The following is a 288358-nucleotide window of genomic DNA, read 5'->3' on the forward strand; positions in this document are numbered from 1 at the left end:
CTCAAGTAAGACCCACTACAAGCAGGATGCTGGAAATTAAAGATGTCCATAGTACAGCGCCAGAGAAATTAATGGAGGGAAGATCCATCTCATCAAGGTATCCACAGATAGGTCTACGGACCCTGACAAGAATGAAATGGCGCTGACCGGTTCATTAACCAGAAATTTAAATGCCTGCGCCATAGTAAACACAGACATGAGTTTGGTAAACTGAAGGTAAATTGTGTTACTACAGCTCATTTTAGAAAATATCTATAAAAAATATTAAAAGATATTACTTCTCTTGGAAGATTTATGATAACCATAATTTATTGAAAGTTTAAAAAGATAATCTTATAATTTATAAAAAGTATTAAAAAGATATTACTTTTGGAAGATTTATGATAACCATACAAAGTTATTGAAAGTTTAAAAGATAATTTTATAAAAATTGAAAGTAAAAATGATAAATTCTAATAGACGTGTATACATCACTGGCCACTGTAAAACTAATCATTAAAGGAAATTGGGTTGAAACCAGTAACAACAAAAACCTGAAATTAAAGAAGCCAAAACGAACAAGGATAAAGAGATAGTGATTTCTTATTTAATTTTTCATTGCAAATTAAATGTAAAAGTAGTGGTTTATTTTCCTTTTTATAAAAAATAGAAAATTTTATTATTAAAGAAATTTTTACAAATTATGTTAAGGTCTACTCAGAAAGTTTTCAGTAAAAGTTTTTTATGAAAAGTAATAAGCAAATTAAGATTTTTTTTTGTTGAAAAGTAAAATTACAGAAGAAAATTTTTTCCATTTTAATCATTTGAATATTATGAATAAGCAAATTAAAATTTTTATCTTTTGACTAGCAATGTAGAACTTAAAAAATTTTTTTATATCGCTTTTGGAATTATTATTGATATAAATTAAAGGGAAATCACTTATACCTGACTGATGAGTCAACAAGTCGTTCCGGGTACGAGTCCGACAAACAAGAGCAGAGAATTCACCCATCTGCTGAGACAACATGCACATCCTTCTCTCCCTGAAATATGGAGAAATATACATTGGATATTCAATTGGAATTATCAGGAGCTGATGATCCGTAACCACATATGCAGCCAGGAGTGCGTACAACTAGAATACTGAAACAGCAGCTGCCACCAGATGAATCCCATATTAATCTTATTAATATTTCCAAAATGTGTTTAAATTTCTACAATTTTGAGTTCTAAATACAAGCTAGAATTCTTTTTTCCTTTAAATAAAGCAAAACTACAGTATGATTTTGAAATTTTTAATTTTAAGTAAAGCAATTAGAAAAGTAATTTTTTTTTTATATTTACAATTCAAATATTCAAGTTTATTCAGAAAATTTTTTTTATCAAACAGTCTAATTAAAATTTTGTTTTACCTAATTAAAAGAAATTTTTAGCTTTTTGAGGGCAGACTGTAACACTTTTTAATTAAAAGTAATAAAATTTAAGTATTAAAATTGTAGATAATTGTTGTGAATTAAATAAAATTTAATCTCTATGACGTAAATAAAAGAAATTACCCACACTTGTAAAAATGTGATGTATTATTGTAATATTTTGTATTTGGAGAGTTAGATTATAACCATTAAATAGATTACACTGAAATATAATATAGAAGAAAGTTTATTTTGTTACCTATCATTAGCGGACTTATTACATTGAGAAAATCATGAAATGTAGGAAATGATCTAGCACCCCAACCAATTGACGAATCTAATTGAAACTTGGTAAAATATGGAAAGAATGTTAACATTTCAGCCCTCTATTTTTTACAGGAGCCGAGAAAATCATGTTTAACTCTTTCTGTCCCTAAGAGATGGACGGGCGGACATTTCGCATTATAGAGTAGCATCGCTACCAAAAAAAAATTTTGTTTAAGCATTTGAAAATATGATTTTATTTGTACAGTAAACATATACAGGGTGTTTTTTTTTATTGAGTTAAAAGTATTGCTTAGTTTAACCCACTTGCCATTGACAGAAATTAATAATCTATATCTTAATTTCTTCATTGATGTGGGACATTTTGTATGAGAAAAAAATATTTGGCGATTTTCAACAAATTCTGCCTTAAAAACCGGTTTTTCCAAAGTACCTATTTTTGGATCATGACTAATTTAAAGAGTGTGCAAAAATGGGTACATTTTTAAAAATCAAATTGCGCGGCTTGTGTTAATAGTAGAAAAATGTTATGCATACCGTTAGAATTGTCATAAACTCTAGTTTTTGGAAATATATGTATCATATTCATGCTATTTGTAGTATAGAAGCTAAATTGGAAAATGTGAGAAATGTTAAAAATTTGAAGTAAGTTGGAACATTTTACCACGTAGCGATCCTAAACTATACGTAGCACAGGAATAATTCTTAAAAACCTAAAAACTAGAGTTTATGACGATTCTAACAATATGTATAACATTTTTCTACTATTAACACAAGCCGCGCAATTTGATTTTTAAAAATGTACCCATTTTTGCACACTCTTTAAATTAGTCATGATCCAAAAATCTTTCAAAAATAGGTACTTTGGAAAAACCGGTTTTTAAGGCAAAATTTGTTGAAAATTGCCAAATATTTTTTTCTCATACAAAATGTCCCACATCAATGAAGAAATTAAGATATAGATTATTAATTTCTGTCAATGGCAAGTGGGTTAAATTAAGCAATACTTTTAACTCAATAAAAAAAAACACCCTGTAGATACATATCTACTACCCATTTTTAGTAGCGAAGCAAAGTCCGTCCGTCTTTTTGTGATTGTCTCGGCTCCTATAAAAGGTAGAAGACTACCCATTTTTAGTAGCAAAGCTACTCTATAATTCACAAAGTCCGTCCGTCCGTCTATCTTTTCATAATTAATGAATTGAGGGAAACGGATTTTCTCGGCTCCTATAAAATGTAGAAGGCTGAAACTTTTTTGACAACATTCCCATCACCCTTAACGGTTGGGGGGGTGGGCATTGAACGCCCCCCCATCCGTTTTTTTCTGTCTCATTTTCTGTGTGTGAAAGATAAAGAGCCCAACTGCTTGACTTTTTAAGTTTGGGTATGACACATAACTGAGAGTTGGAATTTCATCCTGGCGAGCACAGGATGCCAGCAAACCTGGCAGGGTCATCCAGGTAAAGATCAAAAATATTTTTTTGACTTAAACAAAGCATTTTATCTTACCAAAAATACTAAAATATCCTCTAGTAGTACATCCTCATATTAAATACAGGTGTTCAAGTCAATTTCAGGTTCCAGGTATGATCCTCCAGGTCTCCTGAAATCTTTAAAAGGCTCCTGTGGCCGCAATTTTTGACTTAGAGACTTCAAATTTTAAACTTAAGCTTTTCTTACATGTCTACATACTGTATTAAAATTTCATAAAGATCCGCCGCCGTTTTCCCGCCGACCGCCGACTGCGGCGGCTGGAAGCTGCCAAGTACAGCTGCAGCCGCTGAAATTTATGTTTTGATATTTCAAACATAAAATTTACATAAAAATAAACATTTTCTGCAAAAAAAAATTTCTTCTAGCTTCAAAAATAAAAAGTTACAGCCGTTTGAAACTTTTAAGTAAAAAAGGACCTAAAAACAAAGGTTGTTAAATAAAAGGGTGAAGGAAGCGAAAATTGACTTTGATTTACTTAAGGTTGAAAATTCATCATAACTCAGGGGACTTGCACAAAATTTTTTAGCCCTCTAGCTCTAATAGGAACTGAGATAATAGGGGGGGGGGCGTTCAACACCCCCCCCCCCCCGACTGATTAAGGTGCGGCAAGGGGCCCGACTGTAAGGGGTTAAGAAGCACAATTAACTATAAAACATCAATGGCGGTCGGACTGCCTATCTATTCTTGATTTTAACAAATACACTTTAAATCTACTTGTACGTATTCCCATCCACATTTTTTTGTGCTTCGCTTCTAATGGATATTGTCATCCTTGTTTTATTTTAGATTTATAAAGAAAAGAAAAAAAATGGTGGGGGAGGGGGAGTCGACAACCCCCTATTTCAAATTTTAGTATATAATTTTTTTTTATATGGGGGAGGGGTTCATTTTTCTTGGGGTGATTTCTCATAGAAGGGAGGTTGTACCCTGTCCCAATGTAGTTATAAACCTTCCCATGACCTATGAGAAGCTACTCTGGAAAGGACAATCATATCAGCAAGATCTTTCAATGCAAAGAAACATTCAAACAGACAAACATCCTTTTAGTTTATTAAAGGATTATCAGATATTGATAAAAGAAATATTAGGTAAAACCTACAGGGTGCGGCACATAAATCCGGACTTTTTAAAAACGGCCATAGCGCCAAGACTACTTGACCGATCAGGACGTTTGACCCCACTATGAACAGCTTAGGTAATGAGCTTTTTACCCACAAAAAGCTTTGGATGATGTAGGACGAGTACTCTGAGCTGGCCGCGCATATATTCAACTAAGCAAATTCGAAGTGTGCAGATTGCTAATGAAACTTGCTGAAGGTACTGTTATATAAATAAGTTATTTACTAGAAATTACTAGAGTTCTCTATTCAAGTTGACTTGCCGGTGGTACTCCGGCAAATTGACACGTGAGATTGTGAGATGTCAAAAACGCCAAAAATCTTAAAAATTTCACGATTTTCGTCTACAGGGGCCCATATGGAACCTTAAATCTCGTTTTAGACTATGGGTTGCACTGACAACCCTAGCTAAATCTGCATGCCATTTCTAAAAAGGTATAAAACGTTGTTCTAGCTCAACTGTGGCCCAAATAAGAGCCGCCGTGTCGAAGGGTAGCTTGAAAGATGGTAATTTGGATCCTGCGGTTACACACATCCCTCAGGAAATGTGGCCTCCCAGCAGCCCAGATCTTAATCCATTAGACTATTTGGCCCAGAGCTACTTTGAAGCATGCACCAATAGACGTGTCACTGTCTATACCATCAAGACCTCCCTCATTGCCACTATCAAGGAGAACTTCACCAGTTTGTACAGGGACATGGTGACCAGGGCCTGCAGGCGGTTCAGGGGGCGGGTAGGGGCGGTAATAGAGGCTGTCGGCGATTTTATTGAATAATCTAATAGTCATATACCTATTTTGCCTCTCAGTTTTTAAAATTCGATAAAATCCTTAAAATTGACGATTTTATGTTTATTTGTTTATAAATTAGAAAAAGTCCGGATTTATGTGCCGCACCCTGTATTTTACACACAAAACATTTCATGAAAAGAATTGTCTTCAAAATACATTAGGAAGAAATCTAATTATATATTCCATTTTAACCTGTCCTAAAAATGTAAATGTTAGAGTTAGCAAGTATCGATCACTTCCCCATTATCTGACAAAGTATTATATTTAAATTTGATTGAAAATATTCTCACAATGTTTAGACATAGAATGTTTATATTGTCTGCTTGTGATAAAGTACTTTCTTCCTTTCTTTTCCCTTGACATGCTATGGTCAGCATTACCCCCCCCCCCCTTGTTTTAAAAATAAAGTAAAAAAGAAGTAGCTGTTCATTTGTTTATTTCTTTAGGTCAATGGGATACTGAGTAGCCCCGCAGGGTTAGGGCATTAAGGCACTTTAACTGTAGGGGCTAGGCGTACATAACAAATCTTCCCCTCCCCCTAATATTGGATTTATTTTAAAATTAGGGGGGGTGGGGGGTTCAGTACTCGACAGACACTTCGTAGGAAAGCATCACTTTCTCTTTAGAAAACTTTTCCTAATCTTATAGATGTTACACACACACTTTTTTATAGTAGCATAGCTATTATATAATAACAAACGTCTGTCTTTCCTTCTAAAACATTTTAGAACAAAATGTGATTTAATGGTAATTTTTTAATTTATTTTAGGATATGGGGAGGAGGGCCGTGGATGGGAGGGTAACTTTTCTGGACTAGCCTTTAGATGGAAACCACAGCTGACTTACAATATATGTATGTTTGTCAAAGAGAGCAGAATTGAGAGATTTTCTTTCAAGGTTTCTATTGAGCACAGAAACACTCTCACCCTATTAATTTTTATTGAACAAACAAGCAAAAATCTACCACTTTTTTTAATAAAGATGGGGTGGGGGATTTTTGTGCTTGACTCGTCTTCCAAGGTAAGCTGCCACTGTTACAGAGATGCATATATATGTATATATACATACTATGTGTAAGTATAAAAGAGTAGACAAAGAAAATGGGTGCTTTCCCCTAAATTATTTATCAAGCTTTTAAATACCCCTTTCAATTGTTTTTTAATTGAAATTTATAAATTGAACTATTTACTATGCCTAACCTATGAAGGGGTGGGGGCATAACTCTGCGGGGCTTTGAAGTACCCAATATAACCTGAGATATTCTGACCTAAAGTAATAAACAAAACAAAAATTACTGTCCCCCTAATTTTCTTTTCATTTTAAAACAAGAGAAAGGGGGAATTCAGTGATCAAGTAGGCTTCTAAGGAAAACTCGCAAATAGAGAAAGTCACACAAAAATCAGACTTGTGACGTAATAAAAATGAGAAGAAAAAAACTCCAAAAAAGAGATGGATAATCACTCATTTACGAAATCTCCGCTTTTTTTCTTACAGATATATAAATGTTTTAACTAAGCAAAATATTAACACAGACCAAATTTATCTTCCTATCTCTGGACTCTTAAAAGGGATAACATTGACTTTAATCTATAATGTACAGTTATTAGTCAAGCTCCATCCTACACTCCCATCTCTGGTTCCTGTGTAATCTTGAGAAAGGTAACATCATTCATAGCAAGGACAACAAATTCCTAAATAAGATATCTGAGATTAACTGTAAGTGTAGACACAGAGATATATCCTATTTTGATCAATCACCTGAAAGAAGATGGACCTGAAACTGATTGATTCAAGAAATTTTTTTGAAACATTATTAAAAGCAAAGCTTTTGTATAATTAGGGTTGGTCCGTCCGTCCGTAGCTGTTTTGATTAATTTAGGCATGTTAAAATTGTTCTATCGATTTCAAACTTTGCAGGGTGATTCCTATAGTAGTTAGGTACGCTTATAACATTTATTTTGTTGTCTAAGGAATCAAATTCCAAATTGGTTCATTATATCACATTAACATTTGTTGGTAAAAAAGTTAAAAATCAACATGTTAAAAATGGACCTACAGACATTCTTGTAACGATTATAGAGTTACTACGCTTTCTAAATCATACCTAACTACTACAGGAATTCCCATGCAGAGTTTGAAATCGATATGACAATTATAACATGTCAACGCCAATTATAGAAAAGCTTCGCTTTAAATAATATATTCACAAAAAACAATACTATACACATATTAAAAAAGTAACAGGATGACTCTGAGTCTTTGTATATTTTTGTTCAAAAAGAGCTTGCTAACTGCTGAAACATTATGGTCCAGGGGAGGTTTATAACTATTTTAAGGGAGGGTACAACCATCCACCCAAAATAAATCACCCCTAGAATTTTTTTCTTCTTTTTCTTTTAAATTCAAAAATTGAAAATGGCCATGGGCAAGGTTTGCATTCCTACGCCCCCCCCCCCTCAAGTGCCTCTATAGGCCTCTAGGGGCATTGCTATTATTTGTTTAAAACTAAAGCTTAAGATCTTTGAACTTGCTGGTCGGAATAGGTTGAACTTTTCAGGAAAGCTTTATGAATGTCTTGAGGTGATTTCAGAGCTGGATCTTTAAATCATTTCAATGGTGATCTAAACCACCCCGCGATTTCAGCCAATCACAGCGGCGCATTTTAAAAAGAAGTTACAAATTTTTCATCAATTAATTCCACCAATGACAAAAAGTGTAATTTTGTTATCATTATTATTATTGTCCATTGTCTTATCCCTTAAGATCATTAAAAATATACAAGATAAAAGGGATGAAGGAGGGGGGGGGGGAAGCATCAAACTCCCTTCATTCAAAAGAAGGTTATATAAAAGACAGACAAACATTTAATAACTCTTATGTAAATATTTTATTTTGATAAAGGTTGTGTGATTTTTTATCATAAATTATATCAAATACAATTTTTACAAATTTTTTTATTGAACAGCTTCAATTATAAAAAAAACCTCCCCCAAGTTTTTAAGAATCAATTTACCTTAATGAAGATTTAGATATACCATTCTAAGAAAACATAGGTAGATAGTATCCAATGGTATCCACAAGAAAGATATAACAAAGTATTCTATAAAGAAAACATTTTATAATAGAAGTAATATTATTCTATTTACAACATAATAATTTTAAACTTTTGAAGGATACCAAAATTTTTAGAAGATTTTTTTTGAAAACAAAATTTGATTTTCTAAAGAGAAGCTTTTCGTCTAAGTTCGTCTATTATCATTAATTATATGCATGTTAGAATTGTCAAATAAATTTCAAACTTGACATAACGATTTCTGTAACAGTTAGGTACAATTTAGAGAGCGTAGCAACTCTAAAAGTAATCAAACAATGACCTTGGAATTTTTACTGTGTGAATTACTTTGTAAAAACAGGTTTTTAAGGCATTTGATACAGAGTAGCCTGATGTCTGTCCGTCTGTCTGTCTGAAACTTAAGATCTTGCTGGTTATATAATATTTTCTTGGAGGGTGTGAAATCCAAATCCCCCCAACCCCCCCAAAAAATTTTTAAAAATGCATTTTAATGTGCTTCAAAGAAACAGATCAAACCCAGTTAATTACCTCTTAGGGAAAAAGCCCTTAGAGACTAGGGGCGAAGCTGCTGGTTATGTTATAGAGAAGTTATGACTATAACATGCACGGTTATAATGATATAGATAGAATTATAAAAATTTGTGTTTCCAGAGATGCAGACAATAGATTTATTATGCAGACATACAGGCACACAGACAGACAGACATACGGGCACACAGACAGATAGACAGACAGACAGACAGACATACGGGCACACAGACGATAGACAGACAGACAGACAGACATACAGGCACACAGACAGACAGACAGACATACGGGCACACAGACGATAGACAGACAGACATACAGGCACACAGACAGACAGACAGACAGACATACAGGCACACAGACAGACAGATTACAATTATTCGTTGAAACATTTTAACACTCAACTTAATAAACCAACCTATCAAAATTCAGTCAAGTCCCCAAAGTTATTAAGTCAACGAATAAGAAAATGTTATGACAAACTTTGGGAACTAGTGTTATTAACAGCTCATTGGTCTCTCTCTCTCTCTCCGAAAAACTACTAATTGACTGTGGGTTTAAGTGCTCGAATAAACTCTTTGAAGAAATACACCAATTATTATATTGTACCTGTATAAAAAAGTTTAGAAAACAAAAAAGAAAGTATTTTATGAAGCAACACATTTTATAACAGAACAACCATCTATGTTTAATTTTCTGAGATACCAAAAATATTTCAAAGATTTTTTACAAAAAGTTTGGAAGATTTTTTTTCTCAAAAATATAAATATATAAAAATGTTTGTAGCAATCCAAACTACTCAATAATGTCAACATTTATCAGAAACGTCATTTTCTCATCTGCTATTTAAGATATTAGCGGCTACGACCCCTTGCAGAGTCAAAGGACTCTTTATGTGAGATCTTTCACTACAGACAAAAAGCTAACTTCTTTATATAAAAAGATACGACATATTAGATTTTATTGCTTAATAACCATCTCCTCTAATTTTTACTTTGTCCATCTGCAGGGATCTCAAGGGATAAGACAATGACCAAAAATTTTTGTACATACCCAATGATAATACACAAAATTACCCTTTTTATAGATTACAATAAGTAATTGAAACGTTTAGACACTTAACCACTTGAACCTTTCAATCAAAATTAAATAAAAGTCCCCAAAGTAGTTAAGCCAACGATATGATAAAAGTTTGGATACTTATGCAATAAACAGCCTAATGTCCCCTTCCTCCCTGTTCTATTTGCCTGTATTAGAGTCAGAGTACCTAATGTGAAAGTGAAAGTTCGTGGAATCAATGGTTGGTTGTTACTTAAAATATGGGTGAAGCCACTAATTCTGTTAAAGATACTTTTATATTTATGCGCCCCAAGCTTCTAAAGGCTCTATATTAGAAGGGTTAGTGAATCTCAGACAATAGCTTAAAACTATCCATAGCCTTCAATTTAAAAAGCCTAAAACCATCCTGGCACCTATATGATGCTTACCTAAAATAGAGAACTCAATTGGTTCAGCAGTTATCGAAATCTTGAGCTTCAGACCACAAAAAAATACAGCTCTATGTAATAGGACAAGTTTATCCTTATAATAAAGAAACAGGGTGTCTCTCTGTTTGCTTATTTGTCTGTAACCCCTGAACCAATATGGTTCTCCTTTCAGGAATGCTTTTCATAGGTCCTTAAAATAGATAAAATAATTAGAAATAAATGATTGCAACTTTATATATCTGAAATAATAAATAAAAACAATGATATCATCCCCAAAATAAAAAAACATACAGATATATTTAGTCATAAAGTAGTTCTAATCAATTACTGCGGCCCTTTTCAAAAAATATGGTTGGACATGTGAGAATTGTCAAATCGATTTCAACCTTTGCATGATTATTCCTATAACAGTTAGGTACGATTTAGGAAGCGTAGCAACTCTATATATAATTGTAACCAGAAACTCTAATTTAATTGCCATTTAGAACATGCTTATCTTTTTTACTTTTTTGATAACAAATTTACTGTTACTATTTACAAATTTACCATTACACATTTTTATTCAGATTGTTAAATTCTGACACTCTACGAGTTTTAATGTTTTCATCCTTGTTAGAAATAAAGTCTATGTAACAGTCAAATCATTCCTTTTAGAATCTTTATAGCAGAATGTGCCTTTAGTATTCTCCTGTATTTTAGATATATTTATATCATACCTAGCTTGTTAGATAGACAAAATAAAAATGAAGTTTTCTATCAAAATTTTTGTAAAATCTAATTATAATTAAGAGCTGTCCTTCCATCCTTTATTATGTTACAATTGTCCTCTCCAAGTCAAATTCAACAGTTTGATTTCTGAAAAAGTTAGGTACAACTTAGGAGGCATAGCAACTCTAAAATCAATGCTAAAAAAGTCTGCATGTCCATTTAAAACATGTTGATGAATTTTAACTTTGTTTACCATTTTTTTATTTATTTGATATTATTACACTAATCATATATTTTTTAAAAGCGAAGCTTTTCTATAATTATGGTCGGTCCGTCCGTAACGGATAGCTTTTTTCGTTAATTTAGGCATGTTAGAATTTCAAACTTTGCATGGTGATTCCTGTAGTAGTTAGGTACGATTTAGAAAGCGTAGCAACTCTATAATCACTACAAGAATGTCCGTACGTCCATTTTAAACATGATGATTTTTTTCTTTTTTAACAACAAATTTTTATGTGATCTAATAATCCGATTTTTGGTATACTGATTCCTAGGACAACAAAGTACAATGTTATAAACGAAGCAACTCCATAATCAAGTTCTAAAAATGTAAGTATGTCCATAAACATTATTCTGTATTAAGCAGTTTTCAACAAATTTACCTACAATTTTGATCGGCTCTTATACATTTATATTTTGATAATTCAGTTCTGACATTATACATAAGTGTTAATGTCCGTTTGTCCTACCGTTTCAGTGCTTTGCTTTTATGGATGTTGTCATCCTTGTTAGACTAATGAGTCATAGAACAACAAAGTAGAAAGTTATTAGTAAAGCATATACAATAGGGTGAGCCGGTTCGAACCCCATTAGTGGCGCGAGGTCCTCTAGATTCAGCAGGCCTAAATGGCAGCTAAATGAAAAGGCAGATGGTGAATTGAATGTAGCTTTATTGGAACTAAGAATTAATAAAACAAACGTCGATATTTATAGTCAAATATACAAGTTATTAATAGATGGGGCAGGCCAACATCGAGAACAATAACCCAAGCGCCATGGTGGGTGGCGTGATGGGGGGTTAAGGCAGGGGTGGGGGAAGGGGAGAAAACCTCCCTCCCCTCAGCAGGCTGGTAGGATGACTGTGCATAATTCTGTTATCAGTAATTCTATTTTTAGCTGTCTATTGATAACTACAAACAAGATTAGGGAGCACAGCAATTCTATAATGCGATCCAGCTTTGCACTACCACACATGCTAAAAATGTTCTGTAATTTAACAGTTTTGAATAAATTTTTTAAATTTTAGATTCATCCTGTTATATAACAGAGAAGTATTATGGGGTAATTTTAAATCAAATTTAATTCAGCAATAAATATATATTCAAAACATTTATAAAATCAGGCAAAATAGATAGGTAATTTAAAATGTAATTGTGTTTGAAAAGCTGCTAATAACAGTCTGACTATATATCTATCCATGTATCTATCTATCTGTGTAAGTATTTAACTAACTATCTATAAATTTCAAAACATAAGAAAAAAACAGTTTCTATCTATCTATCAATGTATTTATATATCTATTCATCCATAAATTTCAAGACGTAAGAAAGAACCAGTTTCTATCTATCTATCTATGTATGTATCTAACTATCAATAAATTTTAGGACATAAGAAAGAACCAGTTTCTATCTATCTATAAATTTCAAGACAATTACTGTCTATCTATCTATCTACAAATATCCAGTTTCTATCTATTTAAGCATCTATCTATAAATATCTGTATACTTATTTATACACCATAATTAAGAAAATATTAAAAAGAAGTTATATTCGTCTACATATAAAAAAAATAACATTCATAAAAGCGAAGCTCTGAAACGATAGGACAAACGGACATTAACACTAGTAGAGTGTAAGAACTGAATAATCAAAAAATAAATGAATAAGAGTCAAAGCAAAATTGTGAGTAAATTTGTTGAAAAACTTCTTGATACAGGATAATGTTTATGGACATACTTACATTTTTAGGACTTGATTATATAGTTGTACTTTGTTGTCCCAAGAACCAGTATACCAAAAATCAGAACAATCGGATAATTAGATCACATAAAAATTTGTTGTTGAACGGTAAAAAATTAACATGTTTAAAATGGACGTACGGACGTTCTGGTATTGATTATAGAGTTGCTACTCTTTCTAATCCGTACCTAACTAATACAGGAATCACCATGCAAAGTTTGAAATCTATAGGAAAATTCTAACATGCTCTAATTAACGAAAAAAGCTATCCGTCTCGGACGGACAGACCGACCCTAATTATACAAAAGATTGGCTTTTAAAAATATTAAATTAAAATTACATAAAATATAAAATTTATTGACAAAAAAATTATTGTACATATACATAACAATGCAATGGGTCAGTTGAAATTTAATTTCCGAATGTGTACACAATTTCCTCGGTGTTTCCTCATCCTATCTCAATATTTACTACTAGCTAAAAAGCTTCAAAATCCTCTAAAATGAAAAACAAAATCTACAAAAATTAAACAAGATCATAGAAGGGTTATATTAATAACATAAGATTTTATATAATTATGTAGATTCTTTATGTAATTTTAGAGGTTTTTTTCAAAAAAAATTTTAGTGAGGCAGTGAGACCCTAATTTTTTTTACGAATCCACCTCAAGGCTCGTCAGCCGAGCGAATTAGCCTCAAATTAAAACCCATTCTACTGACTGTAATCTACAGAAGGGATAATTTTGTGTATCATAATTGGGGACGTACTTCATTTTTTCGGCCATTGTCTAATCACTTTAGATCCCTGAGTTTTATCATTCCGTATTATAGACAGCTATCCGCGGATATTAAGCGGATAGTGTTACTCAGAACCGGCTCTAATCCAGCGGATTCTTGGCTGCTAGCCGCGGATATTAACTGTTTGTATTTAGGATGTCCGGGTGCATGCGTTTCTGGTGCTCAACTAGTTTGTCCTGAAATTAAATCCTTGTATATTATTAAATATATAAATATATATATATTATAAGTAAGAGGATGTGTCCTAACTGTGCATGGTAATTAGTTGCGCCTGTTTTGGGTCAAGACATTCCGCCTACTTTAACTATTTATGTCGCTCACCTCTGAAATAGCAGCAGTAGGCAGAATTTTTAACGTCTTTAGCTTAAGTTATGACGCGGTGTTCAGCCGAGATGGGAAACAGCACATTTATTTTGTGAGCTACTTCTTAGTTTTGGAGATGATTGAGTGAAACGTTTTTGAATAAATAAGTTTTTTTTTAATGGTGGCGGAAAACAGCGGTCTCGTCGCCGTTTTTTTATGAAATATAGCTAGAAAAAAAAACCGATTTAATTCAAAAAGATTTTAAAAAATTGTCTCTAAAACTTAGCACACAAAATAAAATTGTTAGGACTTGATAGACACAAAGTATTTTTTTGATTTTTTGCTATTAATTGTTGGTCTTGATCTAGTGGATACGCCTTGGATACCTAAAATCAGTGTTGCAAATGCCCCTCTAGGTTTTTCAAGTCCATTTTTATAAAAAAAAATTAACTTTTAAAACCTTCAAAAGTCAAAAATAGACTTGGAAGAAAAAAAATATGTCGAGTTTTTCTTGATTTTAGGTTGGAGCCAGAACTGGAGCCGGAGCCGTATCATCACAGACGGCTTCGCCGAGCCGGAGCGGCACCAAAATCAAACGGCTCCGCCACGCTGCTTAAAATGATTTCTTTTAAATTAATACTTCAGTACACACAGACAGACACACATCTCGTTACTTTATACCTGTTAGGGTTAGCTTTTACTTTTCTATTAAATTCTTTACGACATAATGAGTATTCCTAATACATTGTTTTATTATTTCAGAATAATCTATAGCTTGATAAATTACCTTTCTGTTAAATTCTTTTGGACAGAATTTACAAGCAAATTTCTGGTTTGAATGTATAAACATATGGTTTCTTAACACAGTACTCTTGTGAAATGCCTAAAAAAATTAGGAAAATATAATTGTTTGTCTGTCTGTTTGTTGGTCTGTCTAATCTGTTTGTCTGTCTATCTGACTGTCTGTCTGTCTATCTATCTGTTTGTATATCTGTCTGTCAATCTATCTATTTATTTATCTATCTATTTGTCTATCTTTCTGTCTATATGTCTGTCTATCTGCTAGTCTATCTGTTACTAAGAAAACATCAGCCATAAAAGCATAAGGATCTAAAATCTAAAACGACCAAGCTAATATTGCTTGATTTACTTCTACAAGAGACAAAATGAATTGAAAATGATTGCTGAAATCGAAATATATCATTATGTCTTAGAATAGTGTATTTTTTAAAAAATAGGTTGGAAAACATAGGTACTAACTTTAAAATACTAAAATCTAAAGGAAGAACAAATCAACATTAACTCTTGTAGAATGTCATAACTAGTGGTTGTTACCTTGTTGCAAACGTTACATTTGAACTGTTTAACTGCAGAGTGGGCAAACTTATGAACTTTCAAACCATCTCTGATAAATATTATTTACATAGAATTATTGTGGGAAAATTATTAGGATCGTGGGAAAATTATTAGATGTGTGGGAAAATAATTTAGAGCGTGGGAAACAATTTGAAGCATATCAAAATAATTAGGAGTGTGGGAAAATAATTTAGAGAGTGGGAAAATAATTAGGAGTGTGGGAAAATAGTTAATAGCATAGGGAAATAATTAGGAGCATGAAGTCCTAACAAATTTCTAGAATGTTAATATAAAATGTCGAAAATTGCTTCATACAACCCTAAAATATGCTTACAAATTATTAAATCCTATTCTTAATTATTTAATTGGACAGTTATTTTAGTATGATAAAATTCTATGTGAATGCCTTGAGGTATAAGTCTTGGAGCAGATATCACATTGGAATGGTCGCTCTCCTAAAAATATATCATTCAATTTAAAAGTCTATCTGTCCTGAAGGATCAGGTTAACTGCTGAACCAATGTGGTTCTCCTATACTAACTACTTTTGGAGAGGGAACCACCAAATAAAATTCTTTTTAAAACTAAAATTAAAGTAAAAGGGTTGATTTCTACTACCCCACCTCAAATGCCCCTGAAGGCCTCTAGAGGCGTGGCTGCTAGTTTATATATAAATTAGTATCATACACACACATACAAACATCTTACTATTTAATCAAGCTGTCATACACAATTACTCAGGATTATTGGTGCAACTGTATGGACACACCCAATCAAGAATTAATAAAAGTCAACTATAAGAGGTTTGTAAATATTTTGGTACCAGTATAATTGACAGTCCATTGCCTTCCACCCCTCCCACCAAAAAATCACTTATACCTGTATGCTGTCTTATGTGTTCTTTCAAGGAGTTCAATTCAAAGAAACCTTTCTGACAAAATTCACATTTATGTTCCATTTCACCTACATAACCAGGAAAAAAATATTTTAACATAAAAAGGAAAGTTTGACTTTTAAAAAATCCTCAATGTACCCCTTTAAAGCAACTGCCATGCCAAATTTTAGCATTCTACTCCTGTTTTAAAGTCTTTAAAAAAATACTTAAAGGCAAGAATTTCCCCTTTTATTTAACTCTTCCTAATTCTTCCTTATTCTCACAAATTCTTCCTAATTCTCACAAATTTGTCCTAATTCTCACAAAATCTTCCAAATTCTTTCGAATTCTCACAAATTCTTGCTAATTCTTACAAATTCTTGAATATTCTCACAAAAGCTTCCTAACTCTTATAAAATCTTCCGTATTCTCACAAATTCTACCTAATTCTCAGAAATTTTTCCTAATTCTCACAAAATCTTCCTAATTCTCCCAAATTCTCTCATATTCTGTAATCACAACTTCTTCCTAATTCTCACAAATTCTTCCTTATTCTCACAAATTTTTTTCCATCCTGCCTGTGTGTGCTTTGATAATGTGGCGCTTGAGTCCATAGTTTCTCATAAATCCCTGGCCACAGTGGTCACATCTGTATCGTCTCTCCCCTGTGTGCCAGCGTAGATGGTCCTCATAGTGACACTTGATTCTAAAGTATTTATCACATTCTTTACAATGAAAATTTTGTTTGTTAGCGAGGTGGTTATCAGTAGCTGCAGCTGCGTCTTGGTGGGTCTTCATGTGGGCCCTAAAGTCAGGGTTGGCTAAAACCGCCTTTTTCTAGAAACGTCCAGTTTTAACTGAATAAATATTGGGAAAAAACCACACATTATAAATATTAAAATTTACAACAAAAAAAAGACTTATTTTTAGAAAGCAACATTTTTATTTTTAAAAAATGGAAAGATAGACAGACAGACAGATAAACAGACAGATAAACATACTGATAGACAAACAGATAGACATATAGATGGACAGACAGATGGATAGAAAGATAGGAAAATAGACAGACAGATTAACAGACAGATAGACAAACAGATAGACTGAAAAATAGACAGACAGATAGATAGATAGATAGACAGACAGAGAGACAGATAGATAGACAGACAGATAGATAGACATACAGCCAGACAGATAGATAGATAGACATATAGATAGACAGACATACTTTGGGTACTGCCAACCCTGCCTAAAGTTGTGCTGATACACATATCCTTTACCACACACATCACAGGTGATTGCTTTCTCCTTGTGCACCACCCCCAGGTGCTGGTTAAGTCCTCCTGAGTTACAGAGGAATCAATATATTATAGACAATGAATGCTACAAAAAAGGAACTTATAAAGGATAGGGAGAAGAATGGGAGAAAGGCAGTGGAGGAGAAGGGAAAGAAAGAGGAGTGGGAAATAGAAGAGGGGAATAGAAAAGGGAAGGGGAAAAAAGGGGAAGAAGGTTTGAAATAGAAGAGGGGAACAAAAAGGGAGAAGGAAGGAGACAAAAGGGCTTTATTAATAGAAGAAAAGGGAACAGAAAAGTGAGAGGGAAGGAAAGGGGAAGAAAAATGAAAGGAGTTTAAAATAGATTAGGGGAACAAAAAGGGAGAGGGAAGGGAGGGGATAGAAAAGAGGTTGGTAATTTAAGAGAGGTGAACAGAAAAGTGAAAGGATCAGAAAGGAAGGGGAAGAGGAGGGGAAGAACAGAAGAAAAAGGTTTATAATAGAAGAGAGGAAAACAGTCTTTCCCTTCCCTCCTCTTTCCTTCCCCTTCACTGCAAGAAAAAATTGTCATAAAAATATTAATCTCTCTGCCTGCCTTTAGTTTTAGAAACATAGTCACAGTATTCACATTTATATTCATTCTTTCTCTCAGCCTTCACTCCCTTCACTCTCTTTTTCTTTTTCCTCACTTTCACACTTGGAGGAAAACTTTCTTCAAAATCTAAACAAGAAACAAGGATGACAATCCTTATAATAAAGTAACAGAATGTCAGTCTGTCTGTCTATTTGTTTGTACCAAAGGATCTCGCTAACCGCTGTGTACCTTTAAGACAAATGTACCTTTATGATTAACGTACCTTTATTACAAATTTACTTTTATGACAAATGTTTTTATGACAAATGTATTTATGAAAAGAATACCTTTTATGACAAGTGTACCTTTATGACAAATGTATTTATGACAAATATATTTTTGACAAGTGTATTCATAACAAAAATTACTGAGCCGCATATTATATAGAGTTAGATAGTGGAGTACCGCAAGGTAGCATATTAGTCGCTATTAGAGTTAGATAGTGGAGTGCCACAAGGTAGTATATTACAGTTAGGTAGGTGAGTGCCACAAGGTAGCATATTAGAATTAGATAGTGGAGTGCCACAAAGTAGCATATTAGAGTTAGATAGTGGAGTGCCGCAAGGTAGCATATTAGAATTAGATAGTGGAGTGCCACAAGGTAGCTTATTAGAGTTAGATAGTGGAGTGCCACAAGGTAGCATATTAGAGTTAGATAGTGGAGTACCACATGATAGCATATTAGAGTTAGATAGTGGAGTGCCACAAGATATCATATTTGAGTTAGATAGTGGAGTGCCACAAGGTAGCATATTAGAGTTAGATAGTGGTGTACCACAAGGTATCATATTAGAGTTAGATAGTTGCGTGCCGCAAGGTAGCATATTAGTCGCGAATTAAATACCTTTGTCAAAAGTCTCCTCAAAAGTATCATCTTCTACAGGAGTCTCTTCTAACTTAACTGTAACCTCAACATTGTCAAATCCTGAATTCTCTTCTTTTATTCTATTCTCCTCTTTGATTTCAAAACATTTCTCCTCTTGATGATCAAGATGTTGTGGAAAAAAATTCTTGGGTTTAATATCCTGTTCCAAGTTTAGATCCTTGGGCAATAGATAGATAATATAGATACTTACCAGGGAGGGAGGGAGACATTGAGCTTTTTAATACACTAGTCCCCAAAGTTTTATAATAAAGTTTTCTTATTAGGAGATTTAAGTAAATTTTGATTGGTCGAGTGTTCAAACGTTTCAACCAATAATTTTAATCTACAGAAGGGGCAATTTTTTGTATTATCATTGGGGATGTACATCAATTTGTCGGCCATTGTCTTATCCCTTTAGATCCCTAGATACACACTCTATATATCTATTCCTCTGGTAAATCAATGATGGATTCATAATCATCTCTGTGGAGATATGAATCATCTAGATTGTTGTTTGATGATGTATTCTTCAACATCAGATGGTTGTAGATGGTTTCCTTATATTATGATATAGATAACTTTAAGAGTGATGGGAGGGAAAGAAAAGTGATGGGGAAGAGATGGGGAGGGAAAGAAAAAGGAAGGGAGAGATGAGGGGAGAGAAAGAAAAGTGATGGGGAAGAGTAGGGAAAGAGAAGGGATGGGGAGGAGAAAGAAAGGTAAGAAGGAGAAGAGAGGGAGAGAAAAGTGGAGGTAAATAAAGGGTGGGTTGTAGAGAAGTGGATCAAAGAGAAGAGGAGAGAAAGAAAGGGGTGGAAAAGATAAAGGTAGGCAGATGAAAAAGAGGATTAAAGAAAAGGGGAGGAAACAGAAAGGTAGAAAGATTAAAGGGAAAGGGAGAAATAAAAGGAGAAAGAAGAAAAAGAAAAGGGGAGGGAAAGAGAAGGGATTGGGAAGAGAAGGGAAGGTAAAGAAAGAGGAAAGTTAAGGGGAGGGAAAAAGAAGGGAAAGGAAAAAAGAGGAGGGAAAGAGAAGAGAGAAAGAGAAGAGAGAAAGAAAAGGGGATTGAAAGAGGAGTAAATAGCATTTTATATTTAAACTAGCGGCTTTACCCATGAAGTCTAAGGGCTTTGTATTCAAAGGTACAGCGAAGGGCTAGAAAATTAGCCTAAAACCAACCCAAAGTATTAATCTGAAAATGAAATAGCAGAAAAACAAAACAGAACTAATTTAGAGGACCCAATCGGTTTGATATTAATTGAGATCTTTTAAGCTTTAGACAAAAAAAACCTTACTACTTTATATTATAGGATATAATAAAAGTTATCTAAGACCTGAATAAGTTTGTTTGTGTTTAAACTGTTGATGAATATCTGCATGGTATTATTGATTGTTGCTCTAATATCTTCCAGTGTCGTAGCACTCAGTGCCTGAGGGGGTATGCAGAATATGACAGAAATGTTCGTTTTAGTTCAGGGGTGTATATTCTGCACAAGAATCATTTTTTTTCATGCTGCAAATTTTTTTATTTTTTCCCCTCCTAGTTTTATCCAGCAAGGAAGGAAATAAAATGGAAAAATATTTTCAAAACTCTTAATTTTATTCATATTATCCCCCCTCCCACATATTCTTTTAGTTTTTTTTTCACCAAAAAGGTGAGAAAAATGGAAAAATGCTTTCAGTTCTCTAAATTTTTACATTTTTTCCCCCCCCCAACCGCATTTTTTTTATTTCCCCCCCCCCCCCTTAGCCGGGTCAAATCTGAAAATATACCTTTTTTAGTTTTTGTTGAACATCAAAATTAAAAATTAAATAAGAATCTTCCAAATAAAGTAGAAAAATCATTTAATTTTGGTAAATTTTTTTTTCACTAGGTAGGTATGAAAAATTCAATAATCTTTTTTTAAATTTTAAATCTTTTAACAGAAAAAGAGGGGTAGGGTTCTGGTAGAATCCGTAAATGTGTGTGTTTTAAGGCTTAAAAATAGTAGTAGAACGATAATATTCACTAGAAATGTGTATTTCTTATTGAAAAGAACTATATGGACAAAATCTTTTTTAAAATGTTAACATAAATTTTTATCGATCTACTACGGTTTTTAACTTATAACACATAACCTTTCGGATTTTACCAGAAACCTACCCCTCTCTTTATTAACATAATCCAAGATGGCGTCAATACATTTAAAATAACAATTCTAAAACAATAAATTTAATCTTGAATATCTTTCTTATATTACCTAACCATGTGGGGTAATCACCCAACATAACTTAACCTCTCAAAAGCTACTGTGAATATACGACAAATCACCCCTTAAGAGGCATTGCCACGAAAGGGACTATACCCAATATTTCTGCCACATAGCCTAGCACTTGCCTTTGATAGAATCTTCACCCCATCCTCGTTCAATTCTTTCAGGCTTTGTAAAGATAGGAGGGCTTCTAGTAGAATATTTGTTTGGGGGCTGCAGATATTCTTAATCTTTTCATACTTCTCTCTGGGATCATTGGCAAAGATAAATGCAAGGATCTAAAGGGATAAGACAATGGCTGATAAATTGATGTACATCCCCCAATGATGAGAGACAAAATTACCCGTTCTGTGGATTAAAATTAGTGGTTTATACGTTTGAACACTCAGGTTAATGCTATTTTTAATCTTTTCATATTTCTCTCTGAGATCATTGGCAAAGATAAATTGATAAAGATCATTGGTACCAAAAGTTTTATAAAATAGTACCCTAAGTTTTATAAATTGGTGCCCAAAGCCTGCTTTTTAATCTTCATATTATACTAGGTACAAAGAGCAGAGATCTAAAGGGATAAGACAATGGCTGATAAATTGATGTACATTGTACATCCCCAATGATTAAAGACAAAATTACCCTTTACGTAGATTTAAATTAGTGGTTTAAACGTAACACTTAAGAAATGCTATTTTTAATCTTAAATATTTCTCTCTATGATAAAAAGCAAAGGTAAATGCAAGGATCTAAAGGAATAAGACAATGGCTGATAAATTAATGTACTCCCCAAAAGATGACAGACAAAATTACCCGGTTCTGTGGATTAAGAGTAGTGGTTTAAACGTTTGAACACTCAAGTTAATGCTATTTTTAATCTTTTCATACTTCTCTCTGAGATCATTGGAAAAGATAAATGCAGGAATATAAAGGGATAAGACAATGGCTGATAAATTAATGTACTCCCCAAATGATTAAAGACAAAATTATCCTTTCTGTGGATTAAAATTAGTGGTTTAAACGTTTGAACACTAAAGTTAATGTTATTTTTAATCTTTACATATTTTTCTATGTGATCATTGGCAAAGATAAATGCAGAAATCTAAAGGCGATAAGACAATGGCTGATACATTGATTTACTCCCCCAATGATGAGAAAAAAATTGTTCTTTCTGTAGATTAAATTCAGTGGTTTAAACGTTTGAACACTAAAGTTAATGTTATTTTTAATCTTTTCATATTTTTCTATGTGATCATTGTCAGAGATAAATGGGCATATTTTTACAAATTTCAGGTATTGTTTATTTTATTGTTTTTATGTGAAGCAACTCTATAATTCAAAATGCCTGTCTGTCCATATGTCTGAAACGTTTTTGGAGAGACGTGATTTTCTCGGCTCCCTTAAAAGATAGAAGGCTGAAACTTCTTGTCAATATTCCAATCATTATGGAGCATAATTTTTTTTTTTACATAATTTCTTATCTTTGATGTTTTTGGTCCAATTTTCAAAGTTTTTGTGGATAATAATATTAAATTTCCTGTATTTAATTTCAGCCCTCTACTCGGGTTTTAAATTCTTAGAACTAATATACCTTTATGAAAAATAAGCAGAAAAAATTACCCCTTTTATTTTTCCACATTGAAGACATCAACCATAAGATGCGAAGCACCCAAAAATGTCATGGATGGACAGACAGACAAAGTGCGTTATAGAGCAAGTGTCGACAAAACAATGGAGTTTATTTTTTTTGGTGGGGGGGGGGTGGCAGTTAATTAATTCTAAGGGTATTTTCTCTTAGAAGAAGTATGCAGGTCTCCTCTTTAAGAAGATTCACTGAAAAAGAGAACCATATCAGTCAGCAGTTACAGGATCTTAAGATACAGACACAAACACACAGACATCCTGATACTGGGTTATTACATTTATCTTTGTGCCTAATTAGATTTCTCTGGGCTTGTAAATCTTCAGGAGGTAAAAGCAGAAATTGATGACTGTCCTCCATATTGATAGCACACTGAGTTATGGTGATGATAATATGAGTTTTGCTATAACAACATCTTTTCTTATTAATTCACAGAACCTCCACCTACTTGCGGTAGAAGGGAGATTGTTAGGTAGTTTGGATTCCTAATAATCAAGTGTATAATACCAACATCCTTAAATGCCAAGCTCCTCTGAGGAGAGTGTCATTCATTACATGGTGACTTAATCTGCCCAACTAAATAGTCCAGAAATTAACAGAAACCTGGTATATTTCACACAAAAAAAGCTTGAATTCACTGATGAAAAGTGTCTAAAATAACTTTTTCTTATAAGTGCATAGTTCTCTTTAAACTTACACCAACTCTATCCATTGTCAATGCACATTCTGAAAAGTATTTTTAAGGGGGTCAAGTGCAGATCATGGTGAAATATTGCTGGTAACGATTGCATCCTGGTTCCTGGAATTATTACAAGGTTCCTGGATCTAGCAGTACAAGAAATATTTCTGGAGCCACCAATGTTTAACCTTCCTTTTCTGCTGGTGACAGGGAAATTTTGCAGGTTGCCAGAACTAGAATTTAGGGGAATATGAGTGCTGCTGGATCCAGGAATCTTGTAATAATCCCAGGTTCCAGGAAGGATTCATTACCAACAATATTTCACCATAAACGGCACTAGATCCTTTTTTTTTTACTAAAACACATATAATCTAAAAATTAAACATCTCATTTTTTCATGCATTTTAAAATAATACAGTAAGGACAATATTGTCCATAAGCAGCACAATAGAAATTACAGGGATCTAAAGGGATAAGACGATGAATGATGTACATCCCCAATGATGATAAATTAAATAAAAGTATCCAAAGTTTTTTATCAGAATATAGCTACCACATCTAAGGTTAAAAAACAAGGATGACAACATCCATAAAAGAATAAAAAGCAGTCCTCAAAGTTTATAACGACCACGTTATTTATAATCTCTAATACTTTGGGTACTTATACAAATTTTGGTAGATTTAATGTCAAATCTTTTTTTATAATTAATCTTAATCTACAAAAGGGGTAATATTGTCAATCTTCAATGGGGTTTTATTTGAATTTATCGTCCATTGTCTTATCCCTTAAGAGTTTACACAGCGATCTACATAATATAACAAAAAAAACAATCTTCAAAAATCAAGATAAAAATTAAAGATTTTTTTTCGAACTTTATATATTAAGTTTCTCAAAAATCAGAAAAATAATTTTATTTATGCCTAAAAAATGAATAGAAATTACATATTCAATGTCATTAGGACGAGAAAATCTGATATACAGAAAAGCTTTGCTTTTACAAACAGAATTGGCTATTAAAAGTGCCTTTTTGTTGGAGGGGGTTTGTGTTCTAAAAAAGTTATACATAATTTTTGTTCTATTAAATTAAAGCCTTAATACCCCCCCCCCCCACTCTGATTATAATACTTATTTCAAGCCCCTCAAGGTGCTATAACCCTACGGGAGCTTTGGGGAAATTTTCAAACTATTCTTAACCTAACCTAATGAATTTCTTCTTTAAAAAGATTTCCAAAACATAAAATTTCAGAGAGACTGATGGGGGGGGGGACAATCAAAATACCATCTTAATCTTTAGATTACAATGTATCTATAATTGATCCCCCCCCCCTAAAAAAATATGATAACATAAATGCAGGGATCTAAAGGGATAAGACAATGGCCGATAAATTTATATACATCCCCAATCATGATACACAAAATTACAGCTTCTGTAGATTTCAATTAGTGGTTGAACGTCCAACTTAATGAATCACCAAGCAAAATCCACTAAAGTCACCAAAGTTGTTAAGCCAACGAATAAGAATACATTATTACCAAACTTTGGATACTAGTGTAATAAACAGCCCATTGTCCCCTCCCTCCCTGAAACAACAAACGAATGTAAATGTTTAAATTTAGTTCTCATAACATTTAATAGAAAATTGATTTTTGTTTTTATGATATCCTCTAAATTTCACAATTTTTTTAGTATTTGATTCTAGAACATTTGTTATAAAAGAAAGTTTAAATAATACTAGTTGCTTTGCCCCTCAAGAAAAATAGCCTAAAACCAAGCAGGGACATTTATACCGCTTCCCTGTAAAGTCCAACCCATTCAGACCAACTATTTCTGAGATATTTAGCTTCAGACAACAACAAATCTTGCTATTGCATATCAAAGGACAAGCAGATACGACTGTTGAGGCCTCTAGGGGCACTAAAAATAATTTTGTTTTGGGGGGGTGTAATTTTCCTACAAGTTTCTTTTAAGGGTGGGGGGGGGGGGCACCCTCCTCCAAAATACTTAAAAACCTTCCCTGGACCTATAAGAAGCTTCACTGTAAAGGAGAACAATATCGATAGGCAAGGTCCCCCGCTACAGACAAAAAGCTTACTACTTTACATCAGAGGATAATACTCATTACTGATACGACGCGGTACAATCATTAAAAACACATACAACAGTTAATTTTAAAAATTCTTAATGTCAGCAGATTATCGTATTATAGACAGTTTTCCGCGGATATTAAAATGAAAAATATACAATTAAAACAGTTTTATTAGACCAAAGGGGCCGAAGGCCCGAGCTAACAAATCTGACACTAATTTTATGATTTTTATTTCAATATTTGTGGAAACTTGTCTGTAATACGATGCTATACATAATTTTTCAATAGGACTGGTTCTAATCCAGCGGATATTAATCGGTTTCGACGCCATACTGGAAAAAAAGGTTTTCTAAATTCATGTTTCAAACTCTTAAAGTGGTGGCAATTTTGTAACTTCAGCTGTCAGCATCTGAAAGAAAGAACAATTATTAGGGAGGGGACAATAGGCTGTTTATTACACTAGTTCCCAAAGTTTTATAATAACCTTTTCTTATTCGTTGTCTTTGGGGACTTATTAAATTCAGCAAGAAATTACATTTCAGATTGCTGGAATTTGGTTATGTTTTTGGTGTGGTTTTTTTTTTTTTTTTAGGGGGGGGGGCTTCTAGAGGCCTTTAGTGGCACTTTAAATGTTAATTTTTAATAAAATGTTTCTCTTGGGAGGGTGGTGGTACCCTCCCTTAAAATAGTTATAAAACTTCCCGGAACCTATGAGAAGCTACCCTGTTTAGGGGAACCCGATTAGTTTAGCAGTTAGCTGGATCCTACAGTATAGACAGACACATATCCTGTTACTTTATTATAAGGATAAATGTTAACCTATTATAATATGAAGATTAAGAAGCAGTAGCGTATCTCTGTTTATCAAACTTACTTTGGGTACCAATTTATAAAACTTTGATTACCAGTTAATATAATTTTTACCTAGTATAATATAAACATTAAGTTTTATAATCTGGTGCCTAAAGTTTTATAAATTGGTACCCAAAATTTTTATAAAATTGTACCCAAGGTTTTTAAACTGGTTTTATAAGTATTCTATATAAATTTTTACCTATTATAATATGAAGATTATGAAGCAGTAGTGTATCTCTGTTTATAAAACTTACTTTGGGTACCAATTCATAAAAGTTTGGGCACCAATTTATAAAACTTTGGGTACCAGTTAATATCAATGTTTACCTATTATAATATGAAGATTAAGAATCAGTAGCGTATCTCTGTTTATAAAATTTACTTTGGGTACCAATTCACAAAAGTTTGGGCACCAATTTATAAAACTTTGGGTACCAATTTATAAAACTTTGGGTACCAATTTTTAAGACTTTAGGTACCAATTAATAAAACTTTGGGTATCAGTTAAATATACGTTTTCAATATCAATTTTTACCTAGTATAATATGAAAATTAAGAAGCAGTTGCGACAATTTCACACAATATAAGTTTTATAAAATGATAACAAAGTTTTATAAACTGGTACCCAACGTTTTATAATCTGGTACCTAAAGTTTTATAAAATGGTACCTAAAGTTTTATAAACTGGTACCCAAAGTTTTATAAATTGGTACCCAAAATTTTATAAAATTGTACCCAAAGTTTTATAATCTGGTACCCAAAGTTTTATAATCTGGTATCCAAAGTTTTATAATCTGGTATCCAAAGTTTTATAATCTGGTATCCAAAGTTTTATAATCTGGTACCCAAAGTTTTATAATCTGGTACCTAAAGTTTTATAATCTTGTGCCTAAAGTTTTATAAACTGGTACCCAAAGTTTTATAAATTGGTGCCCAAAGTATTCTATATAATTTTTACCTAGTATAATATGAAGATTAAGAAGCAGTAGCGTATCTTTGGGTCCATAATCTTGCAATCTTGTCATGCTCTTCTCTAAACAAACAATAATATAAGTGGTTGAACAGTATAAACACTCAACTAAATGAGCCAGATTAACAAAATTCAATAAGAATAGTTTTCATGAAAAAATAAGGTTTTTGTCTTTTAAAGCTTGACAAACAAACTAATGAATAGAGCAAATGCACATAAATAATAGGAATCTTGTATAAAAATTTCAGCTGTCTATCTTCAATAGCAGCCGAGAAACACATTTCCCCCATAGCGTTATCGCAGACAGACCGACGGACATGCTCTTCCCAAAATATACATAAACCTGGATGACAATATCCATAAAAGCAGATAGAAAACAGATAGATAGACAGACAGATAGACGGACAGACAGACAGATTATACCTGTTTGCGAGATATTGAGTGGCAATACTGCCCACCAGAGGATCTGCAGGATAGACAGACAGACAGATAGATAGACAGATAGAGAGACAGACAGATAGATAGAAAGACAGAGAGACAGACAAAGAGACAGACAAAGAGACAGTCAGATAAATAGACAGCCAGATAGATAGACGGACAGACAGATAGATAGACAGACAGCCAGACAGATAGACAGACAGACAGATAGACAGACATATAGACAGACAAATTATACCTGTTTGCAAGATATTGAGTGGCAATACTGCCCACCAGAGGATCTGCAGGATTACAATCTGATAACAAGGAACAGATACTCAACAAAACCTGGAAAAAAACAACATCCATAAGTAGTGAAACACAAAAAATCATAGAATGGACAAACGGACAGATGTTCAGTTGTTATTACAAAGAAAATAAGTGAGATAATTAAGAAAAAAAACCCAAAGAAAACCCTTTTCACCCTGATTTAAAATAAATTGAAAAAGAAAGGATGGGTATCAGTTTATTGTTTGTGTGTGAAATGAATTAGGGCAAGTTGGTTTAGGTTGTATAAGATACCGGGTAGCCCTATAAGGTTAGGGCCCCATAATAGTAAAAATCGCTCTTCAGTCTTAATCCCCTCTATTTTCAAAAAAAAAGAAAATGGGTTTCAATGCTCAACAGATATTTGAGGGGTAACATCCAGGATTTGTTGCACGGTGTACAATGGATTCTGCATAAGTCTTATCTTTTTTTTTTTCCTGCAGAAATTTTAAATTTTTTTCTTCCCTTGATTAAAATTGAATTTCCCACTAAGGAATTTTTAGGTCTGTTAATGGGAGAACAAGTAGCATTTGCTAATTTTACAATTAGTTTGGTCTAATTTTCAAAAAAAAATCATTTACAGCCCTGGTTGGTTGTCTGTCTATCTATCTGTCTGTCATTCTGTCTGTCATTCTGTCTGTCTATCTGTCTGTATCAGTGTATCTGTCTGTCCGTTGTCTATCTGTTGTTTCTTGTCTGTCTGTTGTCTACATGTGTCTGTCTATCTGTTGTCTATGTATGTCTTCCAGTCTATCTGTCTGTAAATCTGTCTACTAGATGGTGAGAGCTGGGCTCCAGTTATCCTTGAGAATGTCAAGGCAACTCTATCTATCTATCTATCTATCTATCTATCTATCTATCTATCTATCTATCTATCTATCTATCTATCTATCTATCTATCTATCTATCTATCTATCTATCTATCTATCTATCTATCTATCTATCTATCTATCTATCTATCTATCTATCTATCTATCTATCTATCTATCTATCTATCTATCTATCTATCTATCTATCTATCTATCTATCTATCTATCTATCTATCTATCTATCTATCTATCTATCTATCTATCTATCTATCTATCTATCTATCTATCTATCTATCTATCTATCTATCTATCTATCTATCTATCTATCTATCTATCTATCTATCTATCTATCTATCTATCTATCTATCTATCTATCTATCTATCTATCTATCTATCTATCTATCTATCTATCTATCTATCTATCTATCTATCTATCTATCTATCTATCTATCTATCTATCTATCTATCTATCTATCTATCTATCTATCTATCTATCTATCTATCTATCTATCTATCTATCTATCTATCTATCTATCTATCTATCTATCTATCTATCTATCTATCTATCTATCTATCTATCTATCTATCTATCTATCTATCTATCTATCTATCTATCTATCTATCTATCTATCTATCTATCTATCTATCTATCTATCTATCTATCTATCTATCTATCTATCTATCTATCTATCTATCTATCTATCTATCTATCTATCTATCTATCTATCTATCTATCTATCTATCTATCTATCTATCTATCTATCTATCTATCTATCTATCTATCTATCTATCTATCTATCTATCTATCTATCTATCTATCTATCTATCTATCTATCTATCTATCTATCTATCTATCTATCTATCTATCTATCTATCTATCTATCTATCTATCTATCTATCTATCTATCTATCTATCTATCTATCTATCTATCTATCTGTCTGTCTGTCTGTCTGTCTGTCTGTCTGTCTGTCTGTCTGTCTATCTATCTATCTATCTATCTATCTATCTATCTATCTATCTATCTATCTATCTATCTATCTATCTATCTATCTATCTATCTATCTATCTATCTATCTATCTATCTATCTATCTATCTATCTATCTATCTATCTATCTATCTATCTATCTATCTATCTATCTATCTATCTATCTATCTATCTATCTATCTATCTATCTATCTATCTATCTATCTATCTATCTATCTATCTATCTATCTATCTATCTATCTATCTATCTATCTATCTATCTATCTATCTATCTATCTATCTATCTATCTATCTATCTATCTATCTATCTATCTATCTATCTATCTATCTATCTATCTATCTATCTATCTATCTATCTATCTATCTATCTATCTATCTATCTATCTATCTACCTTAGAGATGGTGAGGGCCGGGCTCCAGTTATCCTTGAGGATGTCAAGGTATAACTCTCTATCTATCCAACTATCTATCTATCTATCTATCCAACTATCTATCTATCTATCTGTCTATCTATCTATCTATCTATCTATCTATCTATCTATCTGTCTATCTATCTATCTGTCTTTCTGTCTATCTGTCTGTAAGTTTGTCTGTCTGTAAATCTGTCTCCTACCTTAGAGATGGTGAGGGCTGGGCTCCAATTATCCTTGAGGATGTCAAGACAAATCTCTCCCTTGCTGTTGATGTTGCAGTGGTAGATTCTGGTCTGGAAGGTCACCTGGATAATACAAGCATGACATTAGAGTTAGTGGAGTGCCACAAGGTTGCTTATTAGGCCCTCTGATATTTCTAGAATGGAGTGCCACAAGGTAGCATATTAGGTCCTTTGATATTTCTAGAATGGAGTGCCCCAAGGTAGCATATTAGGTCCTTTGATATTTCTAGAATTGAGTGCCATAAGATAGCTTATTAGGTACTCTGATATTTCTAGAATGGAAGTCCACAAGGTAGCATATTAAGTCCTTTTATATTTCTAGAATTAAGTGCCATAAGATAGCTTATTAGGCCCTCTGATATTTCTAGAATGGAGGTCCACAAGGTAGCATATTAGGTACTCTGATAATTCTAGAATGGAGGTCCACAAGGTAGCATATTAGGTACTCTGATATTTCTAAAATGGAAGTCCACAAGGTAGCATATTAGGTCCTTTGATATTTCTAGAATGGGGTGCACCATGGTAGCATTTTAGGTCCTATAGTGTTTCCTTTACTGTACATGGAAACTTATTTATTGGCTCAATAACTTTGGGTACTTTTGTTTAATTGGGATTGGTTAGTTCTCAAATAGTAGTGTCAAAACTATGATTAATACCTCTGGGGAAGGTTAGACCTATAAGTATATATTAGGTTTTTACCTATGCACTTACATTCCTACTATTGCAAAGAAAAGAGAATGTGATTCTGACAACAATTCTAAAGGAAAATTTCCCCACAACTCCCTTCTCATTTTTCTCTCATTCTTACCCACCACCCTTCAGTCACGTTAAAAAACTAGATTTACTCCAATTTTATTCCAACAAAATATCAAATTTTGCGGCATTTTCAATTGTAATTAATTGGCTGAATAGCAGCCCCTGATTGCAGACAACCAACAATTTCCTGGCACGACCTTAGTAAAGTAGGCCTAAAAGTAAGGAGTTGCTAAATATGTGTAAAAAAAAAGATATGTACCTTGGGTGGTTTGAAGGGATATTCTCGTGAGAAAAGGATGTCCAAGTGAAAAACTCCGCTCTGCAAATTTACAAAAACACACTTTTAATTAGTGACAGTTCTTTCAATATTTATGTTCAAGAATTTATCATAAGGATATAATATAGTGCTTTATTTCAAAGTGACCCCCTCCCCACTGGGGCTACCCAGTTCAAAGTACAGAAAATACTGCATTTTAAAAATAACCGCGTGTAGATAAGATGTACTGCGCACTATAAATAGCAGGAACAAAATGGCGCAAGACAAATGGCGGAAAAGTGTGTTTTCACCTCGTATGGGGAGCCGGGAGGCCCAAGAATTGTGGCTATCCACTCAAACAAGTTGTCACTCTGTCACACACACACATTAGTTCAATATGTTTCATTGTTTGGGACACCTGTCATACTCTAAAATTGGCAGTTCTTTTGACGAAATAATCACCCTGCCTCTACCAATTGACATACTTGATTATATCTCTTAACAATATTCTAATTGCATTATGAACCAACAAATCAATGGAAAATGTGTATTATTATTATAGGCTCTAAGGTTGGGCCATATACTTTTTTGCCGGATACCATATATCAGGCAAACGTTCAATATCCAGCAAATTACCGGATATCTGGCTGGATAACTGGATATTAGGCAATAGAAATCAGCCTGATATCCGGTATCCGGATAGTTTTAATATCCGGTATCCAGCTGGAGATTGAAAATCCGGATATCCGGCCCAACCCTAGTAGGCTTCCCCATTGTACATTCTTGAGTCTATCTTAAGTAACAGCCGAGAAAATCATATTTTCCCTTTAGTATGACTGACAAAATGACGCACAGACATACAAAGTGAATTATAGTGTAGCTACAGTAATAATCAATTAACACTTTGGGTGCTAGAACCAATGCAACTTTTCTTATTTTGACTAATTTTCAAGACTTTGGGTTCTAGCACAGAATAGAGCTGAATAAAAAATAAATAATTTATGCACAAAACCTTTCATAAAAAAACAGTCATGAACTTTATTTCTTATGATTTATGACAACATCTAATTCAACACTATTGCAACATAAATACGACCTAAAAGTTTTCATAATTGTACGCTGCATTTGCACATGCACGTGCTGTCAGTTTTAGCTTTGCTACAAATAAGAACTAATATGTTCCTTAGGTCCAGCGCTGCAGTTTGGGGGTGGGTCCAATGTGATCTCAGAGTGCTCCTTTAAAATTCTTTTGGAAGAGGTTCCCAAAGCCTAAAAATAGAAAAGATTAGTTTTCATGAAAAATATATTGCCTTTTAGAAATTAAAAAGTGATTACTTTGCGTGTACAGACATACTGAATTTTGATTGGTTAGTTGCAAACTGTTGTGTCCTAACTTTTCAACCAATAATCTACAGTGGAATTTACACTGTTTATCATGATGTATCTTTATGTATATATATTTAACTCATCTTGTCTTATAACTTAGAATCCTTGCATAAATATTAATATTAAGGTTGGGCCGGATATCCAGTTATCCGGCCAAACCAGATATCCGGCCCAACCCTAATATTAATATTTTCAATATCCGGCCGGTCATCGGAAATCCGGCATTAGAAATCAGCCGGATATCTGGTATTCGGCCCAACCCTAATTAATATTACCTTGGACTTTGGGGTAACTTTCTTTGGGCGGTCACTTCCACTTGTATCCGCCATTTTGTTTTCAAATTATTTTTCTGAAACACAAAAATTTGTTTTTTTAAACTTGGATCAAATGTAAATTTTTAAGTTTTCTTTTCTTTTGTTAATAAAAGGGGATGCTTACAAGAATGAGAACAAATGATAAAAGCATATTAAGTCAATGATAAAAAGCATTTTTTTAGGTCAACTTACTGTAGATTTTTTGCTATGTAATAATCTTATCACAGTTTTTCAATTTTATTTGACTAGTTGCATCTATAATTCATCAAAAACATTACAATGTTTGATATCTATTTAACAACAGAGGTGGTAATTTGTAAATACATGATATTTGTCTATGGAGAGAGGGGACATTAAGCTGTTTATTACACTAGTCCCTAAAGTTTTATAATAATGTTTTGTTATTGGCTCAACAACTTTTATTAAACTTATTAGAAGTATGGGTTTATAAGTTTGGACACCAAAAATTATAAATCTAATAAAAGTACTTTAACAAAGTTTTTGAGCCCATGCACAAAATAAATGTGATAATATAACTTTGGGTTCCAGTGTAATTTACAGTCAATTTACCCCTCCCTACATTTATTCACAAGTATAATATGCTCCCCCCCCATGATAACAAAATAGGTGCAAGGGCAGACATTAGTAAGCAGAATCATATGTCGTCTTTATTACTAAGTGGAATATAATATCGTCTTTATTAGAAAGTGGAATCAAATGTTCTCTTTATTAGAAAGTGGAATCAAATGTCGTATTTAATAGAAAGTGGAATCAAATATTGTCATTATTAGTTAGGAGAATCAAATATCGTCTTTATTACTAAGTGGAATCAAATATTGTCTTTATCAGTAAGCGAAATCAAATGCAGGGCGACCACTCCTAAACAAAAAAAATATAGTTTTTTTATAGTATATTTTTAAAATCCATATAGTATATATAGTATATTTTATTAAACTCATATAGTATGATATAGTATCGGACTTAAAATTATTTAGTAATACATAGTATATACATCATCAATAATAACTCAAAGCATAGCTGTTATCAAAGCAATTTCACATATAAGGGGCTTAATCTGTGATTATTAGGCAAGGTATCAATGTGAGACTATAGGTTATTTAGGATAAAAGTTTACTTTTGGTTAGTATTTCACATATATTTAATCATTTTTTGGATAGCTCTCAGGTTCAGGTGCTGCAGGCTATCTGGACAAGTAAAAAAAATTAAAATTTCTGTTTGACGAGTTAGAGATAAACTTATAAAACAAAATATGCATCTTTTTAGATGTTATTAAGATATCTGAAGAAAAAATTAAAATCGGCCTCCAAGTTCTGGTCCTGTAGGCCTCCATGTCCACTCTGGACAGGTAAAAAAATTCAAACTTCATATTTGAAGAACTAGAGGTCAACTTATAAAAAAGAATATGCATCTTTTTGGATGTTATTAACATAACTGAAGAAAAAAATTAAAATCGAATTCTAAGTTCTGGTCCTGCAGACTCTGGACAGGTAAAAATAAAACTTCCCTTAATTGAACAGTTAATGGTATATTTGTTAAAACAATGAGCTTATATTTGGATGTTCTTTATATATTTGAAGGAAAAAATAAAATTGGCCTTTGGGTTTAGGAGCTCTGGACACGAATAAAATAAAAATTTTAAATTTAAGGAGTTAGAGGTTTATTAAACAACATAAGCATCTTTATAGATGCTATTTATATGTTAAAATAAAAATGACAATCGACCTCCAGGTTTTGATGCTGCAGGCCTCCAGGCGGACTATGGACAGGTAAAAATCAAAATTTTTATTTATGTAGTTAGAGGTTAGTTTATAAAACACCATAAGCATCTTTTTAGATGTTATTTTCATATCTAAAGAAAAAATGGAGCCGGAGCCGCATCAAAATTATACGGCTCCGGCACCCTGATAAAAGCTTAAGTTTAAGAAATCATCCCTAGTGGTCAAATGGTTTCTGAGAAAATTAAGGTTAGGTTCATTTTTAGGGGGTTTTTGAGCCCCGGGGGGCTAAGGGGTGGGGGTAGGGGGTTGACTTTGAAACCATAAGATGTTCATACCCATAAAAGCTTAAGTCCAAAAATTTTCACAGTTCATCAAGTGGTTGCTGAGAAAACCCCCCCCCCCCTGCATCAAAAAAGCTTCAGTTACGTCCCCCTTTGATTGTTTAACTGTTTAGAGTGGACCTAAAGGCCTGCAGGACCTGAACTTGGAGGCCGATTTATATATTTTCTTCAGATATGTTAATAAGATAAAAAAAACACATATTCTGTTTTATAAGTTGACCTCTAACTCTTAAAATAAGAAATTTGATTTTTCTACCTGTCCAGAGTGGACCTGTTGGCCCTGGGGGCTAATTTTCAAATTTTTTTCAGATATGTTAATAACATCCAAAAAGATGCATATTCTGTTTTATAGGTAGATCTATAACTCTTCAAACAAAAATTTTTAAATTTTACCTGACCAGAGTGGACCTGGTGGCCTGCAGGACCAGAACTTGGAGGCCAATTTTAATTTTTTTCTTCAGATATGTTAATAACATCTTGAAAGATGCATATTTTGTTTAATAAGTTGATCTCTAAATTTTACAATTCTTTTACCTATCCAGAAACCACCTTTTAGCCTGCAGCACCTGAACCTCGAAACTTATCCAAAAAATTATTAAATATAAGTGAACTACTACCCAAAAGTAAATTTTTATCCAAATACCCTATAGTCTCACATTAATACCTAGCCTAAAAATCACGGAGTAAGCGAAAGTGGTAAAACTTCCCCCTCACCCTTAAGTTAATTCTATGAAAAATAACTGATATTTAAATCATAATCACAAACAAAAATATATTTTAAAGGATTTTCTTCATCTCTTTTTTACTGAAGAGCTTAATGAATTTTTGTCGTACCACAGTATCTTTTGAGCCCCCCGCAGGGGCTAGAAATAGGAGAAACCCTACTGTGAAAATAAGACAAAACACTCCTTAAGAAGCATTGTCACAAAACTGACAATATTCGTTTTTTGTTATATAAATGTAATATTATATAGTATATATAGTAAATTTTGGTCAAGTAAAGGTAATAATATATAGTATATATAGTAATTTTTGGTCATATAGTATGATATAGTATCCAAATTCATCCTATATAGTATAAATAGTATATATAGTATGCAGTGGTCGCCCTGCAAATGTCGTCTTTATTAGTAAACAGAAACAAAGTCGTCTTCTATCCGAACATGGAGTTATGCAGGGCTTCCAAGTCTGCCTCTCTCTCCTTCTCCCGTTTCTTCTGCCTAAAAGTTAAAATTCTTATATAAAAGTAACAGGATGTCTGTCTGTCTGTGTGTAGCGAAGGATAGTGCTAACCGCTTTACAGAAGTAGTTTTCCGGTGTCAGATAATCCATTTTTGAAATAAATTGAAAATGATGGAGAATAGAGGTAGTTTTTGTTTATTTGTTAGTCAGTTTAGGTTGGGATATATTGTTTACTAAATAGCCCTACAAGGTTAGGCACCCCATAGGGGTTAGGCATAGAAAAAAAGAAATACCCACCCCACCATTCCTTATTTTCAATTTTTTTCACAATGAAGGTTAGAGAGGGGAAGGATTATCATCCAGATAATTGTAAGCTGTTATTAGTTTTTTCTCTACAGTGAAGCATCTCATAGGTCCAGGAAAGGTTTGTAACTATTTTAGGTTAAGGTACATTTACCCTTTTAAGTTAAAATGCCCCTAGAAAAAAATAAATCAGCCAATTTTTGTATTTAACTTGTGGCAGGACAACATAATACCCCCCCCCCCTCCTCCTTACTTAGGTACCTGAGAACATTATGATAAAAAGATAATCTAGAAACATAATTTCTAAATCAGCCAATAGGAAAAACCTGCTCATGGTATTGGTTGAAACACACACACACCCACACACACTGTAACAATCACACACCCACACAGACACAGACACACACACACTCACACCTACACACACCTACCTCTGTAGCTCCTCCCAGTCAGGATCAGCTGATGGCAGACTGGCCCGGAACAACGGACACACAGACAGACACACACACACACACACTAACACACACACACAAACACACCTACCGTCATGATGTAAATATAATAGACATTAATCAAAGTTAATATCAATTCATTTAGGATGACCCAGACAACATGCCAGAGGATGATTAGGAGAATGATGATGATGATGATGATGATGATGATGATGATGAAACCAAGAATGATGGCTGGCGGCAATGGAATACTACCGAACACGTACGTGTCAAGTGTCAGCGGGAACACCCTTCTGGGGTGGCAAAAATTCCAGGAGGCCGGAAAAGCAAGCAGGGGAGGATTCTCGAAGGAGAGGCGGAACCGGGCGCTTTTTTAGGCAACAGAGGGGGGCAGAACTAGCCAAGCTGTCTCTCTCTTTAAAAATACATTGGCATGTGCCCACCCGGGCGCGCACACTGGTGATCTGGAAATCGAGCTTAAATATTGTCAGAGGGGAAATAAAACTGAAATTATTAACAATCCACCCCAACCCAGGCCCGAGGGGCAGAGATAAATCAGACGAGGGGAAGAAGGCGAGAAGAGAAAGGAGATACAAGAAAAGAATAGAGAAAAGAACAGTAAGACCTAAAGGGAGTGAAAATGACATCGAGATTATCACCTGGAATGTTCAAAGAATGTCTCTTGGAACAGCTAACAAGAGAAAGATGAGAATGGTAGCCAACTATGTCAACAAGAATAAATGGGAGATAGTGCTTTTGAGTGAAGTCCGTGCAGAAAGAAATGGCGTCATATGGATAGGGGAAGGAGAAGAAGTAACAGCAGTGATTCATTCAGAAAAGGCGGGTATAATGATTAGAGGAGAAATGCTGAAAAAATGGACAGAGGGAGGACAACAGAAAAGACAAACTGAGAGAGCTGTAGGTGTCAAGATTGAAGGCCTTGTTTTAATCTCAACTTACTTACCTGTTTATAATGGACAGAACATGGATGAAATAGAGAATACAAGAGAGAAAATTATAGAACTTTCTGAATGGGCAAGAGGACAAGATATACTCATAATAGGCGGAGATTTCAACGCACATGTTGGAGGTGGGGAGGAGAGACCAGGAATATGCGGCAAATTTGGATTAAGGACATCAAACAGGATGGGGACGGATCTTCTTGAATGGTGTGAGGAGAACAATTTAGTACATGTCTCGAGTTTTTACAACCACAAAAACCGAGGCACTTGGTTTAGCAACATTCACAGACAATGGTATGAAATTGATGGGTTTATTATGAAAAGAGAGCAGAGACATAAGGCAGTAATAAAAATATCAACAGTTGGGGAAGCCACACTATCTGATCACAAGCCGAAGAAAATCAAAATTAAGTGCAAGATTAAAAAGTGGAGAAATGGAGAAAACAAGAAAAGGATACCTAAAATTAAATGGGAGATGCTTAAAAATCCAGAAATTCAAGAAAGGTATAGGGAAAGAGTCACTGAGTTACTTGCTGATCATGAAGAGAATGATGAAGATACCACCAATTGGAATGCCATAGCAGAAGTTGTGAACACAGCTGCTAAAGAGGTATGTGGGGTCCAGGAGAAATCAATTGAGAATCCTTGGATGCTAGACAAAGATGAGGAAGTTAGAATATTGAGAGCAAGAATAAACGGAGCCATAACAAGGAGAAACAACGCGCTACAAAATGCAGGAAATGATGACATCAATGAGAATGAAGATGTAGCTGAAAGCAGGAATGAACTCAAAGAAGCAAGAAAAGACCTAAAAAGAAAGACAAGAGAATGGGAAGAGGAATGGTGGCAGAACATCTTGAATGAATGTAAGGAGGCAGGAGAGAGAGGAGATTCAGGTAGAATGTACAAAACTCTAAAAAAGCTTGGAACAAGAGACATCAAGAAGGAAACAAACACAACCAACATAGATACCAGCCAATTTAGAGAACACTTCAAGAAAGTCTCTGAAGTGAGGTTTGAAAACACACCTGAGGAAATAGAGGAGACTGTAAATAGAGTTAAAGATCTTAGAGGCACAGACAAGGCAAACCAATGGAAAGATATACTAGAGTCAACACCTGGAAGAGAAGAAATATTAGAACAGATGAAGAAGATGAAAGACTCATCTCCTGGTGATGATGGCGTTAGGCTATGTTACCTGATGAAAGCTGGCCCAGAGATTACCAACAAGATAATTGAGATGGTTCAGTTCATGTTTGAGAACGGAGCTGACAAGTGGGAGGAGAGTCTAAAGATTGGAATAGTCATCCCCCTGTTTAAGAAAGGAGACAGGAATAACCCTAATAATTATAGAGGTGTCTGTCTTTTGGCAATGGGGAGCAGAATCTTAGCCAGGATTCTAGCTGACAGGCTGAGAAGATGGGCGGAGATGATGGAACTACTTGATGATGAACAATCAGGATTCAGGACTGGAAGATCAACAGCAGATTCAACCCAAATAATGGTGAGAATCCAGGAAGATACTGCAGATCTAAGGAAGAGAATGGAGGCCGCTGGAGAGGTATTAGAAAGAGATGATGAATATGTTGCCAGACTACTTGATCTTAGAAAAGCATACCCAAGAGTGAATAAACCTGCTCTCTGGGGTATTTTAGAAAGATATGGAATGGGAGAGAGATGCTTGAGGGTCTTGAAAGATCTTCATGAAGCTACCATCTACAGAGTGAGGGGTAAGGAGGGGGACAGTGAACCTTGGGTCCCGGAAAGGGGGCTAAGAGAGGGCTGCCCTTCATCACCCCCCCTTTTTAACATCTACCACCAAGCATCTATGAGAATGGCAAATGAAGACCGCAAAGTAGCAGCTATGAATGATGACCTAACTGTAGGGATTGAGATGAATTGGGTTCCAGGAGATGCCTTTCCAAGTGAAGGTAGATGGGAAAAGAAGAACTCTGAAGCTGTCACAGTCAAAGTAAGTAATTGTTTATTTGCTGATGATACTTCTGTGGCCGGCAAACGTAAAGAACTAGAAAGAGGAGTTAGAATAACAAAAGAAGCTATGGCTAAATTCGAGGAAAGGAACAATGAGGATAAAGAAGAAGAAGTTGTGTTTGGAACAGAAGAAAGTGGAAACATCAGAATGCTTGGAACATGGCTGGGACCCAAAGAAGATGTAAACCAAAGATTGAAAAGAGCAGGAAATGCATGGAGATTAGTGAAGAACAGATTGAAGAAATCAAAGCTGACAAAGAAAATGCAGAGCAGAATAGTACAAGCATGTGTGGAGAGCACGGCTCTCTTTGATTGTCAAGCAAGATCATGGCAGAAGGGCGAGATAAAAAGGATACAGCAATTCATGGACAAGTCACTGAGATACATCTGGAGCAGAAAAAATCAACCACCCCTAATGGAGATGCAGCAGCGAGGTGTTAATATGCAAGATATTAGAAATGAGCTTGAGGTAAAATCCATTAGAGTAAAGATAGAGAAGAGAGTCCTTGAAAGAATAGGCCATGTTATCCGAATGGATGATGATAGGTTAACAAAAGCTGTATGCCTTGGATGGATGAAAGAGCTGGAGAGCTGGCCAAAAGTTCCAGGTAAGAAACGTAAAACTGTTCTTTACTGGAGAAGACTTATCAAAGAGGCTGGTTTAGACCACACAAGGATTGGAAACTTATGTAAAGACAGGAAAGAATGGAAAGCCACAGTGAGAGAAAGAACCGAACATCTAGAGGAATGGGAAAAGAAAGGTGGAAAGAATTCTACTGAAGAAAGAGGAGAAAGAAACAACATCAGAAGAGAAGAAGAGAGCCTAGAATGTGAAAGCTGTGGCAAGATATGTAAAAGCAAAGCAGGGTTGACAAACCATAGAAAAAGAACACATGAAGAATCCAAGAACAAAAAGAAATTCTCATGTGACACATGTGGAGAAGTTTTTAAATCAGAAGGGGCACGGAAAAACCACATGGGAGCCTGTGAAACAGCTCCAACAAGGCCAGGGTTTAAAAAGTGCATTTCTTGTAACAAAGAAGTAACTAGCAGTAATTTTTCAAGACATAGGAAAACATGCAACAGAGGAGGAGAAGAAATACAGGAAAATACAATCAGAAGATTTAAAGGAGCCAGAACAATTTGTCAGAATTGCAACCTAGAGGTCTCAAAAAGGAATTTAGCCAGACACCAGGACACGTGCACGGGTGGAGAGGCAGTACTCTAAGGAGTAGAACGCCACGACGACGACGACCAAGAATGATGATGATAAATGAAAACTGAAGATATAATAAATATAGAAGACTTCAATGATGATGATTCCAATGATAACAATAATTGAGAAGATCTTCCCAATGACCTGACATATCTTCAAGCTGAATAAGATCATCATCAACAATAAACACAGCCTCAACTGTCACGATATAAATGCCAGCCTTAATTAGCTTGAGTTTATTAATACAAAACTTTATCTTTTTATCATCATTTTAAAAAGCAGTTTCAATCAATATTTTATCATTCATTTTAAAAAGACTTTTACCTAAACATTATTAAAATGAAATCATACATTAATGGCCTCATGTATGAAAGCAGCTTCTAAGTCATCATTTGAATCAATTATTTTGTCGCCTGGAGCGCTCCCATAAAACTGTGATTGTGAAATGTGAAATCCCTTGCCATGTGATTTATCTGTCTGTGACTATTCCCAAACATATTATCAAATGCTTGCTATCACACAATCATTCACAGCTTTGTGGGAACACTCCAAGCTTAAGTACTTTACCGCTTTAGAGTCGGAGCTGGCGGCGTGACATATCTGCCTGACTCTGCTACCAATGGCAAAATGAAGACAGAGGCATAACAGGTGAGCCACTTTACGTGGTGGCAGCGGCGGTCCTACAAGCCTGCGCATCCGTAGCCTTCACATTCAGCCACGAGAAGATAAGTGATAATCAGCAAAATGCCTGGAGGTATAAAAATCAGTAAACCTGAAAGACTACCAAAAGACAACATAAGTGAAGCAGATTTATATGCTTGGTGGAATGAATTGATGAACTATCTCAACCAGCATGATAATTTTAAGCTTTACAAAGAAAAAGGCCTTTATCCAACATGGCAACCTGCTGAATCAGATGAAGATAGAATAGTTGCTCTAAACAAAGATGATAAAGGAGACATTGAAACAAGACAGAGAGATCTCAATAACTTCATCACCATCATCGCCGGCTGCTGCAACAGAGATCATTATATGATGGTGATCAAACAAGCTACAAGCTTGAAATGGATCTGGGAAGAACTAACTGTAATATACCACCACCAACACAAAGGCAAAGAGTTCTTGACAATTGCAGATCTCCAGTATAACCCTTCAGAACAATCACCATTATCATTTTATAACAGTTACAGGGCCAAGATTCTCGAAAATCTTAAACCAGCAGGCACAACAATAAAATGGAAAAGTAATCTGATCATGGCTAAAGCAGAAACAATATCGCCAACTTTTGAAGATCACATACTGCTAACAACATTACTTATCATTGATAAAAGACTACCAAGCAGAATAAAAGATATTTATGGGCCAAGACTTGAACAAGGGGTATTCCTCATGGACCTGAAAGTTGATATCTTGTCTAATGTCACTAAAATTCTTGAAGATATTGAAGAAGAAACACAAAATGCATCAATGAGAGTTAATGGATCAGATTACCAGGTCAACTTCATGGGACACAGAGGACGAGGAAGACCTAGAGGAAGATTCAACTCTAGATACTCTGGCCAAAGATCAAATCAACAACAAAAATAGTTCTGTAGATTATGTCACCTTAACCGCCAGCAGAGAAATGAGTTTGATCATGTTTTACCCATCACATCGGAACTGAAAGAAAAACCTAAATCACTCAGGCAACCATTCAAACATTTAAAAAAATTGGTGAAAAAAAGGGGGGGCATTCCATCAAGTAGGCGTCAAAATTAAAAGAAAAAGGGGAGCGTCATGATGTAAATATAATAGACATTAATCAAAGTTAATATCAATTCATTTAGGATGACCCAGACAACATGCCAGAGGATGATTAGGAGAATGATGATGATGATGATGATGATGATGATGATGAAACCAAGAATGATGATGATAAATGAAAACTGAAGATATAATAAATATAGAAGACTTCAATGATGATGATTCCAATGATAACAATAATTGAGAAGATCTTCCCAATGACCTGACATATCTTCAAGCTGAATAAGATCATCATCAACAATAAACACAGCCTCAACTGTCACGATATAAATGCCAGCCTTAATTAGCTTGAGTTTATTAATACAAAACTTTATCTTTTTATCATCATTTTAAAAAGCAGTTTCAATCAATATTTTATCATTCATTTTAAAAAGACTTTTACCTAAACATTATTAAAATGAAATCATACATTAATGGCCTCATGTATGAAAGCAGCTTCTAAGTCATCATTTGAATCAATTATTTTGTCGCCTGGAGCGCTCCCATAAAACTGTGATTGTGAAATGTGAAATCCCTTGCCATGTGATTTATCTGTCTGTGACTATTCCCAAACATATTATCAAATGCTTGCTATCACACAATCATTCACAGCTTTGCGGGAACACTCCAAGCTTAAGTACTTTACCGCTTTAGAGTCGGAGCTGGCGGCGTGACATATCTGCCTGACTCTGCTACCAATGGCAAAATGAAGACAGAGGCATAACAGGTGAGCCACTTTACGTACCTCTGTAGCTCCTCCAAGTCAGGATCAGCTGAAGGCAGACTGGCCCAGCACAGTGGACACTAATACACACACACACACTCACACCCACACACACAGACACAAACACACACACACCTACCTCTGTAGCTCCTCCCAGTCAGGATCAGCTGATGGCGGACTGGCACTGCACAGTGGACACACACACACTCATACACACACATACACTCACACCTACAAACACCCACACTCACACACACAAACACACACACACCCCTACCTCTGAAGCTCCTCCCAGTCAGGATCAGCTGATGGCAGACTGGCCCGGCACAGCGGACAGGAACAGGTTTTCTCCAACCAGGGCAACAGACACGTGGCATGGAAACTGTGGCCGCATTTCAACTAGATAGATAGATAAAAATTTTGGAAAAGCTACTCTGAAAATGCCCCTTAAGAGGCGTTGCCATGAAAGGAACTATTCTCCTATTCTGAAACCAACCAATCAAACTATAATAAAAGTACCCAAAGTATTGAGATATAAAACTTTGGGTACAACTAATTATCCTTCCCCCAAATAGTACCTGTAGATATTGATCTTGTAATTCATATTTCTTGAGACAAATTGGACACTCAGAGTCTAATAGTTTACAGCCTTCATCTACACACTCGCGTTCTAGTGATTCAATATAGGACCTAAAAACAAAAAAACAAGGATGACAACATCCATAAAAGCGAAGCTCTGAAACGGTAGGACAAACGAACATTAACACTTGTATAGTGTCAGAACTGAATAATCAGAATATAAATGAATAAGAGTCAAAGCAAAATTGTGAGTAAATTTGTTGAAAAACTTTTTGATACAGGATAATGTTTATGGACATACTTACATTTTTATAGAGATGCTTTGCTTATAATATTGTACTTTGTTATCCCAGTAATCAATATACCAAAAATCAGAACAATCGGATAATTAGATCACATAAAAATTTGTCGTTAAAAAAGTAAAAAATCAACATGTTTAAAATGGAAATACGGACATTCTGGTAATGATTATAGAGTTGCTACGCTTTCTTATTCATACCTAACTACTACAGGAATTACCATGCAAAGTTTTAAATCGGTAGGATAATTCTAAATTGCCTAAATTAACCAAAAAAGCTATCTGTCTCAGACGGACGGACCGACCCTAATTATAGAAAAGCTTCGCTTTTAAAACACTAGAGGAAGAAAGGGTTAAATAACTGTATCTCCCCATCGCATCAACCTTGTGTAACCTTTCTATTGGGTTATTGAAAATCAACCAATAGTGTTGTCTATATTAACACAGCCAAGTAGCAGAAAACAATTTAGAAGCAGACAAAAAAGGTAATTGAAAAAGAAAGGGGGGTAGTTGTCTGTATATACATCTATGCTATAGATCTGTTCTAAAAACAAGGAAAGATTGTAACCTTGTTGTAATAGGAATCAATATTAAAAAAAATTAACATGTTTAAAATGGACGTACTGACTTTCTGAAAACGATTAGAGAGTTGATGCACTTTCTATATGGTAATAGTAATCATCATGTAAAGTTTGAAATCAATAGGGTAATTCTAACATGTTTTTGTGTCTGTCTGTACCGAAGGATCCCGCTAAGCGCTGAAGTGTTATAGGAATCATCATTCAAAGATTGAAATCGAAAGAGCAATTCTAACATGTCTAAATTAACGAAAAGAGTTATCCTTAATGGACGGACCTACCCTAATTTTAGAAAAGCTTTGTTTTTAACAAGGAAATATCACAGTACCTAGTACGCTACCTTGGGACACTCCACTATACTATAAGATAAACAATTTAGAAATACTTAGTTTTTAGGATTTTATTATTGTGATGCATTGTACCTTGTTGTCATAGGAATCAGTATACGAATATTATCCTTATAATAAAGTAACAGTAACCCCCCCCCCCCCCCCCAACTCAAGTGTCCATAAAGACCCTGAAAGTAGTCGCTAGTAAAAACATATAAAACGTTAGGTACAGTTTAGTGTTTGTCCGTCCATAAGAGATAATTCTTATTGCTATAAATATAGGCATGTTAGAAATGTTCTTTCTATTTTTAACTCGGCAAAATGATTCCTGAAACAGTTAGGTACAATTAATGGCTTCGAAACCGATTAATATCAGCTAGATTAAGACTGGCTCTCATCCATACTGAAAAAGCATGTAATTTAAACCTGTTTTGTCTGCCTGGGCCTTTGGCCTCTCAGGACTAACAAAACTGACTTTAATCTTAAAATTTTCATTTTCATATCCGCGGTAAGCTGTCTATAATACGATGCGATAAACACTGCGAGTGTGAGAGAAAGGGGACAATGGGCCGTTTATTACACTAGTCACCAAAGCTTTAAAAAAAGTTTTCATAACAACTTTGGGGGCTTTTTATGAATTTTGATTTTGGTTGGTTGGTTTATTAAGTTGGGTGTCCAAATTGCTTCAACCACAAATTGTAATCTAAATAAGGGGTAATTTTGTGTATTAACATTGGGGATGTACATCAATTTATCGGCCATTGTCTTATCCCTTTAGATCCCTGGATAAACAACTATTACTTACTTTGACGTGGGGGGAGGAGGTCTGTCTGCAAACATACTGAAAAACAAAACAAAACTGTAAACAAATTTGTCGCGAAACTGCGTAAATACATTAATAGTTATTTCTCGTATCGTATTATAAACGGCTTTCCGCGGATATAGAATGTACAATTATAAGATTAAAACTAGTTTTTTTAGCCCCGTGGTACCGACTAAAAAAACTAGTTTTAATCTTATGATTGTACATTTCTATATTCGTAGAAAACTGGATATAATACGATGCTAGACATAGTTTTTTCGTATTCATGAGAACCGGTTCCTATCCTCCGGATTCAAATGAATACGAGAAATTTTATTATATGACGTATTATTTAACACCCATAAAACGGTAGGATATACAAACATTAACACTCGTAGAGTGTCAGAACTGAATAATCAGAATACAACTATGTATAAAAGTTAAAACTAAATTGTAAATAAATTTGTTGCGAAATATGGTAAATTCAACATTGGTCATACTCAAAATCCCCCTTCTGTAGATTAAAATTAATAGTTGAAACGTTTGAACATTCAACTTAATTAATCATCCAAAGTTCACTAAAGTCCCCAAAGTTGGAAGGACAAAAAATAAGAAAAACGTTAATATAAAACTTTAGGGGACTAGTGTAATAAACAGCACATTGTCCCCTCTCTTTCTGCCACATAATCAACACATTGTAATGGAGAACCATATCGGTTCAGCGGTTAATGAGATCCTTCTGTACAGACATACGAACACACACAAAAGGATATTATAATCCAGGGAGGGAGGGGACATTGGGCTGTTCATTACACTAGTCCCCAAAGTTCGCTCTTTTTATTGAATTTTGATTGGTTGGTTCTTGAAGTGTTCTACGTCTTAACCACTAATTGTAATCTACATAAGGAGTATTTGTGTATCATCATTTGGGATGTACATAAATTTCTCGGCCATTATCTTATCCCTTTAGATCCATGTATTTTTTAATATTTGTCACTTCGTACTATAGATAGCTTCCCGCGGGTATTATGCGGATAGCATGTCTGAGAACCGGTTCTAATCCAGCGGATATCAATCGGTTTCAAACATTATTTACCTGGCAAATTCATTGTGCTGCCAGTTGCCAGTGAGGATTAAAAATCGAGCAAACTCCAGCAAATCAACTGAAATTATTATATAAAAGTCACAGGATGTCTGTTGATTCCTATTATAACAAGGTATAATGTTATAAGCACAGCATCTCTATAATCCTAAGTCCCAGAAATGTAAATATTCTACATTTAAATTTATTATGGTTGGGCCGGATACCAGATATCCGGTATCCGACCGGATATCTATCAAACTTAGGATGTCCGGCAAATTTCCGGATACCCGGCCATACCGGATATTCGGCCCAACCCTAAAATTTATATACTTCTTTCCTATTCAGGTCTGACACTCTAAAAGTGTTATAATGTTCGTTTGTCCTAACGTTTCAAAGCTTTGCTTTCATAGATGTTGTCATCCTTGTTTAGTTAGGATGGTCCGCAGGGTTAGGGTCCCCACGAATGTCACGTGTTTAGCAAATTAGTGTAAAATACAAGAGAGAGAAAGGGTTATATAACCGTATCTCCCCATCGCATCAACCTTGTGCAACCTTCCTAATGGGTCATTGAAAATCAACCAGTGTATTAACACAGCCAAGTAGCAGAAAATAGTTTAGAAGCAGACGAAAAATGTCATAAAAAATGAAGGGAGGTAGTTTTCTGTATATACATCTATACTAATTGCTCATTGGGCAGTTTGCGCGAAAGCACTAAGAACAGATCTCTAGTATATATATTGATAACTACCTGTCCCCCCTTTTTCCAAGGACAAATTGGCTAATTGGCTTTGTAATATTCCGAATCCTGACACTAGTGGTTGATTTTCGAAGGTCCAATTGAGAGTCGGCACAAGGTCCTTAGAATGGGGACATACAGTTATTTAACCCCTTCATCCTCTAGTGTTTTAACCTAATATTTTTTTTATTTGTTGGCTTATCAACTTTTGGGACTTTTTTTGTGAATTTTAATTGGTTAGATCATTAAGTATAGTGTTCAAGCGTTCCAACCACTTATTATAATCTACTAAAGGGTTAATTCTGTGTAATAACATTGGGGATGTATATCAATTTATCGGCCATTTTCTTATCCCTTTAGATCCCTGGATTTTATATTTATTTATCGTTCTGTATTATAGACAGCTATCCGCGGATATGATGCGGATAGTATGCCTGAGAACCGGTTCTAATCCAGCGGATGTTAATCGGTTTAAAAGTGCCTCACCTGGCCTACTGGTTGCTTCTCCTGTATCTGGCAAAGGATCGCAGTTATGCTCATCAAAATAGCTGGACATTCTGTAACCACTGAACCGATATGGTTAGACTTAATAGTGTAGATTCTATTCTGGACAGTCAGCTGCTGAGATCTGAAAGGATAAGACAATGACCGATAAATTTATGTACATCCCCAATAATAATGATACATAAAATTACCCCTTTTGTAGATTACAACCAATGGTTGAAACGTTTAGACACTTAGCTTAATTGACCAACCAAACAGTCTGTAAGAAAACGTTATTTTTTACCTCTAGAGGCGAAGCCGCTAGTACTAATAAAAAGTAACAAGATGTATGCCTGTGTGTACTGTAGCCAAATCTCTTTTTTTGTCCAAACAATATTAGGGTAAGTAACATCCAACAGACAACCAACGAATTCACGGCCTTGACTGTGCAATTGCATTATTATGAGTTGCGCCTATTTTGGGGCCAAGGCATTCCCCCCTCCCCCTACTCTGTCTATAAATGTCGCGCATCTGACTTGGCAGCAAGTAGGAACCATTTTTAACGTCTTGAGTTATGACGCAGTGTTGAGCCGAGATTCGAACTTATCACCTCCCCGACGACAAGCGGATGTTAAGTATTAAAATTACCTAAATTTACTCAAAAGCACTCGTACAAATCTGCCAAATTTCCTCAATTTTTTAGCATTTAAAAAAAAAATTCTAAAAGTATAATTTTAACATGTTTAGTTTGGTTCAATTGTTGAAAAAATTCACATTTTATGATATAATTCTATTTCCAGTATGGCTTTCAAACCGATTAATATCCGCTGGATTAGAACTAGTTTTTAGCCATATACATATCATGTATAGCATCGTATTACAGACAGTTTTCCACAAAAATATTTGATTAAAAAATCATAAAATTAATGCCAGTTTTGTTAGCCCCTAGTGGCCGAAGTTTTAATTTCTATATTGTTCATTTTAATATCCGCGGAAAACTGTCGATGATACGATACGATAAATAACTATTCTATAGAGCAAAATATCCTTATTCGCTAGTGTAAACAAATACTCAACCCCGACTATTGTAGCAAATTGAGTAAGGGAGGGGGGGGGGGGTTTAGCCCGCTACAAGTTTTACTTTATTAGAGAACATGAAAATCTGAAGTAAGATCCAAGTAATAAAAAACATTATATTATTCCCTATACAAAGGTGGATTCTTATAAAAAAATTTTGTTCGCTACTCGCTGGTGAGGCAAACTTGTTTTTATAAAAAATCCTCCAAAATCACATAAAAAATTATCTACAAAAATGAAATGAAATCTTATGTCAATAATCCTTCTTTGATGTTATTTAATTTTTGTAGATTTTTAATGTGATTTTGGAGGATTTTTTACAAAAAACAATTTTGCCTCACCAGCGAATAGGGACCCAATTTTTTTAAAAAGAATCCACCTCAGTACTAAAATAGCCCCTAGGGGGTCGCCTAAACACTCCTAAAACCAAACTTAACCTATAACCACTAACAAAGAGAAAGGAAGAAGGGTTGGGGGGGGGAATTTGTCAACTGGCAAAAAAAGATATTTTAACAATGAATTTTAGTTTTCCATAAATATATAATAATACTATATCTGCCTTATTATAATTTATTACAGTTCTGTAGGTACCTAAATACCTTTCAGTAGGTACCTAAATACCTTTCAGTAGGTACCTAAATACCTTTCAGTAGGCACCTAAATACCTTTCAGTCGGTACCTAAATACCTTTCATTAGGTACCTAAATACCTTTCAGTAGGTACCTATTTAATTTTTTTTAAAGAAAACAAATCATTTAAAACAGAAGGGATCAGAGGCGTGCAGAGGATTTTGCCAGGCTTTTTACACCCCCTTTTTGCTTTAGACACCCCCCTTAAATCCAAATCGAAGGGGTTGTATTTGAATGTTGAGTTTCAGTGTTTTGGGGGTGGAAACACCCACATATGTGTCCAACCTATCTCACCTTATCTTTAAGGTGGTTTTTTTAACCCCCATAATGGCTGTATAGAGTGGGGTATATCAGGGGGGGGGGGGAGATAGACCATAATTAAACCCTCTACAAGCCTCTGAATGGGATACATAGTTTTACTGTGTACTACAAGTTTTAAAAAATACTTTGTTTGATACAAAAAATACATGAATTATATCTAATGCTTGGAGGGGGGGGGGGGGGGGGGTATTCCTAAAACAATACGCCTTCTAGATTACTAAATAGGTACTTTTCTTTTTTGAATAAGATAAAGTTTAAATACATCTTAACCCCCCCCCACCTCAAATTTCTTTTAACAAATATCTTATATTAAAACAAATGCTATAATTAATTTTACTGCAGGTTACAGAGATATATCAATGAATTCATAAAATATACAACAAAAAATATTTTTGTCAAGGGGGGGGGGGTCTATTCACGAACGAGAACATGCCGAAGGAGGAGCCGAAGGCCCAGGTTAACACAACTTGTACTAATTTTATGATTTTTATTTTAATATCCACGGAAAATTGTCTGTAACATCACTTGCTCTCATTCGTGTTTAGTTCCCTTTGAGATTTTAGTATATAATAATAAGTAGGTAGCTAATAGGGTTGGACCGGATAGCCGGCCATTTTGAATATCCGGCCGGATACCGGATGCTTTCTAATGCCGGATATTCAGTAATTTGCCGGAGATCGGGCCATTTTTATTATCCGGCCGGAAACCGGATGTCCGGCATTATAAATCAGCCGGATTTCCGGTATCCGAGTCAAGAAAAAAAAGTATCCGGCCCAACCCTAGTAGCTAAAATAAAATAAAAATTATATAGCGCAGCAATAACAAAACAAAATTTAAAATTCTAATTGCGCGGCTTGTGTTAATAGTAGAAAAATTCTATGCATATACCGTTAGAACTGCTATGAACTCTATTTTTTTGGAAATATAAGAACGAATCCTCTGCTAAATTTAGTTAGGGAGCTATGTTGTAAAATGTCCCAACTTACCTAAAACTTGACTTGTGAGTGTATCACTAATATTAGAGAATAGGATGTGCATACATTTTTTGCGCGGCTTGTGTATGTAATAGAAAATAGAAAAGTGTTACGCCGCGCAATTAGAATGTTAAAAAGGTCCACATTTTTTTGCACACTTTTGGACAAACGTAAAAATCCTTATTATAAAATAGCTAGACTACCAAAAATATAAAAATTTTGCAAAATTCATTCAAATGATTTTTTAGTGTCGGAGGAACCTAACTATGGAAAAAGGTTCAAGGGGGAGGGGGGGAGTGATATTTTAATTCATAATAATTAGGGTTTGGCCAGATACCTTTCTAATTCTGTATATCCGGCCAACGTTTGATATCCGGCAAATTACCTAATATTTGGCCGGATAACCTGTTATCGGCATGTGAAATCAGTTGAATATCCAGCCGAATATTAAAAATGGCCGGATATCCGGCCGTGCCCTGATAAAAATCCATATTATCCCCACCACCTTACAAGGTAATTTTGACAATAATAATTTTAATAAAACTCCCCAATTTGTTTCTTCAAATGTTTAAGTTAGAAAAGTGATAAAAAATCCAAATAAAACAACTTTGCTTTTAACCTTTTTGTCAGTCAAAAAATTAATATAACTATTACAGCATATTAGCAATTTAATGTTATGGGCAAAATAGTTTATCTTTGGAAGCAATATCACTTCCTGGTTTAATAATAATTGTACTTTACTATGTTGTATTGTATAATTATCAGGGTGGGTCAATTTTAACATTTTTCATCCAGAGGTGTATTAAAAATCATGTGCAAGTTCCCGCTTTGGTCTCGGATAAAAAAGGTTCAAAATGGACCCACCATTATGATGGGCGTGTCTATTTTTAACATTTTTCATCCAGAGGTGTATTAAAAATCATGTGCAAGTTCCCACTTTGGTCTCGGATAAAAAGGTCCAAAATGGACCCACCCTATTGATGGGCGGGTAAATTTTTAACATTTTTCATTCAGAGGTGTATTATACTTTTTTTAAAAAATCATTTGCAAGTTCCCGCTTTGGTCTCTGATAAAAAGGTCCCAAATAGACCCACCCTAATGTATATATGTATAGGGATGAAATACAATATGTGTTTTCTTCTCTTTGTCTACCCAGTCTCCTCTTCTTCGTGTTTCCGCTTCTTTCCCCTAAATACATTATATTAGGGTTGGGCCGGATATCCGGCCATTTTCAATATCCGGCTGAATACGAGGTATTGAAAATATACGGATACAGGATATTTGGCTGATTTCTGATGTAGGATATCTGGTAGGATATCTGGTTGGATATCCAGCGTTGGCAAAATATCTGGCCAGTTACCGGTTATCCGGCATTAGAAATCAGCCGGATATCCGATATCCGGCCAAAAAAGTATCCAGCCCATCACTACATTATATATATATAGGAGAGAACCTAACAAAGAGCATCATAAGTAAGATCAGAGGGAGGGAACAATGGGCTGCTTATTATACTAGTTCCCAAAGTTTTATTAATAACGCTTCCTAATTCATTGGCTTAACAACTTTTGGGACTTTGGTGAATTTTGATTTGTTGATCATTAGGTTGAGTGTTCTAACATTTCAATTACTAATTTTAATCTACAGAAGGAGTATATTGGCGTATCATCATTGGGGATATACATCTATCTATCTGTCATTGTCTTATCCCTTAAGGTCTCTAGAACCTAACAGAGAACATCATAAGAGAGAACCTAACAGAGAACATCATAAGAGAGAACCTAACAGAGAACATAATAAGAGAGAACCTAACAGAGAGCATCATAAGAGAGAACCTAACAGAGAGCATCATAAGAGGGAACCTAACAGAGAGCATCATAACAGAGAACAATAAACATCACTACTAAGATAAGAACTGAATTCAATTGTTTACCTTAGTTCAGACTGGTTTACTTCATCTTCAGAATCATCTAATTCATGATCATCATCTACATAAACAAATTTTTTTAAAGATAGAAAGAAGAATACAAGGATGAAAACATCCATAAAAGCAAAGCTCTGAAATGGTAGGACAAACGAACATTAACACTTGTAGAGTGTCAGAACTGAATAATTAGAATAAAATGTATAAAAGTTGAAACAAAAATGTAAGTAAATTTGTTGAAAAACTTCTTGAGTACAGGATAATGTCTAAGGACATACTGACATTTTTAGGACTTAATTATAAAGATGTTTCTCTACCTAATAAAAATGTACTTTGTTGTCCTAGGAGGCAGTATTTAAAAAATCAGATCAATTGGATTATTATTTCACAAAATTTTTTTATTTTAATAAGTTAAAAATCAAAATGCTACCTTGGAGCATCCCACTATATATCTATCTATAATGATGTCCTTATTGGCATTACAGCCACCAAAATGCTACCTTGGGGCACTCCTCTAACTATCTATCTATAATGATGTCCCTATTTGCATTACAGCTACCAAAAAGCTACCTCGGGTCACTCCACTACCTATCTATCTAAAATGTTGTCATTTTTTGCATTACAGCTACTAAAATGCTAACTTGGGTCACTCCACTATCTATCTATCTATAATGCTGTCCTTATTTGCATTACAGCTACTAAAAAGCTAACTTGGGTCACTCCACTATCTATCTATCTATAATGATGTCCTTATTTGCATTACAGCTACTAAAATGCTAACTTGGGTCACTCCACTATCTATCTATCTATAATGATGTCCTTATATGCACTACTGCTACCAAAATATTTCCTTGGAGCGCTCCACTATCTATCTATCTATAATATTGTCCCTAATTGCATAATGGCTACCAAAATGCTACCTTAGGGCACTCCACTATATATCTATCTATAATGATGTCCCTATTTGCATTACAGCTACCAAAAAGCTACCTTGGGGCACTCCAATAACTTTCTAACTATAATTTAGTCCTAATTTGCCCAACATCTACCAGAATGCTACCTTGGGGAATTCCACTAACTATCTATATCTATAATGTTGTCCTTATTTGCATTAAAGCTACCAAATGCTACCTTGGGTCACTCCACTAACTATCTATCCATTATGATGTCCTTATTTGCACTACATCTACCAAAATGCTACCTTGGGGCACTCCACTAACTATTTATCTATAATGATGTCCTTATTGGCATTACAGCCACCAAAATGCCACCTTGGGGCACTCCTCTAATTATCTATCTATAATGAAGTCCCTATTTGCATTACATCTACCAAAATGCTACCTTGAGGCACTCCACTATATATCTATCTATAATGATGTCCTTATTTGCATTAAAGCTACCAAATGCTACCTTGGGTCACTCTACTAACTATCTATCTATAATGATGTCCTTATTGGCACTACATCTACCAAAATGCTACCTTGGTGCACTCCACTATGTATTTATCTATAATGATGTCCTTATTTGCATTACAGCTACTAAAACGCAACCTTGGGGCACCCCACTTTATATCTATCTATAATGATGTCCTTATTTGCACTATGTTATCCAAAATACAACCTTGAAGCACTCCTTTATTTATCTACACATTACGATGTTCTTTTTTTGCATTAAAGCTACTAAAATGTTACCTTGAAGCACTCCACTAACTACCTATATATCTACTTGCTAACCTGGTTCAACTCCATCCTCATTGAAATCCTCATCTCCTTCACTATCCTCCAGGTTACCATCTCCATACAGGGCTGACAAACCAGGTCCATCATCCTCTAAAGATACAGAACAAATTCAATGTGAAGTTTAGTGCCCAAACGTCTTAATTTTGTCTATCATCATCCATTACCTTATCTCTAAAGATATCTGGAAAAATGCCCAAAAGTAAACAAAACAAGATAACCTTCATTTTTAATGAAAACAATTGCCTTTTTAAAACAGAAAAGGATATCCGTGTTAAGACAACTTTAGACATGCAAAACTTTATTTTTCGTCCATTGTCTCATTCTCATCCCTTAAGATCCCAGTAGTAGAATGCCATTATCTATAATATGCTATTACGGGGTTAGGGATTTTTTTTGAAGTACAAACCTAAAATTTTCATATTTTTCATGAGTAAAAACCTTTTGTTCATAATTGGGGATGAAGTTGTACATCAATTTATTACCCATTGTCTTATCCCTTATCATCCCTGGGTTGATTCCAGGGATCTACAGGGATAGGACAATAGCTGTAAAATGATGTTCATAATTACCCATTCTGTAGATTAAAATTAATGGTTAAAATGTTTGGACACTCAACTTTATGAACTAACCAATCACAATTTATAAAATACCCCAAAGATGATAATCCAAGGAATAAGAAAAAGTTATTTTAAATGAAGACTAGTGTAACAAACAGCCCAATGTCTCTTCCCTCCCTGAGAGTTGTATCTCATCCCTACTCACTTTGGATACCAAATGTAATGAAACTTTGGGTACCAAACTTTGGGTACCAATACAAAAACATTGGGTACCAACGTAATAAAACTTTGGGTACCAATACAAAAAACATTGGGTACCAACATAATAAAACTTTGGGTACCAATACAAAAAAAACTTTGGGTACCTTCTCCACTCTCCTCCTCTTCCTCTCCCTCTGAAATCTCTTCCTCCTCAAGATCCTCCTCACAATCAACAACCTCCTTAATAATAATGGTGAAATATTGCTGGTAACGATTGATTCCTGGTTGCTAGGATTATTCTAATGTTCCTGGATCTAGCATTGCAAGAAATAATGCAGTGGCCTAGGATTAAGGGGAATATTTGTGTTATTGGATCCAGGAAACTTTTGTGACTATCCCAGAAAGTAGAAAGCGTTTGTAACCAGCAATATTTCACCATGAACTGCACTAGGCCAATGCATTTTAATTAGATAACTACCTCCCTCCTTTTTTTAATGACATTTTTCGTCTGCTAGTAAATTGTTTTCTGCTACTTGGCTGTGTTAATATCCCTGACACGATTGGTTGATTTTCAATGACCCCAATTGAGAGTTTGCACAAGAACATTGTGATTGGGAAATACAGTTATTTAACCCCTTCTTCCTCTGGTATTTTATCTAATGCTTGGGGAACCATTGTGCATGGCCTACACGTTCTAAGAAGAAATAACTGGCTATGTTGATGCTAAATCATCCATTCAACCAAATATACCTTAGGGTTTTTCTAGAAAAGTCCGATTACAATTGAAAAGTCCAGTTTTAACCGGTTAAATCATGGAAAAAAAAAGAATTTTCAAACAAAAGTTAAATTCTGACCTTGCTTGAATTCCCGTTGACTGCTTGGCTGTCTCCCTCACCCCCGCCCCCCTCCTCTCCCTCTCCCTCCTCATCAGAGCTGGGCGCCTCATTCCCTTCCTTGTCCTAAAAGGGATATTTGCATGAAGCGATTTAATAAAGGGGTAGTTGCACAAAGTGCATTTAAACTTGAATTTAGTGAACTGCATATTTTTTCCGTTCAATAGTTTAAACTAAATCTATAGGACATATATTTGAAAGAATTTATATTTTCTATAGGTAGTTTTAAGAATATCAAGAAATCATATATACTAATATGGCTGTTCTTTTTTCACAAAAACAGCATGAAGACTAATTTTGTTTGTCATTTAATGTAATACAAAATCATATATGTTTGATGGTATGCTGGTAACTTATGCTTAAAATCATTTTTCTGACATGCACTTTATGCAACTATCCCTTTGATTGCAAGTAAAAGTTACAAGTATACCATCTAACATATATAATTTTGTATTACAATAAATAGCAATCAATTAGACAGAACCAAAATAGTCATCATGCTTTTTTTTGTGAAAACAGGACGGACTTTTATGTTGCAGATGTCCATAAAATATGATTTTCAAGTCTTGTCTTCTAATTCTATAAAAGATCCAATTCTCTGGATGAGCTTTAAGAGATACTAAGAATTGTAATATTATCCTCTTAGAGGATTTTTTTTCAATATTGAAAATCTAGTTCCAGGACAAACGCAGGAGTCCCAAACATCGGAGTAGACAAACACAGGAGTGTGTAAATATTAATTTAATTGAGTATTTCTATACAGATTAGGTTAGGTTACGATATGAAAGATCAAATAAGCCCCCTGCATGGGTTAGGCATTTAATAACCTATAAAAAGGTCTAAAATAGGTTAGGTTAGGTTAAGTGTTCACTCCTGCGTTTGTCCACTCCAACGTTTGGGACTCCGCACACTTTTCCTCAACAGTTTAGCGGATTTAAAACCAACACGCAACAAGCGGTCAATGGATCATATAAATAGACATATTTGCTGAATCAAAACTGGTTTTACCTAAATTGTATCTGCTCCTTCTTCAGGATTATAGAATTTCAAAGATTTTAACCAAAATTGTGCGATGATTTGACTTTAAAATAGCATTTAATGTTAATGTTCATGGCTTGTTAATATAAGTTTGTCATATTTGTTGAGGTTTTAAAACAATATTTCTATAGACAATTCAACACTGCATATTTAGGATTTATAACAATGGTTATTTTATGCATTATTAGTGATATAAAAAGTCATATCAAAAGTACTTTTTATATATTAATTCTAATTGTATAGGTACTTTGCCGTTTATTACACAAAAGTAAATATTTCTGTTCTAAACCATTTTGAATTTTATATGGATAAAATAATTGATATAATGAACAAGGATAACAACATCAATAAAAGCGAAGCAATGAAACGGTAGGACAAACGGACATTAACACTTGTATAGTGTCAGAACTCAATAATCAGAATATAAAAGTACAAGAGTCGAAGCAAAATTGTAAGTAAATTTGTTAAAAAAAACTGCTTGATACAGGATAATGTTTATGGACATACTTACATTTTTAGGAATTGATTATAGATTTGTTTATAATATTGTACTTTGTTGTCCCAGGAATCTATATACCAAAAATCAGATCAAAAGGATAATTAGATCACATAAAAATTTGTTGTTAAAAAAGTTGTTAAGTTATCAACATGTTTTAAATGAACGTACGGACATTCTGGTAATGATTATAGAGTTGCTACGCTTTCTAAATCGTACCAAACTACTACAGGAATGACCATGCAAAGTTTGAAATCGATAGGACAATTCTAACATGCCTAAATTAACGAAAAAAACTATCTATCTAGAAAAGCTTCGCATTTAATAGTTATAGAAAAGCTTTGCTTTTAAAAAGTAAGTAAGTTAATATATGACGCAAAAGCTGTTTTATTAAAAACATTATTTTAAAAAAATATACTTAAATAATTTTAAACTTTTAAAATTTTATATAAATTGAATTAAATTTGGCAAAAATGTTATAATGATCATCTGATATGTACTGATATGTCTGTAGCTTAAGATTTCGATAGCTGATTAAATTCTACACTTCATTAAAACTTCACATAGGTCCCAGGATGGGTTCAAGCTATTGAATTTTAGATTTAAGTCTTTGAATGATTTTATGCCTTAGAAAACAGATCAACTAGATGCAGGGGCACAATCGCTATTTTTTATATTGAGCTAGTATATCTTAATTAATTAAACACCAAATTATTGTCTTGTGTATTTAAGATTATTTAGCAATTGAAAACAATTATTATTTAATTTTGTATCTTGTTTAAGACATGGCAAAACCTTTTTCAAAATGTGATCATAATCTAAATAGGTCAAAGTTTTTGGTCCTTGTTGATCTATAATTATATTTTTTTTATGTTAACAAACTAATAAAGGTTAGTCTTTAGGTTAGATTAGAAAACCTTTACATCTCATTTCTGCTGCTTGATTTTAATTTCTTTTAAAATCAAGCAGCAGAAATGAGATGTAAAGGTTTTCTATATTTATTGTTCGTCTGTCTGTCCATAAAGGATAGATCTTATCGTTAATTTAGGCATTTTATAATTGTCCTATTGATTTTATACTTGGCATGGTTGGTTATTTCTGTAGTAGTAAGGTACGATTTAGAGAGCATAGCAATTCTACAATCGTTGTCTATTTACAAAAAGTTGATTTGAAACATTTTTTATATTCCTACTACAAGAAGGTAGAATGTTATAAACAAAGCATATCAAAAATGTAGGAATGTCCTTAAACAGTATCCTATATTTTGCAACAAATTTACTTACATATTTTAGACTTTAGAATATATTTGCTTAATCAGTTATGACACTCTACAATTGTTAATGTTTTTTTGTCCTACCCTTTCATAGATTCACTTTTATGGAAATTGTCATCCTTGTTATTTAATGTATAATGAACTATTAAGTTGTTAACCAATTTGACTAGGTATACTTATTAATAACAGTCCTTTGATATAATCAATTAAAGGTCTAATGTCTTCAACAATCTATTGTTTATGTGGTTGATAACTTAATACTATCGTGTCTTTTTTACATAAAAAATTCGAGTGCCAATGCTAATTGTTTCTATATAAACAAGGATGACAACATCTATGAAAGCGAAGCTATGAAACCGTAGGACAAACTGACATTATCATTGTGCAGTTTAAGAAGTGAATAATCAGAATATAAAGTTATAAAAGTCGGAACAAATGTGGAAGTAAATTTGTTTAATTGTTTGTAATTAAAAAAACTGTATAATACAGGATAATGTTTAAGGACATAATTACATTTTAGGACTTGATTATAAAGTTGCTTTGCTTTAAACATTGAACTTTGTTGTCCTAGGAATCAGTATTCCAAAAATCAGATCAATTAGATAATTTTTACACATAAAAATTTGTTGTTAAAAAAGTTAAAATCAACATATTAAAAATGGGCGTATGGACATTCTGGTAATGATTATAGAATTGATACGCTTTCTAAACCGTACCTAATTAGTACAGGAATAACCTTGCAAAGTTTGAAATCTATAGGAAAATTCTAAAATGTCCAAGTTAATGAAAAAGGTAATTGTTCCACCTAAAAAGCTAACTGTAACTGACGGACGGACAGACTAAACGACCCCAATTGTAGAAAAGCTTCAATTAAAAAAAAAAGTATATGTTGTAAATCAATTGTGCCAGTATTTTTAGTTAAATGATATGTTGATTTTTTATTACTGTTTTTACTTTCTAAGTTTAAAATTTCCAGGTAATTTGAAGAAAAACAAGCATTAATTAAAGTCAGAAGGTACCCCCGTCGACAATTTTATAAGTTATAATTATTCTACAAAAAAAGGTTTTTAAAACAACTACTGCTTTCATGTATTAAGGGTAATATACAGCATCTATATTTTACATCGAAGGCCATTTTAAAGTCAAATCATCACACATTATTTGTTAAAATCTTTGAAATTCTATAATCGCGAAGAAGGAACAGATACAATTTAGGTAAAACCAGTTTTGATTCAGCAAATGTGTCTATTTATAGGATCCATTGGCCGCTTGTTGCGTGTCGGTTTTAAATCCGCTAAACTGTTGAGGAAAAGCGTGTCCGACATTTGGGACTCCTGCGTTTGTCGTAGATAGAAAGATAGATAGAATAGATAAATAGATAGAAAGATAGATAGAAAGAAAGATAGATAGAAAAATAAAAATATAGACAGAAAGAAAGATAGATAGAAAGAAAGATAGATAGATAGAAAGAAAGATAGAAAGATAGATAGATAGAAAGATAGATAGAAAGATAAAAATATAGATAGAAAGAAAGATAGATAGAAAGAAAGAAAGATAGATAGATAGAAAGAAAGATAGAAAGATAGATAGATAGAAAGAAAGATAGATAGATAGATAGAAAGATAGATAGAAAGATAGATAGAAAGATAGATAGATAGAAAGAAAGATAGATAGATAGATAGATAGAAAGATAGATAAATAGATAGATAGATAGATTTTGGTCCTCTCTACCTGACCATCAACAACTTTGAGCTGGGGCAACAATTCAAAAACTTGACTTCTGTACTTCTCCTGCTCACTGATGGGAGTGTTCAGTAACTAAAATTTTATTTAACTTGATACCTAATCACGAAACCTTTAAAATCACGAAAACTTGAAAATCTAGGAATTGATCTAGCACCACAAGCGATAAGAAAATCTCAATGAAACTTAATGGAAATGTGTAGAATGTAAATATATTCAATCCCTAAAAATTATAGCCGTCAAACTTGAAAAGAAAATCACGGTAACTTAAAAATCTGGGATTCAATCAAGCACCCCAATTATTAGGGCAATTTTGATGAAACTTTGTAGAAATATGTAGAATGTGAACTTGTTTAATCCCTAAAAATTTCAACTGTCTATCTTGAATAGGAGCCGAGAAAATCATATTTCCCCCATTTGGTGTCTAACAGACAGACAGACATTACGAATTATAGAGTACCTTTGCTACTCAAATTGCTCACAATTTGAACTGCCTTAATTATTTAAAATTTTGGTGATAGGCCCCATAATGTTTAGAGTTTTTAATGAAACATGTGAATAACTTTCGGGTATAGTACCTTTCGTGGCAACGCTCATTAAGGGGCGATTCTTTTTTTTTCACAGCAGCTTTTCCTGCGGGGGGCTCTAACCCTGCGGGGCCAATTGCCTAACCCTGTGGGACAATCACCTAACCCAACATAACCTAAAATAACCTATCAAAAGCCATTTCAAAAATACGACAAAAGGGATTGTTTCCTAACTTTCTATAGACACCGTAACCAGGTTTCTAACTCAATCCTAGACAGTTTGGCATAGCACAAGACAAACCCGTCAAAAATTGGGAAGGCGGATCTGTCTTTTTTGGGTTCTCGATGTTTAACAGGTCTGTCTTATGCACCACATTGTCTAGGATTCAGTTAGGTACCTAGCTAAGGTGTCTATAGAAAGGTATTTACATGTTCCATTAAAAGCTCTCAACATTCTAGGGTGTATCACCATATTTTAAATACTTTTAAAAATAGGTACCTAAGGATTTAAATAGGGTTAAGCCGGATATCTGGTTTGGCTGGATATCCGGCTGATTTCTGATGCCAGATATCCGGTAATTTGCCGGATATCCGGCGTTGGCCAGATTTCCGGCCTAACCCTAGATTTAGGGCATCTCTATTCATACGCTGGTACAAGACAACCAACAAAAAGTGCTGTAAGAATGATAGATAGATAAATAGTTAGATAAACAATATAAATAGATGTATAGATAGAGAGGTTATATGTTACCTCAAGATGTGACATCTTTTCCAGTTTAGCGAGCGGTTCCAGCATTGACAAATGCTTCAATTTGTTTATATAACCCCCCCCCCCTTAAAATCCTTTGTAAAGTGTGAGTTTCAACTCCGTTAATTAACCTTGAGATTTCAAAAATTTGTTGAAAAAGTTTATTACTGGCTATCTGTAGCCAGGCTAACTGTATCCTAACCAGTTACCTCAAGATGTGACAACTTCTCCAGTTTAGCAAGGGGTTCCAGCACTGACAAATCCTTCAATTTGTTTCCACTCAGGCACAGGTGCGTTAATCTGGGACAATCTAAAATTATTATTGTTATTTTTTTTGGGCCAAGTGTGGTTCATAGTAAAATCTTGGTGGTAACGAATGCTTCCTAGTTCTTAGGATTATTACAAGGTTCCTGGATCTGGCATAGCAAGAAATAATCCAGTGACCTAGGATTAAGGGGAAAATTCGTGCTGCTGGATCCAGGAATCTTGTATTAATCGCAAGAACCAGGAAGCATTTGTTACCAGCAATAATTCACCATGACCATCCTTTAATTTGTTGCCACTCAGGTGTGTTAGACTGGCACATTTTTCTTATTTTTGGGTGCGTTAAACTGGGACAATCTAAAGTTTTTTTTTATGGTTATTTTTGGGTCAAATGCAGTTCATGGTGTAATATTGCTGGTAACGAATGCTTCCAGAATCCTGAGATTATTATAAGTTTCCTAGATCCAGCAAATATTTCAAGTAATGCTAGATCCAGGAACCTTGTATTAATCCCAAGAACCAGGAAGCATTCGTTACCAGCAATAATTCACTATGAACATCCTTCAATTTGTTTCCACTCAGGCGTTAAACTGGGACAATCTAAAGTTTTTTTTATGGTTATTTATGGGCCAAGTGCAGTTCATGGAGAAATATTGCTGGTAACGAATACTTCCTGATTCCTGGGATTATTACAAGGATCCTGGATCTAGCAAATATTTCAATTAAAGCTAGATCCAGAAACCTTGTATTAATCCCAAGAACCAGGAAGCATTTGTTACCAGCAATAATTCACCATGACCATCCTTTAATTTGTTGCCACTCAGGTGTGTTAGACTGGCACATTATTCCTATTTTTGGGCCAAGTGCAGTTCATGGTGAAATATTGCTGGTAACGAATGCTTCCTAATTCCTGGGATTATTAGTATTACAAGGATCCTGGATCCAGCAGCACTAATATATTCCTAAATACTTCGTTCCTGTTAGTTAGCAACCTGCAAATATTTCAAGTAATGCTAGATCCAGGAACATTGTAATAATCCTTAGAACCAGGAAGCATTCGTTACCAGCAATGATTCACCATGAACTTCCTTCAATTTGTTGCCACTCAGGCATCATATTTCCCCTAAACATAGCTGAGAGGTGGACAAACGAACATTTATAATTATTGAGCAGCTTCGCTTCTTAATGTACATCCCCAATGATGATAAATAAAATTAACCCTTTAATTCTGTTGACTTTGATTTATTGGTTGAAATGTTTGGACAATAACAAAAATTTTTGAACCAAAATAAAATCATATTATAATTTTAAAACTTTGGGTACCATTGCAACTTTGGGTACCTTGTATGTGATGAAGGCCATTTGAGATTCTGTTCTCACTTACATCCAATTTTTCCAAGTTGGTCAGAGATTTACCAGGGAAGCCTACGCAGATTAGGTATACAAAATGTTTTAATAGGTATTATTGGTGGTAAGTTTGTAGTACATAGCTGGAGTGGAACCAAATAGGGGTAGGTTTCTGGTAAAATCCGTAAAGGTTTTGTGCTATAAGTTAAAAACAGTAGTAAAACGATAAAAGTTTGTTAACTTTTAAATTTTTTTTGTATATAGTTCTTTTTAATAAGAAATACACATATTTAGTGAATATTATCGTTCTACTACTATTTTTAATTTTAAAACACACACTTTTACGGATTCTACCAGAAACCTACCCCTCTCTTTAATAGAAAAAAACCTACCCAAAGATTTTGAAATTAGGTAACTGTTTAGAATCAACCAATTTAGATTCAATAATGTACCCAAACGAATTAGATTACTATAACTTTGGGTACCAGTGTAATTTACAGCCCTATGACCCCCCCCCCTATCTTACAAGCCAATAAATAAAACTTTGGGTTCCTGGGATTGCAAGGGAATCCTGGTCAGATTGGGTATACAAAATATTTTAACTTATCAAATTTTAATAAAAGTACCCAAAGTTTATGGGCCAACAAATAACATAACGTGGCACCTACCCCCCCCCCCACACTCAAAAGAAATGCCCCTAGAGGCTTCGCTAATTTTGTATAATCTGTTTCCTTTGAAAGATGTGAGTCCAGCTGATATTACGCTTAATCTTGTCAAATTAACAAACTCTTCGGTCAAACCTAAAATTAAAATTAAATGAAAACTGAGAACTGTATAAACTTAACTAACGGCTACGCCCCTAGAGGCCTCTATTGGCACTGTAAATATTTTTATTTATATCATGTTTATGTTGCGTTCAAGTCTCTACGAAATTTTCGTTTTTTTTGTGATTTCTCTTGGAGGGTGGTGGCACCCTACCCAAAATAGTTACAAACCTTCTTGGGCTATAAGAAGCTACCCTGTTAGCAAGATCAATCGGTACAAACAGAGAAACAAACAAACAGACATACATCCTATTACTTTATTTAAGGATAATAAGGTTTTTGTTTTAAAGACGGACAAAAACTGCATCGAGCAGATTCGTATACATATTAGGAATCTTGACTAAAAATTGCAGCTATCTTCAATGGCAGTTGAGAAAATCATATTTCTCCAACAATAACGTTTTTGTCTTTTAAGCATGACCGACAGAGAGACGGACAAAATAATGTATAGAGTATATGCACATATATAACAGAAATCTTCACTAAAAATATCAGCTTTCTATTTTCGATATCAGCCGAGAAAAACAGACAAAATGCACATATATAATAGGACTAAAATAAAATAAATTTCTTAACAAAGAAAAGTACTGAGAAGAATTTCTTTTTCAAAAAGTCCTAAAAATAGCCAAAAACCTTCTAACTAGCCGTCTGACCGCCATGAATGTTTTGTAATCAATTATGCCCAATAATAGTGGAAATGTTGCCAAAAAGAAGATAAGAAAATTATTCCTCCCATTGCGTTACGGACGGAATGTTTTGCAAACAAAGTGAATTGTATCTTTGCTTCTAAAGGATGACAAAATCTATGGATGACACAGGGATATAAAGGGATAAGACAATGACCGATAAAATGATGTACATCCCCAATTATGATACACAAAAATACCCCTCCTGTAGATTACAAATAATAGTTGAAACTTTGAACACTCAACTTATCAAAATTCACTGAAGTCCTAAAAAATGGTAAGCAAACGAAATAATAAGAAAACACTATTAAAAGAGACTAGTGTCATAAACAGGAAAATGTCTCCTCCTAAGAATGAAAACATCTATAAGTAGCGAAGTCCAAAAAAACAAGCATGGACAAACGGACTTACATGACAGATGTTATTGTTGGCATTAAACAGTAAATAGATAATTGAGAATATGTAAAAAATAAATATAAGGAATCACGAAACCTTTCAAAAATAAGTATTTTTGTCTTTTGAAGCATTAACGACAGACTGACGGAAAAAAATAGTTGATGGGAATCTAGGGGTGTATATTCATAAATATAAATATTTTTCCATGGCAGCAAAATATTTCATCCCCCCTCCCCTTAGTTTTTCCCTAAAAAAGGGGGAAAATGTAAAAATATTTTTAGTACTTACTCTTTATTTTAAAGGAACTAAAGGGATAAGACAATGGCCGAAAAAATGATGTACATCCCCAATGATACACAAAATTTTCCCATCTGTAGATTGAAATTAGTGGTTGAAACGTTTAAAAACTCGGCTTAAAGAATCAACCAATCAAAATTCACTAGTGTCCCCAAAGTTATTAAGCCAACGAATAAGAAGTTATTATCTTACTTTTGGGACAAGTGCAATAAACAGCTCTGTGGGATTCTTCACTGATATTTACAGAGAGAGAGAGAGAGGGGACAATGGGCTGTTTATAACACTAGTCTTCAACGTTTTATAATAACGTTTTCTTATTCGTTGGCTTAACAACTTTGGAGACTTAAATTAAATTCTGATGGGTTGATTCATTAAGTTAAGTGTTCAAACGTTTCAACCACTAATTTTAATCTACAGAAGAAGTAAATTTCAATGTATATAAATTTATCGGCCATTGTCTTATCCCTTTAGATCCCTGTATTTTATAGTTATTTATCGCTCCGTATTATAGACAGCTATCCGCGGATATTGTGCGGATAATACGCCTAAGAACCGGTTATAATCCAGCGGATATTAATCGGATATTTACCTTCAAATTCGCCCACAGTTCTGCAGTTATCCAAGTTAAGTTCGTGAACCTAAACATATAGATAGATAGATTTATACATTCAGATAGATAGATAGATTTATACATTCAGATAGATAGATAGATTTATACATTTAGATAGATAGATAGATTTATACATTCAGAAAGATAGATAGATTTATACATTCAGATAGATAGATAGATTTATACATTCAGATAGATAGATAGATTTATACATTTAGATAGATAGATAGATTTATACATTCAGATAGATAGATAGATTTATACATTCAGATAGATAGATAGATTTATACATTTAGATAGATAGATAGATTTATACATTCAGATAGATAGATAGATTTATACATTCAGATAGATAGATAGACTTATACATTCAGATAGATAGATAGATTTATACATTCTGATAGATAGATAGATTTATACATTCAGATAGATAGATAGATTTATACATTCAGATAGATAGATTTATATATTCAGATAGATAGATAGATTTATACATTTAGATAGATAGATAGACTTATACATTCAGATAGATAGATAGACTTATACATTTAGATAGATAGATAGACTTATAGATTCAGATAGATAGATAGATTTATATATTCAGATAGATAGATAGATTTATACATTCAGATAGATAGATTTATATATTCAGATAGATAGATAGATTTATACATTCAGATAGATAGATAGATTTATACATTTAGATAGATAGATAGACTTATACATTCAGATAGATAGATAGACTTATACATTTAGATAGATAGATAGACTTATAGATTCAGATAGATAGATAGATTTATATATTCAGATAGATAGATAGATTTATACATTCAGATAGATAGATTTATATATTCAGATAGATAGATAGATTTATACATTCAGATAGATAGATAGATTTATACATTCAGATAGATAGATAGATTTATACATTCAGATAGATAGATAGATTTATACATTCAGATAGATAGATAGATTTATACATTTAGATAGATAGATAGATTTATACATTCAGATAGATAGATAGATTTATACATTCAGATAGATAGATAGATTTATACATTTAGATAGATAGATAGATTTATACATTCAGATAGATAGATAGATTTATACATTCAGATAGATAGATAGACTTATACATTCAGATAGATAGATAGATTTATACATTCAGATAGATAGATAGATTTATACATTCAGATAGATAGATAGATTTATACATTCAGATAGATAGATAGATTTATATATTCAGATAGATAGATAGATTTATAAATTCAGATAGATAGACAGACTTATACATTCAGATAGATAGATAGATTTATACATTCAGATAGAAAGATAGATTTATAAATTCAGATAGATAGATAGACTTATACATTCAGATAGATTTATACATTCAGATAGATAGATAGATTTATAAATTCAGATAGATAGATAGATTTATACTTTCAGATAGATAGATAGATTTATACATTCAGATAGATAGATAGATTTATACATTCAGATAGATAGATAGACTTATAAATTCAGATAGATAGATAGATTTATACATTCAGATAAATAGATATATTTATACTTTCAGATAGATAGATAGATTTATACATTCAGATAGATAGATAGATTTATACATTCAGATAGATAGATATATTTATACTTTCAGATAGATAGATAGATTTATACATTCAGATAGATAGATAGATTTATACATTCAGATAGATAGATAGACTTATAAATTCAGATAGATAGATAGATTTATACATTCAGATAGATAGATTTAGATTTTAGATATTTATTAATTCCACTAATTATAACAATTATTATATAAGTTCATTACATTGAATAAACAATATCAATAATAAGATATTAAAAATATAACTAGGAAGATCATGGCACTACATTTGTATAATAGATACTATTGTAGATTTACCCATGACTTAATTATAATTTTCATGTTACTGATTGTGAGAAGCCGGCGGAGGACAAGGCAGGCTGAAGGCTGAGAGTATGTTTATAAGTAATTATTTTATGGACATGTACAAGGGTTACTGTGTAGGTTTTAGTAGCAGATTAAATTTATGATCGCTACAGTTTATGAATAGTTTGTATTTATCTATAAAGTGTTTTAGTATTGCTTTTTTAAATTTTTTTCTGTTTTTTATTTGTTTTAATTCTATATTTAGTTCATTCCAGTCTTTGGGAATGGTAAATTTTGTTATAGATGATTTGTTTGCTCCGTTTATTTTCAAGTTCCAAATATTCCTGCGTAGTCTCTCATGTAGAACTTCTTTTTTTATTAAGTTTAGAATTGCAGTTGGTGCGTATTCATAGAAAACGGAGTGTCCTATTAATAGGTTATTGTATGTGATTAGATCTTTGAATTTAAGAATTTTGTATTTCTTAAAGAGTGGTTCAGTGTGGATTCTTCGTGATGAACCATGTATGTTTAAAATGATACGTTTTTGTATAGTAGTGATTGTATTTAAAGCTTTTGTGTTGTTTGGTGCCCAAATGCTAATTCCATATTCTATGAAAGGCTTACCTAGTGCATTGTAGCATAGTATTTTTTGCTTTGTTGGAATCTCTTTTTTTATGTTTCTTAAGATATGATTGCATGTATTTAATTTACTTATTGTTTTATTGATGTGGCTATCAAAATTTGCTTTTTCATCTAATAGAAATCCTAGGAATTTGAAAGAGGATTCTTGAGTATTAATGTGATTGCTTTTAACAGTTTGTATGATGGTATCGTTTATTTTTATGTTAATTTCTTGTTTTGTGTTGAAATTTATAATTCTGGTTTTAGTGGGGTTTAGGGTTAGTTTATTGTGGTTGAACCATTCAGTGATTTCTGCCATTATAGTGTTTCCTAGGGTTTCTATTTCTGTTTTGTTTTTGCCACTTACTGCAATCATGGTGTCATCTGCAAAGAGGTTTATGAAGCATTTGATCATGTCTGGTAAATCATTTATATAAATGATGAAAAGTAATGGTCCTAGTATTGATCCTTGTGGCACCCCAATTTTTGAAGCTAGAAAGTTGGAGAATTTTTCTCCGATTTTGCATGTATGTGTTCTGCCATTTAGATAATTTTTGAACCAGTTGAGTTCTGTATTTTGTATTCCTATTTTTTTTAGTTTGGTTAGTAGTATGTTTATGTCAACGGTGTCAAATGCTTTGGTAAGATCTATGAATATGGAAGATGTTGACATCTTATTATCTTTGTCCTTTTCGATTTTTTCCATAGTTGCAATCATTGCATGTATGCATGAGTGTAATGATCTGAATCCAAATTGCTTGCATGAAAGTATATTGTTTTTTTCTAAGTACATTCTTAGTTGGTGAGCAACAACTTTTTCAAGCACTTTGGAAATGGCATTTATAAGAGCGATTGGTCTGTAGTTGTTAGGATCGGTTTTGCTGCCTTTTTTGTAGATTGCAACGATGATTGCTGCTTTTAATCTGTTGTGAACAATACCTGAATGTAGTGAGCTGTTTATTATATTAGCTAATACTCTGGGTATTTTTTGTAAGATGGTTTTGATTATGACACTTGGGATTCCATCTGGTCCTGCAGATAGTTTAGGTTTTAGTGTCTTATTTATTTTTGTTATATCATCAGCTGTTATGTTTTTGAATTTGAACCTAGTGTTTTGTTCATGTATGTTATTTATGTATTCTTGTTGTTTTGTATTGTCTGTATGAATTTTATTTGATAGCTCTGTACCAATTCCGTTAAAGAATTTGTTTAGCTCTGTAGCAATGTCGATATCTTCAGTTAGTTCTTTATTGTTAATTATTATTTTGTCAGGTTTAGTATTTTTTTTGTTATTAGTGTGTCTGTTTGTGGCTTTGTTGATTGATCTCCACATAGCTTTGGAGTCGTGTTTAGTTTTTTTGAATTCATTTTCATAGTATTTAATTTTAGCTTTCCTAATTTTGGATTGTAGCTCTTTTTTAAACTCTACGTGTTGTGCGTTATGTAAAGGTAGTTTACTTTTAAGTTTTTTGAGGTATAATTTCCTTTCAATTTTGAATAGTTTCTTAATCTCGTCATCTATCCATGGCGAAGCATTGGTGTCTTTTTTTTTATCTTTTTTTAAGGTGTATTTTTTGTTTGGGAATGATTCATTAAATATATTGTCTATTTTATTGAAAAATTTGTTCCATTTGTCAATTGTGTTGTTTGTATTGAGAATGTGCGACCAGTCTTCATTGATTAGTTTATTTGAGAAGTGGTTTATGTTGTATTTATATATTCAGATAGATAGATATATTTATACATTCAGATAGATGGATAGATTTATACATTCAGATAAATAGATATATTTATACATTCAGATAGATAGATAGATTTATACATTCAGATAGATAGATAGACTTATAAATTCAGATAGATAGATAGATTTATACATTCAGATAGATAGATAGACATATACATTCAATGATTCAGATAGATAGATAGATTTTTACATTTAGATAGATAGATAGATTTATACATTCAGATAGATAGATAGATTTATACATTCAGATAGATAGATAGATTTATACATTCAGATAGATAGATAGATTTATACATTCAGATAGATAGATGGACAGAAAAATAGATACAGACATGCCAAATCAGATAGATACATCTATACTAGAAAGTAGAAAGATGTCTGTCCGTCCGTCCGACCGTCTGAAGCTTAAGATGTTGGTAACCACTGAACCGATTGGATTCTGCTGTTCATTCAGGGAATATATCTACTGGTCCTGTGGTGGTTTTAAGCTATAATCTTGGGGGTGGGACATGTATTACATATAGACAGACAAATAAAAAAAAATATTAAAATTGTTATATATAAGTAGATACCTAGATATTAAAGTATGTCTACCGATGGGGTGCCGACCCTGTTGCGACTTTTATAGATAAATAATGAACGAACGCTAAGGTTCATTATCAAATTATCATGCACAGTCAGTGTGGATTCAAAACCGGTGGATATCCGCTGGATTAGAACTGGTTTTCAACCATACTATCCGCATAATATCCGCGGAAAGCTGTCTATTATACTAATATCCAAATTAAGTCCATTAGTCCAAATATAAACAGTATATCTATCAATCAACTTTCCCAGTATTGCTTCGAAACCGATTAATATCCGCTGGATTAGAGCCGGGTCTCAGCTAGTAATCATGTATAGCATCGTATTTCAGACAATTTTCCACAAAAATCAAAACATAAATGCCAGTTGTATTATCTGCGGAAAGCTATCTATAATACGATGATATAATTGCGAAGATTAAAACCTCATAACACAACGAACACGTATTTTTTAGTAACGAAGCTACTCTATAAATGTCTGTCCGTCAGTCCAACTTTAAGTTTTATTTTATGTTCATCTCATTACCTTCTAACTTGTTAGGACTACCTGACAAATGTCGTGCAATCGTTGGGTTGGTTGGAGTTACTTAAATCCCATATAAGAGTACTAGCGGCTACGCCCCTAGAGGCCTCTCCAGGCACTTTATATGTTTTTTTCTTCTTCAAATACCTATCTAAATTAAGAAAGAATTGTCGATTTTGCGTCTCTACGAAAAGCGAGAATACGTTTAAAATTTTCGATTAATTTGTGATTTCTCTTGGGAGAGTGGTGTTATCCTCCCCCAAAATAGTTAAAAACCTTCCCTAGACCTATGAGAAGCTACCGTGTTAAGGAGAACCTGATCGATTCAGCGGTTAGTGAGATCCTTCGGTACAGACATACAAACAAAAAGACATACATCCTGTTACTTTGTTATAAGGACCCCAATAAGAATATTGCATCTCATTACAAGTCTTGAGTTCTATAGATGATCCATTGAAAAAAATCAAAGGAAACCCCCCAACCTCCCCCCCCCCCAAATGAGGTCATTAACTAGGTAGGTAAGCATAAACTGAAAAGACCACCTCGTGCGGGCGAGACTGCTGTCCATGACATTATTAGGTAACATAGAATACACTCAGCTGTGCGCGAAGCTTACCAATCTATGATTGGTCAAAGGATTCTCACCTCAATCTCCACGTGCATCTGAATCCTAACTTCAGAGAATCAAGGCTACATACATACATACATGACATTATTAGGTCAAGATTAACGACCAAAGAGAGCAATAATAATCTCTTATTCTGTCCAAATTAACCAACCCTTTGATTGCACGACCTTTGCATAATAATGTATTGCGCCCATAAATTAGGCCATTTCATTCACACGACAGGGACAATTTTTAACGTCTTTAGTTAATTATGACGCGCTGTTGAGCCGAGATTCGAACCTCGATGAATAGATAGATAGAAAGAAAGATAGATAGATATATAGATTGTCAGATAGATAGATAGAAAGATAGGTAGATAGATAGCTGGAAATAAGGTGAGATAGATAGATAGATGGATATATAAAATAGATTGTTTGTTGTTTGTGTAGCCATTGTTTCTAAGTAAATAGATAGGTAGACGTATAGGTATAGATGGTTCTCGATAGGTAGACGCATAGATGGTTAGATAGATAGATAGATATAGACAAAAAACAAACAGACATTAAGATTGAAAGACAGATAGGCAGATATTAAAGTAAGTCTACCAACCCTGTGCCGACTTCTATAGATAGAAAGATAGTTGGGAAGATAGATAGATAGAAAGAAAGATAAATAGAGAACGAACCTTCTCCATACTCAAACTATTATGTACAGTATGGATTCAAAACCGAGGGCTATCGCCAAAATTAGAACTGGTTTACAGTCATACTATCCGCATAATATCCGCGGAAAGCTGTCTATAATACTAAAACTAACCTCAGCCGGATCCTTCCCTCTACATTCCAATGATATTCAAAACCGTTGGATATCCGCTGGATTAAAACTGGTTCTCGTCCATACTATCCGCATAATATCTGCGGAAAGCTGTCTATAATACTAAACTAACCTGAGCCGGATCCTTCCCTCTACATTCCAAAGATATTCTCTTCTCCATTCTCAAACTTAACCTTTACAAAATAAAAATTGATAAATATTAGTGGTTGATACGTTTGAACACTTAACTTAATCAACCTACCAATCAAAGTTAAATAAAAGACCCCAAAGTTGTTAAGCCAACGAATCAGAAAACGTTATTATAAAACTTTGGGGGACCAGCACATTTAACAACCCAATGTCCCCTCCCTCCCTGGTTGAGTGTCCATTCTCTTTAAAGTAAAAAACAAGGATGACAAAATCCATAAAAGCAAAGCTCTGCAACGGTAGGACAAACGAACATTAAAACTTGTAGAGTGTCAGAACTGAATATGCAGAATATAAATGCATAGGTTTTAACAAAATTGTAAACAATAGTTTGTAACAAATTTGTTGCAAAACTTCTTAAATATGGGATACTGTTTAGGGACATACTTACATTTTTAGGACTTGATTATAGAGATGAGTTGCTTATAACATTGTACCCTTGTTGTCCAAGTAATCAGTATTTCAAAAAGCAGAAGAAAAGAATAATATTATCATACAAAACTTTGTTGTCAGAAAATTAAAAACGTCAGCATGTTTAAAATGAACGTACGGACATTCTGGAAACGATTTTAGAGTTGCTACGCTTTCTAAAACGTACCTAACTACTATAGAAATCAACATGCAAAGTTTAAAATCGATAGGACAATTCTAACATGCCCAAATTAACAAAAACAGCTAGGTATCCGTTCCAGATGTACGGAACGACCCTAATTATAGAAAAGCTTCGCTTTTAAAGATGTATCCTTTAATACCGGGGAGGGAGGGGGAATTAGATTTAAATTACACTGGTACCCAAAGTTCTATAACCATGTTATCTTATTTGTTGCATCAAATACTTTTACTAAAGATTGGTTCATAAAGTGAAACTTTTAAACCAATAGTTTTAGTCTACAAAAAAGGAAATATTGTTTATCATAAATCTATAATACAAAGTAGCTTGATGTCTGTCTATCCGTCCCTTAATATCTCGGTAACCACTGAACCGATTGGATGATACTCTTCAGGGAATATACCTACTGGTTTTAGGCTTTTTTCTTGGGGGGTTGGACACCCTCAACCCCCGGCTCCAAATATAAAAATCATCCCATTTTTTTAGGCAGTTAATTTAAAATGTGGTGGTCGCAGCACCAGAGGAAGGTACTTATTTTTTATTTTTTTTTATTTATCTCTTGGGGCCAAGCCCCTAGAGGAGAGGGGCGAAGCTGCTAGTAATTTTATAACCCCTATCTAAACCCTTAAGATTCCCACATTTTATCCAGAAAAAAAAACAAGGCAATAACAAGCTTTTAAAGTGTCCGTTGCCCTGAAATCGATATTATTCATGGAATTTTGGTCATAGTTAGTTTCAAGCTATTTTACTGGGGATTGGGGTAGGAAACACCAACCTACCGAAAAAATACGACCCCCCCCCCCAAAAAAAAAAGAAAAAGAAAAAACAGTTTAATTTTTAGCAGCTACATTCATTTGATGTTGTGTTGACCAAACTAAAACGAAAAAGGAAGAAAAAATACAGGGATCTAAAGGGATAAGACAATTGCCGATAAATTGATGTACAATACATCCCCAATGATAATACACAAAATTACCCCTTTTGTAGATTAAAATTTTTGGCTGAAACGTTTGAACACTCAACTTAATGAAACAATCAAAATCCACTAAAGTCACCAAAGTCGTTATGCCCACGAATAAGAAAAAGTTGTCACAAAATTTTGGAGACTAGTGTAATAAACATCCCATTGTCCCCTCCCCTCTCTCTGGGAAAAATACAACCACTGGACCAATACCAAGCTTACAGCGGTTTACGAGATCTTTCATGACACATATATTAAAAGATTATTGAATACCTAAATATTATATATAACTGTCCATCTTACTATCTACGTAATTATCTATCTATCTAATTATATATCTATCTATTTATCTTATTATCTATCTGACTATCTATCTTACTATCTATCTTACTATCTATCTTACTATCTTTTTTACTATCTATCTAATTATCTACCTAACTATTTATCTTATTATCTATCAAACTATCTATCTATATTACTATCTATCTATTTATCTTACTATCTGACTTTCTATCTAACTATCTATCTATCTACCTTAATATATGAAGAAGAAATCGATCGTTGATTGTACCCAGATGATCTTTGTAACTTCTAAAATTTTAACAATTTCTGATCTGAAATATTAGTTATTTATCGCATCGTATTATAGACAGCTTTCTAAAAAAAAACAGTTTTATTAGCCAAGAAGGACCGAAGGCTTCCCTTAACAGGAGAATTAAATTAATTAAGTACCTAGTTAATCAAATCTTAGACTTTGGACAATAAAACTATATTATTTTGCCCCTTGTAATAAAGCAACAGGACGTTTGTCTGTCTGGCTGTACCGAAGAATGTCCTCTCCTTTATAATTGTATTTTTATTATACAAATTCGGTACCAAAGAGAGAGGGGGATATTAGGCTGTTTTTTTACACTTCCTTCTCCAAAGTTTGTTTTATAAAATTTTCTTATTGGTTGGTTTAACAACTTTGAGGACTTAAATTGAATTTTTAATAAGTTTATTCGTTAAGTTCAGTGTCGAAAACTTTAAAATCTTTTATACATCTATACAAGGGGTAATGTTATATATCATCAGTGGGGATTTACATCAATTTATTGACCACTGTCTTATCCCTGCTGATCTGTACACACAAAAAACAGACAAACAAACAAACATCCTTCCACCATAATCCTATTATATAAAGTAGTAAGGGTTTTTGTCAGAAGCTTAAGCGCGAAGTCTTTTGCATGTAACTGCTGAACCGTTTGGGTTCTATATTCTAAGTAAGCTTCATATAGGTACTGTGATGGTTTTAGGCTACTTTATTTTCAAAACTAAGTGTTGGGATGGTTTAAAGCTATTTTTCTGGTATTTATATATATATATAATAGCTAGGTTTATATTTTAGCAATAACTAAAAAAAAATTCAATAAAATCATAGAAGGGTTATTAACATAAAATTATATTTAATATTTGTAATTTTTTATGTAATTTTGGAGGATTTTAAACACAACAATTTTGGAAAGACCTAATTTTTTTTAAATTACTTTTTAAGGCCGGGAAAACAAAAATATTTAACAAACAAATAAAAAAATAAAACATAATTTAGCTGGGTTCATAATTATAAAATATATATAATTAATTAGAATTTTAACAAATACGATGAAAACTTTTCCCTTAATTTTTTTAATTTTTAATTCCAATTACTTATTTCATTTCTTACTACTGAACAAATAATAACTAAAACCATAACAAATAAATAATCCTAAAGTTTGTTCCTTAAATTTAATAAAAATACAAATGAAAACAAAAATTATATTTTAAAAAAATATAAAAATGTTATATCTACTTTTAAAATATTAAAAGAAAGAAAATTTGTTATTTTAGAAATTGATTTTTATGGCTAAAAAACTAACGACCGGTAAATCAATTATTTAAGGATTAAACTCCATATTGGCCACACCAAACCATACAAAAAATCTAAATGTCGCCTTTGATACAAATTTTTTTAAAAAATCGTTGCAGTATCCTAAGCTTATAGGGAAGGGTGGATACATAAAGATAAAAATAGCCTAAAACCACCCCCAGACAATTTTAAAGCTACCCTTAAAAGTACAATCAAATAAGATAAGCAGTTTCTGAGATCTTTATAGCTTATAAAATTTTAAAAAAGCCTTACTACTTTATATTATAGAATTGATACAAAAGTTGAAAGAAAAAAATATAAATAAATTATTTTTTCCCCCGTTCATAGCAGAAATAATTAAAAACAAACAATTGAAACAAAAAAAATCTTCTAAAAATGAAAAAGAAAATCCGCATAAAAATATTTGGGACAAATCCTTCTATAAGATTTCTCCCCTTTAATTCAGGTAATTCTTTTAGGAGTATTAGTCGAATTTTTGTTTTAACACAACGATTCTATCACAAAGAGAGAACAAATTATAGACAAAATTAATTTTGAGAACGAATTTACTTTTAAAGAATTTTACCCTAATAAAAAAATTGTACTTCCAAAAATGAGGGAATTTTCGACAGAGAAACTTTGGTACCCCCAATGTTTGCGCAAGGAGAGAAAAATGCCGCGACAAATTATGTAAATTAGGTGTAAACAAAAGTTGTCAAACAAGGCAGCTTATTAAAATTCCAGTTATAACTACATTTCCATTATATGGCTTTAAAGCCGTTTAATTTCTGCTGGATTAGAACCGGTTATTATCCACATTTAAAAATTATGTTAAGCATCGTATTATAGACAATTTTCCATGAATATTAAAATAAATTAATACTAGTTTAGATATTTCTTCGGCCCATTGGGCCGGAAAATAAACTGGATTTATCTTATAACTATTCATTTTGAAATCCGCGGAAAGCTGATGCGATAAATAACTATAGATTGGTTCTAATTCTATGTATGTGTTGATTTAAAAATTGCCTTAAATTGATTATAATTCGTTCCTAGCTTCGTCAATGTTTCAACAATATAAAGTAACAGGATGTCTGTTTGTCTTTGTGTTTGTATGTAAGTTTGTACTGAAGGATCTCGCTAACCACTGAACCGATATGATTGTCCTTTACAAGGTAGCCTCTCATTGGTCCAAGGAAGGTTTATAAATATAATTAATTATTTTGGGGCACTGCGGCCCTGCAGCGTAGTGTAGTGTATCTTTTGTAAACAACTTTAGTCAATGCGATATTTTGCCCAAATCCCGACAAAATTAATCCTTATAGTAGGTGTTAAAAACATCATATCTTTGGTCTTATTTAAGATAAATTAATAATTTTTTTTGCATAAATAATTTAATTATGGCCTCATTTATTGTTTTTTTACAAAAAAAATTAATATTTAATTTTTTTTAGGGCCATTGGAAGTCCTTAAATATAAGGTATTTTTGAGCGGTTACTATTAGCCCAAAAATAGTGCTTATACGCAGAAAAACGCGGCAACAAGACATGATTAATAATGAGTGTGCAAAATTTCATTAGATTTTATCCGTGGGAAGTTCACCCCATCTCACCCCGTATGAGGCATACTTTTTCTTACCGTTTCGGTTTTTCCCCCCTGGCGGCTTGGGGGTGGGCAAAATTTTTAAAATTCAAACCAAATGTTTTAGACATTTTTAAGACCTTTCCAAAACATATTTTAGATTTCTTGTAACTCAAGTATTACTTGCACTTCAAATTTTCAATTTTTTTAGCAATGTGTCTAAATTTCTCCCTCCCTGCGTAGAGTAAAATAATACGATTTTTTCATCAAAAATTTGCATATCTTGGTAAAACAACAGTAGAATTGATGAAATAAATTATATTTTTAAATTTTCCTATTAAAATACATGCAATCCCATTTCGAAAAAGGAAAAAATTAAGTCATAACTCCTAAAAATAAAAAAGTTATGACAGTTTCAACTGTTAAGGTCAAGATTTTTAAACCAAAGATACGCTAGGGCCACTGTGGGGGGAGGATACTACCAACAGCCCTCCCAAGAGAGGCCTCTAGGGGCGTAGCCACTAGTACAAATATATACTCCAACAGTCCCACTTAGGTCCTTAAAGTATAGTTTTATTTTTTAGAATACTAGCAGTCATGCGCGCTCCTAGCAACTAGAGGGTCTTTAGAAAAAAAATAGATTAAAACCTTCCCGATATTTCAATCTGGAAACATAATAGCTAGCCGGCCATAAATCATCACATGATCTCTATATATATTAGAGAACCTAATTGGATCATTAGGTAGTTATTGCAGAGATCTTGAGCTTTAGACTTAAAGATACCTCACTACTTTATATCCTTGAATTTTAAGTGATATAAGACATTTCCTATATCAAGACGTACTTTTGGTCCCAACTTTAAAATAATATTAAACACTAGTCCCCATTTTCTTCATTGTTGGCTTATCAACTTTGGGACTTTTATTTAATGCTTATTGGTTGTTGAATCAATTGAGTGTCCAAACGTTAATTATAGGTATTTTCTACAGAATGGGTAATTTTCTATATCATCATTAGGGATGTACATCTTATCTCTGCTTTACATTACCATCAAATTTTGGAGCCAAAGTTCTCTGCTAACGAATGATTATAAAGTTTTGCAAATATATGAGTCAAATGTCTTTTATTTGACTTTAAAAAATATATATATCAATAAAAGGGATGAAATGTTGGATGTGAAATTGATGTATACAGGTTAAATTAATATGCTTTAAATGGACATTCTGGTAACAATAATAGAGTTGCTATGCTTTCTAAATCGTACCTAACTACTGCAAGAATCACATGCCAAGTTTGAAATCAATAAGACAATAGTACTATGCCTAAAGATAAAAGCTATCTGTTACGGGTGTACGGATGGACTGGCCATAATTATAGAAAAGTTTCAATGATATTTTGATTATATAAAGTTTAATATTACAAGATGTGAAAATTTAGTACCTAGGTAGAGCAACTTATTACAATACACATCAATACATATTCCAGATAAGGGTAGTGCAATCAAAGTGTTCTGTGAAGGCACAAGTTCAATTCATTGAGAAATGGCAACAATTTGCGGATTTTAAAATTTTCATATATTTTTCATCCTTTATCCTATTATATAAAGAAGTAAGGTGTTATTTTGTCTGAAGCATAATAACCGATTGATTTATAATTTATGGAAAGCTTTACAATAGATCCTGAAATGGGTTTAGGCTCTTTTATAATTTAGAAAATTCTCTTTGTTGTTGTTTTAATCTATTTTTCTGCCTACATCTTTCCAAAGAAAACAGAGCCGCTATGGGCGCAGCTGCTAGTCTACTACTATATAAAGTGGTTTTCTTCTTATCTAAAGATCTCGGAAAATACTTGACTGAATTGGTTATAAACTTATTCTTTTCAAGTAGGTTTTATAAATCTCTATGGCTGGTTTTAGGATATTATTCTGACATTCCCTGCCCTCCCCCAGAGACTAAGGGCAAAGGAAGTAGTACGAAAAATATTGATGACAGTCTTGAAATAGAAATAGATAAATGGGGTCAACCTTCCCCCCCCCCCCCTCCCTTCCTACCCCACCTAATGTGTCCCTATGGGCCGCTAAGGCCGTAGCAGCTTGTGTAAAAAATTGCATCACTGGTTTGTCTTTCAAAGATTATTTGGGATTTGATAAAAAATATTATATTTTTTAGGTGTATATAGGGAGGGGGGGGGGGGTTCTATGAGCAATTTATATAGTTTTAATTACTTTTAAATCTTCCCAGGACCTGAGTAAAGCTACATTGTAATTGAGAACTATATCAGTTCAGTGGTTAAAGAGATATTTAGGTACATACAGAACGAAATTTTGTTGCTTAACCTTTATAGAAATAGGTATTTAATTAACTTAATATTTTAGACACTCCTGCATTTGTCTACAAAAATCAACATGCTTTAAAAGGACGTACGACATTTTGGTAACTATTATCGAGTTGCTACGCTTTCTAAATCGTACCTAACTACTACAGGAATCACCATGCAAAGTTTGAAATCGATAGGACAATTCTAACATGCCTAAATTAACGTAAAAAGCTATCCGTTCCGGACGGACGGACGTTCGGATCCTAATTATAGAAAAGCTTCGCTTTTAAAAAGTACTAATATGTATTATCTTTAAATTTCAGACTGTAAAAAAATGTATTTATTAAAGATAAGGTCTCAGTTGCTATTCAGAGGTGGACAGCATACACTTCTAATGGATAAATTACTAGCGACTACGCCTTTTGTGACACTTTAAATGTATTTTTCAAAATAATACGTAGGTAACATTTCTATGTTGCGTTCAAGTCTCTATGCAAAAAAAAATTTGATTTTTTTGTGATTTCTCATGGGAGGGTGATGGTACCCTTCCCCAAAATAGTTTTAATCCTTCCCAGGACCTATGAGAAGCTACCCTGTAAAGGAGAACCATATCGGTTAAGAGGTTAGCGAGATACTTTGGTACAAATAGACAGACAGACATCCTGTTACTTTATGAGAATGACGAGACGCTACCCTGTATAGGAGAACCATATCGGTTTAGCGGTTGGCGAGATCCTTTGGTACAAACAGACAGACAAACATCCTGTCACTTTATCATAAGAAAGAGAACCATATCGGTTCAGCAGTTAGCGAGATCCTTCAGTACAAACAGACAGACAGCCATCCTGTTACTTTATTATAAGGATATTAGAAGTGTACGCCGATCCGCTCAGGACAATCTCTAGTCAGAGTTCTCAACAATCAAAGGTTAGTCATTTATCACATCGTATTATAGACAGTTTTCCGCGGATATTAGATTAGAAAAAGATTTATACTAGTTTTGATAGCTCCGAGAAGACTAAGGACCATGCTAAAAAAAAACTGGTTTTATTTTGATATTCGTGGATGCTATACATTGTTATTTAGTATGGCTGAGAACCGGTTATAATCCAGAGGATATTAATCGGTTTCGAAGCCATACTGGAAAATAGTTCACCCGGGCGTGTAACGCGCCCAGTCCTTTGGGTTCAAGTCTGCACCACACTGCAACATGCTAGAGACGTTAAAAGTGGACAGAATAATAATAAGAGGAGGGTGAATGCATTGACCCTTTGACCCTTAGACAGGAGGTGCAAAATATATGTTTGTGTGTTTTTTTGCACTGTCTGTCTGAAGCTTAAGATCTCAGTAACCACTGAACTGATTGGGTTCTACTCTTCGTGGAATATAACTACTGGTCCTGTGATGGTTTTAAGCTATTTTCTTGGGGGGTGGGACACCCTAAACCTCACCAAAAAATGAAAAATCTTTTAAAAAATGAAATTAAAATAATGGAGGGGTGTCGACTCACCAATCCCCCCCTTAATTTTTTTTTACTTTTACTCTTTAAATTTAAATAACGAAACTTAAGGTTGATCAAACCTCTAGGGGCAAAGCCCCTAGAGGCTAGGGGCGGAGCAGCTAGTCCTTATAATAAAGTAACATGATTTCTGTTTCTTTTGTTTGTTTGTAACAAAGAATCTCGCCAACCACAGAACCGAAAGGGTTCTTATTAACAGGGTAGCTTCTCATATATTAGGTCTTGGAAAGGTTTATAATATTTTTGGGGGGTGGGTACCAATCAAGAGAAATCGCCCCTAAAAAGTTTTTTTTAAAATTTAAATTGAATAATCGAATTCAGCTTCCACCCCCCCCCCCCCCCTCAAATGCCCCTAGAGGCCTTTAGGGGCGTAGCCACTAGTTCATTTATAACTTATTCTTTTTTATCTAGGCGCGATTTAAGCAGCAATGGCTACAATTCTTGGGAGGAAATCAGGAATTAATAACTATCAAATATTGTCACCCAAAGTTTTATGAACTAGTACCCAAAGTTTAATAAACTGATACCCAATGTTCTAAAATGGTACCCAATATAATACTAGCGGCTACGCCCCTAGAAACCTCTAGGGGCATGTAAAATGTGTTTTGTTTTCAATCTATGTTAGTTATGTTTTTGTTTTTTGCGAATGTGATGGTACCCTCTCTTAAAAATGAAATAGTTATAAAGCTACCCAGGACTTATGAGAAGCTACACTGTAAAGGAGAACCATATTGGTTCAGTGGTTAGCATCTGTCTTGTTTTTGCGAATTTTCTTGGGAAGGTGGTGGTACCCTTTCTTAAAATAGTTATAAACCTACCCAGGTCTTAGGAGAAGCTACCCTGTAAAGGAGAACCATATCGGTTCAGTGGTTAGCGAGATCCTTCAGTACAGACAGTCAGACAAACGTCCTGTTACTTTATTATAAAGATTCTAGTGGTACCTTTTAATACTTTTTGGAGCATTTACTCTCTCCCCAATTAATTTCTCTTGACCTATTTGAAGCTTCATTGTAAGGGAGCACTAAAACGGTTCATTGGTTTTATAAGACATATAAGACAGACATACATCCTGTTACTTTTATATAAGGATTAATTATGAATTAATGTAGAATTCAAGTGCCAAACATACACACACACAAACACACACATACACTTACACACACATAAACACACACACAGACAGACATCCTGTTACTCTTATATAAGGATTAATAATTATGAATTAATGTAGAATTCCAGTATGGCCACAAAGACAACACATACACACAGTACACACACACATGCATACAATCACATACACACTCACACACACAGAGACATACACACACACACACACACACTAGGTGCCCAAAGTACACTAGAGTACCTACCCAAACTACACTAGAGTACCCAAAGTACACTAGAGTACCCAAAGTACACTAGAGTACCCAAAGTATACTATAGTACCCAAAGATTTATAGTTAATAATTGGTGTAGAATTCCAGTACCGTATGGCCACATAGCTGGCAAAGCCTGGGGAGACCCGCAGGGGAAACCAGTTCTAGGCAAGAGATCATGTTCGAAACCGATTAATATCCGCTGGATTAAAACCGGTTATTAGCCATGCTATCCGCATAATATCCGCGGAAAGCGGTCTATAATACGGAGCGAAAAATAACTATGAAAAACAGGGTTCTAAAGGGATTAGGACAATGGCCGATAAATTGATGTATATCACCAATTATGATGATACACAAAATTACTCTTCTGTAGATTTTAACTATTGGTTGAAACATTTGAACACCCAGCTTTTTGAAGCAACCTATTAAAGTCCCCAAAGTTGTTAGGACAGCGAAAAAGAAAACGTTATATAAAACTTTGAAGACTAGTGTAATAAATAGCCCATTGTCCCCCCCCCCCCTCTCTTTCTCTCTGTTTTAGAGTAGTGGATACTTTGTAATTACAAATGTCTGTAAGTCAAAAGCTTAATATCTCGTCTGCTTTTAAAGATAGATGTTTCTTGCTATTTTTTTCGTTTGAAAATTTTCTAAGCTGCCGTTTGCGCCAAAAATCGCTAATTTTTTTTTTTGCTTTTTCTCACCTATTTGAAATCATTTGAGACAAACTTTTCCTTTATATTTTCACTGGACACTTAAAATATTTCAAACAAAAATATCACTAGTTAGTGCAAATGTACTGGGAGAAAAAATTGTATATTTGTTTTAAAGATTCAAAATTTTTGAGAAAAAGCAAAACAAACATTCGCCGGTTATTGTTAATGATTGTTTCAATAGAGAGGGGGGGGGGGTAGCTTTATATGGATAAAATTTTTCAGTATGGCTTCCAAACTGATTAATATCCGCTGGATTAGAACTAGTTCATAGCCATACTGAAATATCATGTTACGCGTATTAAGTCAATTTTCCACAAATATTCAAATAATATCATAATATTATTACCAGTTTTGTTGTCATGAGCCATCGGCCTCTTCGCTAGTTTAACAAAGGGGGGAGGCGGATGTGCCACTTTTTGAAACCAAAACTAAAAGACAACAAAGGAACTCGACTAAAAAAAGAGTTACAGGTCTGAGATTTTGCATGGCAGTTGCTTTATAGGGGTACAATATGGAACTGTGAAGAAACGGAGGCGCAACCGCCGAAAACCGCCGTTTCCCGCCGAATTTTTTTTACAATTTTTCGGCGGTTGCACCGCCGTTTCTTCACTGTTCCATATTGTAACCCTATAAAGCAACTGCCATGCAAAATCTTAGACCTGTAACTCTTTTTTTAGTTGAGTTCCTTTGACTTTTAGTTTTGGTTTCAAAAAGTGGCACTTCCGCCTCCCCCCTTTTTAATTTTAATATCTGCGGAAAGCTGTCTATAATACTAAAATAACTTTTATCCAGGTTTACATGGGTGGCTGGATAATGGAGGTACACATGACAATCTCATCCCGTTGCTGCCTCCAGGATACAGGTAATATCTTTGGGTACTCTAGTGTACTTTGGGTACTCTAGTGTACGTTGGGTACTCTAGTGTACTTTGTGTACTCTAGTGTACTTTGGGTACTCTAGTGTACTTTGTGTACTCTAGTGTACTTTGGGTACTCTAGTGTACTTTGGGTACTCTAGTGTACTTTGGGTACTCTAGTGTACTTTGGGTACTCTAGTGTACTTTGGGTACTCTTGTATACTTTGGGTACTCTAGTGTACTTTGGGTACTCTAGTGTACTTTGGGTACTCTAGTGTACTTTGGGTACTCTAGTGTACTTTAGGTACTCTAGTGTACTTTGGGTACTCTAGTGTATTTTGGGTACTCTAGTGTACTTTGGGTACACTAGTGTACTTTGGGTACTCTAGTGTACTTTGGGTACTCTAGTGTACTTTGGGTACTCTAGTGTACTTTGGGTACTCTAGTGTACGTTGGGTACTCTAGTGTACTTTGGGGAAACTTTAGGGGAATATATTCCCTGAAGAGTAGAATCCAATCGGTTCAGTAGTTACCGAGATCTTAGGCTTTAGACGGACGGACAGACATCAATCTACATTGTATTATAGATAATTGAGATATTATTAGAAACGAGAAATAAATCTTAGTTTTCTGTTGTTAATTATTGCCATTGGACTGTTGATTAAACTAGTTCCTAAAGTTTTAAAATCTAGTTATCTTATTTGCATATTTGTAGGCTTAAAATCTTTGGGTACCTACTTTTATTAAATGTTGATGGGTTGCTTCATTAAATATCAGTTTCTTACTAAAGCTTATAATCTACAGAAGGGGTAATTAGTTTGTGTATAGTCCCTTTCGTGGCAACGCCTCTTAAGGGGCGTTTCGTCGCATTTTTCACAGTAGCTTTCTCCTATTTCTAGCCCCTACGGGGGGCTCTAACCCTTCGGGGCCAATTGCCCAACCCTGCGGGGCAATCACCTAACCTTAAAAGCTATTTTAAAATACGACAAATCGCCCCTTAAGAGGCGTTGCCACGATAGGGACTATACCCGGTTATTTTAGGTTAGGTTAAGTTGGGTTAGGTGATTGCCATGCAGGGTTAGAGCTCCCCGCAGGGGCTTTAAATAAGGGAAAAGCTAATGTGAAAATACGACGAAACGTCCCTTAAGAGGCGTTGCCACGAACTATACCCATTTGTTTATTTTCTTTAATTTATCGTCCATTGCCTTGTTGTTGCAATGAACGATTTGATATGATGATGAATTACCTTTCTTCTGTAGATTATAATTATTGGTTGAAAAGTTTGGACACTATATGGAATTTTTATTTATTCCTTATTCCTCATCATTATTTTCAATTTTACCGTCCATTGTCTTATCCCTTGTTGTTGCAGGTTTGTTTGTTTGGATCATCCAGGTCACGGCCGTTCTTCACATTATCCTCCAGGTAGGTACCTATCCTCCAGGTTCTTCACATTATCCTCCAGGTAGGTACCTATCCTCCAGGTTCTTCACATTATCCTCCAGGTAGGTACCTATCCTCCAGGTTCTTCACATTATCCTCCAGGTAGGTACCTATCCTCCAGGTTCTTCACATTATCCTCCAGGTAGGTACCTATCCTCCAGGTCTCCAATAATTTATTTACTAGCGGCTACGCCCCCTAGGGGAGGGGGAAATTGAATTCCATAACCCATTTTAAAACAAAAAATTGGGGAAATTTTTTTTTTTTGGGGGGGGGGTAATATTTTTCTAGGGGAAATTTCTCTTGGGAGGATAGTGGTACCCTCCCTAAAAATAGTTATGTACCTTCCTATGAGAAGCTACCCTGTAAAGCAGAACACAATTGGTTTAGAGGTTTGAGAGATCCTTTGGTACAGACAGACAATAAACAAACAGACAGACAGACAGACAGACAGACAGACAGACAGACAAACACACAAACATCCTGTTACTTTATTTTAAGGATATCTAGGTTTCTAACTTAATGGTAATTACTTGTCTAAGTTATTCAGACAGAGAGGTGGAAGGGGGGGAATATTCAACCCCCCCCCCCCCTTGTTTATCTATAATACAAAGTAGTTTGATGTCTGTCCCGTCTGATGCTTAAGATCTCGGTAACAACTAAACCAATTGGATTCTCTTCAGGGAATATTTCTACTGGTCCTGTGGTGGTATTTTCTTTGGTGATGGGACACCCGCAACCCCCGAAAAAACAAAAAACTCCCTCCAATTGTTTTTTTTTCGGCAGTTAATTTAAAATGTGGTAGTTGCAGCACCAGAGGTACCTAATTTTTTTAAATTACATTTTTGGGGAAAAGACCCTAGGGGCTAGGGGCGAATCCATTTGTCTTGTTAATATTTCGCAACTTATAAACATAATATTATTTGTTTTTAAGGTATGCAGTACAAGTTATCAGACGCTTTTACATTCATTAGAGAGGTAAATATGTATTTTACTGATGGCTGCGCCCCTAGAGGCACCTTAAGGAACGGGAAATAGGGGAAGGGAGAGGGGGGGGGGGGAGACTAGACCCTCAACTTTCAAATTTAGTTTTAAGATAAAATGTTGAATAATTTTTTTGTGAGAATTTTCTCTTAGGGTTGATCTCTTTTGGGAGGTTGGAGGTATTTCTACCCGTAAATAGCTGTAAACCTTCTCTTGACCATTAATAAGCATAACTATCAAGGAGAACCATATCTGTCAATTTGTTAGCAAGATATTAAGATGTTTTCATAAGGGATGTAAAGGGATAAGACAATGGCCGATAAATTGATGTACAATGTACATCCCCAATAATGATACACAAAATTACTCGTTCTGTAGCGTAAGATTAGTGGTTGAAACGGTTGAACACTTAATTTAATAAACCAAATAAAATTCACTAAAGTCCCCAAAGTTGGTAAGCAAACGAATAAGAAAACGTTATTATAAAACTTTGGGGACTAGCGTAATAAACAGCCAATTGTCCCCTCTCTCTCGCCCTGGTTTTGATCCTTGTTATTTCAGGTTTTAGAACATTTGAAATGGGACCAATGCATAATTATGGGCCACTCCTTAGGTAATATTCTAACTTTATTTCAGCCCAACATCGTTTCATTACAAAAGACTTTAAACAAGGATAACAACATCCATAAAAGCGAAGCACTGAAACGGTAGGACAAACGGACATTAACACTTGTATAGTGTCAGAACTAAATAATCAGAATATAAATATGTAAGAGTCGAAGCAAAATTATAAGTAAATTTGTTGGAAACTGCTAGATACATGAAAATGTTTATGGACATACTTACATTTTTAGGACTTGATTATAGAGATGCTAAGATTATAAATATTGTACTTTGTTGTTCTAGGAATCAGTATTCAAAAAATCAGATCAATCTGATAATTTTATCTGAAATACTAAATTTTGTTGTTAAAAAAGTTGAAAATCAACATGTTTAAAATGGACGAACGGACATTCTAGTAACGATTATAGAGTTGCTACGCTTTCTAAGTCGTACCTAACTACTACAGCAATGACCATGCAAAGTTTGAAATCGATAGAACAATTCTAACATGCCTAAATTAACGAAAAAAACTATTCGTTACAAACGTACGGACGGACGGACCAACCCTAATTATAGAAAAGCTTCGCTTTTACAAATAGTTCCTCGTGTTATGAAGATAAAAGATGCATATTTTGTTTTATAAGTTGATTTCTAACTCTTCAACAACAAAAAATCTTTATTTTTACCTATCAAGAGACAACTTGGAGGCCTGCAGCCCCTAAACTAGGAGGCCAAATTAATTTTTTTTTTCAAAATACGAAAACTACATCCAAAAAGGAAACTCTTTGGCTAAATAACCTTTCCTCTCACCCCAAACACAAAGCCTTATTTGCTACGTATTATAGACCGCTTTCCGCGGATATTATGCGGATAGTATGGCTGATAACCGGTTCTAATCCAGCGGATATTTATCGGTTTCGAATATTCTAGGTGCAGGAATGGGACTCTAGGATTCAGCTTTATTGCTACGTATTATAGACAGGTTTCCGCGGATATTATGCGGATAGCATGACTGATCACTGGATCTAATCCAGCGGATATTAATCGGTTTCGAACATTCTAGGTGCAGAAATGGGACTCTAGTATTCAGCTTTATTTATTGCTCCGAATTATAGACCGCTTTCCGCGGATATTTTGCGGATAGCATTGCTGATAACCGGTTCTAATCCAGCGGATATTAATCGGATTCATTTTAGGTGCCGGTATGGGACTCTGGTATTCAGCTTTGTTTCCAGAACAAGTCACTAAGGTCGTGGCTATAGACCTCATTAGGCAAGTAACAGATATATAAAACTTAAAAAGGGAAAAGTAGGTTGCGGGTAAAATCCATAAAGGTTGTGAGTTTTAAGTTTATAACAGTAGTAGAAGGATAAAAAATTATGTTAATTTTTTTTAAAATTTTGTTCTTAGTTCTTTTCAATAGAAATACACATATTTAGTGAATATTATCGTTGTACGGTACTTGCTTACATGTGGTAGACTGGAGCACCGAAAACCCCCCCCCCCCCCCCGCTTAGTTTTGACAAAAATCAAAAATAAGGGGGGGGGTAGTTTTTTAATGTCTGGAAAACGGCAAGGAGGAAAAAAGCTCAGCAAGGCAAAGACTTAACCCCCCCCCCCCTTAATTTTGAAGAAAATCAAAAATAAGGGGGGGGTAGTTTTTTCACTGTACAACACGCGAGAAAGTTGAGTGAGGTAAATCAAGAAAATCCAGTATACCAGAGGGGAAACCTTATTACAGGGACATTCATGTTTTTGGGCATAATTTCCTTATTTATTGACTGATTTTAGTAATTGATGTATCCCTGAACAGAAAATGAAAATAAGGAGGAGGGGGGCCAGTAAAAGGTTTTAATTTTGCGCAAAATTAACCCGGGTATAGTCCCTTTCGTGGCAACGCATCTTAAGGGGCGTTTCGTTGTATCTTCACAATGGCTTTTGATGGGTTATTTTAGGTTAGGTTAGGTTATATTAGGTTTTGGTGATTGCCCCGCTGGGTTATACAATTGGCCCTGCAGGGTTAGAGCCCCCTAGAAATAGGAGAAAAGCTACTGTGAAAATACGATGAAATGCCCCTTAAGAGGGATTATACCCCCAAAAAAACTTTTATTTATCTGCGTTTAGTTTTGGCCCGATGAAATTGGACAAACATGTGTCAACTTCAAGGTAATAATTACATACTTAAAAATCATGTATAGTATAGGTATTATTATCCACAATTTTCCACGGATAATAAAATAAAATCAATTCCAGTCTGTGGAGAAGTTGTCTAAAAGTTAGCAAAAAAGAAAAGAAAGGGGACAATTTTATTGGGAGGGTTGGGTGGTGGTACCCTCCTAAAATAGTTAAGAACCTTTCCAGGACCAGCTATGAGAAGCTATATTGTACAGGAGAACCATATAGGTTCAGCGGTGTACGTGACCCTTCAGTAAGGAAAGACAGGCATACATTCTACATCTATTCATAATTTTTGAGCTTTGCTACTTATGGATGTTGTCATAATTGTTTTTTTTTGTATAGAAAATCCGTAAAGATAGCAGTGTCAACACATAAGAAACTGGCCTCTGGCGGAAAAATCCCATACTATAATTTCGAGGCATACAACAATATTAGAAATTTTACTAGATAAGCTTTTCTATAATTAGGGTTGGTCTGTCAGTCCGTCTGGCCGGAACGGTTAGCTGTTTTTAATATGGTAGAATTGTCCTATCGATTTCAAACTTTGTCTGATAATTCCTCTACGATTTAGGAACTCTATAATCATATTCAGAAAGTCTGTATTTAAAACAAACTCATATTTTTGCTTGTTGGCAACAAAGGGGGTAGTAGGTTGTGCTAAAATTCTGTAAAGGTTGTGATTTTTAAGTTAAAAACAGTAGTAGAATGATAAAAATTAAAAAAAAAAAAAAAAATTTGTCTACCTAGTTCTTTTCAATAAGAAATACACATACTTAGTGAATATTACCGTTCTACTACTAGCTACTGTTTTTATGCCTTAAAAGTTAAAACTCACACCTTTACGGAATTTTAGCACAACCAACCTCCCCCTTTTTGTAAGATATTCTATTTATTTGATTTTTTTAACACCGATTCCTAGAACCACAAGGTGAGCAAAGCATCTCTATAATCAATCCTAAAAATGTAAGTATGTCCTTATACAGTAGGTATTCTGTAATAATCAGTTTTGCAACAAAGACTTTACTTTTACTTTGATTTCCTCCTTATTAAGTTTGACACTCTAATTACAAGTGTTAATGTTCGTTTGTCCAACCATTTCTTATCTTTGCTTTTATGTATGTTGTCAGTCATCCTTGTCATGTTAATATTGTGTATGTACTAGGACTCCTGTGGTCGCGCTTTCATGGCGGCGAATATTCTCGGTGGACTAGGATCTATAACTAAGGTGTGTGTGTGTGAGTGTGTGTGTGTGTGAGTGTGTATGTGTGTTTATGTGTGTGAGTGTGTGTGTGTGTGGCTAATATTCTTGGGGGACTAGGATCTATAACTTATGTGTGTGTGTATGTATGTGTGTGAGTGTGTGTGTGTGTGTGTGTGTGTGTGATTAATATTCTTGGTGGACTAGGATCTAGTACTAAGGTTTGTGTGTGTTTGGGTGTGTGTGTTCAGGAATTCTATTACCATGGTGTGTGTGTGTGTGTTTGTTTTTGTATGTGTGTACAATCAGACAGACATACGGACAGACATATTATCATACTGACAGATAGACTGGCTGCTGACATACTGATTGATAGACAGACATACATACATACATACATACATACATACATACAGACAGACAGACATACATACAGACAGACAGACAGACAGACAGACAGACAGACAGACAGACATACAGACAGACTGACAGCATACAAACAGTTCAACATTAAAACAGACCATAGATATAGAGAAATAAAGACATACATACATGCAACCAGACAGACATTTCTTAATTTATTTATGCCTAATTGTCTCAGGAATCATGATGCAAATGTTTCGGATCCGGATCCGGATCCGCAAGGATCCGCATATTTTGAGTCCAAGGATCCGGATCCTTAGACTCCAAAAAATGCGGAAAAAATGGAAAAATCTACCTAAATTTATATAAAATCTCAGACATTCTCTTGATGAGAGCCAATCTTTAAGGTTTAGGTTCAGACTTGAAAATTAAAAGTATTTTTGACTTTGAATTGAAGAATAAATTTTTTTGAAAAATTTGGTGATTTTATTTTTATTGTCAAAGATCCGGATCCGCACTGACCAAATTTTGAGGATCCGGATCCGGATCCGGATCCGCATAAAATCAATGCGGATCCGAAACCCTGATTATTTTATCTTAATATTGTAGGAATCTGTAGAGGTATTGATGAAAAGGGGACTCGTAGCACATCCACATGATAAAGATCTCTTCACTTGGTCAGCTGACCTCAGGTACAGAGGACTCGTAGCACATCCTAATGATAAAGATCTCTTCACTTGGTCAGCTGATCTCAGGTACAGACTCGTAGCACATCCACAAGATAAAGATATCTTCACTTGGTCAGCTGACCTCAGGTACAGACTCGTAGCACATCCACATGATAAAGATCTCTTCACTTGGTCAGCTGACCTCAGGTACAGAGGACTCGTAGCACATCCTAATGATAAAGATCTCTTTACTTGGTCAGCTGACCTCAGGTACAGACTCGTAGCACATCCTCATGATAAAGATCTCTTCACTTGGTCAGCTGACCTCAGGTACAGACTCGTAGCACATCCTCATGATAAAGATCTCTTTACTTGGTCAGCTGACCTCAGGTACAGACTTGTAGCACATCCTCAAGTCAAGATAAAGATATCTTCACTTGGTCAGCTGATCTCAGGTACAGACTCGTAGCACATCCACATGATAAAGATCTCTTTACTTGGTCAGCTGACCTCAGGTACAGACTCGTAGCACATCCACATGATAAAGATCTCTTCACTTGGTCAGCTGACCTCAGGTACAGACTCGTAGCACATCCTCATGATAAAGATCTCTTCACTTGGTCAGCTGACCTCAGGTACAGACTTGTAGCACATCCTCATGATAAAGATCTCTTCACTTGGTCAGCTGACCTCAGGTACTGACTCGTAGCACATCCACATGATAAAGATCTCTTCACTTGGTCAGCTGACCTCAGGTACAGACTCGTAGCACATCCTCATGATAAAGATCTCTTTACTTGGTCAGCTGATCTCAGGTACAGACTCGTAGCACATCCACATGATAAAGATCTCTTCACTTGGTCAGCTGATCTCAGGTACAGACTCGTAGCACATCCTCATGATAAAGATATCTTTACTTGGTCAGCTGACCTCAGGTACAGACTTGTAGCACATCCTCAAGTCAAGATAAAGATATCTTCACTTGGTCAGCTGATCTCAGGTACAGACTCGTAGCACATCCACATGATAAAGATCTCTTTACTTGGTCAGCTGACCTCAGGTACAGACTCGTAGCACATCCACATGATAAAGATCTCTTTACTTGGTCAGCTGACCTCAGGTACAGACTCGTAGCACATCCACATGATAAAGATCTCTTCACTTGGTCAGCTGACCTCAGGTACAGAGGACTCGTAGCACATCCTCATGATAAAGATCTCTTCACTTGGTCAGCTGACCTCAGGTACAGACTCGTAGCACATCCTCATGATAAAGATCTCTTCACTTGGTCAGCTGACCTCAGGTACAGACTCGTAGCACATCCTCATGATAAAGATCTCTTCACTTGGTCAGCTGACCTCAGGTACAGACTTGTAGCACATCCTCATGATAAAGATCTCTTCACTTGGTCAGCTGACCTCAGGTACAGACTTGTAGCACATCCTCAAGTCAAGATAAAGATATCTTCACTTGGTCAGCTGATCTCAGGTACAGACTCGTAGCACATCCACATGATAAAGATCTCTTCACTTGGTCAGCTGACCTCAGGTACAGAGGACTCGTAGCACATCCTCATGATAAAGATCTCTTTACTTGGTCAGCTGACCTCAGGTACAGACTTGTAGCACATCCTCAAGTCAAGATAAAGATATCTTCACTTGGTCAGCTGATCTCAGGTACAGACTCGTAGCACATCCACATGATAAAGATCTCTTTACTTGGTCAGCTGACCTCAGGTACAGACTCGTAGCACATCCACATGATAAAGATCTCTTCACTTGGTCAGCTGACCTCAGGTACAGACTCGTAGCACATCCTCATGATAAAGATCTCTTCACTTGGTCAGCTGATCTCAGGTACAGACTCGTAGCACATCCACATGATAAAGATCTCTTTACTTGGTCAGCTGACCTCAGGTACAGACTCGTAGCACATCCTCATGATAAAGATCTCTTTACTTGGTCAGCTGACCTCAGGTACAGAGGACTCGTAGCACATCCACATGATAAAGATCTCTTTACTTGGTCAGCTGATCTCAGGTACAGACTCGTAGCACATCCACATGATAAAGATCTCTTCACTTGGTCAGCTGACCTCAGGTACAGAGGACTCGTAGCACATCCTCATGATAAAGATCTCTTTACTTGGTCAGCTGACCTCAGGTACAGAGGACTCGTAGCACATCCACATGATAAAGATCTCTTTACTTGGTCAGCTGATCTCAGGTACAGACTCGTAGCACATCCACATGATAAAGATCTCTTCACTTGGTCAGCTGATCTCAGGTACAGACTCGTAGCACATCCTCATGATAAAGATCTCTTCACTTGGTCAGCTGACCTCAGGTACTGACTGACGGACATATAGGCAAACTGACAGACAGACAGAAAGACAGACATACAGGCAGACAAAGAGACATACAGGCAGACAGAAAGACTGACAGACAGACAGATAGACAGACAAACAGATAGACAGACCGAAAGACGGACATACAGATAGAAAGACAGACATACTGACAGACAGGCAGATAGACAAACATACAGACAGATAGATAGAAAGACACACAGGCTGACAGACAAACAGACAGAAATTTTACACATTCTAACAGACAGCTAGAAATACAGACTTACAGAAATAAAGATACACAATACAGACAGAAAGACAGACAGAGAGATTATACAGATAGAAAACTGACATGACAGACATACAAACAGACAGATAGAAAGACAGACATACAAACAGACAGATAGAAAGACAGACATACAAACAGACAGATAGAAAGACAGACTTACAGGCAGATAGACATACAGACAGACAGATATGTAGGCAGACAAACATCCTGTTTTTTTTCAGGTTAAGAATTCCTACCACTTTTAACATGGTACAAGAGGTGGCTGAAGAATATGCCAGTAAAATTTCTTCTCCACATCTTTTCATCAAAGCCAAGGAAAACACACCACATATTAACCTCGAATATGCTACCTTGTGGCACCCCATTATTAACCTCTAATATCTTGTTCCTAGCCTTAGAAATGACTAAAAAAAACCACCATTTTTTTGGGTTTTATTGTGAATTGTCCAATTTGTAGAGGTTTTTTGGTATTTTCCTTGGCTAGGAACGAGATATTTTGAAACTGACAAAAGTTCCTGATTCTACTCCTCAAGGCCTTTCCTGGGAGCACCATGAAGACATATTTCTGATGCAATGAATTTTTAACCTCCATAAAAGGGGGCCTCAAAATTTCAATTAGTTTGTGTGGTCGCGATTTTTGCATAACAGAAAAAATATTTTGCATGGGCCATTTTTTTTTGCATAACCACATTTTGGCGTGGGGCAAAAACAGGGATGTAGGTTGTGCTAAAATTCCGTAAAGGTGTGAGTTTTAAGGCTTAAAAACAGTAGTAGAAAATTTATGTTAACTTAAAAAAAATTGTCTATAGTTCTTTTCAATAAGAAATACACATATTTAGTGAATATTATCGTTCTATTACTGTTTTAAGCCTTAAATCTCACATCTATACGGAATTTTGACACAACCTACCTCCCCCTTTTCCAGGGCGGGACACTTTACTGTGGATACCAGTTTAAAAACTTTGGGTATCAGTTTTTAAAACTTTGGGTACCAGTTTATAAAACTTTCGGTACCAGTTTACAAAACTCTGGGTACCAGTTTATAAAATTTTGGGTAACAATTTAAAAACATTGGGTACCAGTTTATAAAACTTTGGGTACCAGTATATAAAACTTTGGATACCAGTTCATAAAACTTTGGGTACCAGTTTATAAAACATTGGGTACAAGTTTAAAAAGTTTGGGTACCTGTGATGTGTTTATAACCTAGGATTCCAGTAAATATATGACAGATGAGAGCTATAACAGATTACTTAAGGAACACTCAATAATAACTTATTTAGTACCTTCTGTAAGCGAAGCCTCTCTATAATTAGGCAAGGTCCGTCCGTCCGTACGTTCGCCACAGACAGTTAGCTTTTTTCGTTAATTTAGGCATGTTAGAATTTCAAACTTTGCATGGTGATTCCTGTAGTAGTAAGGTACGATTTAGAAAGCGTAGATAATCTATATTCATTGCCAGAATGTCCGTACGTTCATTCTTTCAATTTTACTCAGATATTCCTAAAATTTAAAAATAATTGGGGGACAGCATCTACACCTCAAAAAAACATTGGGTATCAGTTTATAAAACTTTGGGTACTTGTTTATAAAACTTATTGAGTTATTCCCCCCCCCCCCCAAGGTTTATCGTAATCACAACCCTAACTTTATCTACAGAGAAGTGGAGGGGGGCCACCACCTACACCTCAACACCCCCCATCTTCTGGCTCCCATTATAGGAAAAGTATTTCAGCGTCATTCAGATTTCTTTCGAAGGGGGAATATGGGGGGGGGGGGGGGTTGTGAAAAAATTCAGAAAGTGGTGGGGGGGAAGGGTTGTGAATTAGTGCAAATTGTTGCTTATATGCAAAAATTTATGAGGGGGGGGGGAGTAGCTTAATTAGTGCAAAACTTTGTTAACTACCCCCCTTCCCCCCCCCCTTTGCATACAAAAATCAGCTTTTGGCCGGATGGGGGGTGAGTTTTTTTACTGATTTCTGTTTAAAGATGGGGGTGGGGAAGGTAAACAGCTTTATACTCTAATTTACTCTCCCCCCCCCTCCTTCTTGCATCTTTGAACAAAAAAAAACAAAGGGTGGGGGGAAGTATTTTTTTACCAATACACCCCCCCCCCTCCCGCTGAATGACATAATACTTTGTAACAGGAGATTTTCTTGAGAAAGAGTTCCAGCAGCCAGATCCTGAAAACAGTCAATTTGACATGATTTAGAACCGGTTTTAATCCAGCGGAAATTCATCGGATTTGACGCCATATTTATCTATTGCATCAGTTTTCCGCGGTTAGAAAAATGTTAAATTAGAAGAGCAATCGGCCCAAATATTTTATTATTTCTGGAAAATTTTAATTGAATCGGATTTTAAACCACACAGGATATTCTTAAAAGTAACATGATGTCTGTCTGTGTGTTCTGAAGGATCTTGCTCCTTTACAGAGTAGCTTCTCATAAGTCCTGGGAGGGTTTATAACAATTTTGGGGAAGGGTACCACCACCCTCCCAAGAAAAATCGTCAAAAAAAACATAACAAACCCCATCTTGTGGCAAAAAATAATTATTTTGGTAAATAGCTGATTTTAAGATAGATTGAAAAGAAAACATTTTACGTGTACTTAGAGACCTCTAGGGGCGTAGCTGCTAGTATCATATTGTGTACCATTTTAAAAATATTTTGTACTAATTTAAAAAACCTTGGGTACCAGTTTATAAAACTTTGGGTACCAGTTTATAAAACTTTGGGTCCAGTTTATAAAACATTGGGTACCAGTTTTTAAAACTTTGGGTACCAGTTTTTAAAACTTTGGGTACCAGTTTATAATACTTTGGGTACCAGTTTTTAAAACTTTGGGTTACCATTTTATGAAACTTTAGGTACCAGTTTATAAAACTTTGGGTACCACTTTATAAAACTTTGGGTACCAGTTTTTAAAACTTTGGGTACCATTTTATAAAACTTTGGGTACCATTTTATAAAACTTTGGGTACCATCTTAGAATATTATCAGTTTCAGAAATAATAATGGCAGAAGTGAAAGTTTTTACACTCAACATTTGGGGAATAGGTAATTTTTTATCAGGGATCTAAAGGGATAAGACAATGGCTGATAAATTGATGTACATTCCCAATTGTGACACACAAAATTACCCCTTCTGTATATTAAAATTAGTGGTTGAATAATCAACTTAATAATTATACCAATAAAAATTCATAAAAGTTCCCAAAGTTGTTTAGCTAATGAATTAAAAAAGGTTATTATAAAACTTTGGGGACAAGTGTAATAAACAGCACATTGTCCCCCTCTCTCTCTCTTTTATCCTGATATTAAAGTAACAGTATGTCTTGTCTGTCTGTTACTTGATATCTCGCTAACCGCTCAACCGATATGGTTCTTCTTTACAAGGAAGGTTCAAAAACAATTTTGGGGGAGGGTATTCCAAGTGAAATTGCCCTTGGAAAAATCAGCACTGAGTTGCACGGGCTAACAAAACTGGTTTTGATATTATGATTGTACATTTTTATATTCCTTGAAAACTGGATATAATACGGTATTCAGTATGGCCTAGAACCAGTTCTAATCCAGCGGATATTAATCGGTGTAGAAGCCATACTGGAAAATATTTTCTTTTTAGGTTTTGGCATTTCTGCTGACAGAGTTATAAGGTTGGTCTTCTTTAGCATAGCTACTCAATAACATGTAAATGTTTGTTTGTCTGTACATACCTTATTATTTTTTTAACCTCAACTCTTTCGTTGTTACCAGAATGTCCGTTCTTTTATTTTAAACATTTTAAACTTTTTAAAAATTTTATAGTGACATAATTATCCTGTTATTTTAATTTTTGGAATTCTGATTCCTATTACAACAAGATACAATGTTATAAGCAGAGCATCTCTATTATCAAGTCCTAAAAACGTATGTTTGTCCTTGCTCAGTATCCTGTTTAGACATTAAAGGGGGGGGGGCGTAATGACATTTATTCGTAATCCGTGAGCAAAATGGTCTAAATATTTAGCTAGACCCTTCAAACTTGGTATATAAGCCTAGTCCTATAGGTATTACATCTAAATGGCAAAAAAATCCAAAATTTTTTATTTTAAGGTTAGGTTAGGTAAGAAAAACCCTGCGGAAATGGGGTTTTTAGGCTTTTTTTGGTCTATTTTGATGTGGAAACTTACCTTAAATTGTTTTTTCTTAGGGTTTTAACTTAAATACACTGTATCTATTCATATGGACATTATTTAAGATGATTCAGCAAGTCGGGGACCGACCCCAGGGGGCTAGGTGGGTGGCCCGCAGGGGTTAAGTGCCTTTTTCCCAATACATATGTTGTGATACATCTAATTATAGGTTTTTTAGGTCAAGGAACTCAAATTTAGAGCTAAAATAAGCATTAGACTAATCTGAAGCTAGCCCCAGCGGGCTAGGTTGGTGGCCCGCAGGGGTTAAGTGCATTTTTTCTCATATATATCTTGTTATATATCAAAATATAGGTTTTTTAGGTCAAGAAACTCAAATTCTGAGCGAAAATTAGCATTAGACTAACCTGAAGCTAACCCCCCCCGGGCTAGATGGGTTTTCTGCAGGACTTAAGAGCATTTACCTAACCTAACCTAGAAACTTACTTATAATTTTACTTGTTTTTTTTTAATAAACTTTGTCTATTAATGATGACTTTATTTAAGATAATCCAACAAGTCGGGAACCGACCCCAGCGGGCTAGGTTGGTGGCCCGCAGGGGTTAAGTGCATTTTTTCCAATATATATCTTGTAATATATCAAAATATAGGTTTTTTTAGGTCAAGAAACTCAAATTCTGAGCGAAATTTAGCATTAGACTAACCTGAAGCTAACCCTCCCGGGCTAGGTTGGTTTTCTGCAGGGCTTAAAGGCATTTACCTAATCTAACCTAGAAACGTACCTAAATTTTTACAGGTTTTTTTCTTGTATAAACTGGGTCTATTAATGAGGACTTTATTTAGAATGATCCAGAAAGTCAAGGACCGACTTATCTGAAGCTAGCCCCAGCGGGCTAGGTGGCTGGCCTGCAGGGGTTTAGTGCATTATTTTCCAAAATACATCTTGTGATATATCAAAATATAGGTTTTTAAGGTCAAGAACTCAAATTCAGAGCTAAAATAAGCATTAGAATAATCTTAAGCTAACCCCAGCGGGCTAGTTGGGTTGCCCACAGGGCTTAAGTGCATTTTACCTAACCTAACCTAGAAACTTACATTTAATATTATTTTTTTAGGTTTTGTTTCTCAAATAAACTGTCCATTCATGAGGATCTTATTTCAGATGATCCAGCAAGTCGAAGACCGACCCCAGCGGGCTAGTTGGGTGGCCCGCAGGGGTTAAATGCATTTTTCAGAAAAAGTATGTGTTATCATACATCAAATTATAGGTTCTTTAGGTCAAGAAACTCAAATTTACAGTTAATAAAAGTATCAGACTAATCTGAAGCTAGCCCCAGCGGGCTAGGTGGGATGCCTGCAAGTCTTAAGTGCATTTTACCTAACCTAACCTGGAATAAACTGTGTCTATTTATTATTTAAGATGATCAAGCAAGTCAGCGACCGATCCCAGCAAGCTAGGTGGGTGGCCCGTCAGGGTTAAGTGCATTTTCAAAAAGTATGTGCTGTCATACATAAAATTATAGGTTTTTTAGGTCCAGAAATTAAAATTTAGAGCTAATAATAGAATCAGACTAATCTGAAGCTAGCCCCTGCGGGCTAAGTGGGTTGCCTGCAAGGCTTAAATGCATTTTACCAAACCTAACCTAGAATCTTACTTTTTGGAGGTTATTTAATTGAATAAACTGTTCATGAGAACATTATTTAAGAGGATCCAGCAAGTTGGGGACTGACCCAGGCGGGCTAGGTTTTACATAGATACACTGTGTTCAGTCCTAAAGCCATCATTTAAAAGATTCTTCATACAGGAGGCTGACTCAAGGAGGTCCCCAACTTGCTGGATCATCTAAAATAATGTCCTCATTCATAGACACAGTTCATTCAAGGAAAAAACCAAAAAATAAGTAAGTTTCTAGGTTAGGTTAGGTAAAATGCACTTAAGCCCTGCAGAAGATCTACCTAGCCCACAGGGGTTAGCTTCAGGTAAGTTTTATGCTAATTTTAGCTCTGAATTTGAGTTTCTTGACCTTAAAAACCTATATTTTGATATATAACAAGATGTGTATTAGAAAATAATGCACTTAACCCCTACGGGCCACCGCCCTAGCCCGCTGGGGCTAGCTTCAGATTAGTCTTATGCTAATTCTAGCTCTGAATTTGAGTCAACTGACCTAATAAACTTATAATTAGATGTATCATAGCATATATATTGGGAAAAATGCACTTAACCACTGCGGGCCACCAACCTAGCCCGCTGGGGTCGGTCCCCGACTTGCTGGATTATCTTAAATAAAGTCCTTATTAATAGACAAAGTTTATTCAAGAAAAAACATGTAAAATATAAGTAAGTTTCTAGGTTAGGTTAGGTAAATGCTCTTAAGCCCTGCAGAAAACCAACCTAGCCCGGGGGGGTTAGCTTCAGGTTAGTCTAATGATAATTTTCGCTCAGAATTTGAGTTTCTTGACCTGAAAAACCTATATTTTGATATATTACAAGATATATATTGGAAAAAATACACTTAACCCCTGCGGGCCACCAACCTAGCCCGCTGGGGTCGGTTCCCGACTTGTTGGATTATCTTAAATAAAGTCATCATTAATAGACAAAGTTTATTAAAAAAAAAACCAAGTAAAAACCAAGGAAAAAAACAAAAAAATAAGTAAGTTTCTAGGTTAGGTTAGGTAAAATGCACTTAAGCCCTGCAGAAGATCTACCTAGCCCACAGGGGTTAGCTTCAGGTAAGTCTTATGCTAATTTTAGCTCTGAATTTGAGTTTCTTGACCTTAAAAACCTATATCTATAATACAAAGTAGAACGATGTCTGTCTGTCCGTCTGTCCGTCTGTCCGTCTGTCTGTCCGTCTGAAGCTTAAGATCTCGGTAACCACTGAACCGAATGGGCTCTACTCTTCAGGGAATATACCTACTGGTCCTGTGGTGGTTTTAAGATATTTTCTTGAGGGGTGGGACACCCCTAACCCCCCCAAAAACAAAAAAATCCTCCCCTTAGGGGAGACTTCAACGTCAAATAAGGTGGTATCGTACATAAAAAATTAAATTTAACAAACAAAAACATTTAAAGTGCCACTAGAGGCCTCTAGGGGCGTAGCCGCTAGTTTTGATATATAACAAGATATATATTGGAAAAAATGAACTTAACCCCTGCGGGCCACCAACCTAGCCCGATAGGGCTAGCTTCAGATTAGTCTAATGCTTATATTTGCTCTGAATTTGAGTTCCTTGACCTAAAAAACCTATAATTTGATGTATCACAACATATGTATTGGAAAAAATGCACTTTACCCCTGTGGGCCACCCACCTAGCCCCCCGGGGTCGGTCCCCGACTTGCTGAATCATCTTAAATAATGTCCATATGAATAGATACAGTGTATTTAAGTTAAAACCCTAAGAAAAAAACAATTTAAGGTAAGTTTCCACATCAAAATAGACCAAAAAAGCCTAAAAACCCCATTTCCGCAGGGTTTTTCTTACCTAACCTAACCTTAAAATAAAAATTTTTGGATTTTTTTGCCATTTAGATGTAATACTTATAGGACTAGGCTTATATACCAAGTTTGAAGGGTCTAGCTAAATATTTAGACCATTTTGCTCACGGATTACGAATAAATGTCATTACGCCCCCCCCCCTTTATATTCTAGTGTTTTTTTTATGAGAACTTTTTTGAAAGCAATTTTACACCACTTAAAGTTATCAGAATTTAATGATTAATGGCTTATTTTTTTCGTTTTTTTAATACCATTAATAGAACATCAAAAAAATGATTAAGTTTTTATTTTAAAAGTACAGAAGAATCAAAAATTCAAAACTTAGGTGCAACATCTAAAAAGGGTTTTAGCAAACTTTCTTATGCTCAAATCTTCTACCCTTTGCAAGAATGGCTGCAAAACGCTTAAAAGTTGAGAGTAAAATATTGTTCCTTATTAAGAGTGAAGGCCATCTCTGATTTTGTTTCCAAGTCTGACAATGATATAAATAACTATTACTGGTTATATGATGCCAGGGTTATCTGTATACTCACATATTATATTACTGGTTATATGTAGCCAGGGTTATCTGTAACCTCACACATTGACCAGTCTATGTTCTCTATTAAGAGTGAAGGCCATCTCTGATTTTGTTTCCAAGTCAGACAATGATATGAATAACTATTACTGGTTATATGAAGCCGGGGCTTCTGTAACCTCACACATTATATTACTGGTTAAATGAAGCCAGGGTTATCTGTATAGTCACACATTGATCAGTCTATGTTCTCTATTAAGAGTGAAGGCCATCACTAATTTTGTTTCCAAGTCAGATGATGATATAAATAACTATTACTGGTTATATGAAGCCGGGGTTTCTGTAACCTAACACATTATATTACTGGTTATATGTAGCCAGGGCATCTGTAACCTCACACATTGACCAGTCTATGTTCTCTATTAAGAGTGAAGGCCATCTCGGATTTTGTTTCCAAGTCAGACAATGATATTGTTCTCCTTCAGGTATGATTATCCTTATGATAAATTAACAGGATGTCTGTCCGTCAGTCCGTCCGTCCGTCTGTCTGTCCCTTAAGATTTCGGTAACCACTGAACCGATTGGCTTCTACTCTTCAGGAAATATATCTACTGATACTGTGGTCGTTTTAGGCTATTTTCTTGGGGGGTGGGACACCCCCAACCCCCCCAAAAAATGAGAAATTCCAACTCAATTTTTTTTCTAGGCAGTTAATTTAAAACATACCTACCTAGTGGTTTATAGATAATTACCCTTTTCTGTAGATTAAAATTAGTGGTTGAACAGTTAAATTCTCAACTTAGTAATCAAACAAATCAAAATCAACAAATGTCCCCAAAGTTGTTAAGCCAACAAATAAGAAAATCTTATCATAAAACTTTGGGGACAAATGTAATAAACAGCCCAATGTCCCCTTTCTCCCTGGAAATCACCACACTATAGAAATATCTACAATTTGGGTGGATAATTCAAATTGTTGCTGCTCTAATTGTGGATATAATTTTAGGAAGTTTGGATGCCTTCAGATTGGGAGATAATTAAATCAAGAACTCAGGAAACCTTATTTATTTTTGGAAAAAAAAAAGAAAGTTAAAACCAGAGTTGTGGATCCGCACTTTTTTGAGTCCAAGGATCCTTGGACTCAAAAAAATGCGGAAAAAATGGAAAAATCTACCTAAATTTATATAAAATAGTCACTTACAAAGACATTCTCATGATGAGAGCCAATCTTTAAGGTTTAGGTTCAGACTTAAAAATTAAAAGTATTTTTGACTTTGAGATTAAGGAACAAATATTGTTTGAAAAATTTGGTGATTTTTTTTTATTGTCAAGGATCCGGATCCGCACTGACCAAATTTGGAGGATCCGGATCTGCATACAATCAATGCGGATCCACAACACTGGTTAAAACTCTGAAATCAAAACATAAAACAAACGAACATAGGTTTCAAGACTTAATAAGCAAAAAATAAATTTAAATGTGTATAAAGAACATGTTTACAATTTTTATAACTTGATTATAGAGATGTTTTGTTTGAAATTTTAGAGTTGCCATGCTTCAAAGTACCTCATTATTACAGAAATCATTATAAAAAGTTAGAATCAATAGGACTATTCTAACATGTCTAGATTATGATAATGTTGCATGGGTGAGTTGCAATGAAATATAAATTTAAATTAGAACAGTTTGACTTATTAAGAGCATTTGACTAAACCGTTACCCACAACTTTACAGAAAATGACCCCCTTTGTAATATTAAAAAATAAATGAATGACCATTAGGATGCTTACCCATACAATCATTTCTTTGACAATGGAATAGCTGGCAGCGGTACCTGTGTCCTCTCCAAGCATGTTATAATGGTAAGTTTTTTCAGGGGTGTATATTCTGCACAAGATTCATTTATGCAGAATATACACCCCTGAAGTTTTTTCAACAACAGCATAGACGTCATGAGATCAGCTGTTTATTTACCTGTCATGTCACCTGATCACCTTTTTATGTATTATTAACTTACTAACTTGTGATATCAACCCTGTGTTCTCTCCATGCATGTTATAATGGTAAGTTTTTACAACAACAGCTGTGACGTCACCCGATCAGCTGTTATTTGTACCTGTGACATCACCCGATCAGCTGTTTTATGTATCTATCACATTGCCTGATCAGATGTTTTATTTACCTATGAAGTCACCTGATCAGCTTTTTTTGTATCTGTGACCTCACCAAGTCAGTTGTTTTATTTACCTGTGACGTCACATGATCAGCTATTTTAATAACCTGAATCCTCTCCAAGCGTTTTATAAAGGTAAGTTTTTACAACAAGAGCTGTGAAATCACCCAATCAGGTGTTTTATTTACTTATGATGTCACCCGATCAGCTGTTTTAAGTAACTGTCACATCATCTAATCAGCTGTTTAAAAACCTCTGATATTACCTCTCTGCGTCCTCTCCAAGCATGTTATAATTGAAATCAGCTGTTTTTTTACCTCTGACCTCAAAAGAACAGCTATGTTTTCACCTGTTGTTTACCTGTAACATAATCTTATCAGTAGTTTTTTTTTACCTCCGACCTCATCAGAACAGCTTTGACGTTACCTGTTCAGCTGTTTTTACCACTGAAGTCATTAGAACAACTGTGACGCCATCCAATCAGCTGTTTTTTTACCTATTACGTCATCAGGACAACTTTGATGCCACCTGTTCAGCTGGGTTTTTTTTACCTTTAAATTTTAACGTTACTAAGCTTATTTTAAAGATATTGAGCTTAAAATTTTGTTGATGATTCCTCTGTGCTATGAATTAACAGTTAAAATTTTGTGTGTCTGCTTGTAATTTTTGGTTTTGACTTATTTTTCTTAATTTTAGGACACAACTTTCCACGAATTTTCACTAAATGGATACCCACACAAAATACATCAAGGAATAGAATAATAAATAATCTAGAATATATCTCTGTCTGGTTGTCTGTATCAAAGGATATGGCTAACCGCTGAACAAATGCTATTTCATACATAGGGGGTAACACAACCCTGCCAAAAAAATCCCCTCCTCCCCCCCCCCCCCTATGAGATATTTTAAAACTTTTTGGAAAGTAAAGTGAAAAGGGGGGTAGGTAGGGGTGAATTTAACCCCTTGCTACCTCAAGTGTCCCTAGAGACCTCTTGGGTGGGTATAGCTGCTAGTTGAAGGTACAGTCTACTTAGAATATAACCCTACACATTTTCTAAATATGATTAGGTACCTAGAGAATGTTACATAGAGTGAATTGATGAATTTATTATTCTATGGTGTTTAGGTGACTTCTATGCTGGTAAAGGACTAGGAGTAGCTCAGATTCTCTTTAAGGTACCATTCTTGCTGTACAATTTAGCCCCACAGGGTTAGGGCACCTCGCAGGGGTAAGGAATAGTGAAAAATTAACTGTATTTGCCTAGAAGAAAAAATTTATTTTTATAAATAATCTTGTCTAATATAGATATTTAAACTTTCTGCTACTACTGTACAATTATTATTGTACCTATTTGTTATAGAAATCATCACATCAATATTGAAAACAATAGGATAATGATTACATGCTCTCTATCCTTTAATTAATACATGTTAGAATTGTTCTATTAATTTCAAACTTAATCTGCTGTTTATTTTTACCTGTTATGTTACAACAGACTAGCTGTGATGTCACCCGATCAGCTGTTTTTGCCTATGACGTCACCCCCTCAGCTGTTTTTTGCGTGTGACGTCACCCAATCAGCTGTTTCTTTGCCTGTGACGTCACCCAATCAGCTGTTTGTTTTGTCTATGACATCACCCAATCAGCTGTTTTTTTGCCTGTGACATCACCCTATCAGCTGTTTTTTTGCCTATGACATCACCCCATTGACTGTTTTTTTTTGCCTATTACGTCACCTGATCAGCTGTTTTTTGACATGTGAGAACATTTTACAGGGCTACGTTCTGCACGTGTTCGTGTCCCACCTCCATGCCGAGTACTGTAGGAGCCAGGACATGTTCTTGGGGCACAGGGTCATGCAGGTAATCCAGGGATCTAAAGGGGTAAGACAATTGCCGATGAGTTGATGTACTTACCCATTGATGAAACACAAAATTACCCCTTCTGTAGATTACAATTAGTGGTTAACTACCTAAATGACCAAACCAATCAAAATTCAATAAAAGTTCCCAAGGTTGTTAAGCTAACAAATAAGAAAAGGTCATTATAAAGATTTTGGGACTAGTGTAATAAACAGCCTTGTGGCCCCTCCCTTCGTGAAAATAATGTTTTCCCTCTAAAAACCTTGTTGATCATAGGGACCCCCTCTTATTTTTAAATAAATTGAAAAAAGGGATTTGGAGGTGGTAGAATTTCGTCTGTTTTGGGGCTTTGCGGGAATAGGCACCCCAGGGGTCATGACTTTTCAATTTATTTTAAAGATAAGGAGGGAAGGTTACATTGGTCAACAAAGTACATAAAAATACAATAATTTTAAGGCACTTGAAGCCGCCCAGTGGATCAAGCTGACCACTAGTGGTGCAGACCTAACTATATACGCTGGAGATTTCAACACAGAACCTACAGACAACCCTTATGCAATATTTAGGTCAGGAACACATTTGCATATTTTGGGAACTTTGGGTACTAGAACCGATGCAACTTTTCATATTTTTGGCCAAATTTAAAAATTTGGGTACCCGCGTTGAATGCCTCTTATAAAATAAGCAACAAAGGGGGAGGTCATTTTCTAGTAAATTCCGTAAAGGTGTGTGTGTTATACACACCCCACCCGAAGACGTGTTAGGTAAGAAAAAACCCCCCGCAGAAACGGTTTACACAGGATGTACTGGGACCTCATGGTGGTTTCAGAACATGCTTTCCCTAAATTGAGTTAGTAGCTTCCCATAGTAGAAAATTTTAAAATTACTTTTGGTGATCAAATTTTTACTTTTATTTTTAGACTACCTTCACCTAACCTGCTATATTGTCTTATTTTGCCTTTCATTTTTATCATGCAAATTCGCTCACATTACAGTTGAAATGACAGATATTGGAGCTTTCTAAAAAGATCTCTAACATTTTTCTAGCTCTAATACTTTTTGATATATCTTATTTCAAAGTTTTGTTGTAAAATCTTCTTTTACACAGCAAAAAGTTGAAATATAATATTAGTTATTTTAGAGAAAATTACAAGTATCTTCATCTAAATCTCTCTAATATTGCTCCAAATTGACCAAATTGGACAGTTAAGGTGCCTAAAACTATCTACATTCAATGGAAAATCCAAATACATACTTTTTAAGACTATATAAGCCAACAGGAGCATACTGAAGTGATTTTTAATAATGCTAAAGGAAAAAATATTTCCTGTTTTCTTTAAATAAATTGAAATATAATCGACTTTAGCAAGGATTTTAAGGTAAGTTATGGTGTATAAAGTTGTCACTTTGTAATTAGAAAGCCAATAAAACACAATCTGTTAAGCCTTTTCCTATATTCTCTACAAGAAAAATATAAGCCTATCCTACATTTTAGGTAACCCATATAGTTTGATGGAAAAGTTGGTTCAGTTTTAAGGAAACCCAAAATTAAGATAGAGTAAGCATTGCCTCTGAGTTAGGGTGTACCTTCCTAATTCAAAGACTTTATTAGGTTAAGTTTAGTTCCTATTAATCTGCCACATTAAAAGAATCTTAGCCTAAAATCTTATTTAAAAGCCCAGGTTGTTTTCCCAATGTATATGATGGCAATGACAAATATACTTCCTCTTAATAATAAAAGTTAAATTTTGTAAGAACAATTTTCCAAATTTATTTTAACAAGTTTATAAGTCATGATAATACAAAATAGACAAGTAAAAATATATTCCATAGATTAGAATAAAATAATTAGAAGTTAACATAAAGTAAGACTTGGCTTTTATTATTTTACATCCTAACAAAAACTAACTCAGAGGTGCAAAGCATCTCTAGAGGTTAGACCAGATTGGGACTTTAGCTAAAAACAAAATAATGTAGAAAATATGTATCTAAAAAGGGCAAAAGTTAAATAGAATAGTTTTTACTAAGTACGTTTTTTTTTATTTTAATTTCTAATTCCACAAAAAAGCCTGAGTCCTTTGTATCAAGTACCAAAGAGGTACCAAGTATTTTATATTACAATTATAAATAACCATCATTCTAGCTAAACTTGTTAACAAAATTTAAGAGACATTTATTTTAAAGATACTACCAAAAGTATATAAAGAACTTAGAAAGAAAAAATATATTGAATATAAAACAGGGAGCTTAGTTAAATGAAAATGTAAAAGTTTACCTTTATTGCTAAGTTGTTTACCAAGGGACCAAGCTGAAATGACTGGTATCATATCTAGCTGGTTTTCCCTTTTTATACCTGTAGAGATGCATAATCGTTTTCTGTGCTTTTGTATAAAGGGTTGTTTTTCCATAAGGGGTTGAAACGTTTGTATACCTATATATATATATATATATGCATAGCGATGACTCATCCAAAAATACGTATATCCTATTTTGCATTCTTCTTATGGAGTTATTTTAGACTCACTAACATTATAAAAATAAAAATGACTATCAATGTAATACTTAAACATGTTTCTTAAAATTATAATATTTTTCTTTTTCTGTGATATCTTTTCTTGTTATATCCTTCTTATTTCTTCTATTGTGTGTGTATATCCAATTGTTCATTATGTAGCTGTTTTCTACCTGAAAAATTTGTTCTGTTATGTATTTTTTATAGCACTCCATTGTTACTCTAATATTCGCTTTTTCTCCTTACTATCATAAATATAGTCTGTACCTATATAGGCTGGTTCTCCCCTCTTTATTTTATGCGTGGTTACTCTACAATTCTTTTCTGTTGGTTCGACTATTTATGCCTTGTGAAATCGGCATAACACGTCCCTATTTTTCCCAAAAAAAAAACAATAAAAAAAAGACTCTAATCTCATACCTCTATTGTTTTTATTAAGATTGTCCACAGTCTGCAAGACTAAGTTTAAGACCTTTCAAATCTTAAGGTTATATCTGTTTTGCTGTATGAAACTGAAAACTGTTTTTCAAAGCACAATAGAGATCTCCAGGTTCTAGGTTGTAGAATTATCTCAACAATTATTCTTATGGATCCACAGAATCATAACAGAAAGGTACTAATAATGACGATACACTCTGTGGTGATATGTGAGTATTGTATTTTGTCCGATGATTCATATACAGACTGCATCATCAAGAATAAATCTAATCCCTTTGGGTTTTGTTCTGGGATCCTGTTATCTCAATGATTATGTTGTTTCTGTTTTACTGGGTTGTTGGTTCTCAATATTAGATGAGGGATCAGCTTTTCAGGTAGAAGCATCTCTCTCTCTGTAGCACAGGTTCTTCTAAGTGAGATCATCAACATCTGTTGCCAGATTTAGGAATCTGACAATTTTTACAGGGTTTCTTCATAGATCCCTAACTGTTTGGTTGGTTAGATTACTTGATAGTTGAATACCTGTGATGTAGTGCGAGAACTGTCACAGTTGGGGCATTTATCCACCATGGAAACAGTCTTATCAATTCAAGCCTTATAACTTTTAGATAAGTGCTGTATCCAGATATCAGCTGTGCCAGGGTAGATCTGGTTGTTGTGGGCAGAAAAAAGCTCCATTCAGGGATGCTATGTTGGTCATGCCAATGCTGTGCATCCACCTCTACTACAGCAGCAACACCATCAGCAGTAGCAGCAGAACCAAGAATCAACACACATAATCTTCCACCCTTCAGGCGAGATCAGCAACACTTGATTGAAGCATCATGGTTGATCCTAAAAATAAAAAGATTATGCAATTTCTTATTATAATTGTTCAAATGTCTTTTTCTTCTGGTCTAATTGTTCTTTATAATTATTACAACTTGTTAAAAATAAAAAAAATTATGTTTCATAGAATCTACAAAGTTACTAAAGATGGTTTTAAATTTACAAATAAAATTATGTTTTATTAAATCTACAAAGTTACTAAATATGAATATATAATTTTACATTCTTTTTTTTGTGCAGAATGCATTTTTTTCTGTAGTCTGTAGTATATGTTGAAAAGAAAAAAAATTAATTGTATTTTACTAGAAAATCTTTTATGTAATAAAGACATACTTTTTCTTATTTACTTTGTACTATTACATATTGTTACTTGCTTTTTTTTTTAATTAAAAGAAAGAGAAAAAAAATTAGCAGATTGTATTTTTGTTTTTTTTTGTTTTAAGTCATCTGAAATGAAAAATAAGTTTTCTAAAAAGGTATTCAGAAAAAAGGGGAGAGTAGAGTTTTTCTTTAAAATTATATTTTCTATCCTTAAGTTTCGATACCTTTTCTTTGTTTTCTTTACCAAAATTTTTATTCTTTATGACTTATTTATCAAAGTGTTGAGTAAAAAAAATATAAAAATTGGGTTGCTATAGAAAATAAAAAATATTCTAGAAAATTGTTCTCTCTTTATGTCTGCCTTTTTCTTGTCTTCTCTTTTTTTTCTCTCTTTAATTTACCTGTTTGAGAAGATTTTCTTTTGGTGGATTTTTAGAAATGGTTTGAAACACCATCTTTGTTTATTTTTTTGATTCTCTGGTGGGTAATAAAACTCAACTGTGGCTTCAAGCTCAACCAGAATCTCGTGCAGATCTAAAATATCATTTTTATATAGAGATAAATGTTTTATTTCAATTGCTATCATATTACTTCTCTATTGTAAAGAAAATGATATATAAAAAAATTAAAACTAATGTAATTCAAGGAAAAACTTTTGACATGGAGTGAATCATGATTCCAATCTTGAAACAACAGGTTAGCGTTAATACTGAACTGAGCTAAAATTGAATGACCAAGGTATCAGTTCCAATTAATTTGAAGATTACTATGATTGTTCAGCAACTGCAAAAATGAAAACTCTGATCTCTAAAAAAAATCCAATTCTTTCATAGAGATCCCTAGCTAGCGCCAGGTGGAGGATATTGATGATAGGTATGATTCTACAAAAGTATCTAATTTAGAAAACCTATTCTTATTTAAGGAGATTAGATCAGGCTGGACTATAAAGAAATAATGGAGTAAATGATTTTGTTAGACAAATTAAAACTTTCTTTTTTATATGAAAGATTAAAAGTGTCAATTAATATTAACATCATAGTTACAGGGTTTTAGGGATATTAACACGAATTTAGAAACTTGAGACTATAGGTCTCTGAGAGAAGACAATAAAACACTAAGTTATGTTTTAAATGAAGTTAAAACTTTAGTTTTTTCAAGAGCAGAATTAATTTCTCCTTATTCCCTTCTTCTCTTACACCAGAAGTGTTATTGATTGATTGCAGAAAAAAAAAAACAAAGCTATGCAACTGAGCGTAGCCTCTAATGTTTTGGTTTCAAATTTGGGAGTGTCAAAGCATAATAAACACATTGTGAGAGGTATATAAAGCTTCTTGTGTGTTATAGAGAGTGGAATGATTCAATAGTTTGGTAAAGACTTTAACCAAAAGAAAATTACAGGTGCATAGTAGCTAATTAGTATAGACAAGCGAGTTTATATTAAATTTTAATAATAAAGTTTCATAAAAAGGTAGTTTAGGTCATTAATAGCCGATTATGATTTAGAGCATTGTTTTATCTATTCGTTGATATACCGATAAAACTGCATTATTACATTTTAATTAAAGTAGAATTAAGCCAAATAATATTTCTTTAATATTCAAGTTTAATCCAAAAATTTAAGAATCGAGCTTTATTGCTTGTTTTAATAAACCAAAGTCCTGACCTTAAATTATGAATAGTCCGATATTTAACAGAATATTCTTGATATTAATCATATTACTAATTATCATAGTAATTTTCAGGAGAATGCAAAAAGACTAAAGCCAATAAATTAATATTCATACCTGACGTTGACTGGTCCTAGCAATGGTTGGATGTCTTCTAGATTTAAGATCTTAGACTTCTGTGGTTCCTTGAAGTCAATGCATACCAGAAATTTTAAGACGGTCATGGCGGCCTAAAATAGAGAATATCTTCTTTACAATGTTGGAGTGTAACTATTTTGAAAATGAGCATAATTAATTAAATATTTTAAAATTTCTTAATATAGTGAGTGAGAGGGAAGTCATATATTTTGCAAAGTTTATGTCATTAGTATTTTTCTAAATATTACAAGAACCTAAGTTTTAAAAAATTTTTTTATAGAGATAAATATATTGATGTGAAGTTAAAGATAAAAGGTTGCTTTAATAAATAGATTAATATATATATGGTTTAACATTGAATGAAAGTCTAAAGCTTATAAGTAGGACACTGCATTTTGTAAAAAAAAATAAAGAGTTTCAAAGGTTTTATCAAAAATATTTGATGATTTTTTTTATGGCATAATTTTAAGAAAAAGATTATTTGAAATAACACATTTATATATATATCTATTTGTTTACGTGTCTACTTATCAATCTATATCTTTCGTTATATAAATACTAATGCATATTTTCTCTTTTAATTTTAATTATTTTTAAGTGTGAAATATACACACACAATAAATTTTTTCTTTTACCTTTAATTCTGTTGTGCCTTTCGAGGACATTTGCTAGAACTCTTGGTCAGTATGATGCAACAATTTAGCAGCCATCACAAGTATTGATGGCCAGGATGTAAAATCGGCTGTGCCAAACTGTTATTAGGATCCTCTCTTTTCTTGCTGAGGACAGTTGGGAGCTTGAAAACAATCTTATGATGAAGACATACTTCCGGTTAGCTGGAAAACCTAATTAAATAAAATGAGAATTAAGTGTTTTAATATGTTTAGTAATTTTCTTTATTTTTGTTAGCATTTACTTTTTAGTTTTTTTTTTTTTTTTTAAATTGCTAATAATTTGAAAGCTATTAATTCCAGATACTCACATATTCCAGCAAAAATATAAAAGAAATATACATATCCCTTTTTCTCTGTGTAAGATACGAAAATCATTAGTCCTGTCTTATGATTTACGTAGAAAGACAAAAGAGAAAACAAAAAGAATATATTACTTACTTTCAATGTTGGTTGGCACTAATCTGGTCACTTGTGTATTTGTCTCTGTTGGTTATAAACAGTTGGCAGTTCCTAGAGAAAATAATAATTATTAGTTATAGTTCAAAAAAAGAAGGTTAATAAAATCAAAAAGTTTTTATATTATTGAATATTTAATTCAGGGGGAAAAAAATGTAATGGTTAATATTATCTATTTTATTTCTATTTAGAGGTATATTATATATTTTCTTTTGTCTAAAACAAGACTGTAATATTATCTTTTATTAGTTAATAAAAAGTTCAGCTGAATTTTTCAAAAATGTAAGTATAGCCAGGTGCTGGTAAAAGAGTAAAAAGCAAATTGTAAACTAATGTTAACACAAGGACGCCCAAGCTTTTCACTTTGCATGGGGGTAAAATAAGGGAGTTCTATACGTTCAAGGGGAGTAATCTAATGTATTTTAAAGACACTTGAGGGGTGTAAAATAAGAGGATTCAAAGTCTTATGGGGTAAGTACCCCTTTACACTTTTTACTTGGACGTCTATGTATGAGTTTTAATGATTTCTGCATTTTATCTAGTTAAATATGTTTTGCATTATCTAAAAACTGTTTACTTGTTAAAAATATTTCGAATATTATCTATTGATCTCATAAAACTGACAATAAACCAATTACTATAAAAAAGATATAGTTAATTTGCCACCACCTAAGGGAGAGCTCAATCCTTTATGGAAAAAATAATTGAAAACAAAGTAACTTCAGGCAAAAAATAAATTTGGGAACATCTGCAATATATTAGTTCTATATTTGTTGCTAGATGTCACTTAAAACCTTAAAAATTATGATTTGCAAGAAAGTATTCACATCATTAGGAAAAACAGCTGAATTTAGAAAGCAAAGTTTAATGAAATTATTTTTTGTCTGCAGAGCTCTAGGTCTTTGCAATTGGAAATTATTTAGTAATCTGTTTATACATCTATACTATAAATTTATTGTCCAGTTAAAGTTAAGAAAATAGATTGTTAGTTTCTCAATAATAATAAAATGATTGATACTAGTTTAACTGCTAAAAGGACCATAAAGCTTTGTTGCTCAGCATGTAATATATTGATGCCAATAAGTAATTTGAAATTTATTCTATTTTGATTTTAAAGTGTATGGGAAAATATGATGGTTATATTATTGTTAACTTAGTCTTATACCAATCCATAAAACATTGTTCGATGAGTTTTCTAAAGACATATTCGATTTTAAAGTTAAAGGCAATGTAATTTGTGAATGTAACCATTAATTTTAAGACTCAAATTAGTTTAAAGGGCGAATATAGTTTCAATATGATATGAGCTTATATGAAAGGTGCCATTACATACTTTTAAAATATCTATGTTAAATTTAAAAAATCAAAAAAATCCTTAAGTAGATTTTGCAATTTTTGCTTTTACTTCAACATATGTTAAATGAGAAAGTCAACAAAATCGTTTATTTTAGCCCTTTACAAGACTTTTTTTGACTATTTTTCTTAAGTTTAATTGACTATTACATTGGCATGCATCTTAATTGATAATTAAAGTGTTTATTTTTTTATATTATATACTATTTTATTGATTTTTTAAAAAGCATAAAAATAATTTGCGTCAGTTTGCGTCCGGAGTAATTACTAGGGTAAATAATACGTTTTAAAGTTTTTTTTTCTGTATAAAGATCAATGATTAATTCATGATGATATAAACAACCCTTCTGTACGCATTTCCAACACACACACACACGGCCACAAAAAAACAGGGATTTGAAATCATTCTTCCTCCAAGAAAATTTTATCGATTAATTTTTTTTACTTTTTACATTATTTGATGTTTTTTTTAACTTTTAATTAATTTACTTTATGAAGGTAGAAGGAGGGTATATTTACCCCTGATTAATTGGTTTCCACGTTATTACGACTATCATTTAACGAAAGCTTTTTAATTCAACCTTGCCACGAAGCCTTGTGTAATGCTAGGGTGTTTGAGTTCTTAGGGAACCACACTAATTCCAAATTTTTTTTTCGAGATTGACGGGGTTTAAGCTATAAATAGACTTATACAATTGAATATGTCAATATTTTTAAGTTATTTATAATCTATGGAATTGCACCTTTGATATAAGCTCATATCATATCGAACCTATATTCGCCCTTCAATAAGTATTATTGGGTAAAATTTAGTTTGCAAAACTAACACACACCCCTCTGTCCTAAAAAAAAGAGAAAAAAAAACTAATAAGCCACCGAATATAAAATAGAAATAGATATTAGTAGTCATATTATGAAAAATCATATCTTAAGATATCTTTAATGTAATTAGGTATTCAGGAAAATGGATGAAAAATTATAGACTTTCCTATGTGTGGGATATTTTATGTTTTAGAGAAAGTATGATCTGTTTATGAGCATTTGTGATTCTCGAAAATTGTAAGGATATGAAGAAGTATAAGCTAAACCTACTAAATAACTACATGTGTTTTTGAGAGGAAAGAAAAATAAAACTATTAAGTTTTTACGTTGAATCAAATTTTGTTGAAAGAGTAATTTGGTAAGTTTATGTTTTAGTAAAAGAGTATTTAAAAGTGAACCAGTATGGTTCTCCTTTTAAAGGGACAATTCTTGTCTTGAAATGGTTTAAATTTTCAGGCTTATTAAATTTTCGAAATTATGATTTTTAAATATTAGGGGGGTGGTCTCTAGCCAAAAAATAAACAGACATTTAAATATTGAAAAATATTGGTATTCGGTATTATTATGATGCTGATTAAGAAAGATTTTTGTATTTATATTGGATAAGAATTGATTTTATATATTGTCTTTCAAAATATTAATGTCAAGTATATAGGACAGAGCTTCAAAAGTCGCTGCAATTGTGGAATATTAATAATAGTTAAAATGTAGCTAAAAAGGAATAAATCTGTAGTAGTAGTCCTTATGAGTACTATGTCAATTTACTTTGTGTTTTAAGTATAAATTCAACTAAAATTAGCTGTCCTTTAATAATAGGACAAGGAGGAAAAAAATTATTGTGCATAAAAATATTTTATTTATATCTTATAAAGCTAGGTAAAAGAGAGAGGAGTTGCCATGGTAAAAAAACTTGCAAAAGTTTATCGAGTATGGGTGAAATAAATAGTTTGGTATATCAATTTTAAAATAGGATTATGATCACTGTATTATTGGGACATTAATCTGTAATTTAAGTTTTATGATGTTAATGAGCAAGAGCTGAAAGTAATTATACTTACAAGTATTTCTAAAAAGTCAAAAGTTAATTAGTTAAACTTTTAATTTTAAACATACAACGTAATGTTTCAACTTTAATTCAAATTCAATGAAAGGAAGTATTGACAATAGGGCCTTTAAGTAGTCTGTCAGTAATAGGCATGGCTTATAATTAATTAATATATTTTTAAAATTATTGTTTAATATTCAGTCTGCATTATCGCAGGGAGAAATAAGTGATAAGAACAGGAAATAAATTGGTGAGTTGTAGCAAAAAATAGAAGAAAATAATATAAATTTTATAAATTTGTTCAGTTTTATATAAGAAACAGGATAATGTTAAGACATATAAAATTGCTTGTGTAAGGTTTAAATTTTGGGCATGGGGAAGGAAAAGTTTAGAATCATGTCAAAGCACTAAACAAAAGTAAGACAAAACTTTAAATATCCTATTGTATAAAGTAACAAGGTTGTTTGAACTTAGAATTTTAAGAACTACATACTTGATTTGGCTTTCTATTTCTGTTAATTTTAAGATAGGTTATAAGCTATGTCATTTTCAGATTTGGTTAAAATCAGATTGTTTCACATAATTTTTTTACTTTTTGCCCTGTGAAATACAGAGCCTCTAGATGTTAGGGGCGCAGCCGCTAGTATGATAGAGAGATGTATTTTTTTTTTTTTTTTTTTTTTTTTTTTTTTTGTCTGTTGCAAAAAAAAACACTAACCACTGAACCAAAATGGTTCTCCTTTACAGTGGAGCTTCATAAATGTCCTGAGATGATGTTTTTGGCTATTTCATTTTTAAAAGTAAGTCTGGGTACGGTTTTCAGCTATTTTTCTGATGTTTCATATCTTCTCAATTATAGAGCTTCCAAATGATAGGAGTGTAATTACTAGTATATAATAGAAGCTACAATGTCAATAATGTTAATATGTAGAATATTAAAATTAGTTTGAGCACTTAATGTTATTTGAAGTAGTTTTGGAAAACAGATATTCCAAGCAAGTTTTAATAATTGAAAACACTTGGGGTAAAATTGAGAAAAAAAATCAATGGTCAGAAAACCTAATTTCGAGTGACAGAAAATAATACTAGCACCCATAACCCATTAAAATTATGTATAAAATCTATGCAATTTGTAGAAAAATTTTCCTAAATTTATCATGAAAGTAAAACATAAAAAAGGAGGAAGAGTGGAAGAATTGTCTTTCTTAATTCAATTTGTTTTTCTCAATTGGGTCATTGAAAATTAACCAATGTTGTAGGATATTGATTAGCTCAGTAGAAAACATTTGATACTTCAGCCAAATCAGTAATTATAGGAAGGGAGTAATTTTATTTATTTAGAATATAGGCCAGGGATTTACGCTTGAAGCATGTAAAAAATGATAAGTGTTTAATTATAGTAACATATATGGTTTAGTTTTACATTCACAAAATCCATATTAGAAACTGATGCAGTATAGAAATAGTAGAAAATATGAATAATTGAGATGGAAGAGGATAAAAAAATCTATATTTATGTGAAAAATGTATTGAATTAGTTAAATTTAAACTTATTTTGTCTGTCTGATAAGGACATATATTAATTTAGGTTTAAGTAACAAAAGTTGATATTTATAGCATTTAGCTTTAGGATTAAGTCTAAACTCTAATAGATGTAAGATTACTTTAAGCTTATAGACAAAATAGATTTGGCCTTAAAATGATAGATATTATTTTATGCTTTAATAATCAAAGGGGTATAGGGATAGTCATTTAGTAATTTGGAATATGTGACTAGAAAGTAATTTATTTGAGTAAATCAATTGTATATTGAATAGTGTAGGTAAAAAAATATGTAAAATTTTATTAATTTTGAAATGTAATTACATCGTATTGCTATACGATAAAATACATTTATAAGTTGAAATTAATGTATACTTAAGCCTGATATAAGTATAGATTGATTAGAGACCAATGAAATAATAGAATTGCTATTAAGTTGGCAATGCAAATAAAGTTGAAAAAAATGGTGATATTTTAGTTTTTATATGGAAATCTTATACCAAACTGAAACTAGACATCTATGGAGTTTTTAATTAGATGTTGTTATAAAATCAAAATAAATATGAAATGGCTTAAATAATTTATTATTTCAGGTAAGTGACTGTGAATAGTCCTCTGCTGGAAAAATTGTAGTCGAAGTAAACTTAAGACAATTAACTATTTGGAAAAAAGTAAAATTTTGGAATCAGAACGATAGTTCTGAAGTATTTTAATTAGTATTGATTATTAATATGGGGAAAAGAACTTATTGTACCATTTTTTTAATAAGTCAAAAATTTGTTTTATAAGTTGAAAGTGAAGGTTCAAAAGTTTTCATAAAAAGAATTTATTTAATTCAAGCTAATGATTTAATTCCTGAATCCCATCCAATTATTAACATATGAGATTTAGTTATTTTATAAGTCCAAACTTAATTAGATAATGATATAGCTATAAAAGAGAAGTGTTTATTTTCCGTCTTATTAAAAATGTTATATAGTTCGTGAGAAACCTTATCTTCTTATAGAAAGCAAAAATGCGATATTGGGGGGAAAAACCCGGTTAGGTTTTAATTATTTTTCTAAGTTATAGAGGAAAAGAAAAAAGCATTTTTTTTTATTACAGTTAGTTATTAATTTTGCAAATTTACTTTGCAGAATTTATCAAAGAATCTTGATATGTAAACTATATAGTAATTTACATAAGTATTTTTACACATATCTTTGTCTCAAAGATTGGCGTGAACAAACAAAATATCGAGGGTGCTTTGCTGGGGGCACAATTGAAGAGCTATTTTAAAATGATAGGTAAAAATTTGACCTAATGTGAGCTATGTAGTTTGTACTATTAGAGTTGGCCTGATATTACCTTCTCGCCTTTGGCTGTTCTTTATAAGTACATGTTCAGTTATCTATTACTTAATAAATCAATTTATCCCTACTTAAAAGAAAGAAATAAATATGTATTAATTTAAATGATTAAAAATATTTCCAATTATACCGTTTTTCAAAATGACATCATCAAAGGATTACTATGATTAAAATGTTAATATTTGAACACACAATTGAAGTGTCGCCACAATTAAATTCTTTAAAAAGGCAGCTGCTTTAAGCTTATTATACTGTATAATTTTCGTTTATTAAATAAAGATTAAATACTTTAATGTATTTCAAAAAATTAACATGAAGGGAAAGTAATTCCATAAACAAATAGAACAAAGGTCCTATCGTTTTGGTCAATGAGATTTTAATTAGGTTTATTAGATCAGTATAAGTATTAAACACTGTATCATTAGAAGACTTGAGCTCATTTATAGACTTTTATTTCCTCTACAGACTTGATATGGATTTTGATGCAATAAAGCAAGCTTTTCAATGAAAAAAAACTGTGGAAAATATTTCATAAGATAAAAAACAGAAAAAGTTGTCGCTCATAAATGTATAGAACAAACAAATAGGAAACAAGAAAAATTAGAGGTCTATAGAAATATGTGAGTTATTAATAAAAAAAAATCTCTGTAATGTAGCACTCGAAAAATGTACTGTTTAGTATAAATTGCAATAATGCAATCCTTGTCCTTAATTGGGGTCAATTGTAAAATTACTTTATATTAAAGGGTTTTTGATGCAAGGTTATATAAAATGGTATTTATATAGGTTGAATATTTGAACTCATATTTGTGAGGTTATTTAGGTAATATCCAAAGTAACAGTAGGTTGTTACAATTTAGGAAATAAATTTTGAGAAGTTTCCAATGCAATGGTATTGAAATATAAAGTTAAGTAGCGTATCGTAATGATGTAATATGAAAGTATTTAAAATTTGTGTAGTTATATTGGAAAAAATATGAACAATATCTGATGGGAAAGATATTATGAATGACTGTAAAGATCCTGCAGTTAATATCTTAATATTAATGTAAATAATTATACTAACAAAGTTTATAAAAATGAAAGATATCGATTTGAATTATGCTTATGAAATTAGTCTGTTAAATAATTGTTTTAGATCGTTGACTTATATCAAATAATTAAGTTAATATACCTGTGAAATAGTACTCAGGGTTTAGGTAGAGTGGTGGGAAAAATGTATTCTCCACATGGACTTGAACATACACAGTGGCGTATATACAATTCTTATGGTTATCTAAAAAAAATAATATAAATGTATAATTAAAATATGTATATACTGCACTTTTTATGAGTAAAAAAAAGAAAAAAATGGCTATAAACAAGCCAGTATGCAAGGAAAATTTATTTTTGAGAAGAATTTAAGTATAAACAAGGTCATTTATAAAAATGTGCAGAGAAAAAGGTCCGATAAAGTTTTCGGTTTATTATTTTGTATTTGAAATGAATTAAAAGTTGAAAAAGCCTATGTTAGGTATGTAAAATTTATGATTATAAGTTTACCTTATTAATTGAGGTGATGTTTACTTCCTGTAACAGTTCTTAGCATCATCTTTTTCACGAGAACCTACAGCTGTGACAGGGTATACCTTAACAGAGTTTAGATATATTTTTTTATTTGGTAATATTTCAGTGAATCTTGTATTATTTTATGACAATAAAAGACTTCTTAATAAAACGTCATTTTAATAAAGTTATCAAAAATATTTGATATAAACACAAGACAATGTGTGTCAATATTTAAGATCCTTTAAATAAAAACCTAAGCATAAACTAGAGTTAGGGCATTTTAAACCTCGATCATTAAAGTTGTAGTGATATAAGAATTTGTTCTACCAAAATCGTTGGGTGTTTTATAAAAAACATAATAATGTTAAGCATCAAAAGTTTAACATCTTACTTCTAAACGTTTGTAAATTTAATATAAGTATCTGTAAACGGACTATCTATTACTTAAGTTTTTGTAACACAACCTGTAAATTAACATAAAGATCTCAAAGTTTTCTGAAGAAAAAAAAATTTCATAATAAGTTAAAATTATCATAGAGTGTATGATATATTAAGATATTTGTGAAAAATTATTTGGGGAAAGATAAATAAAGGAGGTTTTTTTTTTTGTGGAAGCTAAAGCTAGTATAATTACATTCAATTGTGTAAGGTCAATATTTAAAATTTTATAAGACAGTTAAAATATGAAGATTGGCTTATTTGTTTGCAAACATGTCAGGGTTGCGTCGGTTTTTATAATGCTATATATTTAGACTGGTCCAAAAAAAACATGAATTTTTAAATCTTTACCATATTAATTTGCAGATACCTTGAAGTTGTTACCGGCTCAAAAGTAGGCCTTTTAGTGAAAACTAGACCTCTCTATAATGAAAATTGATCTGGAAATTTCAATCCTAAGCTTATTATCAAAAACTTCACAGTATCATGATTTTAATAAGAAACAAGTAAAGAACTACCAACCTAAAATAATGTAACAAGAGTTCAAATATGAAGCAAATATAAAAAGTAGACAGAACCGCCATTCCTGCCGAATAATTCTAAAAAAACGTCTAAAAACATTGTTTTATTTAAACTGATAATTTGTGTAAGAAATTGAACTAAAACAGTAGTTATTACTCTTATGAGAAGAGATATGATGAAAAACTCTAAAAAAATCTACTCTTTAAAGACATAAAATTTGAAAAAGAGTTTTTAATAAATTTCATGTCTCAACAGACATTGTCGCCAATAAAGAGACAATTTATTTAAATAAGAGACTAAATGAATGTAAAAAAAACTTATTCTCATATCCAACTTTTTTTTAAAAAAAGGATATTAATAAAAAAAATTAATATTGCAAAAAATATTTGATTGTTTATTATTTAACCAGAAATAAGGAATAAGGCTATCTTAAATTATTTTTCTTCAATGATTTTGCTGTATGAATTAGCTTTCCCAAATTATTGTAATTGTACATAAAAAAATTTAATACTCTCCTTCTTCATATGTTTATTCCTGGCGATTTTAATATTTTATTTCAATGTTTGTAAACAAACAGACAAAAAATTTTATGTTTTGCTTTATATCTTATGTAAGGTTATATTAATTGGGGATGAAAGAATGAAAATAAAAATGCATTTGACGAGATAGTGATAGCCTTTTTTCTTAAAATCCAATACAGGCCTAAAATCTACAAACAATGCATAACCTATTTATACTTTGGCATATTGAAAAGCGATTTAGATCTTCATTTGGGCCACACTAATATATATTGTACGGGGAATGTGGTCAATATTTATGAATGTCTTTGATAAGGATTATTATTATTGCATCCCAATAAAAAGATAAATGCCTGTATAGTGTTGTGAATGTTGTCTTGATAACTGCATGGATCTGAAAACAATTCTACCATCTACATCAGTAAAGTATAGCCAATAGAGATAAAACATTAGGAGTTATAATTAGAAAAACTAGTGATGTTTATGTTTGTCAATAAAACTTGTAAAGTAATATGTAATTGTAGAGGATCATAGATATGACAAGGATTTAAAGGGAGGTCTATGTAAAATAGTAATGTATATGAAAAATTGAACATCTAGTAAGAATGTCGAAAGAAAACTTAAAGTGAAGTTATATCAAGAAAAAAATATTCTGATATAAGTTTTGTTTTTATTTAATATTTAATGAGGGCTGTAGGAGAAGTAAGAAAAAATTCTAAATACTTGAATAGTATTACTGCATTTAGTTGCAAGAGCAAGAGTTTTTGCAGAAGAGAAAGAAAACTTAGAGAAAAACAAAAAAATATCTGAAAGGAGAAAGTTTAATGAAACAGATTGGGTAGTACAAACTATTTTAGGGAGTTAGAAAGCTATGCATGTTAGGCATATCTTTATATAACTTGCAGGGGATTCGTGAAAATGCAAGGAGAAAAGAAAAGTGTAAAAATTTTTTTTGTTATTTAAACGTTGTGTGTTTGTCTCCTGCCTGAGAACAATAAAGTAGGTTATTCAAAAAACTGTATGGGGGGGGGGGTAATTTTGAATCAACAATTCGTAGTACGGCTTTACAGAGTACAATCATATTGTTAGCAGTCTATAAAGTTTACTTTGCATTATTTTATGTTTATCTCTTTTCCCTGATTATTCCAGAAACGAAGATTCCTTTAAGATATATTCAATTTTATTGAAGCCTGTTCTATAAGGTGTTTCATTTTTCTATATTGAGATGCAATTTAACAAAAATTCGTTTAAAACATTATTACTGTAATGGTTACCAATCTAAATCTACTTTATGCAAAAAAAAAATCTTGTTAAGTTAGTAGAAAGATGGAATATTTGCTTAAATATAACCTGCTTAAACAATCAGTCGATTGCTTCTTTAAAGAATCCAAAAATAGAAGTTGACGCAAATGTACAAAAATGAAGCAAATTTCAGATTTTAATTCAAGCGTTGTGTGTAAAATGTAAAATAAATGAAAGATTCTAAAACAGTGTTAATTCTTATTCTATTTACAATGTTCAGTATTGCTTCAGAAACGATTAAGAAACTTTGGATAGGAACCATTGCTCAACAGTATTGAAAAATCAAGTATAGCATCGTATTATAGACAATTTCTTGCGAATTTTATATATAAAAAAATATCATAAATCAGTTCTTACTAGTATTTGTTAGCCCTTGGCTGTTTATAATACTATTCTAAAATTATATTACTTTTATCCATTTATATAAAGTAGTAATGTTCTCGTCGCATACAAATTTATTTAATTCCTTTGGCTGTACATATGAATAGACGTATATGCTGGTAATTAACAATAAATAAGTAATGTCAATGCACAATTCAAATTTGTGGAACTGGAGCAACATATTGAAGTGGCTCTTAAGAAATTTTGAGGGTTTGTTTCTGGAAATACGTCATGTTCCAAAAAAAAGAGGGGCAAAACAGGTTTGAAAAAAAATTCACAATATCTGTAAAACCGAATTTCAATCGCCCAATCATGGATGATTGGCATGTAACATACATTTAAAGGGATTAAAAAAGAATAATTTTTGAGAAGTATTTGTATGAAAGTAAAAATTCCTAAAGTACATATTGGTAAATTTATATAAACTTGAACAATGAAACTAATTTTGATGGAAATGTTTGAAAACATGTTGATCTTAGTTATAAAATTGGGAAATCAAAAAAAATTATCAAAAGTATTATTTTGTAGTGTATTACAGTTGTAATTTCACGTACTTTGGGAATAATATAAGATAGATGTTACACATTCATGTGTACAGTGAGGGCCCGAGGTTAGATTCAGTAAATTAAAGTGACTTATGTCCTAACATTAGCATCTAGTTTATGAATATTCTTATTTTTCAAAAGGATCACAATCATATTTTATTTTTAAACAATATACTTGAAGTTATATTAAAATTTTTCAATCCAACTGGACTAGATATGCAATATATAGACGTTTAAATGGAGCCTTAATCTAGAAATTTAATAAGCAGTATTTATATGCTTACCTTTTATGTAGCTAATAATTTAAATCTTTTATGCTTCTGTAAGGGTGTTTATTGCTGCTGTAATTGTTGTGCTTCGCAGCAACCTAGATTAAAACATGATATTAGTTATATGAATGTATATGCTAATAGAACTTGTAATAAACGCAATTTCAATCAAAATGATGTTTGCGTGGTTAGTTTTCAACTCTAATTGAACAAGTGTAGTTTAAAGGGGTAAAAGAAATTGTACCACATATTAATCAAGTGCAATTAGGGTGTTAAACATTTTGAAATACGACTCTTTATTTAAAGTTTAGTAAGCAAGACATATAAACTTGCACATTTTTATGCAGAGAATTGTTTAGGTCAAAGAAACTCTAATGTATGATATATAAGTACACACATACATACACACTTATACACGCACATACACATAAGTACAAATCCGTATACATACATAAGTACACACATACATAAACATATACATGTATATACACATAAGCATATATCCATATATATAAGTACATATTTTAGAAATATATATTTAGGGAAATGAAGTTTGTTAGGCCCTTTTGTTTTTAATTCTTTAATAACCTTTAGGATTTGATAAAATGTTGAAAAGGTATATGAAAGATGGCAAATGGAAAATTCTGTAATGTAAGTAGAAAAAAAAAAACACTGTAAGTGTATTACAGACAGAAAAGCCCAAATATGTGTCTATTTACCAATTATCTATTTATTCGTTTTTACCACCATTTCTGTGTAATAACTGTAAGTTCATATTTAATCAAATTATACATAATGAACCTAAGGACAAGAAAGAAATTTATGTAAATGAATCAAAAGGAAAAATAAATAAAAGTACCTTGCAAGGTCTAGTCGCTTGCACTAGATTTTAATAAAAAGTTGTTAAAATTCACCTACATTTTAGTTGACTTAAAAATGTGCCAAAAAAAAAATAATACAGAACTTGAGTTGTCTCAGGGGCTAATATTTGAAACTATCTATTGAAAAAAATGCGAAGATTAAATAGTTAGTTAAGTAAGGTTGGAATAAAATTTTAACTGTAAAGGAAGTGGGTAAGAAGGGGTAAACAAAAAAATATGAGTTTAGAATAGGTAGTATAATCATAACCCTTTTTTCTGAATAGACAATATATATTTATGTAAGTGGACTTTTAGTTTCCATATATGTACATAGTTTTCTATTGGACATATACTATTAGTTAAAATTCAAACTTAAAAAATATTCTAAAAATTGAGGACGTACAATTTTGAAAGTATAATGTACAAGTTGGTTATACATTACATTGATTTTTCCTTTGTAAAAAATAGTTGAAAAGTTTGCAATATTTGGGTTATCTGCTGTACAACTTTGGAATATTTGAAAATATAAGCAATCAATTTAGAGTAGATGTAGTTCGAAATGTTAAGATCAACATGTTTATATTTAGGTAATTATCAAAGTATTGTTTGCTGAAAATTGTAACAATAAGGGCAATATAATTTAGCAGTAGGATATATCGCAATTATTCAATTTGTTTATGATAAAAAAAAAGGAAGGAAGGGAAACTAAATATCAGTAAGTTACAATAATGGCCAATTTATGACGTCATAGGAAAAGTATTCCTATCAACAATTTTGCATATAACGGGGTAAAGAAATGTTTGGTAAAAAAAATGCTGTATTCGGACAAAGGAAAAATTCCTACAGCAAGTTACAGAGTAATAAAAAAAAATACGGGCGCTCCAAGATTAAAATAGTATATATAGCTAAAAAAAGTATGCATAATAATTTTGAAAAGAAGGCAATGGTAGAATAGACTGGGCCGATTTCATCTTTTTATTTTTTAGAAAATTGTCGGAAATGAAAAAGGACTTGTGATTAGATTAGATATTGAGATTTCTAGCTGTATAGAATAAAATAGTGCATCTTTAGACCTCCATTTCTATAAATTATCATGTAACGTTTCGGTAAATATTTTATTCCTTTCTTGAGCTTCAATATTTAAGCATTTGCAGTTTATAACGTTTGTGAGTTATGGAAAGAGTTGTTTATAATTGTTTTAAAAAGATGTCAATCAAAGACGCAATGAATGTTTGTATAATTTTAGAAAATCAAACAGTCCTATTAGTAAGGATACACAGAATATGGTGATACAAAATATGCAAATAGATTCGCAGAGAAACTTGTAATCTAAAAAGTTAAGGGGTACAAAATATTATTTTGATTGAAAGCAAGTGAATAATAAGAGGTATGTGTTGTATGTCACCAATTCAAGGCGATTATTAGCATAATAAGAGTCTTTAAGAATAATTGAAGAAAAACGTTTTTGTAGTAGAATCCACAAATTGTCTAGATTTTTGTGCAGCGGTGAAGTAAATTTCAGTACTGATTATGCACAAAAATTATGTATGTGCAATGTTAATGATCTGTATAATAAAATATCTGCAGTTTAACAAAAATTGGCCAAAAAAAAAAAATTATATGGTTAATGGAACCTGAAACACGTAAAAGATTGTTAGTCAATCGAAATTAGTAAGAAAATTGCAACAGACAATGGATTATAAAAGCTAATGAAAACTGTTAAATGGGGGCCCCAAAAAGTAAAAAGATTATATAGTTTATTGAAACTAAAAAAATGTGCACAAAAGCAGGGCCAAAAAAGTAAAAGGGAACAAGAATTGGGCAAAAAGGGCTAATAATGGGCAAAGTGGGCAAAAAAAACTAATAATGGGCAAAGGGCTAAAAAGTTAATTCATTTAATGAAAACATATACGTCTTGATTATAGGCAAGCGAACCTGTATAAGAGCTCAATTTATATATATATGATTATAATTATCATGCATAAAATTTTATTGCAAGATAAAAAAAAATATCAGGGGAATTAAAGTATCTGCTAGCAAAGTATATGGAAAAAGGGCAAAGATAAGGATTTCAAAAAAAGTTTTTAACTTAAGACGTCTAGTATAGAATGGAAAAACTATAATTATACAAGCTTTTACATCGTTATAAATGTCAGATCTGTAAAAAAAAAAGAACGCGTTATAAAATTATAGGTTATATCTAAAATAAAAAAAAATGAATAGGAAGGAAATGTATATTAGTAGTAAGGGTAAATAAAATTTGGAGTAGTATAAAGTATTTATATGTTAATGTGTATGAAACATATAATTGAAACATTGAGAAAACAAAGCCGGAAATAAGTTAATTCAGAAATTAACTTATAATTATCTTGAGTATTGGCAAGCGAACCGTATATATGTTAATTCTGCAAGAAAACATATAATAGTCTTGAATTTTAGCAAGAGAACCTTTATAAACTTCGAAGTAAAATAGCCCAATAAATATAATACGAATCATATGGATCACCCAAGACAGGGTATTACACAATATATGCTTATTTTTTCAAGCAAAGCCCAATAAATCAATATAAACCAATTGGATTACCAACACAGGGTTTTACAATAAATAATGCTTATTCTTTCAAGCAAAGCCCAATAAAATAATATTAACCATATGGATCACCCAGCACAGGGTTTTACAATAAATAATGCCTCAAAATGTCTTAGACGTTCATTATTTAAGTCTTGTGAAAGAGCCTCCGCAAAAGATTTATCTCTTTCCTGCGATTTACTGCGTTTAAACATTTTATGAAACGGTAAGAGAAGTATATATTAAAAAAAATAATAAGTTATAGGGTATTAGGCTGAGATAAAATTATATCCGGTATTCACGAAACCTCGATTTATATGAATAATCTGCACAATAGGAGGAAGGGAGAAATTGTTAGTGCACTATAAAAAATTATAAGTTTTTACTATATAAAAAAAGTACTGAAATTAATCCTAAAATTGTTCGAATATCGGAAAATTTAGTTATAAAAAGTATTAAAAGAAAACCGAATGACAAGTTAAAAGTTGTATCTAAAACCGGAAGTAAAAAACTGTTTGTGCACTTTTACAGTGTATGGTGCACAAAGGCTATGAGTGGGGTAAAAGTACAAAATATGCAGAAAAATAAGGATAAGTATGTTAGGCAGAGAAAAAAAATACCTATAATTTAGTTATAAAAAACTTAGCAATATCATAAAAGTTCTTTGTATTTTTTTTTAAAAAAAAGTCGATCGTTTTTTGTTCAGCTGAATTTAAGTATGGCCAGGATATTTAAGAAATTTAAGAAAAAATGCGGAGCTATCTGTTTAGAATATAATGCAATTGCAATGCCTCAAATTTTCGATTTTCAGGTCAATAGGAACCGTAGTATATTAATGCAAATTCGTATGCAATAATAAGATATGTATAGATTTTCAGGTAAGTCAAACCTTAGATATGCGCAAAATATTATAATAAAAGATTAGATTTTTAGGCCAACCCTAAAGCCTTACAGTAGGGATAAAAGCAATCCACTTAAAAAAATTGTTGTAATAATAAGAATAGTTTGGCTAGCACTTTATCAATGAATTTAATAGAAAAGTATACAACAATAAAAGAAGGGTTGTCAGGTAAATCGTAACCTAGACTTGTTAGGCTAAATCTTTAACCAAAATTGTTAGGGTAAATCGTAACCAAGAAGTATGAGGCTTAAAAAAAATGTCGACATATATAAATATTGTATTCTATAACAATATGTAAAAAGTTGCAGCGCTGCGAGAAATAGAAATTCAAAACCGGAAGTAAAGTACAAAAGTATAAATTTTGCCTGTAGTTGCCTAGGATAAGTATAAAGTTCTGCCAAAAAGTATTCTATTGACAAATTCCTGATGGTTTTATGCTGGATAATCAGACAGCGTGTACCTAAAAATAAAATCAAAAATAATACAAACAAAGAGCAAAACTACTCACAAAATAAAAAAAAGACACAAAAATAATAACTAAGCTCCTAAGATTTAACCAATTGGCCAGGCTGGAAAAAGCTTTGTTTTAGATTCAATGTCAAAGTTATCCATCACACACTGGCGGATGTTTGCACCACGTGTTAAGCCTTTTCCTATATTCTCTACAAGAAAAATATAAGCCTATCCTACATTTTAGGTAACCCATATAGTTTGATGGAAAAGTTGGTTCAGTTTTAAGGAAACCCAAAATTAAGATAGAGTAAGCATTGCCTCTGAGTTAGGGTGTACCTTCCTAATTCAAAGACTTTATTAGGTTAAGTTTAGTTCCTATTAATCTGCCACATTAAAAGAATCTTAGCCTAAAATCTTATTTAAAAGCCCAGGTTGTTTTCCCAATGTATATGATGGCAATGACAAATATACTTCCTCTTAATAATAAAAGTTAAATTTTGTAAGAACAATTTTCCAAATTTATTTTAACAAGTTTATAAGTCATGATAATACAAAATAGACAAGTAAAAATATATTCCATAGATTAGAATAAAATAATTAGAAGTTAACATAAAGTAAGACTTGGCTTTTATTATTTTACATCCTAACAAAAACTAACTCAGAGGTGCAAAGCATCTCTAGAGGTTAGACCAGATTGGGACTTTAGCTAAAAACAAAATAATGTAGAAAATATGTATCTAAAAAGGGCAAAAGTTAAATAGAATAGTTTTTACTAAGTACGTTTTTTTTTATTTTAATTTCTAATTCCACAAAAAAGCCTGAGTCCTTTGTATCAAGTACCAAAGAGGTACCAAGTATTTTATATTACAATTATAAATAACCATCATTCTAGCTAAACTTGTTAACAAAATTTAAGAGACATTTATTTTAAAGATACTACCAAAAGTATATAAAGAACTTAGAAAGAAAAAATATATTGAATATAAAACAGGGAGCTTAGTTAAATGAAAATGTAAAAGTTTACCTTTATTGCTAAGTTGTTTACCAAGGGACCAAGCTGAAATGACTGGTATCATATCTAGCTGGTTTTCCCTTTTTATACCTGTAGAGATGCATAATCGTTTTCTGTGCTTTTGTATAAAGGGTTGTTTTTCCATAAGGGGTTGAAACGTTTGTATACCTATATATATATATATATATGCATAGCGATGACTCATCCAAAAATACGTATATCCTATTTTGCATTCTTCTTATGGAGTTATTTTAGACTCACTAACATTATAAAAATAAAAATGACTATCAATGTAATACTTAAACATGTTTCTTAAAATTATAATATTTTTCTTTTTCTGTGATATCTTTTCTTGTTATATCCTTCTTATTTCTTCTATTGTGTGTGTATATCCAATTGTTCATTATGTAGCTGTTTTCTACCTGAAAAATTTGTTCTGTTATGTATTTTTTATAGCACTCCATTGTTACTCTAATATTCGCTTTTTCTCCTTACTATCATAAATATAGTCTGTACCTATATAGGCTGGTTCTCCCCTCTTTATTTTATGCGTGGTTACTCTACAATTCTTTTCTGTTGGTTCGACTATTTATGCCTTGTGAAATCGGCATAACAAATCATCTGATATTTTGAACAAATAGAAACATATTGTAAGAAAAATAGACATAATCATAGAAAATAAACCAAAAATTGGTTAGAATTTTAAGCATTTCCAAGCAGTTTACAAATGTCATCTACTAATTCTAGTAATTTTTTCTAAGAATAGTTTATTGGCCTTTTAAATTTCTTATAACCTTATGAAACAAAATTATTTTTTGACACCTTAAATAAGAAAACATAGTAATTAAAAGACTTTCATAAATGATCTCATTTATAATAAAAGACACAATTTATTCTTAGGCCACATTTTTTTTGTTAATATACACTATTAGGTACTTTAAACTAGTACTGTGATTTGTAAAATCATAAATCATAATTAATTAGGAGTTTTTATTAACTTAAAACACCTTTTACATTATTAAAAATGACTTAAAAGTGATTTATAATTAAAATTAAATTACATTTGTTTTATTGATATTACATTTTAGCGTTCTCCGGTTGACTTATAAAGTCTCAAAAAGTGTGGATTTAGATTGTCCATTGAATGTAGATAGTTTTAGGCACCTTAACTGTCCAATTTGGTTAATTTGGAGCAATATTAGAGAAATTTAAATGAAGATACTTGTAATTTACTCTAAAATAACTAATTTTATATTTCAACATTTTGCTGTGTAAAAGATGATTTTCAGCAATACTTTGAAATAAGATATCTCAAAAAGTATTAGAGCTAGAAAAATGTTAGAGACCTTTTTAGAAAGCTCCAATATCTGTCATTTCAACTGTAATGTGAGCAAATTTGCATGATAAAAATGAAAGGCAAAATAAGACAATAAAGCAGGTTAGGTGAAAGTAGTCTAGAACTAAAAGTAAAATTTGATCACCAAAAGTAATTTTAAAATTTTCTACTATGGGAAGCTACTAACTCAATTTAGGGAAAGCATGTTCTGAAACCACCATGAGGTCCCAGTACATCCTGTGTAAACCGTTTCAGCGGGGGGTTTTTTCTAACATAACACGCCTTCGGGTGAGATGTGTATAAGGCCTAAAAATAGTAGTAGAACGATAAGGTGCTCTATATATTTGTATTCCCTATTGAATAGAACAATAAGGAGCACCTTATCGTTCTACTACTATTTTTAGGCCTTATAACACACACACCTTTACACACCTTTACGGAATTTACTAGAAAATGACCTCCCCCTTTAAACCCTCACAGTGGTACTAGAATCAATGCAACTTTTGTTATTTTTGGCCAATTTTTAAAAATTTGAGTAAACATGCAGGATTCCACTGTATAAAATGTGCTACATATTGAAGTTACTAACATTCAAGAATTATTATATTGATTCTCTTGGACCGATACAACTTATTTTTGGCTAATTGATACCTATTAAAAATAAATATTGGTGGGATTTAAGAATATACTTATTAAAAATTTAGCGTGGGGGAAGTTTTGGTTTGTATTGCATGTGAGACAATCATCTTACTTTATTTTTACTAGGGTTGGGTAGGATACTTTTTTGGCCGGAAATTCGGTTGATTACTTATGCCGGATGTCCAGTATCAGGCCGAATATCTGACCAACGCCGGATATCTGGCAAATTACCGTATATCTGGCATTAGAAATCAGCCGGATATCCGGCCAGCCGGATATCCGGCCCAACCCTAATTTTCAATGTCCCCCAGGACTGTGAGCCAGTTGTCAGATTGTTGGGCAGAGCTGAACCCCGTGGCTGTGAGTGAGGGCAAGGGTGGCGAGACCTGTGCAACTCCTTACAACACCTACACTGCCGCTTGGGTAATTTTTAGCTAATTTGTAAAACTTTGCGTACTAGAACAAACTTTTCTTATATTGGCTAAATTTTTATACTTTGGGGACTTTGGCAGAATGCCGCAAAATAAAATGTGGAATTTCCTACAAAACCATCACTGCCGCTTGGGTAATAATCAATCAAAACTTTGGGTACTTTAACCAACATAACTAATTTGGGCTCATTTTAAAAACTTTGGGTACTTGGCTTGGTTAATGATCTAAAATTCATTTTATTTGCTAGGACTTTAGACTTTGGGTACCAGAGCCCAAACAACTTTTCTTATTTTTCCTTATTATACAATTTTTAAAAATTAGGAGAGGAACGATTTCCCGAATGGAAAAAGAATTGACTACATCATGTATTCATCTGGACCTAATACTAAGGTAATTCATTTCATTGTTTCATTTGATGTTCGAATCCGATTAATATCCCCTGGATTAGAACAGGTTATCAGCTATACTATCTGCATTATATCCGCGGAAAGCTGTCTATAATACGGAGAGGAATGATTTTCCAAATGGAAAAAGAATTGACTACATCATGTATTCATCTGGTCCAAATACAAAGGTAATTCATTTCATTGAGTAACCATTGATTATTGACTCTAGAGGCGCGGTGACGCTTCAGGTACAAGTCCTTTTTTAAATTGCAATGTAACGCGCTCAATCGCCTAGGGTTTTTGTCTTGAGAATTCCTAACTCACTGTGCATGGTAATGAGTTGCGCCTGTTTTGGGCAAAGGCATTCCCCATACTCTAACTATTTATGTCTCGCGCATCTGACATAGCAGCAGTAGCAACCATTTTTAACCAAAGTTTGGACCGAAGACTCATGGAGTATAAGAGATCCTTTAATATAGACATCAGGGCTAGCTCAAGCCCCATGCTCAAGTATTACTTCAAGAATAACTAGAAATGTTTTTTTTTTATTTCAAGCCGATAAAATTCTATTACTTGGCTTCGAAACCGATTAATATCTGCTGGATTAGAACCGGGTCCTAGTCGTGCTAAAAAATTATGATAGCTTTTTATTACAGACAATTTTTCACTAAAATTAAAATAAAAATCATAAAATTTAAATTATTTTTGTTATCCTCGGAAAGCTGTATGTAATATATAAATATAAACAAGGATGACAACATCCATAAAAGCGAAGCACTGAAATAATAGGACAAACGAACATTAACACTTGTATAGTGTCAGAACTGAATAATCAGAATATAAATGTCGAAGCAAAATTGTAACTTAATTTGTTGAAAAATTGCTTGATACAGAATAATATTTATGGACATACTTACATTTTTAGGACTTGATTATAGAGTTGCTTGGCTTATAATATGGAAGTATACCAAAATCAGATCAACCGGATAATTAGATCACATAAAAATTTGTTGTTAAAAAAAGTAAAAAATCAATATGTTTAAAATGGAAGTACGGACATTCTGGTAATGATAGAAAAGCTTCGCTTTTGATTTATGTTATAATAACTATCAACATCCCCCCCCCCCCCCGAAAAAAGCTTTGACGTCATTGCTGAACATATTTTATTGTTACAGGCCAGAGCTGTGGAGTGTAGTTTGCCCCTTCCAGTCAGGATTCCATCTTCCTATGGAGCACAGGTAACCAGGGATCCGTTTAATATCTGCTGGATTAGAACCGGTTCTCAGCCATACTATCCGCATAATATCCGCGGATAGCTGTCTATAATACGGAATGATAACAGGGATCTAAAGGGATACGACAATGGCCGATAAATTGATGTACATTCCCCAATAATGATACACAAAATTACCCCTTGTGTAGATTAAAATCAGCTTTTAAAACGTTTTAACTCTCCAGTTAATAAACCAACCAATCAAAGTACCCAAAGTTTCTAAGCCAATAAAACAGAAAATATTACTATAAAACTTTGATTAGGTAACAGTTTAATTGACAGCTGAATGTCCCCTTCTTTCCTGCTATAGAGGCATAACTGTGTTGCTACTCAATAATTGTTATTATTCATATATATAAATATAGGTTAGTTACAGTGATCACGAAGCTGTGCAGGCAACAATACTCATACAAGATTTGGACCAGGATAAGAGCCAGGTAACTTTCCCGCCAAAATTACATATTTTCCCGCCAAAAATCAATATTTCAAAACTTGACATATTTCTGTCAAAACTTTACATTTAATCACCAAAACTTGACATTTAACCACCAAAAAATGACTTTTTCCCGCTAAAACTTGATATTTTTCCGCCAAGAACCTGGTACTTTTTATATGTTTTTTTATTATTATAATAGAAAAGATGCTCCCAATAAAAATCTCATCTCAATATTTTCCCGCCAAAACTTTATATTTCTCCGCCAAATTGTTACACCTTTTTTAGTAGCGAAGCTACTCTATAATTCGAAATGTCCGTCCGTCCGTCTGTCCGTCCGTCTGTCCGTCCGTCTGTCCGTCCGTCCGTCTGTCCGTGTAAGACAGAATAGGGGAAACGTGATTTTCTCGGCTCCTATTAAAGATAGACAGCTGAAATTTTTTGACAGCATTCCCATTATTAAGGAGCACAATTAACTATAAAACATCAAGGGCGGTCGGACCCCTTTTTAGCAGGTTTTAGGCTATTTTTGTATGTTTCACATTTTTCTCCATATCTTCAGTGTTTATGGTCCGATTTTCAAAATTTTTTCAGTTATTGATATCAAAATTAAATTTCCTGTCGTTTACAGAAAACAACCATGACGGCCACACTGCCATTTTGCAGGTTTTAGGCTATTTTTGTATTTTTCACATTTCCACCATATCTTCAGTGTTTATGGTCCAATTTTCAAAATTTTTTCAGTTATAGATATGAGAATTAAATTTCCCGTCGTTTAAAGAAAACATCCATGACGGCCAGACTGCCTTTTTGCAGGTTTTAGGCTATTTTTGTATTTATCACATTATTCTCCATATCTTCAGTGTTTATGGTCCGATTTTCAAAATTTTTTCAGTTATAGATATCAAAATTAAATTTCCCGTCGTTTAAAGAAAACAACCATGGCGGTCAGACTGCCTTTTATCAGGTTTTTTGGCTATTTTTATATGTTTTAAATATTTCCCCATATATTTGGTGTTTTTGGTCCAATTTTCAAACTTTTTTGGGATAAATACACTTTAAATCTACTTTTACGTATTTCCATCCACGATTTTTTGTGCTTCGCTACTTATGGATGTTGTCATCCTTGTTTTGGTTAAAACTCACGGATCTAAAGTAAATCCTCAATGATGTTAAACAAACTTACCCCAACAGACTCATAAACATCCTGGTACTTTTATATGTTTTATTATTAGGAAGGAGATGTGCCTAATAATAATCTGGTCTTCAGAAGAAATCAAAACAAGTTCTCCCAAGGTAATGCACAGAGTTATGCACAGATTCTAAACCGATGGATATCCGCTGGATAAGATCCAGTTCTATCCGCATAAAATCCGCGGAAAGCTGTCTATAATACGAAGCAATAAATAACTGTAATAATCACGGATCTAAATGGATAATACAATGGCTGATAAATTGATGTACATTCACAATGATGTTTTATTTTATTATTCGTGGATAATTGCCTGTAATGCAATGCTAAACATGACTTTTCAGTATGGCAGACCGAACCGGTTCTTATCCAGCGGATATCAATCGGTTTTGAAGCAATACTGGAAATAAATATTAGTCACAGAGAGAGAGAGGGAGGGGACAATGAGCAGTTTATTACACAAGTCCCCAAAGTCCTATAATAATGTTTTCTTATTCGTTGGCTTAACAACTTTTATTAAGTTTTGATTGGTTGGTCAATAAAGTTAAGTGTCCAAGCGTTTCAACCATTAGTTGTAATCTACATAGGGGGTATTTTGTGTATTAAAATTGTTGATGTACATCAATTTATTGGCCATTGTCTTTTATCCCTTTAGATCCCAGTTTTCTTATTCGTTGGCTTAACAACTTTAGGGACTTTAATTAAATTTTGATTGGGGTTGGTTAATTAAGTTGTATGTCCAAACGTTTCAACCATTAGTTGTAATCTACAGAAGGGGTAATTTTGTGCATCAAAATTGGTGATGTACATCAATTTATTAGCCATTAGCTTAACAACATTGGGGACTTTAATGAATTTTGATTGGTTGGTTAATTGAGTGTACAAACGTTTCAACCATTATGTATCAAAATTGTTGATGTACATCAATTTATTGGCCATTGTTTTCTTATTTGTTGGCTTAACATCTTTGGGAACTTTAATGAATTTTGATTGGGGTTGGTTAATTAAGTGTCCAAACGTTTCAACCATTAGATATAATCTACAGAAGTGGAAATTTTATGTATCAAAATTGGTGATGTACATCAATTTATTGGCCATTGTCTTTTTATCCCTTTAGATCCTTGTTTCCTTACCTATTCGTTTGATTAACAACTTTGGGGACTTTAATGAATTTTAATTGGGGTTGGTTAATTAGGTTGAGTGCACAAACATTTCAACCACAAATTTAAATCTAGCCCGCCATGACTGTGTGACTGAGTCTCTGGAGTTGATCAAGAGCGCCCAGAAAGTTGTCGTCACAGACATGATCTTCTACGCTGCGCTTTGTGCTTTGTCATTGTTCCTGTTCCTGGCTTCTTTTTCAGGTAAACTACTGTCTGGCTTTCTGTTTGTCTGTCTGTCTGTCTGTCTATCTATCTATGTAACTATCTATCTATGCATATATAATATGTGTCTGTCTATCTAACTATATGTCTATCAATCTACTTATATGTAAATCTATCTATCTGTGTGTCTATTTATCTGTCTGTCTATCTGTCCGTCTGTCTATCAGTCTATCTATCTATCTGTCTGTCTGTCTGTTTGTTGTCACAGACATGATCTTCTATGCTGCGCTTTGTGGTTTGTCTTTGTTCTTGTTCCTGGCGTCTTTTTCAGGTAAACTACTGTCTGTCTGTCAGTCTCTTTGTCTGTCTGTTTGTCCGTCTGTTTATCTGTCTCGTCTGTCTATCTGTCTGTTTGTCTGTCTGTTTGTCCGTCTGTCTATCAATCTCGTCTGTTTATCTGTTTGTCTGTCTGTTTATCTGTCTGTTTATCTGTCTGTTTATCTGTCTGTTTATCTGTCTGTCTGTCTGTCTGTTTGTTTGTTTGTCTATCTGTCTGTCTATTTATCTGTCTGTCTGTTTGTCTGTCTGTTTATCTGTCTGTCTGTTTGTCTGTCTGTTTATCTGTCTGTTTATCTGTCTGTCTGTTTGTTTGTCTGTCTGTCTGTCTGTTTATCTGTCTGTCTGTTTATCTGTCTGTCTGTTTATCTGTCTGTCTGTTTATCTGTCTGTCTGTTTATCTGTCTGTTTGTTTGTTTGTTTGTCTGTCTGTCTGTCTGTCTGTTTATCTGTATGTCTATCTATCTAATCTATCTATGTATCTGTCTGTCTGTTTATCTGTCTTGTCAGTCTGTCTGTCTGTTTATCTGTCTGTCTGTCTGTTGTCACAGATATGATTTTCTATGCTGAGCTTTGTCTGTCTGTCTGTTTATCTGTCTTGTCTGTCTGTCTGTCTGTCTGTCTGTTGTTAGTGATATGATTTTCTACGCCGCGCTTTGTGGTTTGTCTCTGATATTGTTCATGGCGTCTTTTTCTGGTAAACTACTGTCTGTCTGTCTGTCTGTTTATCTAACTATCTATTTGTCTGTCTGTCTGTTTGATTGTTTTTCTGTCTGTCTGTCTATATGTCTATTTATCTTTGTCTCTGTCCATCTATCTATCTATCTTTCTGTCTGTATATCTATCTAAATTTCTTATCTATGTGTCTATTAAATCGTCCGGCCCTAGGAAAAAATTCTATTTGTACAAAAATATTTTTTCTGTAATGCAAAAATTGCGACCACGCAATCACTGCAAAATATTTGAAATCTGCAAAAAGACCTGTTTTTAGTACTTTTGTGTGTTCTCAATTTTAATTATTTTTGCAAAATTTCTTCCAATCTATCAAACACTGGCCTCCTGTTACTTTTAAATATGATTATATATACAGGGGTGTATATTCTACATGGGATCCCCTGCTCAGGGGGGGGGGGGGTGGAATAAAAAAAAAGTGGTTGGAGGGAAAAAAATGTAAAAATTAAGAAAACTGAAAACATTTTTTCCATTTCCCCCCCCCCCCCTCCTTGGTAAAAAAAATTGGTGATAAAAAGCTAGGGGGGGGGGGAAATAAAAAATTTTGTAGCCGGGGAAAAAAAAATGAATATTATTCAGAATATACACCCCTGTATAATATTTATTTAGCATTCTTCCTGACTGAGAGTGTTTTGGTGGATGCTCTGGTTTTCTTTGTCAGGTACAGATAGACAGACAGACAGATATACAGTTAGATAGATAGATAGATAAATATATAGATAGATAGACAGACAGATTGATAGATATATAGATAGACAGATAAATAGACACACAGATAGATAGACAGAGATAAAGACAGACAGACAGACAGACAGACAGACAGATAGATAGATAGATAGATAGATAGATAGATAGATAGATAGCATTCTTCCTGACTGAGAGTGTTTTGGTGGATGCTCTGGTTTTCTTTGTCAGGTACAGATAGACAGACAGACAGATATACAGTTAGATAGATAGATAGATAAATATATAGATAGATAGACAGACAGATTGATAGATATATAGATAGACAGTTAAATAGACACACAGATAGATAGACAGAGATAAAGACAGACAGACAGACAGACAGACAGACAGACAGACAGACAGACAGATAGATAGATAGATAGATAGATAGACAGATAGATAGATAGATAGATAGATAGATAGATAGATAGATAGATAGATAGATAGATAGATAGATAGATAGATAGATAGATAGATAGATAGATAGATAGATAGATAGATAGATAGATAGATAGATAGATAGATAGATAGATAGATAGATAGATAGATAGATAGATAGATAGATAGATAGATAGATAGATAAATAGATAAATAGATAGATAGATAGATAGATAGATAGATAGATAGATAGATAGATAGATAGATAGATAGATAGATAGATAGATAGATAGATAGATAGATAGATAGATAGATAGATAGATAGATAGATAGATAGATAGATAGATAGATAGATAGATAGATAGATAGATAGATAGATAGATAGATAGATAGATAGATAGACAGATAGACAGATAGACAGATAGACAGATAGACAGATAGACAGATAGACAGATAGACAGATAGACAGATAGACAGATAGACAGATAGACAGATAGACAGATAGACAGATAGACAGATAGATAGACAGATAGATAGACAGATAGATAGACAGATAGATAGACAGATAGATAGACAGATAGATAGACAGATAGATAGACAGATAGATAGACAGATAGATAGACAGATAGATAGACAGATAGATAGACAGATAGATAGACAGATAGATAGACAGATAGATAGACAGATAGATAGACAGATAGATAGACAGATAGATAGACAGATAGATAGACAGATAGATAGACAGATAGATAGACAGATAGATAGATAGACAGATAGACAGATAGACAGATAGACAGATAGACAGATAGACAGATAGACAGATAGACAGATAGACAGATAGACAGATAGACAGATAGACAGATAGACAGATAGACAGATAGACAGATAGACAGATAGACAGATAGACAGATAGACAGATAGACAGATAGACAGATAGACAGATAGACAGATAGACAGATAGACAGATAGACAGATAGACAGATAGACAGATAGACAGATAGACAGATAGACAGATAGACAGATAGACAGATAGACAGATAGACAGATAGACAGATAGACAGATAGACAGATAGACAGATAGACAGATAGACAGATAGACAGATAGACAGATAGACAGATAGACAGATAGACAGATAGACAGATAGACAGATAGACAGATAGACAGATAGACAGATAGACAGATAGACAGATAGACAGATAGACAGATAGACAGATAGACAGATAGACAGATAGACAGATAGACAGATAGACAGATAGACAGATAGACAGATAGACAGATAGACAGATAGACAGATAGACAGATAGACAGATAGACAGATAGACAGATAGACAGATAGACAGATAGACAGATAGACAGATAGACAGATAAACAGGTAGAAAGTTTGATATAACGATAGATACATAACAGACAGATAGATAGACAGATAAACAGACAAACATCCTGTTACTTTATTATAAGGATTACTGTTTGTATTTCAGATTTGTACTCGTCTTAAGTACTATCTATACATTGTAAAGGAGAATCATATCGGTTCAGCAGTTAGCAAGATCCTTCAGTACAGACATATATGCAGACAAACATCCTGTTACTTTATTATAAGGATTACTGTTCAATATTTCAGATTTGTGCTTGTCTTAAGTACTATCTACACATTGTTCATGGCTTCTCTATTTAACAAGTAAGTTTTTTTGAGGGGGGGGGGTGGACGTTTCCCAGGTCCCAAAAGTTTTATAATAACTTTCTGGAACTTTGATTTTGATTGGTTGGTTAATTAAGTTGAGTGTCCAAACGTTTCAACTTCTAATAGTAATATTAGAAGGGGTAGTTTTGTCTATACCTTTTTTTGGGTGGGGGAGGGGGTTGTTTTCCAGGGAAGGGGTTATTGAGCTGTTTATTACACTAGTCCCCAAAGTATTATAACTTTTTTTTATTCGGTAGCTTAACAAATTTTTAGGACTTTTATTTATTTTGATTGGTTGGTTCATTAAACTGTTTTTAACCTATTTTTGAATGGGGGGTCAAAAATATACTAGGACACCTATAGAATAAGACTACAGAGCCCAAATTTGAATTAAGTCCCCAATAAACTTTTTTTGGGGGATTTAAAAATTAATTTTATGTGTTGCTGTAATCATTTTGACTGAAGCAAAAGCTCTTTTTTTACTTCGGGTAATATTGTGGCTTACAGAACGTTTTTATATAATTCACTTTATATTGATACAATAAAAAAACATTACTCTGTTCATTGGAAATAATTTTTTTTTCCAAAACAATTAATTTTATTGAAAAATCTAACATTTACAATAAAACAAATAATTCTGAAATCTAACCAATAAGAAGTCTTGTTTTATATAATTCTTTACAATTCAAAAAAAGAGTGTTTTCACAAAGTGACTTATTTCCAATGTAGTTAAATATTTTTTATTTAATTAAAATGAAAAGAATGAAAACCATACACATAAAAGATACATACTTTTTAAAATTATTTTAAAAGATAAGTTTGAATAATCTTATTTTATAACACATTTGTATATGTGACAAAAATAAATTTGTTGTATTGCATGAACATTTTTTGTCATTTAACCCTTTACAGCCATTTTTTATGTTTTTAAAATAAGTGAGAGAACACAAACATGTTAATGTTAATTCGTTGATATATTATGAAGAATTAACTTTTTAGTGAATTTTTATAGTAAAATCATAAGGCCTAATTTTACTCTATACCAGAATACAATATTTATGAAGCAAAACACTCTAAAAGCTACGAATTTTACCCAAATAAAAAAAACCTTTTGCTTCGGTCAAAATGATCACGGCAACAGTAAAAATTAATATTTAAATCCCCCCAAAAAAGTTTATTGGGGACTTAATTCAAATTTAGGCTCTGCAGTCTCATTCTACTGGTGTCATAGTATATTTTTTATATACGTTTTAAAAATAGGTTAAAAACAGTTTAAAGTTGAGTACATGTACCAAAAAGCAACAAAAAAAGAAGAAAATTGCCATTTTGAACAAATATAATGGTCTTTAATTTGACACATTAATATTTTAATTCTGTTGAGTAATTATTGAAAAATCTATTTTGTTGAAGCCCAATGAATCAAAACTTTGAACAGAGCTCGTCACGAATGGGTTAATACAAAATCACAAAAGTTAGGACACGTTCTTTAAAGGATTTTTACAAATATTTTGGAAGATTTTTTTCATACATTTTTGTTTTAGACGAGAAAAGAATGCGCTAATGTCGGCTGCAGCTACTCTGGATAAAATGGTCCATTCTACCAAATACAGTTCTATATAAAACACAGGGGGGGGGGGGGACATTGGACTGTAAATTACACTGGTACCCAAACAGTTATTACCAAGCTCTTCTATTCGTTGGCTTGTAAACTTTGGGTACTTGAAATTTGGTTTAAGTGCCTAAACATTTCAATCAGTTGTTGGGGATGTTCATGAATTTATCGTCCATTGTCTTATCCCTTTATATACCTGTAATGCACTAGTACTGTTTGTTAGATAAATTTACTATTTGGTTTTCAAGCCATGACGATTTGATAAAAGGTGATTTCACATGAAAAGCCTCTGGACCATTCATGACCCCCCCCCCCCCCACCCTCTATCCCTTTTTTCTTTTAGTTAAACTCAGGTGTTCTCCAAGGATCTAAAGGGATAAGACAATGGCTAATGTACATCCCCAATAATAACACACAATACATTGCCCCTTCTGTAGATTACAATTATTGGTCGAAACGTTTGAACAGTCAACTTAATGCATCAACCGATCCTTTTATTGAATTATCATGGCTTCCAACTTATGACAATTAATTGTACTTATGATATAGGAGGTAGGTTGTGCTAATATTCCGTAAAGGTGTGAGTTTTAAGGCTTAAAAACAGTAGTAGAACGATAATATTCACTAAATATGTGTATTTCTTATTGAAAAGAACTATAGGTAGACAAAAATATTAGTGAAAAATATTTAGTGAATATTACCGTTCTACTTAAACTCACACCTTTACGGAATTTTAGCACAACCTACCTCCCCCTTTTAGTAAAATTACAAACTCATATTATTTTTAGCATTTAACTCATCGAATTTTTTTCGGGAATAGTCCCTTTCGTGACATCGCAAATTAAGGGGCGATTTGTCGTATTTTTAAAATGGCTTTTTATAGGTTAGGTTAGGTTATATTGGGTTAGGTAATTGGCCCCGCAGGGGAAGAGCCCCCCGCAGTGGCTAGAAATAGGAGAAAACCTACTGTGAAGAATACGAAGAATCGCCCCTTAAGGTGCGATGTCACGAAAGGAACTATACCTTTTTTTTCGCCTAACCCCTGCGGGACGGCCACAACCCTGACACCCTAGAGGAGGTGGGCGGGGGTCTACTTTAAATTTCCAATAGTGCATTTAGACTCCGCTAGGGTTGGGCCGGATATCCGGCCATTTTCAATATCCGACTGGATACTGAAACTATCCGGATACCGAATATCCAGCTGATCTCTAATTCCGGTTATCCGGCCGGATATCCAGTATTTTGCCGGGTATCCAGTGTTGACCAGCTGGATATCCGGTATCCAGCCCAATCCAACACTTTTTTATTAGGATATTTTATAAAAAAAAAAAACAATATTTTTTGTGTCTAAAGCTATAAAAAAAATTGTCTAAAGCAAAAATTTACTGATCCGGTTTTGTTGTACTTTTCAGGGACGGTGTATAAATAGTTGGGGAATGATGGTTTAAGGCTATATTCTCTTAATTTTACGAAGAGAGGGGAGGGGGATAGTCAAATAGCATAAACCAATGCAAAGACTAAAATTTAGAATTAACATAGCTTAAACCCATCCTAATACCTATATGAAACTTTCTTAGAAAGAAGAGCTAAATCGGTTCAGTGGTTAGCGAAATCTTAATGGACAAACAAAAAATATGTTAATGTATTATTTAGGGTTGGGCCGGATATCCGGTTTTGCTAGATACCCGGCCGGATATCCGGCCGAGTACTTGTTATTGAAACTATCCGGTTACCAGATATCCGGCGGATTTCTAATGCCGGATATCCGGTTTTCCGGCCGGATATCAAACGTTTGCCAGATATCCGGGCCAACCCTAGTATTATTATTATTATACCTATGCTTATTTTTAACTCTGTGCTTATATTTTATATTAATATTTTTTAAACCTAAATTTATGTTTAAAAATTTACATTTTTTATACCTATTATATATTTTCTCCTTACTAAAAATGATTTATTTTCAGATTTAAAAAAAAAATGAAAATAATGTATTTTGAAGTGGACATTAAACCCCTTAAAATATATGTTTCTTGTTTATTGGACACTTTTTAAGATTTTAAATTCGTATGCCTTTAAATTACCCCCCCCCCCCCCCGTAAAGTTAAGTGTTTTAATAGAAAAAAATGTAAAAATCCAGTGAATGATATTCTGACAAACAACTCTAAAGGAAAATTTCCCCACAACCCCTTCCCCTTTTCCTCCTCTTCCTTCCCACCCCTCGTTACTTAAATGACAAAAACAAAATATACCACCAGATACTTAGTAAGGTTTTGTTATTTTTTGGTATAATTGGTGGTTAGAATTGTTACCCCTGGCTAAAATCAGACAAACTAGAATGACAACATCCATAAAAGTGAAGCTCTGGCAAAACTGAATAAGCAGAAAATACAGGATAGGTACTGTTTTTAGGACATACTTTCATTTCATTTTTAGGACTTGATTATAGAGATGCTTCGCATTTAACACAAGTCGACCCCCCCCCCCCCCACTTTTAAGAGAAGTATAATAAAGTTAAAATAAGATATTATATTTTTTTTTGTTCTAGAGGCGATTTATCTTAGAAGGAATCCTCCCCTAAAGTGGCTATACACCTTTCCAGGACCCATGAGAAGCTACCCTGTAAATGAGAACCATAACGGTTCGGCAATTCGCAATATCTTTTGTTACACACACACAAACATCCTGTTACTTTGATGTTAACCTATGCTTGACTATTTTCAGATTTCAACACTTTAATAGAAAAATATAATAGCCCCATCTGTAACAAGTGAATTTGTATTATGACGGAAAGAAAAGGATTCTTCCTAGCCCCCTCCAAGTTTGGTAAGCCCCCGGGCACAGAGGACGAGGGTCCTGCAGTCCTGGCCAAGCCAAAGTTTACAGGTAAAGCGTGTGTGTTTGGGTGTGTGTGTGTTACCCCTAGAGACTAGGGGGTGAAGCCACTAGTAAATAATACTTTGCTTCGCTACTTATGGATTATTTGTTGTCATCCTTGTTTTTAAAAGCTAAGCTTTTCTTTAATTAGGGTCGGTCCGTACGTACTTCCGTCCGGAAAAGATAGCTCTTTTAGTCAATTTAGGCATGTTAGAATTGTTCTATCGATTTCAAACTTTGCATTGTGATTCCTGTGGTATTTAGGTACGATTTAGAAAACGAAGGTTTTTAACTTTTTTAAAAGCAAATTTTTTAAAGTGATATAATAATCCGATTGATCTGATTTTTTAATACTGATTCCTAGGACAACAAGGTACAAGCAAATTATCTCTATAATCAAATCCTAAAAATGTAAGAATGTCCTTGAACATTATCCTGTATTATGCAGTTTTTCAACAAATTTACTTACAATTTTGTTTTGACTTTTATACATTTATATTCTGATTATTCAGTTCTGACACTTTACAAGTGTTAATGTCCGTTTGTCCTACCGTTTCAGAGCTTCGCTTTTATGGATATTGTCATCCTTGTTACATTTTGTTGCAGGTTTTAAACAGAGCAAGCTTGGATTATTAGCAGAATCTAAATTCACACCTTCAAGGTATTTACATTTTATATTTTGTTATCACTGCGCTATTTGCAGGGATCTAAAGGGATAAGACAATGGCTGATAAATTAATGTACACCCCCAATGATAATACACTAAATTACCCCTTCTGTAGAAATTTTAATAAAAGTACCCAAAGTTTTGAGCGAACCATTAAGATAACATGGTTATAATACTTTGGACACCTGTGTAATTTACTGAAGGGGGCATAATGGGCTGTTTATTACACTAGTCCCCAAAGTCTTATAATAAAAGTTTCTAATTCGTTGGCTTAACAACTTTGGGGAATTTTGATTAGGTGGATCATTAACTTAAGTGTCCAAACGTTTTAACCTATAATTGTAATCTTAAGAAGAGGCAATTTTGTGTATCATCATGGGGGATGTACATCAATTTATCGACCATCGTCTTATCCCTTTAGATTCCTGGTAATTTACACTCAAATAACCTAATTTTGGTTTTCTTATTATTTGGCTTTGTTATTCCTTACCCCCCCCCCCCCTATTGGTTGAAAATTTTGGACACTATTAGTACCCAAAGTTTTTTAAGCCATTAAATAAGACATTGTGTTTATAATACTTTGGGTACCAACGTAAATTTTACAGACCAATGGCTATTTTTTATTTTCTTATTTTCAGTAATTCTTTGTTATTTGGCATTCTTTATCTTTAGAAAACTATGGATACTAGTGTAATTTTAGATTTTTATCCCTGTTACCCCCCCCCCCCCACTAAACCAGAATTGTAGATAAAAATTAGTGGTTGAAACGTTTGGACGTTAGGAATTTTATAATTGTGAAGTGAAGATTCCTCTGAGTTTCCAGTTTATGTTTGTCTGTCCGTAAAGTCATGTACATCCCCAATGATGATTCACATAATTACCTCTTCTTATTTTTTAGTAATTCTGTGTTATTTGGATCTCCTGGAGGTGGTGGAGGGGTGTTGAGCACCCCCCCTGCAGCATCAGCCCCTGTGCCCGCACCCCCAACCTTGTCATCATCCCCCACCAAATCTGAGGAGAAAGAGACTGCGCCCCCAACAGTTAAACCTGCAACTTTCAGGTTCATTATTATTCACTTTGTCCGTCCTATCTATGTGTATGTCTATCTATCTATGTTTCTATCTATCTATCTGTCTGTTTGTTTGTCTATCTATCTATATGTCCTTCCATGTGTCTATCTATCTATAAATCTGACTATCTATATGTCTATCTATGTTTCTATCTATATATCTGTCTGTTTGTTTGTCTGTCTATTTATATGTCCTTCCATGTGTTTATCTATCAATCTATATGTCTATCTATCTATGTTTCTAAATATCTATCTATCTGTCTGTTTGTTTGTCTATCTAGTCTATGTGTCCTTCCATGTGTTTATCTATCTACGTGTCTATCTATCTATATGTCTATCTATCTGTCTGTTTGTTTGTCTATCTAGTCTATGTGTCTATCTATCTATGACTACCTGTTTTTCTACCTATGTATCCCCTGACCAACAACGAAATTAAAAATAATTACAAAACCTATACATGATTTTTAATTGTTGTTGTTGGGTGGGGACTGCATAGTAGGATTTTGACGACCTTTGTTTCTGCTCCCCCTCCCCACAAAAAAAACTAAAAAAATATTTGATTTATTTCGCTTGTCCTTGGATGGTTTTAAGCTATAATTTACCACCATACCTCTTGGGGCAAATTACCCAAGAGAAAAACCTACACCCACCCCCTCCAAAATTTATTTATATCTTATAAGAACTACTGAAATAAATATGTTTTTTCTTTACATTATGCTTTTATCCAAAATTAATTTGAAATGAAGAAGAAAATGTTCCAACTATAAAAAAAAATCTTCCAATTTTTAGATAATACTTTTACTTAATATATATCTCCCGCCTTTATCTTTCTTTTTCTCTCTCTTTATCTTTCTTTCTTTCTCTCTTTTTCTTTCTTTTTTTTCTTTCGTTCTCTTTCTCTCTCTTTTTCTCCGTCTTTCTCTTTCCCTTTCCCTCTCTTTCCCTTTCTCTCTCTTTGTCTTTCTCTCTTTTTCCTTCCCTCTCTTTCTTTTCTTTCTTTATCTCTTTTTTTTCTCTCTCTTTCTTTCTCTCTTTCTTTCTCTCTCTTTCATTCTTTCTCTTTCTTTCTCTCTTTTCTTTTTCGTTGCTAATGGATATTATTTTGTTTCAGTTTCACCCCCCTGACAAAGCCTGTGTCTAATTCCTTGGCTGGGAGTACAACATCTGATCAGAGTAGCGCAGCTCCACAACAACACAAGGAACATCATTGCATTAACTTTTGTGTACTTTGGGTACTTTAGTGTGTACCTTGGGTACTTTGGTGTGTACTTTAGTGTGTACTTTGGGTACTTTAGTGTACTTTGGGTACTTTAGTGTGTACTATGGATACTCTAGTGTACTTTGATTACTCTTGTGTACTTTGGGTACTCTAGTGTACTTTGGGTACTACAGAATAATTTGGGTACTCTAGTGTACTTTGGGAATCTAGTGTACTTTGGGTACTATAGAATAATTTGGGTACTCTAGTGTACTTTGGGTACTATAGAATAATTTGGGTACTCTAGTGTACTTTGGTTACTCTAGTGTGTACTTTGGGTATTTTAGTGTGTACTTTGGGTACTCTAGTGTACTTTGGGTACTCTAGTGTACTTTGGGTACTTAATGTAGTTTATACCAGGGTTAATTTTATTTATCATAATTGGGGGAGTTCCAAGATGTTCCATCCTTGAAGTAAATCACATTTATTTAAAGGAATCTTAAGGGATAATGAGCTGTTTATTACACTAGTCCCCAATCAATGCAGAACCTCGGGATTGATGTAACTGTTAGATAAATAATAGGACCTAATATGCAACCTTGGGGAACTCCACAAACTATATATAATAGGACCTAATATGCACTCCACAAACTATATATAAAGACATTGAGCTAAAGGAATAAGACAATGACCGATAAATTGATGTTCATCCACAACGAATTTACTGCTTCTGCTGATTAAAATTAGTGGTCAAATCGTTTGGACACCCAACTTATTGAACAAAACAATAAATATTGACTAAAAGTCCCCCTCCCTGCAGGGCAATCATGATAATTTACCTACCTAACCTAAAAATAAAGCTACAGTGAAAATATGACGAAACCTGCTACTTTGTTTTCTTTCCATGATCCAATTTTTCGAAAATTAGTAGGGGGTGGGAGGCAGATTTAAGCTTTAAGAGTGTGTGGCGGGGGGGGTTGCCTCGGTCTGTTAGCATGCTCTGCAATGATTGATTAAATCAATGGATGTATTATTACTTGGATCTTACACCAGATTTTCATGTTTAGTTATAAAATGAACCCTGTATCGGGCTTAAATAACGATCTCCATTCCTTCTACTGGATAAACGACCCGACCAATAAAATGCGGTGGGATAATTGCAACCTAAATTTATAACAATTTGTCTCCCGTTATATAATCCAGGAATACCTATTCTACATCCATTCTATTTGGAGTGTCACAAGGTTGTCTACTAGGACATTTTAAATTTAATGTATATGATGATGATTAGGAGAATGAAAATAATATCTGTAAAGAAGTATCTGCTCCTCCTGCTAACTCAGAAAAGGCAAAGTTTATACAAATGGATATTGAACCTTCTATCTTTAAATTTAAGAAACAGGATGGGTGTCTGTCTGTCCGTCATTCCCTCTGAAGCTTAAGATCTCAGTAACCACTGAACCAATTAGGCTCCACTCTTAATGGAATATACCTACTTTTCCTGTGGTGATTTTAAGATTTTTTTGGTAAGGGGGGGGTAGTTACACCCTCCCCCTCGGAATTGAGTTCCTAGTACTAGAGTAGCTTAACTCTGGTGCCATGAGGGTTTTAGGCTACTTTTCTTCCATTTTAAACACACATCCTCTAGATTCTTGGGGCGCGGTAGTCTTCATAATAATGTAACAGGATATCTGTCTATCTTTTTGTTTGTCTGTCTGTTTGTACAGAAAGATCTTGCTAACCGCTGAACCGATATGGTTTTCCTTTACTGGGTAGATTCTCATTTCCTGGGAAGGTTTTCAACTATTTTTGGGTAGTGTACCACCTACGTACCAAGGGATACCAACCCTAAAAAAATTCACCTACCCCCAACAAAAAAAAATATATACCTATGGAGTTCTCCTTTATTGCATGTATAAACTTGATACCGCAGGGCGCCAAGTCACCAAGTAATCAATCAAAGCTGGGCGGAGATAATTCAGCGGCATCCGCGCAAAAGACCCAAATCTTTGGGGAAAATCTAAGGTATGCTTTGTTCCATTGGAATCCTATCCCCTATTCTATTAGAAAAGTTGTATAATTATGTTACAGATACAGACAGATAGATAGGTAGATAGGTAGACAGATAGATAGACAGACAGATATATAGATAGACTGATAGATAGGTAGACAGAAAGGTAGACAGATAGGTAGACAGACAGACAGACAAATAGACATCCAGACAGACAGATTGACAGACAGATAGACAGACAGATATATAGACAGTTAGACAGACAGATAGATAGACAGACATATAGACAGACATACAGATAGTAATTGATACTTGTTTTCTTTAGTAAAGTAACTGGACCTGTGTTTGGTGAGAATTTAAAAGAGAAAGTTCTCCTCCCCCCCACAACAACTACAACAACAGAACAAATACAAGAACCTCAAAGGAATGTCAAACTTTTCAACCAATCAAAAGGGGTAGTTTCACGAAATGCATTTGAACTTAATTTAGTGAACTGCATATTTTTTCCTGGTTAATTGGTTAAATTGCATTTATATGGCATATAATTAAAAATTTTTAAATTTTCTACCATGTAGTTTTTAAAATATCAGGACTTGAAAATTGTCTTTTTAAATTGCATATATCACAAAAAGACGATTTTCAAGTTTTGATATTTTAAAAACTACGTGGTAGAAAATTTAAATTCTTTCAAATATAGGATGCCATATAAATAAATATAGTTTAAACCATTAACTAGCAAAAAATATGTGGTTCACTAAATTAAGTTCAAATGCATTTCATGAAACTACCCCTTTAATTAAAGTATTTCTGGTTGGTTTCAGAGATTTAAAAGAATAAGACAATGGCTGATAAATTGATGCACAACCCCACTGATGATACAAAAAATTACCCCTTCTGTAGATAACAATTATTGGTTAACATTCAGTTTAATTAACAACCAACCAATCAAAATTCTTTTAAAAGTCCTCAAGCCAACGAACAAGAAAACATTATTATAGGACTTTGGGGACTTGTGTAATAAACAGCTCATTGTACCCTCTCTCCCTCTCTCTCTGTAATTAATAATGGTTCCAGTATGGCTTTAAAACCGATTAAAATCCACTGGATTAGCCACAATGAACAATCATGTATAGCACAGTATTATAGCCAATTTACAACGAATATTAAAGTAGATATTGATATCAGATATCCCGACCCTTCGGCCCCTTGGGTCTAACATAACTGGTTATAATCTCTTAAGATTTTATTTTAATATCCGCGGAAAGCTGTCTGTAATACTATGGGATAAATTGATTAATTGAAAAACTAAAGGGTAAACCATTTTAGTTTTCAATTAAGGTTTAATTTTGTTTATCCTAACCGGGGGTGTACATCGATTTATCGGCCATTGTCTTATCCCTGGACTGAAATATTTTTTAATGATACTAATCTAAAATTCGAAATGGAGAAATATTTAATTGCTCAGCTGTTATTTAAAATAGACGACAAGAATTTTTTGAAGGATTCTATACCTATGTAAAGTATATAATTTACTTGGTTCGTCGGTCTGTCGGTCAACACCAATAAAGTATGTTTGTTTGTCTGTACTGAAGGATCTTGCTAACCACTAAACCGATATGATTCTCCTTTACAGGGTAGCTTCTCATAGGTCCCGGGAAGGTTTATAACTATTTTGGGGGAGGGTACCACCACTCTCTTAAGAGAAATCACAAAAAAATCGAAATATTTTTTAATATTCTAGAGACTTGAACAAAACATAGACACGAAATAAAAAACATTTAAAGTGCCACTAGAGGCCTCTAGGGACGTAGCCGCTAGTACAATATAAAAAGTTTGCGTGTTTTTTTTTGTTTTAAAAATCTGACATTCTGTTTGTAGAACTCCTGACAAAGAAACAAAAGATCTGGGCTTCTCATCAGGTATTATAGACAGCTAGCCGCGGATAGTATTGCTGAAAACCGGTTCTAATCCAGCGGATAAGGAACGGTTTCGAAAAAAAGCATCTTACGGCGGTCTCGATAGTGACATCGTATTATAGACAGCTCTCCGAGGATAATATGTCTTAGAACCGGATCTAATCAAGCGGATAAAAAACAGTTTGAAATCCATAACCATAGGGAAGTAACAGGATGTCTGTCTCTCTTTTCAACCAATATTATGGCGGGATTAATCCTCCACTGTTTTCCTGGTTTAGAAAGTATATATCGAGTAGGGATGGCAATCCGTCAAATTTTTGGACCGGATTCGGATTCTTACATGAATCCGTCAAAAAAAAGGTGGATTCCTGATTCTTATTTTTGGCGGATTCTGGATTCTAGCAATATTTTAAAAGGCTTCTTTAAATTAAGAAATTTCAGTGCTACATATGTCCTAAAAATTAATGTTCTTGGTGTTCTCTATAATTCACTGCCGAGAATCGAACCAAATTTTGAAAGATATTATGATGATTATATTGATGATAATCTTTGCCTTCAAAAAGGGGGAGTTGAAAGAAAAAACTCAAGACGCTAATTTTAGCCTACCAATTAAGAATCCGAATCCGCTATTAAAAAACGGATTCCGGATTCGGATTCCAAAATTGGCTAAAAATTGGGCAGATTCCGGATTTGGATTGCCAACCATAGTATCTAGATCTTACATATTTATTATTAAAGCATTAGTGCTATATACTGGAATTAACATTATGATTTTCATTTCACTATCCGCAGAAAACTGTCTTTAATATGATGCGATAATAGGGATCTTAAGGGATAAGACAATGGCTGATAAATTGATGTATATCCCCAATGATGATGCACAAAATTACTTTTTTGTAGATTACAATTAGTGGTTCAAATATTTGACCAATCAAAATTAAGGAAAGTACTCAGAGTTGTTGAGACAACGAATAAGAAAATGTTATTATAAAACTTTGGAGACTAGTTTAATAAACAGCCGAATCCCCTCCCTTCCTAATCATAAATCCTAAAATGATTAAGTTACTTCAACTATGAGTGCGGCGGGGAAGGGGGAAAACATTGATTTAGGCAGCAGCTTTATCCTTTTAATTTTCATTTCACTATCTCCGGAAAGCTGTCTATTAAACAATGCGATAATAGCTATGATTAATACTAAATAATTAAGTTACCGCAACTCCTGCCGGGGCGGATGCTGAGTGCGGCGGCGCCGAAGGCGGAAAAACATTGAGTGAGGCGGCGGCTGAACTGACCCAGCAGACCAACAGCAACAAGAGGAAGTATGAACAAGTGACTGTGGTCACAGGTAATATTTATATTCCATTGTCTTATCCCTGAAGATCCATGATTCCAGATAGACAAATAAATAAACTAGACAGATAGACAGACAGATAGATAGACAGATATATAGATAGACAGACAGATTGATAGGCAGACAAATAGATAAAAAGACAGATAGATAGACAGACCAATAGACAGACAAATAGACAGACAGATAGATAGATAGACATATAGATAGACAGATTGACAGGGAGACGGATAGATAGAAAGACAAATAGATAGATAGACAGACAGACAGATAGACAGACAGACCAATAGACAGACAGATAGACAGACAGACCAATAGACAAACAAATAGACAGATAGAAAGACAGATAGATAGTCAGACAGATAGATAGACAGACAGATAGATAGACAGACAGATAGATAGACAGACAGATAGATAGACAGACAGATAGATAGACAGACATATAGATAGACAGACAGACCAATAGACAAACAAATAGACAGACAGAAAAATAGATAGACAGATAAATAGACAGACAGATAGACAGACAGACAGATAGATAGACAGAAAAATAGACAGACCGTTTATCTATCTATATCTATCTAGGAGAAGAAGAAGAATCCAATGTACTCAAGTGTAATGTCAAACTTTTTATCTATCAGTCTGTCTGTCTGTCTATATATCTGTCGGTCTATCTATCTTTTCTGTCTGTCTATCCATCTATCTATTTATCTATCTATCTTTATATCTATCTATCTAGGAGAAGAAGAAGAATCCAATGTACTCAAGTGTAATGTCAAACTTTTTATTTTTGATTCCGCAAACAGAAATTGGATGGAGAGAGGTAGAGGTGTACTAAGGTAAACAACTACATTCATTAAAATAAAAAATATATATTGTATAATACTTCTAAAGAATACTTATTTTCTATCATTTAGTTTCAAAACATGTTAGGTACTTTAAACATTAAATAATTATCTTTTATGAAGGATGTTTCCATCGATACAAACTCTGTCCACGAAAAAAAAAAATGCTCATGATTTAAACCGTCTTGGGTACTTGAAATCTTAGTGATCTTTAGGTTTTTTGATGGGACATGTAAAGACCTTTCTATAGACACCTCAACCTGGTTTCTAACCCAATTCTAGCCAATTTTAGCATAAAAAAAAAACAGAACAATCAAACATTAATTGCTCTGTCTGTAACTTGTGATATGTCTTATTTTTTTATGCAAAATTGGCTTTGATAGTGTTAGAAACCTGGTTGAAATGTCTAAAGAAAGGTCATTACATGTCCCATCAAAAACTGAACATTGACATGGATGCCTATTTTGTGTTGTTTATTACATAATGCTCTGCTTACCCATGGTTTCCATACAGGCCCTATATATTATTTATGGTTAATAGACATGCAAAACTCTATGCTATGCCCCATATTTTCTAGCCTTATGATCCTGACCTATGAAAAATTGTCATTAAGTATTAGTAGTGCTCTGCTTACCCATGGTTTTCATACAGACTATATTTAAATTAAGTATTAGTAGTGCTCTGCTTACCCATGGTTTTCATACAGACTATATTTAAATTAAGTATAAGTAGTGCCCTGCTTCCCCATGGTTTTCATACAGACTATATTTAAATTAAGTATAAGTAGTGCTCTGCTTCCCCATGGTTTTCATATAGATTTTATTTAAATTAAGTATAAGTAGTGCCCTGCTTCCCCATGGTTTTCATACAGGCTATTTGTAAATATGAAATTCAGGTTAAATGATTCGCCCAACTCGACGCCTGGCCACGTATTTTCTCGCCTTGTGATGCGGACACATGGAACACAACGAGTTGTTCTCAATACCAAACTCTGGCCAGAGATGGTGTGCGAAAAGGTAACAATGATAGTATGGTTGGGCCGGATACCGAATATCCGGCTGACTTCTTATGTCAGATATCTGGCCAACGTTTCATACCCGGCAAATTATCGGATATCTGGCATTAGAAATCAGCCGTGTATCTGGTAATCGGATAGTTTCAATATCCGGTATCCTGTTGGATATTGAAAATGGCCAGATATCCGGCCCAACTCTAGTAACAATGATTTTAGCCCATTTACTTGGAGGGACTGTAAAATACCCTGCTACCCATAGTTTGACCCTGCATCCGCTTGTTGTTGGGAAGGTGATAGGTTAGAAGTCGGGTCCAACACTGCGTCATAACTAAAGACGGTAAAATAGTTCCTACTGCTGTTACGTCAGGTGGGCGACATAAATAGTTAGAGTAGGGGAATGCCTTGGCCCAAAACAGGCGCAACTCATTACTATACACAGTTAGGACTTTTTAGACAAAGGTCGTGCAATCAAAGGGTTTGTTGTTTGATGAGTGTTACTTAACCTAATACCCCGGATGTTTGGACAGAAAAGGAGACATTTGGTTTCCCTTAGTTATCCTGGGTTGTTGGACCATTGCGTTTCATGTCATGGACAGCATCTCCGCCCATATGAGGTAATTGACGAGGTAACCTAAGGATACATAATATTATGGTGCACTCCAAGGATCACTTTCCGCCCCTAGTTTATTTTCTTACTTCAGGTGAACGACAAGAATATAAGAATAAGCGCATGGGATGAGAATATTATCAAGTAAGTCAATTACCAGAGATCTAAAGGGATAAGACAATGGTCGATAAATTGTTGTACATCCACAACGATGATAAACAAAATAACCTCTTCTGTGGTTGAAACATTTGGACACTCAGCTAAACCAACAAACCAATCAAAACTCAGTTGTTAAGCCATTGAATAATAATATGTTAATATAAAACTTTGGGGATTAGTGTAATAAACCGCCCAATGTCCCCTTCCTTCCTGTATTAGGAAGGTGACCTGGGTTCAAGTCTGTACCACCAGGGAGGGAGGGGACATTTCATTGGACCTCTTTTTTTACTCTAGTTCCCAAAGTTTTATAATAATGATTCCTATTAGTTGATTTAACAACTTTAGAGACTTTTTGATTTGTTGGTTCATGAAGTTGAGTATCCAAACGTTTCAACCTCTAATTGTAATCTACAGAAGGTTTTCTATCAATAATATTTCCTTTTGTCCTGTGTCCTCTTTTTCATGTATGACAACTGACCATTTGCTTGATTCATTGTCATGTCCGTTTGGCCATTCATGTTTTTTTGGTGAACTTTGAGATAATCGTTCCCAGGAACATTTTGCCACCAATCCAATATTTTTGTTCAGGATTTTTCTGATCTCTCTGTCACAGAAGGAGGGGGAGACATTACACCATGCCCTGGAGTGCAGGTCAGTCGGTCGAGTTTAACTGAAAGTCAAGAAAATAAAACATTATTACTGGTTATACCCCCTTCCTTATTCTCTTCCCCACTTTCACTTTCATTTATAAATGCCTCAATCAAAACTTTATAATGCTACTCAATAACGTAGCTCACATAAACCAAATTTACACATAAGCTGACGTTGAAATGGGAAATACAGATATTTTATTCTGAAAAATAATTTATTCAAGTGCATCTGTCAACAAAAAGAGAAAGGGGTGCAATCACCCGTTTAGCTCTTTATTTTGATTTTTCTATAGCCATGTCCTATATATATTGAATAAGTAGGTTTATTTACTAAGAAACAAATATATCAATGCACATTTATGTAATTTTTGACACTTTATTATTTATCGCTAGGAATTAATATTTCAATTAGATAAAAACGCCTAAATTGAGAATGGAAAAATTTTTGTTGTTCAGATTTAAATCACGACCTTAACCCGTGCCACAGGCATTATTCTGTCTGTAATCGTAGCAGTAAGGATAAGAGGGATGTAGTTGCGGTAAGGTGGAAGGGGGGGGGGGGAGTTGCGGTAATAGTACATAGTATTAGTAATAAACGTCAATTTATCAACCATTGTCTTATCACTGAAGATCCCTGCATTCTAATTTCTGGGGACACAAGTTTTAAAATCGGGTTCTACAGGAATCTCAAGCGATAAGACAATGGACGATTCATTGCAACAATACATCCTCAATGATGATAAACAATTGCAATATTACCCCATTATGTGTACCTTATGTATTTCAGATTGAACCAGCTGAAGCATGGGAAAGAAGAGGAGGGGGAGGGGCACTGTAACCCCCAGGGCCCGGGGGAGGAGGACAAGACTGAACTGAGCCCCAATTCTCCCCCCGAGGGGGAGCCAGGAGCTCCACAAGCCCCCCTAGATGACAGGGACAGGAATAACTTTTGTCAAAATTAATTTACATTTGCATTCTCCCCCCCCACCCATTTTTTTAACACCCCCCCCCCCCTAATTTTTTTTTTTTTTAAACTACCTACAAAAGGTCGAACTAAATGATCCCCATTCATTAATTTCCTAAGGTACACCTAGAGATTACTAGGGGCAAAGGCAAGTATAATTTGCCGGATATCTGACCTGATACTAGATATCCAGCATTAGAAATCAGTCGGATATCCGGTATCCGACCACCCCCCCCCCCTAATCCCTCCCCTAAAGTGCCCCTAGAGATCACTAGGGGCATAGACGCTAATCTTCTATAAATTGACAAAAGTTGAATCCTTTTATTTTTAGAGATGACTCTGGTGAACCTAGCAGCAAAAGACAAACACTCGTACATCCTAATAATCAATGAACTTTCAAAACAGCTGATTGTGAAAAAGCGCGCCAAATAATTCTGATACGCATACATCTCAAGAAACAGCTGATTGTGAAAAAGCGCGCCAAATAATTCTGACACACGTACATCCTGTTCAACAGCTGATTGTGAAAAAGCGCGCCAAATAATTTTGACATGCATACATACTAATGAACATTTGGGGAGTGTAATTTTGCACTTTTAGGAAAATCTATTTTGCCCCCCCTCCCCCACTAAAATAAAAAACTCTCAGCCAGTAAATGAAAAAGTACTTTTATATGTAAATTATAATGTTAGATAAATCATGCATTTTGATCATTTTTGACAGCTGAGCTGGATCTTTAAATCATTTTAGTGGTGAGTCAGATTCGGGTGATCCAACTTTCCACCAATGAGAGCACAGCATTTTATGAAATGCCGCGCTGCGATTGGCACAAATTCGGCGCACCCCGATCTGGCTCACCACTAAAATGATTTAAAGATCCAGCTCTGGATAAGTTGGAGATAAAAATATTATTTTCTGGTTCTTTCAAGATTTGTAAAAAATAAAAAATTCTCGTTTTTCCCCATGTTCTTTATAGTAGCAAAGCTACTCTGCATATAATTAACTTTGTCTGTCTGTTCGTCTGTAATCAGGGATCTAAAGAGATAAATCAATGGCCGATAAATTGATGTACATCTCGAAAGATGATACACAAAATTGCCTCTTTCCTGTAGATTACAATTAGGGGTTAAAACGTTTGGATACTCAACTTAATTAACAATCCAATAAAAAAATTATTTTAGTCCCCAAAGTTATTAAGCCAATAAATCAGAAAACATCATTGTAAAACTTTTGGGACTGGTGTAATAAACAGACCATTGTCCCTTCTCTATCTCTCTCTGTCTGGTAATTTTTACCGTTAGAGATAAGCAGAAAAATTTAACACAAAAAATTGAAATTTAAAGGCAAAATTAAAAATGCATATTTTAACTTTAAAGAGAACGATTTTGTTCAAATGTATGGTAGCAAACTTATTGTGTAGATACAAATTATTGGTTAAAAAGTTTGGACACTGTCAGAATTAACTAACAAAATTCAATTAAAGTGCCCAAAGCTTTTAAGCCAAAGATTAAGATTACTTGTTTATAAAACTTTGGGTACCAGTATAATTTACAGTCTAATGTCCACTCCCTGCCTAAGTTAACCCCTTAATAATAAGAGATTAATAAATTGTTTAAAATGCCTTGGGAACTAACAAATAGAAAGCTAATCCTATTATATAAAGTATTAAGCTTTTTTTGTATGTAGCAAAGGATCTTGCAAACCGCTCAACAGATAAGGATCTCCTTTACAGTGAAACTACTGAAAAATCCAGGAAAGGTTTTTAACTATTTTTGGTGAGCGTACCTAAAAAGATAAAAAAAGGGTAGGTATACTGGAAAAAATTTAAGCTGTATGGCTGAATTCGGCCTACTAGCTACAGCAATCAATATATATTATTACTTGGATGTTGCACCACATTTTCATGAACTCTATCAAAGTAATAATGGCAGTTGGCTAAAATAACAATTCACACCCTTAACCCCGTTCCCTCCCCTAATACTTGATAAACGCACTGACCAATTAATGAATTCCATATTATCAAGTAAAATAGTAAATTGACTCTAAATTTTCCCCTGTTAATATATCCATGTATATCTTATATCCATTGCTACAGCTTCTATAAAGGCTAAATTGGTTGCTAGAAAAAAAACTCGCTTCTGAGCCAACGAATAGGAATATAAAGAACCAGTGTAATTTAGAGTCTAATGTCCCCTCCCTCCCTGTATAAAAAAGGCCAGCCGTTTTAGTTTCTCTTGGATCTAAAGGGATAAGACAATGGCCAATTAATTGAAGTACATCCCAAATGTTAATATATAAAATTACCCCTTCTGTAGATTACAATCAGTGCAATGGTTGAAACGTATGGACACTCAATTTAATAAACCAATCCAGTTCCAAAAGTTGTTAATCCAACACATAAAAAAACGTTATTTTAAAACTTTGGGGACTTGTGTAATAAACAGTCCATTGTCCCCTCTCTCTCTGATTTTTCTAGTGGAGATTTCTATTAGGAGGTTGATGGTACCCTCCAACAAAATAGTTAAAACCTTCTCTGGACCATATCGGTTCAGCGGTTAAGAGATCCTTCAATACAAACATACACACAAACATCCTGTTACTTTTATAAAAGAAATATCTTTATTTCAAGTTATAAATTTAAAATTTTTGGAAAAAATCTTCGAAACCTTTAAATGTAAAAATCATTGAATTTATTTGAAATATTTTTTTCTGAGATAATAAAGCATAGAATGTTATTCTGTTATACTTCATAGTTTCTATACTACTTCATACAGGTAAAATATTATAAAAATCGACTGATTCCTTTAAATTGCCTGGTCGATCACAGAAACCCCAAAGTTTTAAAATAACGTGTTATTTTTATTTTTAACTATACAACTTTGAGGACTTTTAATGAATTTTAATTAGTTGGCTCATTATGTTGAGTGTCCAAATATTTCAACTATTAAATGTAATCATCAACATACTAGATTATTTTGTATGGATGAGACAATGGTTGATAAATTAACTTACATATCCAATGATGATAAATAAAATTACCCCTTCTGTAGATAAATATTAGTGGTTGAAACATTTAGTCCCTTATCTTAATTAACCAACCAATCAAAATTTAATAAAAGTTCCCAAATCAGAAAACATTATTATAAAACTTTGGGCAGCCTATGTCCCCCTCCTCCCTAGGATCGTTCATTAGGTTGGATGTCCAAAAGTTTCAGCCATGATTATGTGTATCATAATTGGGGATGTACATCAATTTATCGTCCATTCTCTTATCCCTTTAGATCTCTGAATTTGTTTTGTCAGGCTGCGGGGCTACACTGTACCTAACAAAATCTAAACTGACTCACATAGTACAAAACAAACACAGAAACCAATACCTCAACTTTTTTTAAATTTCAAATTAATAAGGTGGGAGGGATGGGGAGTTCTGTGCTCGTCCAAACTGCCGCAAGATTTTTTTATTTCTTTCACAATTATAGTTATTTTACAATTAAAATATTATGTTCAATCTTTTTGTTTTATCATTTTAAATAAATCATGTAATATCTCTAGAAAGCCTAAAAATTAGATGGATGCACTGACTTTACGGAAGTTATTACAGAGTTGCTCTGCTGTTATGTTTAAAATATGTAAGACGATTATAACATGCCTAACTTACTTGTATATTAAGAAATGGTCAAAAATGATTCAAGCTTTAAAAAACTCGTAAATAATTATTTAGCAACCTAAATGACTATATACAAACCTATAACCAAAATAAAAGGGATTATTATTAAAAAGACCGATTTACAATTAAAAGATCCTAAAAAGTTTTAAGATATCTAATTCAAAAATCCTTCTTTATATTGATATTTTAATTACGCTTTATATTTGCGCGAAAAGTTAAGTTGGGTTTCTGTAGGGTAAAAATTTCTGTTGATTTTTTGACAGTTTTTTTACTATAAAATGGCCTTTTGATGTATACTCCTGAATAAATAATGGTCAAGTGAAGGTATTTAAATGAAAAGAAGCTCTGAAACGATGGAACAAACGGACATTAACAATAGTGTCAGAACTGAATAATCAAAATATAAATGAATAAGAGTCAAAGCAAAACTGTGAGTAAATTTGTTGATAAACTTCTTGTTACAGGATAATGCTTATTTTTGGGTTTTAATTATAGAGTTGCTCTGCTTATAATATTGTACTTTTTTGTCCCAGGAATCAATATACCAAAAATCAGAACAATCGGATAATTAGATCACATAGAGTTACTACGCTTTCTAAACCGTACCTTACTATTACAGGAATCACCATGCTAAGTTTGAAAACGATAGGACAATTCTAACATGCTTAAATTAACCAAAAAAGCTATCTGTCTCGAACGGACGGACGTATGGACCGACTCTAATTATAGAAAAGCTTCGCTTTTAACAAGGACGACAATATCCATAAAAGCAAAGATCTGAAACAGTAAGAAAAATGAACATTAACACTTGTAATTTTAGATTATCAGAACTAATAAAGTATAAAAGTAAAAAGCTGCTTTGATACAGGATAATGTTCAACGACATATTTACATTTTTAGGATTTGATTATAGAGATGCTTTTATCATTGTACTTTGTTGTCATAGGAATCAGTATTCAAAAATCAGATCAATTGAAAAATAATATCACAGAATAAATAATTTAAATGGATGTACAGACATCTACAGGAATCACCATACAAAGTTTGAAATCAATAGGACAATTCTAACATGCCTAAACTATAAGAGCTAACCATTACATACGGGCAGACAGACCGACCCAAATAATAGAAAAGCTTTCCTTTAAAAAAATCATAGCAAGGAAAATAAAAACTCTCCAATGCAAATGTGGTATTCGGCAACCGTGAGCCATGCCTATGGCACCCCTGACCGGGGTTCGGGGACGGGCCAACGGCCCTCCCCCGAGTCCTGGGGAAGGGGTCTGCCGACCCCCTCCCTATGTCTAAAATTAATGATTGAATCTGACAAGCTTTATACCACACAAACATATGTATTTAAAAAAAAATAAAAAAATATATACATAGAACAATTAATAATTGCTAAATTACTAATTGTGGCCAAATCATTATCCTTTAATCTTTATTTTCAGGGTTCTGCAGCCGTGCATAAGCCTAAGTTTTAAATCTGTTTGTGAGCAGAAAAAGAAATTTCAGAAAGAAGTATTGTCTGCTAAAGAGCAGTTTTATACATCCAGCTGAATTTTATAGTGATGTAATGACGTTTCACTAAGGCTTACGCGCGGCTGCCGATCCCTGTTTATTTTAATCAATTCTGGGGTCAGTAAAGCATGCCTTTGCAAATATCCAAGTTTTGGATGTACTGCAGTTCACGGTAAAATATTGCTGGTAAGCAATATTTTCAAAAATCTATGAAATTCAAAGGCTGCTAGCTGCCAAACGACTGAACGTACAGATCATACCCGCACACCATTTTAAGCGGCATAAGAAGGCCTACAAATAATCTGGAATAGCCAAGATCCAATAATGCACAGGGAAAGCTTCACTGAAGAAAAAACGCATAAAATAGGTCTTTTTCGCACATTTCTCTGCACTGCGAGATAACTATGCATTATTGATTTATGGCTATTCCAGATTATTTGTAGGCCTTCGTATGCAGCTTAAAACAGTGTGCGAGTAGTCGTTTGGCAGCTAGCAGCCTTTAAAATTCATAGATTTTTGGAAATATTGCTTACCAGCAATATTTTACCGTGAACTGCAGTTGATCCGAATTTTATTTACTTACTCTCTATCTAATTCTGCAAGACTTTTCAACAAAAAGACTAGGCAGGCAAGGGGGCCGAGAGCCGCAGCCAGAGTCATAGTTTTTTTGGGAGATGGAGGGGGGGGGGGATGTATCCTGTGAGGATGATGATAATCCTACCCAGATTTGAAAATAAAAGAGACATGTTTGTAAAGAATAGATATAAGCAGGGACCTTTTTAAAAATCAGATTGCGCGGCCTGTGTTAATAGTAGAAAAATGTTATGCATACTGTTAGAACTATTATGAACTTTAGTTTGAAAATATAATAGTTATTTCTTGAATCGTATTATTAACAGCTTTCTGCGGATATAGAATGTACAATTATAGGATTAATCTCATTATTGTACATTTTTATATTCATAGAAAGCTGGATATAATACAATGCTGGACATACATAGATTTTTCGTATGGATGAGAACCGGTTCCTATCCACTGGATTCGAATGATTACAAGAAAACCAATTTCTGTGCTATGTATAGTTAGGGAGCTACGTGGTAAATTGTCCCAACTGACATAAAACTTGACTTGCAAGTAAATCATTAAAGATTACAGTATAGAATGTGCAATAAAACAAGGGCCAACATCCATAAAAGCAAAGCACTGAAACGGTAGGACAAACTGACATTAACACTTGTATAGTGTCAGAACTGAATTATCATAATATAAATGTATAAGAGTCAAAGCTAAAATGTAAGTAAATTTGTTGAAAAACTGCATGATACAGGATAATGTTTATGGACATACTTACATTTTCAGGACTTGATCATAGAGTTGCATTTCTTTATGCTTTGTAGTGCCAGGAATCAAAATACCAAAAATCAGATTAATCTGATGATTAAATCAGACAAATTTTTTTTATTAAAGTAAAAAAATCCACATGTTTAAAATGGACTTACGGACATTTTGGTAATGATTACAGAGTTGCTATGCTTTCTAAATCGTACCTTACTACTAAAGGAATCACCATGCAAAATTTAAAATCGATAGGACAATTCTAACATGCCTAAATTAACAAAAAAAGCTATCCATTACGGACGGACGGACCGACCCTAATTATAGAAAAGCTTCGCTTTAAAAAAAAACATATACTTTCTTTGAAATTCAATCTTTCTGGTAATGATTATAGAGTTGATACGCTTATTAAATTGTACCTAACTGTAAAGACATCATCATGCAAAGTTTGAAATTATTAGGATAATTCTAACATGCCTATTTTAATAATTATACGTAAGAAAAAATGTTGTCAAAAAAGTTAAAAAACAGCATATTTTAAATTGACGCACGGACTTTCTGGTAATGATTATATAGTTGCTACGCTTTCTAATTCGTACCTAACTGTCATAGGCATCATCATGCAAAGTTTGAAATTATTAGGATAATTCTAACATGCCTATTTTAAAAATTACATATAAGAAAAAATTATGTCAAAAAAAGTTAAAAAACAGCATGTTTTAAATTGCACGGACTTTCTGGTAATGATTCTATAGTTACTAAGCTTTCTAATTTGTACCTAACTGCCCAAAGAGTTATCATGCAAAGTTGTAAAGCAACAGGACAATTCTAACATGTTTAAATTATCAAAAATAGCTAACTGTTATGGAAAATCGTGACAGACTGACCCTAACTATAAAAATGCTTCGCTTTAAAAAAAATATTTTCTATGTTTATGTAGTAATTTTCCATAGCTTAAGAATTATTTAAGCCCGGGTTCAAAGATCAAATATTTTCAATATGTATATACATAACATATAAGCATCATTGTTTACATTTTAACATATCCGCGACTGATCTTTTTCCTACAAAGTGTCAGTCGAGTACTGTACCCCCCCCCCCTCCTAATTTTAAAATAAATCCAATATTAAAGGGGATGGGAAGAATTTTTACCTATACCTAGCCCCTAGAGCTGCAGTACCTTATTTCCCTAACCCTGTGGGGCTACTCAGTACACAAATTACCTTACCCTAAAGTGACATACAGAATTAAACAACTAAAAATTAGGGTTGGGCCGGATACTTTTTTGGCCGGATACCGGATATCCGGCTGATTTCAAATGCCGGATATCCGGTATCCGGTTGGATATCCGGCAAATATCCGGCTATCCGGCCAAATTACCGGATATCCGGCCGGATAACCGGCTAAATTACCAGATATTAAAGTAGCAAACAAAATTTATTAATAAACTTTTGAGATTTCATATATAAAATTTACATAAAGATAAACATATTTAAAAAATGTTCTTCTAGCTTCAATAGTAAGAAAATTATAGCCATTTAAAATTTTTAAAAGCAGAGATTTTTGGTGTAAAATATAAAAAAAGTTATAGCCGGATATCCGGCCGGATAGTTTCAATATCCGGTATCCGGCCGGATATTGAAAATGGCCGGATATCCGGCCACACCGTATATCCGGCCCAACCCTACTAAAAATACTCAACCCCCTTCCCATATTTCAATTTTTTTTCTCAAAAAATGGGGGGTGTTTGATGCTCACCATGCCATGTTAAGGGAAAATGCGTGTGTGTGTGTGTATGAGTGTATGAGTGTGTGTGTGTATGTGAGTGTATGTATGTGTGTGTGTGTGTGTGTATGTGTGTGTGTGTGTATGTATGTGTATGTATGTGTGTGTGTGTGTGTGTATGTGTGTATATGTGTGTGTATGTATGTGTTAATGTGTGTGTGTGTGTCTCCTAGTCTTTAAGCTTGTTTTTTTTTCAATCATATGTTTAAATAGAGATTTGTTAGAGTAGTTGATTTAATCTATAATACAAAGTAGCTTGATATCCGTCCGTCTGTCAGTCCGTCCCTTAAGATCTCAGTAACACCTGAACCGGATTATACTCTTCAGGGAATATACCTACTGGTCCTGTGGTGGTTTTAGGCTATTTTCTTTGGGGGTGGGACACCCCCAACCCCCCCCAAAAACAAACAAATCCCCTCCCAATTTTTTTAAAAAGAATTTTTACGAATTTTGCAAATTCGCATTTTTTCCCGCTAGGTAGGTAATAGAAGATGTAATTATACCTCTTATACCTAGAGGCTAGGGGCGAAGCCGCTAGTTGTATAATATTTCAGTAAAAAATACAAATTTTAGGACAAAACATGCTATTGATTTAATACTTACTGTTCTTAATTGTATCTTATTTATTAGAACCAGTTCTCAGCCATACTGAAAAAGCATATATTGTACCATAGAGGGACAAAGTGAATAAAAAATCAGCTATGTGACGTCATAAAAATGAGGAGGACAAGAGAAGAAGTAGGATAGAAATCACCTAAAAAGGAGTAGGACAATCCTTCATTTTTATGACGTCACATGGCTGATTTTAGTGTCACTTTGTCCCTCTATATTGTACTGTATTACAGATGGTTTTCTATAAATATTAAAACAATAATCTTAATATAAATACCAGTTTTGTTAGCCAGGGACTTTGGCCCCTCGGGGCCAACAAAACTAGTTTTAAAATTATAATTTTTCCTTTTCATTTCTGCGAAAAGATGTATGTAATATGATGCTATATATAACTATTCCTATATTAGTTTTTATATTGATAAGAAAAGTACAAAAGTTTAGTTCCCTCCCAGAAATATCTCTAAAATAATGCGTCTATAACATGATGCTCTGCTCATATGTTTTTGTGTTTATGTCTCAGTTACGGAGAACTGCTTCTTTAGAAAAATAGTGAATTAACTCTGATTTTTAGAAGCAAAGCTACTTTATAATTTGAAATATCCATCTGTCAACTGAAACGTTTTTGGAGAAACATGATTTTTTTGGTTACTTTTTAAGATAGATGGCTGAATTTTTCAGGTATCAAATAAGGTCACATTTTACATATTTCCACAGGTTCATTAAATTTGCTCTCAATCGATTCCTAGATTTTCAAATTAAAAATTTTATAAGGTTTTGCGATTTATTTTAGTTTAATGTTTATTTTTATGACACTGATTTATAGTTGATTTTTTTCCAGATGTACATCCATAACTTTAGAGCTTTGCTACTTATGGACGTTGTCTATTCCAAGATTCTCTGCTCATATGTTTTAGTGTTTATGTCTCAGTTATTGAAAACTAGCTTTTTTAGCATGTGTGAACTAGGATTTTGTTAACAGTCTTGTTTAACTATATTTCAGGGGGAGGGGTGTTGTACAATAAACCCCCCACCCTTAATGTTTTTGCCTCTAAACTCAATTTTATGAAAGATGGAGTTATAAAATTTTCTGACATTAAATGTGAAAATATGCATTTTTCTTGAAGACCTAGTATAAAGCTTGTTAATTTAGAAAATTTAAGCAATAAATATCAAATTGTACTGTCTATCATCCAAGATATGAATGTAGGAGGGTGGGGGGGGGGGGGGGGTGTGAGTTGAGCCCAATTGTTTAATAAATATAAAGTAAAGTAGAAAGCCTTTTTTGGAGGGGGGGCACAGTGGGTTTTTTGGCTGTTTTGGGGATATTTTAACTTTACCAATCACAATTGCACACAAAAGCTTATTTCATCTAAAAATAAAGTTAAAACCTTTCACATACAGGTTATGGCTTATGTAATATAACATAAGCCATAAATTTAAACCAATTTTGATGCTTTAACAGATTTTTTATAAGAGGGATTGTCATACTTGGATTCAAACTTTCATTTGATTTTTAAAATTGTAGAAGGTTTTCCTGAGGTATACAGGCTGCCGAGCCCTATTATAGGGAAGAATACATTTTACATACATTTAAATTAGATAAAATGATTTTAACCCCTTACAGTCGGGCCCCTTGCCGCACCTTAATCGGTCGGGGGGGGGGGGGGGGGCGTTCAATGCCTCCCCCCCTATTATCTCAGTTCCTATTAGAGCTAGAGGGCTAAAAATTTTTGTGCAAGTCCCCTGTTTGATAATAAATTTCCGACCTTAAGTGAAACGAAGTCAATTTTCGCTTCCTTCACCCTTTTATTTAACAACCTTTGTTTTAGATCCTTTTTCACTTAAAAATTTCAAACGGCTGTAATTTTCTTGTTTTTGAAGCTAGAAGAACAATTTTTTCACAGAAAATATTTATCTTTATGTAAGTTTTATATTATAAATATCAAAACATAAATTTCAGCGGCCGCAGCTGTACTTTGCAGCTGCCAGCCGCCGCAGTCGGCGGTCGGCGGGAAAACGGCAGTGGATCTTTATGAAATTTTAAAACGTTATGTATACATGTAAGAAAAGCTTAAGTTTAAAATTTGAAGTCTCTAAGTCAAAAATTGAGGTCACAGGAGCCTTTTAAAGATTTCTGGAGACCTGGAGGATCAGGACCTGCAGGATGATACCTGGAACCTGAAATTGACTTGAACACCTGTATTTTATATAAGGATTTTCTACTAGAGGATAATTTAGTATTTTAGTAAGATAAAATGCTTTGTTTAAGTAAAAAAAATATTTTTGCTCTTTACCTGGATCACCCTGCCAGGTTTGCCGGCATCCTGCGCCCGCCAGGATGGAGATATTCAAAAAATTCCAACTCTAAGTTATGTGTTATACCTATAATTAAAAAGTCACGCAGTTTGGGCTCTTATCTTTCACACACAGAAAATGAGATAGAAAAAACCGGATGGGGGGCGTTCAACGCTCCCCCCCCCCCCCCGACCGTTAAGGGTTAAGTAATGATGATATCAGTAAGAATATTCCACTATCAAATTAATAGAAGCGAATCTACTTTATAACAGCTTTTTTGAAAGGGACAGAGAAGGGCAAGAAAAATAGCCCAAAACCATCCCAAGTCTTAAATCTGAAAATGAAATAGCATAAAAACAACACAGGACAAATTAAGAGAACCCAATCGGTTCAGTACTTATTGAGATCTTAAGCTTCAGACAATAAACCTTACTTCTCTGCTATTACATATTAAATATGAGTTTTCATTGAATTTTCAACCACTTTTGTGTATTATTATTGAGGATGTACATTATATCGTTTATTGTCTTATCCCTTTAGATCCCTGGATATTTCTACTGTTAATTTCCTATAACTGTGATATATTTCAGAAGAATTGCACAATGAAACTGTTTGACCCACTTTGGGTTAACATAATATGTTTACTCTTGCATCAAGGTTTGTATCATAAAAATCTTTTCTAACTTAAATTTAAATGGGGGGAGGTCAATTCCCCTGTGACTGAATAGGGACTCAATATATCACCACTCTCCCCCCCCCCACCCAATTTTAAATGGCCCTAGAGTTTTATATGGGGCATACCCGCTAGATGTAATATATGATATACAAATTTTGACCTTGATAATATTTAGTGTCCTGCCAAGAGTATCTGCATTATTATGGAACAGTTACAGTAAAAGCAGGTATTATTCATTCCTTTATCTTTTAAAATTCTGTCAGGTAATGAAAAATTCGATTTTTTAAACCTTGGTTTAATCAAAACTTTGAACATAAATATATCCTAACACAGGCACGAAAAATATGGGTTCATATATACCTTTAGAATCAGCAAAATATTATGAATCCATTGTAAGCTAAATTGAAAAAAAGTAAAATAATTTTTTATAAATGGCCTAACAAAACAAAACAAGGATTTAAGATGGTAAAAGGGAATAGGAGGGTGAGTAAAGGTTGCCTGTATAATATAATATTTCATAAAATTTCTTTTATTGTAGTTCATTTACTATTTTGTAAACTTTTTATTTAAATTTTGCTTTGAATAGATACGTAATATTTTTCTCATTCTAAAGGTATATATAAACATACATTTTTCATGTCTGAATTAGAATATATTTAAGTTCAAAGTTTTGATTAAACCAAGGTTTAAAAAGTTGATTTTTTCAATAATTAGCAAACAGAATTCAAAAGTAAGCTGCCAAATTAAAGATCATACTATTTTTGTTCATTATGGCAATTTTTTTTTTTGTTGGGTTTTAGTACCTTAAAACTGACTTCATCTAAAAAAAAACTTAAATTACTTTAAAAATGAGAGGTCTACAAAAAAAACGATTGCATATCTAAATTCTATGGAAAATTTTACATCTACTACTTATTAAAAACAATGACTAGCTATTTAAAAGAAAAAGAAAAAAAGTTAAGAAACCTATTTTGTAAACACAAAGGTTCATTCATTTAGAGAATTGACATGTTTAGGTGAAATCAACACATTTGAATGTATAGTTGATAATACTGATGCAAATCATTACTGGACTCTTGGAGATAGGTAATAACATACAAGTATTATAATTTGTTGCAAAGCTACTCTAAAATTCAAAATGTCAGTTTGTCTGTCTATAGAAAATGTCTATTCATAAAAAAAAATTTGTAATGATTATCTGTACTAATGATTTCTTGGTGTGTCACTCTGTCATGCAACAAAAAGAAATATCCTTATACTAAAGTAACAGGATGTTTGTCTGTTTGTTTGTCTGTGTATCTGTACCAAAGGATCTTGCTACGCGCTGAACCGATTGGGTTCTCCTTAACAGGGTAGCTTCTTATAGGTCCCGGGAAGGTTTATAACTATTTTCTTGGGGTGTGGGACACCTCCAACCCTCCAAAAAAATGAAAAATCCCCCCCCCCAAAAAATAAGATTTTTTTGGAAATTTTTTATCTAAAATTAAAAATGAAGGGGATGGGGCATCCCCTCCAAAAAAAACATTTTTTTCGCCCCCCTCTCCAAATTTTTTTTTACTTTTTATTTAAAATCTAAAATAAGAAATTGGGTTATTAAAATCAACTCTCTCCTCCTCAAGTGCCCCTAGAGGCCTCTAGGGGCGTAGCAGCTAGTAGGGACGTTGCCGTTCCTGCAACTGGCAGAAATACAGTGGATGTATTTTTGTCAAAATTGTTTGTCTGGATGTAAATTCGACAGTAATTTGCTATATATCGTAGGTATGCTGACAAATATACATCTAACACAGGCATTTAAACATCCAAAATTGTCAATTATACATATATTTGTTGCCAATTTTACATCTAAACTTTTTTATATGTCATAAATACATCCTGTACATTTCAGGATGATAATTTGAAATAAAAAATATTGGATTCCATTATATTTTAAAGAAATAGAGGCAAAATTGTAATTATGGTTTTTAAATAAAAGTAATGAAATTTTAAAAAATACAGAAGAAAAGGGAAGTGAGAGAGAGGAAAATTTAATCTTTAAAACAAAGAAAATATTTAAGCATAATATTAAATCATGTTTTGTAATAAACCATGATGACAACATCGAAGTAGCATAGCACAGATAAATATAACCATTTAGCAAAATATCAAGAAAGTAAAAATAAAAGATTTTCTAATTAAAGAGTAGCTTCACTTCAACAAGAAATATTTAATAAAAAGAAATGACAGGAAAACAGATGGATGGAAAAAGTGAGGTATAGAATGCTTTCCCATAAAGTGCATATCAAGCACTGAAAACACACTGATTAGAAATTTGAAAATCAAGAGGGGACAACTCTGCTATAAGAAACTATAAGACAATGAAATATTATGACAAACTGAAAAGCAAAGTTCCATGGAATAAAAAACAGGATAGTTAAAATTAGATTTACAAATTGGCTCCGTTATTTACTGTGAAAAAGGTACCTACATCATTTAATAAAAGCTTCCTTAAGTTTTCTCAATTAAAGTAATATTTTATTGTAAAACCCAAAAAAATAAACAAAACATCCAATAGATTTTACAAGGGGGATGGGGGCTGGGTATAGGTTTATAATATTGAAAATTACATAGAAATAAACATTTTTGTAAGAAAATGTCGAGATAGTCACCACATAACAACAATAATTTCTAGAATATTTTACTCATATATTAAACTCTATTGTAAAATTGTAAATGTATATATATATGAATTATGATAGTTTTCTTTAGTTTATTATAATGTCTGATATTAACCCTTAACGGTCAGGGGGGGGGGGGGGCGTTGAACGCCCCCCCATCCGGTTTTTTCTATCTCATTTTCTGTGTATGAAAGATAAAGAGCCCAAACTGCTTGACTTTTTAAGTGTGGGTATGAGACATAACTGAGAGTTGAAATTTATTGAATACCTCCATCCTGGCGGGCACAGGATGCCAGGTAAAGAGCAAAAATATTTTTTTGACTTAAACAAAGCATTTTATCTTACCAAAATACTAAAATATCCTCTAGTAGTACATCCTCATATGAAATACAGGTGTTCAAGTCAATTTTAGGTTCCAGGTATGATCCTGCAGGTCCTGATCCTCCAGGTCTCCAGAAATCTTTAAAAGGCTCCTGTGGCCGCAATTTTTGACTTAGAGACTTCAAATTTCAAACTTAAGCTTATCTTACATGACTACATAATGTATTAAAATTTCATAAAGATCCGCCGCCGTTTTCCCGCCGACCGCCGACTTCGGCTGCTGGCAGCTGCCAAGTACAGCTGCGGCCGCTGAAATTATATTTTGATATTTCAAATATAAAATTTACATAAAGATAAACATTTTCTGCAAAAAAAAATTTTATTCTAGCTTAAAAAATAAAAAAAATTACAGCCGTTTGAAATTTATAAGTAAAAAAGGACCTAAAAACAAAGGTTGTCAAATAAAAGGGCGAAGGCAGCGAAAATTGACCTCGACTTACTTAAGGTCGGAAATTCATTATAACACAGAGGACTCGCACAAAAATTTTTAGCCCTCTAGCTTTAATAGGAATTGAGATAATAGGGGGGGGCGTTGAACGCCCCCCCCCCCCCCCCCCCCCGACTGATTAAGGTGCGGCAAGGGGCCCGACTGTAAGGGGTTAAGGTAAAAGTTGTGCAATAAATAGTATGTATATTCTTTTTATTGTGCTTAAAAGTATAGTAATCAAAAGTTTAAGAATTATAGATAATACTTACGTAAATCTAATCAGTGAATTAAAGAAATATCTATCTATCTTTTTAAATTATTTTTTTTTGTACAGTCCCAAGAGAGGAAGATCATATTTTAAGAAATGGGTTGTTGCATTTTCCTAACCCTGCTGTTTTGTATTGATATCTTGTATTGATAACAAATATCTACTATACAGTTACTATTGTTTATTATTAATTTAAATGTAAAGGATGTATTAATGACATATGAAAAAGTTTAGATGCAAAATTGGCAAGAAACAGATGTAAAATTGACAATTTTGGATGTATAGATAAAAATGCTTGTGTTAGATGTATTTATGGTAATCTATTGATTTGATTAATTTTCCTAGGAAATATTCAGCAGAATTGAAGGATGATGGGACAGAGAAGTTGATGGTTATACAGTTCATATTCACTCTTCAAGACAATGGCCTGGAATTGAGGTTATTTTCAGAATGTTTATTTCTCTCCATCTGTCCATAAAACACAAAGTGGGGAAATTGTGATTTTCTCAGCTCCTATTCAAGATACACAGCTAAAACTTATTGTTAACATTCACACCATAATAGAGCATAATATATTTTTCACTTATTTCCCCATATCAGAATGTTTATTTCTGTAGTTTATAAAACAATTTATAATAAAATATTTCTATTGCTTTTAACTAATGCTCTTTAAATCTCTATGTCTGTAATCTTATCATTCATGATATTTTTGGTGCTTCACTACTTATGGATGTTGTCATTGTTGTTTTATATTTGCTAAAAAAAAAATATTTAAAGATTTTCATAAAATTGTAATTAAAACTTTGGCAGTAGATTTTTAAAATACTAATTGACCAAATTACAAGATCATTCTTTTAACAAAAAAAACTTTATATGATGTTATAAAATTTTTATGTTATACAAAAGTGGAATTTCTTCTGTTGTAATTCTGAATCAAATACATAGCCAAACATCCTTAAGAAACCAACACTTTCATTGCACAACTTTTATCTGAAAGCCATAACTTTGCATTGTTATGAGTTGCATTCTTTTTAAACATATTTTTTACAAGCTTTTCATACGTAGAAGTAATTAAGATGAAGATCCAATATTTGAAAATATCTTTTTTAGATGCTGGAAAGATGAGAATTTTGATTTTATACAGATCTCTGTCCTAGAGCAGGTTTAATCAATATTTTTTTTTCTTCAAATGTTACTAAATATTACCTAACTATAGATATTGTCAATCTTGTTAGTAGCAAATAGTTCATCTTCGTAATGGACCTCAATGTATATGCATGTAAAAGATATGTATAATGTCTGAAATGTATGTATATTGCAAAATTTGACCACTTTTTATCAATTATAAAAAAAATGTACAATTATAAGATTAAAACCAGTTTTGATAGACTCTAGATTCCAATGTTATGAGCTAAAAAACTGGTTTTAATATTGTGATTGTACATTCTTAGAAAACTAGTTATAATAGAATATGATGCATGGTTTTTCAGTGTGGCTGAAAACTGGTTCTTATCCACCAGATATTAATCGGTTCTGAATCCAAGCTGTACATATACATTTAGACTTCTCCTGGGTTGACACTTGATGATGGCTTAGTATATGCTGGACAAATTCTGAATGGTAAACCTCATGGATATGGACAAATAATCAAGAGTTCTGGAGAAAAGTACTCTGTGGTTTTTAAAAATGGAGTAGTAACAGGTATATTTCATACAATTTCAAAGTATTACATTTTTTAGCTTAAGATAGATCCCCAGAGTTGCTTAGCTACCTTAAGGTTTAGGTATCTTGCAGATAATAGGGGCACTAGGTGCAGGTAGTTAGTACAATCTCCAGCAGGTCAAGTAGAATTTGATAAATATATGTTTCAATTGACAATGTCCTCTGAATGTTGGTTTAGTAAAAGAATTTGGATAGAGCCATCTCATTATGTGGAGATAATTTAGAAGTAATTACCCCCCTCTCCCCCCCCCCCAAAAAAAGAATTTTAAATTTTTAACGTTAGTATTTAATTCAAAATATTTTGAATAATTTAATTTGTTCCTAAATATTATTACAAATAGATGATAGTACAATTCTTAATGTATTAAATAGATAAAATAAGATCAATAATAGAAATAAAAAATGATAACATAAAGTCATTGTATTAAACCTATAAAATAAAACTTATTACTAAGTTTAATAGTATTATATCTTATTTTCTTAATGTGCTTTTTACCTTTTTATATTATTTATTCAAAACAATTATATTTTAGATAATGAGGTTTTTAGATTGTTGGCTGAATCTTCTGATGTTGAAATCAAAGGTTTTTTAAAACTTATTTAAATAAAATTTTTTCTCTAAAATATCTATTTGTATTTTTTTTAATTGTCATCAAAATAAATTTTCTTTGAAACTAATACTATTATAGATACAGAAATAGAAGAATATGACTATGGAGAAAGTATGATTAGGTATAACAAGGCTAATTTTATCTAAAAATACAATTATGATCAAATACATTTTATTGATTGATTTTTCAGAGATGTCAGTTATAGATGGACAGGTGGAATCATCGGATATAGATTTAAAATTCATTCAGATAGATATAGGTAACAAAATAAATTGAAGTGAAAAGTAAATTAATATTTTCTGTAATACAAAAAATATATTAATTTACTTTTTTTAAATAAGTAAAAATATAAATTGCCAAAAAATAGGTACCAATAGATCTTGCCATTTTTTTGCTGGTTGAATGCCACTACTCTTGCAATATTCAACCTAATTTTCTGTTTTTAAACAATAAAGTCATACAAATTTTGATTGCAAATGTTGTAATTAAACACAAGTGGGAATTCAAGAATAACAGCATCCTAGGATGCAAGTAGATATTACAGGGGTCATCTTAATTGAGGTTTTTTTACTTCAGCAAAGCATTTAAACAAAACTAAAAATATTAGTTTAAAACAATATAAATGTTTAAGTCAACCTCCAGATCAAGGTAAAAAATTTCCCTGCAATAATTTTCCTTTCAGTATAAGAATAAAAAATTACAGTTGTTGATAGATTTAATATGTAATATGTTGTGTTGTAAATAAACATTGCATGAATCTCAAGGGATATGACACCGAATGATATATTGTTATACAACCTCAATTATTGTAAACAAAATTACTCCTTCTATAGATTAAGATTATTAGTGAAAAGGTTTGGACCAATTAAATTCCATTAGTGTACTCAAAAGGTTTTGTGCCTTGGACTGTTTGAGTGTGGATGCACATAAGATGCTTTTAAATCCATGATTTACTTTTGACTGAAAACAATTTAATATTATTTTTATATTTTAGTTTTACTGCTGAAGATAAAGAAATAGTCAGAAGACAAATGGAAATAGTGGAGTCACAACTTCCAGAAGGTTTTAAAATTGATAAAATATTTACAAAAACAATTGTGAAAACTTTAAAGACTATAGGAAGCTAATACTAATCTTGTAGCATCCATGTAGAAGCTTTAGCTTAACTCAATAATTATATTCACGTAAATTTTTGTAATCAAGTCATGAAAAATTACTCTGTTTTATTTTCAGCACCCATATTTCTCAGTGAATATTAGTGATTAATAGGAGAATTTTTTCCCGGCTTTTTTTAAAATTCAAGTAGTGCAATTATTATGCCTTTTGGTGAAAAAACACTTGTGTAAAAATTTTAACCATTTTAGACAAGTATTATGCCCAGTAATTTCACTATAAAATTTTGACGCCCTCAAGACCTATTCAGGGAGCACTATGAAGCCTTAGTTCTGATGCTATGATTTTTTGACCCGCATAAGGGGGGCGTCAAAATTTCAAAGTGAAATTACTGGGCATAATACTTGTCCAAAATAGTTAAAATTCTAACACAAGTATTCTTTCACCAAAAGGCATAATAATTGCAAATGCACTACTTGAATTGAAAAAAAAGCCAGGGAAAAAAAATCCCCTAGTGATTAAGGATCGATGCTTCATTAAATAAAATTGAGGAAAAATTCAAATTTGATGTTACAGAAACTATACAGAAATATAATGACCATTTATTTGGGCAATTTCTCTTCTGTTTCCTAATGAAGATATGTATATAATATTTTTACTTTGCCTAAATATTCTTGTCGCTTAATACATGATTTCAAATATAATTTTCTCCCTACAGGGAAGAATGAAAAGAAATATATTATAAAATGTAAAGGTATCCATAATGTCTAACAAATCAGCCCAGTAATACAATTTTCAGTAATATAGAAATATTTTTTTGAGGAAAAAAAAACTACAAAAAAATCCTAAGATCACTTTGTCAATAGGAAAGATGAAATTTTATTAATAAGTTAGCCCAAACATAATCAATCATGCACACTTCACTTTTAATAAATATTGCATTTCATGTATGTTTTTGTCAATTTCTGAAATATCATTTTATCTAAAAATAACATTTGGCTTTAAAGGGTTAACTAAAAAAAGTCAATAAAAGAACAATGCAATGTAACAGATTTGTTTTAAACACAAGAAACAATAAGGTATTCTTAACTGTATTGTTTTGAAGTTGAATAAACTGGCTGAAGCATATTTCTAAATACGTTTTCATTCTTTTCATGTTATGCAATTATTATTTTATTGTGACATCTATTGAATATATTGTATTCCTTTTTTCAAGCAATTCTATTTGCTACATTTTGGAGATAAGCATAACTATTTGTTAATTTTTGGTAATTTGTGATCTGCTAGTTACAATTTAAAAAAGAAACTTCAATGGTTATTTTTACTAAAGAATTTAATGGACCCAATAGACAGGCAAAACATTTTTCTGTAAGTGTGGTAGGGGTGAAGCAGTTTAACCCTACTGAGCGAGTTCGATTCAAAAGAGCCCCAAGCCTTAAGGATTCTATCAATAAAGTACTACAAGTAGTTACTGTTTAAAAGATATATTTGAACTGAATGCATATACAACAAAGTTACTAGTTTATATACAAAATAGATTATAAATGGGTTAGGTAGAGAAGGGTGTGGGGGAGATGGGGAGAAGCCCCATCCAGGTGAGCAGTAAGGTGGTAGGCTCCCGTAGGGGGTAAGGTAGACGTCTCCCAGAAAAGGGTAGGTTGCTGGGGGCATGAAGGGGAGAGGGGCAGCGCCCCTCCCATTATCAGCGGTGTCCAACTTGACCGCCACCTCTGATGTGTAGACAATGGCCAGAAAGGGGCTGGGCAGAATTGTGATAAGCTGGGATTAGCGTCGGGGTGTTATTTGGTAAACACGGAACATCACATACTCTGGAAAAGGCTTGTCCGTATGCCGCCTACCACAACAAGGGCTGTGGAACCATCAGGAAATCAGGCCTTGAACCATGGTGGGCGGCAGACTCTCCCTGGGGCACAGCACGGTGTAGGACAGCTCGGGCCACACAGGCCCCTCAGGAAACTCAGTCTGGCTGTGGTTGGTAATCAGCATGGTCAATTCTCGGTTGGCTCGTAGCTGAGGGTTGGTGACAGTCAAGCCTCGGCGCTGGAAGTTAGGCCTCGTCTGGAGAACTATTTCTGTCTCAGCCGGCAGCTTGACATGGAGGCCCAGGCTCACTCTAGAGGCCCCTAGAGGGGGGACGGCGATGGTAGTAGGCGTGTAGAGTTCCATGGGGGCGCCTGCCTTGTCCAGGTTACTGGGGGCCTTGGCTCCAACTCTGGTGGGTATAGCTGTCATCTGGAGGGGGCACATTGCTTTGGCGTTGTCCTCAGGGGCCGCAACTCCATCTCAGTGGCTGCTTCTCGTCCTGGGGACTCGCTGTTGGCTGGCAGAGGCTCCATGTCGGCATCTGGGTTCCATATTGCGTCGGTGGGTAGCGCCGGAGGGGCTGTTCCCAGTTCTGCAGGTTGGCTGGTCAGGTTCTCTTCTTCTCCTCCAGGGTGGTTGGTCCGGTTCTTAGGTATCTCAAACTCTAGTTCGTCCGTTGGATTACATATGGCGCCAGCTGGCGGCGCAGGAGCAGGTCCAGACTGCTCTCCTCCTTCTGTAGGGTTGCTGGTCAGACTCCAGTCCACAGCTGGCGGTGGCAGGACAGTGACTTCGGCTGGTTGGTACAGGGGCAGTTGGCCAATGGTTCCAGGTTGACTGCTAGCTGGTACGGTTGCTGCAACCGTTCCACCATTGGACTGGTCCAGGAGTATCCAGCTTCTAGGGTCTCGGACAACGCTGGCGGCCACCTTGTCTCCCCTAGGGTTGTCGTGGACGGGGGCAGGTAGGAGACTGGCAGTTAGATCTTCAGTGTAGGGATAGGTCAGTTCTCTGTGTCGGGGGTCAGCGCTGGTCTGGAGGTCCGGCGGGGGTCTGGCTGGCCTCTGGGCATACAGCTCCCCAGTCCCTGCTGTGAGGGGACTAAAGGTACCACATCCTGATATCTCTCCCCTAGCTGGGAGGTGACCTGGCACTCTGTCTCCCTCTGGGCTAGGACAAGGTCTTTGACCATTGGGCTCGTTACTGGGTGCATCTCCTCTCTCTCTCCAGGCGGCTTCTTCAAGTTTGCTGAAGGTGGCTGATGTCGGTATTCCTGGTTCCCACACATCATCAGCTGGAGGCGTAGGTTTTGGTAGGTCTCCCCTGGCTGGCAAGTTCTTCTTGGCTGGCCTGGTGATCAACCTCTGGTGGCCTCTGGTCCGCCCTGGGGGTCTTGTACCTCTCTCGTAGGCAACCAATTCTCTGGCAAGGGTTCGAACCCCCTGAACCTTGGTCAGGGGATCTTCTGGGTTTCTGTGATAGCGCCGGATATGGCAACAGGCTGGATGCCTGGACTCTTCTACGCTGCCATATACCCCCGCTGCTGTACTCAGTTGCTGACTTTCCAATCCGGGTGAACATTTGTAAGAATATCGAGAGATGTAGGGGTAAGAGCCAGGTACAACCACTCAACATTAACAATACGATGACCGGCAGCCAGATGGTGGTCATTGATGCCAGGTGGTTGAGGGTCCCAAGTTGGCCATCCCTGACTTCTTGCTGCACGGTGGGACGTCTCATTTGTCTAAGGCAGGCAATAAGCTGGGCCAGGTGACCAGGTAGTTGCGGGTCCGAGTGAAAGGACTCGGTTGCAACAGGGCCTCCAGGGGCAACCCTACCGTTCGGTATGGTTGATGTCACATGTAGCTTCCTGGCGGGCAGTCCTGAGGCTTGTGGTTGGGGTCATCCCCAGGCCTTGATCCTGTGGGGGCCTGGACTCTCCTCAGGGGGGCTGGGTGCCTGATGCCGGGTGATGGCCTCTTCCTATGGCCCTGGGCTCTATCGGGCTGAAGCTTCCATCCTCCTGGGTTAAAAGGGTAATTGTCCTAGAGCGCTAGGTACCTCCATCTTGAGCATGGGGTCTGTCTCCCAGGATTCAGTCTTGTCCAGCTCCAGGTCCGCCTGGAGTCCTACAGGTTCTCCCCTGGCATGTAGACGTTGGGGTGGATTTGTGGAAACCTCCCGAACATCAGGCTTGACTAGCTCCCTAGCCACAGGGAGGCCAGCATCCAGTAGGAGGTAGTGCTCCCCAACCTGCTGCGCTGGGACAGCCAAGTGGATTGCGGCCTGAAGGGGTCAGCCAAGTAGCTGGACGGAGACCATTGTGAGGCTGCAGGCCAGTAGGGTGACTTGCTTGGCCATGGTCAGCGGGGCCGCGTGCCCGTTCAAGGGGAACACGGCGTTCAAGGTGTGCGTAGCCGGCTGCGACTTGATGGGCTCGGCTTGGTAGGAGCACTCAGGGATGGATCCGGGAGGACACGGTTGGCCGTTGATGAAAGTATCCTCAGTCAGGAAGGCTTCCGGGATGCAATCTGTCTCCGGGAAGGCTGTTGGCGATTCTACTGCGGCCGTGTCTGGTACAGGTGGAAGGGTCACAGCCGGCAGGTTGGTTCCCTTGCTGGCGGTGAGGGCCGTGTCCACCCAGTGGGTTCCGCTCTCACCAATATGGGATGATTCTGGGTTCAGGCCCGGCAGCGGCTCCTTGTGGCTTGGTTCATGTACAGTGTCGTCACGGGTGGCCGACCGTAATTGGACGGGCTCAGCACCGGGAACATCTGGCCATGACTTGACAGGCTCGGGCTCGGTGGTGGCCGGCCGCGACTTGATGGGCCTGGCACCAGGGGCGTCCGGCTGCAACTTGACGGGCTCGGACTTGGCGGGGACCGGCCGCGGCTTGACGGGCTCGGTCTTGGGGTTAGCCGGACTCCGCTGGCCGAGCGCGGTACCAGGGGCCTCAGGCCGCGACTTGACGGGCCTGGCCCCGGACTTAGCTGACTGCGACTCGATGGGCCTGGTCCCGGACTTGGCGGTCTCGCGGTCCACTGGGACACCGTGGAGGGGGATAAACTCCACACGCACCCACAGGCAGGGGGTCTGCATGTCAAAACAAAGCCTAGTTCAGAACTCACACAGAAAGACTCCGCCTAAGCTCAGTGGGTGCGAGAGATTCCTGACCACAGTCACGCGGTACAAATGGAGGATGAGCGAATGGCTCACCGCCATATAGAGCTCGCTTAGTTTGCCAATTACCTGGAGGGGCTGCCCCTTTTCATTGGCAGTTATGATACACGTACGTGTTGGAATCAGCAGTTTCTGCATGCCCATTACGTGCATGAGGGACTCGGAAATTACTGCAGACCCGGGCATACGGTTGCCAGGGTCTATCATTGCGTTGACCTGCACGTGCTGGGCAGGGTCGTGAGTGGGGAACCGCACCCTGATGTGGAAGGGTAAATCCTGGCCACTAGACAGGGGGTTCTTTTGTTCCGCTGGCGTCTGGCGGAATTTCGGCGACGGCCTGGCCGCAGCTATGGTGCCCTCTCCTACCATAGTGGGGGCACAGAGCTCCAGAGGATGATCTGGAAGTGGTGGCGGCAGGGAATACTCGTCCTGCAAGCGCCGTGGGTTCGTGTCCTGGGGCTTGTCCCAGCTACACAGGTGGATCTGGAAGCGGTGGCGGCAGGGAATACTTGTCCTGCAATCGCCGTGGGTTCGTGTCCTGGGGCTTGTTCCAGCTACACAGGTGGATCTGGAAGCAGTGGCGGCAGGGAACACTCGTCCTGCAAGCGCCGTGGGTACGTGTCCTGGGGCTTGTCCCAGCTACACGGTCGATCTAGAAGCAGTGGCGGCAGGGAATACTTGTCCTGCAGGCGCCGTGGGTGCGTGTCCTGCTGTCCGTCGCAGGGGGTAGGCCTTACTTGTGTGCTGGAGCTTCCCAGCCACACATTGCCTGCTCAGGGGGACCAGCTAATCAGCTGTCCGTCTCGGGGTCTGGGCTTACTCGTGTCGGGGTGCTGTCCAGCCGACACGTTGCCATTTCGCAGCTATTTGGCCTGCTTCGGCCAGTCATTTGGCATGTTTCAGCCAGTCAGTGGGCATGTTTCAGCCGTCTACAGTTATTTGGCCTGCTTCGGCCAGTCAGTGGGCATGTTTCAGCCAGTCAGTGGGCATGTTTCAGCCGTCTAACGCACGATTCTACGTTAGATTTCTCCGCAGTTCTGGAGGCCCGCCTGGTCTCGTAGATTCTCGGGGGGAGACCAGCTACTCAGCACTCTGTCTCATGGGTCTGGCCTACTCGTGCCCTCGTGTCAGCTAGTGTAACTGCTCGGGAACGAGGCTTTCAGTTACAGTTGTGTCTAGATCTTTGGTTCTTTGAGCCCTAGAATCAGGTTGTCTGTGGTGCGTTCAGCAGGCAAAAATTTACCCGCAAGTTGCCTAAAAAGGCCGTCTCTCTTGTCAGTTGGCTTCTTGAAGTCTTGTTGGATGTCAGTTGACTGTCCCCTTACTTTCCAAAGGGTCCAATCTCTCGGCCAGGAGTGCTTCTAAGGTTGTCAGTTGACTGTCCCCTTACTTGCAAAAGGGTCCAATCTCTCGGCCAGAGATAGAATCGGCTATTTTAACGGGGCTCGATTGAAACACGCTGACACCAAATTGTGGTAGGGGTGAAGCAGTTCAACCCTACTGAGCAAGTTCGATTCAAAAGAGCCCCTAGCCTTAAGGATTCTATCAATAAAGTACTACAAGATATATTTGAACTGAATGCATATACAACAAAGTTACTAGTTTATATACAAAATAGATTATAAATGGGTTAGGTAGAGAAGGGTGTGGGGGAGATGGGGAGAAGCCCCATCCAGGTGAGCAGTAGAGTGGTAGGCTCCCGTAGGGGCTAAGGTAGACGTCTCCCGGAAAAGGGTAGGTTGCTGGGGGCATGAAGGGGAGAGGGGCAGCGCCCCTCCCATTATCAGCGGTGTCCAAGTTGACCGCCGTCTCTGATGTGTAGACAATGGCCAGAAAGGGGCTGGGCAGAATTGTGATAAGCTGGGATTAGCGTCGGGGTGTTATTTGGTAAACACAGAGCATCGCATACTCTGGAAAGGGCTTGTCCGTGAGCCGCCTACCACATAAGGTCTACAAATCTGATTTATTATTTGGGCTTTTGGTGTTGTAAATAAGAGATATTTGTTTGATTATTTAGGCTTAGGCATTAATTGTCACATTTACAAATTAGATTTTTTGGCCTTGAAATGACATATGTTCATAAAGATCTTATTAAATATAATTTTTATGCTTAGGATAGTAAATAGTGACTGTAAATTAATTATGATAAAACCACAGGAGATTCATAAACACTTTAAATAGAAATTAATTCCTAAACAGCCAAATTATAAAGAGTAGGAGTTATCTAATTAACAAAACTGTTTTTTTTATTAAGGTCTAGAATAAATTACAAATATCATTATCAACATTAATTCATCTTACCTCTTACTTTAGGATGTATGAGATTTATTGATCTAGACCTGAATTCAAAATTAAATCTAGAACAAGAATTAGAAGTTACAAACTGGATGAGATATTCATGCCGGGCAACTATAGGTAATTCTCATGTAGTTAGACATGCTGAAAACAAATAAATTATAAAAAAATAACTAGTTTTATAGTTTAAAAAACTTAACACTAAACGGTCTTATCCAAATATAAACCTTTATTGGGGGGGGGGGGGGGGAATTGCTTAATCTCCACTTTGTTGAGAACCAGAAATTTTTTGTCTAACTTTAATAAAATATGATAACAAATTTTATTATCAAAAATGTACATAGATAAAATCAATATTAAAAGCAAGACTTGTATATAGGGGCTTCAGAGCAGAATGATTAAAAGTGTAAATTTGTTTTGCCATTTTCAGGATCTAAAGTAGAAAGAGGTCCACCTATATTAAATCTTGGTGATGCACAATGCTTTGAAAACAATGGTAATTCTTATGTTTCATTTAATGTTTAATAGCAAGTATCTTATTTTCCTTCAAAAAATCTCTCTAAGATATTATATCTTATTACTCAATGTATTGATATTTGATCAAACTGAATTTAATGACATAATGCCTTTACAACTTCTAATTCAGTCAAACATCAATCTTTCAAACAGAATTTTTATTTTATTATTGGAAAATAGGGTATAGAGGGGGAATTCCAGTAATTTTTTTCATCTTCCTAAAAAAAATTCTTCTAATAACTTTTTTTCAAAATATTATCATCACAAATGAAAGCTATGGCAATGAGCTTGATGCCTGTCCCATTAAGATCTCGCAACTAGAAATTGGTCAAAAATTGGTCTAAAGAGCAGTGGTTGGCATGGTCATTTGACTTTGGGGGGATGGTACAACCCCTTAAAACAATTTTTATCAACATTTTAAACTATAAATGGAAATCTTAGGTCATAAGCCTTCTAAAGTCTTTTCTAGTGGCTTTTTATTCTTAACAATGTAGCAATATTTGTTTGTTTCTCAATTAAGATCTCCCTAACCACTGATTTGAATGACCGTTTGACCACTCCTTGTCCGATTTTTGAAGGATTTTGTAATTTTGCCGTTTTTAAGCTGCCAGCTACCAAAATTTCAAAACAGCTCTAGACCAGCAAAAATTTTTATCTAGTCTTATATTGTGATAAGAAACAGATAAAAATATTAATTGGCGCTGCCGACCGCCGGTTTACTGTCATAACAGCCAAAAATGGCGGTTTCCATTATTTGCTGTTTTTTGCCAATGGTTGAAAAAGTAATTTTTTTGTTATTGAAAATAAAAGTTCTACCTAAAATATGGTTATCCTAGCTTTATAATTGGTCGCTCTACGGCTGTTTTAATATTTTTCAGCTGGCCTCTTAAAAGTGGCCAAGGAGCGGTCAGGCCGCTATGCCTACAAAAAGTAATTTTCTTTTAAACGCACATGAACCACCAGAAAAAATTTCATGTCTCTATCTGTAACAGGAGCCAAGAAAGAGGGAGGGCTAAATTAGCCTGCGGGGGGCTTATTTGTATATTCTTATCTTAGCCTAAACTGACCTGTGTAGAAATACCTGAACAAATAATGTTAAAACTTTAAAAAAAATATAATAGACACTCCTGCATTTTACTATCAAAATGTCCATTCTGATGTTTGAAATAAAAATACATTTGTCCACTCCAACATTTGTCCAACTCCAACGCTTAGGACTTCATTTGTTCACTCTGACGTTTGGAATTCCTACATTTGTAGTCTTTAGAACACTAGCAATTTTTAAACTTTTTCCACTGTAGATTTGTAAAAAATTTAACTTATTAAAAAGTTCTAATAGAATAATAGTAGTTTAAAAAAAAATTTTTATAACAAAATATATTATTAGGAACAACAGTTCTTCATGAGATTGCCCATCTATTTGGTCTTATACATGAACAAAACAGGTTATTAAAAGCAAAAAAATAACCGTTTATTAACCCTTTACAGTCGGGCCCCTTGCCGCACCTTAATCGGTCGGGGGGGGGGCGTTCAACGCCCCCCCTAATTATCTCAGTTCCTATTACAGCTAGAGGGCTAAATTTTCTTGTGCAAGTCCCCTGTTTGATAATGAATTTCCGACCTTTTATAAGTCTAAGTCAATTTTCGCTTCCTTCACCCTTTTATTTAACAACCTTTGTTTTTAGGTCTTTTTTTATTTAAAAATTTCAAACGGCTGTAATTTTCTTATTTTTGAAGCTAGAAGAAAAATTTTTTCCCAGAAAATGTTTACATATTTTCTTTAAATTTTACATTAGAAATATCAAAATATAAATTTCAGCGGCCGCAGCTGTACTTGGCAGCTGCCAGCCGCCGCAGTCGGCGGTCGGCGGGAAAACGGCGGCGGATCTTCATGAAATTTTAATACGTTATGTAGACATGTAAGAAAAGCTTAAGTTTAAAATTTGAAGTCTCTAAGTCAAAAATTGCGGCCACAGGAGCCTTTTAAAGATTTCTGGAGACCTGGAGGATCAGGACCTGCAGGATCATAGCTGGAACCTGAAAGTGACTTGAACACCTGTATTTCATATAAGGATGTACTACTAGAGGATTTTTTAGTATTTTGGTATGATAAAATGCTTTGTTTTAGTCAAAAAAATATTTTTGCTCTTTACCTGGATGACCCTGCCAGGTTTGCTGGCATCCTGTGCCCGCCAGGATGGAGATATTCAAAAAATTCCAACTCTCAGTTGTGTGTCATACCCATACTTAAAAAGTCAAGCAGTTTGGGCTCTTTATCTTTCACACACAGAAAATGAGATAGAAAAAACCGGATGGGGGGGCGTTCAACGCCCCCCCCCCCGACCGTTAAGGGTTAAGGGAGAGGTAGTGTGAGAGAGGGGAAGTGAAGGCAGCAGAAAATATGAAATGTGTTGTCCAAAATTTCAAATAACATCTTTGCAAGAGTATAACAGTTTTATTAACCTTAAAGGAAATAACTAATGTCTTAGATAAATTCAGAAAAATAGATACTTTAATCTTTAGGTAGAATTTGATTAGCCATTAAGAATTGAACTATTATTATTTCTGAATACTTCCAAGGTGCAGCAATCATTTGGGACATATTTTGTAAAGCTACGATCCAAAATTGTCCATTCTAAAGATATATTTAACAATGCATATTAAAGCTGTGACAATAAGCTTTTAATCTATTTTAAGCATATTTTTATGAATAATTTGGCAAATTATTTGAATAAGAATAGATATTAAATTCCAGCGACATAGAATTTGTGATTGAAATGATTTCAATTTGCAAATATTATTTATTTTTAGACCTGACCGTGATCAGTATGTTGAAATAAAACATGAATTAGTTATAAAAAATTCAGCAATGTCAGTAAAAAATGAAACTCATGGAGAGACACACCAGGTCCTTTTAATAAGACTTGAGATTAAAAATTTGTATTGTTTTAAGATATGTTTTAAAACTAGTTGCTTCTATTATTTTATCTATTTGATATTGCTGAAACAAAATTATATCTTTTTAGACCCCATATGATTACTTCTCAGTAACCCATTATCCTGAGACAAAAGGGTGCTCTGATGGCAATGTGTGTATAAAAGTAAAAGAACCCTTCAAAACATATTTCAATGAAAGTGGATTGCTGCTGAATGAATATCCAGTAAGTAAATAATTTAACTCTTAACAAATATATCTAAAACAATCATTTGAAACAATAGTTTTTTTATACTCTTATATATTAAGGATGTAAATGTCTCCATTTATTTTTCATTTCTAATTACCTTGTGGGGGGGGGGGAGGGAGGCAAACAAAATATTTTCTACCTAACTAAGAACTTTAAGGTTATATTTTTCAAAGTTTAAACTAAAGTTTGACTTAATTTTGTATTAACCCTTTCCCAGTGATGATAGAGCTAAAATAAAATAGGTTACCTTTGAATGGCTTTTACCTTTAAATAGCAAAAAATTGAATTAAAATAAAAATGCAAGTAAAAATATTTATAAATATGATAGTCATATCAAAGTTTTTTTGCTGAATTAACACTCAAAACAGATGTCAATCAATTTTAGAGAAACAATTTTATTAAATGTGGTCTTATGACTTCTGTTTAAAAGGTCAACAAAGGACCTAGGAAATCTTCTACAAATCCCTTATCCCTTATTCCTGCTTGTATGTTTGTACAATATAGTTGAGAAATTTTTTATGCAGATTTCTAAAATGAGGTTAAATTTTTAAAATTTTGCTTTTTTCTATGTTTTTTTATAAACAAAAAATTTAATCGACACATTTAGACAATTTTCCGCCATCTGAAAAAAGCTTTAGATATTTTTTGATCTATACCGCCTTAGATGAGTTTTTTAATTTTGAAGATCAAAATTTTCAATATAATTTTAAAAACCTTTAAAACTTTAATCTTCTATTATTTATTTTACTGCGATTAAGTTTTCAACTAAACAAAATGTACAAAACACATTATACATTAACACTCGTTTTTTTTTTAAATTTCACAATAGATTTAATAAGTTTTAAACAAAGAACACTATGAAAACAAATCCAAGGCTTAAACAATAATAACCCATATTCTTAACTTGAAAATTTTGCAGCAGTTAACAATTATTATTTGACATCAACATCACCCTTTGAATATTTCCCATGTGTTATTTTGTAATTTAATGCTTAAGTATTTTAAAACCCTTTTAAAGAGTATTCCTTTATTATTCTTGACTTCTATTGTATGCAGACACTTGTAGTCTGGGCTTACAAACGTTTTTGTATAGGTGCTTTAGAGGAAAATATTTTAAATACTCAATTTTATTGTTTTTAGATCTAAAATACCCTAAATATCATCAAAAACTAATAAAATTTTTACTTAAGTTTTCCCCAAACGCTTTTATGAAAGAGTGTAGTAAGTGTGGTATCCACCTAGGTTAAATGGCAGACACCCGAGTTCAAATGACTACGGCAGTGCGAACAGACGTGGACACGTATATTATAGAGAAGCTACGCTTCTCTAGCAATCACTAAATAATAAACAGAGTCTATTCAGATGTTCCTTTATTCAGGGTCTAAGGTTTACTAAAGTTATATACAACAAACAATAAATACACAGATTGGAATAAGTAATCATAAAGCAGAATCAATATAAATACATATACAATAATCAGATTGGGCAATAATGATCCCCCATCCCTGGAAAGGGTGGGGGAACCAAACAATACAGCTTAACCATAATAAGGCTGTCAAAATCTATCATTAATTTTAAAGCATAGGGAGGGGTCGGCTGACCCCTTCCCCAGTACTCGGGGGAGGGCCCTCGGCCCTTCTCCAAACCAAGGTCAGGGTTGCCATAGAACATGGCTCACGGCTGCCGAATACCACAACTCTCCCCTCGGAAGGCTGGGAGGGGGTTTTCCTGCCAGACTTCCGACAGTGGTTGAGGCCTTCGGCCCGCTCATTAGGGGCTATTATGTACAAGAGATAATGATTCAATGGAATCCTAGTGGTGATTTTCAGGGCTGATGGGCCCCCAACGTGGGGTAGAAGGTAGAGGCTGGCTTTTGTTGGGCACGTAGCTCGGCGCCAGCGGGTGTCAGGTTGGCATGGGGCGCAGCCACTGCGGGACCGGTCAGCAACGGGGCATTCTGATTGGTGTTGGCAGCAGCTGGGGCACTGGCTACCAGGTTGACTGTCTGGGCGACAGCCTGGCCTCCCGAGGGGCCGCGGGGCTTTCCAGAGTGTGGCCCAGGCCTGCCTGGGCGGTCATTTCCACTATCGGCTGATTTCATGGATACCATCTCCTCGGCTGCTTCCCGGCCAATAGGAATGGCATCCCAGTCCACTGAAAAGTCCCGGGACTTGGCATGGGTGAGCCTGGCCCTGGCCAAGGCCTTACGATACAAGGTTGGGTGATACAGGAATACTTGTGACATCGCGTTCAGGGCGGCTCGTACACCTCCTTGTGCAGCTGCCAGGGAGATGATGGTTAAGTCTCCCAGCAGCTTGAGGATCAACAGCAGCAGACACAGTATGGCTGCGCCATCTCCCCACTCATGAATAGCCTGTCTGAACCCAGCCCAGACATCCAGGGTTTCCTCCCCTTCCTCCGCCAGTCGGTCAATATTGTAGGACACGATCCCATGGTCTCCGGTGGCTGAACAGCTGCCTTGCTGGATGCATGAGCCATACGACAGGCCGGTCAGCATGGCGGCCTTATACGCCGGGAACGCTAGTAGCTGCTGCCAGTCATTCAGCTCGGCCTGGGAATACAATCCTCCCAAGCTAAAGTCATCCAAGGGCTCAGTCAGCAGCTGCTTGGGTGTATCCAGCGGGGGCGGCCTCTTCTTAGGTGCAGGAGTTAGCTCTATCCATCCTTCCTTGGCGTGTACGGTTAGGGGGTAGGTGGAGGAGCAGGGAATCTTGGTGGCGTTGCTGCTATACACCTTTGTCACGGCATCTACAAATCCTGTGGGCTCCACCGGCACCTTGTCCCAACATTCCTTGCTCTCCCTTACCACGTACTTACTACGTTGGCAGGTAAGCTGGAGCAATACATCTCCCCTCAAAATAGAGAACGTGCTCCCCTGGACACGCACCGGATGGGCCGGGTCTAGCTGCTGGAGCTTCCAGCAATTGGCCGCTACTTCTTCTGCTGCTGCGCTTCTCATTCGAGTTTCCAGGGTAAATCCGATGTAACCCGCGTGTATCTGGGCCTGGAGGGGGACATCCACGTCCCTGGCCGATACTCTGGTCGGCTGCCACGAACAATGCTGGGTGGTTGGTGGCATGGGCCTCAAAGTCGCAGTTCACTATTGAGGTGGGGGTAGTCATGTTGATGAAGAATTGGGCCTGATGGTCAACCAGGAACGCATCCATCACCAGGCTGGGCTGGAGGCTGCGGATCAGCCTCAAGGGGCAATCTCTTCCCAGGTGGTCCCACACATATGTGGCCTCTCCAGTGATACAGGACAGCTCGGAATGGGGACACTCTAGGGTCAGGTGGTCAGACTGGGACTCCACCCGTCCGTTCTCAACTACGTAGGTCTCTTCCTTGACCAGCAGCCGTCGCTCCTGGAGCACTAATTCATTTCGGTACAGCTGGCCTTCAAAATGGACGTCCTCCCCTTCACAACCCACCCCCTCGGGGCTGTTGACCAATGCGCCTACCATAGCGAGGGTAAAGAACAGAGGGTGGTTCAGCTGGAACGTCAATGGCTGGGTCTTGCCTGGCAGGGTGTAGACTCGGCTCCGGGCCAGGTCCCGGCACGTTTCTGGGTCAATCTTGGTTGGCGGCATGAGGGTGGGGACCGAGGTCACCTTCAGGTGGCCCCAGACTCCACACCTAAATGTCCACTGGGACACTGTGAGTTGACAGCTATATCCCGTGGTCTCCCGAATCGTGACTTGCTGCAGGACATGTACCTCATGGCCCAAGGGCACCTCCTGGTGTAGCGGCTCCTTGCTACACATCTGCTCCTTGTTGTAGGCGGTGACATGGGTGGGGTTGGCACAGTCCCACCCTACTAAGACATAGCTAGTTGTAGGCCACACAGCTGCTAGCAATAGGCCCCACAGAACCATCCACCAATGGGAGAATCTGCCAGACAGCCATCGTCCTCGCGCACGCATCTGGGGATCCTCGGCTTTGGCCACAACTGCTTCCTGGGGCTGGACACTGCTGGACTGCTCCTGGCTAGATATAAATTTCCATTGAGTGTTATCTTTGGACGCCCGGGGCGTCCCGATGCCCTCCCCAATGACAGACTGACAGGCGACGGGCGCCTGTCTGGGCGTCGGCTCCCCTAGCCCCAAGTTGGCCCTTCCCTCATCCATGGCATGCCCAGTGGCATGGGGCTGGAGTGCGTGTGGCACAGGCTTGCCCTGTATTACATCCCTCCCCTGCCCTAGGAACTCAGGTGCATGTGGCACAGGCAAGTCCTGATAACCCCAAATCTCAATCTCCCCAGCCTCTGGTGCAGGAGGCACAGGCAAGGCTGGAGGGTCACAATATTTTGGATACAATGCATTTGTCAATTTTAACTTATCCTTGCTCAGTTGAGGGTGGTAGACAGCTGGACTCTCTCTGCTGGCAGGGGGCTCTGGATGATGGATAGCTGGACTCTCCCTGCTGGCTGACTGGGGGTGACGGATGTCACCCCTCCGTCTGAGGCTGCAGGCTCTTTCCAGGGTCCAGGTATCTCGGTGGCCGCGACGGTTGTCGCCCCAGGCATCAGTGTGGGGGCGCTGGATAGCACCCCCCAGTCTTCACAGGTGGCGGCGGCGGTTGCCGCCCCAGACATCAGCTTGGGGGTGCGGGGTCGCACCTCTCGTCCTTCCCAGGTGGCGACGCCGGATGGCGCCCCATACATCGACTCAGATGCGCTGGCTAGCGCCTCTCGCCTCTCCCGCTCGGCGGCCGCCAGGGCCTCCCCGTACACTGTCTCGGTGGCGCTAGGTAGCGCCCCTTCGCTCTTGCTGGGGGGACTCGGTCTGGCAGGCCCCATCATGTTGAGGCTGAATGGTTGAGGCCGCAGGACTTCTGGCTCCGCAATGTTGGTTGGCTGCACGAACTCCGGTCCCAAGTGGTTGAGGCTGAAGCCCAGGCCAACCCGGTTGGGTTCAGCCGCTCCTCCCAGCACGTTGATCCTGGCTGGGATAGTCCCAAACTGCGGCATTCCTTCTGATTGGCCCGCCGCGCTGGGGGCGGCTGCTTGCTGGAGTGTTGCTGGGGGCGCGCTCCCTTCCATGTTGGCTACCCGGCTGGGCTTCCCTGAGTGAGCGCCCTTGTCAGCTACACGTCTCCTGCCGGCTACCTGGTCCCAGTCAGCCTTGCACTCGGCTGCCGTATGGCCTGCGTAATGGCAACGTTCACATTTGGCAGGACGGTCACGGCGTGGCTGGGTGCGTCGCTCTTCTAGGCTGACCTCCATAGGCGTAGGACAATCTCTGATTCGGTGGCCCTTCCCATGGCAGTGGTAGCAGCGGCCTGGAATCTTGTCGTCTGGTGCAACCTTCCCCATCTGGTGGAGACCCGGAGCCAAGGCGCCAATCTCCATTGGCTCCGACTCATCGTACTGGGGCAACTGGACGCTGGCCGATCCCATGAGCCCGTCGGTGGCATCCACTAGGCACACACCCTCCTTCAGCTGCTTGGTGATCATGGTCACGGTGAACATGGCTCGCCTCGTGTACTCAGGTACCGAGGCGATCTCATGACCCATCATAACGCGTTTCACATTGGCGTTGCGAATGCCGCGATTTAGTTCATCTATCAATAACTCCAAATCTCCCCTCTTCAAGTGCCCCTAGAGGCCTCTAGGTGGGTAATAGCCGCTAGTTATGAATATTCTTTGTTGATATGCCATTATCATCTGATTATAAAACCTTTAGCAATACTTATCAACCAAAAATATCTAATTATCAAAAATATGATTTATTTCTGGATTTGTGGCATTTTTAGAAGGAAAATGGAAAAACATGGAAAATCTTAACATTATTGTTTATTATAAAGAACCACGTACATCTTAATTTTGGAACATTTATTTTCTCTTAAAAGCATAGAATAGTTAATATTATAGGTTTTTTCTAACTTATTTTTTGTGTAGATTTGATATTTGAAGCCAGATTAAATAGAGGATATGTAGTTTTTGAGATATTTGACCTATTAAGAAGCCCCTTAATAAAAAAATATAAATACCAAGAAAGCCACTTAAAATAATACCAAGAATATAGGCTTGATGTAAAAATTATAAAGTTAATGGTATCAATTAAAGAAATAATAGTTATAATTTGGTTTACTTTACAATAAGCTTTTGCTACCTGATATTGGGTTTAAACATCCTCAATATCAGAATTACAGTAAAATATAAGTCAAATAACAGTTCATCAGTACAAAACTTTTTGAGAAACAGCATATGTCACCCCTTTTTTCTTGAATCTCCAATATTCCTGTTGATCTCCTCGCTTTCTCCTTCTACACCATATACGAAAAAATGGCATACCTTGCCTATGTCTAAGTATGGAAAGGATGTTGAAGATTAAAGTTATCCCAAGTATTTAAAGGACAAAGCTTCTATCCTTTAAGGGTTCTCAGTATTGTTCATATAAATTCAACTATTTTTCTACACTAGACCTAACAATCGGCCTCTAATTGTAAAATAAGCTCCTATTTTGTGAGTTTGCATGCCTCATAGATGCAATACAGACTTGAGTTGTGCCACTTTTCTATATATGATGCATTGAAAGTCCTCAACATCCTTTGCATACTGAGACATAGTCAAGGTGTGCCATTTTTTCGTATATGGTGTAGAAGGAGAAAGAGAGGAGATCAATAGGAATATTGGAGATTCAAGAAAAAAGGGGTGACTTATGCTGTTTCTCAAAAAAGTTTTGTACTGATGAACTGTTATTAGACTTATACTTTACTGTAATTCTGATATTGAGGAAGTTTATACCCAATATCAGGTAGCAAAAGCTTATTGTAAAGTAAACCAAATTATAACTATTATTTCTTTAATTGATAACATTAACTTTATAATTTTTACATCAAGCCTATATTCTTGGTATTATTTTTAGTGGCTTTCTTGGTATTTATATTTTTTTTATTAAGGGGCTTCTTAATAGGTCAAATATCTCAAAAACTACAAATCCTCTATTTAATCTGGCTTCAAATATCGAATCTACACAAAAAATAAGTGAGAAAAAACCTATAATATTAACTATTCTATGCTTTTAAGAGAAAATAAATGTTCCAAAATTAAGATGTACGTGGTTCTTTACTAGAGATATTTTCTTGTCAAATATTGTAGAATTACCCTAGTATCCGTGGCCTTTGTAGTCAGGAAGTAGAAGTTATCACTTGTCTAATAATAGTTAAATCTTACCCAAGAACAGTTATTTGTGAAATATCCCTTAATTTGGTTTAAATATTAAACAAGCCTATTTTCAGAGCCAATTATCTCCAGTGGATGTGGTTGAGATTTCGAGGTATATTTTTTAAAAGTGTTGTTAATAAAACATCTTAAGACTATTTTTTTAAAGTGTTATTAAGTGGTCAGTGAGCTTTTTTTTAAGCTTAAAATTTTGATAATTTAGTTACTAATTTTAAAGTAGCTTCAAATTGATCATTTGATTGATTTATGTCAACAATTTTTCTGCCTTTATAGAATCTAGGGATAACCGTCAATATATTCATTATATTTTTCTAATGGAATAATATCAACAAATATTGCCACAAAAAGAACTTTTATTTTATAATTTTGGAGAAACAGCAGTGGCTGGCAGCTACATAGTACAGAAGATGCTGCTGAAATTTATATTATAAATTTACCTAAAGAATTCTGCAAAAGTTGTTCTAGGTTCAATTAAGAATAAGAAAATTATAATGAAACAAAGTTTGTTAAATAAAAGGTTGAAGAAGCAAAATATAACTTTGACTGACTTATGACTAAAGGGGGCTTGGTTTTGCTTGGGATTCTAGACCCCCACATGTTTACTGACATATAGTCAATTTTGTACCCATGATAAAAAAAGTTTAAAAGAAATTTTTGAAAAAGAAAAAAAGAAAAAAATTTATATTTTTTTCTGAGTCATATTTCTTTTTTATAATTTTATCTTATGTTTTTAATTTAGAGCCTATGAGTGTAATGTGACTGATGAGATGAATGTAAGATTTACTTTATTTTTTAATGAAATTATTTTACTGAAAAAAAATTTATAAGAAGCCCTAATGTTGATGATAAAATTTACTTTTGAAATTAAGATAGGAATGATTTACTACTAATTATAAAATTTCAGGAGAAGTATAAGGAATACAAGAAAAAGCTAGATAAAGCAGGTTAACAGAAAAAATGATAAATATAATGTATATAATACAAATTTGTGTTTACATTGCAAGAAAGAAAATTAGCAAAATAGATCTTTTGATAAGAACTTTTATCATAATCCAATTTATATTCTTTTTGAAATACAATAGGAATAAATGGAGGTTTAAGTATTTGGTTTTATATCCCATCCATAATTTATATGGTATCCTGACCATTTAAGGGTACCAAGTACATCCTTGCCTGACTTGTCTAAAGAGTAAACAAACAATAAAAAAAATTACTACTCCCCTTCACTAATTTTAATTCTAAAAAAATTTATGTTGTTATTAATGTTCTTATACATTCTTATTTATAGACAGTTAGATTTATATTTCACAAAAGATTAATTTATGTAGGAAATCTTCTTCTTGATGCATCAATGGCAGGACTATTGGAGAAAGTAAAGTATTATATATCCAATGGTGCAGATGTGAATTTAAAGGATAAAGAAGGTAAGTAATTTTTATCTCTAAATCATTATCTGCACGTCCAATCATCCTTCATCAATATCATTGTTTTACCCAGTCTTTACATTTAAAGGGAGTGTGAACGTAAAAATTTTTCATCTGATTATCAAATCTTAACATTGCATTGTCTAAGCCCATTTCACTACACTGATCAACCAAAAACGTCCTATTAACAAAAACATGCAGGAATAATGACTTGACTTTATGGTATTTTGGGAGGAAAAAAGGAAAAAACAGGGAAAATCTGAACGTTTTTGTTTCTCATAATGTTTGTAGGGATATTTAACTTGTCATGTATAGTTGAAACAATTTACTTCATGTTAAGGCTTTTGTGATATAAAAATGCGAATTAGTTTTTTAATAACATAGTAATTAGGTAATAAAGATCTATTTTAAATTCATATTATTGACAAAAAAATACCTCACTGTCTACAAAGGGTTGATTCTCAGAGGTTATTTAGAATAATGATATACCTTTTTATTGTGTTGGACAATAAATAACCCACTTAGGAGAATTAGTTTACATTTTCATCTGACTGTTTATAAAGAAATATTGCACTTTTATCAATTTCTAAGTAACTATACATTAGTTTAAAGCAAGGCACACCCCACCCGAAGACGTGTTAGGTAAGAAAAAACCCCCCGCAGAAACGGTTTACACAGGATGTACTGGGACCTCATGGTGGTTTCAGAACATGCTTTCCCTAAATTGAGTTAGTAGCTTCCCATAGTAGAAAATTTTAAAATTACTTTTGGTGATCAAATTTTTACTTTTATTTTTAGACTACCTTCACCTAACCTGCTTTATTGTCTTATTTTGCCTTTCATTTTTATCATGCAAATTCGCTCACATTACAGTTGAAATGACAGATATTGGAGCTTTCTAAAAAGGTCTCTAACATTTTTCTAGCTCTAATACTTTTTGATATATCTTATTTCAAAGTTTTGTTGTAAAATCTTCTTTTACACAGCAAAAAGTTGAAATATAATATTAGTTATTTTAGAGAAAATTACAAGTATCTTCATCTAAATCTCTCTAATATTGCTCCAAATTGACCAACTTGGACAGTTAAGGTGCCTAAAACTATCTACATCCAATGGAAAATCCAAATACATACAGATTTTGGCTGACTTTGGGTACCTGTGCATCAATGCCTTGCTAACTAGCTGAGCTAGTTTTGAATATGCAGACAGAAAAATTTGTTATTAATGGCTGGTTTTAACAAATATTTTTTCCCAAGAAAATGTCATTTCATGTATAATAACTCTACTGTAATATTTATGTATAAATTGATCTAAGAACCGCTTGACTTTATGTGTCAGTTAAAAACATATGAGAAGGGTTTAGGTAGTTCTAAACAAGATTTTTCAAGTTATTAATTACAGAATGTTTACTACATTGTGATGTATTGATAATTTAATTTTCAAGTAAATGATTTTTTTCTTAGAACTAATATTGTTCTAAATTAGGTTACCATAATCCCTTTACAATTTTGGTAATATTTTCTTGATAAATCTGGTTTTCATTGCTTTTCAGCGAACGCTCTTAAATTGAATTAATTGCCCATTGTCCCCTCCCTTACTCCCTGATGGTTAGGGCACCACAGTTGTAGGCCCTTCAGTTTTAGGAATCCTCTGTAGACATATAATACAAGAGTTATGGCTAACCTTCATTTTTCAATTTAATTTTGAAATATTAGTAGGTAGAGGGGGGGGGGGTAAATGTTTGAAGTACATTGAGGTAACAACAAAATTAACTGAAAACTTTGAGATAAAAGCTACAAATAATCATGGTTAGTTAATTTACCCAACTTATCCACCAATATATACTTATTACTTTTCTATTTCTCTGTGTATCTATAAATCTATTCTAAACTACACAACATATGATAAATCTAATATATTCATATCTAGGATATACAAGTCTTATGTTGGCAGCATGGGGTGGACACTATGATGTTGTGAAGCTCTTATTAGATCATCAAGCTGACATCAACGCCAAGGATAATAGTGGTTAGTTACATAATATTATTATAACACTATATTTCCATCATATATATCCATCTATCTATACATATATTACAATATTATACTATTCTATATATATTTCTCTGTGTATCTATAAATCTATTCTAAACTACACAATGTATAATAAATCTAATATATTTATCTAGGATATACAAGTCTTATGTATGCAGCATGGAGCGGACACCATGATGTTGTGCAGGTCTTATTAGAACATGGAGCTGATATCATGGAGTATAATGGTTAGTTATCAAATTATTATACTTAATTTCTATCTATCTATCTATCTATCTATCTATCTATCTATCTATCTATCTATCTATCTATCTATCTATCTATCTATCTATTTATCTATCTATCTATCTATCTATCTATCTATCTATCTATCTATCTATCTATCTATCTATCTATCTATCTATCTATCTATCTATCTATCTATCTATCTATCTATCTATCTATCTATCTATCTATCTATCTATCTATCTATCTATCTATCTATCTATCTATCTATCTATCTATCTATCTATCTATCTATCTATCTATCTATCTATCTATCTATCTATCTATCTATCTATCTATCTATCTATCTATCTATCTATTATAGAAAAAGCTAGATGAAGCAGGTTAACAGAAAAAATGATAAATATAATGTATATAATACAAATTTGTGTTTACATTGCAAGAAAGAAAATTAGCAAAATAGATCTTTTGATAAGAACTTTTATCATAATCCAATTTATATTCTTTTTGAAATACAATAGGAATAAATGGAGGTTTAAGGATTTGGTTTTATATCCCATCCATAATTTATATGGTATCCTGACCATTTAAGGGTACCAAGTACATCCTTGACTGACTTGTCTAAAGAGTAAACAAACAATAAAAAAATTACTACTCCCCTTCACTAATTTTAATTCTAAAAAAAATTATGTTGTTATTAATGTTCTTATACATTCTTATTTATAGATAGTTAGATTTATATTTCACAAAAGATTAATTTATCTAGGAAATCTTCTTCTTGATGCATTAAAGGCAGGACTATTGGAGAAAGTAAAGTATTATATATCCAATGGTGCAGATGTGAATTTAAAGGATAAAGAAGGTAAGTAATTTTTATCTCTAAATCATTATCTGCACGTCCAATCATCCTTCATCAATATCATTGTTTTACCCAGTCTTTACATTTAAAGGGAGTGTGAACGTAAAAATTTTTCATCTGATTATCAAATCTTAACATTGCATTGTCTAAGCCCATTTCACTACACTGATCAACCAAAAACGTCCTATTAACAAAAACATGCAGGAATAATGACTTGACTTTTTGGTATTTTGGGAGGAAAAAAGGAAAAAACAGGGAAAATCTAAACGTTTTTTTTCTCATAATGTTTGTAGGGATATTTAACTTGTCATGTTTAGTTGAAACAATTTACTTCATTTTAAGGCTTTTATGATATAAAATTGCAAATTAGTTTTTTAATAACATAGTAATTAGGTAATAAAGATCTATTTTAAATTCATATTATTGACAAAAAAATACCTCACTGTCTACAAAGGGTTGATTCTCAGAGGTTATTTAAAATAATGATATACCTTTTTATTGTGTTGGACAATAAATAACCCACTTAGGAGAATTAGTTTACATTTTCATCTGACTGTTTATTAAGAAATATTGCACTTTTATCAATTTCTAAGTAACTATACATTAGTTTAAAGCAAGGATTAGGTTAAAAGGCAGCATAACTGTTAGAAAAAATAGAGAACTATGTCAAAAAGCTTAGTTGTTGCTATAGAAGGAAAAAAAGACAATTAACTGCACATTTTTATAGTCCAGAAATTTTTTCCCCAATCTAAGAAATGATAAAAATCGGCGGAAAAAGCCGTTTTTAAGGAAATAAGAGACAGTTTTGCCCTATCTTTGAGATTATATGGATGAGATGATGTTAAGATTTGATAATTTGATGAGAAACTTTCTCGTTCACAGTCCCTTTAAGTAACAGTGCAGTTATAAGCAATTAATTTAATTGTCTTAAATTACAGATGTTTCCCTAAACTGCCTCTTGAGCACTTAATCCCACCATTTTTATGTAATTGAATATAAGAGAGGGAATTAGTTTTGAGTTAGTTTTTTTTTATTTTTGGTCTGCTGTTTGGTAAGTTTGTATTGGTTAGCCCTGCATGGTTAGGCAGGGAGTAAGGGAGGGGACAATTGATTAAATATTTAATTTTTAGGATTCTCAGACTTTGGGTACTGGCTTAAAGGGAATGTGCACAAATACAGCAGATTTTGGCTGACTTTGGGTACTTGCGCATCAATGCCTCGCTAACTAGCTGAGCTATTTTTGAATATGCAGACAGAAAAATTTGTTATTAATGGCTGGTTTTAACAAATATTTTTTCCCAAGAAAATGTCATTTCATGTATAGAAACTCTACTGTGATATTTATGTATAAATTAATCTAAGAACCGCTTGACTTTATGTGTCAGTTAAAAATATATGAGAAGGGTTTAGGTAGTTCTAAACAAGATTTTTCAAGTTATTAATTACAGAATGTTTACTACATTGTGATGTATTGATAATTTAATTTTCAAGTAAATGATTTTTTTCTTAGGACTAATTTTGTTCTAAATTAGGTTACCATAATCCCTTTACAATTTTGGTAATATTTTCTTGATAAATCTGGTTTTCATTGCTTTTCAGCGAACGCTCTTAAATTGAATTAATTGCCCATTGTCCCCTCCCTTACTCCCTGATGGTTAGAGCACCACAGTTGTAGGCCCTTCAGTTTTAGGAATCCTCTGCAGACATATAATACAAGAGTTATGGCTAATCTTCTTTTTTTCAATTTAATTTTGAAATATTAGTAGGTAGAGGGGGGGGGGGTAAATGTTTGAAGTACATTGAGGTAACAACAAAATTAACTGAAAACTTTGAGATAAAAGCTACAAATAATCATGGTTAGTTAATTTACCCAACTTATCCACCAATATATACTTATTACTTTTCTATTTCTCTGTGTATCTATAATTCTACTCTAAATTACAAAATATAATAAATCTAATATATTTATATCTAGAATATACAAGTCTTATCTGGGCAGCAGAGAAAGGACACTATGAAGTTGTGCAGCTCCTATTAGAACATGGAGCTGACATCAACGCCAAGAATAATGCTGGTTAGTTACATAATATTATTATAATTCTATGTTTCCATCACATATATCTATCTATCTATCTTACTATACATATATTACAAAATTATACTCTTCTATATATAACTCCCTATGTATCTATAATTCTACTCTAAACTTCACCATACATAATAAATCTAATATATTTATATCTAGGATGTACAAGTCTTATGTATGCAGCATGGGATGGACACACTGATGTTGTGAAGCTCTTATTACAACATAGAGCTTCTGTCAATGCCAAGGCTAATTCTGGTTAGTTACATTAATATTATTATAATAATATATTTCCATCATATATATTTATATCTATATCTATCTCACTATACATATATTACAAAATTATACTATTCTATATATAGCTCTCTGTGTATCTCTAATTCTACTCTAAACTAAACAATATATAATAAATCTAATATATTTATATCTAGGATGGACAAGTCTTATGTATGCAGCAAGGAAGGGACACTATGAAGTTGTGAATCTCTTATTAGAACATGGAGCTGACATCAACGCCAAGAATAATGCTGGTTAGTTACATAATATTATTATAATTCTATGTTTCCATCACATATATCTATCTATCTATCTTACTATACTTATATTACAAAATTATACTTTTCTATATATAACTCCCTATGTATCTATAATTCTACTCTAAACTACACAATATATAATAAATATAATATATTTATATCTAGGATATACCAGTCTCATCTGGGCAGCAGGGAGTGGACATACTGATGTTGTGAAGCTCTTATTAGATCATCAAGCTGACTTCAACGCCAAGGCTAATTCTGGTTAGTTACATTAATATTATTATAATAATATATTTCCATCATATATATTTATATCTATATCTATCTCACTATACATATATTACAAAATTATACTATTCTATATATAGCTCTCTGTGTATCTCTAATTCTACTCTAAACTAAACAATATATAATAAATCTAATATATTTATATCTAGGAAGGACAAGTCTTATGTATGCAGCAGAGAAAGGACACTATGAAGTTGTGAAGCTCTTAATACAACATGGAGCTGATATCTACGCCAAGGCTAATAGTGGTTAGTTACATAATATTATTATAATACTATATTTCCATCATATATATCTATCTATCTATCTTACTATACATATATTACAATATTATACTATTCTATATATAGCTCCCTGTGTATCTATAATTCTACTCTAAACTACACAATGTATAATAAATCTAATATATTTATATCTAGGATGGACAAGTCTTATGAATGCAGCATGGTATGGACACACTGATGTTGTGCAGGTCTTATTAGATCATCAAGCTAATATCAATGCCAAGAATAAATATGGTTAGTTACATAATATTATTATAATAATATATTTCCATCACATATATCTATCTATCTATCTATCTATCTATCTATCTATCTATCTATCTATCTATCTATCTATCTATCTATCTATCTATCTATCTATCTATCTATCTATCTATCTATCTATCTATCTATCTATCTATCTATCTATCTATCTATCTATCTATCTATCTATCTATCTATCTATCTATATCCTTGGGAGGGTGGAAATAACATCCATGATTATGAATATAAAACAATCACAAACCCTCTTTTACAGGGTAAAAAATTATTTACCAAATCTCTTTAACTTACATTTTTCATTTCCTTGCCAAATTGTGATGCGCTTTTCCTTATAAACTTAACTCTGAAAAGTCACACCCCTTTCTGCATTTTTAATTTGTTTGGGGGGAGGGTCCTCTTAACACCTCAGTTCCCAAAAAAAATGTGCATGTTCCCTGTTTGATATAAGTTGTTCTGTCTTATTTTGTTTCCTTCACCCTTCAATTTAAAAATCTTTATTTTCTAAAATATATTCTAAATGATTATCCCCCTTTAAACCCTAGTACACACCTCTGAGAGAGATATTTCCTTTATACTTTATGAAAACCTATAAGAAGCTCCCAGTAAAGGAGAGCCATAAATAGACTTTATACTATTTAGATTCAATATTCATCTTCTTGACTTTTATTCTTTAATGCCCCATTTGTATTGCAAGATTTGATCTACAGTCATATCATTTACATTTCTAATAAATTATCAAATTTCTAGGTGAAACAGCTCTAGATCAGGCCCTTGAAAAACCTGGATGGGAGTCTGAAGGAATGAAAACCAGAAAAGCTAAAGTAGCAGAAATACTTAGAGGACGTGGTAAGCTTAATTAATATATATAAATATAATTTGATTATTCTTATATAGTATTATGTGTCTGTCTATCTAAATCTTAAAATTTCATTAAATAAAAAAATATTTTGATCTGTAATTAAATGGTCAAACAAAGAAAAGAAACAAAATACAATAATATTATTTTATTATGTAGCAGTATATACAGTCAAAATATGAATTATATGAATTAACAGTCTATTAAAAGCATAAACATTTATATCAATAATACAAAGTAGTTTGATGCCTGTCTGTCCAAACGGCCGTCCGTCCGTCCGTCTAGTAAGGGATATGAAGGTTTATAGATTACTCTTTGAAGGTTAAAAATTAGGATCATTATTCTTAAACTCTAGTATCATATAAACAATATATGTTCTAGTTCAAATGAATTTTCAAAAAACATAATATTTTTAGGTGCCAAGAGAGGAAGTGAGATATAATTATATACAACATAAAGGAAGGTAGGATATTTATCTATGCATATATATATCAAAAAGTTGTTATCAAAAAGTTTATATCTATCTATATGTCAGATATATCTATTTTAACTAATATATAATTTAATTAGTGGCTTTGCCCCTAGCCTCTAGGAGCTTTACCCCAAGAGATAATTTAAAAAAAAAAAGTACTATTGGTGCTGCTCATAGTCTATTGTGTTCCCAAGAAATTTTATTTTTTTTTGGGGGGGGGGGAATTTTTTTTTTTTTTTTTGGGAGGGGGGGGGGGTCAGGGGTGAACCAACACAGGACCAATAGGTATATACCCTGAAGAGTGGTATCCGATCGTTTCAGTTGTTATTGAGATCTTAAGGGACAGACAGACAGACGGACGGACAGACAGACAGACAGACAGACAGACATCATTTTACTTTGTATTAAAGATAGTATAAGGTCAATAGTGAAAAATACTTTTTTTATTCATTAATCAAATATTTCTCTCTTAGCTTTCTAATTATTTGCATCCTAATCATTCTACTTATCTATTTGTTATTAGTTCATAATTTTTTAAAAACATATCTTTTCTATTTGATTACTACTAAATTACTGTTTAACTTTATAGCAGTTTTTGAACTTAGTTTTAGTAATATTTAGTTTGTATCTGTATCTTTCTAAATATTCTGTTTGTCTCTATTTGCTACTATTCTATTTCATTACCTGTAACTAGCAGTGCGCCCCTAGCAATTAAAGGCTATATATTCAAAGGGAAGTGCTTAAATATAACCAAAAACCATACCCAGAGTTTTAAAATAAAAATAAAATTGCCTTAAATCAATTCAGTAACTATAAGAAGCTTTACTTTGAAGTAGAACCAAATCGGTTCAACAGTTAGTGAGAACCTTCGCTACTGACAAAAAAATTAACTACCTAATAAAATAGAATTATATCACTATATTTATAGTTTAAACTAGTAAATACTATTTCAGGACTGATCACAATCTTCCAAAGTCCTTTGCTCTGTGTCTGCATACGTTTCCAAGATTGATACACAAAAATTTGAATAACTTATCATGAATATTCAACACACTCTCCCTTAATCTAATCAAGACAATGAGAGTGATTAAGTAAGATTAAACATTGAATATTTTTCTATCTATTCCATAATTAAATATTTCGAACACACTGTAAATTGAAAAACTTCAGAATAAACTTTTTTTATGATCATATAAAAAAGTAGCTTTTTAGATATCTAATGTATAAACTCTAGGGGAAGAAATACTTTACTAACTAATTAGATTTTTTTCTTGTTTAAATTTCTTGATTGGATTTTGGTAAGGTGTGGGTATTCATGATATTTAATTACTTTTATTTTCTTTAGTTATGTTCTATACTGTCCTATATGTATGTTTGTAAACTTTTTCCATCATGGCTTAGAATCTAATTCATCTGAGCTGTATTCAAACCAGTGTTGAAGATCCGCATTTTTTTTAGTCCAAGGATGCGGATCTGGATCCGGATCCTGGGGTATAAATTTATGGAAAAATCTACCTAAATTTATATAAAATATTCACTTACAAATTTTGAAATATCTGGTAACCTTGTTAAGATCAGCTGATTCACTCCCACACTCTTCTCTCTCACATTGTATTCGAGATTAAAGAATAAATATTTTCTTAAAAATTTGGTGATTTTATTTTTATTGTCAAGGATCTGAATCTGACCAAATTTGGAGGATTTGGATCCGGATCCGCATACAATCAATGCGGATCCACAACACTGATTAAAACAATTCTAAACCATGATGGAAATACATATCTATAGTATTGTTTTATAGAAATTACCCGCATTCAAATTTAAAGAATTTATTACTTTTTTTTTGGCTAAAGTAATTCAACTTTAATTTCAACTATATAATCTATAAAACAATACTATAGATATTTAATATGATATGAAGTGCAGCAACTCTATAGCTAGGGTGTCAATAATGTTATTGGGTTTGTCCAACTAACATACAACTAACAAAAAGGTTGACTGTATCTTACTTTCTTATTGAAGGATTTCAAAAAAAGGAAACATTATTTAATCTACTTAACAATTAAAGGTTTTGAAATTTTAGAACATTATTTATGAAAAGATATTCTATTTAATGCTGCGCTATTTTTTCATATAACTTTTAAATATAAGAAGGGGGGGAGTTTTGACACATTTGCGTAAGCAGTGTGTATAGGCTTTATCTTTGGACTGAGGGAATAGGTTATTAAAGATAAAATCATTCATATATTATAAATTTCCCCCAATTTTAAGATTTTTTTGATAGGCCTCCAGGTTCAGGAGCTGCAGGCCTCTGTCCAAAGATAAAGCATATACACACTGTTTCCGCAAATGTGTTAAAACTTCCCCCCCTCTTATATTTGGCATTATAAGTTTATATATATTTTTAATAAGTATTCAAATCTACTTTTAATTCTTTAAAAAAATAAAATATTTTTTTTTCAAATTTCATGATAATCATAGATTAAAAATTAGATTTGAATATTTATTATAAATATTTTGATTTGATTTCTGTACAAAGCAAGCCTGTAGCCAAATTTTGATAAAATTTCAAGTGTTATCTTAAAATTAGTTTTTTTTAAAATTTTCCCTCTAAGATTTTTGTCAATTTAGCCCCTAAATTTTAAAATTTGGTTTTGAGTTAGAAATAAACCTGGATATTTGCTTAGGCATGCTTTACCGACCCGGAATTAATTGATATTAAGATTGTAGAATAATGATTTGGCCACAATTAGTAATTTAGGAATTATTAATTGTTCTCTGTATAAATATGTTTTTAAAATACAGTTCTTTGCATTATAGAGTTGTTTTTCTATAATTAACAAGGATGACAACATCCACAAAAGCAAAGCTCTGAAACGGTAGGACAAACAAACATTAACACTTGTAGAGTGTCAGAACTGAATATATATATAAAATTTGAAACAAAATTGTGAGTAAATTTGTTGAAAAAATACTTATATACAGTATAATATTTAAGGACATACTTACTTTTTTAGAACTTCATTATAGAGATGCTTCGCTAATAACATTGTATTTTGTGTCTAAGGAATCAGTATTCCAAATCTCAGATTAATCAGATTATTATATCACATTAACATTTGTTGTAAAAAAAGTTAAAAATCAACATGTTTAAAATGGACAGACATTTGTTGCTACGCTTTCTATATCATACCTAACTACTACAGGAATCACCAAGCAAAGTTTGAAATCGATAGGATAATTCCAACATGCCTAAATTAACAAAAAAAAGCTATGCATTACGGACGGACAAGCAGACCGACCTAATTATAGAAAAGCTTCGCTTTTAAAAATATATTTAAAAAAACAATACTAGGTATACTCATATAAAAATAACAGGATATCTATGAGTCTTTGTATATTTGAGTCTGTCTGTCTGTGTGTTCCAAAAGAGCTTGCTTACTGCTAAGCTGTTATGGTCCAGAGAAGGTTTATGACTATTTTAAGGGAGGGTACCACCACCCACCAAAGATAAATCGCCATTAGAAATTTTTTCTTTTCTTTCTAAATCTAAAATTGAAAATTCTTCCCCATCCACCCACCTCAAGTGCTTCTTTTTGCCTCTAGGGGCGTTGCCACTATTTATTTGAATCTTAAGCTAAAAATCTTTAAAAACGTTGGTCTGAATAAGTTGTACTTTTCAGGAAAGCTTTAAGAATATCTTGTGATTGGTTTAAGGATATTTTTCTAAAGACTAGGAGGAGTGAAGCAACTTTATATAAAAGTAACAGGATGTCTATGCATGTGTCTGTCTGTCAGAACTTTGGGTACTTTAGTTAAATCTAGATTGATATTTCGAACAGTTTTCAAAGTTTTCATAAGATGATTCTGCCACTAACCAATTAATATTATTATTATTATCCATTGTCTTATCCCTTAAGATCTTTATAAATATACAAGATAAAAGGGTGAAGGGGGGGGGGGGGGAGATATCAACCTCCCATCATTCAAAAGACAGGACAAACATCCTATTATTCTTATATAAAGATTTTAGTTTGATGAAGGTTGCATGATTTTTGTTAAATTATTTATCAAATACAATTCTGAAAACTTATGAGTGGTTCTTTATACTTAGAATTTCCAACTAGAAGAAAGATGTACTGCTTCCTTACACCCTTACACTAGCAGAGGGAAGGACAGACAGACATACAGACAGACATGCAGACATACAGATAGATATGCAGACATACAGATAGATATGCAGACATACAGATAGATATGCAGACATACGGGCATGCAGACAAGACATGCAGACAAACAAGACAAAAAACAGACATTTTCTGTAAGTCTTTTTTAAAAATAAACAGACAGACATACAGACATAAAGGCATACAGACAGACAGACAAGACATACAGACATGCAGACAGATAAGACAAACAACAGACATTTTCAGTGGGTATTTTTAAAATATTAAACAGAAAGATGGACAGCCAGACATATATCAACTGAGAAAATTACATGTTTACAGACAGACAGATGGACAGAGAGAAGATTTCTATTTATCATTAATTTTTACTCTAAATATATATTTTTTTTCCGTAAGGATTTAATACATTTTTTGGGACACCCAGGTAACTTTGAAAACAAGGATGACAACATCCATGAAAGTGAAGCTCTAAAATGGTAGCACAAAACAAACATTAACACTTGTAAGGTGTCTGAACTGAATAATCAAAATATAAATGCATAAAAGTAGTTACAAAATAGTAAGTAAATTTGTTGAAAAAAAACTGCTTAAATACAGGATAATGTTCTTAAAGCTATTTAGACAACGAATAAGATAATGTTATTTTAAACTTTGGGGACTAGTGTAACAAACAGCTCATTGGCCTTTCTCTCTCTAAAAAACTACCCTTTTTCAGCGGGTTTTTTTGTTCGACTAGACTCTTTGCAGGAATTCACCAATTATTATAATATTTTACCTGTATCAAAAGTAAAGAAAAACCAGCTTCCCAATAAAGATTCATTCCATGAAGCAAAACATTTTATAACAGAACAACCTTCTATGTTTAATTTTCTGAGATAACAAAAATATTTCAAAGATTTTTCACATAAATTTTGGAAGATTTTTTTCTCCTAAAATATCTAATTTCTAAATATATATAATAGATTATTAAATAGACAGATAAACAAATTAAGTTTGATATAAAATACTCACACAGCAGCCTTTGTAAAAGCGAAGCTTTTCTATAATTAGGGTCGGCCCGTACGTCCGTCTGTACTTGGCAGATAACTTTTTGTCGTTAATTTAAACAGGTTAGAATTGTCCTATCGATTTCAAACTTTGTATGATGATTTTTATAACAGTTAGGTATGACTTAGAAAGTGCAGCAACTCTATAATCAAAACCAGAATGTCCATACGTCTATTTTAAACATGACGATTTTTAACTTTTTTAAACAAGTTTTTATAGGATATAATTAATCCGATTAATCTGATTTTTGAAAACGAAGATTTTTTTATAATTAGGGTGTTGATCTGTCCGGAACGGATAGCTTTTTTTCATTGTTTTAGGCATGTTAGAATTGTCCTATCAATTTCAAACTTGGCATGGTGATTCCTGTAGTATTTAGGTACGATATAGAAATTGTAGCAACTCTATAATCATCATCAGAATTTCCGTACGTTCATTTTAAACATGTTGATTATTATACTCTAGGCAGGCAAGGGGCCGAGCACTGTGGCTAGGCAGGCTAAGGAGCCGAGCGCTGCGGCCAGAGTTCATAGTTCGCTGTCGGGGGGGTGGGGGTACTCAAATTTTCAAAATAGAAAAACAATTTATAAGAGGATATTACCATGTTCTGCATTAACCCATTGATTGCACGACCTTTGTCTGAGAAGTTCTAACTGTTTGTGGTGATGAGTTGCCTCTGTTTGTGGGCCAAGGCATTCCCCCTACTCTTACTTATGTCACACACCTGACATAGCAGCAGTACAAACCATTTTAACGTCTTTCGTTACGACGCGGTGTCGGCCCGAGATTCGAACCTATCACCTCCCCGGCGACGAGCGGATGCGCTACGTGTTGAGCCACGATCGCGATCAATAACTATTCCCTAGTAAACTCTGTATTAGCACTTCACCTGTTTTTGAATGGATAAGCCTTTTTGTTGCATTTAAGTCGGACAGTCTCACATCGAAAAAATCCGCATTTTACAACAAAGTGTCGTACATAAATCGGTAATAACAGACTAACAAGGCATTTGGTAAGTAAATTGCTGATTTTAACAATGATTATTGCACTATAAACCCCTAAATATAAGGGTGTCTGATAAGAATCAGCAAAATTGGATGCTTTTGATGTAAATGTCTGAGAGGTAAAGATTTTAAACCGTATTAATTTAATTCTAAATTTTAATCATTTCAGGCAATTTTTTGTGGTTGATTGCCTTCTTGTATCTTCCATTTTTCTTGATTGCTTATCAAAATCCTCCGTTTTTGCAGCAAAACCCTTGCCTATACAAGCAATTATTATGTTTGATTGCTGCTTAAATCCTCCCTTTCAGGTGCAAAATCCTTACATAAACAAGCAAATTTTGGGATTGATTGCCTATTTAGATCATCTATTTTTGCTGAATAAGCAAGCAATTTTTAAGGGTTGATTGCTTCTTAAATCCTCCATTTTGGGTGCAATATCCTTACTTAAAAACAAGCAATTTTTGTGAAAAATTCCCATTTTCACTTACTTAAACAAGCAATTTTTAAGGGTTGATTGCTTCTTAAATCCTCCCTTTTAAGTGCAAAATCCTTCTTTAGACAAGCAATTTTTGTGATTTATTTCCTACTTAAATGTTTCAATTTTGCTATGAAATCCTTACTTAAACAAGCAATTTTCCAGTTGATTGCTTGCTTAAATCCTCCTTCGTTTTTGTTGTGTTTTAAAGCAAATTTGGAAGACATGTGTAAGAAATTGATCACAAAAATTGCTTTGTGGAAATAGATAATATAATAAAGAAAAATTGTCTAAATCTAACCCAGTTCTTAAATATAATAAATACGAATTATGCAATGTAACAATATTTAACATAGATAACATTTATTTATTTCACATATGAGACATAATAATTAATAATAATAATAGGATAATCATAAAAAAAGGATGGAAACACATATATAATATATTTCAAGTTATGGATATATAAAAAATAACTGACAACATCCATAAAAGCAAACAATTTCATATTTTATTTGAGAGTTAATCTCTTATATACATATATAATGGACATACCTATGGACTATTGAGATGCTATGCTTATAACATTATATATGGCCCTAATTGTCCAAGGAATGGCGCTGCTAAAAACTAAAGTAAAAATGTGTACTTGCATTGATTATAGAGTAGCAATATATTGTACCTTGTTGTTACAAAAATCATCATGCAAGCAAGGTTTGACACGGATAGGAAGATTTTAACATATTTATATATAAATAAACAAGAACAGTTATATCCATTAAGTGGAAATTAATTAACATTCTGAAATGTACATAACTTAAAAGCTAAAAATTCAACATTGAAAAGAATAAAATTTTGAAATGAAACTACTACACACTAATACTGTATAATACTTGATAGTTATTTCCAAGTTATAAACTTGGTCTAATAATTTTTAGTTGGAAATAAAATTTAAAATTAAGAGACTACATCATAAGACTAGACAAGGGTTAATAATTTGGCTTTACATAAAAAAAAAACACGTTGGTACCCAAAGTTTTATAATTCCCTTATCTAGTACGTGTGTTGGCTGTAAAACTTTGGGTACTTGGTTATATTGAACTAGCATTGTCCTCCAAAGTTTGATGGCTACATGAATATACCCCCCCCCCCCCCCCTGTAACTTGGCAACAACTGTAATCATGGAAAGACTTATTTTGCCAATGCAAATTTTACAGTATATATAATAATAATAATAACTGCACATTGCTAATACATAAATATTACAATAAAATACATAAATAAAAAAATGAATATCTAATATTATGATGATAACACCTTGTTGTTAAACTTATGTTGTGCAGGATACATTTACAGTTGGTGCACAACTGATGCACAGAAGCGTCCACACAATTTAGTTCTAATTATTAGGAAGATTTCCCTCTCTTGTTCCATAGATTTTACCAAGCATTAGTCACATGACAAAATAAAGCCCTACTATTGGCTGATTTTTAGTCATGTGACAAAATAAAGCCCTACCATTGGCTGATTTTTAGTCACGTGACAAAATAAAGCCCTACTATTGGCTGATTTTTAGTCACGTGACAAAATAAAGCCCTACTATTGGTTAATATTAATTATTAGGAAGATTTCCCTCTCTTGTTCCATAGATTTTACCAGCCTTCCTCAGACCAGCCAATAATTCCTAAAACAACAGAGTTATAGTATGCATTTATATAAGTAAGTATAGCCTTAACAATTTCTCTTGAAAAGTGGAGCTTCACTGTAAAGGAGAACATCATTGGTTATCAAGATCTTGAGATACACACACACACATCCTGTTATTTTTTAATGTTACTTCTCTACTTGTACTGTACTTCGTAAAAACTATATATAGATTACCTTAGAGTCCCGCAGGGTTTTACTCAGCTGTACTGACCACTCCCTCAGGGCTATTTCATCAGAATTGGTGAGAACAATGCGCATGTCTTTTGTACGGATTATAATACTTTGTTCATTCTTTACCTAAATATATATATATTAGGGTGGGTCGTTTTTTGACATTTTTTTTCTGAGAACAAAGCGGGGATCTGCAAAAGATTTATATGAGTATAATACAGCTCTGGATGATTTAAAATCTATCTTTAGTCCTAAAACCGCTGCGACCAGACATACAAATGTATAGCTATTTGTAAATTGGTGTCAAAAAATTAATGAATCAGAACTATGGCTTCATGGTGCTCCCAGGAAAGGCATTGAGGAGTAGGATCAGGAACTTTTGACCGTTTCCAAAAATCTCGTTCCTAGCCTGAGAAAATCTCAAAAAACCTCTACATATTGGACAATTCTCAAAAAACCTTAAAAAATAGTGTTTTTTTTTAGTCATTTCTAAGGTTAGGAGCAAGATATTTTGAAACGGACAAAAGTTCCTGATTCTACTCCTCAACTTATTCTACTTATGTGCTATTATTATTATTATTATTATTATTATTGTTATTATGACCTGCTGTAAATCTGTGTTGACATCTTCTATCTGTTCCATAAATATTAGTTCAGGTTTATTACTGTCTGTGTGAAGCTCAATTCTAAACAGTAAATACACATTTATCCCAGAGTAGACTCACACACACATTCTATGTGGAGACAGAGAGAGACTACTGTTGCAGAGGTCCCAAGGTGTATTAATTAATTGACAATTACGAAAAGAAATTGTTTAGGATTTTTTTGTGGAAGAGGTGAAAAAAAGGCATAGAACACAAATGAACAATGTCCCTAAGAAGCAAAGCCCCCCCCCCGGGCCCCCTCCCCCCCCCCCAAAAAAAGAAATAAACATATAGATGGACAAACAGACAAGGTGAGTTATAGAGCAGATGTTCACTGTTCACACACACACACACACAAACACACACACACACACACACACAGGTGGACGAAACTGTAATGATAGAGTAGCTGTGCTGATAAAAAAAAACTTGTCCCAACCTGTTTGGATATAACTTAGCATAGCGTGTCTGCCATGTCTGGGCAAAGGGTCCACCCTAAAAACAGAGAATCAATAAAATTAGTCCACTCTAAAGATTATCTTCATAATAAAGTGACAGGATGTTTGTCTGTCTGTTTGTACTGAAGGATCTAGCTAACTGCTGAACTGATCAGGTTCTCCCTTGCAGAAAAGCTTCTCATAGGTCTCATAAAGCAAGTGATTTTAAGCACCTTCCAGCAAGGAACATGAGTTTTTTTTCTGGTGAATATACATATAGTAAAGTAGTATACTCTAACCTGAATTTTAGTGTCATACAGTATACTTTTATTTGACTTTTAGTCATAATCTTTTTCATACTCTAAACTGGATTTTAATAACAAACAGTAATACTGCCTTTAAGTAATTTTGAGGGCCAATCTAATCGTAGATTACGATAATTATCAACTGAACATTGAGTCAAATTCGTCTGATTATAATCGGAAATCCCCGAGTTTTACTTACGAAACCATGCCCAAACTCAGGTTTTTGTCAGATTATAATTAGATTACTATAAGGGGCGCCGTGGCTCAGTGGTAACACACTGAACTACGGTGGTGAGAGTTCGAGTTCAATTCTCCGTGTGTTGACTCGAATTTCTCATTCGCAATAATAATCACGCAACTTCCCCTGGTTGTGTTAGAAGGGGATTATTGGGTAAGTTTGGATACTCAATAGTCACGTACATAATATCAGTACTACCCTTATCCCAAGCTCCTCTGAGGAGAGCGTCATTCATTACGGTGACTTAAATTGGGACACCTGCCATACTCGGCGAGGGTGAGGTAATAATGAGTAGCTCTCATGAGACAGCGGGTCAAGTCATAATGTGCTTGAACGTGGAGCTTGATAGCCCTAGTGGCTAGACAAAAGTGTCTCAGCCTACTCCATGACTACTTAGGCCCAAACCCTAAGAAACTATGGCTAATCAATCAATCAATCAATTAGATTACTCAAGGTTTTGTAACTACTTTTCAGATTTTTGGGGGACTAGGGCTAGGTTTATGTTTAATATGATAATATAGACAAATCACCATGTTAATTCAATAAAAAAATTTGAATTGATTGAAGTATTTTTTGATGAAATATTATCAAATGTATTGTAGAGTTCAAACTGTTTAATGGATTTGATAAAAAGTATATTTTTTTATGAAAAATGTAATATTAGACAAAGGATTTGTTACTTGTAATAATGAAACAGTGTATCAAATGTAATTTTGTATTTTAAAGTACTTTATTTTTTTTGCTAGATTATTTTATTTTGTGTTTTGAACTCAACCAATATTTGAAAAAATTGTGCCCAAAAAAACATTTTTTAACATTAAAGTTTTTTTTCATATAAAACCATGGTGAAACTTAATTTATTTAGTCTATATAACTATATTAAACAAAAACCTAGTATATTCACGAAAACAACACTCAGTTCCACTGCTGAAAGTTGCTTACAATCATCTTGATCATACATAGTCCCATAGTCCTAGAAGGTGCTTATAATCACTTGCTCTTGTTTATGTATAGTTCCCTGTAATATCTAGACAATCACTTTAAAGGACGGACTAATGTACTAAAAGAGGAAATGCCAAAAAAAAAACATACCAATTTTTTCAAATAGCCATGAAGTAATATGTCTGATTCTTTTTCGTCGGTACCAAAAGTTGCCTAAATAAACATATAAAGTTAGTTTGAAAAGGGGAAATGTTGTTTATTATCATTGGGTTATTGTTTTATGATAGGGATCTAATGGGATAAGACAATGGCCGATAACTTGATGTACATCCACTATGATGAAACACAAAATTACCCCTTCTGTAATTTACAATTATACATTTAGACAATCAACTTTATGAACCAACCAATCAAAATTCAATAATAGTCCCCAAAGTTGTTAAGTCAACAAGTAAGAAAACTTTGGGCACTAGTGTAATAAACAGCCCAATGTCCCCTCCCCCCCTGGATTTATGAAGATTTACCTTGGTTTATTTATTTATTGCATCGTATTATAGACAGCTTTCCGCGGATATCTTGCGGATAGTATGTCTGAGAACCGGATCTAATCCAGCGGATAAGAAACGGTTTTATGAAGTTTTACCTTGGGTTATTGTCTATTGTGCTCCTTCTTGTCATAATCACTATTAATTGTTTCAAATACTGTGTCAGCAACCTACATAGATAGAAAGATGATTAGATAGATAGATAGATAGATAGATAAATATATAGATAGATAGATAAATAGACAGATAGATATATAGAAAGATAGATAGATAGATAGATGGATAGATACAGAGATAGGTAGATATTGTTTCAAATACTGTGTCAGCAACCTAAATGCAAAAAAATGCAGACATTTTTAAAATTCAAATTGCGCGGCTTGTGTTAATAATAGAAATTATATGTGGTAATAGTAGAATAATTTTATGCATACCATTAGAACCGATATTAACTCTAGTTTGTGAAAGGAGTTAAATAGATAGACAATTTGATAGATAGACAGATATAGAGTTAAATAGATTTAATAAATAGATATAGATTTTAATAAATAGACAATTTTATAGATAGACAAATATACAGACAGACAAACATACATCAGACAGACAGACAAACAGACAAACTTACATCTGCCTGCCACCTCTCCGAGATTGTCAAGGGAAAATTTTTGTACAATTCTTGGTCAGCCTCTGTTAACTTTAAACCTAAAAATGAAAAATACTCGGATTATCATGGGTCCAAGAAAACATCCCTGCGGAACCCCCCAGTTGTAACACAGAGTTAGAAAAACTAAGACAATTCATTTTTCTTGCTGTCTTGGACTTTGGGGACCAGAACCTACTGTGATACTTTTGTAATTAATCATTCTAATCAACCTCTTGTTAAATCTGTAACAATTTTGGTATTATTTTGAAAGAAATTGCCAGTTTTAAGGTCATACCTTTTATGATAAATTACAGACTATTCAGAAGAAAAAATAATACAGGATAAACTAATGTTGAATACTTTTCTTTCAACGTTTAAATTTAATAAAGATTGCTATATCTAAATACTGGATGTTGTTTAAGGACACACATTTTCAGGACTTGATTAAAGAGATGCTCCGCTTAAAACATAGTACTTTGTAGTGCTATGGATCAGTATTCCAAAAATCAGATGAATAGGTTGAATTGACCACATAGAAAATTGTTGTCAAAAAAGTTAAAAATCAACATACTATAAATGAAAGTACGAACATTTTATTACTATTATAGAGCTGCCAAGCTTTCTAAATCGTTCATAACTACTATCATTCAAAGTTTAAAAACAAAAGGACAATTCAAACATTTCTAGATTAACTAACCGTTACGGATAGAATGACTGACGGAAGGACTGGCCCAACCCTAATTATAGAAAAGCTTTGCTTTTAAAAATTGGGATAAAACATCGCCTATTGCTTCTTACCTTTTGTGTCTTCCTCATCAAAAGATCCGATGTCGAAGGCGTCAGCGGCGTTTACCTCCCCCCGCGGAGGAATTAGCGGTGGGGTATACTTTTGCTGGTATACCTAGATACATAGATAGATAGATAGTATTAAATAGATTATAGATATATACATAGATAGATAGATTTAACATAGATATAGATATATACATAGATAGATAGATAGTTTACCTCCCTCCGCGGAGGAATTAGCGGAGGGGTATACTTTTGCTGGTAAACCTAGATACATAGATAAGTAAATAGATAATGGATAGATAAGTAAATAGATAGATAGATAGATATAGATAATTATATTTATAGATAGAAAGGTAGATATAGATAAATAAATCGGTAGATGGATAGAACGATAGATGTAGATATTTAGATAGATTGAAAAACTGATTAGGGTAGTGCGGGGTAATTCCGGTCAATTTTTTGCTTCAACTTAAAAAAAAACATACTTCCCAAAAACTTTTTCCGGTTTTTAAGAGTGCAAATGAACGATATGGCAATAACGAAGAAGCCTGTCTTGGTCCCATTAAGATCTCGCAACTAGAAGTCGGTCAAAAATCGGTTTAAAGGGCGGCAGTTGGCCTATACCGGAATAACCCCACCGGTGGGGCTATTTTGGTCAGTTGACTTTGGGGGGGTGGAACACCCCCTTAAAATATTTTTTTTTTAACATTTTAAACTATGAGTAGAAAGCTGAGGTCATTAGCTTTCTAACAGTACTAGTCGCATGCAGATCAGACAATTTTTTGACCACATTTTCCCCATTATAAAAAAGTCGGTAAAATCGCAAAAAAAAAACATAAATTTTTTTCATGCAAACTTTTAAAAAAAAATCATACTTTTTATTATATGATTAGGTTTTTTTAAGCTTTATACATAAATTAGAGGAAATTTCTGATTCGCAGGTCTTGGAATTTCTTGAAAAAAGTGATTTTTTCCAAAAAAAGGGAGAGGTCATTTTCTAGTAAATCCCGTAAAGGTGTGTGTTATAAGGCCTAAAAATAGTAGTAGAACGATAAGGTGCTCTATATATTTGTATTTCCTATTGAATAGAACAATAGGGAAATTTTTTTTTTTTTTTTGATAACCGTACCTGGAATATCTGAAATTTCTATCAAACGCTTTGTTTAACTCAAACTGACACAAAAAAAAAAATATAATTATAATAAATCAACCTGTAAAGAATGACTTCTTCCTTTGTTTAATGGTATAGATTGTTCTTAACCTTTACCTAGTACCTATAGAAAACATTATTATTATAATTATATTTTTTTTAAATTTTTGTCAGTTTGAGCCAAACAAAGCGTTTGATAGAAATTTCGTATTTTTTTTAGATAATCCAGGTACGGTTATCAAAAAAAAAAAAAAAATTTCCCTATTGTTCTATTCAATAGGGAATACATATATCTAGAGCACCTTATCGTTCTACTACTATTTTTAGGCCTTATAACACACACCTTTACGGGATTTACTAGAAAATGACCTCTCCCTTTTTAATTTTAAAAATCCTGCCAGTTTTGACAGCAGTTTTTGATACATTTTTTCTTGTCTCAAATTGGCTAGGATTGACCTACAAGGGTGGTTAAGGTGTCTAAAGATGCAAAATTACATGCCTGACAATTAACTGGAAATTATATGGGGTCTAACTCTAATATTTCAACACATTTTATGCAACAGGAATTTTGAAAATGCAATATCTTGAATATGTACTCTAAATCTTGGAGATAGAACCCATATCCTGGGAAGTTTTTGTTAGGACATGCAAAGAGCTTCCTATAGACACCTTAAACACCTTTCTAGCTTAATCCTAGCCGATTTGACATAAAAAATCCAAACCGCGCAAAAATCTCTAACACTCTCTTATACGAAAAAGATGCAAGGGTTTCATATGGAATTTTAAATCTTCTAGCAGTCTTTCTAATAGACATACCCCTTCTTACATGAGCCAATGCAGATGATACATTTTCAGGAAAATATTTAAGGCGTTCCTTTGGGTGATATACTCTTCCCATTACTATAAAAATGTGTCGGCAAAAATTTTTAATGTCTTTACAAATTGAAAAGCTTAGGCATCAAAACATGACATAATACAAGCAGTAAAATGACTAGTAATGTACATCACACAACAGGCAAGGCAATGCCTAAAGCTTAGGTCATGCATTTAGGTTGTTCATGCTTCCAGATCACCTAAATAAAACATTAGGGTATTATACAGTTATAAATACAGTAATAAAAAAAGTAAAAAAAGTGACCGGAATAGACCAATTTTTTTAGACGAAAAAAAAATTATGAAAAAATCAAGTTAGAACAAGGCCTCCAATTGCAAACGATAAATGAATGCCATATCTTTCATTTTACAAAAACCCGGGGGTCGATAGGACTTACCATTTTTTCAAAATTTTAGATTGAACATGGCCTATTTTGAAATTTTTTTTTTTGCAAATTTTTTGCAACTTTTTGAGGGCAAAAAAATCATAGAAGGAGTGATCTGACAGCTGGTCGTTTGACCGGAATTGACCCGATGACCGCATTAACCCCGCACTACCCTATCAATTATCAATTCATCTTCCATTGTCTTATGTATTAATATCTCTGAATAAGGTGTTTTTTTTTGGTGTTTGACCTCTCTCACTTTACAAAGATTTAATAAACAATTATAAATTTTTTATGGGAGAGGGAAGGGCAATTTTATGTAGGGGCGATTTATCTTGGGATAAAAGAGTTATTAACCTTCCCACCATAGAGCTTGATAGAAAACTAAAACATGAACCTTCAATGCAAAAGAAAATTAAATATCAGTTCAGCAGTTAGAGAACTTTTGGTACACACAGATAGACAAACAAACAGCCTGTTACTTTTATATTAAGGGGTACACTATTCACAATCTAAAGGCCATTGATTTATGTTTTCTAAGAGTATGGTGTTTCTCAAGGATCAATTCTATGTTTTCTATGAGTATGGTGTTTCTCAAGGATCAATTCTATGTTTTCTAGGAGTGTGGTGTTCCTCAGGGATCAATTCTATGTTTTCTAGGAGTGTGGTGTTCCTCAAGGATCAATTCTATGTTTTCTATGAGTGTGGTGTTTCTCAAGGATCAATTCTATGTTTTCTATGAGTGTGGTGTTCCTCAAGGATCAATTCTATGAGTAAAACCAAACTAACCACCACTCAGGGGATTATCTGTTCCCAATCTCCACCATCAAAGAACTTTGGGGACTCTCTCTGGGTATTACCTGTTCCCAATCTACGCCATCAAAGAACTTTGGGGACTCTCTCTGTGTATTACCTGTTCCCAATCTCCACCATCAAAGAACTATGGGGACTCGCTCTAGGTATTACCTGTTCCCAATCTCCACCATCAAAGAACTATGGGGACTCTCTCTAGGTATTACCTGTTCCCAATCTCCACCATCAAAGAACTTTGGGGACTCTCTCTGGGGGATTACCTGTTCCCAATCTCCACCATCAAAGAACTATGGGTACTCTCTCTAGGTATTACCTGTTCCCAATCTACACCATCAAAGAACTATGGGGACTCTCTCTAGGTATTACCTGTTCCCAATCTCCACCATCAAAGAACTTTGGGGACTCTCTCTGGGTATTACCTGTTCCCAATCTCCACCATCAAAGAACTTTGGGGACTCTCTCTGGGGATTATCTGTTCCCAATCTACGCCATCAAAGAACTTTGGGGACTCGTTCTAGGTATTACCTGTTCCCAATCTACGTCATCAAAGAACTTTGGGGACTCTCTCTGGGGGATTACCTGTTCCCAATCTCCACCATCAAAGAACTTTGGGGACTCTCTCTGGGTATTACCTGTTCCCAATCTCCACCATCAAAGAACTTTGGGTACTCTCTCTGGGTATTACCTGTTCCCAATCTACACCATCAAAGAACTTTGGGGACTCTCTCTGGGTATTACCTGTTCCCAATCTACGCCATCAAAGAACTTGTGACTCTTGAGTTCCTCGGAGCCCCCGCCACAACATCCAAGTCTCTTGTCCACATCTCTCTAGATAGATAGATAGATAGATAAATAGATGAATAGATAGATGGATAAATAGATAGATAGATAGATAGATAGATAAATAGATAGATGGATATATTGATAGATAGATACATAGATATATAGATAGATAGATACACAGATATATAGATAGATAAAACAATATTTAGATGTCATCTTTGTTTTTTTAATGAAAATAGTCCTGGAATTATTTAAAGGGATGGAGGGGACATTGGGCTGTTTATTCCACTAGTCCCCAAAGTCGTTTTCTTGTTCTTTAAGGCTTAACAACCTTGGGGACTTTCATTGGATTATAATTGATATGTTCATCAAAATGAGTATTCAAACGTTTCCATCACTAATTGTAATCTACAAAAAAGGGGTAATTTTGTGTAACATCATTGTGAATGTACATAAATGTATAGGCCATTGTCTTATCCCTTTAGATCCACCAGTATTATTTACCTGTTATTATCGTATCGTATTATAGTCAGCTTTCCGCGGATACTCTGCGGATAGTATTAACTAAGAACCGGTTATAATCCAGCGGATTGTTGCTGCTAGCCGCTGGATTATTATTTTACCTGTAATAGCGACTCTAATAAGCTCTTTAGTTCTGGAGAAAAATTGTCGGGCAGTTCTACATTCATTGTCAGGGTCATCTTATCTATCTCATGCTTGTCCTAGATAGATAGATAGATAGATAGACAGATAGACAGATAGACAGATAGACAGATAGACAGATAGACAGATAGACAGATAGACAGATAGACAGATAGACAGATAGACAGATAGACAGATAGACAGATAGACAGATAGACAGATAAACAGATAGACAGATAGACAGATAGACAGATAGACAGATAGACAGATAGACAGATAGACAGATAGATAGATAGATAGATAGATAGATAGATAGATAGATAGATAGATAGATAGATAGATAGATAGATAGATAGATAGATAGATAGATAGATAGATAGATAGATAGATAGATAGATAGATAGATAGATAGATAGATAGATAGATAGATAGATAGATAGATAGATAGATAGATAGATAGATAGATAGATAGATAGATAGATAGATAGATAGATAGATAGATAGATAGATAGATAGATAGATAGATAGATAGATAGATAGATAGATAGATAGATAGATAGATAGATAGATAGATAGATAGATAGATAGATAGATAGATAGATAGATAGATAGATAGATAGATAGATAGATAGATAGATAGTTCAACAATCATTGTTAGGGTCATCTTGGACATACGGACAGACTGACAGACAGACAGACAAACAGAAAGATTACCTTAGTTTTGTGCTGTCTGAAAGGAGAATGACCCTTGAGAAGTTTGTATAGAATACAGAGAGACAGACAAACAGACAGATAGACGTATAGACAGACGGACAGACAGACAAACAAACATATATACATACAGACAGACAGACAGAAAGACAAACAAATATACAGACAGACAAACAGACAGACAGACAGACAAACAGACAGACAGACAGACTTACCTTCGTTTTGTGCTGTCTGAAAGGAGAATGTCCATTTAGAAGTTTGTAGAGCATACAGAGAGACAGATAGACAGACAGACAGACAGACAGACAGACAGACAGACAGATAGACCTACATACCTTTGTTTTGTGCTGTCTGAAAGGAGAATGCCCCTTTAGAAGTTTGTAGAGCATACAGCCGAAACTGAACCAGTCCGCGCTACTGTCATAGGCAGTTCCTGAATATTTAACAAGTCAAGCATCTAACTAAAGGGATAAGACAATGGCAGGTAAATTGATGTACACCCCCAATGATAATTAAAACAAATACACCTTTTGTAGATTTAAGTTAGTGGTTGAAACATTTGGACCTTACTTTATAAATAAACAATCAAAATTCGATGAAAGTCCCCAAAGTTGCTAAGACGACGAGTAAGAAAACGTTATTATAGGATTTTTGGGGACTAGTAAAATAAACAGACTATTGTCCCCTCTTTCTCTCTCTGAAATTTTCCCGCCAAAAAATTTAATTAACACAATTTCCCGCCAAAAGTTAGAATAGTTATGTATAGCATCGTATTATATACAGCGGATATTGTTATGAAAAATTACAAAACTGATGGGTATTAATCTTATCATTTTGATTTTATCTATCGTGGAAAATTGCCTGTAATACAATACTATGCATGATTTTTAAGTATGGCTGAGTGAACCGGTTCTAATCCAGCGGAGATTAATCTGTTTGGAAGCCATACTGGAAATATATTTCTCTTTGTATGTGTTTTTATCATCATATTGTATTATAGACAGCTCTCCGCGGATATTATGCGGATAGTATGCTTAGAACCGGTTCTAATCCAGCGGATATTAATCTGGAAACATATAATTTACCTTTGGACAAAACTTCTGGAGCCATATAGCCGTGAGTTCCTACTGAGGCATGGGGCCGTTTTTTACTAGAAATAAATATTCAATATATAGATAGATAGATAAGAGGGGGGGGCGTAATGACATTTATTCGTAATCCGTGAGCAAAATGGTCTAAATGTTTAGCTAGACCCTTCAAACTTGGTATATAAGCCTAGTCCTATAGGTATTACATCTAAATGGCAAAACAATCCAAAAATTTTTATTTTAAGGTTAGGTTAGGTAAGAAAAACCCTGCAGAAATGGGGTTTTTAGGCTTTTTTTGGTCTATTTTCATGTGGAAACTTACCTTAAATTGTTTATTCTTGGGATTTTAACTTAAATACACTGTATCTATTCATATGGACATTATTTAAGATGATTCAGCAAGTCGGGGACCGACCCCAGGGGGCTAGGTGGGTGGCCCGCAGGGGTTAAGTGCCTTTTTCCCAATACATATGTTGTGATACATCTAATTATATGTTTTAGGTCAAGGAACTCAAATTCAGAGCTAAATTAAGCATTAGACTAATCTGAAGCTAGCCCCAGTGGGCTAGGTTGGTGGCCCGCAGGGGTTAAGTTCATTTTTTCCAATATATATCTTGTTATATATCAAAATATAGGTTTTTTAGGTCAAGAAACTCAAATTCTGAGAGAAAATTAGCATTAGACTAACCTGAAGCTAACCCCCCCCCCCCCCCCGGCTAGGTTGGTTTTCTGCAGGGCTTAAGAGCATTTACCCAACCTAACCTAGAAACTTACTTATAATTTTACTTAGTTTTTTTAATTAACTTTGTCTATTAATGAGGACTTTATTTAAGATAATCCAGCAAGTCGGGAACCGACCCCAGCGGGCTAGGTTGGTGGCCCGCAGGGGTTAAGTGCATTTTTTCCAATATATATCTTGTAATATATCAAAATATAGGTTTTTTAGGTCAAGAAACTCAAATTCTAAGCGAAAATTAGCATTAGACTAACCTGAAGCTAACCCCCCCGGGCTAGGTTGGTTTTCTGCAGGGCTTAAGAGCATTTACCCAACCTAACCTAGAAACTTACCTAAATTTTTACAGGTTTTTTTTGTGTATAAACTGGGTCTATTAATGAGGACTTTATTTAAAATGATCCAGAAAGTCGGGGACCGACTAATCTGAAGCTAGCCCAAGCGGGCTAGGTGGGTGGCCTGCAGGGGTTAAGTGAATTATTTTCCAAAATACACTTACTTTTAACTTAAATACACTGTTTCTATTCATATGGACATTATTTAAGATGATTCAGCAAGTCGGGGACCGACCCCAGGGGGCTAGGTGGGTGGCCCACAGGGGTAAAGTGCATTTATCCCAACATATATGTTGTGATACGTCTAATTATAGGTTTTTTGGGTCAAGGAACTCAAATTCAGAGCAAATATAAGCATTAGACTAATCTGAAGCTAGCCCCATTGGGCTAGGTTGGTGGCCCGCAGGGGTTAAGTTCATTTTTTCCAATGTATATCTTGTTATATATCAAAATATAGGTTTTTTAGGTCAAGAAACTCAAATTCTGAGCGAAAATTAACATTAGACTAACCTGAAGCTAACCCCTCCGGGCTAGGTTGGTTTTCTGCAGGGCTTAAGAGCATTTACCTAACCTAACCTAGAAACTTACTTATATTTTTACATGTTTTTTCTTAAATAAACTTTGTCTATTAATGAGGACTTTATTTAAGATAATCCAGCAAGTCGGGAACCGACCCCAGCGGGCTAGGTTGGTGGCCTGCAGGGGTTAAGTGCATTTTTCCCAATATATATGCTGTGATACATCTAATTATAAGTTTTTTAGGTCAGTTAACTCAAATTCAGAGCTAAAATTAGCATAAGACTAATCTGAAGCTGGCCCAAGCGGGCCACCCACCCAGCCTGCTGGGGTCGGTCACTGACTTGCTTGATCATCTTAAATAATAAATAGACACAGTTCATACCAGAAAAAAACCCTAAAAAAACAAGTAAGGTTCCAGGTTAGGTTAGGTAAAATGCACTTAAGACTTGCAGGCAACCCACCTAGCCCGCTGGGGCTAACTTCAGATTAGTCTGATACTTTTATTAGCTGTAAATTTGAGTTTCTTGACCTAAAAAACCTATAATTTGATGTATGATAACACATACTTTTTCTTAAAAATGCATTTAACCCCTGCGGGCCACTCACCTAGCCCGCTGGGGTCGGTCTTCGACTCGCTGGATCATCTGAAATAAGATCCTCATGAATGGACAGTTTATTTGAGAAACAAAACCTAAAAAGGCCACCCACCTAGCCCGCATGGGCTAGCTTCAGATTAGTCGGTCCCCGACTTTCTGGATCATTTTAAATAAAGTCCTCATTAATAGACCCAGTTTATACACGAAAAAAACCTGTAAAAATTTAGGTAAGTTTCTAGGTTAGGTTAGGCAAATGCTCTTAAGCCCTGCAGAAAACCAACCTAGCCCGGGGGGGGGGGTTAGCTTCAGGTTAGTCTAATGCTAATTTTCGCTCAGAATTTGAGTTTCTTGACCTAAAAAACCTATATTTTGATATATAACAAGATATATATTGGAAAAAATGCACTTAACCCCTGCGGGCCACCAACCTAGCCCGCTGGGGTCGGTTCCCGACTTGCTGTATTATCTTAAATAAAGTCCTCATTAATAGACAAAGTTAATTAAAAAAAAACAAGTAAAATTATAAGTAAGTTTCTAGGTTAGGTTAGGTAAATGCTCTTAAGCCCTGCAGAAAACCAACCTAGCCCGGGGGGGGGGGGGGTTAGCTTCAGGTTAGTCTAATGCTAATTTTCTCTCAGAATTTGAGTTTCTTGACCTAAAAAACCTATATTTTGATATATAACAAGATATGTATTGGAAAAAATGCACTTAACCCCTGCGGGCCACCAACCTAGCCCACTGGGGCTAGCTTCAGATTAGTCTAATGCTTATTTTAGCTCTGAATTTGAGTTCCTTGACCTAAAACATATAATTAGATGTATCACAACATATGTATTGGGAAAAAGGCACTTAACCCCTGCGGGCCACCCACCTAGCCCCCTGGGGTCGGTCCCCGACTTGCTGAATCATCTTAAATAATGTCCATATGAATAGATACAGTGTATTTAAGTTAAAATCCCAAGAAAAAACAATTTAAGGTAAGTTTCCACATGAAAATAGACCAAAAAAAGCCTAAAAACCCCATTTCCGCAGGGTTTTTCTTGCCTAACCTAACCTTAAAATAAAAATTTTTGGATTTTTTTGCCATTTAGATGTAATACCTATAGGACTAGGCTTATATACCAAGTTTGAAGGGTCTAGCTAAATATTTAGACCATTTTGCTCACGGATTACGAATAAATGTCATTACGCCCCCCCCCCCCCCTTATATAGGGATGGATGGATAGATAGATAAATGGATGGAAAGATAACGTTGAAAACAATGAACAGAAGCAACCAACACAGAAAAAACTGCAGCCGAACAAAAGCAACCAAAACCTTCTCCATAAATTGATTCGAAATCTGATCCATAACCATATTTTTTTTCTTCAATACTAGCTATCGACAAAAACACCAGCTATTGACAAGCAAGATATTCAACCTGGCAGTCAAATCTGCAACAGCCACATCATCTTTAAGCCCCGCCTTCTTTAAAACAGCTAAAATTTCACTAACCAGCATTTTACTTTAACTGCCCACTGTATTAACAACATCCAAATATCCGTTTTATCAGTCATAAATATATTTAAGATACAATGCATGCTATTGAAAATTCTGCACAACTTCACAATAGCTTCTAGCCCATGGTGTATATCTCTGTATATTTATCAAATAAATACTTCTCATCTTGACAACTGTAAATACATCTCTTTGTAGCTACCTGACTCACTGTGCATTTATTTGCATCATCCTGGCACACTGTGCACATCTGTTCAAAATGTTACAATATCAACATATTTTGTTTAACTCAATGTTATTTCATTATCCTTGACATACAAATCTTCAATTTTCAAAAAAAACTACTCTTCGACGTCTTACACATCCACAACTTAAATCTAACACCTCCAGGTCTCCAAAACTTTTCAACAGTCAAAATTTTCAAATTAAGCTTTAAAACTACTCTTCTTCTCCTTGGCAGCAGTTGGACTGTTGATTGGAGTACTTGTAACAGGTTGAGAAAGGGTTGCAACAACAGTACCAACAGATTGACTTGCTTCAGTAGGATTATGATCATCACTATCACCAGTATTATCATTAGCTGCATATGATTTGCCACTCCTGGTTGTTTTAAGACTCTTATTGCCAAGATCAGTAATAGTCTTCCCACATATAGAGATATCATATTCAAGCTCAGAGGTAGCTTCATCAACCATTGTTTGCAAGTATTTAATCTAGTACATCATGAGAAAACATATTCTGTTACACAATAGACAGAATATCAGTATATCCATAAACATCCATAAATTCCAGCAGCTCCATACATTCCAAATATGTTGTCAATCCAGCACAGGCTTCCTTTGGAGATTTGTGCAAGCACTCAGTTGTTAGCTTCAGATACTTTTAATGATCACTAAATCTCCTTGACAATCAATCTCCCTATAGTTGCCAAAGAATACAGGAACCTTGAACTTGATATCTGCCTTCCTGGTGATATTCCAAGCTTCTTGACTGTATTCTTGAGAGCAGTTTTAGCATCCTGTTTAGCATTCTGAACTTCAACAGACTTCACATCTAATCTATGAACAGCTTCTCTCTTACCAGCAGCAATAGCATGTTTCACAATATTACAGACTTCAGATCTAATCTATAAACAGATTCTCTCTTACCAACAGCAATAGCATGTTTCACAATATTATTGGTCCAATTATTAATGCTCCTTTAATATCGATAAAATTCAACATTTAATCAGTCAGAGCACAGTGTATCATGTACCAGCCTCCACTTTCTCTCCACCAACAACCAGTCATAAAGAACGCTCCTTTAATACTAATTTAAGCTTAAACAAAAACTTAAAATAAGTTTCTGAACATTTTTCTTAACACATCCATTATAATTCCAAGTTTTAGTAGATTTCAATCCGCCCCTCAATATTCTTCCATTTTATTCTGATCCACCAAAACTTTCGCAATACGTTCATTATATTCCAAGTTTTAATAGATTGAAATCCGCCTGCATCTATCTCAAATATGAACAGTGTTTCATTCACTCTATTTTGATCCATCCAAAATTTCACAACACATAATGTTTCAATTTCAAGTTTGAGTGCAATTTTGATTCACCACCCTGTGTTATTTATATATTTGCTTTTTCTATAATTAGGTTCGGTCCGCACGTCCATACGACCGTTCGTCCTTCCATCACTCTTCCATCCTTCGAACTTTACATGGTGATTCCTGGAGTATTTAGGTACGATTTAAAAAACGTAGGAACACTATAATCATTTCTAAGACGTCCGTACTTCCATTTTAAACATGTTGATTTTCTCCTTAAACCACAAAGTTCTATATGATCTAATTATCTGATTGATCCGATTGTATACTAATTCCTGGAACAACAAAGTACAATACTATAACCGAAGCAGTTGAAATATCTAATTATTCAATAATTTTTATATGATCTATTTATCCGATTGATTCAATTGTATACTGATTCCAGGGACAACAAAGTATAATACTTTATGATTGCGGCGTCAAGCATCCAATCACCCTTCAGACAACCAACACTCTGGGATGCACAACCTTTTTCGAGAAATCTTAACTGTGCATGGTATTGAGTTGTGCCTGTTTTGGCCCAAGGCATTCCCCCACTCTAACTATTTACTTCGAGCATCTGACACAGTAGCAGTGAGAACCAACTTTAACGTCTATGCATAATAATGATATGTTTTGGCCCAAGGTATTCCCCCACTCTAACTTACTTCTAACTTACTAAGGTATTTACTTCATTTACTTCGAGTATCTGACATAGTAGCAGTGAGAACCATTTTTAACGTCTGTGCATGGTAACGAGTTTCACCTGTTTTGGCCAAAACATTTCCCCCACTCTAACTTTTACGTCACACATCTCACATAGTAGCAGTAGGAACCATTTTTAACATTGTTAGTTATGACTCAGTGTCAGACCAAGATTCAAACCTATCACCTACCCGACGACGAGTAGATGTGCTACGTGTTAAGCGGTTTTCAAGCGAAGCCACTCTATAATCTTAAAGTTCTTAAAATGTAAGTAAAACATCATTCTGTATCAATCAGTTTTTAACAAATTTACTTACAATTTTACATCGACTCCTATGCACTTATTTTCTGATTATTCAGTTCGACACTATACAAGTGTTGATGTCGTTTGTCCTACCATTCAATGCTTTGCTTTTATTAATGTTGTCTTCCTTGTTTTTTTTTACAAACAAATTTACTTACAATTTTGCATTAAATCTTATACGCGTATATTCTAATTATTTAATTTTGACACTATACAAGTGTTGATGTCCGTTTGTCCTGCCATTCCATTGCTTCGTTTTTACGGATGCTGTCATCTTTGTTTTTATACATCATATTCTCATTACAATAAAAATCATATATCATATAAATCATATATCAGCCAAGCTAAGCTTCCAACATTTACTATACGAGTGTTAATGCTCCATTTTTATGAATATTATCATCCTTGATTTATACGTCATATTCGAAAATGTTTTATATGCAATAGAAGTCATATATAAGTCAAACTAAACTTGCAACATTTAACCTCCAAGTCTAAACAACACATTTAGTATTAATCTATCTTGCATCACCCATCATTGGATATAGATATACACAATAGACATCTCTTCCCTACTCAATCGTTTATATATAATAGATCTATTGTCAAAACTTGCACAAAGTTTTATTTTCAACAAGCATCCATATATAATATATCCATTGTACACACATCAACAAGTTCCGTACTATCATTCTCTTTTTCTCTCGCTCCATACAAATATTTCCAATAACATTCATTTCCGTACCATACAAATATTTCCAATAATTCATCCATATATATATAATATGTCCATTATACATTTCAATTCTGCACACATATCATAATTCATCCATATATATATAATATGTCCATTATACATTTCAATTCTGCACACATATCATAATTCATCCACATATAATATGTCCATTGTACATTCCAATTCTACACACATATCTCTCTCTCTCTCTCTCTCTCTCTCTCTCTCTCTCTTTCTCACATCATAATCAAATACATAATAACAATTTTTGCTTCATTAAAAATTTTTGCTGAGTTATGCATTCCAATCTTAAATCGCCATTTAATTGTTTAAAATAAATCTAGTAAAATCCACAAAAATTCAGCCCACAAATCAAATATCACATTCTACTGATCATAATAACAAGTATGTATCAATCCAAATCAACGTAAATTCAAAATAAAACAAACAAAATTTCTGTTCTATATATAATAGAAATTTCGTACTATGAATAATATATCACAGATATCACAGATCAAAGATCACATATCTATATTTACGCAAGTACAATCGTTATTATTCATAGTCTCATTTTAACCATATTCAAAATATTTTGTTTCCATACATATAAACTTAAGAGTAGCTCTACTCCCTTTATTTATACATTGTATAAATTCTGTTAAAAATAATGGCTTCATATAAAATTCTGATGAATCGACATTTACTAAAATCGCAATATAATTGTTTAAAAATTAATTATTTTAAACAATAATATCTGAATCAATCATAAAACAAATTTTAGCCATATAATCAAAATTCTCGTTTTTTTCTAGTAAATTAGTCAAATTCTTCTCCAATTACTTCAACTAAAATCATAATTTATTTTTTAAAATCAATATTTTCTAAATATTCGCAAAATTGTAATAATTCTGATTGTTGAATTTTGTATCATCTTTTAACTTTATATATTCTTATCCCTGTCAGGTACATCGATAGCCTGAAAAGAACAAATATGAATATATCCACTTCTTGTGAAACAAAAATAACTTGAATCCATATATTCTGATTTTTCATAATAACATATATTTCTATTTATCAAATGAATCACGTAAATCAACAAAATGTTATATTCTTAATTCAAATAATTATCATAAATCAAAATATTTTCCATCACAAACTTTATAGAGTTGCTTCGTTTCACTCCTTTCAGATCTGCATTGAATAGCAATGTATACGACAATGGCAAATAAATTGACGTTCATTCCAAAAAATCGAGTAAGATCAGTAATATACATGGATATAACAATAGCAGATAAATTTTCGTTCATTCTAGAAAAAGTTGCTCCACAAATAATTTATATGATTTGTATGTCAACATAACATCTCCGAGTTAGATCAGTAATATACATGGATATAACAATAGCAGATAATTTTTTGTTCATTCTAGAAAAAGTTGCTCCACCAATAATTGATATGATTTGTATGTCAACATAACATCTCCGTGTTTTTCATCCTAAATATTGTAAGCATTTAATCAAATTAAAATACTTGCAGAGGCACAACTTCTATACATTTTTATAAGCCGTCAAATCTATCAGATACAAAACTTATTCAATTATAGATATCTTAATTGCAAAACTACAAAAATTGATCGCCGCCACACCGCCGTCAAATCGCCGTAGTACATGTATACCCTGCTGATACAATCCAGAACTGTAGAGAGAATCCTTCTTTCCCTGCAAATTGTATAAAAAAATACTCGTTTAATCAATACACGTCTGTCCTTCTTTCCCTGCAAATTGTAGAAAGAAATACTCGTTTAATCAATACAGGTCTATCCAGAATAAACTATAGAAAGAAATACATGTCTAACGATATACGTCTGTCCTTGTTTACGATACATCCTTGCTTCCCTGCAAAGTGTAGAAAGAAATAAACTGTAGAGAGAATACATATTTAACGATACTCGTCTGTCCTCGTCTCCCTGAAAGAAATAGAATAGAAAGATATATGTTTAACGACACATGTCTATCCTTCTCTCCACCCTTCTCTCCCTGCTGATACATGTCCAGGGCGGCACCTTTCCCCCCTAGACATTATGTCCTTGACCATGGACATTGAACAGTCTGATATCATGGTGTCCTCCACCAACATAGTACATGTCCAGGGCGGCACATATCTTTCCCCGGACATTATGTTGGTGTCCTCCACCCACATGTTGTCCTTCACTAGACAGGATGGTGTCGTGGTGTCCTTCAATGGACAGGATGGTGACATGGTGTTCTTAACCATCACATATCTCTCCTCCTCCAGGGGTTCTACCTGGTTCACCATCTCTCCATCCTTCTCCTGGTCCACCATCTCTCCATCCCTCTCCTGGTCCAGGAATTCGACCTGGTCCAGCATCACATGTCTCTCCTCCTCCAGGGGTTCGACCTGGTTCACCATCTCTCCATTCTTCTCCTGGTCCAGGAATTTGACCTGGTCCAGTATCACATGTCTCTCCTCTTCCAGGGGTTCGACCTGGTTCACCATCTCTCCATTCTTCTCCTGGTCCAGGAATTCGACCTGGTCCAGCATCACATGTCTCTCCTCCTCCAGGGGTTCGACCTGGTTCACCATCTCTCCATTCTTCTCCTGGTCCAGGTATTCGACCTGGTCCACCATCGCATATACCTGGTCCTCTCCACCTATACACTCTCCCCCCCCTAACCTAGAAAGTGTTGGCAACACCACCAAACTTTCTTGTTCAAGGGAACACAATTTTTCATTAGCAATTCGAGCTTCGAAATCGTCCATAGAAAGTGTTGGCAACACCACCAAACTTTCTTGTTCAAGGGAACACAATTGTTCATTAGCAATTTGAGCTTCGAAATCGTCCATACGGTTAGCTAATCCTGTAATCGCCTCACTGCTGGTCTCAACATTATCCGCCAACTCCTTAACTTGCTTCTCCAGCGGCGCTATATCAAAGGAATTAAACAGCAACACCCACATGTTGTCCTTCTCCTCACGAGACATCTTCCTGAACTCAGCCATTTTCTTCCTGAACTCAGCAACGTCCAAGCTCATCGTGCCACCTCAAAAATACCTGCACAAAACTAAAAAGAAAAGAAATAATACAATTAAAAGAAAATTTGAGCCGTAAGTTCGTATTAGACTGCGCCAAAAATGACGTGTAGTATAATAGAACAAACAGTTAATTTACTAATAATGTGTATTAATTCAATTACATATAATTATATAAAATAAGGTTATAATAACTATAACAACAATAATGTCACTTTAGGTCTGTGCCAGATCCCAGAGCAAATAACCTTGCTCCAAGAAAGAATACACAAGACTTAAGTTATATTTGTCAAATACATATATTTCTCTTAAGGCAGAGAGAAATGTGCTTTATATTACAATATGTGGATGGGTATCTTTACTCGCGCCGAGCCGGGCAATAAAAATGGCGGGTATCTTTACTTGGGCCGAGCCGGGCCAATATAGAACATAAAAAAACGATAAAAAAATCATATAAAAAATAATAATTTGGATAAAACGAATTCACAAATGAATGTAGTTGCCAATAAACTTTAAATTTCACGAAAAAAATCACTAATCTTACTTCATAAACAAAAAAGTTAGGAGGGGTATTTTAAAATCACCTCGTTTTTCTTGGTTTTCCAATTTTGTTGAGCTATACCGGCAAACGGAAGTAAGCAAAACTGCCTGCTCCAGGGGGAAATGAAAACCAGGGTAGTAGAGGGGGGATTCATACTGAGAATGATGCAATCCTGAAACTGAGAACCGTTTTTTTTCGGCATTTTCTGGAACCGGGCGTTAAAAGCCGGTTCGTCACTAATGGGTTAAATCAATAACTTGTTCTAACTTATTGAATCAATGACTAGAAAATGAAATCAAATAATGATAATGAAATAATGTGGGGTGCATTTAAATTAAATGTTGATAAAAATTGTAAAAACTCAAACCTTTCAACAGGGGTTAATAATATTTTTAGTTTGACCAGGATAAAAAAAACTGAAGCTTAAGATCTCACTAACCACTGAACCGATTGGGCTCTACTCTTTCAGGAATATACCTACTGGTCCTGTGATGGTTTTAAACTATTTTCCTGGGGGGTGGGACACCCACAACCATCCCAAAAATTAGAAAAAAACCACCCCATAAAAAAATTGAATTACATTTTTTGGAAAATCTCAGTAACCGCTGAACCAATTGGGCTCTACTCTTCAGGGAATATACCTACTGGTCCTCTGGTGGTTTTAAGCTATTTTCTTGGGGGGGTGGGACACTCCCTCTCTCATTCTCTTATGCCTTCCATTTTTACACTTAAATTTGATCAAATTTATTTGGTAGATTTCATAAATATAATAGAGATCAATTTATCAGCCCATGTTTTATCCCTTTAGATCACTGGTTTTATAATATGATATTATTTCAGTTGATTGCAGAAATGGATTTGTCAATGCAAACACAGGTAAATTAATTTTGTTTATCTTTTCATTCACCTCTTAGGTAAATAAATGAGATCTTAAAGAAATTATTAAGAGTTTGTTATACATTCATTATAAGTTTACAATCCTGACACAATTTGATATGAAAAGTGCTATAAAACTTCAATTTTTAAAGTTGCTACAGTACTTATAAAATTCATTTATATGATTATGTGTTAAACAAACTTTTTAATTAAAATATTTCTTTTAACCCTTACAGATCGGGGGGGGGGGGTCATATTGACCCCCCCCTCTAGTTTTTTCAATGTCATTTTTTTTGTAGGTAAGATGGAGAGCTGTGACTTCATGACTTTTTAAGTTTAGTAATTATGCGTCGGCAAGAGTTGATTTTATTAAGATATCTGGTCTGTGTCGGTCGTGGTGTCCGGTCAAAGTCGGTTGGGTAGCACCAAAATTTAAAAAAAATTCTAAATAAATCTTAATTTCTACATTATGACTTTTGTGTATAAGGTAGAAACCTAAAATTTTTTTGGTGAATACTGAGATATCAATGACCTTATGAGAAAAGAGGTGTTATGACCGTTTGACCGACTTTATGACCGATTTTTGTCCGGCTTTTACTACAGACATATATCATGAATATCGTGGCTTCTATTACAGCTAGAGACCTAAAATTTTTTTTGGTAAATTCTTGAGCAACAATAAACAGATAAAAATATTAATTGGCGCCGCCAACCGCCGTTTTACCGCCGTAACCGCCGAAAATGGCGGTTTACGTTATTTGCCGTTTTTCGGCGATGATCAGAAAAAGTAATTTTTTTGTTATGAAAAATAAAAGTTCGTCCTAAAATTTGGTCATCCTAGCTGCAAAATTGGCCGCTCTACAGCTGTTTTAAAATTTGGCGGCTGGCCGCTAAAAAGCGGCTAAGGAGCGGCCTGGCTGCTATGACTAGAAAAAGTAATTTTCTCTAAAAATACACATGAACCACCAGAAAAAAATTTTACGTCTTTATCTGTAACAGAAGCCGAGATAGAGGGGGGGGTCAATATGACCCCCCCCCCCCCCCGATCTATTAAGGTGGGAATTGGGGCCCGATCTGTATGGGTTAACACAGATAGAGTTATTAATATTGGTACATCTAAAATAAAGTTAAATTTCTGCTGCTTTTTATCATTTTTTTTGATGAAAACAGAAAAAGTTACAAGCATGGTTTAAAATGTTGCCCCAAGTGACAAAACAATTTTTTTAGTGCAACTAACATAACAGGAAATCAGTACAAGTGTAGAATAATATTTTTGGCGAAACAGCTCAAAGGGTTTTTGAGGAATGTAGTATTAGGAATTCACAATTAAATTCAGTTTAGTTGTTGTGACAACTTGTTTCATTAAAATGATTATTAGAACAGGAAGATATGACAGAGGTATTATTGGATTATATATATATTATAGATATCCAATACAAAATATTTTGATTGTTGATTGATAAACAATAAGATATAAGTTTCTTAGTTTTTTAATATATGCGATCATAACATTTCATGTATTTGGCCATTTAAAAACAATGATTTAATTCATTGTCTTAGTAAAAATTGCTTTGGGTAAAAATTAACAAAATACTGGAAAAACCCTCATATTTATGCAAATACATATTTATACAGGGTCATTCAAGAGAAATGATTTTTTAAAAAACTTAATTATGCATAGAAAAAAAAATAATTATTTAAAATCCTTTGTTTATTTGGAAAACCTATTATGGGACATTTATGTTTCAAACATCTAAAAATAATTATTTCAACAAATTATGCCCTAAAAATCGGTTTTTCCAAATGCCTTTTTTTCGAAGATTTACTAATTTAAAGGTTGTAAAAAAAATGCGTACCTTTTTGAAATTCTAATTGCGCAGCTTGTGTTAATGGTAGAAAAATGTTGCGCATACCGTTAGATTTGTCATGAGCTCTAGTTTTTGCAAATATAAGTACCGTTTTTGTGCTATTTGTAGTTTAGGAGCTACGTTGAAAAATGTGAGAAAAAGGTTGAAAAGTTTTAAGTAATTGGAACATTTTATCACGTAGCTACTATACCATACGTAGCACAGAAATGGTTTTTATATATTAAATTCGTTTGGGGGGGGGGGGTAATCACCACTTTACCCCCCCCCCCTTGGACGTCATTGATAATATCAATATTAATACATATAATATGAAATGGGAATTGTTATCTGATTTTTATATTGATTTTTTTTCCTTCTCATATTTTTTCCAAATTATTTCTCCTTTAAATTTATTTAAATTTAATTCTTTAATATTTTCAGGACATTGTTACAAAGTGTTAAATGATAGAAATAGAACTTGGTATGAAGCAAAGTCTGAATGTGAGGCCCAGGGTGCAGAACTTGCTTCCATACGGTCAAGTCAAGAGTGGCAATTTGTAAAAGGTTTGTTACAACTCTTTAGAATATAAAGAAAAGACTATATGCCTGAAAGAATTATGGTTGGGGAAAGGTAAAATTTGTCATCCCATTATCTGGTTAGAGGAAAGCCCCACATGGTCAGAATTTAATCTTAAGGTGGTTTTAGGCTATATTTCTACCTAAATTTTACGTCTTTGAATTCAGAGCCACTAGATACAATGGGCAGAGCCGCTAGTATGAAATAATTGATGAATGACATGGTAACAATAAATGATAACATCCATAAAAGTGAAGCTAAAAATCATGGTAGGACAAACAATATTAATTAAGTATTTTTCCAACTAATAATGAAAGATAACTTACAAATTATCTTATTATACAAAGTTACAAGATTTTAGGACACAGTTGCTATTATGAAACAAAATAATGAAATTGTATAAAAAAAGATGATAATTCATAAAAGAATGAAGATCTAATATCATGGTAGGACAAACAACCATAAGCGCTTCTAGAGTGGCAGAACTTAAAAAGAATATATTTCTATATATTTAAACAAAACTGTATGAAAAGTTACAAAATTTCAAAAATTAGCAAAACTAGATAATTATTTTATTCAAAAAATGTTCTTAGACATACCTAACTCTTAAAGGAATCACCATGACAAGTTTGAAATTAATAGGAAAAATATATCTTGCCTAAATTAACAATACAATTATCCATAAATACCAACCAATAAAATTGAAACTTCAAATAGAACTAGTATCATGTTTATCTGCATGTTATATTATTATTTAGATAATATACTAAGTGGAGTTACTAATTATGTACATCTTGGTGGTACAGATGTTGAACAGGAGGACACTTGGTTGTGGACAGATGGATCTCCAGGTATTAACTGTTTGATAGTTAGTATATAACAAATAGATAAATAAAGAGGGTTATTTGTTTTTGTAGTTCCGTAAAGTTGGGTGTAAAATCCAGTCAAATGCAATCATTTTTCTGCTCCCTTCGTACCACTTTGTATACAGAGCCCATGCATGCTAGGTGCGCAGCTGCTAGTATATAATAACACTTTAAAAAATAAAAAATATCTAATTCACAAGAAGCAAGACGTACAAAATTGCAATACTGTGAAACCTTCTGTTCAACTGAAATATTATTAGCTTAGTGTTGCTTTACTAAACATATACTTGTTTGTTTATCATTTAGACAAAATTGTTTTGGTGTGAAAACTTTAGATGTTAGATATACACAATACATGCATAGATGATGTAATATTAAGATTGGATACTAGGATAAAAAACATCAAACCAACCAACCCTTTGATTGCATGATCTTTGTCTGAGAAGTCCTAACTGTGCTTGGTAATGAGTTGCACTTTTTTATGGGCCCTACTCTTTTAAATATTTAAGCCATACACCATACCCATTTTTCATTATGAGGTTGTGTTAGGCCAAGATTCGAACCTATCACTTTTCCGATGATGAACAGATACAGTAGGCTCCATAGTAACTTTAGAATTTAAAATATCAAATCAAATAGGATTTCATAGGATTTGGACTAACAGACTGACAGACATACAAACAGACAAAGTGAATTAAAGATGAGCTTCCCTACTAAAAAAACATGTGTGTTTAAAGTTTTTTATTTCAAAGTTATTTTGTAAAATTAGGATTTATTCAATTAAGGTTCTTTCGCTGTTTTCCAACTCATATTCCATGGAGCTGTGTATGATTGTGTTGGATGTAGATTTCTAATAATTCTTCCTATCTCCATGATCATAGCCAAGTTTACACTCCTTCTTACAGATGAATGGTAATCCACCTGTGATTCAAATTATGCTTTACTAGTCTCTTGAGGTGTGTTTAATTATTTATTGCATAATAAACACCTTTCCGCGGTTATAAAAATGTACAGTTATAAAATTAAAATCAGTTTTTGCAGCCCCAAAACAGGTTTCAATCTTATGATTGTAAATTTTTAAATACATAGTAAACTAGATTACATAATTTTTTCAGTATGGCTGAGAACTGGTTCTAATTAAGCGGATATTGATTGGTTTTGAAGCAATATTGGTAAATATTTATATATGTGCAGTAATATGGGTTCCACCACAAACGTAAGAGTCCCAAACGTCAGAGTGGAAAAACATCAGAGTGGACAAACGCAAGAGTCCCAAACGTCAGAGTGGGACAAACGTCAGAGTGGGACAAACGTCAGAGTGGACAAACGCAGGATTTTTGGGACAAACGTCAGAGTGGACATTTTATAAGTAAAACGTATGAGTCTCGATTTTATAATCATTAAAGCGCTGCGGCTAGGTAGGCCAGGGTGCTGAGTGCTGCAGCCAGAGTCATTTTCTTTATGATTAGGTTAGGTTAGGTTATAGGCTAGGGGGCCGAGCGCCCGCGGCTAGGCAGGCTAGGGGGCCGAGCGCTGCGGCTAGGTAGGCCAGGGTGCTGAGTGCTGCAGCCAGAGTCATTTTCTTTATGATTAGGTTAGGTTAGGTTATAGGCTAGGGGGCCGAGCGCCCGCGGCTAGGCAGGCTAGGGGGCCTAACTGTCTATTTTTTGTCATATAATTAAAATAGCATAGACTCTGATGTTTTACTTAAGCAATGTCCACTCTGACGTTTGTCCCACTCTGACGTTTGTCCCACTCTGACGTTTGGGACTCTTGCGTTTGGGACTCTTGCGTTTGGGACTCTTGCGTTTGTCCACTCTGACGTTTGGGACTCTTACGTTTGGGGTAGGACCGTAATATGTTTTCACATGTGGGAAATTATCTCAACATGTAGGAAAATATTTGTACGTGTGGGAATTTGTTCAAAGTTTTGAATGCATTGGAAAATAATGAAGAGCATGATAAATATAAAGCATTCCTGAGGTTCCAGTTGTCCAGTTTGTGTTCATATCATATAGCTCTCCAAATATAGGATCTGCAGGTTTGTCCAAATGGTCCAACCGCATGCAAACTGGATTAGGAGGACAGGTTACTTTATTAATATTAGGGATATTGAGGGATAAGACAATGAATGATAAAATTCAAAAATTCAGTTTGGTAGATTAATGTTATGGTGGAAAAGTTAGGATACTGCTAGTTTGCACAAACCAATCAAGCATTAATAGAATAATCCAATATAATCTAAAAAAAACCTGAGAAAGTAACACATAGCACATTTTATTTAAAATTCATTTAAATATTAAGAAGATTGGACACTTTAATGGTTATTGCAAAAATTAACCAACAACGATTCCCAAAGTTTCAGGCCAACAAATGATAGAGTCTTTCTAAAAACTTTGGGTACCAAATTTATCTATATTTTATTTTCTATAACCTTCAGATTCAAAATCATCATGCATATAAATATTATAACTAGGCCGGGTAATTTAGATTAAAATCAACATGTATACCAGGATTATAACTAGACTGGGTAATTTAGATTTTATTGTTACCTTCAGATTCAAAATCAACATATATACCAGGATTATAACTAAACTGGGTAATTTAGATTTAATTATTACCTTCAGATTCAAAATCAACTTGTTCGCCAGTGTCATAACCATCATTTGGCTCCCAGCGAGCCTTGTTTTCTGGTTTTGCCAAGGTTTTACTGAATAGGATATTTTTTAATATCGCTTTAGCTCTCTAAAAAAAATTAATTTTTCATCCTTTTAAATACTGACAACTAACCTTTTGATTGCACAACCCTTGCCTAGTATTTTTTAATAATTCTGTTACTTTATTCCTAGGTAATACAAGGTAATGTTGAGCAATCTTAATGGATAAGACAGTTGACAATTTGGTTTATCTATACACCCAAATTATAATAAACAAAATTTCCACTTTTTCAGTTTAATTTATTGGTGGGGAGATTGGATACCAAAAGTTGTGAATTCTGTCCAAGAATATTTGAATTCTCAAAGTTTTATATCCAACAAATTATAGAACATGATCAATTTATTTGTTCGAGACTTTGGTCACTAACAGTTCTAAAGCCTACACAAGAACATTTAAATTTATTGGTTGGAAACTTTGGTCACTAACAATTCTGAAGCCTACACAAGAACATTTAAATTTATTTGTTGGAAACTTTGGTCACTAACAAATTCTGAAGCCTACACAAGAACATTTAAATTTATTGGTTGGAAACTTTGGTCACTAACAATTCTGAAGCCTACACAAGAACATTTAAATTTATTTGTTGGAAACTTTGGTCACTAACAAATTCTGAAGCCTACACAAGAACATTTAAATTTATTGGTTGGAAACTTTGGTCACTAACAATTCTGAAGCCTACACAAGAACATTTAAATTTATTTGTTGGAAACTTTGGTCACTAACAAATTCTGAAGCCTACACAAGAACATTTAAATTTCTCAAGTTTCTAAGAGAACATGTTTACAAAAACCTTAGGTACTATTAAAATACAATCCAATGTCACCCCCCCCCCCCCGCTTTTTGCATGCACAAAAAATGGACTCACTTATTTCTTTGATGCCAGAATAGTTTCCAATCTGTGATGGTAGTTCCATCCAACCATCTCCATGCTGTTGCCATCTGATCTTCAGCCTCATCAACTAGTTGGCAACATGACTCAAATTAGCCGCGACTAAACATGTAGCGTATCTGCTTGTTGGGAGGTAATAGGTTCAAATCTTGACTTAACACTGAATCATAACTAAAGACATTAAAAATAATTCTACTGCTACTATGTCTGGTGCGCTACATTAATAGATAGAGTAAGGGAGAATGCATTTGCCCAAAACAGACACACTCTAAATCAGCCAATAGTATTTTTCAACAGTGGAAGATCAATATGGTCATGTTATTAGTTGTATGTGTACAGATTTTTGCTGTAAATTTTTTAATTTGGAGTTTTTTAAAGCAAAGCTTTTCTATAATAAGAACCAATCCATCAATAACAGTTAGCTCTTTCTTTAATTTAGACATGTTAGAATTGTCCTATTGATTTTTAAGTTTGCATTTTGTTTTCTCTGTTTTCCTCTTTTTCTGTTTTTCTGAAGAATCCCTAACATTAACTCTAAGCTAATTCTCTTCAATAACAGCCAAGAAAATAATATTGAGAAAAGTTTCCTGTGCCAGTCCAATTCTGATAGTTTCCGTGCATCCTGAACATACAATTCAATGTTAAAACCAAGAAATATTTTTTCTCATAATCACATAATATTCCCCAAAAATCACATTGTTATTCCAATGTTTTTCCTATTTTACATGTTTTTGCCAGGGGGAATTTGTCTGGGAGATGTGCAAAGCAAACCAAAAAATACAACCCCCCTGATCAAGAATCAAGGGAGGTGTAGCTTTAAGAGGGTGTATTACAGACAACATAGGTGTCAGGTGGGTTGGATACACACCCTTGTTGTCCATCCATCCATCTACTGAAAGTCAAAAAAGCATCCCCAAATAAGTAAATTGATTTGCAATACACATCCCTTCTGCAGGCCTCACACTTATCAACTTCATATTTATTCAAAATAGTCTACCATTTGTGCTCATCAGAGCTCTGTGTTTAAGGGTAGAGGAGATGTCCACCATTGTTTGGTACCATTTTTAACATGTTTAGTATGAAGAAGTAGGGTCAAGACTTAAGCCTGATAACTCATGAATTCTTCAAATAGAATACTAACCTGATAAGTCCAATTTGAACACAGACATACTTGTAATTTGTGAAGGAGTTTATCAAACCCCTAACAATTATACAAATTATATGATAGGCCAATACACAGACTAATTGATTAATGGCAGGCCAATATACATTACTATTGTATAAAAATCATCAGAAGTTTAAAGACCATAGGACAATTACATTACAATTATAATTACCTTAACCAATCAAGTTCTTGTTTAGAATTGATTGAAGTCAGCTGAGCACCATATTCCACACAACTTTGCAGCAAAATATTAAGTGGCCTCTAGGGGCATTCAACTAAAGGGGGTGAGGGTCTTTATTACAATTAATCAAAATGTATCCAAACAAATGTCTTATCATCTTATGATAACGTTTTCTTATTTGTTGGCTTAGCAACTTTATTGAATTCTGTTTCAACCAATAATTGTAATCTACATAAGGGGATAATTTCATTGGGGATGTACATCAATTCTTAGTCAGAGATCTAAAGGGATAGAACAATGGCTGATAAATTGATGTACATCCACAATGTTATGATACACAAAACTACTCCTTCTGTAGATTGCAATTAGTGGTTGAAACATTTGGATGCTCAACTTAATAAACCAACCAATCATCAATCATTAAAAGTTTCCAATGTTTTTCAATCAACAAATAAGAAAATTTATCATAAAACTTTGGGGACAATTAATAAATGTCCCCATCCTCCCTTCCCTAAAGTACTTTATCCTTATATAGATATGTCTTTCTGTCTGTTCTATACATTTTTTTTCAGAAAAGTCTCTCAATAAAATGTTTTCTCAGTAAAATTTTCTGTACTTCCATAAATATTTATTCCTGGCTTGTGCTTTATAAAATCCAAGGGTCCCTTTTAAATCATCTTTTTAAATATTAATAAATAAATAAAACTAATAATAAATATTAAAACGATGATGACATCAAAAAAAGGGAAGCTCTGAAATGGTGTGAAAAAATGAACATTAATAATAGTAGTGTCAAAACTGAATAAGCAAAATATGAATGTATAAAATCTAAACAAAATTGTAAGTAAATTTGTTTAAAAACTGCTTCAATTCTGGTAACAACTATAGAGTCTTATTGTTAATGACGTACCTAATTATAGAAATGCTTTGCTTTCAACAAGGATGACAACATACACTAAAGTAAAGCAAACAGAATCAGACAGATGGATAAAATAATTTTTTAGTTGGTAACTCAAGAAGCTCAAGAAAATAGGCAAATTAAAAAAAAACTTATGGGCGAAGTATCCCGAATGATATGAATGTCATATTAGAATAATGTATTACAAGTTTTGCAGTATGGCTTCAAAACTGATTAATATCCACTGAATAAGAACCATATTTCAGCCATACTGATAAATCATGAATAGCAAACGTTACAGAAAAATAATAAAATAATCATAAAAATGATAACAAGTTTTCTCTGCCCCGTGACTAACAATAACCTTTTGTTTTAATATCCGCAAAAAGCTTTCCATAATACCACGCAATAAATAACTATTAAAAAGATGAATTTCCCTTTTGCATATTTGTGCCTATCAATCAGATACCAATAATCAGTCTCCTCTCTGTGGGACCAAGTTCTGAATATTTCAACAGTTTCATTTATAGTTCTATCCTTTAGTAACAGGATGTATGCCTGTCTGTCCAAGTTTGCCAAATTATTTCGCTAACCCCTCAACTGATAAGTTTTTCCCATATAATGCTAGCTTCAGTTTTCTTGATATGGTTCTCCTTTAGTGAGCCAGGTTTTATCTTCCTCCAAACTAGAATTAGACTGAAGAGGGTGCGCTGTTTACCAAAATATATTTGAAAATAGGAACTGTGCAGAAAATTAGTTCTATTCTTTAGTAACAGTAGGTATGTGTGTGTGCGTGTACTAAATCATCTTGTTAGCCACTCAACCAATATGGTTCTCCTTTACAAAGCCAACTAGAGTTTGTCTCCAAACCAAAATTAGACTGAAGAGGTTGCTATGTTGAAAAATAATGCTGTTATACTTACTCATAAATAACATTATGCTAAATCTTATATAGAGATTTTACTAAAGTAACAGGATGTCTAAATGTCTTGTGTTTAGCAAAGGATCTTGCTAACTGCTGAACTGAAATGTTTCTCATTTACAGTAAAACTTCTCATAGGTCCAGAGAAGGTTTATAATTGATTTGGAAAGGGAAAAATCAACCCTCCTAAGAAAAAATACCCACCCCTCAAATTCCTTATAGAAATTCAAATTCTAATGCCTCTAGGTTTGTAGCTGCTAGTAAATATATATTATACTAGCAGCTATGCCCCTAGAGGCCTCTAAGGGACCTTAAGGTGGGGAAGGGAGAAGTAGTAGTTTTAAAAAGAAACAATAAGCCAAAGGGGCAATTTCTCTTTGGAGATACCATCCTCCAAAATAGTAATATGCCTTCTAGGACCTATGCAAAGCTACATTTTATAGGAGAACCAAAAACCATCCAAAGATTTAGATGAAAAATAGCCTAAAACCACCCCTTAACATATGTTAGGCTTTTCTTATATAGAGAATTTTTTTAGTTTAGTAGTTAACAAATACTTAAAAATAGTTAAAAACCTTCATTGTAAAGGAAAAACATGTAGGTTCAGCGTTTTCAAGATCCTTTGCTACAGACAACATAAAAGCTTACTACTTTATACAATTGTATTACCGGGTCATGCTATACAATCAATTGACACTGGTTGGTCCTAATTACTTTTATATATACTTTATAAGATGATAAACCCGCGATCCTGGCTCAACACATAGCGCATCTGTTCGTCGCTGGGGAGGTGATAGTCTCAAATCCTGGGATAACACCGCGTCACAACTAAAGACGTTTAAAAATGGTTTCTACTGCTGCTATCTCTAGGGCACAACATAAATAAGATTATGGGGAATGCCTTGGCCAATAAACGGGACTTTACTGACAAATGTCATCCACTAATAGGGTTGGTTGTATGATGGATGTTACTTAACCTAATATCCTTTGGTGTCAGAGTATCATTACACATGGATGATGCTCTGGATTCTCTAGATGATTACTTAAATCAAAGGAAATTCCCGCCCATATGAGGTAATGGTAATTATAAGATGATAAGTATCATAGATGGTGTTGTTAATAGTGTAAAGAGATTACTCGGTCATGCAAGCTCTCCATTGAACAGCTCTGGGACAAGCATCTTCTGCTTCTAGCATAGCCCTGCAAAATCAGATATAACTAGATAGATAGATAGATAGATAGTTAGATAGATAGATAGATAGATAGATAGATAGATAGATAGATAGATAAATAGATAGATAGTTAGATAGATAGATAGATAGATAGATAGATAGTTAGATAGTTAGGTAGATAGATAGATAGATAGATAGATAGATAGATAGATAGATAGATAGATAGTTAGATAGATAGATAGATAGATTGATAGATTGATAGATAGATAGATAGATAGATAGATAAATAGATAGATAGATAAATAGATAGATAGATAGATTGATAGATTGATAGATTGATAGATAGATAGATAGATAGATAGATAGATAGATAGATAGATAGATAGATAGAAAGGTAGATAGATAGATAGATAGATAAATAGATAGATAGATAGATAGAGAGACAGACAGACAGACAGACAGCCCTGCATATGATATATAAATATGATGGATCGATTTTGGACATTTTTATTACGGTGGGTCGTCGATTTGAATGCCTTTTGGGATTTTCACATTAGTACACATTGGCATCTTCTGCTTCTAGCATAGCCCTGCAAAATCAGATATAGATAGATAGGTAGATAGATAGATAGATAGATAAATAGATAGATAGATAGAGAGACAGACAGACAGACAGCCCTGCAAATTGGGTTGTCAAATTCAACCCTTCCCCCCTCCCTCTAGGGGCATAGTCGCATATATAATATACATCCCACTTACCATTGACTTTTTTGTTTCTTGTATTTTCTGAGGGCATTCTTACATCTGGTCCCAATCTTTCTATCTTTTACATTTGGCCTTATAATAGAGGTACAATATAAATGGATATTATGACAGGGTGAAAATATCGTCAATTAGGGTAATTTATTGGTCAGTTTGTTCATATATCAGGAGGGAAGGGGGTAAAGGGGGTGGATTGTTAATTTTGCCCGCTATAAGTTTCATTTTATTAGAGTAGAAAAGAAAATGTTCAGAAAAAAGTCAGTCTTGTGAAGGTAATAATATTATGATTTTTATTTTGACATTCACGGATAATTGTCTTTAATACGATGCTGTGCATGGTTTTTCATTTTTTTAGAACCGGTTCTAACCCAGCGGATATTAATCGGTTTGGAAGCCATACTGGAAAAAAACTTACCAGTACTTATATTGAGTTCCACAGTCTGTCTCAGTGAAGGTTCTGCACTTGGTCCACTCGGTCTTCTAGATAGATAGATAGATAGATAGATAGATAGTTAGATATATAGATTTATAGATAGATAGATAGATGGATAGATAAATAGATTATAAAGATAGATAGATAGATATATAGATAGATAGATAGATAGATAGATATATAGATAGATAGATAGATAGATAGATAGATAGATAGATAGATAGGTAGATAGATAGATAGATAGATAGATAGATAGATAGATAGATAGATATATAGATAGATAGATAGATAGATAGATAGATAGATAGATAGATAGACAAGACAAGACAAGACAGACAAGACAGACAAGACAGACAAGACAGACAAGACAGACAAGACAGACAAGACAGACAAGACAGACAAGACAGACAAGACAGACAAGACAGACAAGACAGACAAGACAGACAAGACAGACAAGACAGACAAGACAGACAAGACAGACAAGACAGACAAGACAGACAAGACAGACAAGACAGACAAGACAGACAAGACAGACAAGACAGACAAGACAGACAAGACAGACAAGACAGACAAGACAGACAAGACAGACAAGACAGACAAGACAGACAAGACAGACAAGACAGACAAGACAGACAAGACAGACAAGACAGACAAGACAGACAAGACAGACAAGACAGACAAGACAGACAAGACAGACAAGACAGACAAGACAGACAAGACAGACAAGACAGACAAGACAGACAAGACAGACAAGACAGACAAGACAGACAAGACAGACAAGACAGACAAGACAGACAAGACAGACAAGACAGACAAGACAGACAAGACAGACAAGACAGACAAGACAGACAAGACAGACAAGACAGACAAGACAGACAAGACAGACAAGACAGACAAGACAGACAAGACAGACAAGACAGACAAGACAGACAAGACAGACAAGACAGACAAGACAGACAAGACAGACAAGACAGACAAGACAGACAAGACAGACAAGACAGACAAGACAGACAAGACAGACAAGACAGACAAGACAGACAAGACAGACAAGACAGACAAGACAGACAAGACAGACAAGACAGACAAGACAGACAAGACAGACAAGACAGACAAGACAGACAAGACAGACAAGACAGACAAGACAGACAAGACAGACAAGACAGACAAGACAGACAAGACAGACAAGACAGACAAGACAGACAAGACAGACAAGACAGACAAGACAGACAAGACAGACAAGACAGACAAGACAGACAAGACAGACAAACAGACAAGACAGACAAGACAGACAAACAGACAAGACAGACAAGACAGACAAACAGACAAGACAGACAAGACAGACAAGACATACCTACATACAGACAGACACACAGACCTAGAGACAGACAGATTAACAGACAGGCAGGACAGATAGACAGAAAGACAAACAGACACACGGACAGAAACACATACAGACACACATATAGACATACAGACAGATAGACAGACAGACAGACAAAGGGACAGACAGACAGAGGGACAGACACACAGAGAGACAGGAGACAGATAGACAGACAGAGAGACAGATATATACATACTTGAAGGTCAGCTAGATAAACTTGAGATAAAATCAGAAACAATAATTTTAAAATTCTTAACATGATATCTTAAACAGAATATAATTAATACTATTTTCAGTATGGATTTAAAAATTATAAATATCCGCTGGATTAGAACCGGTTCTCAGCTATACTGAAAATTAACAATCGAATTACAGACAATTTTCCATGAACTTCTAATAAAAATCATAAAATTTAGACCGGTTTTGTTAGACTGGGCCTTCGTCTCCTATGGTCTAACAAAACTGGTTTGATTGGCATAATATTTCATTCTAATACCCGTGGAAAGCTGTCCATAATACGGTAAGATAACTAACTAATATAAATCAATTTAGAACTAAAATAATTATTTGTAAATTATTATAATTTAAGTGGATGAAATGAGTAAAATCTTTAATTTAGTCCGCTTTCAGTTTTACATTAATATAAAAATATAAAAAATCTGGTGTAAGATCCAGGTAATCATACATCACTTATTCTAATACTTTTTTCGACCATAGTCTTATCCCTTTAGATCCCTGAATATGAGCTATACAATACTGTCAGACAGACGGACGGACTGAAAGATCCTAAATACGGAAAAGCTCAGAAAGCCCAAATTGTGTCAAAATTATCCATGTGACGTAATAAAATGAGGGAAATAAGAGGAAAATTGGGGAAAAAACCCTAGAAAATAGATGGATAATCCCTCAATTTTATTACGTCACATGGATCATTTTTGACACAATTTGGGCTTTGTTGAGAAGCTTTGCTGTCAATATTGTTAAACATGTTGTAAAGCAAAGTTTTGATGAAAAACTAAACTGATATGTTTGTGAAATATGAGTGAGTGATTTATTTACATTTTTGCAGGTATTTAAAGGGATAATTGCCGATAAATTGTAATACATCCCCAATGATGATTCACATTCTATCCCTAGTAAATTACAATTTATGGTTAAAATGTTTGAACATTGAACTAATCAAAATTCAATAGAAGTCTCCAAAGATGTTAATTCAATAATAAATCATTACTTTTAAAGATTGGAGACTAGTGTAAAAAATAGCCCAATGTTCCCTACCTCCCTGCATTTTGGATCTAGTTAAGTTCATGCTAAAATATTGCTGAGAACGTACATATTTATGACAGACAGATATACAGACAGACACACAGATAGACACACATACAGACAGACAGATAAACAGACAAACATACAGATAGAACGCAGACAGACAGACAGTTACACAGACAAACAAACAGACAGACAGATAGACAGACAAACAAACAGACAGACGGATAGACAGACACACAGACAGACATATAGATAGACACACAGGCAAACAAACAAACAGACATACAGAAAGACAAACAAACAGACAGACAGACAGATAGACAGTCACACACACAGACAGACACACAGTCAGACAGATAGACATACACACAGATAAACAGACATACAGGCAAACAAACAGACAGACGGATTTACAGACACACAGACAAACAGACAGACATACAGATTGACACACAGATATACAGGCAAACAAACAGACAGATGGATAGACAGACACACAGACAAACAAACAGACACACAGATAGACACGCAGACAGACAATCAAACAAACAGACAGACAGACAGAAAGATAGACACAAAACAAACAAAAATACAGACAGACATTTAGACATACACACAGACAGACAAACATACAGATATATACGCACTTGAATAATATTTTGCTACAAAACAAATATATGTACTTTAAAGACTAGTGTACTGGCTGCCAAACGGTTGAACGTACATGTTATTACCGTACATAGTTATGAGCTGAATTAGAAGGCTGAGAAAGAGGGGACAGTGGGCTATTTACTACACAAGTTCCTAAAATTTTTATATTAACAACTTTGGGGACTTTTAACAAATTTTATTGGTTTGTTTTTTAATTCAGTATTCATATGCTTCATTCAACCACTAGTTGTAAGCCGCAGAACGGGTAATTTTGTGCATTAACAATGGGGATGTACATCAATTTATCGGCCATTGTTTTATTCCATTAGATCCCTAATGAGAAGGCCTACAAATAATCTGTATAATAGCCAAGATGTACAATAATGCACAGGAAAAGTTTGCTGAAAAAAAACACGCATAAAATAAGTCTTTATTAAAGTGGGTGTTCATACGTTTCAACCACTAATTGTAATCTGAAGAAAGGGTAATTTTGTGCATTAACATTGGGGATGTACATAAATTTATTGGCTATTGTCTTATCCCTTTGAAAAAAACACACGTAAAATATGTCTTTATTGCTCAATTGAGTATTGACTATTAGGGTGGGTTGATTTTGGACATTTTTGGACCATAGCGTTTTTTTATACACCTCTGGATGATTTAATATTAATCTTAAATCTTAGGTTTTGATGAGAATTGGATAGGTTTTTTGGTCAATCTAAGGCTAGGAACGAGATATTTTGAAACGGACAAAAGTTCCTGATTAACGTCTTTTCTATGAGCACCATGAAACCATATTCACAAATAGCTATACAATTGTGGGTGTGTTAGCCAACGAATTTTAGACTTTAGATAAATTTAAAATCATCCAGAGGTGTATTATACTTATAAAAATCCCGTGCAAGTTCTCGCTTTGGTCTCAGATAAAAATGTACAAAATCGACCCACCCTAATAAGCAAACTTTTATAAATACTCATAAATGCTACAGAGCGAAGCTAGCCTTAAATGTAGGTCTGTCCGCATCATACATATATACCATTTAAGTTTTAAAAGGATACACGACCTTTAAAACATAAATTATGCTGATATTTACAACTTATTGGCCTAAATTTTGCTTTTAAAAATCCCTTATCAAGCACAAAAAAAAGTATTTTTTGATGCTACAACAAAAAAAGCATAATTTTACAAGAATAAATCTACAAGAATAAATGAGATAATTCACAATTAGACACTCAAAAGTTCCATTCATAAGTTATATTGCATAAATTACAGAAGTAAAAGAAATTTTTTCTTCAGACATCGAATGGTAACACCAATCAGACAACTCTTTAAATGCACAACCTATTTATATCGCGCATCTGACATAGCAACAGTAAGAACCATTTTTAACGTCTTATTGTAGATGGACGGTAAGACAAAAGGACATACTGACAGTCAGAATTGTATATAGAGATTGCTACTAAACAAGGATGACAACATCCATAAAAGCGAAGCTCTGAAACGGTAGGAGGAACGAAGATTAAGACTAGTAGAGTGTCAGAACTCAGAATTTAAAAGTATAAAAGTCTAAAAAAGTGTAAGTAAATTTGTTAAAAACTGCTGAAATATAGGATAATGTTTCAGGACATACTCACATTTTAGGACTTGATTATAGAGATGCTTTGCTTATAACATTGTACTTTGTTGTCCTAGGAATCAGTATCAACATGTTTAAAATGGACGTACTGACATTCTTATGTTGATTATAGATTTGCTACGCTTTTTAAATTGTGCCTAGCTATTACAGGAATCACCATGCAAAGTTTAAAATTGATAGGACAACTCTAACATGCCTAAGTTAACGAAAAGAGCAATCCGTTCCGAACGGACGGACGGAACAACCCTAATTATAGAAAAGCTTCGCTTTTAAAAATGGGTGCGGCAATTTAACTAGAATCAAGAATAGATCTAGTAAGTCTAGATGCTCAAACTCGCCCAATTATCAATCAAATATTAAAAAAATTCTAGCAGACAAACATTTCTTTTAAATACGATTTTTTTAATAATATGAGCAACCAAATTTTTTGGCGTTATAATTTTCAGAAAGCAAGCTTTATCCTAAGAAATTCAACTTTTAATTATTGACTGGGTATTATACGTATATTTGGGTATAGTCCCTTTCATGACAACGCCTCTTAAGGGGCGTTTTGTTGTATTTTCTCCTATTTCTAGCCCCAGCAGGGAGGCTCTAACCCTGCAGGGCAATCACCAAACTTAACCTTACCCTTCAAAAGCTACTTTGAAAATACGACAAAACACCCCTTAAGAGGCGTCGTCATGAAAGGGACTATACTCGTATATTGTTTTGTCATTTTCTTCACATTATACAAACGGAGAAATTTTAATACGATACAATTTAACTTTATCCAAATCTTTATCCAAAAAATGTGAATATTTAAAGCTGATTCTTCAAAAAAAAAATAAGCATTCAACCCCACGGAGAGAGGGGACATTTGCTTTTTATTACACAAGTCCCCAAAGTCTTATAATAAAAGTTTTCTTATTTATTGGCTTAACAACGTTGGGGACTTTTAATGAACTTTGATTGGTTGGTTCATTTATTTGAGTGTCTAAATGTCTCAACCACTAATTGTATTATAAAGAAGGGCTAATATTGTGTATTATCGGCCATTGTCTTATCCCTTTAGACCCCTGAATTTACCCCCCTATATTACTTTTTAAGTTTGACAGATTAACGTGTCTAACAGCCCATCTATGGTTATAAATCTATTGTCTAGGCAATGAAGCGCAAATATACTTTAAAACCTGCTTGGGGCCCCAGGGAGGGAGGGGACATTGGACTGTAAATGAAACTGGTACCCAAAGTATTATAAGCGCTATATCTTATTCTTAAGCTTTAAAATTTTAGGTATTTTAATAATTTTGATTGGTTACATGCAAACTAATAATCTTTTCAATAAATATTTTAAAACTGCAGAAGTAGTAATTTTGTATATCATCATTGGGTATGTATATTCATTTATTGTCCATTGTCTTATCCCTTTAGATCCCTGTTGGGGCCCTGTATGATATCAGCCGACTGTTGCATAAAACCAGATTTTAAAAGAGAAATTTCCTAACTGCATGGGCCCCACACGGTGTACAAATTTGAAACAAAAATATTGAAAATCCCCTTTTTGATAAAAAATATCAATGTACTTATTGAAGATGTAGGTAGGTCGTTTGTAAAACAGTAAAAGAATTAAGATAAAAATTTCTTGTAACATACATTAGTTTATTATTTATATGACCCCAAAAGATTGGGGGGGGGGGGAGGGGACAAAAACAGCCATCTCAATGGTTTTTTTGTCATAGTTCTTTTGTGAAATTATTAGTTGAGTATAATGAGGTATTTTGGGCCCCACATTCTCGGGCTAGAAAAAACATATTATAAAACCTGCTTGAGGCCAGGGAGGGAGGGGACATTGGGGGACCTTTATTGAATTTTGATTTGTTGGTTCATTTAGTTAATTTTCTAAACATTTCAACCACTAATTCTAATTTACAGTAGGGGTAAATTTTGTGTATTATCATTTGTGCTATCCCTTTAGATCCCTGGCTTGGGGCCCTCTAGGAGACAAGTAAAAGTAACAATTGCATAAGTTGGAATTTCTATTTTAGTTTGGCTTACACACATATAAAGGGATCATAAATGCAATTAGAACATTGTAGTTTTAAAATTAGAACATTGTAGTTTTATAAATATTCTTGATTTTTATACTATTAAATAAAAATTTAACAATGGCTTTTGTTTTATCCTTATGATAAAGTAAAAAGATGTTTTTCTGTGTGTCAAAGGATCTTGCTAACCGCTGGACCGATCGGGTTCTCCTTAACAGGGTAGCTTCTCATAGGTCCCTGGGAGGGTTTATAACTATATTTGGGGAGGGTACCACCACCCTCCTAAGAGAAATCGCCCCTAGAAAAAATTACCCCCCCAATTTTTATTTTTTAAAACTAAATTGAAATGGGGGGAGGGCACCCCCTCCCCCTCCAAATTATTTTTTTCACTTTTTCTTTAAAAATAATATTAGTTGGGTTATTAAATTCGACTCTCTCCTCCACAAGTGCCCCTAGAGGCCTCTAGGGGCGTAACCACTAGTATAAAATAAAAAGCTGAGTAATTTTTATCACTAATATCACTTCTCATATGATACTTGTCACCCAAAAACAATTTTAGAAAAAAAAATTATTTTACCCCCCTCATACAAATTTACCCTTACTTTGGGTGAGCCCCCCCCAAAAAAGCTTTGACGTCCTTGATTGTGACTCCCAATAAGATATAGTTCCACCAGATAAGAAAAGGCATGTAATAGTTTGTTGGATCATATTGCAATAACATTTAAGGTAAACAATGCACTCGGAGTGTTTATTTCAAAGGGGTAGGGAAAGTAGAAAAGAACCTGAAAATTATACCTACTTCAAGCAAATTTTGCCTTAGGGGTAAAAAAAGAATTTCGGGAGAAGAATTATTTTTTGGTGGGCAATTCCCCCTTCCCCCCCCCCCCCCTTACATAAAAAAACTTGGACATCCTTGTATGTAAAAAAAATTAGTCATGTAAGGACGGTAAACCTATTAGAAAAATAGTTATAATAAATTTGACAATTATTCTTTTATGACAAGTTTACTTTTATGATAAATATACCTTAATTACAAATATTTTTGTTACAATTGTTTTTATTACAAAAATAATTGAGGCCAATTTAAATCATAACTAGTGGCTACGCCCCTAGAGGCCTCTAGGCGCACTTAAGAAGGAGAGAGTTGAATTTAATAACCCAATTTCTTATTTTAGATTTTTAAAAAAATATATAAAAAAAATTTTTGGGGGGGCCAAAAATTTTTTTTTTTTTTGGGGGGGGGGTGCCCCCCAATCATTTTTAATTTTAGTCCAAAAAATTTTAAAAAAAAAATTTGGGGGGGGGGAATTTTTCTTTTTTGGAGGGGGAGTTGGGTGTGTCCCACCCCCCAAGAAAATAGTTATAAACCTTCCCGGGACTTATGAGAAGCTAACCGGGACCTATGAGAAGCTAAGGAGAACCTGATCGGTTCAGCGGTTAGCGAGATCCTTCGGTACAGATACACAGACATCCTGTTACTTTAGTATAAGGATATTAGTTATTTGGACACTTCCCATAATAGGGTAAACTAAAATGAAAATAATTCCTCTTTTAGGAAAATACTATTCTTGTTAAATTTTAGTTTAAATGAAGCCCCAATTATATAATGACGCAGTAGTACCATCTTGACTGCCTATCTATCTATCACACTGTAGTACCAACTTGACTGACTATCTATCTATCACACTGTAGTACCATCTTGACTGCCTATCTATCTATCACACTGTAGTACCATCTTGACTGCCTATCTATCTATCTATCTCTCTATCACGCAGTAGTTCCAGTTTTACTATTTAGTTGCATATTACCAACGTAGACGTCAACATGAAACGGCTCAACTGTGTATGTGTTAAAGTTTTTTGTTCATTTTTAATAAAATAAGGATGACAACATCCAAAAGTAGTGAAGCAAAAAACATCTAAAGATTTTTTTAAAGAAACATAATGGGATGATAAATACTAATCTAGAAATTTATTTTTGTTGCTATTACCAAAAAAATGATGGACAGGTGGACATTACAAATTAAAGAGCAGTAGCTATCAAATAAAACTTTTCTTAGAAACACTTCATTTCTGAACAAGATTGGAGGAGGGGGGGAGGGGACAATGAGTTATGTGATTGACTATACTTTTTGAGGGAAAGCACTAAACAGTATATTCTTTTAATTTATATTTTACTAGCAGCTACATCCCTAGAGTCCTCCAGTTGCACTTGGAATTGGAGGGAGAAGGGGGGAGTCAACAATTCCTCATTTTTTATTTCAATTTTAAAAAGTAAATATTTTTTTTTAATTGGGGGGGGGGGGATAGGGTATTTTTTAACAAGAGTGATTTTTCTTGAGAGGGTCGTTGAACCCTCCAAAAAAAATTATTTTCCTAGGACCTATTAGAAGCTACTTTGTATGTGAGAACCATATCGGTTTGACGGTTAATGAGATTCTTTGGTACAGACAGACACACAAACAGACAGAGATCCTTTTACTCTATTAAAAGGATTATAATTAACATTAGGTTATATTTAACTATTAATTTAACATAAGGTTTAATATTATGATTTCATTTTAGTGTATTTATTTTTAAAAGCAAAGATGTATTATAATTAGGGTCAGTCTTTCCATCTGTTACTGTTTGCTCTTTTTATTAATTTACACATGTTATATTTGCCCTATCAATTTCAAACTTTGTATGTTGATTCATATAACAATTAGGTACAATTTATAAATCATAGCAACTCTATGATTGTTACCAGAAAATCTGTACTTACATTTAAGACATGTTACTTTTTGACAGAAATTTTTATGTGATATAATCATCCTATTTATTTGATTCTTGGAATGCTGATTCCTATTATGATAAGGTAAAAGCAAAGCATCTCTTTAAATAGATCCATAAAATGTAAGTGTGTCCATAAACAGTATCCTGTATTTAAGCAGTTTGCAACAAATTTACTCACAATTTTGTTTTAGCTTACTTATATTCTGCTTATTCAGTTTTAACACTCTACATGTTTAGACCTTTGCTTTTTTGGATGTGGCATCCTTGTTTTTATGTTCATTTTAGTTTTTTTTTTAACACAATATATGATTATTTAGTCTAAAAAGAAATATTTGATTATATATATACATTAAGTTTTAGAATTTATTTTTGTTCTTTTTGGGAGATATCTGTGATATTGAAATTAAAAAATAAAAGATTAAAACCAGTTTTGTTTTAGCCAGCAGTGTTGAAGACCTGGACTAACAAAACCAGAATTAATAATATATTATAATTTTTATTTTGTAATACATAGAAAACTATCTGTAATACTATGCTAAACATGATTTTTTAGTATGGGTGACAACTTAGTCTAATCCTGCATTTATTAATCAGAGGTGAATTCTTAAAATACTTTTTTGGCTCACTGCCTCACTATGTCTCACTAACAAATTATCCCCTCAAAATTTTAGCAAACCTTACTGATTTTAGTGAGGCAGTGAGCCAAAAAGTTTTTTAAGAACTCACCTCAGTTTTGAAGCGTTACTGAAAGATATTTATCAACTTAAAATAAATTAATCTTTTTTTTAAGGTCTTCCTGCTGTTACTTGTGTATCCAATTATATCTTGTGCCCCTGTACAGGTACTTTAATAATAATTAACAGCTACACCCCTAGAGGCTTTTAGGGACATATAAGGTTGAAGTTACCCCCACCTCATTCAATTTTAGTTTTTGTAAAGTAAAAAAAATTATGGGAAATCATTTAATCTAGAGGCAATTTCTCTAGGGGTGGTACACACAGACACACATCTGTTATACAAGGATTAATCAAAATATGACATAGCAAATTATGTTTGTTTGTAGGAAAAAACTGAAGTTTCTTGTTCTGAAGACACCACACTAGCTGAACTTGATACAACAACTCCTGAAGACACCACACTAGCTGAACTTGATACAACAACTCCTGAAGACACCACACTAGCTGAACTTGATACAACAACTCCTGAAGACACCACACTAGCTGAACTTGATACAACAACTCCTGAAGACACCACACTAGCTGAACTTGATACAACAACTCCTGAAGACACCACACTAGCTGAACTTGATACAACAACTCCTGAAGACACCACACTAGCTGAACCTGATACAACAACTCCTGAGGACACCACACTAGCTAAACTTGATACAACAACTCCTGAAGACACCACACTAGCTGAACCTGATACAACAACTCCTGAAGTTACTACAATAACTGAAGTAGAAGCTAGAAATATGGAGTTAGGTAATGTATAGTTTATTTTAATTATTTCAAAAATAATCTTCACCACATACAAGAAACAAATAGTTTTCTTTATTTTTATCTTATGTTAAAATGTGTATCTGTCAAAGAAGATTTTGTAAATAGCAGAAAATTTTTTTACCAAGTTTTCAGGAATCTTAGTGTAGGTGCAGGATAGGTCTTTTCATTCAAGATAAATCAACTCTTCTTGGGTGCAAAACCAATAGTTTTATTTTTCATTAGGTTTGATTGAAGCATCTGAGGCTGGAAATACAAGTGAAGTGATAAAGCTGTTAAGCAGAGAAGTCAACATTGATGCTTATGATAATGAAGGTAAAGATTAAGATTTATTATGCATTCCTTTAAATTCAATTATTTAAATGAATTTTGCTAAATACAAAGTAGAACAATGTTTGTCTGTTTGTTTGTCCATGTTTGTATGTCAAGTAAAGGAGAGTTTGACATTATTTTATCAAGTATGCCAATATTTTATCAAACAAAGCAGAATGACAAAAAAATATAAAAATGAGGATAAATTTTACATTTTTTTCAATTTATTTCATTTAAATCAATCTTTAAATTTACAACTTAATGTGAATAAAATTGCAGCTGCGTCCCTGGCATCTAGGGGCTCACTATTCCAAGTGGTATAAAAGATAAAAAAAATCCATAAAACCATTAAAATTTTAAAGAAGGTGTCCCAACTTTTTTTATTTTCATTAAAATAGCTAGTCAGTATTTTTAGTAAGTTGTAGATGTAAAATTTTCCATAGAATTTAGTTATGCAATTTTTTTTTTGTAGACTTCTTATTTTTAAAGTAATTTAAGTTTAAAGAAAAAAAATTTGGTCAGTTTTAAGGTACTAAAACACAACAAAAAAAAAGAAGAAAATTGCCATTATAAACAAAAACAGTAATTTTTTTTAATTTTCTTTGATTTGACACCTTACTTTTTTAATTCTGTCAGGTAATTATTGAAAAAATTGATTTTTTTAAACCTCGGTTTAATCAAAACTTTGAACATAAATATATCCTAACACAGGCATAAAAAATATGTGTTCATATATACCTTTAGAATCAGAAAAATATTACGAATCCATTGTAAGCAAAATTGAAAAAAAGTAAAAAAAAATTTTATTAAAATGTCCTAACATATTGTATTATACAGGCAACACTTACTTTACCCCCTTCCCATTTTTACTCCCAAAACAAGGATTTAAGATGGTAAAAGGGAATGGGGGGGGGAGTAAAGGTTGCCTTTATAATATAATATTTTCATTTAATTTCTTTTATTGCAGTTTATTTACTATTTTGTAAACTTTTTATTTCAATTTTGCTTAGAATGGATTTGTAATATTTTTCTCATTCTAAAAGTATATATAAACACCTATTTCTAATGCCTGTGTTATGATATATTTAAGTAAAAAGTTTTCATTATCTTGGGTTCCAAAAAACAGATTTTTCTAATAATACTTAACAGAATTAAAAAAGTAAGGTGTCAAATTAAAGATCTTGTTGTTCATATTTATTTTTGTTCATAATGGCAATTTTCATCTTTTTTTGTTGCGTTTTTGTACCTTAAAACCCACTTAATTTAAAAAAAAACTTAAATTACTTTACAAATAAGAGGTCTACAAAAAAACCGATTGCATATCTAGATTCTATGGAAAATTTTACATCTACTATTTACTAAAAACACCGGCTAGCTGTTTTAAATAAAAATCAAAAAGTTAAGACACCTTTTTTAAAGGATATAATTGATTGCTGGACTTTTATGGTTCTATAATCATTGGTACTAAACACACCCTGATGATTTTCTTTTTAAAACCTAAATATCGATGAAATAGATCTTCAGCTCTCTCCTTCTCTCAAGTGCGCCTAGAGGCATTGAAGGTCGTAGCTGCTAGTTTATATACATAGATTATTTCAAAAGTTAGGAAAAGCATATTTTGACAAGTAAAGCAGAGTATGCCAATAATCACCCAAGTAAAACAAAGTATGCCAATGTTCCCCCAAGTAAAGCAGAGTGTGACAAAACAGGGTATTGGCACACTCTGCTTGATTTGATCCGTAGAATGTTATGCATACTGTTAGAATCGTCATTAACACTATATTTTGAAAATATAAGTGCTATTTGTAGTTCAGGAGCTTTGTTGAAAAATAGGAGAAAAATACATAATGGTTAAAAAAATATTTTTAAATAATTAAAATATAAATTTCCCAGAACAGGTTTTCCAAATATATTAACTCTTAACGGTCGGAGGGGGGGGGGGGCGTTGAACGCCCCCCCCCCTTCCGGTTTTTTCTATCTCATTTTCTGTGTGTGAAAGATAAAGAGCCCAAACTGCGTGACTTTTTAAGTATGGGTATGACACATAACTGAGAGTTGGAATTTTTTGAATATCTCCATCCTGGCGGGCACAGGATGCCAGCAAACCTGGCAGGGTCATCCAGGTAAAGAGCAAAAATATTTTTTTGACTAAAACAAAGCATTTTATCATACCAAAATACTAAAATATTCTCTAGTAGTACATCCTTATATGAAATACAGGTGTTCAAGTCACTTTCAGGTTCCAGGTATGATCCTGCAGGTCCTGATCCTCCAGGTCTCCAGAAATCTTTATAAAGCTCCTGTGGCCGCAATTTTTGACTTAGAGACTTTAAATTTTAAACTTAAGCTTTTCTTACATGTCTACATCACGTATTAAAAGATCCGCCGCCGTTTTCCCACCGACCACCAACTTCGGCGGCTGGCAGCTGCCAAGTACAGTTCAATATATATATATATAAGCTAAACATGACCAAATGGGTCCTCAAGGACCGAACCAAAGCGCATGGCTGCATGGCCTATTCTATTGTGGGGTTCGTAGGCCCTGAAGACAATGACAATTGGATGAATGTTAGGGAGGCTACCTTAACTGAATATTAAAAAACTTTATTGAAAAATTTACCTTTATCCCTGATTTATTTAAGTCGTTAGAACCCCTCCACAAGTCATCATCCAATCTAGCAGGAATTAACAGAAGTACATTACCAGGCGTTGCTCAAACGCCAAATCCCGACAACAATTTTGTTAGGGAATGCTTTATGTGGGGCTAAAGATGAGATTCCGATTTCGCAAGGGATGCCCCAAAATGGGACGTTAAAAGTGATTTCGATAATTTCTTTGCTAATTTATGGAGAATGGCAAAAACATACAGAATTAGCAACCCAATCTTGTTTAAAGATATCTTATATCATTGTATCTATGACTCAAAAGGTGAAAAGCTTGGGGATCTAACTACCCCTGAGAAAAATCAAGCCTTATCTGCCCTAAGTTACTATCTAATGATTCGTAGGTTGGTCACCCCCTTTAGCGACCCTGAGGTGGCCACTTAATATTTCTACAATTTAAAACAGTAGGCTAATCAACCCCTTGATACTTTCTTCCAGAAAGAAACTAATTGTGTTTAGACTTATGAACCCCAGAACCGTAGGGAAAAAACAGTGGAAGAAATTCTACCTAAACGTCAGCAAGAACTTGCTGTATTCCAACCTCGCGGTAGACATGGCAAACTACGTCGAAAATATGCAATTTTTGGACGACTACAACGCCTTCCTTAATAAGCTGGTCACAACCGGACAGCATTACTTAAATTCGGATAATTCGGGCCATGTCTCCAAGGAGAATTTATCAGCCTGCTACTCTCAAGCAATGGAAATGTTCTTACCCACTAATGCTGCGGAAACGAAAAAACACCCAATCATTAGCATAGTAGAAACTGATAACACCCCTGCCAACACTAACATGGCAGTGTATAAAAACGAGGGGGCTAATACTTGTCCCTATCCATGAAATGCCAATAAATGCATTTAAATCTTTGAAAATAAACAATATATCCCCTAGCTTGCTTAACTTGCAAATTCCTTAGCTATTTTATTTCCCCTACTAAGCACAAATAAATGGTGCGATAATTCTACAACAACAATTTGTTATTTTTCATGAGTAAACATTGCAAAAATGAATAACCTTCCCATTTTCCCTTTACCTCCCCATCAAGGACTAGATAAAGAAAAGGGAAAGGAAGCAATCCTAGGAGCATCATGCATGCATCATTTCCATTAAAACTTTTTATTTATAATTTTAATTCAAAAAATATTATCAGTACAAAGTCGAAGATCATCAAGTGAATTAGTAGCTAATCCGCCACTATCGTTTAGTTTTTATTTTTAATCACTAGAGGGACTTTTATGTATTGAATGTAATCGACTAGTATATAAGAAACCGAATTCATAATTCAGTAATATTCAGTTGCAATTTCATTGTTGAGTTTATCTACACAGTTTTAAAATATTTTCTGTAACTGATTTTCAGCAATAATGTAAATATATGTATATAAGTATTATTTTGTTGTGCACTTAATTAATATTTGAAAACTTTCTAGTTTATATTTATATCAGTAATCATTTTGAATATAAATAGTAAAGCAATTGACAAATTGATTCAATCTAAATCTTTACTGTTCATTCAACACGTCTTTGAAGCTGCATTACAGCCATAATCATAATTTTAAAAAAAAATTACAAAGTAATAATTTTAGTTAACTTTTTCCTCACTAGGAGGACCCTTTTTGTTTTAAAATCTATATAAAGACAATAGGATAACTAGGATTAAGGCCAGTCAAGTGTGAGCAGTGACCACAAATCATTTCTCATTTTTTAAAGCTGACTTTTAGCTACAAACTTAATCTTTTGAGTACGTTTTATACTCGTTAGAGGGAACTTAAGTCCCATTTATATAAATACTGGTTAAGATCCTAAATAGAAACAGTCTGTTTTTAACTTCTTGTTAGTAAGAAGCTGTTAACATATTTTTGAGCTGTATTTCAGCATTAATAGGCAATTATCAAAGTTTTTGATTTAATTAGGCCCCACTAGGAGAAAAAATTTAAAAAAGTTTTCTATTTAAACGCTTACATTCACCCCTAATGTAACAGAATTTTCTAATACTTCTACCATTAGGGCTTGTTAAATTTTGTAAGCTATATTTTAGCATTTGTGAATTAGATAAATCATAAGTTAGTTAAAAATCACACCACTAGGTGTCCAATCTAAAGTAAACGCTATATAAAATGATCGCATATAAAAATTAACAACAGTATCTTGTAGTAATCATACCAGTATCCTTCTTTGGAAATTTCTTAAGCTACATCTTAGTGCTAAAAATACCTAAGGAGGGGGGGGGGGCTATTTCTCTAAATTTATGTATATGTGCAAAGTTAAAAATTACTTCAGTCAAATTTTGGTTGGAGGTTCTTGTCATAAATTGATATTTTTGAAGCTGCAGCGCAGTACATTAAAACTTGAACAGTTTTTTTTATATAAGTATATATCAAAATCAAAAACTTAACTGAACCCGAAAATTATATAAAATAGTCTTAACAATAAACCATACCCTACAAACATTGCAATTTCTAAAAAATTCTAATAGTAATTTGTACTTACTATATAAAGATGGGTTCCGTGAAGATTATCATTCATTGGTCAGGTGTATTGGTATTATTGAAAACATGCACCTCTGGTTTCACTCGCAATGCTGACCTATAAATAATCAGTAATTAAGATTAGGGTATTTTATATTCAATCTAAATAATGCCTATCTGTTCTAAATTAAAAGTAATCAATCCTGTAGGGGGTGAATTTTTGCAAAATGCACTTATTGATACCGGAAACAATTTTTGGTCACTTATTTCCAAAGAAATTCTGGAGGATAAGAAAATCAGTTTTACCCCCACAAACCTTAGTGCATTATCAGTAGATTTAAAACCGGTAAATATAATAGGACATTTTCATTCACAATTCAGTATTATTGGATCAAATCAATTATTTGAAGAAACCTTTTATGTGCCTGAAAACACTTCAAAAATTATTAACCAATGTTATGAATTCCTTAAGATGAACCGTATTAATCTATTACTAGATAAGCTTTTTTTTGCAAGAGCTCCTTTCTGGAGAATTTATCCCAATAGAAAACTGATCCCCCCCGATCTGTAAGGGTTAAGATTTAGAAGCTTTATCGTATGCACTGACTCCATTTCATTGGTCCACTACAAAAAATGGGCAAAGGGGACAATAAACGGCGTTACATTTAGATGGATAGTATTTATCCAAAGCTTCGACTTTGAGGTAATACATAGGAAAGGGAAACTACACACAAATGCGGACAACCTGTCCAGGGGACAATTTTTATGTAAAGATCATAGGGAAAATAATTGCGAGAAATGCATTAACCAATTTACCTTGGATCCATATAAGTTGGACTGTCCTCTGCAGGACCAGATATTCTCAGTACACACATCCTTGGAAAGGGATATTGATGAAACATGGCAAACTGAAACACAAAAAGATCAAATTTTATTTGATATTTGTAGGTGGGTACTAGAGAAAAAACAATTATCAGTGTTTGAAAAGTCTGAGCTGACCGGCCGGAAAGAAGTTCTTTTTAAACTAATACATTTATATGTCATGAAGGTTTATTAATATTCAGACAACCCCTTAGCAATGGAACTTTTATTGAAAGACCGGTAGTACCCATTGGATTGTATAATAAAATCTTTGACCTGGTGCATAACACAATGACCGGTCACAAGGGTATAAATGAAACGGTCCATAAAATAAACAAAAGATTTTTTATGGTTGGTGTCACAAAGTTTGTAGAGTCACAAGTACATAATTGCATAATATGCTTAAGTAAAATAGGACAAGTTCCTAAACAGCCAATTACGCATTCTGCCTTTAGTCATGAAATCTTTGGGCAAGTCTCAGTGGACCTGATTGGTCCACTCACCACCAACTATTTTCAAGGGCAACATGTCTGATACATCTTTATACTAGAATATTTATTCTCTAGGTACGTCATTGCACATTCTATAAAAGATGCCACTGTTGAAAGTACTGTTAAGGTACTACTGGAACAAGTGATTCCAACTTATGGCTTATTTAGGTCGTTAAGAAGTGATAGGGGGACTAATTTTACAGGCGAGGTTTTTCGGATAGTTATGGAAGAGTTGGGAGTGGATACAAAACTTATTCCTCCACATAATCCAAATAGCAACCCCTGTGAAAGATATAATCAAAGTATTTATGCAGGTTTAAGATCTGATGACCGCTTTGATTGTAAGGATTGGGCAAAGAAATTGGCACTCACAACCTTTGGAATTAACGCATCGAAGTCCCGCAGGACTGGGCATACGCCATTTTATCTAATATTTAAAAGACAACCTACCTTAAGTCTTGATTTTTTCTCCCCAATCTTGAAAAAAGGACAGGATATTGAAAATATATCAAAAATATATTTAGAATTTCAAAACAAATCTAGAAAAGCCTCACAACCATTGTTCATTAACCCTTACAGATCGGCCCCTATTCCCACCTTAATAGATTGGGGGGGGGGGGGGTCATATTGACCCCCCCCTCTATCTCGGCTTCTGTTACAGATAAAGACGTAAAATTTTTTTCTGGTGGTTCATGTGTATTTTTAGAGAAAATTACTTTTTCTAGTCATAGCGGTCAGGCCGCTCCTTAGCCGCTTTTTAGCGGCCAGCCGCTAAATTTTAAAACAGCTGTATAGCGGCCAATTTTGCAGCTAGGATGACCAAATTTTAGGACAAACTTTTATTTTTCATAACAAAAAAATTACTTTTTTGATCATCGCCAAAAAACGGCAAATAACAGAAACCACCATTTTCGGCGGTTACGGCGGTAAAACGGCGGTTGGCGGCGCCAATTAATATTTTTATCTGTTTATTATTGCTCAAGGATTTACCAAAAAAATGAATAGGTCTCTAGCTGTAATAGAAGCCACGATATTCATGATATATGTCTGTAGTAAAAGCCGGACAAAAATCAGTCATAAAGTCGGTCAGGGTGCGGTCAAACAGTCATAACACCACTTTTCGGTTAAGGTCATTGATATCTCAGTATTCACCAAAAAATTTTAGGTTTCTACCATATATACAAAGTCATAATGTAGAAATTAAGATTTATTTAGAATTTTTTTTTAATTTTGGTGCTACCCAACCGACTTTGACCGGACAACACGACCGACACAGACCAGATATCCTAATAAAATCAACTCTTGCCGACGTATAATTACTAAACTTAAAAAGTCATGAAGTCACAACTCTCTATCTTACCTACAAAAAAATGACATTGAAAAAATAGAGGGGGGGAGGGGGTCAATATGACCCCCCCCCCCGTTCTGTAAGGGTTAATGATACTTGTTTCGCTTTTGGGTCAAATCCGATTAAAACAAATCAGGTTGCCAGCCGTGACAAAATTGGGAAAATCAACTCAAAAGTTGAAATCTTTGGGGAAACAATTTCATTTAACGTTTATCCGATCGAAGAAATCGTGCCGTCTGAGGAAATTACATTGTCCATCGACAACACAATTGATAACGATAAGGTTCAGTCTAACACGGAAAATATGAACAACTTTACACACCTAGATAGAGAGGGGGATGATTTTATCGAAATAAACCCCAAACAAGGTATGGAAAGGTATGAAGGGGGAGGGGAAATAGTGGATAAAAATAGCCAAATAATACCTGACATATTGCAATCCAGCAATTTGGAACAGTTAAATCCGGAAACACCGACCAGTCCCAGCCCCCGGGTAGAGGACAGCTTCCTAAGTAAGACAATTTCGACCGAATCCTCTTTCTTTTATCAACAGCCACAAAAATCCAGCCCTGAAAAATTAATTAATATTAATAAACAGAGCATCGTACCTAGGTACATAATAGACGAAGAAAGAAAAACCAGATCACAAGGGGGGGACAACAAAATACATGTGCAAATTGCTTTGCGCAATCCAATTAAAAGGAAAAAATAACTATATATACATTACTAAAACTATCTGGTAGACTGTACATATTTAGTATTTAAAATGTATATATATATATGTACGTATATATTACATAATTTTACAAATAAAAAGCTGTAAATGAATATGACAAGATTAACATTTTTTAGAATAAATAGGACAGAACAAAAATAAAATGCAGCCTCATAAGTTGAAACAACCTGGAGATCAAGGCATTTTTATTTGGGATATACTGGGTTTAGCAATGATTATAGTAAATCTGGAAGCATCTGAAATAGTTCAGGTGGATGCTACCCAATGTATTGCAGATAAAATTCCGCGCCTAAAAATCTCCCAAGGCGCAGCATTTTTTAATGTTTTGAATATCGAACAAAAGCAATTTCACCTGCTGCAAAAGGTGGACAAAAAAATTATACCTGGTATACGTTGTGCCTTTCCGCAGTAGTACACACTTCTCTTATTGCGGCCGTTACTTCCATGTTCAGACTGCAGCGCCAGTTCTCGTTGAAATTCTGCGGCTATTATCTTACGAAGATTGCCAGGGGATGTTTGACACTAAAATATTAAATTATGAGGGAGTAACAATGTCAGTCTATGACCATCAAATGTCCTATACCAGGATTATCGTTAACAGAAGTTTAACTTACCCTAATGACCTACTTAACGGCATCGACCCCACATGTGAAGGTCATGGTGTAATAATTAACAATGTTTTCATTCCCAATACATTTGACGAAAAACAAATAGGGGTACAAGCTGAACCCATTGAATTATTACAAACTTATTCTGGTTGTTACCTGGAAAGTCATTGGGTAGAATCCGACTGCCTTGACCATAATTTAAGGCTGGGTTATGACCGCATTATTTCTAATTCTAAGTCTGAAAATACAAAAAAATACTTTTCTCACTGGAGAACAATAGATATTTTCAATATATCTTTGTTTACATTTGAAGGTGAAAAACAGGGTGACCAAAAATATTTAGTAATGGATCCCCAACTCACCTTAGCCCTGGAAATCAAAAATAAAAGTCATTTTCAAGATTTAATTCCAGAGTTGTATTATTTTCACACCAATATTGATAACCTAATGATATGGTTTACAACTCAGTGAAACCATACTTTCCGTTACTGAGTGCTAAAGAAAAAGATGATATGATGCCTTTAAAAATATCATACTCATATCAGCAGTATAGTAAATTGATTTTTCCAGGGCAACATTGCTTACAAAGTCATTTTTTGTCCAAAAGTAACAATCAAATACTTGTTGATCATTAATATTAATCTTGTATCGCTAACTGCTCTATACTGAGACACGTCTGTCTGTGAATCGACTATACGTCAGTACCAACAGATTTTGTTATGTTGAAGAAGTTTAGAAACCAAACATTACAGAATATTGTAAAAGTAATAAATTTATTCCCATAACTGAAAAGACATGTTATTTTTTCCCATTTTTGTATATATTAATTGCTAACTGACTTGATTTAATTTCTCAGGAACCATCTTTACATTGTGTTTAGGATTAAAATAAAAGCCTTGCTTTAATTATTGTACATCCATATATAACAGATTTATATACAAATTTATTCAAAGAATAGAATTTGTGTGCTCTATATCTTATTCCATTCAATTAGATATAATCTAAGCAAGAATTTTACCCCAAAATAAAAAAAAACCTTAATATCTGTAAAAACTTTCTCAATCAATAGTAAAAACTTTAAAATCCCCCAATTATGTGGATGCCTATTTGTATTTTTAGCTATGTAGTATGATTCTGAAAGTGTCAGAGTATATCTTTAGGTTTACCTTTTAAGAATAGGTTAAAGAAAGTTAAATTTTTTAAATGACTTACTTTTGAATTAGCCTTGATAATTACATCCTTCACTTTTAATTACTTCTCTGAGCTCTTGGTTCAATCACTTATCCCCAATCTAAAAAAAAACTTTCCACATTTTCTTCACCCTTAAAAATTTTTTGGTTAATTTTTTTTTTTTTTTTGGGGGGGGGGGTTCATGGGGGGCTTCGCCCCATGGTGCAGTGGGGTATCCCCAACCCAATTACTGGTTTTTGTTTACAAAAATAAAAATAAAATAAAAAATTTGGAAATAGGGATTTTTTTATTTTTAGGGGTGTTTGGGTGTCCCACCTTCCTAAAATATAGCCTAAAACCACCAGAGGACCAGTAGGTATATTCCCAGAAGAGTAGAGCCCAATTTGTTCAGCAGTTACTGAGATTTTACAAAAAATGTAAAAAAAAAATCCGGGGGGGGAGTGGTTTTTTTAGTTTTTTGGGGGGTTGGGGGTGTCCCACCCCCCAGGAAAATAGCTTAAAACTATCGCAGGACCAGTAGGTATAATCCCTGAAGAGTAGAGCCCAATCGGTTCAGCGGTTACTGAGATCTTAAGCTTCAGACGGACAGACAGACGGACAGACGGTCAGACAGATAGACATCAAGCTACTTTGTATTATAGATGAATATGTCTTTATACAAAATGAATAATATCTGATATCATTAATTAGTCATATTTATGATTTCAAAATATATTTTATTAATATATTGATTGCTAGATATGAAACAATGCTTTGTTTTTTAAAATGTAGTTTAGAGAAGCATTTTCTGAGATAAGCATTTTTCGAGATAGGCGTTAAATAAGATTATGACACATAATTAATGGTCCCAAGAATAACTCAATTTTAAATTTCCAATTATGATATTATCAATTGCCTTTATGTAACTTGTTCAGTGGTTATATTACATTTTATCATACATATACAAAGCAATTAACTGATAACGTCATATATCTGAAGCCATGTAGATATGTAGATATTTATATAAATTTTTAAATAAATGAAAAAATGAATATCCAGGTACCATTATCAGTGATATTCTTTTCCATATATGGCTTTATTTCTGTGACCATCGGGAGAAAATTTTAATCTATCCATAAATAGCAATTTCAACATTTTTTGGTTAGTTTAATAGGGTACATAACAAAATCTTTTGTTTTACTTTAAATTTGCAAGTAAACCCCCCAAAAACCCCCAAAAACAAAAAAACCCCACCCCCTCAAAAACTTTATTTACATTTTTTGTAAAACTCAGCAACTACGGATCAAATTGGGCTTTACCCTTCTGGGAATATACCTACTGGTCCTCTGGTGGTTTTAAGCTGTTTTCTTAGGTGGGTAGGAACCCAACCCCCCCTCCCCCATAAAATTAAAAAATCCCCACTTTAAAAATTTTTAATTTTAGAATTTTTATAAACAAAAACAAGAAATTTTGAGGGGGGAACCCCACTGCAACATGGGGCGAAGCCCCCATGAAACCCCCCCCCCCCAAAGAAAAAAAATTTAAATGCGAACAACCTAGGTTTAATTTTACAAATTGAAATTTCACAACCTGGGTTTAATTTTACCACAGAGTAATTAAACAACTTTTTTGAATATTTCTATTTAAGAGGGTTGAGTTACCATTACTTTATAGGGCAAAGCCCCTAGAGGATAGGGCGAAACCGCTAGTACTCAAAATTATACTTTTCTATACAGCCACATATAACCGGACTTTTTCTAAATTGTAAACAAATGAATATAAAAATGTCAATTCTAAAGATTTTATTAACTTTTAAAAATTGGGAAGTAAACTAGGTATATGAATATTAGTTCATTGAATAAAATTGCCACCATCATCAATCACCACCTCTACCTGCCTCCTCAACTGCCAGCAGACCCAGGTCAGAATGTACCTGTCCAAGCTGGCGAAGTTCTCCTTGATAGTGGCAATGAGTGGGGTCTTTTTGTTATGGGTACATCTATTGATACATGCTTCAATGTAGCCTCTGGCTCAAAAGTCAATTGAATTAAGATTGGGCTGCTGGGAGGCCCCATTTCCTTAGGAACGTGAGTAACCGCAGGATCCAGATTCACCCAACTTTCAAGCTAACATTTGACACGAATGATGTTTTATACCTTTCTGGAAATGGTATAAAGATTCAGCTAGGGTTGTCAGCGCAATCCATAGTCTAAAATGAGTTTTTAGGTTCCATATGGGTCTCTAATGTTGAGAACCAAGAAATTTTCACAATTTTTGATGTTTTTGTCATCTCTAAATCTGCCACATTTCTCTTTACCAAAGTACTACATCCAAGCCATTTTAGATAGAGAGAAAAATTTTATTCTAGTCTTACTTATGTATCTAACAATATCCCCAGCAAGTTTCATTACTCTACCTCATCTACAGATGGGCTGAGGTCTGATTTAGTGGGATCCAGATTAAACCACCGGCGCATTTCGAATCTGCCTTGTTGAACATAAGTGCGGCCAGCTCGGAATACGAAGTGCTAAAAGGTCATTTCCTAAGCTTTAAGTGGAGTCAAACATCCTGATTGGTCAAGTAGTTTTGACACTATGGCCGTTAAAAAAAAGTCCGTTTATATTTGGTGCACCCTGTATATATTTCTCTGTGTATCTATAATTCTACTGTCTATAATACAAATTAGCTTCATGTCTGTCCATCCGTTCCTCTGTCTGTCAATCTGTCCCTTAAGACCTCAGTAACCACTGAACCGATCAGATTTTACTATTCAGGGTATATACCTGTTGGTCCTGTGGTGGTTTTAGGCTATTTTCTTGGGGGGGTGGGACAACAAAAACTAAAAAAAACCATTACCCCTAAAAAATTAATTTATATTTTTTTGTAAAATCCCAGAAACTGCTGATCAAATTGGGCTCTACCCTTCTGGGAATATACCTACTGGTCCTCTGGTGGTTTTATGCTATTTTCTTAGGGGGTGCGGCACCCCAACCACTCAAAAATAAAAAATCTCCACTTTCAAAATTTGAAATTTTTGAAAACAAAAACCAGTAATTGGGGTGTGGGAACCCCATAGCGACATAGGGCAAAGCCCCCAGGAATCCCCAGCCAAAATAATTTGGAAAATTTTAATTTTTGTGTATGCGAACAACCTGGGTTTCATTTTTACGAATTGAAATTTTTGTGCTTACAACGCACAACCTAGGTTTAATTTCACCACAGAGTAATTAAACGAAGAATAACTTTTAAGAATATTTCTATTTAGGAGGGTTGACTAAAGAGGCTAGGGGCCAAGCTAGTAAACTATATGATATATAATAAATCTCATATATTTATATCTAGGATTGACCAGTCTTATGAAGGCAGCAAAGTATGGACGTACTGAAGTTGTGAAGCTCTTAATACAACATAGAGCTTCTGTCAATGCCAAGGATAATGATAGTTAGTTACATAATATTATTATAATACTGTGTTTACATCAAATATATTTATCGAACTATCTTACTATATTTATACATATATTACAAAATTATACTTTTCTATATACATTTCCCTGTGTATCTCTAATTCTATTCTAAACTACTCTTATAATATAATAAATCTAATATATTAATATCTAGGAAGTACCAGTCTTTTGTATGCAGCAAGGGAGGGACACACTGATGTTGTGGTTGTCTTATTAGAACATGGAGCTGATATCAATGCCAAGGAGTATAGTTATGGTTAGTTACATAATATCATTATAATACTATATTTCCATCATATATATCTATCTATCTATCTTACTATACCTATATTACAAAATTATATTTTTCTATATATATTTCCCTGTGTATCTATAATTGTACTCTAAACTACACAATATATAATAAATCTAATATATTTATATCTAGGATGGACCAGTCTTATGTTGGCAGCATGGAATGGGCGTACTGATGTTGTGCAGGTCTTATTGGAACATAAAGCTAATATCAATGCCAAGGATGATGATGGTTAGTTACATAATATTATTATAATACTATATTTCCATCATATATATCTATCTATCTTAATATACACATAAACTACAAAATTATAATTTTCTATATTTATTTCCCTGTGTATCTATAATTCTACTCTAAATTATAAAATATAATAAATCTAATATATTTATATCTAGGATGGACCAGTCTTATGTATGCAGCAAGGAATGGATATACTGATGTTGTGGTTGTCTTATTAGAACATGGAGCTGATATCAATGCCAAGGCTAATAATGGTTAGTTACATATATTATTATAATACTATATTTCCATCACATATATCTATCTATCTATCTTACTATACATATATTACAAAATTATACTATTCTATATATATTTCCCTGTGTATCTATAATTCTTCTCTAAATTAAACAATATATAATAAATCTAATATATTAATATCTATCTAGGTAAGACCAGTCTTATGTATGCAGCAGAGAATGGACAAACTGAAGTTGTGAAGCTCTTATTAGAACATGGAGCTGATATCAACGCCAAGAATGATGATGGTTAGTTACATAATATTATAATACTATATTTCCATCACATATATCTATCTATCTATCTCACTATACATATATTACAAAATTATATTATTCTATATATAGCTCTCTGTATATCTATAATTCTACTCTAAACTACACAATATATGATAAATCTAATATATTTATATCTAGGAGAGACCAGTCTTATGTATGCAGCATGGAATGGACACTCTGATGTTGTGCAGGTCTTATTGGAACATAAAGCTAATATCAACACCAAGGATGATGATGGTTAGTTACATAATATTATTATAATACTATATTTCTATCATATATATCTATCTATCTTAATATACACATAAACTACAAAATTATAATTTTCTATATTTATTTCCCTGTGTATCTATAATTCTACTCTAAATTATAAAATATAATAAATCTAATATATTTATATCTAGGATGGACCAGTCTTATGTATGCAGCAAGGAATGGGCGTACTGATGTTGTGAAGGTCTTATTAGAACATAAAGCTGATATCAACGCCAAGGATAATAATGGTTAGTTACATAATAATATTATAATACTATATTTCCATCACATACATCTATCTATCTATCTTACTATACATATATTACAAAATTATACTTTTCTATATTTAGTTCCCTGTGTATCTCTAACTCTACTCTAAACTACTCTTATAATATAATAAATCTAATATATTAATATCTAGGATGGACAAGTCTTATCTGGGCAGCAGAGAAAGGACACTATGAAGTTGTGCAGCTCCTATTAGAACATGGAGCTGACATCAATTTTACGAATAATGATGGTTAGTTACCTATCTTACTATACATATATTACAAAATTATATTTTTCTATTTATATTTCCCTGTGTATCTCTAACTCTACTCTAAACTAAACAATATAATAAATCTAATATATTCATATATAGGATATACAAGTCTTATCTGGGCAGCAAGGAATGGACGTACTGATGTTGTGAAGATCTTATTAGAACATGGAGCTTCTGTCGATGCCAAGGATAATATTTGGGGTTAGTTACATAATATTATTGTAATACTATATTTACATCATATATATCTATCTATCTTACTATACATTTATTACAAAATTATACTCTTCTATATATAACTCCCTGTGTATCAATAACTCTATTCTAAACTAAACAATATATAATAAATCTAATATATTTATATCTAGAAAGGACAAGTCTTATGTGGGCAGCATGGAATGGACACTCTGAAGTTGTGAAGCTCTTATTAGAACATGGAGCTGATATCAAAGCCAAGGATATTGCTGGTTAGTTATCATATCATTATACTTAATTTCTATCTATCTATCTATCTATCTATCTATCTATCTATCTATCTATCTATCTATCTATCTATCTATCTATCTATCTATCTATCTATCTATCTATCTATCTATCTATCTATCTATCTATCTATCTATCTATCTATCTATATATATATCTATATATCTATCTATCTATCTATCTATCTATCTATCTATCTATCTATCTATCTATCTATCTAATAACATCCATGATTATGAATATAAAACAATCACAAACCCTCTTTTACAGGGTAAAAAATTATTTACCAAATCTCTTACATTTTTCATTTCCTTGCCAAATTGTGATGCGCTTTTCCTTTTAAACTTAACTCTTAAAAGTCACACCCCTTTCTGCATTTTTAATTTGTTTGGGGGGAGGGTCCTCTTAACACCTCAGCTCCCAAAAAAAATGTGCATGTCCCCTGTTTGATATTAGTTGTTCTGTCTTATTTTGTTTCCTTCACCCTCAATTTAACAATCTTTATTTTCTAAAATATATTCTAAATGATTATCCCCCTTCAAACCCTAGTACACACCTCTGAGAGATATATTTCCTTTTTACTTTATGAAAAGAAGCTCCCTGTAAAGGAGACTTTAGATTATTTATATTCAATATTCATCTTCTTAACTTTTATTCTTTAATGCCCCATTTGTATTGCAAGATTTGATCTACAGTCATATCATTTACATATCTAATAAATTATCAAATTCTAGGTAAAACAGCTCTAGATTACGCCCTTAAAAAATATGCATGGCAGTCTAAAGAAATAGCAGAAATACTTAGGGAACATGGTAATCTTAATTTATCTATAAGTATAATTTGATTATTCTAATATAGTATTATGTGTCTGTCTATCTAAATCTTAAATTTTCATTAAATAAAAAAAACATTTTGATCTGTAATTAAATGGTCAAAACAAACAAAGAAAAGAAACAAAATACAATAATATTATTTTATTATGTAGCTGTATATACAGTCAAAATATGTATTATATGAATTAACTGTCTATTAAAAGCATAAACATTTTTATCAATAATACAAAGTAGTTTGATGTCTGTCTGTCCAAACGGCCGTCCGTCCGTCCGTCTAGTAAGGGAGTCGAAGGTTTATAGATTACTCTTTGAAGGTTAAAAACTAGTATCATTATTCTTAAACTCTACTATCATATAAACAATATATGTTCTGGTTCAAATGAATTTTTAAAAAAACATAATATTTTTAGGAGCCAAGAGAGGAAGTGAGATATAATTATCTACAACATAAAGGTAGGTAGGATATTTATCTATGCATATATATATCAAAAAGTTTATATCTATCTATCTGTCAGATATATCTCTTTTGACTTATTTATAATATAATAGTAGACAGGTTAATAGTGAAAAATACTTTTTTTATTCAATAATCAAATATTTCTCTCTTAGCTATCTAATTATTCACATCCTAATCTTTCTACTTATCTATTTGTTATTAGTTCATAATTTTTTTAAACATATCTTTTTTATTTGATTACTATTAAATTACTGTTTAATTTTAAAGCAGTTTTTTAACTTAGTTTTAGTAATATTTAGTTTGTATCTGTATCTTTCTAAATATTCTGTCTCTATTTGCTACTATTCTGTTTCATTACCTGTAACTAGCAGTGTGCCCCCAGCAACTAGTGGCTATATATTCAAAGGGAAGTGCTTAAAACCAAAAAACATACCCAGAGTTTTTAGATAAAAATAAAATTGCCTAAAATCAATTCAGTAACTATAAGAAGCTTTACTTTGAAGTAGAACCAAATCAGTTCAACGGTTAGCAAGATCCTTTGCTAACTGACAAAAAAAGCTTACTACCTAATAAAATAGGATTATATCTTGTATATTTATAGTTTGAACTGGTAAATAAATAATATTTCAGGACTGATCACAATCTTCCAAAGTCCTTTGCTCTGTGTCTGCAAATGTTGCCAAGATTAATACACAAAAATTTGAGTAAATTATCATGAATATTCAACATACTCTCCCTTAATCTAATCAATAAGAGTGATTAAGTAAGATTAAACATTGAATATTTTCCTATTTATTCCATAATTAAATATTTCTAACACACTGAAAATTAAATTACTTCAGTATAACATATTTTTATGATTATATAATAAGTTGCTTTTTGAATATCTAATGTATATACTTTAGAGGAAGAAATAGTTTACTAACTAATTAGATTTTTTTGAATATCTAATGTATAAACTCTAGGGGAAGAAATACTTTACTAACTAATTAGATTTTTTTCTTGTTTAAATTTCTTGATTGGATTTTGGTAAGGTGTGGGTATTCATGATATTTAATTACTTTTTATTATCTAATTGCTTTGTTCTATACTGTCCCATATGTATGTTTGTAAACTTTTATCATCATGGCTTAGAATCTAATTCATCTGAGCTGTATTCAAACAAGTTCTAAACCATGATGGAAATACATATCTAGTATTGTTTTATAGAAATTGTCTAAATTTTAAAAAATTAATTATTATTTGTTGGCTATTGGAATTCAACACATTTTTTTTTTATAAATTCTTTCTATCTTATCTATAAAACCAAATTTAAAGAATTTATTACTTTTTTTGGCTAAAGTAATTAAACTATATTTCAACTATATAATAAGAGATATAAGTTTTCCGGAATTTTAATGTAGGGAGTAGATTTGAAATCTGCATCAAATTTTAAGGATTTTTTATAAAATTCGTTTTTTGTAAAATTCTTTATCTAAAAGCGGAAATATATTTTAAGTTAATTAATTTTGACCAATAGGATAGGTAGATTTTAAACTACCTGCGCTCTAATTGGTTGAATGATGTACGACATCCAATAAGAGCGCAGATTTTTTAAATCCACCAATCATGGATGCCAAAATTAATTAACTTAATTTGTATTTCCGCTTTTAGATAAAGAATTATACAAAAAACGAATTTTATAAAAAATCCTTAAAATTTGATGCAGATTTCAAATCTCCTCCCTACATTAAAATTCCGGAAAACTTATATCTCTTACTATATAATCTATAAAACAATACTTAAGATATTTGATATGATATGAAGTGCAGCAACTCTATAGCTAGGGTGTCAATAATGTTGTCATGTTTGTCCAACTAACATACAGCCAACAAAAAATTTAATGTGTCTTACTTTCTTATTGAAGGATTTCAAAAAAGGAAACATTATTTACTCTACTTAAGTATTAAAGATATTGTAATTCTAGAAGATTATTTATGAAAAGATATTCTATTTAATGCTGCGTTATTTATTGATATAACTTTTTAAATATAAGAAGGGGGGGGGGAAGTTTTGACACATTTGTGTAAACAGTGTGTATAGGCTTTATCTTTGGACTGAGAGGATAGGTTATTAAAGATAAAATCATTCTTATATGATAAATTTCCCCCAATTTTGAGATTTTTTTGATAGGCCTCCAGGTTCAGGAGCTGCAGGCCTCCAGATTCAGGAGCTGCAGGCCTCCAGATTCAGGGGCTGCAGGCCTCCAGGTGGTCTCTGGACAGGCAAAAATAAAAAATAAAAATTAAGAGTTAGAGGTCAACTTATAAAACTTAAAATATGCATATTTTTCAATGTTATTTACATACTTGAAGAAAAAAGATGCATATTTTGTTTAATAAGTTGACCTTTAACTCTTCAAAAAAAATTCAATTTTTATATTTACCTGTCCAGACACCACCTGGAGGCCTGCAGCTCCTGAACCTGGAGGCCAATCAAAAAAAATCTTAAAGCTGGGGGTAAATCTATTAAATAAGAATGATTTTATCCCTTATAACCTATCCTCTCTGTCTAAAGATAAAGCATATACACACTGTTTCTGCAAATGTGTCAAAACTTCCCCCCCTCTTGTATTTAGCATGTAAGGTTATATATATTTTTGATAAGTAGTCAAATCTACTTTTAATTCTTAAAAGAAATGAAATATTTTTTTTTCAAATTTCATGATAATTATAGATTAAAAAATAGATTTGAATATTTATTATAAATATTTTGATTTGATTTCTGTACAAAGCAAGCCTGTAGCAAAATTTTGATAAAATTTCTTTAAAATTTCACGTGTTATCTTAAAATTAGTTTTTTTTTAGTTATAAAAAATTTTGCCTCTAAGATTTTTGTCAATTTAGCCCCTAAATTATTAAATTTAGTATTGAGATAGAAATAAACCTTAATATTACCACAGGCATGCTTTACCGACCCGGAATTAATTGATATAAAGATTGTAGAATAATGATTTGGCCACAATTAGTAATTTAGGAATTATTAATTGTTCTCTGTATAAATATGTTTTTAAAATACAGTTCTTTGCATTATAGAGTTGTTTTTCTATAATTAACAAGGATGACAACATCCACAAAAGCGAAGCTCTGAAACGGTAGGACAAACAAACATTAACACTTTTAGAGTGTCAGAACTGAATATATATATAAAATTTGAAACAAAATTGTTAGTAAATTTGTTGAAAAAATACAGTATAATATTTAAGGACATACTTACTTTTTTAGAATTTGTTGTAAAAAAAGTTAAAAATCAACATGTTTAATATCGACCTACAGAAATTCATGTAACGATTATAGAGTTGCTACGTCGTACTACAGGAATCACAATGCAAAGTCTCAAATCAATAGGACAATTCTAACATGTCTAAATAAACGAAAAAAGCTTTGCATTATAGACGGACTGACGGACCGACCCTAATTATAGAAAAGCTTCCCTTTAAAATATATTCACAAAAAAATTATATTCATTTAAAAGTAACCGGATGTGTCATAAGAAAATAAAATATAAATTAACAAGGATGACAACATCCATAAGTAGCATAGCACAAAATTTCGTGGATGGGACTGGCCGTCATGGTCGTTTTCTTGAAATGACGGGAAATTAAATTGATATATTTAACTGAAAAAATTTTAAAAATCGGACTAAAACACCAATGATATGGGGGAAAATGTGGAAAATTAAAAAATAGCCTAAAACCTGCTAAAAAGCCGTTGATATTTTATAGTTAATTGTGATCCTTAATGATGGGATTTTTGTCAAAAAATTTAAAAAAATTTTATAGAAGCTGAGTAAATCCCATTTCCACCAAAACGTTACAGACGGACGGACTGATGGACAGTCAAAGTGAACTATAGAGTAGCCTCGCTACTAAAAATAAGTTGTAACTCAATCTTATAATTATTCATTTTGATGTCCGCGGAAAGCTGTCAATAATACGATGTTTTAAATAACTACATATATTCCTCCAGAAACGAAGGGAACATTGAGCTGTTTACTACACTAGTCCCCAAAGTTTTATAATAATGTTTTCTTATTCATTGTCTTTTTAACTTTATGGACTACAATGAATTTTGATTGGTTGGTTTATTAGGTTGAGTGTCTAAACGCTTCAACCACTATAATTGCAATCTATAGAAGGGTAAATTTTGTTTACTATCATCAGAGATTTACATTAGTTTAATTGTCTTATCCCTTTAGATCCCTGATATTATTAAGTTATTTATTGCTCCGTATTATAGACAGCTTCATGCGGATACTATGCGGATAGTATTAGATAAAGAACCGGTTCTAATCCAGCGGATTCTTGCTGCTAGCCGCGGATATTCCTTAGTTTTACCCTTTTCCATCCAATTTTGCATACATGCCCTTTTAGCAGTCATTAAGGAACAAGTATATAGTTTGATTTTTAAAAATAGCCTAAAACTAGGGTTAGGCCGGATATCCGGCCGGATACCGGATATTTAAACCATATAGATACCGGATATCCGGCTGATTTTTAATGCCGGATATCCGGTTATCCGGCCAGAAATCCAGTAGTTTGCCGGATATCTGGCGTTGGTCAGATATTCGGCAGGATAACGGATAGCCAGCATTAGAAATCAGCCGGATATCTGGTATCCGGCCCAACCCTACCTAAAACCATCCCAAGACTAAAATCTAAAAATCTAAAACAGCCTAAAAACTTCTTTGGACCTATATGAATGGTTTTGTAGTTATTGAGATCTTAAGCTTCAGACAAAAAACCCTTAAACCTTTATTTGTTAGGGCAAGCGGCGAATTCTAGGGGCTATTTAACTTTGGGGGTGGTAGTGTTACTTCCCTCCCTTCCCTCCCCCCCCCCCCCAAAAAAAAGTTATAAACCTTCCCAGGACCTATGAGAAGCTGTACATTGTAAAAGAGATTCATATCGGTCCAGCTGTAGCAAGATCCGTCGTTACAAACAGACAAACAGATAGACATAGGGAGGTTTATTACACTAGTACCCAAAGTTTTATTATTCGTTTTTTTATAACAAATTTGGGAACTTTTCATTGGTTTGTTTATATAATAAGTTTAGTGTTCAAACGTTTCAACCAATAAAAAATGAGTGAATTTTAGTCAGGGAGAGAAAGGACAATGGGCTGTTTATGCGCACTAAGTACCCAAAGTTTTATAATTACATTTTCTTATTCGTTTTTTTTAACAACTTTGGGAACTTTTCTTAAAATTTCAATGATATATAAGTTTAGTGTATTAACGTTTCCACCACTAATTATGATCTAAAAAAGGTAAATTTTTGTCAATTTATCGGCCATTGTCTTATCCCTTTATATCTTTTTTTGTTTATATACTTTTTCCTTTTTTCCTTACATCAAAAATCCTCTTATTTCTCTCTTACAAACCAGGGTTGCCAGAAAAAAATAATAATTTATGTATTCGTTGGAGATAAATGAAATTAGAAAAATAGCCTAAACCCAAACTTAGATATAAGAATTAAATAGCCCAAAGCCATCCAGGGACCGATAAGAAGCTTTCATAAATTGAAGAACTCAATCGGTTCAGTAGTTATTGAAATATTATAAAGCTACAAGCAAAAAATACCTTACTACTTTATATAATAGGATAACATATTTATGTTATTTGTTAAATTTCAAATGCTAGGCAATAATTTGAGTTTTAGCAACGCAAAATTTGACAACCTTTTTTAGATAAAAATCCGAGAAGCTAAATATTGCAAGAAAAAAATCTTCTAATTCTATAATTTCAAAAATTTCGTGGATTTTCCTACAAATTATTTGAGGATTTTTTTTATTGAAAAACGAGTTTGTTTAAATTATGAACATATTTCTACTAAGGCATTAAAATAAAAGTTATTATAAATTTTTGGCAACCATGTTTTCTCTATCAACTAGAGTGTACACTTGGTGTGTGCGTGTGTCATCTGTCAGCTAGTGTGTGTGTGTGTGGGTTGTCTGCTGTCAGCTAGTGTGTGTGTGTGTGTGTGTGTGTGTGTGTGTGTGTGTGTGTGTGTGTGAGTTGTCTGCTGTCAGCTGTGTGTGTGTGTGTGGGTTGGGTGTCTTATTTTGTCTGTTTGTTTACATATCGGTGTGTATTTGTATGTGTGTGTGTGTATGTGTGTGTGTGTATGTATGTGTTGTTTTTTGAGCTCTAAAAGTTATTTCTTTCGTCAACTCAGCATTTAAAATAGTGAAAATTCATGAAAAAAAGTGAAAACAAAAATTTTAATTTGTTACTCTGTGTTTGGTACCCAAAGTTTTGTAACTACATTTTATAAAACTTTTTAAAAACTTTGGGTACTCCCCAAACTAGCATTATATACCTACTGTATATTAATTTTAATTTATTAATATTTTTTTTATTAATTTAGAAGAGAGGGAGGGGACATTTGACTGTAAATTACACTTAGTTCTCAAAGTTTTATTACTTATAACATATCTTATAAATTGGCAAAGATATTATATAATTCCAGTTGTACAAAGTTTTCAACCAATAACTTTTATCAATATTTTTTATTGGGAGACATTTAACTGTAATTTTTTACACTGGTACCCAAAGTTTTTTTTAATTTGTTGGCTCAGATACTTTGGGTACTTTTACAATTAAAAACATACATACTTCCTTTTATTGAGTTTTATCTTTAGAAGGGGTAATTTTGTTTATTATCATTGTGGATCCTATACCTAACCTAAAAATATTGGAAGTGTTTTTAAAGAATAAGACAATGGACGATAATTTAAAGTACCACACCCCTTTTCTGTAGTTTAAACTTAATTCTAATGGTTGATAGGTTAAAACACTGATAATTATTATAATTTAAGATTAAAAAGTACCCATATATAATATTTATCTAGAGAAAATAGGTTATTATAAAACTTTGGATACCAATATGATTTACAGTCCAATGTCCCCTCCCTCTTTGTATAAATTATATTATCATATCTTCAAAAATTCTGTCCGTTCGTTAGTTGAACATAGTCATACTTATAATAAAGTAACAGGATGTCTGTAACATGTAACAGAGGATATCGCTAACCGCTGAAACGATATGATGCTCCTTTACAGCGAAGCTTCTTATAGGTTTAGCTAGGGAAGGTTCATAGCTATTTTGGGGGAGGGTATCTCCAACCCATAAGAGAAAACGCCCCCTAATTTTTATAACTAGAATTGAAACTAAAGAGTCAACTCCCCCTTCCCCCCTTTGTCAAGTGTACCTAGAGGCCTCTAGGTGCGTATCCGCTAGTTTATAATATATATATCCTATTATATAAAGTAGTAAGCTTTTTTTCTGTCTGTGGCGAAGGAACTCGTTGACCGCTGAGCCGATATGGTTCTCCTTTAAAGTGTGAAGCTTCTTATAGGTCCTGAGATGGTTTTAGGATAATTTACGTTTATGATTAGGTCTGGGTAGGTATGGTCTTTGGCTATTTTTCTACCTTTCCATATATATCACTTCGAATGTAGAGGTCCTAGATAATAGCATATATGTAGTATTGTATTTATATGAAGATTTCTTTTTTTCTCTCTCTCTTTCTTTCTCTCTATCATTTTCTTTCTCTTTCAATGTTTTAGAGAGGGGTCAATGGGCTGTTTATTACACTAGTCCCCCAAAGTTTTAAATAATGTTTTCTTATTAGTTAGTTTAACAACTTTGGGGACTAGTGTTATAAACAGCTCATTGACCTTCTCTCTCTCTCTCTCTCTGATATACAGTTGGTATACATGAAAAAAAGAAAGAAAATGAGAGATGTAATCAAGCTAAAGAATAAGATAACATACCTAGTCAAAAAAAAACTTTAGGTACCAGTGTAATTTACAGTCCAATGCCCCTCCCTCCCCCCAAACCTTTGATATTTAGATTATTGTTAGGTACCTACTGTTAAGTTTCTCGGCGTTTTTTTTTTTGGATTTCCTACAGCAATAATCTGCTTTCCAAACAACATTCTGATAACAAGGATGACAACGCTCATAAAAGCGAAGCTATGAAATGGAAGGACAAACGAACATTAACATTAGTAGAGTGTCAGAACTGAATAAGCAGAATATTCACGCAAAAGTACAAACAATAATTTTGTAAGTGAATTTGTTGCAAAACTGCATAAATAGGTGACACTGTTTATGGACATACTTACATTTTTAGGACCTGATTACAGAGATGCTACGCTTTTAACATTTTACCTAGTTGTAATAGGAATCAGTATTCAAATAATCAGATGAATAGGATAATTTTAACATACAAAAATTTGTTGTCAAAAAAGTAAAAAATCAGCATGTTTTAAATGGACGTACGGACTTTTTGATAACGATTATAGAGTTGCTGC

At 33.8% G+C, this 288358-nt stretch overlaps 13 protein-coding genes and 2 long non-coding RNA genes across 19 annotated transcripts; 6 read left to right on the forward strand and 9 right to left on the reverse strand.

The window, feature by feature from the left end:
* Positions 1-13233: 13233 nt before the first annotated feature.
* On the reverse strand, positions 13234-23493 carry LOC145307433 (uncharacterized). The gene is made up of 13 exons (XM_080149875.1): positions 23177-23493; positions 21377-21497; positions 20334-20429; positions 19447-19556; positions 18979-19175; positions 18096-18221; positions 17473-17566; positions 16805-17031; positions 16232-16315; positions 15760-15808; positions 15333-15402; positions 14785-14880; positions 13234-13870 (listed from the first exon to the last, which is right to left on the reverse strand). Exons 1-13 carry the CDS (start codon positions 23242-23244, stop codon positions 13811-13813), a joined length of 1398 nt encoding a protein of 465 aa, XP_080006001.1. The 5' UTR covers positions 23245-23493; the 3' UTR covers positions 13234-13810.
* A 115-nt stretch (positions 23494-23608) lies between these two features.
* Positions 23609-33427, reverse strand: LOC145307434 (ubiquitin-conjugating enzyme E2-24 kDa-like). 2 transcript variants are annotated; one of them, XM_080149877.1, is made up of 9 exons: positions 33345-33427; positions 32866-32952; positions 31995-32054; positions 31687-31746; positions 30630-30734; positions 28153-28241; positions 27481-27539; positions 26706-26724; positions 23609-26060 (listed from the first exon to the last, which is right to left on the reverse strand). In XM_080149877.1, the coding sequence occupies exons 1-7, from the start codon at positions 33396-33398 to the stop codon at positions 27482-27484; spliced, it is 513 nt and encodes a 170-aa protein (XP_080006003.1). In that variant the 5' UTR covers positions 33399-33427; the 3' UTR covers positions 23609-26060; positions 26706-26724; position 27481. The 2 variants fall into 2 exon arrangements, with proteins under 2 accessions (XP_080006003.1, XP_080006002.1); XM_080149876.1 differs by lacking the exon at positions 26706-26724 and having other exon boundaries at positions 27465-27539.
* A 3-nt stretch (positions 33428-33430) lies between these two features.
* Positions 33431-51046, reverse strand: LOC145307436 (E3 ubiquitin-protein ligase RNF181-like). The gene is made up of 8 exons (XM_080149878.1): positions 49614-51046; positions 48969-49110; positions 47759-47825; positions 46666-46701; positions 44655-44766; positions 44354-44475; positions 36576-36683; positions 33431-34242 (listed from the first exon to the last, which is right to left on the reverse strand). The coding sequence occupies exons 2-7, from the start codon at positions 49036-49038 to the stop codon at positions 36617-36619; spliced, it is 474 nt and encodes a 157-aa protein (XP_080006004.1). The 5' UTR covers positions 49039-49110; positions 49614-51046; the 3' UTR covers positions 33431-34242; positions 36576-36616.
* A 669-nt stretch (positions 51047-51715) lies between these two features.
* LOC145307437 (acidic leucine-rich nuclear phosphoprotein 32 family member A-like) lies at positions 51716-76721 on the reverse strand. Of its 2 annotated transcripts, XR_013875466.1 has the most exons (13): positions 76640-76721; positions 74461-74515; positions 67506-67554; positions 65444-65513; positions 64708-64790; positions 63312-63412; positions 61816-61902; positions 57239-57343; positions 56549-56624; positions 55621-55716; positions 53897-53951; positions 53061-53154; positions 51716-52706 (listed from the first exon to the last, which is right to left on the reverse strand). XR_013875466.1 is itself a non-coding variant. In XM_080149879.1 (12 exons), exons 2-12 carry the CDS (start codon positions 74506-74508, stop codon positions 53115-53117), a joined length of 810 nt encoding a protein of 269 aa, XP_080006005.1. In that variant the 5' UTR covers positions 74509-74515; positions 76640-76721; the 3' UTR covers positions 53004-53114. The 2 variants fall into 2 exon arrangements, 1 of the variants encoding a protein (XP_080006005.1); XM_080149879.1 differs by lacking the exon at positions 51716-52706 and having other exon boundaries at positions 53004-53154.
* A 5494-nt stretch (positions 76722-82215) lies between these two features.
* LOC145307642 (putative serine hydrolase) lies at positions 82216-98752 on the forward strand. Its single transcript, XM_080150125.1, has 17 exons — positions 82216-82262; positions 82782-82815; positions 83819-83861; positions 84882-84951; positions 86292-86361; positions 87728-87780; positions 88731-88774; positions 89342-89393; positions 90580-90655; positions 91508-91549; positions 91904-91979; positions 92724-92786; positions 93732-93814; positions 96644-96735; positions 97631-97677; positions 98044-98141; positions 98568-98752. The coding sequence occupies exons 1-17, from the start codon at positions 82223-82225 to the stop codon at positions 98632-98634; spliced, it is 1050 nt and encodes a 349-aa protein (XP_080006251.1). The 5' UTR covers positions 82216-82222; the 3' UTR covers positions 98635-98752.
* Positions 98753-99314: 562 nt separating this feature from the next.
* Positions 99315-105685, forward strand: LOC145307645 (putative neutral sphingomyelinase). 3 transcript variants are annotated; one of them, XM_080150127.1, is made up of 4 exons: positions 99371-99482; positions 100051-100081; positions 105008-105065; positions 105587-105685. In XM_080150127.1, the coding sequence occupies exons 1-4, from the start codon at positions 99440-99442 to the stop codon at positions 105671-105673; spliced, it is 219 nt and encodes a 72-aa protein (XP_080006253.1). In that variant the 5' UTR covers positions 99371-99439; the 3' UTR covers positions 105674-105685. The 3 variants fall into 3 exon arrangements, with proteins under 3 accessions (XP_080006255.1, XP_080006254.1, XP_080006253.1); XM_080150129.1 differs by lacking the exons at positions 105008-105065; positions 105587-105685 and adding an exon at positions 104673-104802 and having other exon boundaries at positions 99315-99482; XM_080150128.1 differs by lacking the exons at positions 105008-105065; positions 105587-105685 and adding an exon at positions 104504-104659 and having other exon boundaries at positions 99315-99482.
* On the forward strand, positions 101539-146406 carry LOC145307644 (putative neutral sphingomyelinase). Its single transcript, XM_080150126.1, has 15 exons — positions 101539-101542; positions 106361-106443; positions 107451-107503; positions 107879-107930; positions 108531-108617; positions 109074-109183; positions 135367-135478; positions 135809-135877; positions 137049-137111; positions 137512-137583; positions 138815-138875; positions 140007-140135; positions 141774-141825; positions 143891-143947; positions 145492-146406. The coding sequence occupies exons 2-15, from the start codon at positions 106441-106443 to the stop codon at positions 145568-145570; spliced, it is 999 nt and encodes a 332-aa protein (XP_080006252.1). The 5' UTR covers positions 101539-101542; positions 106361-106440; the 3' UTR covers positions 145571-146406.
* Positions 112050-115706, reverse strand: LOC145307443 (uncharacterized). The gene is made up of 5 exons (XR_013875471.1): positions 115634-115706; positions 115157-115366; positions 114501-114613; positions 113118-113250; positions 112050-112401 (listed from the first exon to the last, which is right to left on the reverse strand). It is a non-coding gene; the product is annotated as an uncharacterized LOC145307443 (long non-coding RNA).
* A 1850-nt stretch (positions 146407-148256) lies between the features above and the next one.
* LOC145307548 (uncharacterized) lies at positions 148257-153896 on the forward strand. Its single transcript, XM_080150005.1, has 7 exons — positions 148257-148445; positions 149043-149097; positions 150002-150163; positions 151284-151369; positions 152660-152718; positions 153304-153395; positions 153707-153896. The coding sequence occupies exons 1-7, from the start codon at positions 148343-148345 to the stop codon at positions 153894-153896; spliced, it is 747 nt and encodes a 248-aa protein (XP_080006131.1). The 5' UTR covers positions 148257-148342.
* A 926-nt stretch (positions 153897-154822) lies between these two features.
* LOC145307549 (ran-binding protein 3-like) lies at positions 154823-161844 on the forward strand. Its single transcript, XM_080150006.1, has 10 exons — positions 154823-154896; positions 155260-155300; positions 156505-156642; positions 157385-157484; positions 158386-158506; positions 159207-159256; positions 159860-159922; positions 160709-160853; positions 161215-161637; positions 161762-161844. Exons 1-9 carry the CDS (start codon positions 154823-154825, stop codon positions 161275-161277), a joined length of 795 nt encoding a protein of 264 aa, XP_080006132.1. The 3' UTR covers positions 161278-161637; positions 161762-161844.
* Positions 161845-172691: 10847 nt separating this feature from the next.
* On the forward strand, positions 172692-209533 carry LOC145306806 (uncharacterized). Its single transcript, XM_080149100.1, has 31 exons — positions 172692-172754; positions 172949-172999; positions 173790-173859; positions 176849-176941; positions 177614-177665; positions 178066-178204; positions 178759-178809; positions 178915-178957; positions 179027-179095; positions 179831-179898; positions 187267-187368; positions 187679-187744; positions 189152-189209; positions 190576-190672; positions 190791-190925; positions 198210-198247; positions 198893-198926; positions 199058-199097; positions 199482-199577; positions 201507-201605; positions 201767-201859; positions 202624-202719; positions 204692-204790; positions 204962-205060; positions 205237-205335; positions 205507-205605; positions 205782-205880; positions 206052-206150; positions 206925-207023; positions 207450-207496; positions 208459-209533. Exons 1-30 carry the CDS (start codon positions 172700-172702, stop codon positions 207473-207475), a joined length of 2364 nt encoding a protein of 787 aa, XP_080005226.1. The 5' UTR covers positions 172692-172699; the 3' UTR covers positions 207476-207496; positions 208459-209533.
* Positions 209534-214564: 5031 nt separating this feature from the next.
* Positions 214565-214979, reverse strand: LOC145307224 (uncharacterized). The gene is made up of 2 exons (XR_013875353.1): positions 214901-214979; positions 214565-214747 (listed from the first exon to the last, which is right to left on the reverse strand). It is a non-coding gene; the product is annotated as an uncharacterized LOC145307224 (long non-coding RNA).
* A 710-nt stretch (positions 214980-215689) lies between these two features.
* LOC145307223 (G protein-coupled receptor kinase 1-like) lies at positions 215690-218871 on the reverse strand. The gene is made up of 5 exons (XM_080149600.1): positions 218813-218871; positions 217180-217235; positions 216701-216782; positions 216100-216222; positions 215690-215902 (listed from the first exon to the last, which is right to left on the reverse strand). Exons 3-5 carry the CDS (start codon positions 216737-216739, stop codon positions 215831-215833), a joined length of 234 nt encoding a protein of 77 aa, XP_080005726.1. The 5' UTR covers positions 216740-216782; positions 217180-217235; positions 218813-218871; the 3' UTR covers positions 215690-215830.
* Positions 218872-219301: 430 nt separating this feature from the next.
* Positions 219302-227152, reverse strand: LOC145307225 (G protein-coupled receptor kinase 3-like). Its single transcript, XM_080149602.1, has 7 exons — positions 227083-227152; positions 226333-226430; positions 225268-225366; positions 224600-224689; positions 220646-220748; positions 219830-219906; positions 219302-219377 (listed from the first exon to the last, which is right to left on the reverse strand). Exons 1-7 carry the CDS (start codon positions 227105-227107, stop codon positions 219312-219314), a joined length of 558 nt encoding a protein of 185 aa, XP_080005728.1. The 5' UTR covers positions 227108-227152; the 3' UTR covers positions 219302-219311.
* Positions 227153-243758: 16606 nt separating this feature from the next.
* LOC145307492 (uncharacterized) lies at positions 243759-252617 on the reverse strand. The gene is made up of 12 exons (XM_080149948.1): positions 252554-252617; positions 250959-251023; positions 250541-250618; positions 249747-249809; positions 248122-248189; positions 247424-247451; positions 246781-246843; positions 246585-246644; positions 246031-246065; positions 245420-245513; positions 244458-244546; positions 243759-243907 (listed from the first exon to the last, which is right to left on the reverse strand). The coding sequence occupies exons 1-12, from the start codon at positions 252614-252616 to the stop codon at positions 243759-243761; spliced, it is 855 nt and encodes a 284-aa protein (XP_080006074.1). The 5' UTR covers position 252617.
* Positions 252618-288358: the final 35741 nt, after the last annotated feature.

The sequence above is a fragment of the Acartia tonsa genome, chromosome 15 (genome assembly GCF_053477335.1).
Source record: "Acartia tonsa isolate MP-2025a chromosome 15, ASM5347733v1, whole genome shotgun sequence".
NCBI lineage: Eukaryota > Metazoa > Arthropoda > Copepoda > Calanoida > Acartiidae > Acartia > Acartia tonsa.

What these genes read in the sequence shown, in the direction of transcription:
- LOC145307433 (XM_080149875.1), bottom strand. Translation starts at nt 23,244, where the DNA reads ATGGAGGACAGTCATCAATTTCTGCTTTTACCTCCTGAAGATTTACAA. An exon ending in TCCAAGACTTATACCTCAAG is followed by an intron (nt 15,403 to 15,759) that starts GCATTCACATAG and finishes AATATTTATCAG; the next exon opens with AGATGGTTTGAAAGTTCATA. An exon ending in CAAAAGAATTTAACAGAAAG is followed by an intron (nt 13,871 to 14,784) that starts GTAATTTATCAA and finishes ATTTAATTTCAG; the next exon opens with GACAAACTAGTTGAGCACCA.
- LOC145307434 (XM_080149877.1), bottom strand. Translation starts at nt 33,398, where the DNA reads ATGGCGGATACAAGTGGAAGTGACCGCCCAAAGAAAGTTACCCCAAAG. An exon ending in ACTGCAGCGCTGGACCTAAG is followed by an intron (nt 32,055 to 32,865) that starts GAACATATTAGT and finishes TGTGTGTGACAG; the next exon opens with AGTGACAACTTGTTTGAGTG. An exon ending in ATCCCTTCAAACCACCCAAG is followed by an intron (nt 30,735 to 31,686) that starts GTACATATCTTT and finishes TGTATTATCCAG; the next exon opens with GTGACCTTCCAGACCAGAAT.
- LOC145307436 (XM_080149878.1), bottom strand. Translation starts at nt 49,038, where the DNA reads ATGTCCAGCTATTTTGATGAGCATAACTGCGATCCTTTGCCAGATACA. An exon ending in AGAAGCAACCAGTAGGCCAG is followed by an intron (nt 47,826 to 48,968) that starts GTGAGGCACTTT and finishes TAATAATTTCAG; the next exon opens with TTGATTTGCTGGAGTTTGCT. An exon ending in GACTGGGAGGAGCTTCAGAG is followed by an intron (nt 36,684 to 44,353) that starts GTAGGGGTGTGT and finishes TTTAACTTTTAG; the next exon opens with GCAGAAGAAACGGGAGAAGG.
- LOC145307437 (XM_080149879.1), bottom strand. Translation starts at nt 74,508, where the DNA reads ATGGAGAAGAGAATATCTTTGGAATGTAGAGGGAAGGATCCGGCTCAG. An exon ending in TCAAAGTTGTTGATGGTCAG is followed by an intron (nt 57,344 to 61,815) that starts GTAGAGAGGACC and finishes TATCCCTTTTAG; the next exon opens with GACAAGGAAGGGAATGAGGC. An exon ending in TCAACGGGAATTCAAGCAAG is followed by an intron (nt 56,625 to 57,238) that starts GTCAGAATTTAA and finishes ATTATTATTAAG; the next exon opens with GAGGTTGTTGATTGTGAGGA.
- LOC145307642 (XM_080150125.1), top strand. Translation starts at nt 82,223, where the DNA reads ATGTATTTATTAAAGATAAGGTCTCAGTTGCTATTCAGAG. An exon ending in AATTATGGGCCACTCCTTAG is followed by an intron (nt 89,394 to 90,579) that starts GTAATATTCTAA and finishes GATTCATTTTAG; the next exon opens with GTGCCGGTATGGGACTCTGG. An exon ending in CATCTTCTGGCTCCCATTAT is followed by an intron (nt 98,142 to 98,567) that starts AGGAAAAGTATT and finishes ATACTTTGTAAC; the next exon opens with AGGAGATTTTCTTGAGAAAG.
- LOC145307645 (XM_080150127.1), top strand. Translation starts at nt 99,440, where the DNA reads ATGGCAGAAGTGAAAGTTTTTACACTCAACATTTGGGGAATAG. An exon ending in ACTCAACATTTGGGGAATAG is followed by an intron (nt 99,483 to 100,050) that starts GTAATTTTTTAT and finishes TTTTCTTTTTAG; the next exon opens with GTTTTGGCATTTCTGCTGAC. An exon ending in ATGATATTGTTCTCCTTCAG is followed by an intron (nt 105,066 to 105,586) that starts GTATGATTATCC and finishes ATATAATTTTAG; the next exon opens with GAAGTTTGGATGCCTTCAGA.
- LOC145307644 (XM_080150126.1), top strand. An exon ending in ACACCTACACTGCCGCTTGG is followed by an intron (nt 135,479 to 135,808) that starts GTAATTTTTAGC and finishes TTTAAAAATTAG; the next exon opens with GAGAGGAACGATTTCCCGAA. An exon ending in CATCTTCCTATGGAGCACAG is followed by an intron (nt 137,112 to 137,511) that starts GTAACCAGGGAT and finishes ATATAAATATAG; the next exon opens with GTTAGTTACAGTGATCACGA.
- LOC145307548 (XM_080150005.1), top strand. Translation starts at nt 148,343, where the DNA reads ATGACGGAAAGAAAAGGATTCTTCCTAGCCCCCTCCAAGTTTGGTAAG. An exon ending in TCTAAATTCACACCTTCAAG is followed by an intron (nt 149,098 to 150,001) that starts GTATTTACATTT and finishes CTTATTTTTTAG; the next exon opens with TAATTCTGTGTTATTTGGAT. An exon ending in CGCAGCTCCACAACAACACA is followed by an intron (nt 151,370 to 152,659) that starts AGGAACATCATT and finishes ATGATGATGATT; the next exon opens with AGGAGAATGAAAATAATATC.
- LOC145307549 (XM_080150006.1), top strand. Translation starts at nt 154,823, where the DNA reads ATGGAGAAATATTTAATTGCTCAGCTGTTATTTAAAATAGACGACAAG. An exon ending in CAGAGATGGTGTGCGAAAAG is followed by an intron (nt 158,507 to 159,206) that starts GTAACAATGATA and finishes TTCTTACTTCAG; the next exon opens with GTGAACGACAAGAATATAAG. An exon ending in CACCATGCCCTGGAGTGCAG is followed by an intron (nt 159,923 to 160,708) that starts GTCAGTCGGTCG and finishes TATGTATTTCAG; the next exon opens with ATTGAACCAGCTGAAGCATG.
- LOC145306806 (XM_080149100.1), top strand. Translation starts at nt 172,700, where the DNA reads ATGAAACTGTTTGACCCACTTTGGGTTAACATAATATGTTTACTCTTG. An exon ending in AACAGTTACAGTAAAAGCAG is followed by an intron (nt 173,000 to 173,789) that starts GTATTATTCATT and finishes TGACATGTTTAG; the next exon opens with GTGAAATCAACACATTTGAA. An exon ending in GAATTTAAAGGATAAAGAAG is followed by an intron (nt 202,720 to 204,691) that starts GTAAGTAATTTT and finishes ATTTATATCTAG; the next exon opens with AATATACAAGTCTTATCTGG.
- LOC145307223 (XM_080149600.1), bottom strand. Translation starts at nt 216,739, where the DNA reads ATGGAACAGATAGAAGATGTCAACACAGATTTACAGCAG. An exon ending in TCAACACAGATTTACAGCAG is followed by an intron (nt 216,223 to 216,700) that starts GTCATAATAACA and finishes ATATATATTTAG; the next exon opens with GTAAAGAATGAACAAAGTAT. An exon ending in AAACCCTGCGGGACTCTAAG is followed by an intron (nt 215,903 to 216,099) that starts GTAATCTATATA and finishes CTGTTGTTTTAG; the next exon opens with GAATTATTGGCTGGTCTGAG.
- LOC145307225 (XM_080149602.1), bottom strand. Translation starts at nt 227,107, where the DNA reads ATGGCTCCAGAAGTTTTGTCCAAAG. An exon ending in TATTAGAGTCGCTATTACAG is followed by an intron (nt 224,690 to 225,267) that starts GTAAAATAATAA and finishes CTATCTATCTAG; the next exon opens with AGAGATGTGGACAAGAGACT. An exon ending in CGGAGAGGTGGCAGGCAGAT is followed by an intron (nt 219,378 to 219,829) that starts GTAAGTTTGTCT and finishes CTATCTATGTAG; the next exon opens with GTTGCTGACACAGTATTTGA.
- LOC145307492 (XM_080149948.1), bottom strand. Translation starts at nt 252,616, where the DNA reads ATGTTAAGAATTTTAAAATTATTGTTTCTGATTTTATCTCAAGTTTAT. An exon ending in GGAACTCAATATAAGTACTG is followed by an intron (nt 250,619 to 250,958) that starts GTAAGTTTTTTT and finishes CTCTATTATAAG; the next exon opens with GCCAAATGTAAAAGATAGAA. An exon ending in TTCTGGCATCAAAGAAATAA is followed by an intron (nt 244,547 to 245,419) that starts GTGAGTCCATTT and finishes TATCCTATTCAG; the next exon opens with TAAAACCTTGGCAAAACCAG.